Source organism: Podarcis vaucheri (genome assembly GCF_965113315.1).
Source record: "Podarcis vaucheri genome assembly, chromosome: Z".
Lineage (NCBI taxonomy): Eukaryota > Metazoa > Chordata > Lepidosauria > Squamata > Lacertidae > Podarcis > Podarcis vaucheri.
In genome coordinates, this window is record NC_138758.1 from 24,721,122 (window position 1) to 25,009,479 (window position 288,358).

Here is a 288,358-nt window from a genome sequence, read left to right on the forward strand (position 1 = left end):
TGTTCTACTACTGAGCTACAGCCCTTCCTCAACATACACCCAGTACCCTAAGATCCTATAGTCTACAACTTGTGATTCTGATAAGTGAAATGTCTTGTTCTTACTGAATTACGAGTTCATTAATGTTAGTATAGTATTGATCTAATTGGTGTTGGATTTTATTAAATGATCTATCAATAACCTATCCTGCGACGCTCTTTGAGAGCAATGGCTTTAGGGGAATTTTATACATGGAATTTTATACATGGAATTTTATCATTCCACCCCAAGGAAGCTGTGCTGACATTTGGCTACCCCTTGCACTAAACATACATTTATGTTTGAGTCACTTATGCATAATAATAATAATAATAATAATAATAATTTTTATTTATACCCCGCCCTCCCCAGCCAAGGCAGGGCTCAGGGCAGCTAACAAGCAATAATAAAAACAAGTTGAATGAATACAACTTAAAAACAAAATTAAAATACAACATTAAAATATTGAAACATTGAAATATTAAAGCCTTATAGCCTTTAAAAAAAAAAAGCCTGAATATTTGGGATCATAACCCTCTCCAAAAGTGTATTGTGCAAATAAAATATATAAGAGTCAAGTCCCATGCAGTACTACATTTCTGCAGCATAACTTTGAAAATAATACTCCATATGTATTTTAAAACATTGTTGTATGCACGTGCTCATTATTTTAGGAAAGCTGGAGTAACCCTTTTTACAATGATCTCTGTTGGTCTGCATTGCTAAGCCACCAGAAATAGTTTCGATAATGAAAGCATTGAGCAGAACAACTCTATTTACTAGGTTTAGGGGAGAACCCATCTAATTTGCACTTCCCAAACTAATAAAGAAATTGAAACACTTATATTCATTTGTACAGTGGTACCCTGGGTTACAAACGCTTTGGGTTACAGACTCCACTAACCCGGAAGTAGTACCTCGGGTTAAGAACTTTGCCCCAGGATGAGAACGGAAATCGCGTGCTGGCGGCACGGCAGCAGCGGGAGGCCCCATTAGCGAAAGCGCACCTCAGGTTAAAAACGGTTTCAGGTTAAAAACAGGCCTCTGGAATGAACTAACCCAAGGTACCACTGTATATGTGCATTCTGATCTGTTTCTGAGTGTCTATGTTTCTGGGTTCTCTCCAGTTTGACCTGTGTTTTGGATTCCAGTCCACTCTGCATAAAATAGTGTTCTGAGTTACCCCATTCACTATAATGGATAATATATAAATGGTTATAATGTTTTCCTCTTGGGCCAAATGGGTTGAATTTGCAGGCACAAGAGCCTCTCCAGGATGGACTGAGCCTGCCAAATTGCAAGACCAGCTGCTTTTGTAGGGGTACATTCTTCCGTAATCCACATTAAGGCAATAACCTTTAATAGGCCATGTAAAACTCCAAAACTGAAATTGAGAGCAAAAACAGCTATGCAGGCCACTTGACTACTATTTATAGCTACCTTATTGCCACAATGCCCCAAATCTAGTGTGCACGCTACCAAATAATAAAGGGGAGAATTATGCAATTTTGACTGTGCTTTCTAGAAGGGCTGAAGTCGAGTCATTTCTGATTTTGCCACGTAAACATATTTGGCTGGAGCCACTGCTGAGTCGTGGGTTGCATTCATTTTTTATGCATAAATGTCGTTGCAATTGCAGCTTTTTAATGCCACATCTCAATGCTAAAATAGTAAAAGCCAAGCACCAAATTTAATGTTTTGGTATTCTGCAATTATTTGCAAAGTTTTCTGCTGTTGACAGCTTACCAGTGCAGCAGTTGTCAATTGAGCTCACATATTAAGCAAAACTTCATGATATGCCACTGACACCAAAAGAAAACACCTATTTAGATCTATCTAGAGTTTATGCACAACAAATTCAGAAGATTTAGATAATAAAAGCAGCTTCTGATAATGAAGCTTTGACAATACAAATGCCACTGCAAGCATAGTCTGCTTAATGAAGGCAGGCCACCTGACTTGTCTTCGGGCTACTCATTTCCAACTTATTTGTGCTTCATTTGTGCCTTATTTCCTAGCAGCTCTAATATTCTTGTCTCCTGTGAACACTTTGATCAAATAGGACACATCATGCAGAGAGTTCAGCCACTTGGCAAGCTACTTTTGTGGCATGAGAAGAAATTGTGAATAATCCTTCAGCTGGGAATTCTATGTGACCAGTAATATGTAACTGATTACTTTTCAGATCCAGTAACCCGTCAATTACAATACCATACATATTCCCTCCAAACAAAATTGCAGAGCCTTATACCATTTGTTACAGTATTATTTGTAAGAGGGGCAATAGTTAATTTACAAGCTTGCAGTAAACTAAGGCCAGCTTTCTGAGATTTATTTGAACCTCAGCTGCATCTTACTTAAAACCTAATTTCTCGCCTTGGATGGAGATAACACTAGGAAAGCAAGCACATGAATAAAGGGTGGTTTCCACCCATTTAAATTAGTAACTGGGCTTCTGTTTACTTATTTACTTACATTTTACACTCATTGAACTGAATGTGCTTAACATTTCAGACATCCTGTGCATAGTATGAATGCACATGATAGCAAGTTAGGATCCCAGATCAGGCACTCTTGGAGGAAACTGATTTTCTATAACTATTTCAATCAGGGTTTAGGCACAGAAACTGTTTTGGTGCCCTATTTGATTATCTTTATCTGGAGAGAGGCAGGGGAAACATGTCCCTGTTATTAACTCTCCTCAACCTCATAGTAGCTTTTGATATGGTATCCTTCTGGAGCAGCTATCCGAGTTAGGGATGGGTCACACTGCTTTGTGGAAGTTCCATTTCCAGAGGGCGATGATTGAGGAGTGCTCTTTGGTCTTACGGAGTCTTCAAGGGGGGTCCTCAGGGTTCAAAATTATACCCTATGCTGTTTAGCATCTACATGAAACCACTGAGTGTGGTTTTCTGGAGTTTGGGGGTATGTTGTAAGCAATATGCTGATGACACAAAGCTCTACTCCTTTACATCTGCAGTTGTGGCAGTGGATGTGCTGGACCATAGTCTTGCCTCAGTGATGGACTGGATGAGAGCCAATAAACTGAAGGCCAATCAAGATAAGACTGAGGCACTCTTGGTGGGTGGTAACCTACACTGGATGGATGGGAGGTTGCCTGCTCTTGATGGGGTTAAACTCATTCTGAAGAAGTGAATACATAGCTTAAAGGTACTTCTGGATCCATTGTTGTCACTTAAGGATCAGATAGCCTCAGTGGCACCAATTACCTTCCATCAGCTTGGGCTGGTAGCCTAGCCTTGTCCCTATCTCGATGGCCTAAGTTCTGTCATTTATGCTCTGGTATCCTCTAGGCTGGGACGCGGGTGGCGCTGTGGGCTAAAGCCTCAGCGCCTAGGGCTTGCCGATCGAAAGGTCGGCGGTTCGAATCCCCGCGGCGGGGTGTGCTCCCGCTGCTCGGTCCCAGCGCCTGCCAACCTAGCAGTTCGAAAGCACCCCCGGGGGCAAGTAGATAAATAGGTACCGCTTACCAGCGGGAAGGTAAACGGCGTTCCGTGTGCGGCTCTGGCTCGCCAGAGCAGCGTTGTCACGCTGGCCACGTGACCCGGAAGTGTCCCCGGACAGCGCTGGCCCCCGGCCAATAAATGTGAGATGGGCGCACAAACCCCAGAGTCTGTCAAGATTGGCCCGTTCGGGCAGGGGTACCTTTACCTTTACCTTTACCCTCTAGGCTAGTTTACTGCATTTTGTCATACATAGGGTTGCCTCTGAAGACGATTCAGAAACTTCAGCTAGTGCAGTATTTGGCATCCAGGTTGCTCAGTGGGACAAGACAGTTTGAGCATATTACACTGATCTTGGTTTGACTGCACTGACTGCCAATTAGCTTCCAGGCCCAATTCAAAGTGCTGGTTTTGACCTATAAAGTATTAAATGGCTCAGGACCACAATACCTCAATGATTGCTTCTCCCCATATGAACCAGTCCAGACCCTGCAATCATTATCTGAGGCCCTTCTTCGTGTGCGTCCTCCACTAGAGGTCCAGAGGGTGGCAATATGAGAACAGGCCTTTTCTGCAGTAGCTCTTTGCTTGTGGAATGCTCTGCCCAGAGAGCGTCGCCTGGCACCTTCATTTTTCTTCTCCTTTGAAGATCTAAATCGTTTTTGGGGTTTTTTCAGACTCTGACTCAGGAGAGTCAGGGCCTGGTGTTTGTAGTCCCTGCTACCAATTTTAAGCCTATGAACATTCCCTGAACTACGACTTGCATATGAAGTAGGATGTGGCCAATGTGGATGAGGCCACACACATCCTGCTGGAATAGCAACTACTGCCCCAGCAGTGGCAGGGTACATGGAAGTAGACAGAACAAGGGTAGCTCTCCATTTGTTGCTTGTCTTCAATTCCCACCAGAACTATCCAGTATTCCCAGTGATTGGGGAGCTCAACAACATCTGGAGGGCAGTGCACTGGCTACCCCTGAAGCAGAAGGCAATAGCAATTGGTGGGTGGGGCAAGGCTGCTTACCTGCCCTTCAGAACACCAAGCATCACTGATTGTTCATGAGAGGTGAAGGAGCAAGATGTTGTGTGAGTGTAACAGCAGAGCGAACCCAACACTCCTGCCACTGCTGTCCTCTTGCTCGCTATGCCCTATTCCTCTACCTAACTGGCAGCTATGCTCAGTGTTTGGAAGGCAGGTGAGCAATGCCACCTCCACTCCATTTACTACCTACTAGTAGAATGATCAAACAGGTGCTGAGGTGTACCAGCTTAAACCCTCACCTCCAACATATGTACACACCCATGAGGGATGTTTAACTTTTCTTCTTTAATTACAATGGTCTTCCAGGGTTGGAAGCTCTGCCAATACCTGAGATCATGTAAAAGTCAATCAACTGAAATCAGAACTAATACTGACCCAGTAGATGATATGAACATCCAGGCCCATAAATGTTACAAACAGCTCCCCCGTAGGCATTCTAGTGTGATTTGAAAGGGTTTTTTTCTTTAGGTTGTTTTTTTAAAAAAATAAAATAAATGTTCTACCTCAATAAAGCCACAGTGGTTCTTTTAGAGGCATAATCTTCTGTTGCATTCATTCATATTAGAAAGTCAGATGGCAACATCATATTGTTTTACACTTGGATGCATTTTTTAAAAAGTACTTTTTTAAAAAAGCAACAACTATAAAAGCCAGTCTTTAACTGATAATGGTAATCAGCTTATAGCTGCCCATCTGTCTTAGTTTTAATCTATGCCGGTCTGTGAACCTCAAAGTGATTTTCCCAGCATAAACCCCATTTGTTTCAATGGGACCTATGTTGAAAAATTGTGCTTTGAGGATTGGAGCTGTCAAAGTGTTTTCAGCTGGTAGCAATGCCTGAGGCAAACTTATATCATCCTGACACAAAGCAACAGAAAACCTTACCTCTGAGATTCCACTTGCTTGAAAGCTACGGCACTTCTTTCGAAGCGCCAAGGTGTGATAATTAAAAATATATCAATTGGCTGAATTGTCACGAAAGACAAAACATTGCTCCTTTCCTCTCTCATTTGTCTCCTCCTCTGCTTCCCACCTGCCCCAAAGGCCTCATATTGCTCATGCACATTTATTCATTTTACCTCAGAATTAATATGCAGCTTTCATTCCAGGGTTAGCAATCATATCAATGGCTCAATGCTGGAGTGGGGCGGGAGAAGGGAGGAGTAGCTATCCAAAGAATATGAATATTTTGCTAACACCAACTTTCTATGCTCACATTCCATATACATTTCAAAAGAAGTCAATTAACATGCAGATTTTGGACCACAAACTGAATGAGATGAATGCAATCAGTCTTGGCTTCTCAGAAATGCTAATTTTACTTTTAATAACAGACCAGAAATTGAAATTTTAATTAAACAATGCTTCTTTTTCAACAGAGCCTAGGTTGTTGTTGGTTTTTGTGCGTGCACATTTGCAGGGGTGTATATCTACAAATGTGAAATATAATTAGGACCATTGTAATTAAAGAAATAATTAGACACCACAGGCACATTTTTTTGTAATTGTTTAGAGTAATTTAGGTCTTTTATTGCCACACCATATTAGCCAATTTTCTCCTGCATGCAAACTTCAGTAAACAAAATTGTCCTTTCCTTTGGTATTGTAAATGAATATGGCATTTTTTAAAAAAAACAGCAACAGGAAAACAAACATGTTTTTTATCATGTAGGGAAAGAAAAGAAAATATTCCTTTACATAAATTAAAGCCGGAGAATCAGTTCCATTTGGTGGAATTTACGCTTCCTTCCTCTGCAAATAATTGTGTTGTTAATCTCACTACATTACTTTCAATTGAAAGAAATGGGGGAGGACTGGTCAATTTTAGTCAATTGCCTTGAGGGAACAAGAGTTCTTTTTCACAGGCTTACCTAATGGATAAAGCATAAAGTGAGACAATTGCAAGCTGTGTCCCAGAGGCTGCCAAGTTTGCAACAGTTTATCTAGAAACTTCCTTTAAATCCTTATTGGTATTAACCTTTTATCCGTATCTTGTTCACTGCCCAGACTGGAAAATTGCCACAGTCCATATTCAATTAAGTCTAATAACATACCTGAACACCCAACTCTACCCCAAAAGCCATGAAGACTTTCAGAACAGGAAATCAATGCAGGTGGTTCCACAATAACCAATGGTTTGCTCTTGATTGTTCTCAGGCTAAAACTTGGATGAGGAGTGGCTGGGCAGATTTGGTTGGACCAGCAGCACAATCAGGCCAATGTTTTAAAAAGGCTCTAACATTGTGATTAGGTCACTAGAGAGAAACTCTTAGCTCATTGGAGCAGCAGCCTAAACCTAAAGGACCCCTTAAGTGGAACTTCCAAAGTGCATCCCCTCAGATGTCTAAATCACCCAAAGAATCACCCAATCAGCAGTGGGTTAGGTCAGGGGGCAGTGACATCCTCTTGGTGACAGCACCTCAGGATGGGAATGAATCAGGCACTGAGGCTGGAGGAGGGTGAGGTTGTTATTCGTACCATAGATATATGCACACCTCTGGTAGCAACCCAAGAGACTTCTCTAAACCTCACCATTGTCTCATCCCCATTCTGATTAGTGCAATCCAAGTGGGAGGATGCCACTGCCTCTCCCATGTCACTCATGAACCATTCTGCAACCAGTCTATGCCAGAAACCCACCTCTTTGCTGGTCCATCAATTCCAGAAATGAGCCTGGAGGTGATCTAAAGAGAGGTGGAGGAGTGCTAGTCTCTAGGCCAGAGGTCTGCCCCTTAAAGGCCTTCCAGTTTTCCATGAAGGGGCAGCATCTGAGAGGGATGATTTGGATCTCAGTCCATAAAAGGTTTCAGTTAATTTTCAGACATGGCTGGAGCAAGTTGCCCTCTGTGGTTCTGCATCGATTGCCTTGTCTTGCTCCAGGAGTATCCAGTCAAGACATAGTCAGAGCAGTTTTACGTCTCCATGCTGAACTCCAAGACTAAAAGCCTCCATCACCTGGAGCCAAAACTATAGTTCAAATTTGCACATAATGCAAAACTTTTACTGAAACTAAGCCAACCCTCATTCTAGTCACTCCTAAACCCTACATACACCAGCCTGAGTTCCACAGAAGTAAGGAAGGATATATGCGTAATTATACACTTTGGTACTTGGTTGACCAAGACCAGTACCAGAAATTTCATTGAGGGGAGGGGTTGTCTTTGGATTTTTTTTTTGGGGGGGGGGGCTCAGCTGTACTTTAGAACTCCAAAACTGTGAGGCATTTCAGAAGCCTTCCTTGCCGCACAGTTCCATGAAGGTTTGAGAATGAAGGCACTTAACTACAGAAAAGAGTAACAAAGAGTTGCTTTGTGAAGGTCAGGCCTACACAAGACCCCTTCTGGATATACACCAGCAGTAATCAAGCACCAAGAGAAGCGATTCCATCTGCTAATTTTCTGATTGGATTAAAGCCCTTTGGCAATATAGAGTCAAGGAACATGCCAACACCACCCCATCACATTTCTCCGACTCTCACTCATTTTTAGCTTTTATTTATTTAGTGTCTTCTTCTTCTTCTTCTTCTTCTTCTTCTTTTAAGAAAAATATAAATCTTTTCTGCCCCTGTGCATATTTTTCTTACTTCTCTGTGATGGTACACATCTGCTGCCATCAATATGCGAATTAGCACATCAATGTTTGAGATGAAAATAAAAAATGTCACAGCAATAAGAGTGTGTTTTGAAAGCAAGCCAGTTAGTCGGTAAATTACAAGCTTCATTAACATAAAACTCTAACAAATAGGACCCACAACTCATTAACGGAAGGCACAATATGACTGTAGAAAAATTCATCTCCCAAAAGAGCACTTATCTATGGGGGGAAATAGATAAAAGTTTTGCTGAGAGCTGCCACTAATGACAACATTAACTTTATTTATTAACCAATGCTGCAAATATTTGAAAATATACCTCCCCATCCTCACCATGCACTTTATATTAAGCACATTGCCATATTTTTATATGGTAGCTACGTCAGCTTTAAATTCCCTACATTGTAACAATATATTTAACAACTGCAAGAAGGCGACAGTTTTCTGGGGCTTGTAATTCTTCCAAACTTTCTTTTCACAGGGAGATGTCCAGTGATGTATTCTCCCACCTCTCTCTTCCTCCTTCCCTCTCTCCCTTGGTAAAGATACTGTACTATTTATCAGCATCCGTTAAACCAATCTTAAATTACGTTTATAATCTTAAAAATTGCAGGTGTGCTGGCTCCATGTGTTCCCCAAATCACAAATGATTTGGGATTGAGTTGTGCATCCCAATTCAGATTAGGAACTTTTTGTTGTTGTTGTTGTATACTTTCTGTTTTACTTTTGTTAATATTTGAACTAATTCTCCACCTCCTATCTCTGTTATATCTACTCTTTTTTATTTCTAAGGTGATTAATTTTAAGACGTTGTATATGCTTTATTAAGTTTAAGTGGTATTGTTCGGGTGAGAATTAGAAGGAAGGGGGGGTGGGTTGAAGCAAGGGGAATGTTAGTAAAGTCTCCCACAAGCAGTGGCCTTGACAAGCAAGGCCAAAATAGCCTGGTGGGAAACTCTACTTGTTTAGGGTTAGTCGAATGGTCAGCAAAAGGGGAAAGAGAAAGGGAAACAATTTTGCTTGGAAGATGTTTTAACTCCCCTTTTCTGGTAGTATGGTGTCTTTTATTTTTTTGCTCAAACCCAGAAGGACATGGCACGCAAAAAACCCCCCAACCCCAATCCAAGGCAGGAAACAATCACTGCAGGATGATGCCAGGTCGGAACTAAGTGAATTTCTGGTTGATTTTAGAAAAGAGATTGATAATGAAATGAAAGAAATTAAAGAGTGTATAAATAACATTGCTACACAGTTAGCTAAAAACACAGCAACAATTCTGGATGTGAAGGATGTTAAGGTCTTGGGCGATTGAACTACTAAAGTAGAGGGACAGAGGAAAAAGTAAAAAAACAACCAAGAAGTGAAATCTTTGAGAAAAGAACAGGATAAAACAGATTAGGGACTCCAGAAGCTTCCAAGTAGCTCTGTAGCTTTGACTATACAAATCACCCCCACCCAGGGGCTGTTCCCCCTGGGAAATAAAACTAAGCTTACTAGGGAATTTGCCAAAGTTCAAGAGTGAAGGTGGGGAGATCTTTACTTTTGGTGAAGGATTAAAAGCTGTGTTTGCCACATGTACCTATGCCTTCCCCTAAGCAAGTCAATGGCGAGATCTCCATTTGATCCCCCAAATTCATGTGGGGAACAATGCCCTCACCAGTGACACTTGCTATTACAGAGGATGCTTAGAGGAAGACACATCCCCTTTGAGCATCCTCTATTTTTTGAGCAAGTCTCTATTCCAAGTAGACGAGATTGTATCCCCCTAAAATTTCTGGGGAATCTGCCAATCAACTGTTGATGTAGCAGGATCCTTGCAGGGAAGGTGACCATTTCCCCATTTCAGTCTTTCCTGCAGATCCATATTCTTTTGGCCACCTTTATTTTTGGTTTTGCACAACTCTCAAAATGGTAAAGTCTACTATCATGAGAGAACTTCACCACCTCAAATGATGTGAAATCAGTTATAGATCCCTTTGTGTGTGTGTGTGTTTTTTAAAAAAAACATACTTTAAAGTTGGCCTACATGAAATCCCTGTATGTATATGAAATCCCTGGATTTTTTTGCCTATAGTTCAGTAGGCTTAATCCACTATGAAGGGATACTATGCCTGTAAATTCCACCTACTGTAAATATATATTTTAAGTTCTACTTGTTTTTAGACTACTCCTGCCCCATTATAGTGATTTGGGACAAGGGGAATAAAACTGTTTTGTCCCAAATAATGACCCAAAGTGGGAAAACACAGAATAGCTTGTGAAGGGATGATGAGCTGCTTGTGCGTAAAATCGTAGTCCCTCAGCGTTTGTTCAAGTCCACAAACCTCTGTCTGTGACGGAGCCCCTCAGACATGGCTGCTCTAGTCACTTGCAGATTCTGACAGTGGTTGCTTTCGGAATCGCTTCCAACATAAAAGCTCCTTAACGGAAACACGTCTTCTGGACTCGCGGCGTGACAGTTTCCGGCGAGGAGTGGGTCTCCCTCTGGGAGGTCCAGAAACCTCCCCACTGTTCTCGCTGGACGTGTCCCTGAGCCCTCCCTCTTGCTCGCTTTCCCTCAGAGACCCACTTCTCCCCCTGCTGGTTCCTGCTTCAGCTGCTGGGTCTCTCCCAACCTCCGTGAGCCCTTCCACCACCTGTCCCTCCGATGGCAGTTCCCTGACATAGCTCCAAAACAGATTGGAATGCTTCTGAAAGCTGCAAAGACACATAGCCTGCTCTACCTATTTGGTAATCCAGCACTGCCCAAGTTGTGCAAATCTAATATGGCAGAAGGACTGAGTAGTTCACTGCATCTCTTTTATTCATATCTAGGGTGCCTTGGGGGTGGCATAAGCGGGCAGAGCAATTAATGTAAATTTTACATTTCTGCAGTAGGATGGCTTCTGCACACCCAGCCCTCTCTTTAGCCTCTATCCAAGCAAGCAAAAGCCATTACCAGAGTTTAAGGACACATTCCAGTCAGCCAAAAGGACTCAAGGAAGGGTGCGAGTGTGGCTAGAGAGAGCTCCAAGGACCAGACAGAGAGGATTGGAGGGCTGCCCTGCTCTCAGGGCCCCCCAACCTCAACATACTCCCTCCTAAACCAACCAATTCCCCACCAAAGAAAAACTTCACTCTTTGTGCTGCTTTCTAATAATTCTTTTTTAAAAAATTTCATGTAGTGGGTAGTGATAGGTAGCAGGAAAAAAAATATTTTCCTGTATTCCTGTTCTGGTTCCCCCACCCCCACCCCCTTTGCCATCTTTGGATTCTGCAAACCACACTGCTGGCTGCTTTTATGTTTATTTTAACCTTTGGCTCTGAATTTCCCCTCACTGCTGGCAGAGCCCAGGATTTCATGCTAACGGTAATGGCTGCTAAAATATTTATTGATTTCCCTTTCTATTGCAATGACAGTAAAAATCATTTCCACACTTAACTAAGTTAGCCCCTGCCTCTCCCTGGAATTGCACAGCTTTTTAAACTTGCTCACCTGGCTGAGAGATGGGTTGGCTGGAGATCTTGTTCGCTATCTGCCCCGTTGTTAATCAACTGACTTCTCCTCTTCCTTCAGTTACCTAAGATGGGGCTGCCAGAGGGACTGCGCTGAGGCAAGTTTCTGATAGCACTGATGGAGACCCTAATTCCTTATTTTTTTTTCCATTTTGCTGCTGTTATGAGAATCTGTATTTACTATATAATTCTTAGTATTATAATTGTGTTTATGTCATTGATTTTTACATTGTATAGATAGTATGTTAAGCAGTGACATTTGTACTGCATGTTGCAAACCGCCTTATGGGAAAGGGCAGTATATAAATTTAATAAATAATAATAATAATAATAATAATAATAATAATAATAATAATAACAACAACAACAACAATAAATTCCTCTACACTGCTCTGAGTGGAACTAGCATTGGGCACAACCCTAGGTGGGCACCTGTCACTGCACCTTGATGTGTTCAGGACTGCAGGCGAATGTGTTTCTGCAAGCCAAGCTGGTCTGTTCTACATCATTCAAAGTTACCTCCAATGGTGTAAGGACAGGGTTGCCATACACCCAGAATTTCCTGGAGAAAGCCAGAATATGGCAGTCAGAAACAGCGTCCGGATGGAAATCGCTGAAATGTCCAGAAAAATCTGGACGTATGGCAACCCATGTCGGACGTCTAGAAAGCTCAACAACTTTGATATATGTAAGGAGCACAACTGCCAGAAACCCTATAAAAGATTTCACATGGGACTAGAACTCTGCTATGCTATGTTTCCTTTAGAAATGAATTTTAAATCACTTTAAAGAACTTCTACTGGGAACTTAAAGTGAATTCAAGGGAATTTGCAAAGCAGCACCAGGTAGCCCACAGGAATTAACCCTCTACCCACCAGTGGAGTGCTGTTTCTCAAGAACATTCCTTGTTGGGAATATGCTTCAGAGAAGATCCTTGCAGCCTCCCCACCCTGCCTGCTAACAAACTCGAGTTGTTCACAGGCCAGGACAACCCAAGACTATCTGAACCTGACTCAACTGAAGCCTGGACTCAGCCCAAGTTGATTTGAGATTCCAAATCAGCTGCACAGTCGGTATTTGTGAGTTGGTTTATTTTTTTAAAAATTCTTTTTGCTCTGACCGTAGTCTGAACATTTTTTTAAAAAAGAAGCTTGCTTGGCATTGGGGGTTTTCTTTTCTTTTTTCAAATCTTCAAGCATTTTATGGTGCTGTGCTTGTCATTAGAAATCTTGATAGCATTTTATGCACAGCCTCCAGGTTGAGCAAACAGACAGTGTTTTATAATGAATAACAAGCACTTATATTGGCACTTGCAAACTTCGCTGAGACTCAGCAAAGCACATAACTAGGCTGAGTAAATAATTGATTTTCATCCATAAAGTTATTGTTTGTTTAAATGCCGTAATCCACATGGTAAATTTGATGGCAAACGCTAAATATTTCAAAGCCATTTTATCAAAGCTACCTAACACTAGAGAGTTTCTCTCTTCCAACACTTATTCTTCATTAGCAGTTAATTAGAATTTGCTGCCCCTCCCCCTTGCTGCATCCTTCAGCTTGGCAAATTAAAAAGCTAATGTTTCAGGAGAAACAAAGTTGGACTGGGGAACCTTTTCTGATCCTGCAGAAGAAACATTAATTTTCTCATGCATACTCATTAGCTTAATATCCAGGTGTGGATACACTGATGCAGAAGGCTTGAAGAACATCAAGCCATATGTCAGAGCTGGACTTGGCAACTGGTGCAAACATTTCAGATTTAAGTTCATCCATGTTTTCTAACAGGGATGGATGGAACAGTCTATTAGCATCCCCTATCAATAATTATGCATGCATATATTTATTCATATGCTCTGTTACATCTAATTTCCATATTAATCTGCATTTTCCTTAAAATGTATTTAAATGCAGATTAAAATAATACTTAAATGTGTCCTAAATCACAAAAATATTTATGTATGATATGCAAGAATTTCTAAACATATTTTCCCCAATATACACATTTTTAATGTACTGTGGTGCTTCTTTTGAACCAAAATCTGAATCACAAAATTAAGACAAGTGTGAAATCCAAAGGATAATTATGTTCCAATCCATGTAGTATTCTGGGAGTTGTGAATTAGGTCAGTTCGATTAAAAATGCAAGCCAAACAAAATTGTCCTCCATCCCTATTTTTCTAATCTCACTATCCCATAGGTGGAAACCACTGAATATGCTTCTGTCTTGGTGTTAAATATCTGATGGTTATCTGAGATAGGCCTGGAGAGAAAGTTTGCTTTTATGTACTTGAATTAATCTTGGCCGTGTATAGTATGGATACATTTGACATAGTTTGTGTTCTAAGGATGACCAAGGACTACTGACACTGGAAAAAATGTGGCCAACGCAAATTAAAGACCCAATTTCCAACAACCCTGCCTGGGCCACCACCACTGGGCTGCTCAGCCTCAGACAACAGAGATAGCCAAGCAAGGGGAGGGCCCCCGGAAAACATGGGAACAGCACTGGCTCCTAAAGTGCCTGAGAGGACGGGCAACCCAGTACCCCACTAGCTGCACCACCCCAGGCCAGCAGGAGAGGAGCCATTCCATCTTGAAACAAGATGGGGTTGGGGAGCAGAGAAGAAAGGGGGGGTGCAGGGAGAGAGTGCAAGTAGCTGAGCTGATTGGGAAGGTCGAGGGCAACAAGAGTGGCTGGATCAAAACAGGAGGTGGGGAGAAGGAAATCAAAGAAAGTGAACTACAGGCAGCCACCCCCTTTACGTGGAGGTTACATTCCAAAGCACTGCATGTATTGGTGAAATCACATATAATTGAAACACATGGGAAAAGCCTGCAAAAACCATATTCTGCCCCCACTCAACCCCCATTCAGTCCTTTTAGTGACATTTCCACGATGTCTTTATGATATTTCTGGGTCACTTCTGGGTTCAGTGTGATGTGTGTATACATAGTCATGCACATATTGACCCCCAGTGAGGCCCAGAGAGTGGCCCTGAGTGAGGGAAGGCGCATTGAGCAGCAGCCACGAGGGAAGGCACGAGGACAGGCTGGGCAGTGGCCACAAGCAATTTCCAGGCAGCAGCCCCAGGTGAGGGAAGCCCTGGTGATGCACGTAAGTGTCTTTCTTTCTCTCTCCTCCCTGTGTGCCCTCCTATTAAAGTGGTGTGCTCCCTAATGTACACCACACCCTGGTATAAGGATGGGAGTAGAGAAAGGACCTGAATTTTTGCCCTGGTGCTGGTTTTTTTTTAATATTTAATGGGATGGTGCAGCCCTAGATAGGAGGCTTCATCTTCCACATATTTTAGAAGGAACATGAGACCAGGACCATCAAGAAGGCTGATCGCCAAAGAATTGATGGTTTTGAATTATGGTGCTGGAGGAGACTCTTGAGAGTCCCATGGACTGCAAGAAGATCAAACCTATCCATTCTGAAGGAAATCAGCCCTGAGTGCTCACTGGAAGGACAGATCGTGAAGCTGAGGCTCCAATACTTTGGCCACCTCATGAGAAGAGAAGACTCCCTGGGAAAGACCCTGATGTTGGGAAAGATGGAGGGCACAAGGAGAAGGGGACGACAGAGGACGAGATGGTTGGACAGTGTTCTCAAAGTTACCAGCATGAGTTTGACCAAACTGGAGGCAGTGGAAGACAGGAGTGCCTGGCATGCTCTGGTCCATGGGGTCACGAAGAGTCAGACACGACTAAATGATTAAACAACAACAACATGATGTATCTGGCATCTGGGTGGCCATTGTGAGAACTGAATGTTGGACTAGCTGGACCTTTGGTCCAGTGCACCAGGCATTCCTTGTGTTCTTTTGTAGGTGTGAGGAAGGTTGGTATGGCTTGAACAAAATCATCCCATGGGCCAATTAGTGAGGCCTCGTGGGCCTAGTTGGGCTATAGAGCAGATTTTCCACACCACTGTTTTATGCAGACAGATATGCCACCTGGAAGAAATGTGTGTCTCTGTTGTGTGTGTGTTTGTAAAACACTAATATCTAATCCTGACTTGTATTGCCTGGAATGACTATGGGAGCGGGGGGAGTTCACAAGAAAAACACAGCACACGGTTCAATATTAGATTGGGCTGCAGCACACTGAGGAAGCTGTACAAGCTGAAACCTATTTTGCCTTTCCTGATGAGTACCAGGCAGCCCCCCAGAGATGTGGGAGCCAACATTAAAATTTTCCACAAAGTTCCAGACAGGGTATTGCAAGAAGCTGAACCAGGGGTCAGCTCCCAGATTCAAACTCAGGGGTGTCTAGCACTAATTACAGTACTGCTACTCAGACTTGTGACTTCAGGTAAGCCTGGCAGGTGAACCCGCTGATTTCGGATCAAGACAACCAGCAGGTGCTTTGCCAAAGGACCCTCAAAGAGCAGGACTCAGCCCTGTACCGTGCTAACTGACCTAGCTTAACTTTTAATTTAGTTTCTTCATAGGAATCTCTGCTACTGGCAAATGAAACCGCATGATTTTTTTCTGTTCTCACCAAGCTCTCCTGTTCTCATCTCAGAACTACCAGCACAGTCTGCTCTAAAAGCTGGAATGTAGAAGAGGGCATACAGGCTGAATGTGGCACCCATTTTCTCTTTCCCTCCCTAACAGGAGATTTCTGTTGTCAAAGTGAGCAGTGATAATTATGAACAGGAATACTAAATGTACCCTCTCGGTGCTAGATGCAATTTGTGCTCTTGAGAGGGTAGACGTGTGTACTAAAGCCTATGGAATGCTAGACTTGCTGGGGCAGAGATGAAGATATCCTGCAAATATCCTGCAAATATAAATTAAAGGGCAACAATTTACATAAATAAATTTTTATGCTTCTCTCCATCTAGTGAGCCTAGGACCTCAACTAAGGACTTGCTCCTATTTCATGTCTTCCCATTCACCATCTTGATTTGCAAGCAGCCCCATTATTTAATCAGTAGTTAATATATCCAGATTTCCTTTTCTGCCATCTTCCATGGGCTCAGTATCTTGAATTCTATTTATTTTCCTAAGAAGCCTATGGAGTAGGACACACTGAAAATTGTTTTGCCAACTGAATTTCACACCTGGACAATGATTTGAACCAGGCTCTCTTCAGTGCAAATTTGATATTAAGCCACAGTGCCCCACCCCTGCTCCAGAAATGCTGACCCCTGAGATAATTATCTCATATGCCAGATAAGAAGACTACCCCTAAATCCAAGGGAATGCTTTTTTTCTTGGTTCCAAAGATGCAGACAATTATAACCAGCCAACCTGACAGCAGCGAGGCAGTAATGCTACATAATTTAACAAGGAATTAGAAATGTTCCTTCTGGGAGTATTTTATTATTATTTTAATTTTGAATCTCATCAGCACATTTCCCACCCCCCTCACACCCTGAATTATAGTCAGCCCATAAAACTGGTAACTTGCAAGATGTTTATTTGGACACGGTGAAGGAAGAAATTATTAGCAAAATTCTTTAATGCGACAAATCACCCAGCCAATCAATCAGAGAAGCATCGTCAGTAGGAAAAGAACAGCAATTTTTACGTCCCACAGATCTTCAATATTTTTTTTTTACAGTTGTATCTGCTGCAAAACTCAAAACGTACACCCAACTAAACTAGTGTATGAATGATGAAATACTGATTACACTTGATCAGAAAGGGGTGGAACGTTATTAATGGGTATTTCTAAGGTCGCAAAATGTCATCTAAAATAAAATGTACTTTAGTGTACAATTAGTCTAAAGGTAAAAGTGAGGAAGGGGCCAATGTCATGTAACATGAGCATAATTGTTGGCCCTGATGCATACATTCTCATCTATCTCATGCCACCATGCAAACTTGCTCACTCAGACAGGATTGAGATGAGTGTTAATAGGGATGGAACATAATGGATTTGCAAAATAATTTGCTTCCTGTAAAAAGCCCCTGCTTACATTTTGGTATGCTTCTGATGGCACCTGAGCACGTAGTTGAAAATGTGTCCATAATGCAGCATGATCATTTTCCTAGCAAACTAGAGAAGATTACTTTACACATTATGCTGAAGATTTGTCTCCTCTAAAGTAACTGCCTCATGTGGTGCCCTCTAGGATCTTTTAGACTACAAGTCCCACAAACCCCAACTATTGCATATGCTAATAGACTGATGGAAGTTGGAGTGCATACAAAGGAGCTGAGATGTTTTAAGCCACACACCCCATGCAGCAACAGCCAAATTCCCCAGCCCCCAAACTCACAACACTGTATACTGCAATTATACTGTATCTAGTTCTGTTCCATTTCAAACTGTCCTGCTAACAGCAACACAACATAGGCTGTGTTAACTTTTGTTCCTCATTAAGTCCTTCCAGGTCAGGGACCTCATCCTTTTAGCAAGTTACGATCCATGAGCATCTATGATACTCAGTAAATTATTAAAGGCGATGAATAAATCATGAGAAACTAATGAGCCTCATTAGCGATTCTAAGTGATGCAAGGAGCTATTTGTCCTCCTTGCAAGTTATCTACCACTGGATTTAATGACAACATTCCCATCAGTGACCCTTGTGATTTTGTATCACTGTGTGGATCCTTCTTTGATGTTAACCTTCAAATGTTGTTACAGGAATGAAATTATGAATAAAAGCAAAACAGAGATGCACTTTCAAAATAACAGTCTGTGTTTCAGTAAATAAATGTTGGGTATTATTTTGATCTTCAAAAAAGGAGAATAAACCTGATAGAAACAAAAGTCAGCCACTATTGTAGTCCTCTCAGTACATAATACTTCAATTGTGTAATAGGCATGCCTTTAACATACATTGTATTCAGTCGAAACCAAATATCAGCATACCACTACTGATGTAGAGAAACTCTCCATCTGCAATAAATGCCTACAAACCAACCCATGCTGAACTGAGGATGTGGCCTGCATAGAATGAGATAATAGTGTCAGGAGCTGCCCAGGCTAGAACTGAGAACCCAGGGCTTTCTGCCCCTAATTACCTAGTGTTGTGAGTCAAAAAGGCTATGTGTTGGAGCATCTCACTGGGTAGTGAACACTTCCCAGACAATGGAGTGGTTTCACTCACTCCAACTGCTCTCTTCAAAAGAGAGGCTCAGCCTTGGACAAAGACAGGCTTTCCTGTTCTCATATTGGTCCATGTTTCTGTCTCAGCTTCTTCATTGACTTGATGAATGGTCATGGCTCAGAGTCCTTGCTTTGACCCTCTTTGGCAAGTGTGGCTAAATTGCAGCCCTCAGATGTTGCCAGAGCATAACTCCATAATCCCTGGCCATTGGATATGTTGGTTCAGTCTAACGGGAGTTAGATTCCAGCAGTATCTGAAAAGGCCCAAGTTTATCACCCCTTGCCTGGCTCCTGGTTGCAGCAAGGCATTCCCAAGTTATTTCCCTGCAGCTGCATATAACTCCGGTTATTATCCTTTCATAGTCCCTACCAGCAACAAGGGTGGAACAGGGCCCTGATTTTGCATCCTAGGTTTGCTACCTAGTTGGATGCAGAATCAGGTCCCTGGAACTGTTCCCCCTTAAGCACTTGTGAAGGACTGCTAGGGAAAGTGGCCCTCAGACTGGAAAGGTTTATCTGTCTCTACCCACAAGCAAGGATAGAATTGGTGTTGCTCCTATCCCATTGATATCACTAATCAAGCAACAGTTCCAGATGTGGTATCTTCACTGCAAGTGTCTAACTCATTGAGGTTGACATCTTTTCAATAGCTGCTGCCAGAATCTGAACTGGCTGCAACCCTGTTCTCTTGGGCAATGTCTTAATCGAGCTCAGTCTGGGCAATTATCTGCTTTGAAGAGCACATATGGTCAAGCCTTAACTAGCATATCACCAGCTACATGTGAAAATTGTAGATGGAATGGGTGTCATGCAGGTTATCAAGACAGTGAGTTCTTTGTCTCTAGGTTTAAATGTGGCTAGCATTCATAGCCAATCAAGGCAGATGGGTTTACATTTCTGTACCTTTGGATAATCATTTGCTGCCAGCCAAGCACAATATCCCCCTCCCCGGATGAATAGGTTGTCATTTTTTCTGTACTTAACAACTGGTGTCTAGGATACCTCAGGGACCACCTGATCCCTTTTATCCCTGCCTGATCACAGAGGTCTTTGAGGAAGTCACTGTTAGTGCTTCGCCATAGCTTGAATGCAAAGTTTGTCTCCATCAGGCACAAGGTATCCACTGTCATGGGCCCAACTTTACAGAACTCCCTTCCAGCTGAAGTCAGACAGGTCCCCTTCCTGTTGTACTTCCGGCGCTTACCAAAGACTTTGTTTTTGTATTCCAGCAGGCTTTTAAACAGAATTCTGATTTTATTTTTTTCACTCTCTCTTTTTAGTTTCATTACACTAAGTCTCCTATACACCACTTAACAACAACTGTGATTAAGTGGTGTAAAAATTGTTGCAATAAATAAAATAAGTAGATATTTTAAGACCCACATACCAAATAAAAGACTAAGGCTGGAAACTGAGAATAGGAATATATTAAAGGACACATGTGAAACGTAACTGGAATAATTAATTGAATGCCTTGTTTTACTGGCTGTATGCTGGCTATTATGCAAGCCCAGCTAAAGAGATATATGGCCTTACTGAAATAGTTTGACATTATCTCCACAACCTGTGAATAGATGCTGGATTCAGAGAAGATCAGATATAGTTTAACTCTTTGGAAGAGGACAATATTAATTAAAATGGAGCATAGGGATGTATTATTTTTCTGAATTTTGTTTTGAGGGTGTGACCAAGACTTGGCCAATTAACAGTGGTTATTGTCTAAAAGCATGAGGGCAAAACAAGGTTACACTAAGGTAGGGTTTTACTTCAAGAACACACAAACTTGGGGATATCGCCCATAGCTGTTAAGCTTTTTTAAGGAAAGTCATTGAACTTTTGGGGGGCAAGACTGACATTTTGCCGATATCCCAAAATTCCCCCTGGATGCTAATTCCGTCATTTGAACTTGTCAAGTAAAACCCAGATGTATGTCAACTCTAACTAAGGCACTAGCATAAACTACATTATGAGTTGGATCACAATGCAGAATGACAATGTTTAAGTTGTCTCTGCATGAATGCTCTTCCTCAAGGCTGGGCTGAGGCATGTGAGAGATCAGCATCAACCTACTTCTCCAGAAATGTCAACCACTTTAGTTCTAATCACAGAATTTATGTAACTAATTTAGAACTAATCCCATGAGTTTAATTTATTTAAAGCCTTTTTCATGTTAGGATTCTATAAGACATAGAGGATCTGAGCTTATTCCAATATTTCAAATGAGGCCACCAAATGATGTTGCTGATAATTTGCTTCACCACTCCCACTCACTATTCTTATCTACCGCCCCTGCCCCCAAGAAAATAATGGCTAGATTCGGGGCCCCAAGCCATTACCACAGCAACTGGCTCATTGGATCTTACACCTGTGATCACCTCGCCCTTGGGGTGATTTAATACTTATAAGTGTAATGTTGTTGGCAAATCTATAATATGTAATCTCCTTCACTCATCAAGCTCCACAGCGTGCCTCTTGTGTTTGATTCTTTGAATAGCATGAACAAATCCCTCATCTTTTATAGTTCAGCAAGAATGGATTAAGGATTTATTCCCTTAGCTTAGTTACAGTCATCATCATGGGAACAAATTCATGTTGTGCTGTTTATTATTTATAGTTCTCATTATATTCTTTGTCAGAAGACCGTGGCATCAGAATCTTAATGTGTCATATATTCCATGAAGATAACAGTAAACTCTAATACTTTGACCTTTTCAGTGTCCCATACTTTGATTCATTAGCCACCCCCTTTCATCCCTGTTTAACAGCCTCAGTAACCTGGGAAGAAGGGGTGTAAGAAGCAACCAATCAAAATGCAGAATATTGAAAAGGTTAAAGTCCGCATTTATAAATCTGCTTTGAGTTTATAGTTTCCCCCCAGCTAGTTTAGTATTAAAACCATGTTTTACTCTTACTGGCAAAGACTGCAACATGAATATCAAAGTAACACAAACAAATACAACCATCATATACCCATCTCATTATAATTTTAAGGGTGGGCTGTCATTTTAAAGGCAGCTGGGCCAGACCTACAGTGCGCATTTTACATTAAAGTTTGTGTAAAACTAATGTTCATCATCAGCCTGCTTTTCAGATGCCCCTCTATGAAGGCTCACATGCAAAGAGTAATTTCATGAAAGAAACTCATTTTATTTCAAGAACAGCTTTAACCAGGTTTTACAAGTAATTGCCTGAAATAATGATAAGCAGTTTAGGAAGAGTAAGTTGAAGCTGCTTCCAGGAACTTATAGAAAATTCCAATTTGCATGCTGTTCTAAAATCTGATGAAGGGTGGTGTATCTATTTTTAAAAATGATGAACCCTTCCTTACAAATATAATAAATAATGTTGTAACAAAAAAGGCCTTTGTATTTGTCTATCTGATCCTACAAACACTTTTGAGAGATGAGGAAATCAATGTTCCTCATTTATTCTGTTACTGGAGTTAGTTCTGGAAGGTTTTACCAGATATGTTGATGCTTTTTCTTCTGCAATATGCTTCAATAAATCTAGCCAAATAGTTGAAGTTTTCCAGACAGTAAAATAATTGTTTTTTAAGGCTTTAATCCTAAGAAGCAAACCACACCTCTAACAGTGCCATGCAAAAAGTGTCTACCAATTGCTGTTTTACAATGCATAAATACTTCCTTATTACACATGGTACAAAAATACTGGGACATCTTTGTTCAGTATTCCCATAAGGATGTCTGATTATTTGCCAAAACTGGATTCTCTCCAATCAGAGAGATGCAACCGGGGTGGGGAGCATAAATATTTTGTAGCTGTTCTATATATAGAAGTCTGACTGAAAACCAACACAAAAACAACCCTGACTTTTAACTGTATAAGGCAGGATTTGGCATGTCTGTGGTTCCCGGGCATGTCCACTTTTCAATGGCCAACATGTCCATCTAGGTAGATTTTTACAATTTACATGAAATGTCTATTTTTTGTTTGTTTGTTTTGTTTGAGCACGCACATACTCAGGAGACTCCCAATCCCCAGCTGAGTCAGCCACACACAGAGAGACACACCCTCTTTTTTGCTCTTCCAAATATGTCAACCCTAGTATAAGAGCAAAATGGACAAGAAACCTAGTGCATTGTAGTTTTGAGAAGAAACTCCGTCCCCTTCAAATTCTAGTCAAAGCAGAAAATGGAAAGGGAAGACTGGACAAAAAAAGAAAGTGGGAGGGAAGAGAGGGTAAGGCTAGGACAGTATTGTGTAGAAGCAAAGTCTTCACAGAAGCAAGATGAAAAACTTCAGTAATCAATAGTTAGGCTAAGACCCAGGGCTACAGTTACAAAAAATGCTACAACTAAAGCAAGTTTTGAACACTCACACACCCAAATTAAACAGTTTTAAATTCATGCCAAAAAAAAGTAAAACTGAATGTTTTTTGCCCCCGTAACTGCATAAACCATAGATTCAGGTAGGTAGCCGTGTTGGTCTGATGCAGTCAAAATAAAAATAAAAAAATTATCCAGTAGCACCTTATATACCAACTAAGTTTGTTCTGGTATAAGCTTTTGTGTGCACGCACACTTCAGCCTAAACCATATTTAGGATAAGAAGAGCCTGGATATTGCACTGCACACACACAGCTAGAGCATATTTTTGTGCCAGCAACCCTGCTGGAAACCAAAAATAACAGGTCTCTGTGTTTGCATTATTATTAGATTGATAACTTGGCAAATCCAGGTTGTCCATATGCATAAGATAAACTTTATTTAATTATTTACAAAATAAGGAAGCCATCCCTTTTCTATTAATAATAATAATAATAATAATAATTTATTATTTATACCCCGCCCATCTGGTGGGTTTCCCCAGCCACTCTGGGCAGCTTCCAACTGAATATTAAAAACAATACAGCTTCAAACATTAAAAACTTCCCTAAAGAGGGCTGCCTTCAGATGACTTTTAAAAGTAAAATAGTTGTTTATTGCTTTGACATCTGCTGGGAGGGCGTTCCACAGGGCAGGCGCCACTACCGAGAAGGCCCTCTGCCTGGTTCCCTGTAACCTTACATCTCGCAATGAGGGAACCGCCAGAAGGCCCTCGGTGCTGGATCTCAGTGTCTGGGCTGAACGATGGGGATGGAAACGCTCCTTCAGGTATACTGGACCGAGGCCATTTAGGGCTTTAAAGGTCAGCACCAACACTTTGAATTGTGCTCGGAAACGTACTGGGAGCCAATGCAGATCTCTCAGAACCGGTGTTATGTGGTCCCGGTGGCCACTCCCAGTCACCAGTCTAGCTGCCGCATTCTGGATTAATTGCAGTTTCCGGGTCACCTTCAAAGGTAGCCCCACGTAGAGCGCGTTGCAGTAGTCCAAGCGGGAGATAACTAGAGCATGCACCACTCTGGCAAGACAGAGTGCTGAATTACTCTTCGTGTGTGTGTGTGTGTGTGTGTGTGTGTGTGTGTGTGCTTTATAAAAAAGGGTGCTGGTACTCACCAATAAGTTGTTACAGTAAGTGCACACGTTTAACAAATTGGAAAAAGGTGGCAGGACTGCATACCCTTGAGTGCCCCCAGAATAAAAGCACTGCATTCTCCTACACAGAGGCCCCTTCAAAAAGTGATGGATTCATCACAGGTTCTGTTACCAAAATAGGGTCTCTCCAATGAGGTGAGGACTCAACAAAGCAGGAGGAGAAGCGCAGCCATGGGAGTCTGCTGGGAATTAGTGGAGGGCAGGGCTGGCAGGCAGGCAGAGGGAACACTGACCATGCAGAGTCCACTGAGTTGGATTTTGGAAACTTATTAACTAACTGAGCTCTAATGGTTATATGCTATGTGAACAAAATATACCCTCGCATGTTTGGGAGGCCTATTTCCGAGAGGTGTTCAATAAACTCAAGATCTTGCAAAGGAAAGAAAGGAAAGAAACAGTACCAGTGCACAACGGGACCCCTTCCTGGCCCTTAGTCATCCCTCAGTCACTTTCTTCTCCTCAGCTCACACCTGACACCTGCCCCACATCCTGCTTAAGCTTTGCCTTAAGGCATACACTCATCCTCTCTGCTGCCTCTGAGCAAAGATTAAAGAATGAGGGAGGAGGAGGAGGTAGAAAAGAAAGGGAAAAGGCAAGGCAGCCACCTAGGACTAGCATGCCTTGGAAGAGGAAGAGGTTTGGACACTTTCGGTTACTTTACCTGCTCTTCTGGCCATTAAAGGGTTATGAAGGATCACTGATCAAGCTAACACCAAAGCTGGAAACTTTGGTACCTTCGACAGCTGGTCTGGTGCTTAAGCTGCAAAGTCTGCATTGAATGGGATCTGTTTTGACCTGGAGAAGATGTTGCGGTTGGAGTATGTTAAGGCCAACACCAAAATTGAAAAAGCAAGCTGATGGCCACACCAAATCCCACCAGCCTCCATCCTGCCCTAGGAGCACATTTCATTACATGTAACCTCTATGACCTGACTGGAGCAGCCCTGATCCTAGCATCTGCAGAGGCATAGGCTCACTACCGATTGCACACCACGGAAATAACCACTGCCATCCCACTTACTGCTCTCACATACCCAGCTGCCACCTGCCGTGATCAGGTGCACTGGTATCCTTCCTCTGAAGCTACCCAGCAAGGATGGAAGTCGCATCAGTTCTGTCAGTTTTAAGTTGCCTCTTGGTCCATGTTTCCCTCCTTTGTCTCTCTCCATGTAGCAATGTGCCAGGGATAAAGCAGTCTGGATTGCTGGAAACCCTCCCTATGGACACCAGCAAGGTCTCCAACTGCAGTGAATGAGGCTGTGGGCTTCCCCATCCATGACAGCCAGCATAAACTGCCACCCCACATCCCCACCCCCACCTCGGTGTTGTTTTTTGTGCCACTGCTTTCATTTCTCCCAGGCACACTTTCTGTAGTATCCTAAAGTAAAGCAAAAAAGCATCCAATAAGTTCCATGTTATGCAGTCTTCATCAAGCAAGCCAATAAATGTTGTTTATTGTCCTTTACACAGCATGCATTATCACCTTCCTACAAAACCAAAAGCCATATATTCTAAATCCTTATAGCCACTCAATAGCTAATCACTATTGTATCATCCCATAAATGTGCTGAAGACAATGCATAATGTCACAGTCTGAATGTTGATTATCCTTTAAATTAAAAAAAGAAGCAGAAGCAGTAGAGCATCATCTATTAGGAAAGGGTCACCCAATCAGTACAGCAAGCAATACTAGTCATAAAGTGTTTATAAGAACCAGGCATATATTTACACACTAGTCTTTCTGTAAAGCTTGTGCCTTTAATGTACAACATTTACACCGAAGCCCCAGAATGAAAACATCCTTACACATTACTGACTCTTTCCCTTGTGCCATCAAAATATTCAATCGTAAATTACTTTGGGATACCTCGTGGGAAGTGATTCATAAATGAAATCAACAACAGTCCTTTCGTGGCTGGAATTCGTGCTTTTGCTTAAATTTTGCATGCAATAAAATCTATTGATTTATAAGATGAAACAACTGCCTATCAGCTAAAACAAAACAAAAAATCCAGTAAAGCTATGTGCCATCAGTAAAGATAACCCTTTAAAAATATTTTTCTCTGCATTAATACAGAAGAATTTCAGTGAACATGTGGGCAGTGAAATAAGCAGGAAGGCCACTTAAGAATTATCAAAAAAGCAAGTATAACATACTATATGAGGCCAAGTGATTTCCAAACTGGGCACATTATCCATTGGAAACTAGGTACGATCCTGAAACACCAAGGAGTCATGCTGTAGTGGCCTGGCCAGACCCTTTAGGAAGCTGATTTTAAGGAGAAAAAACCTTGCGCTGCCACCATAGAGAATGCCATGCCCTTAATTTCACAAACTGTCATTTCACGTAGAGCATGAACTTAGAGCGACGCCTCATTGGAAAATAATGAAGAATGGGATTTGCACACCCCCACTGGAAGAAGACTCAAAAGACAATATATATTCAGTGACTCCGAGGGAAGAAGTTATGCAGTTCTCCTGATTTTGCAAAACATTCTTTGTGTGCAAAAAGCATGCCCCAAAATATGTTCTTTATGGAAGTGTGCACAAAAATATGTGTATTTCAGTGCTGAATACATGGACAAGTGCATATTTTTTACCACTGCACTTGAGGATTCAGGACACAATAGGTATGGTGAAAACAAGGAATATTTATTGAAACATAACAAATTAGATACTTGCAAATTCAATTAATCAGGTTAGACAAATCAAAGTAGTACCGGCAGGAGAATTCTCCAATACGTAGAGGAATCTGATCCCTCTCATCTCCTGGACATTCTAACAGCTGCATTCTGTGGCCATGCAGACAAGTTCTTTCTCCTTGCTACATGGATCTTGGATATGGGAATCTGACAAAGCAAACAGTGGTCCCACTGGCCGGCATTCGCCCCGGTGTGCCTGCCAAGCCTAAAGGGCTTCCCCAAGGACCCCCAAAGGCAATGGAGGGTGACAAAAGAGTGCTTTTAACCCAATAATGCCTTTATTTGGTTTAATGAACCATTTATGTTTATTTCACCTGCCCAGACTAAATGCTAATTGAACCAAATTTAAAATATGCCTATCCAGTCACACAAAAGTAACAGCCCACAGTGTGAAGTAAGCAAAAATGAAGAGTCTCAAAGGTCAATCAGGGATTCCCACCCAATTTCCTACCCAGACACCTAAAACGGCTGAAGAACAAATCCCACACTATAAAGCAATGGGCCATGAGCGCTGCAGTGAGGAGGAAGAAAGTGTGTGGGTCATAGCTAGCTTTAAAAGCCTGGTCACTGCTTCTTCCTGATTGCGCCAGACAACAGGTGTGCCTGTCGCTGGTTCCTCCCCTGGGACAAACCAACCACTCAAATCTTCCTTGAAGGGGTGGCAAATGTCGTAAATTCATCCCACTCAAGAGTGAAAGCAGTATCCAGCAGAATGGAACAGAATCAAATAACTTGCAACTTGCTAGAAAGAAACTTATGACTGAGTGTTACGAAGACTGAAAATGGGGCAAATAGAGGCTAAACCTATGTTTAAAAATGCAGGACACAGAAAACCAAAAGGGGCAGAATAGAGGAAATAATTTCATCCATTCACAGTACAGAAATTCTTTAAAGCTGTGGTGTCACTAACAATTCAGAAGCAGGCTGATGGGAAATCCATTTAAATAGCAATAATAAACCCTCGTTCCAACCCAATATGTCCAACGAGGCCTTACAAATAGTGGGGGAGAGAAGGCAAGCAAAATGCGAGGGAGATAGTGAAAGATACAGGAAATTGAATGCAGATTTCCAAAAAATAGCAAGGAGAGACAAGAAGGCCTTCTTAAACGAGCAATGCAAAGAAATAGAGGAAAACAAAAGAATGGGAAGAACCAGAGACCCATTCAAGAAAATTGGAGATATGAAAGGAACATTTCGTACAAAGATTACCATAATAAAAGACAAAAGTGGAAAGGACCTAACAGAAGCAGAAGACATCAAGAAGAGGTGGCAAGAATACACAGAGGAACTATACCAGAAAGATATGGATGTCTCGTACACCCCAGGTAGTGTGGTTGCTGACCTTGAGCCAGACATCCTGGAGAGTGAAGTCAAATGGGCCTTAGAAAGCATTGCTAATAACAAGGCCAGTGGAAGTGATGATATTCCAGCTGAACTATTTAAAATTTTAAAAGATGATGCTGTTAAGGTGCTACACTCAATATGCCAGCAAATTTGGAAAACTCAGCAGTGGCCAGAGGATTGGAGAAGATCAGTCTACATCCCAATCCCAAAGAAGCGAAGTGCCAAAGAATACTCCAACTACCGCACAATTGCACTCATTTCACACACTAGCAAGATTATGCTTAGAATTCTACAAGGCAGGCTTAAGCAGTATGTGGACCGAGAACTCCCAGAAGTGCAAGCTGGATTTAGAAGAGGCAGAGGAACCAGAGACAAATTGCAAACATGTGCTGGATTGTGGAGAAAGCTAGAGAGTTCCAGAAAGACATCTACTTCTGCTTCATTGACTATGCAAAAGCCTTTGACTGTGTCGACCACAGCAAACTATGGCAAGTTATTAAAGAAATGGGAGTGCCTGATCACCTCATCTGTCTCCTGAGAAATCTCTATGTGGGACAAGAAGCTACAGTTAGAACTGGATATGGAACAACTGATTGGTTCAAAATTGGGAAAGGAGTACGGCAAGGCTGTATACTGTTCCACTGCTCATTTAACTTATATGCAGAATTCATCATGAGAAAGGCTGGGCTGGATGAATCCCAAGCCGGAATTAAGATCACCGGAAGAAATATCAACAACTCAGATATGCAGATGACACAACCTTGATGGCAGAAAGTGAGGAGGAATTAAAGAACCTTTTAATGAGGGTGAAAGAGGAGAGCGCAAAATATGGTCTGAAGCTCAACATCAAAAAAACGAAGATCATGGCCACTGGTCCCATCACCTCCTGGCAAATAGAAGGGGAAGAAATGGAGGCAGTGAGAGATTTTACTTTCTTGGGCTCCATGATTACTGCAGATGGTGACAGCAGTCACGAAATTAAAAGACGCCTGCTCCTTGGGAGAAAGGCGATGGCAAACCTAGACAGGATCATTAAAAGCAGAGACATCACCTTACCAACAAAGGTCCATGTAGTTAAAGCCATGGTTTTCCCAGTAGTGATGTATGGAAGTGGGAGCTGGACCATCAAGAAGGCTGATCGCCGAAGAATTGATGTTTTTGAACTATGGTGCTGGAGGAGACTCTTGAGAGTCCCATGGACTGCAAGAAGATCAAACGTATCCATTCTGAAGGAAATCAGCCCTGAGTGCTCACTGGAAGGACAGATCGTGAAGCTGAGGCTCCAATACTTTGGCCACCTCATGAGAAGAGAAGACTCCCTGGAAAAGACCCTGATGCTGGGAAAGATGGAGGGCACAAGGAGAAGGGGACGACAGAGGACAAGATGGTTGGACAGTGTTCTTGAAGCCACAAACATGAGTCTGACCAAACTGCGGGAGGTAGTGGAAGATAGGAGTGCCTGGCATGCTCTGGTCCATGGGGTCACGAAGAGTCGGACACGACTAAACGACTAAACAACAACAATAAACCCTACCAAACTCAGTGGTTGCATTGTGCCATTACAAAGCCAAAAACATTCTTTCCACGTGGGGAGCAGATTGCCCATTCATAATATCTAGTCAACACTATGCAAAAGTGTTGGTTTCTGAATTACAGGACAATTATGTAGGGGTAAAAAAAATAAACATGAGTGCTTCTGAAATATTTTTCTAAAGGCACATAAAAATGGTTTTAAAGCAATACTTAAACACACATTTGTTTAAAAACAGTTTGTGTTAAAAGAATTTGAGCCCCCCCCCCCCATATTTGAATGTCATGGAGTTTAACAATGACCTCCATCAGGAATATATCCATGCATACAAATAAATGTTAATGGAACTCAACAGCAATAAAGGAATCATATGTGAATTTAATTGGTCTGAATGCACTTTGCTTTAAGGAAGGAGCCTATTTTTCAATAATGTGTGAAATTGCATTTGTACACTGTTTATTTTGAAGGACAAAAGCTACATGGACAAATCTACATTAGTTAAAAGCAATCCTCTCAGTGATGAAAACTAAGTACCCTTTAATAACCTTCCATCTTCCAAATGCCAACTGAACCCTCCTACTTCTTCAGATGGCGGTGTTGAAGTCCAAATTCCAGGACTGTATCCAAATGTTAGCACTATTCAGAATTGACCCATTGAACTGGGTATGGCTAACTTAGGTCCATTAGTTTCAATGGACTAACACTGAATACAACTTTTACAGCCCAGTATTCACAAGCTACAGCAAACCTGTGTCTGGATGATGACACTTCCAGCTGTATGCAGGATTTTCATATTAAATCTTCACCCATAAAAATATAATCCTTGAACCCAGAACGTTAGTAAATATAGACTAAATATAGTAAATATAGAGAGGTTAGACTACAGCCTTTGTTCTTTGCATGTTATAATTCGCTAACTTAGGCTGCTGAAAGTTGCTGGATCTCTCTTACAGGGAAGTAAAGCATAATACTCACTTATCAATACTGAACTCTTTTTGACAGCAGGTGAAGACAAGCCTCATTGTCCAGGCCTTTGGGGAAGGGTGAGGTGTACTGGGCTCTCAGTTCACCTGGTTGCTACCTTATTTCTTAATTTTATTCTGGTTTTATGGATGTTTACGTTGCCAAACTTAGTAAGGACACCTGATTGGCATGGCCCGCAGCAGGCCCAAACACCTGAGCTCAAGTGATCTGCTAGCCTCAGGCTCCAGAAGTAGCTGGATTACAGGCATTCACCATTGCACATGACCGCCTGTGGGAGATTTTCCCAAAACATTTATATTACTGTTTGTTTTGTTTTTATACTCCATAATCAGCAGCTTTTAATGCATATATAGTTTCCATTGTAAGAACTTTGGGTGAAGGACAGATTACACATTTCTACACACGTTTGCATGTGCATACGCGCGCGCACACACACACACAGAGACACACACACTACTGTAAAGCCAGCCATACCAGCAAACTCTTTCTTCCTTGATTTGCATTAGAAAGAAGTGTTAATACAGAAAGCAATACCACGGCCACATTCAGCTGATCATATCTTGGCTTAATAAGCTGAGATATGATTAATGCTGCTCTGACTTGGAGGGTGGGGTGTCACTATAAAAAAAAAATCTATTAGTGCTTATCAGGCGTCTCATTCCCTACCCCTCAGTACCCTGGGACGTTTACTAATCACTATTGATCTAATTACTGACGAGAATAAAATAAACTTAGCATGTGCTGTGTGTGCCCACCACCAGCCAAAGAAGGAGATATGATGGACAAGTCCTAGAATGTAAATCCACTGAGCAATTCTGATCTGTTCACATCTCCAGTGAACGAGCTTATTTAACAGTTTCTTAGAAAATGTCTCTTGGGTTTAGCTCCAGGCAGGAAGTTGTGCATAATTAGCACTTTTATGTAGCATTAACAAACAATCTTGTTAGTTCATTACTTTTTAATATTTGCATCATTCTCCAGAAAGCAGATTAAGACCAACTGCAATTTTCAAATGTGAGACTCATTGAATATAAATCTCAAAGAACGTTCGTTTTAATCAAAACCACTATAACATTTTCAATTATTTTTTCTTTTTCTTTTTTCTTTTTTTTGCCAATGTAGTGGTGGGCATATGAAGTACTAATATGAATCACATAGGAATTTGGTTCTGATCTCAGAAGTCAGTGAAACTCATATCTAGTTGTATTCAAGCATGAACTCTGATATATAAGTTGAACTGAATTGAAGCATGACTTGTGCTGTATATTGCCCACAGTGGGGAATGGGGAGTGGGGAATCTCTGCCCCACAGGGCTGATTAGGCCAGCAGTGGCCTAGTTTGGCCATGGAGCAAATTTCCCCAAACCATGCCCATTTGTCCCATTCCTGATGTTATATGTCATGTCAGGGGTGAGGCAAGTAAAGGAATGTTTATCCTCATTTTCTGTTTTAAAGCAATTTGTATTGAAACAATTCAAGTAGTCACTCAAGGTCACAATGATGCCAGTTGATTGACAGGTGGCCAACCCCAGCCACTTGTCAAAGTTGGCCCATGGGGTAATGGCCCAGCCCCAAGCCCGATCCAGTTCCCATCCCCCTGCCATAGACAATAAGTTCATGCAAACTCATTCTGAGCCAAATAATACAATTTGAAGATTGGAACTGGATTCTGAAAAAAACAGTTAAGTGTAACCAATTCTAAAAGCCAGGAACAGACAGGTGACATTCACATTAGATGATCTGTACAGACTAGAGTGCTCCATTTGTACAGTCTAGTTTTTGGACTAGCAGAGACCATTATGCCTAAAGACATACAGAAAACCAGCAACTGTAGAACATGCATTAATTCCATGTGTGAAGGACCATAAGAAGAAAAAGGTGTGGGTGAGGTGCCACCAGTGGATAAATTCAACAAACACTGCCCTCCCCCCACCCCTGCTGGTCCGCCAACAAATAAGGTGTATAATTTCCACAGGCGATTAGGGCACAGCTTAAAAATTATCTGACAACTCCAGAGAAAAAAGAGTTTCATTTTTCTGTTCAGGCATTTTCAGCATGGTGGTGAAGAAACCAGTGAAGTGGTTTATATATTTCCCTTCTCTTGAGCTGAGAGCTAATTCACATAATTTGAAAGATTGCATTTGCTGACGGGAATGCGTGTTATAGGCAGGTCTTCGAGCAAAGATCTGCAATAACAAGAAGTGTGATAATCATGCAAAAACATTTATTAACATATCATTTGCACTTACATGAATCCAAGATAGAATTGCCGCCCCCCCTCCACATCTTTGCCTCTGGGACCAAAATGAAAACCGTGTGGCTCGGCTGTTTAGAGCATCTCAATTTTCACACTGATTAAAAACATCTCACATCGCTTCTCTGTCATTCTAGCTTGGTTGACTACCTACGTAAGTTGAGATGCATGGTTTTCTGAAAGATGGAATAAGGAAGAAAGGGAACATAGGAAGAAAACCTTGTAAAGCAGCACACAAAATTATAGCACTACGGGAGTACAATCCTAGCCATGCCTACTCAGACGTTAGTCCCAATTAATTTAATAGGGCTTATTCTCAGGGATGTGGAGTTAGGATTGCAACCTAATAAATGCCTCAACTGGACTTCCATCTACAGTGGTACCTCTGGATGTGAACAGGATCCGTTCTGGAGCCCCGTTCGCATCCTGAAGCGAACGTAACCCACATCTGTGTCTGTGCGGGTCATGATTCGTCACTTCCACACATGTGCATGATGTCATTTTGAGTGTCTGTGCATGCGTGATCGGCTAAACCCAGAAGTAACACACTCTGTTACTTCCAGGTCGCCGCGGAGCGCAACCCGAAAATGCTTAACCTGAAGCTACTTCAACCCGACTGTACTGTATCTACTGCTGACCAGCCAGTCTCATCTTCCCTCAGGTACAGAAGAAGAAGAAGAAGAAGAAGAAGAAGAAGAAGAAGAAGAAGAGAAGGAGGAGTTTGGATTTGATATCCCGCTTTATCACTACCCTATGGAGTCTCAAAGCGGCTAACATTCTCCTTTCCCTTCCTCCTTCACAACAGGTGAGGTGAGGTGAGTGAGGCTAAGAGACTTCAAAGACTAGCCCAAGGTCACCCAGCAGCTGCATGTGGAAGAGCGGAGACGCGAACCCGGTTCACCAGATTACGTGTCCACCGCTCTTAACCACTACACCACATTGGCTACTACCACAAAAGGGCAGGGTAGCCAGAGGAAGGGCCCCTGGAGTGCAACACAGACTCTGCACTTTGCTGTTCATGGGAAACATGTGTTTGGTCAGTCTCTTAGAAATACGGAAGTGATAGGAGAACAAGTGATGACTGACTAGAGGATGCCTTGGTTTCCTGATGCTGTGTTATTTGGGTAATGTCTACTCTTTGATGTTGCAAGCTGCACTGAGGTGCTGATCTATAGGTACTTTAAATATACATATATCATTCTGTGTGTGTGTGTGTGTGTGTGTGTGTGTGTGTGTGTGTGTGCAGGCACATGATAACCAACAGAGAATTTGAAGACAGTTAACATTTCATGTCTTTTTACTGTTTGATTGGATTGCAGTGGAATTTTAATGTTTTACTCTTCTTTGCTTTTTAACCTGTCCTAGCCTATGGACATTTCAAAGGTTAACACACACACACACACACACACACACAGAGAGAGAGAGAGAGAGAGAGAGACTAGGCAACTTGATATCTTTCAACAGGGCTGTGTAATGGTTAGGAGATATCCATTAGTTTGCTAAATGTCTTGGTGTTACTTAAAACTTGCACCATTTGAAATTTAAACAGATCCATATATTACACACTTCCTAAATGGCACAACATTCTACTCCTGGAAGGTATAAAAGGAAGAGCTTCTTGGCTGCTTGTGCCAGGCTTATATTATCTGTTTGAAAACATTACACTCTCCAGTTGGCATGATGTGCTTAATTGACCTATCAAGTGACATGAATCTCCAATGAAGAATGGCAAATGAACCCTGCTCAGAATCTCAAGGAGAACTTGAATTTCTCAAGGACCTTGAGATGGAATTTCTGTTCAGAGGAAGTGGCTTCAAGCTAAACAATATGCAGCATTGGAGATCAGCAATCAGATCTTCCTTTTTTAAAAAAACAAAAAAACACTTCCCTTTAAAGGTGCATAGGGGCAGGGCTCAGAGCATCACAGACCACTGAGGGGGAGAGCTGTCTAACCCTCAATCCCCAACCTAATTTCTGCAATCTAAATCATCACCATAGAGCTGGGGAGGCAATTATTTATTACAAGCTGTACCCAATTATCTTTTGCATTAGTGGATGAGTGAGTTTTGAAGCTTTGCAACAGAGGAATTCAACACAACAGTTGTGCTAGGGGAAACTCATTGTGAAGCAGATTGTGAAATCTATTGTATAACAAAGTTACAAACAACTTGCTTATGGATTCTGTTTCACATTCAAATCCAGCAGCTCTTTTATCCAAATCACTTAGAAGCATGGTTCCAGTGTATGGTTTCTGTGTATCTGAAGAAGTGTGCATGCACACGAAAGCTCATACCAAGAACTAACTTAGTTGGTCTTTAAGGTGCTACTGAAAGGATTTTTTTTATTTTGACTTAGAAGCATGTTAAGCAATAATGGTCCGATCAGAACACTGCGGTATCCCAATTTTCACTATTCTCCAGGTTGACCAAGAGTCATTTTTTAGCACTCTTAGGGTATGGAAGTCCATCAACCACTGCAAAGGCACCTTACAGTAGCATTGTTTACCCCACATTTAAGGGGTGTGTCAATAAGAATATAATGAGGGACCTTGATATTTAGAGCCTTGGTTAATTCAATACAGTGGCACCTTGGTTTAAGAACAGCTTAGTTTATGAATAACTTGGATTAAGAATTCTGCAAACCCAGAAGTAGGTGTTTTAGTTTGTGAACTTTGCCTTGGAATAAGAACATGTTCTGCTTCTTGTTGTGTGTGTTCCATTTGTAAATTGAGTCCCCCACTGCTATGGGAAAGCATGCCTTGGTTTAAGAATGCTTTGGTTTAAGAATGGACTTCCGGAACTGATTAAGTTCATAAACCAAGGTACCATTGTATTTCAAATGGTCGCAACACTGGAACATAAGAAGAGCCCTGCTGGATCAGCCAGAAGACACATCTAGGCCAATATCCTGATTTCACAGTCGCTAGTGAGAAGCAACTGTGCTTTCCCCAGTTGTAATTCTCAGCAACTGGTATTCAGAAGCACCTTTGACAGTGGAGGTAGAACATGCATAGTGCCTAATAGTCACTGATAGTCTTATCCTCCATGAATGTGTCCAATCCCCTGTCAACGTCATCCCACATGGCAGCTACTTTGTAGGCATGAATTCTATGTTCTTAACCATGTGCTGTATAAATAAGTACTTGTGTTCCTCAGCAACATGGAGATTAGGTTGCTGCTCTGAACTGCAATTATTTCTTGCCTTGCACTTCAAATCTTTTTCTTGAAACTGAACTCCTAGTGGAAGCCCTTGAGGCTTGAATTATCATCTGCATTATTATCTGTAGCTGTAACCCACACGGAACAGAATGCCCACCTCTGTGCTTTCCAAAGATCAATGGAAGCCGCTTAGAATGAGTCAGCAACTCCTCTTATCACCCCACTCATTTACCTCAGTCCTCTTAGCTATACAGGAGAATGGGGGCCTAATAGGGGAGGGCAACAAAGAAAATGAGGGCTCGGCTTGTTGGTTACTATAGATATGAATATATACAGATAAAAGAGTATTGTTGAAATACCTGAAAGACTATACTCCTTTCCATGGGTGACTGATTAAAGTATTATTATTATTTTTAATGTGTTTTTTATTATTCTGTTACAAGCTTGTACATACATAAACCATTACTGACAAAAGAACAGTTTGGGGGGAATAAACTACTAAACATATTATTTTACAATACATAATAATGTGGTATTACAGTAAACTGAACTGACTAAAGTATTAATCGCCATGTCTGATTTCCAAGAGACTCCTTTTTTTCTGTAGAGAAAGGTACAATTTGTTTTATCAAAGCTTCTGAAATTGCTCCAAGAATGTTGACTTTATAAAATGATTCATGCACTAATTCCTTGGCCTTTTCAGCTTTTGTTCCTTTATGAAGTTCATTCTGACATCTAGTTAGGAATTCAAGGAAGGTACTACCTCACCATTTAAAGTGTATTTACAACCCAAAGAGGCCCACTCATAGGCTGAGTGATATATACCATTTACTTGGCCTATTCATTGGGCCTGTTAAATAGTGACTGTCTTCAGTTCCTCCGTGGAGCTCTGTGAAAAATGATCCCATTGCTATGTAGGCCAATTGTGAGGAGATAGGACATATATTTCACTAATGTGCAAGAGGGAAAGTATTCTGAAGCTTAAAAACAAAGTTAAAGCTGGTTTAGTGCTCTCGTTTTGCAGAGGAAATTTTCAACAACAAAAAAAAGCAGTCTGGTTTTAAGGGTTCTTTTTGCTTGTGGCCTAATGAAAGAAATGCAGGAAGGAAATGTTTTCAAGTGGGTCTCACAGTGGCAACCAAATGCCTGTGAGAAGCCCATGAGCAGGACCTGAGAGAGACTGCAGTCCCCCCTCCCCAGCAGTTTCCAGCAGCTGGAATTCAAAAGCATTTCAGCTCCGACCGCGAAGATCCAAGATGGTGGTCATCGCCGCTTCCATAGTTTAACTGTGCACTCACACACGCATATAATTCTCACTGCAGTCATCTAAAGACAACAAACCATGCCCTGCCCCCTTCACCTCTCTCACCGCCAAGAGAAAATAATAAATGCATAGAAAGAGAACCTATCCAAGTGCTGCTGACACAAAAATCCCACACATACACAAAGTAAAAGAATGTAAGTTTTACCACCCCATTCCCTCTCCCCAGTTCTCTCTCCTCTCTCGTCTCCCAACCTAATACACTATATAGACTAATGTCTCACACTGAATGCAACTGATCACTAGCCCCCTCCTTCAGCTCAAGACAATTCTTGAGGCCCCAATTTCACCTCCTCCTGCTCCCAGGTCATTTAACTCCAACCCCCCGCCCTCCTTATCCTGTAGCCCAGTGTTCTGTAGCCCATCTAGTCCAGCATTCTCATAGTGGTAATACTCATGCCCATGGGCAGTCTGCAACAAGCCCTGAACAAAAGCAGCACTCTCCCCTCCTATGGTTTCCAGAAACTGGTATTCATCCCTCCCCACGGTATACTCTGCCTCAAGACTGGAGGTTCCTACACTAGCTGCCTGGAATGCTGACTTAGTTCTCAGATACTCCCCATCTCCCCCATGGCTACAGGAGTAAAGAAGCCAGGAAGCCAGCACTAAAATGCCCAACTAGCTATATATGAGGAGGAGATGGAAATGCATGGAAACACTTGCTCAGATAAATGCCTGACTGAAAGCCAGGGAGAGGTGGCTCTCATATGCTGCCACAACAATATGAGCTTCTTCGCTCAGGTCAACTCCAGACTCCAGCCTTGCTGACCTGGAGAAATAGATATGAAACATGCTGCTTTTAGTAGCATGAACATGGAAAATTGGATATATGGATTCTGTGATAGTACTACTGCCTTCTAGGACTACAGCATGCATAAGCAAACTCCGGCCCTCCAGATGTTTTGAGACTACAATACCCATCATCCCTGACCACTGGTCCTGTTAGCTAGGGATGATGGGAATTGTAGTTCCAAAACATCTGGAGGGCTGGAGTTTGCCTATGCCTGGACTACAGAGTGCCCACGCAGACACAGTCCTAGCTCTCTCTCCAATACCAATCAGGTGGAACATGCACACATATTTTCAGAAGCAAGCTAATGAGACAATCTGCAGCAAAACATGTTGGGTCCCTTTTGGCTGATATTTCTCTGCTGGTGTCATTTACCCTACACTGTTAATTAAATGAAAACAAGTGACAATTATTTGCTGCATCATAATAGGAGCTGAAATAATTGATCTGCCATGATTTGTTTTGCCTGTTTTTAACCTAGCTGCTTGACTATCAGGTAGCTGATCATTTTGCAATGCTAGTTAGGAAACAAAAACAGGGCACGTTATGTTGTTCCATCTTCCGCTTGCTTTCTGGAGCTCTTTAAATCTGCTGAATGCAGCACCCCAGTTTACCACAGTGGTAAGCTGGATGCCCATTTCAAGGTGCTGGGTTGAACCTTTAAAGTTCTGGATGACTTATTAATACTGTAATTTTATTTATTTACATCATTTGTACAAAGACCAATTAACAATCTGGAAGGTGAACAGCAAAAACAATGATAGCATCTACAGATGTCCCCCCCCCCCATTTACATGCATCCCACTTGTGTGAGACTGCGTGTATGTGGGTCACCGTGGAATAAATAAATACCGTATTTTTCGCTCTATAAGGCACACTTTCCCCCTCCTAAAAAGTAAGGGGAAATGTGTGTGCGTCTTATGGAGCAAATACAGGTGGGAGGGCCCCAAGAGCTGTACACACGCTCCACGTGCTCTTTAAAGGGAGTGCGGCTCTTGGGGGAGCCTTAGCAGCGTGCAGCCTCTCCCGGGCAGGGGGAGAATTCATGCCGCTGCCCGAGAGAGGCTGCGCGCGGCTATCCCATAAGCCAGGACCGCAAGCGGGATCACTGGGCTGCGATCCTGCTTGCTGTCCTGGCTTCTGGGATTCAGAATATTTTTTTCTTGTTTTCCTCCTCCAAAAACTAGGTGCGTCTTATGGTCTGGTGAGTCTTATAGGGCAAAAAATACAGTAAACAGATGGACTTCTCTTGCTTGGGGCTGCTGTCCAGAAGTTGCTCAGTGATGGCATTGAAGAAAGGAGTTGGGGGCTGGAAGGGCAAGGCCTCAAAACTGCGCACTAAGAGGTCTGAAACGCAAGCAGTCCCCTCCTCCAGATTCTTTGTTGTAAGTGGAGGAGGGCCCAGGCATTAGATATTTGTTGACAAGGTTAAAGACAATAGGGAGGACAGAGAGTAAGAAACTTCTCAAATAAAAGAAAATGAATACTAAACAGGCTTTGATTGACAGTGCAGCAATGATGGATGCAATGGAGGCTTCATCTAGCATAGCATATCCTCTTCTACAAACAGTTTCCATGGCAGGAGGCACAAGAAGTTAGGTGGGACCTACAGTTCTCATAGAGACTACATCAGATGGAGATACAGTGGTACCTCAGGTTAAGTACTTAATTTGTTCCGGAGGTTCGTTCTTAACCTGAAACTGTTCTTAACCTGAAGCACCACTTTAGCTAATGGGGCCTCCTGCTGCCGCCATGTCATAGAATCATAGAATCATAGAATCATAGAATCATAGAGTTGGAAGAGACCACAAGGGCCATCGAGTCCAACCCCCTGCCAAGCAGGAAACACCATCAGAGCACTCCTGACATATGGTTGTCAAGCCTCTGCTTAAAGACCTCCAAAGTAGGAGACTCCACCACACTCCTTGGCAGCAAATTCCACTGTCGAACAGCTCTTACTGTCAGGAAGTTCTTCCTAATGTTTAGGTGGAATCTTCTTTCTTGTAGTTTGGATCCATTGCTCCGTGTCCGCTTCTCCGGAGCAGCAGAAAACAACCTTTCTCCCTCCTCTATGTGACATCCTTTTATATATTTGAACATGGCTATCATATCACCCCTTAACCTCCTCTTCTCCAGGCTAAACATGCCCAGCTCCCTTAGCCGTTCCTCATAAGGCATCGTTTCCAGGCCTTTGACCATTTTGGTTGCCCTCCTCTGGACACGTTCCAGTTTGTCAGCGTCCTTCTTGAATTGTGGTGCCCAGAACTGGACACAGTACTCCAGGTGTGGTCTGACCAGAGCAGAATACAGTGGCACTATTACTTCCCTTGATCTAGATGCTATACTCCTATTGATGCAGCCCAGAATTGCATTGGCTTTTTTAGCTGCCGCATCACACTGTTGGCTCATGTCAAGTTTGTGGTCAACCAAGACTCCTAGATCCTTTTCACATGTACTGCTCTCAAGCCAGGTGTCACCCATCTTGTATTTGTGCCTCTCATTTTTTTTGCCCAAGTGCAATACTTTACATTTCTCCCTGTTAAAATTCATCTTGTTTATTTTTGCCCAGTTCTCTAATCTGTCAAGGTCGTTTTGAAGTGTGATCCTGTCCTCTGGGGTGTTAGCCACCCCTCCCAGTTTGGTGTCATCTGCAAATTTGATCAGGATGCCCTTGAGTCCATCATCCAAGTCGTTGATAAAGATGTTGAATAAGACCGGGCCCAAGACAGAACCCTGTGACTAGTCACTCTTCTCCAGGATGAAGAGGAACCATTGATGAGCACCCTTTGGGTTCGGTCAGTCAGCCAGTTACAAATCCACTGAGTGGTAGCATAGTCAAGACCGCATTTTACCAGCTTCTTTACAAGAATATCATGGGGCACCTTGTCAAATGCCTTGCTGAAATCAAGGTAGGCTACATCCACTGCGTTCCCTTCATCTACCAGGCTTGTAATTCTGTCAAAAAACGAGATCAGGTTAGTCTGACATGACTTATTTTTCAGAAATCCATGCTGACTTTTGGTGAGCACAGCATTCCTTTCCAGGTGCTCACAGACTGTTTGCTTAATGATCTGCTCCAGAATCTTCCCTGGTATTGATGTCAGACTGACTGGGCGGTAATTATTTGGGTCCTCTCTTTTCCCCTTTTTGAAAATAGGGACAACATTTGCCCTCCTCCAGTCTGCCGGGACTTCGCCTGTTCTCCAGGAATTCTCAAAGATGACTGCCAGTGGTTCTGAGATCACATCTGCCAGTTCTTTTAATACTCTTGGATGCAGTTCATCTGGCCCTGGAGACTTGAATACATCTAAACTAGCCAAATATTCTTGTACTATCTCCTTAGTTATTCTGGGCTGTGTTTCCTTTGCTGAATCATTTGCTCCAAATTTTTCAGGTCGGGCATTGTTTTCTTTATCGGAGAAGACTGAGGCAAAGAAGGCATTGAGTAGTTCAGCCTTTTCTGTGTCCCCTGTTTGCATTTCACCATCTTCTCCTCTGAGTGACCCCATTGTTTCTTTGTTCTTCCTTTTGCTACGAACATACCCATAAAAGCCTTTTTTGTTGCTTTTAACCTCTCTAGCAAGCCTGAGTTCATTCTGTGCTTTAGCTTTTCTGACTTTGTGTCTACACGTGCTGGCTATTTGTTTGAATTCCTCTTTGGTGGTTTCCCCCCTTTTCCATTTTTTGTACACATCCTTTTTTAATCTTAATTCAGTTAAAAGTTCTTTAGATAGCCACCCTGGTTTCTTTAGGCACCTTCCATGTTTCCGTCTCATTGGTATTGCCTGACGTTGTGCTTTTAGTATCTCCCTCTTAACAAACTCCCAGCCATCATGAACTCCCTTTCCTTTTAGTATTGTTGTCCATGGGATCTCACCCAGCACTTCCCTAAGTTTTATGAAGTCGGCTTTCTTAAAGTCAAGAAATTGAGTCCTAGTATGCTTGGCTGCTCCTTTCCGCTGTATAGTAAACTTCAGAAGAGCAAGATCACTCGCGCCTAATGATCCTTCCACTTCTACCCCACTAACCAGGTCATCAACATTGGTTAGGACCAGATCTAAAATGGCTGTTCCTCTTGTTGCTTCTCCCACTTTCTGGACAATGAAGTTGTCTGCAAGGCCAGTGAGGAATCTGTTTGACCTTATGCTCTTGGCTGAGTTTGACGTCCAACAAATATCCGGGTAATTGAAGTCCCCCATTACTACTATCTCCCTTCCTTTTGCATGCTTGGCCATCTGTTCCAGGAAGGCATCATCTATGTCCTCCGTTTGGCTTGGGGATCTATAGTAAACTCCCACAATGAGGTCTCTGTTATTCTTCTCTCCCTTAATTTTGACCCAAATGCTCTCACTTTGGCTTTGAGGATCTAAATCTTGGATCTCTTCACAGGTATACACATCCCTGACATATAAAGCCACTCCTCCTCCTTTCTTGTCTGGTCTGTTTCTCTGAAATAGATTGTATCCCCCCATTATTACATTCCAATCGTGGGACTTATCCCACCAGGTTTCAGTGATGCCTATTATGTCATATTTAGTTTGCTGTACCAAGAGCTCAAACTCATCTTGTTTATTTCCCATGCTTTGCGCATTAGTGTACAGACATTGAAGACCATTAATCATTCCCCCGTGTCTCTTATTTAAGGATTTTTTCCTCCCACCACTAGGTCCGCGTGCTGTTTGCTCCATTTGGTCTATGACATTTGGATGATCATCTTCATTAATTGATAGACTCCTACCTTCAGGAGCACTGTCTCCCTCCCCCACATTAGTCAGTTTAAAGCCCTCCTGATGAGGTTTCTGAGATTTTTGGCAAAAACATTTCTCCCAACCGTTGTGAGGTGCAGCCCATCACTTGCCAGAAGTCCATCTTCAAGAAACTGCAGTCCGTGATCTAAGAATCCAAACCGTTCCTGTTTACACCATTTGCGAAGCCAGCTGTTCACTTCCACTATTTTCCCCTCTCTCCCTGGGCCACGTCGTTCAACTGGGAGGACAGATGAGATGACAATTTGTGCATTTAGTTGCTTCAATTTCCTGCCGAGAGCCTCGTAGTCTCTTTTGATCTTCTGGAGGCTATTGCTTGTAGTGTCATTGGTTCCCACATGAACCAAGAGGAAGGGGTATTTGTCAGTGGGTTTTATGATTCCTTGCAGTCGTTCAGTTACATCTTGGATCTTAGCCCCGGGGAGACAGCACACTTCCCGAGACATCTTGTCAGGCCCACAGATCACTGCTTCTGTTCCCCTCAGTAGGGAATCCCCTATCACCACTACACACCTCCTCTTGGGTTTGGTCGGGGTTCTTCCGTGAGCTGTCCGTTCCAAGGTCGCCTGCACATTCCCTGAGGACTGACTTTGCTGCTCGTCTTCATATACCTGATCGACTGTAATGAGGGAGAGATCCTCAAATGGAGTCTGCTCTTCGTCTTCCATGCTAGGGGAGAGGACCTCAAAGCGATTGTGTATTTCTAAGCAATCAGAGTGAACCCTGGGCCTCCTACTTCTTTGAGTCACGTTTCTCCATATATCTGGCTCCTGTGTTGGTGAACTAGACTCCTTCTCAGGGGAGTCCCCTGTCTCCTCCTTGGTGGAGACGGTGTGCTCTGTTGCTTCCAAGAAGAGCTCCAGCTCTCTAATTCTTTGGAGTGTAGCTACACGTTCCTCCAGTTGCTGGACTTTGTCTTTTAAGAGGGCAATCAACATGCAATTGCTGCAGGTAAAGCTGCCTGCAACCTTTGGCAAGATGGCAAACATTGCGCAGGAATCGCAGGCGACTGCAGCTGTTCCCTCCCCTTCCATCTTGAGATCGTGTCGTTGGGGTTGGCTACAGAGGTCCTCCATCATAAAAAGCTTGAAGACAGGACAAATAACACAAAAAAACACCTAGATCTCCCCCAACAAACGTTTGAGACTAGCTCCCCTAAATCTAAAAGATGGATCTAACCTTTTTTGCTCCTTCTTCAACTGATGCCCTTCAATTGATGCCCTTCAACTGATGCCCTGCAAACTCTGAGCCCGATTTCTGTTCTCATCCAGAAGCAAAGTTCTTAACCCGAGGTACTATTTCTGGGTTAGCAGAGTCTGTAACCTGAAGTGTATGTAACCTGAAGCGTATGTAACCCGAGGTACCACCGTATACTTTATTGTATTGTATTTTTATCTTGATTTTTATTGTTTTCTACTTCTAAACAGCTTTGAGGGGTTTTTTATTCAACTAAGTGGTGTGTAAATTTTATGAACTAAAAAGAATAGATGACTCATATGTTATGAAGAGTTATCCTTTTACTCTGATACAACACCATGGAGAAAACCATAGCGGTTCCCATTTCTTTTTCTTTTCCCCTTGATTTTGAGTTGGTCAGTAACACACTGGTTACAATGGTATTGTCCCACTCAACAGAAAATAAAACTTTTTACATGTTTTAACCTACATTGTGACTTATTAAGGCATCATGAATGGTTAGTAATTTTTGTATTATTTTAATTATGCTGCTATTTTTGTCATTAGATTCAATTAATTAAAATCCTGTTTAAGAACAGAGACTAAGTTCAGGGTCCAAGCTATCTCTTGAAGGGTCATGTGCAGGGTTTTTTAAAAAATGGGCAACATGAGTATTAATTAGAAATATGAGCAGGCAGAATATATGGTTCTTGCAGAACGATATGTGGGAACAGCGAACAAACTAGATATGTGGGGATTCACATCTTCACACCTTTGTTTGCTTCAGCAGACAAAACTGTTTTGGAAAATGTTTATTTTCAGCTAGGGTGTGGATGCACCCCCCCTTTTTTGCAACTGATGTTGTTCCTTCTGGCTCTGATCCATGAAATGCTGTTCATTTTATAGCTTCCCTTGAGGCTCAGAGAACAGACAAATCCATGTTCTATCTAGCTCAAAGATACAGACACAGGCCATTGAGAGCCACAGGCCATTTCCACAACTGTGGAAAGACGCAGCAGGAAAGCTGCAAGCGGCTGCTACTTGGCAGCAAGTTCCTTTTATCCCCAGAGAGATAGGAACAACAACCAAAAAAAGAGGAAAGAATCGGAAATAGTATATTTCCTCAAATGAGAAAATAGGTAAGGTTACATCCCATAAGGCAGTCTATCCGCTGGGAATCTACACTAGTTATAAACTTAACGGCCCAATGGATGCAATCTCTGCTTCATATACATGAAGCTGATAGAGCGCTTATCTGAAAAGTATTCTAAAAGGAGGAGTAGCAGAGGAGTGACATTTGCAGAGAGTTCACTACATCCTGTTACTGCTTTCAAAACTGAATATGCAGAATTGAATGCATTTTCATCTCCATGAACTGACAGGAACTTATCATGGGGAGTTGATTAATCATTATTTAATAAAATAGCAGAGCTGAAACTTAAAGGGATATTCTAAGAGCATATTCTCCTTCACAATTTAATTGTTTTAAAACGATGTGTGTGTACACACCCACACCCTTACCGCTATGCTAGAATTGAGAATTGTTACATTGTGTGGGGGGGGGAATCCTGAAGAAGGTTCTAGCATGTATACCCCATTAAAAACAATGGTCATTACAAGACTGAAATTGTTCATGGCATTGTGCTCTTTCTTTGCATACACAGGTTAGAAAGTGCCACAAACTTAGGAATGAAGGAGAAATATGTTCTGACTGCATTTTTTAGTGAACCTACTTAATTCACCTGCAAGCACGTTGCCTTGCCCTCACAATTGAGAGGGCTAGGGCCACACGATGTCAGCACGCTACACATACATGCCACAGGGTGTGGTGATGTCACTCATGCACACCACTCGCACATGCTTGGGGTATGCTGATGTCATGTTATGCAGTGTGCTGATGTCACCCAACCATGGCCCCCTCAATCATGGGGTTAATATAATTTAATTATCATATAATTTAATCCCCACTGTGGAACACTTATCAGTTTATCTACACTTACTCTTGTCCCTCTGTTTCCCTGCAGGGAAAATTGCTCTTTAGTGCTCATTTGGAGCAAACAGCAATTTGGGTTCCCCCCAGATTGTTAAAGAGCAGGTTTATCCTTGGGAAGGAGTGGGGCAAAGGGAATACCACTAGGACCCATGCCTGGAAAGCACATCACAAGAGAAAGTGTAGATGAGCCCTATATTACCAACACAGAGCTTTCTGGATGGATCACAATTCTTGAAAACATTATAGTTATTGCATTTTACTGAAGCAATGCATATGAATACTATTGCTTACCACAAAATAGCACAATTAAATTGTGTCACCACTGCAGATAACTGTTTGGAAAACTTCCAAAGAACTAAAAATATGTGGGCGTGTTATTTTACAGCATGGTAGTAAATAAAAGTAAGGCAGATCACCTGGCCTTTAAAATGTATGTTGGTTTCCCCCCCCCCCCTTATTTAATTGTCTGCATCACTTACTAATTCCTGGAAGCACTGAGGTAAGATTTCATCCACAGATACAATCCAGCATAATAACAGAACTTTTACAGAAGGAACAGTCATCCCCCAGCTTCCTCCACAGTTTTATCTCTCCACTGTCCGCCCGCCACCTCCCAGTACAACCAACGTTCATTCTCATTATACAACAGATGGAAATTATTCATTTACAAGAACAACATCAAAATGAATATGGCAAGTCTATCCCCCTAAGATTTTTGTTTTAAGGAGCAGCAGGAGGGATGGACAGAGCCATTGCTGACAAAATGTCTCCATGCTCCCATTTAACCTGACGAAATATGAACACAGTTTGTCCTTCTCCACTCCCAGTGGCCTTATTGAAGCACAGCAACAGATGTTTGGTCACCACTGCCTGTCACATGCCCTCCCCCCTTGTTTATTGGTGGGACGTGCACACATATTTTCAGAAATAAGCTAATGAGATGATCTGCTGAAAAACTACGGATGTGAAAAGAAAAAGGAGGAAGTAAAAGCCCGGCTGTTGAGACGAAGTATGGTTTTTGCCAACCACAAGCCTTTAGGGGACATGGCTGAGGCATGTCCAATGGCCCTATCAGGTGTTATAGACAACTCACAGTGCTTTAAATTGGAGGGGAAAGATTCATGGTATCGTTGCACCCATGTCAATAAATCAACACCTTTGTCTGGTACAGTTCCTACCCCACTGGTGGTGGAAATTGAGACACCTTGTAGAAGCACTGCATAAGGCAGCTTGCACAAGACTACTATGAAGCAGAAGACTGCACTATGATCCCCAAGAGGAAGATGGGAAATGGACTTAGTATGGTCTTTTATACTGGAGTTGTATTACTGTCTATTTTAATCATATTATGTTGTATAGAGGATAGGATATAGAAATATGTTATCTTTTACATTAATTGGTCTGTTACACTGGGCAGTGCCCCTCAGGCAGAATGGGAAAGGAATAATTTTCCCAGGCTTGGAATGAAACCAGCTGTTGGATATGTGTGTATATATATATGAGTTCCTTGAACCAGAGGCTGGAGGTGATGGAACAGTAAAAAAAATCAAGCCCAGTGTTCCCATTGCAAAGTAAATGCTGAAAAATATTTAATAGGCCAGTGGTTGTGGGAACTTCCATTTTTCAAAATCTGATTCATCAGGATCAAAATGGATTCCTATAAAATTAGTGAGTATCTTTTTCATTAAGGCAGTGAGTTCCAAACTATGCTGCACTGCGTTCCAAACTATGTTGCATACTTTAAGCATGCAAAGGAATGCTTCTTTAAAATGCTGTGTGCATATGTCTACTGCACACTAATAGGGTCTTGCAATGGGACCTAAAAAAGCTGCTATAAAATATCTCCTGGGTTATTGCCTTCAATTCTTCACTACTTATATTCTGATAGTTGTCAGGCTTTTGCTTCTACTTGTGCCAACAGAAGGGAGCATATGCCCTAATTAATGCAATTTGGTATACAAAAGAATGCAAATTGCCGCAGTGCAACCAAAAAATGGGGGATTGTGGGCCATAAACATTGGGATAGCTGAGAGCTATTTTACCCTTTTGCCAAATGCAGCTAAATTAATAAGGATTAATAAAAAGTATTTTGGAAAGAAGACAAAAAAGAAGAAGAATGAAAATGTGCATGCAAGTCTGTTCAAGAGCAAAAAACAAAACAAAAAACAACCCTGAGTTTGTAATGAATAATAAGACATGCAAAAAGCATGATGTGTAATTAACCCATCTTAATCTTAATATAAAAGTCAATTCAGGTTGCACAATTGCTGATCCCATCCTTTCAGAGACTTCCTCCTGAAGGAAATAGTGGGCACTCCTTTGGGCCAGGGGGCCAAGCAGCTCAGGGCTGGCCTTTGCCTTATAAAGCTGGTGCCGCCCTGATCACTCCTTCTTCACACTTTACAGTCTCTCATGTGTCAGCCATTAGGGAATGCAGACATTACTAGTACAAATGAGTAGGGTGTCCCACAACTAGTGTTTGTTGCACCTTTTTATGTACTACATGCTTTCCCTTATGTGACTGAATTACAGTAGTTTGGACTTGTTTATCTGGCTGTTTCATTTTGATTCCAGTCGGCATTCAACAAGGGCAAGTTGACTACAGTAGGATGACGATAAGTGGTAAGCACCCCGAGGCACTCTGGCATGAAGGGAACTTCTCCAATCACCTCCCAATGCCAACTGGCTTGGGAGGTTGCTGGATCCAGTGTCTTTTGGCCTGGTGTGTTTCCCCTGACGAGTGCTGGATAGCAGGTGCAGGGTGTGCCCCACACCTACTGCTTTCCTATACAGGGAGGTTTAAAGATTTGCCCCATTGTTGCATATGATGAAGATTCACAGGGGTGGTTTTGCCAAGGGTAGTAAGCATAAGGTCTTCCCTTCTCTGCCTACCCAGTTTCTACTGTCCATACTTAAAGAACTTGCTTTAGTTTGTTGTGGATTCTCTCCCCATCTTCCACAGGGTAGTCTTCATCATGTGGAAGGATAGGTTCCAAAACACAGTACACAAGGTTCACAACCACTTTCTTTTAAAAAGTTGAAAGGTAGTGCTGGAGTTCCTGAGGATGAGCAGGATGCCCACATTAGGAAGGAAGGGGCTGATTCTGTGGGAGGAAATTTCACTTAGGGCTGCTGAGAGGTCAAGGCATCTGCCCTTGAAATCACACTGCTGCCCAGGAAAGCTGGGGGTGGTGCTTAACTGGCTGGGAACCACTGGTCCCATTACTAGGAAAGCCTGGGTTCCCAGGCACCCACACTATGAGGCTCTGACTCCCATCCTTCCTTTCATACAGTGGCAGAATGTCCTCTATTTGCATGGCCAGGCCCCTCCAAGACTGAATGCAAACATGGGCGGCATTGCGAGTATTCCAGTTTTTATCTGCAAAAAGGGTGAGGGTTGTCTACATGTGCTCTGCTTGGGGGGGGGGGGAAGGTTCTGAACATTGCTTCGTCCAAATTGCCCATTCAGCAGGAGAGGGTTTCCTGGCAACAAATGTTTGCCAGAAGCCATGAGTCCCGTGAAGCAGATTCCCATGCCATTTCTCCTTGTTTTCTTTCCAGCAGCAGCCAAAGGATCTGGTCTGACTCTGCCAGTCTGAGAAAGATGGCAAATGGAAAAAGTGTGGTGAACTTTCAGTTTTGGCTTTGCAAGAAAGGATATGGTGCTTTGGATGGGGTCTTGTATTGGGGGGGGTGCATGGTGTTTCCAGGATTTCTCCTGGCTGAAAATTCCTGTGGGAGAGGGGTTGGGAGAAACAAACAGGGGGCAGGAGCAGAGGGCCATTCTCAGCAAATTCTCATGTAATTTCTCCCCCTGTCGTGCTGCAGCTAAACAATCTACCTCTCTGCAGCCAAGCCCTTTGAGAACGGGCCTCATATGTAGGCAGTGTGATGTGTAGCGCGTTTCTGATTGTAAAATAAAACTTTACAATGCTCTTTTTTGTACTGCTTATGTGTGTGGGGTGTCTGTCTGTGTGTGTGTGTGTGAGAGAGAGAGAGGGGGGGCTTTGTACTGAACAAGGCTTGCTCCAGGCTGCACCTTCTCAGGAGACAGTGCTTCAGGAGGAAAACAGGGGGCAGGAGACATGAGTCACATTCTGCAGCTTTTTATGTCATTTCTCTTTCTTTTTGTCTCGTGGCAGCTGAACGATCAACCTCTCCCCAGCGTGGACCCTCCAGGCAACAACGTAGACTGCATGGTGGGTATTCCCTTGCAGATGTGTCTGAAGTGTGCTCTGGATGCTTGCGAGGAAGGAGGTTGCAGCCAAGATTGCTCCTGTCTGCCCATTTTGTGAGGAGTGGGGAGGAAGCTCTGGGAGGAAGACCTTTCATTGCCTACAGATATCTACCAAATCTTAAACAACTCCTCACCCACAATAATACAACAACCAGACTTAACATGGACACAGGTACCAAAGCCTGCAATAAACCCAGATGCCAACTTTGCTGCCACATACACTCGGACAGCACCATTACTGGCCCCAACAACATCACACATACCATCTCAGGACTATTTAATTGCTCATCTTCTAACATTGTGCATGCTGATGCCAACAGTGCCCTTTAGCTCTCTATATTGGACAAACAGGCCAAAGGATAAATGGACATAAATCTGACATCAGGAATCACAAGACAGAGAAACCAGTAGGAGAACACTTCAGTTTCCCAGGACATCCTATACAAGATCTCAAAGTACGGTAGCTGTCTTATTACAAAAGAATTTCAGATATAGACTGGAAAGAGAAATTGCTGAATTGCAACTTATTACCAAACTTAAAACCATGGAGAGACCTGGTCTGAATAGAGACATTTGATTCTTATCTCATTATACATGATAAAGCTATTTTTAGCCATTTCACCCCTTGCTTTTTCCTGTAAGACGAATTGCAGTCGTTAACAGTCGTCAACAGGTTTACCACACCTATCAGCCAATCACCCATTCCCACCACCCTTCTGAGTAATACCCCTCTCCACCCTCTCACTATATATAAGGGTCTGGTGACTTCTGTTTCAGTGTATCTGAAGAAGTGTGCATGCACACGAAAGCTCATACAAATAACAAACTTAGTTGGTCTCTAAGGTGCTACTGGAAGTATGTGATGCTAGTGAGTGTTTTTCTGCAATTCCTCCCCCCCCCCAGCTCAACAAATGTAGTTAATCCCCCTCAAAAGCTCAACAACTCTTGATAATGACCCCCCCAAAAAAGCTTTACAACTTGATACCCCCCCAAAAAAGCTCTACAACTCTGGATAATCCCCGCCAAAGCTCTACAACTCTTGATAATTCCTCCCAAAAGTTCACCAACTCTGGACAATCCCCCGCCTCTTAAGCTCTTAGTGGCTCTTAGTACAGTCCTCCAGTGAAGCTTCTGGAAAAAGTGTATTTCCAAGGTTTGATGGCTCATAACACTACTTTCTTTGGAGTAATACCAATGCTTTTTTCTGTGGGCATGCAGGGGGACGCATACCCCAAAACATTTGGAGATTTAAATGGGCAAAGATATTCACTGTATTTATTTTAACCCAATTAGAACAGTATTTATTTTCCCCGATGGTGATTTTCTTGAGTCAAAATGAGAGTACCCCTAAACATTTTTTTTTTGGGGGGGAAGCACTGAGATATACCATAAAATTATATATCAATGGAAAGGTCCGTATAGTTAAAGCCATGGTTTTCCCAGTAGTGATGTATGGAAGTGGGAGCTGGACCATCAAGAAGGCTGATCACCGAAGAATTGATGCTTTTGAATTATGCTGCTGGAGGAGACTCTTGAGAGTCCCATGGACTGCAAGAAGATCAAACGTATCCATTCTTAAGGAAATCAGCCCTGAGTGCTCACTGGAAGGACAGATAGTGAAGCTGAGGCTCCAATACTTTGGCCACCTCATGAGAAGAGAAGACTCCCTGGAAAAGACCCTGATGCTGGGAAAGATGGAGGTCACAAGGAGAAGGGGATGACAGAGGACGAGATGGTTGGACGGTGTTCTTGAAGCTACAAACATGAGTCTGACCAAACTGCGGGAGGTAGTGGAAGACAGGAGGGCCTGGCATGCTCTGGTCCATGGGGTCACGAAGAGTTGGACACGACTAAACGACTAAACAACAACAACATGAGTTTTTTTCTAAACTAAAATCTCAGTATTGAGGTTAAATTGCTATGTTGGCACTTTGCGATAAATAAGTGGGTTTTGGGTTGCAGTTTGGGCACTCGGTCTCTAAAAGGTTCTCCACCACTTCCCTAGGCATTGATGAACCAAAGTTTGCTCAAACATTCGCAAGTTGCCCCCAAAGTCTAGTTAATAATTAACATATCACAGGCTTGACTCAGTCTAGATACATCTAGCCCCATATCCACAGCACTGAGTAAGACAAACAATAGTTCACTCACTAAGCTTAGGAAAACAAATCCCCAAAGTAGAATGAAAAACTTCTGTGCAGGAAGCACCAGCCCCCTTTATATATGGAGGCCTAGATTTCCCCCATTCTGTTAGGGAATGCTAGATGATCTTAGCCTCTGCAAATGCCACTATAGCCTGACCTGGTTGTCAGCTCCTGGAGTAAAGTGCAGATTGTAACTTGAAAATTCACCAGCATTTGCATTTCCCAAAAGCTCCATTTCAGGTCCCAAACCATATCAAAATACATTTTAAAATGCACATTTCAAGAGAAAATACACTAAGAGATGTGTATTTAAAAGCATATTAAAATACTTATTTAAATGCATTCTTGTGTGGATTTTTTGTAACTCACTAACTAATGTGGAAATGGGGTGGAATGGACTTATGAGTGAGCATGTGAAAGAAACAAAGAGCAGAAAGAGACACTTGTGCTTCCTTACACTTTGTTCCTTTCCCCAGCCAGAACAAAAATTTGGCAAGTGTTGATAGAAAGTTATATTTGTTAAAATATAATAAGGAAGAATTTATGCCAACTCACACAACAATCATGGGCAGGTAGAAAAATCTGCTTCCTTCTAAATTCCAAACCACCCCAAGGTAAATTTCATTACCCAAGCTGGTATTATGGGATGTAAATACCCTCTTCTTATAAAGGAAAGCTGTGGGTTTGTGACCTGATTGGTGCCACCCATTCAGCAGATGGCAAATGTCAAGCCGAAGAGCACAAAACCAAGCAGTCCCGCAACCTAGTAAACAATAGGGGTGGTTTGTGCCCTCCACTCAGGATTCCTCAGGATGCTGATCATGCTCTAAACCAGTGTTTCCCAACCTTGGGCCTCCAGCTGTTTTTGTACTACAACTCCCATCATCCCTAGCTAGCAAGACCAGTGGTCAGGGATGATGGGAATTGTAGTTAAAAAACAGCTGGAGGCCCAAGGTTGGGAAACACTGCTCTAAACCACTCACCTGTTCACATTAAATGCCCAAAACAAACCCAAATCAACCATAAATCAGTTGAATTAACCATAAATCAACTGAATTAAAGCAGTTGGGTTTAAAGGGTCACAACTCAATATTATAATTAAAGGGGTGTGGCAGAATGATCACTGGGAGAAGCATTAAGAATTTCCTCTCTTTGGTGAACTAGCCACACATCAGTAAGGTTGACTGATGCATCTCTTCCATTACCAGCCTTCTTTAACTGAGAGCTGACGTGGGTCCTGGTTCCTCCATCTTAACCACTGGCAGTGGTAAAGAAGCCTCTTGGGCCCAAGTGATTGTCCCTCCCTTATTCCTCTAATGTTGCAAATAATGAGAAGTAGACTTTTTAAAAAAATGAATCATGCCCCCACATTCCGGCCAATCATGCAGCATGGAGTAGGCAAGAAAGGAAGAGATCAGTCAAAAAGTTGATTACAAGAACAACAACAAAATATTGAGTGTTGGGTGTATGCACCATGGCAGCTCAATCAGGCTCACCACAGAAAACAGCCATTTAGCAGAGTTGACTTTACTACACCAACATATACCACTATACACTACTGGCAGACGTTAAGAGTAGTATTCTCTCTCTGAACCCAGAGAGGGTTCTTTGCTTCAATGTCCTGCTGTGTTAAAGTCCACAGCAAAAGTCCTGAATTTAGTTGCTTCAAAGTCTTGCAACTCTTCATGAAGACTTCAGCCTTACACAGTTTCAGTTCTTCTTCAAACTGTTCCACACTTCCACACAAATTCTCCTACTATCCCATTACACCAAATGCAATAACCTGAGGCTCTTATTTACCCAGTGCTATGGTTCAGTTCTTTCCAGCAACACTGATAAGACAGTCACAAGATGCTTGCAGCTGCATAGTGGAGAATTATCTCTCTCCCCCCCCCACACACCTTTTTTTAATATTACTTTCCTTAACACAAGATTCCTGCTTGGACCCAATAGACTAGCCAGCTAATCTCACACTAATAAAAGAATGGGTGTATGAATCACCACGCCAAGTGAAGAGGCCTATTGTTGGGGTGTTGTTGCCTTATAAAGACTGACCTCAACTCATTTGGCTGTATTTTTCCATGTGTAAGGGGCTCACTTATGGTGCTGGAGGAGACTCTTGAGAGTCCCATGGACTGCAAGAAGATCAAACGTATCCATTCTTAAGGAAGTCAGCCCTGAGTGCTCACTGGAAGGACAGATCCTGAAGCTGAGGCTCTAATACTTTGGCCACCTCATGAGAAGAGAAGACTCCCTGGAAAAGACACTGATGTTGGGAAAGATTGAGGGCACAAGAAGAAGGGAACGACAGAGGATGAGATGGTTGGACAGTGTTCTCGAAGCTACAAACATGAGTCTGACCAAACTGCGGGAGGCAGTGGAAGACAGGAGGGCCTGGCGTGCTGTGGTCCATGGGGTCACGAAGAGTCGGACACGACTAAACGACTAAACAACAACAAGGGACTTAGTTGGCAATTGTCATGATGTTTCATGCAAAACCAAATAGGATGAAATTACTCCTAGTACAAGTCACAGCGGCATCATTCCACATGCGCATCACTCTATAAACAAATTCAAAAGTACAAGTGCACTAGTGGAAAACTCCCAATAAGAATTTAAGAAAACCCTGTTGTATCAAGCCAAAGGTCCATGCTGTTCATATACGGTGCTACCTTGGTTCCCAAACTTAATCCATTCTGGAAGTCCATTCCAAAACCAAAACGTTCCAAAACCAAGGTGCACTTTCCCACAGAAAGTAATGCAAAACAGATTAATCTGTTCCAGACTTTTAAAAACAACCCCTAAAACAGCAATTTAACATGAATTTTGCTATCTAATGAGACCATTGATCCATAAAATGTAAGCAATAATCAATGTACTGTAGTATAAAATAAATAAAACAGTATTGTAGATCAAGCATGTCCAACTTCAAGTAGGCTGTGCAGGGTGGGTTGGTGCTGGTGCTCCTTCCTCCAAGGGGGCAGGAATGGGTGCAGGGTGTGTGGCAGGAATGGGTACAGGGTGGGCAGGCAGCTCTGTCTCTCCTCCACAAACCAGCACATGATCTCTCTCTCTCTCCTCAAATCAGCTGGGCTGTGGAGCTCCACCAGGGGACGCTTCTCCCCACCTCCCCAATCAGCACACAATCTCTAGAGATCTCTCTTTTTCCTCAAACCAGCTGGACTGCGGAATGCTGCCAGGACGCTTCTCCCCACCTCCACAATCAGCACGCAGTCACAAAAACAAATTAACCAAAAAAGCCTAAGGAACAAAAACGCAAAATAAATAGCAAAAACAAAAGCCCAAAATATAAGCTACAAATATCACCTCAGAACACTGCAATTACAATAAGGGTATAGGGACCCCTGACCATTAGGTCCAGTCATGACCGACTCTGGGGTTGCGGCGCTCATCTTGCTTTATTGGCAGAGGGAGCTGGTGTGCAGCTTCTGGGTCTTGTGGCCAGCATGACTAAGCCGCTTCTGGCGAACCAGAGCAGCGCACGGAAATGCCGTTTACCTTCCCACTGGAGCGGTACCTATTTATCTACTTGCACTTTGACGTGCTTTCGAACTCCTAGGTGGGCAGGAGCTGGGACCGAACAACAGGAGCTCACCCCGTTGCAGGGATTCGAACCGCCGACCTTCTGATTGGCAAGTCCTAGGCTCTGTGGTTTAACCCACAGCGCCACCCGTGTCCCTCAGCAATTACAATGGGAGGATGCAAATTAGCAGCGCAACAGTAAAGACAGAAGCTCAGGACTCAAAAAGGATCATGTTTGGCTTCTGAAGCAAAGTTTGCAAACCGGAACACCTACTTCTGGGTTTGTAGCATTTGAATTCCAAGTTGTTCGTGAACAAAGCTGTATGAAAACCGAGGAACCACTGTACTGGCTCTCCTTTTGAAACAAAGTCAGACAATTTGACTCTGGAGATAAATTTAAACGGAGAGAATTTTGGAAACATTTCAGCCTTGATTTTAGAAAATTAAGTGCCAAGACTGAGAGAACCATAAAACAATGACTTATCATTGGTCCATCTGGCTCACTCTGCAGGTTTCCCAGGTGGCTCTCCTAGATTTCAGATGGGGTCTCTCCTGGCCCTACCTGGAGATTCCAGGATTTGAAATGGGGGCCTTCAGCATGCAAGGCAGATTGTTCTACTGCTGAGGTATAGCCCTCTGCTAAGAGCACCTGATGAATTTCCAGCATTCTTTTGACCTAGGAGTCCAAAGATAATGGGGGAGACAGCAGAAAAATCCATAATCATTACACTGATTTGAAACTTGTCTGAATGTGTGTAAGTGCCATTAGAAAATAGTTGTGGAAACCTTGAAGTCCATTATATAACAAAGATGCCTGGCATTGTGGCCAATAGTTTGTTTTCCCAATAAAAAATCCGCTTGCTCATAAACATTGACTGTCAGGTTTGCAACTCTCAAAAGAATGGAGAACTGTCACTTCTTAAATTATGGCTACTTCCAGATAAAAGCAACAGTACTTAAGGTGCAAGTTACATATGCCCTCTGGCAGTCTTACTGCACTTCCAAGTCATACAGAATTTTCTAAATAATTACATACATAAACCATGTTCTCCAAAGATTTGTGTTACCCTGGTTAATGATATACAGTGTATGCAACAGTCAGAATGGTGATATATGCCATTTTGCAATGCCATTGTCAGATGTTTTCATGATGATGTTGCTTTGGAAAGTTATATGAAATGTTGCTATTTGATATATATATTTTTCCAAGTAATGTGATTCTTCAAGAAACACAAGGTTAAAATAAAAAATGTTTCTAAGTACATCATCCCCAAAGTCTTTTGGATTACAATATTTAACTTTAACTGGTGCAGCTGGCTAATGATCATAGCAATATAATTCACATTCTTGTAAAAGGTTTTCAACTGGAACTTTATTGTGCTGTCTGGCAGTGTCTGAAATAATGAAAACATAATGCATATTTCAAAGCAGGAGAATTAAATAAATATAAGTAGGTACAGATGAAATGGCCAAAGGAAACAACTGGAAGATTCTATTACTAAGCTAGTCCAAACTGAATCAACTGTGCAAAAAAATAAAATAAAATAAAATCCCCTGCATTTTCCCAACCCTTATCTATTAATTAATGAGCAGAAAAATTGTATGGAAAAATTATCAAAGGAGGGAGAGGAGAACATTTCAGTGAAATTCTGAAACAGAATAGTGTGCAGTGGTAGGAGGAGGCAGAAGTAGCATTCTCCTTAGCACTGCATTGAATTCCTCTCTATATTTGCAACCATAAGGACTATGAACTGGCTTGGTCTTTAGAGTTTCTTAAGAAGCCAAATTATGCACCCTGTACCATGTATGGTACTTTTGAAGTGACCTGGGGTGTTAATGAGTCTCCTTACTTTCATTCTAAGTGGTCTGCAGACTGCAGCCTCCCCAGGTGCCTGAACTTCTTGATATTCTTAAGTGGGCTGTCCTGTAAGAGTTGGGAGGTGGACATCTTGCCTACCGTGAACCTGAGAGATGATTGTTGTTGCTTTAAATGTTGTCTTTTCTAAGGTTATAATCAAAACATTGTGGCTGGTTTTTTGGACTGATTTGGAACTATTGCTATTTGGAACTATGTATTGCTTTGTGTTATATTAACTGTTTTATTGAATTTGCATTTAGCCATATTACTGCATTTTTAATTAACATTTTAAAAGGTTGTCTTTTTCATATATTTTTTAAAATAATATTTATTAAAAGTTTAAAGATTAAAGAAAGAAGTAAAAGAAAAAAGTAAACAATACAAATCAATACATTACAATACATAAAAAACAACAACAAAAGACACAATACATCAAAACAAAAACAAAAGCAAAAGCAATTAAAAACACATCCAATATTTCCATATCTTTGTCTTTCATTAACTTGTTTCATCGACCTCCTCACACCTCCCTTTTTTGTATTCTAGTTATTAATTATTTCAGCAAATCCTTTCCATCTTTCACTGTTTTCTGTCATTTCATTGTCTTAATTTATTTTAACCTTATCTTACCATTAAAACCCTAAAACTTATTTGTACTTAACTCCTTATAACGTTTCTACTAAAGCCATGTAATTTCATTCCAACATTTTTCTAACACTGATTAATTTTACAATATTTCTCTAAATAAATTTTAAACTTTTTTCCAATCTTCTTTCACCGTCTCTTCTCCCTGGTCTCGGATTCTGTCAGTCCTTTCTATCAATTCCATATGGTCCATCAACCTGGTGATCTTCTGCCCGAGGCTCTTAACTCTTTTCCATGTCCCTTCTGCAGATCTTCTTCATATTTATACATGCACTTAACTTTATCTTCTGCTGATCTTGTTCTTAATTTCCTTCCTTTGGCGCTGAGGAGTAGATCTCGGGGAAACTCCAACCTAACAATGTCTTTATTCCTTCTCGACAGGTCAGCCCATTCTCCATAGTCAAAACTAAAGTCCAAAAGATATTTCAGAGCGTGTTTCAAAATCCCTCCGAAGCTAAAGGCCCCCCACAACTCCAATCTCCCCCTGACCCAAATCCAGATCCCAAAAGCCAGAACATCCCTGCATATGGGGATCTATCCAACTTTCCTTATCCAATCCAAGCGGGACTCCATCCCTCCAAATCTGGCTTTCTCTAAATTCAATCGTAGAAGGCAACTGCTTATATTCATCAAATTGCCTCTGTACGGCTGGGGCTCTCTCCACTTGTATTACTTGAGGTTCAACAACAGCTTTCTCCCTCATCTTCTCCACAACTTGCCATGTCAAAGTGGATTCCTGATTCAATTCCTGAGTAGTTTCTGTATAAGTATTCACTTTTTGTCCCAAATCAGTCATTTTTTGTCCCAAATTATCAATTTTAGTAGTCATCACATCCGTCTTCTCATGAAGCTGTTCCAATAAAGCACTTATCTTGCAAAATGCAATCACTAAGGCTTCTTCTGTCGACATTCTTGTCCAAGGTCACTCTCTGATTCTCACGGTCTTTAATCTCTGCAGCTGGAAAATTCCCCAGCTCCACTCCTGCAACAGTTTCAAAAACTCCCTCTAGAGGAAATAATTTCTATTTGTATCCGTCCTTTTAAACACAGATCCAGCAACAAATTTAGTTTCAATTTTTCACTACTTTTGCTCCTTTTTAAGTGCAAAAGGAAACAATGGAAACAATATATTTCTCTTATTTAACTGTCTGTCAACATACGTTTTATTCACAGTCAATGAACTTTCCCAAAACGTTGATCTTACTGGCAGCCCGTTCCCAGGTTCAAAACGGTGGCAATTTATCTTTCTTCGCTCTCTCTCCTGCAGGCTTAGGCGATCTAAAATTTCCCCCCTCTTCTCCTGCTTCCAAGGGGGATTTAGTAGTTTTAACCGATGGAAATTTAATCCTTTAGAAGAGGCTTTCCAAGACTTTAGCTTGCAACGTCTTTGCTTCAATCTATTTACAAAAGAGGAAGGCGGACTTCCTGTTTGCAACCTTCCCGTTTCGGTGCCAAATTAAGATGTTTAAAGATCCAATTTTCCGTTCTACTCACGGGTAGTTGTTTAAAGTCCAATTGTCCACAGGAAAAAGTCAGCGCTCTCCAGCAACAGCAATGCGGCTTCACTCCGTGAAAGAAGCAGTCGATTCAAAGCACTGCGCCACTCACCCCACGTCGCTCTGGATCCCCGAAACCGGGTTTCCCTGTGAGTAGGGGAGGCGCAAAAGGTGCCAGCCGAATCCCACGTCCACAGGCTTCTCCCGCCTGTGGTTTTTAGTGGGTCTCCGCCTCACCGTGGCGGCCAGAGCCTGGTTTCCATGGAGCAGATTCCTCCCGATCAGAGGAAATCTGCCATTGCCGGAGGCACTAACCCGGAAGTCCGTCTTTTTTCATTTTTTAAAGACAGTGTGGGATTATTGTTTTAAAAGGCTAAAGAAAGGGGTTTAAAAAAAAACAACCAACCAAAGTCAGCAAGCACATCATTCTCAGGTGCTCAGTAGCGTCCCATGCTTCAGTTAAAACTCAAGGTAACTTGCTCCCATAGGGTGTTATCACATCAGAAAACACATGTAGCAGAATCAGACTGAATAGTAATGGTTTTTCAAGTGGTCTTTCCTAACCTGTAGCTGGAGGTGCTTGGGATTAAACTTTTTGCATCCAAGACAAATGCTCTATCCACCAAATTACAGGGAACGAACATTTTGTGCACAACCAAGACATGCACGACCACCAATGCATGTGCTGTTTTTGGCCCCTGATACAGGGGTGGAATGGGCACAACTGCTGACATGCACCTGCAATGCAACCCCCACACAAATGGAGAGTTGCCTTTACTGCCCTTCCCCAATGTGCTCCGTTTGCTGCAATCCCCATAAAGCCACAGAGCAAGACTCATTAGCAACTTTTCTTTTTGCAGAAAAAGACGGGCCATCTTTTTCTTACCGAGACTCCCATGTTAGACTGCTCATGTTGTTTGCTGAGCTTGCTCTTTAAACTGGCCACCTCACATACTCCTCACTGACTATTCAACAAACTAGCCCTGAAAGTGTAAATATTTTTAGCTGTGCAATTTAACTTCTCCTCCCTCTCCCCTAGTGCTCCCCCATGTGACCCCTAAATTTGTTGTGGGCATACCTCCAAACCCTACAGAACACAATTTGGGATGAAGCAGGGTGCAAGTGGCAGGGTGGTGGTGGTTTCCATTGCCCAGGTTGAAATCTTTGAGCTAATGGAACAAGTGCATTGGACATAGCTCCCCCTAAATGCTGTTCCCAGGGAGCCTCAATGCTCCCCCTCAATGCTGTTCCCAGGGAGTTAAGCACCATTGGGACACAGTGGAAATTATTGCTGAGTAAACATGTACAGAATTGTGCTGTTTGTTTTTCATCAAAGCTATTTTTAAAAAGACAGTGCTATATTTTTATAACTGCAAATTCAAAAATGACATAGAAGATCTGAGCTCTTAAGAACACTTAAGAAGCAAGATGGGGGAAATCCCTTGTTTTAATTACTAATCTTTCTTACCATAAATTTGATGCTAAAATAACCAGTTATTTTAATTTAAACCTGCTTGTACTTCCATGTGCATAATGAACAAGTAAAAAATGACCCTCTAAAGAGCAATGCTGGACCACAAATCATTACTTGATTTTATTATCAAGTGCAGGATGCCATTCTCCAAAAGATATTACTGAGCTATAACTCCTTAGTTATTTTCAAGTGATAGGCTCTTAGGGTGCGCTAGATACACACACACACACACACACACACACACACACACACACCCTTTCTATACCATAGGTAAAGTTATTAAAGCTCTCTGCTCCCATTTCTCCTCTTCTTAGAAAGATATAACAAAGAAGATGAGAGAAGTATCTTTAAATCTGTAAGGGGGGTGCAGGTAAGGAGATTGGAAAAGGCAGGAGAGAAGTGGTGTGTATACATGGGGGTGGGAGGTGAATGAGCCTTTAACGAGATTCATCTATCTGTGGCAATAGTAGAGGGTAGCAACATGAGAGTAGGCTTTTTCAGAGTGGCCTCCCACCTGTGGAATGCTCTTCTTAGAGAGGCATGCCTGGCTCCATCTTGATCTACTTTTAAGCTCCAGGCAAATACTTTTCTTTCTACTTTGGCCCTTAATTTTAAGGGTGGCACTGTGACCTCTTTTAGTGGGGCAGGATTAGTAAATCTTAACCTGTTTTATCTTTTTTAGCTGTGGTTTTTTTAGATTTTTATTGGATGCTCTTAAATCCTTCTAACGCCCAAACTCCTGATCTTCAGAAGATCACATCAGCATAGCATTGGAGACAGGTGTGGCAGGGATGAGTGAATACGTCAATTTCAGCTTGGCTGAGTTTCTCATCTTTCCAATCTCTAGTTCTGTTCTCCATGTTTTCACACGGGCTTGTGATTATTTTTATTTGAAAAAAAGAAAAAAGAAAATGCCCTCATCGGTATTTCAATATGAATTTCTCCTAATATACAAATGCTTGTATGGAATTTTGCCTCTTATAAACAGTTTTGCACAGCAATTTCCCCTAACATAATGCATTTTTAATGTTACTTGCATAAATATAGGCAGTTTTATGCACAGTTTACCATAGTATATGCATTTTGCATACACTGCTTGGCTGGAGAACTACATTGGAAAATTTGGACAAGTGCAAATTTCAAAGGATGGTTTTGCTTTGGTTCTTAGTTTCAAAGAGTGAATTAAATGCAAACTGAACTGATATTCTTTCCCATCTGTACACAGGAGCCAATGGGCACAATTCCAAACCCCTTTTCCCCACATTTCATGCATTAGCTGTCCACAGAGATATATTCTGAGAGACCAGAGCCTGCATTCGTTTATATTCTTATATAGTTGAGCTATCTGATCCTCTGGAAATTTCAGCACAAAATATCCAGAAGGCCAGTTAAACACATAGAGATCAGGGGAGGAATCAGTAGACATAATTCTCAACCTCCTTGTATTATTTGGCCACAGATACCTAATCTGCTTCCAATCAGGAAACCAGCATTTAGTTATATTATGACAGAGTTCAGATATCTGATCATCTAGATGTTTCAGCATGTCTTTTGGGAGTCCCTTGTTTTATAGATCTCATCCCTGCCACTCCCCATCAAAAGCACTGGTCCTCAGGCTAGATTTTGCTATTGCTATTTTGTCAATCACAAGCATTTTGAATGAAGAATAAAAGCATATGCAGCAATGCACTGCCTAGCCTACCTGCAGAGAATGAAACAAGAAGTCTCAAATTACCAGAGGCAATGGAACCAGGGCTTGGAGTAAACAGTCACACAAACAACATGTCAGCCATGATAAAGAGTGTAAATTTGAACAGCTGTCACTTCCACAGGAGCAGAAGGCAGCTTAAACAGAATTGGCTTTGGATAAGTTCCAAGGAAGAAGAAGAAAATATGAATCATTAGCCCTGGGCACCCACAGAAAATATTGTCTAGAACCTCTCCCATTCCCCTGTGTTAGCTATGTTGCCAAGGAAAGGGCATGGGGAAAGGACAAGAGTAGAAAATAAATATACTGTTCTGCACCACATTTCCATGATTTATTCTTGTTTCTTTGAATCATGATGCAAACTGGTTGCAGTGGTGGCTGGTGACCTTTTGGACTGGTAGGTCAAAAGGCAGGAATCTGCAGGTGTCGTGTCATGCACTGGGCCTATCAGCATGCTGCATCAACCACCTGAGTGACAAGGTTCATATTCTCTGGCTGGGCCTTATCCCCTAGGTGACATTGCAGATCACTGCTGCTGGACCTCCAGCAGCTCTAATCATCCAGTTTGGTGAGAACGACCTTGGCAATAGAAAGGGAATTAACCTCAGCCTCATAGCTACTATGAATTTGAATGCTCTGCATGCAGAACATCCTCAAATGACCATCATTTGGCCTGAACTTCTGAAATGGCAAGGCTGGAAGGGAGCAATGGACCCTGCCCAGGTTGAAAGGACCTGGAAGAAAATTAACAGGGTGTTGTAGCACAACATGCTTGCCACAATGACACCCTTAGGAGCTTAACCACGCTTCTGCTTGACCTGTGCTTTCTAGGCACGGGTCTGAACAGTTTCCCACTTGCCCCACTCTTTTCCCAGAGAAAACCCACTCTTTAGCTCTAAATCAGAACAAATGGCAATCTGTGGAAAACCTGGTTGCTGTTTGTTCTGGTGGGATGCTAAAGAGCAGTTTTCCCTGGGAGAAAGCAGCAGGACAACAGAAAACGTGGATTTGCCCTAAGATGGGACTCTGCACAGACCAGGTGGAATATACTTTTCTTCAACAGGCAACTACAAGTAGTTGTCAGATATTAATAATGGCTTTCAAGATTTCAGGTTTGGCGGCTAGACAGCATGGGTCATCAACTTGAGTTGCAGATGAGACACTGGGATGAATCCTTAGAGGACACAGGTGAGGATGGGGCTTTAATGTGTAATCAATGATGTTGTAGATTAATTTGAACCAAATACATGTCTCATTTGTTTATTTCTTGTCCTGGCACCCCTACAAGGTTTCACTGCACTATAAGTCAGCTTGACATTGATATCAGGAAAGGTCCTCAAAGAGATAATTAAATGGTTGGTTGGTGAGAACTTAGGAAAGTATGCTATGATTACTAGGACCAAGCATAAATTTCTCAAAAATAGCTTATGCCAGACCAATCTCATTTCTTTTTCTTTCTTTCTTTCTTTCTTTCTTTCTTTCTTTCTTTCTTTCTATCTTTCTTTCTTTCTTTCTTTCTATCTTTCTTTCTTTTGATAGAGTTACAACTTTGGTGAATCGGGGGAATGCTATGAATGTAGTGTATCTTGATTTCAGTAAGGCTTTTGCCAAATTCCTCATTACATTCTTGTGGAGAAGCAGGTAAAATGTGGGCTGGGCAAGGTACTGTAATTGTTAGGTGGATTTGTAAGTGGTTGACTAACCGAACACAAAGCATGCTCACTAATGGTTCCTCATCATCCTGGAAAAAAGGGACAAGTGGGGTGTCTGTCCTGGGTTCTGTCCTAGGCCCATTGTTGTTCAATGTATTTATAAATGACTTGGGTGAAGGAACTGAGAGGATGCTTGTCAAATTTGCAGATGATACCTAACTGGGCGGGCCAGCTAATGCCATAAAAGAGAGAATCAGGATTCAATATGACCTTAACAGATTGGAGAACTGGGCCAAAACTAACAAAATGAATTTCCATAAGGGCAAATGTATGGTTCTAGTTTTAGGCGGGAAGACCCAGCTGCACAGATATAAGGGGTAGAGGACACCAACTTGCCAGTAGTACATATGATAAGGACTTAGGGGTCTTAGTAGACTACAAACCGAACATGAGTCAACAGTATGATGCAACAGCAAAAAAGATATTGCTATTCTAGGCTGCATCAACAGAAGTATAGTGTCCCATCTAGGGGAGTAATAGTACCACTCTATTCTGCCTTGGTTAGATTACACCTGGAGTATTGTGTCCAGTTTACCCCACTAGTATGGTGGGGCACCCCCCTCCGAGTCTGAGGAGGAGCCACTGGCCTAGTAACCACCAAAACCTTCTTCCTGCCCAGGAGTGGATACAGATAGCTAAGACTGGGTTAAGTATAGCTGTGCAGCTGTACAGCTGCAGTTAAGAGGCAGGGAAAGAGGGCAGGAACCTTAAAGTACTCAACCCTAGGATGGAAAGGGGTAGTTCTATCTCTGCAGTGGTGCTAGTATGATTCTTCAACATCAACTTCATTGGACTGGTCATGTTGTATGGAAGCCTGATGATCGTCTTCCAAAGCAACTACTCTATTCCGAACTTAAGAATGGAAAGTGTAATGCTGGTGGTCAACAAAAGAGGTTTAAAGACTCTCAAGGCAAATCTAAAAAAATGTAGTATAAACACTAACAACTGGGAAACACTGGCCTGCGAGCGCTCCACTTGGAGAACAGACTTTACCAAAAGTGTCATGGGCTTTGAAGACACTCAAACTCGGGATGCAAGGGAGAAACGTGCTAAAAGGAAGGCACGTGTGGCAAATCCACACCGTGATCAACTCCTGCCTGAAAACCAATGTCCCCACTGTGGAAGAAGATGTGGATCCAGAATTGGCCTCCACAGTCACTTACAGACTCATTGTTAAAACCGTGTTTATGGAAGACAATCTTACTTGGCTACGAGTGATCACCAAAGAAGAAGAACTAGTTTCCAAGCAATATGACTCATTAGCTGTCTACCAGGAATTGCAGCACCAGGGCTGAAGGGTGAGAGGGTGGGGATCAGATCTCATACCCCAACTGCTCATCCTTGTAGTGATACCGCTATGTAATATTTAGAAGCACCTTTGGGGCATCCATGGCTCCGGGGCTGAAGGGCAAGAGGGTGGGGATTGAATCCTGCACCTCAAGCTACTCACCCCAGTTATGGTACTTAAAAGTGCCTTTGTAAGACTTTTCCATTACTCTTCAGTTGCTTTGGAGGCCCACGATCTCTGCTTCCAGAATGGCCATTGCCAAGCCCCACATCATCAATGGAGTCAATTACTGTGACTGATGAAGCTACTTTGTCAAAGTCCTCAGTGTCCCTTGTCACCTGTCTCTGTCAAGAATCCAACGATGGCACCACTGGCTTCCACAGCCAGGGAGCAGACCAGAGGGAAATTCTCCCTCATGTCTGCTCCCATGCCCTGCCCCCCTCACTCACCCACAATTTGTTGTTGAGCCTTGCGAGTATATCCAAGCAAACGGTGTGGTGAGAGGAGCAGGAAGTGACCCCTTCCATTGTGCTGAAGTTAAGGGGAGGAACCCTGCCCCAGCATGGCCATGCTGGGCTACAACCACTGCTCCCCTGATTCTGGGGAGGGAACAGGTAGTATCTGTTTATGTTCTGGTTACTTTAGAAAACCTGGCATGTACCTGTATCATATTATATATAAATTAAAGCACATAATATGGGAGAATTGTTCATATTTTAGATGAACTGGCAAATAATAAAAATCATAATAATAACTCGCTTCTCATCAAGCTCATGATAATTTTTTAAAAAAATCCATGCATTTAAGATTAACACTGAGTTTTGAAGAAAATTCCATTTCACATAAAAGTTCCATAGTTGCTTGCATGTGCACATCTAACAAAAGTGAATGCACCAATGTGCATAGGCTCTGTTCATGGGCTGAACGTGAGTTCTGGGTATATTTTCATGAGCCCCTTTGAAGAAATGCCAGTCAAAATGTGTTGGTCATGGGCAGTGGTAGCAAGCATGATCTCAGTAATCTCTTCCACATATACATTTCCACAGATTTTGCATGTGCAAGGCTATAAAACATGAATCAGGAACATCCGCAAACCTCCCTCACATTTCTGAGAGCCATAATTCTGTCTATGGAGCAGAATTTTTGACATAGCCGTTCAAAATGGAAGGCCTAAGCTGCCCAAATGGTCCTGCCCTCACTGTACTGTTCCTTATAAGTATACATACTGGTGCTGTTTGTTTACTGTCATGTAACAAGGACTAATTATTTTACCTAAGCTACATGACAGTAGACAGAAGGCTTTGTTGATGTTGCTAAATAGGGAGAACACAGAGGGAATGAGAATTTTCAGTGTCAATGGAGTTTTATCCAGGTGTATGACTGAAAGAGAATTTAAGTTGTCCACCCCACCCCACACACTCTGTTACACTCAACGTTCTACTTACATTTCCTCAGACCATTCCATCTGGTTTGTTTCAGCATGATTATTTTTATCCTTCCAAGACAGTAGTATCCATTTATCTTGTACAATCAATCAATCTCTGACTATTTGTGCATACCACCAACTTAGCATCCCCCTCGGCTAACCACACCGGTGCTTTCTGAACTTTTCTCTTAAACCAAGATGAACAGCTACTTGATTGGCCCTGGGCAGCAGCTCCAGAAGAAGTGGAGTGGATTCCCAAGGTCCAGTTACGGAGCAATTGTGTGTCTATCAAGAAGGATGAGGTTTTATTCTTCACCAAATCAGCCAGTGAACAGCTAACCTGCACAAAATGCATGTTTGGCTTTGCAGACAACACATCAGTGTTGGGACACGGTAATCCCTGAATAGCTGATCTGCAGAGAGGGCTGGCATTGGAGGGGTATTTGCTCTCTGTGAAATAGAAGGCACTGGCTTTTGTTAGGTACGTAGACACACAAAAGCCCAAGAGCCAGGCAAAACTAGAAGTGTGAAGTGCATGGCCAAAGCAAAGAACATTACAGTATGTGCTGTACTTCAATGGTGCTCTGATCAACAAAATAAGCATTTATTAATTTAGTAATAAATTAATTTAAAATAAAGGGGCATCTGCCCTATTATCTTTAAAAGCATAACCAAATTAGTTGGTGAAACAGCGTGCACTCAAGTGGGGGGAATTGAGTGGGTGAAAGGTGGGAATGATATTTTGTTTTGATGAATAGGTCTAGGTTTTAATCACAGCAAACTAAATTGGGACCATGTTGTGGGGAGAAGCTTTAGGCCCCCACACTTGCTATTCATGATGGGAGAAATCTCCCATTGGTGCCAGAGCAACTTTCCTTCCACTGCAAACCTCAAACAGGTGGTGTCTGTTTCTTCATCGGGACCTCTTAGGCTAAGCGTACCATGTTCCCGCAAACATTCTTCCTAAGGCTTGGTTTCCAGACCCTTCATCATCTTAGTCTTATCCTTCTTAAATTGTGGAACTGGACACAATACTCCAGGAGTAGTCTGAGCAAGGCAGAAAGGAGCAGGACTATTATTTCCCTTGACACTATGCCCTGCTCTTACAGTGGCCAATTAGATGCTTGCAGGAATCTCACAAGCAGGACTTCAAAGCAGCTGTGTTGTCCATCTTCTCATAGCTTAAATGACCATGTGGGATTAGAATTCAGTTAACACATTTCTTGCTTCTGAGAATTTTTTAAACAGATTCTCCTCACGTGTTATAATGGGTGTAGCCTAACTGACCAATCACATCACAGAGAGCTCAGTTATCTCTCCCCCCCCAGTCCTGTCCCCAACAAAAGTCCTGCCCCCCCAAAAAAATTTCTGGCTATACCCATGCTTGTTATCACATACATATGCAACCAAAACAAATCCTTTTAACAGAAGGAGCAGGGGGGGGGGACCTGTTTATTGCTTACAAAGGAAAGGTAATATGATTAACAGACTGCAAAATGAGCAACAAGTTATTGTTTCTCATCATTAATTAAAGCAAATGTTGTTGGTTAATGCTCTGTGCCATGTGGAAGCTAGGGAATTAGTTCGCTTTCCTTTAACACACATGGTAGATGCTAGCATTCCACACTCAAAACACCAAATCCCAATTTGTAAGGAAAGGAGTGAAACAATTCAGGATGAAGTGCTACTGTTTAAAGAAAAAGAAAGAAGAGGAGGCAGTAATACAAGGGTACAAAGCAAGAATGCAATATTTGTGTCAAACCCAACAGAATCATTGCTTTGTGTATTTTTAAGGTGCAGTGGTACCTCAGGTTAAGTACTTAATTCGTTCCGGAGGTCCGTACTTAACCTGAAACTGTTCTTAACCTTAAGCACCACTTTAGCTAATGGGGCCTCCTGCTGCCACTGTGCCGCTGGAATACGATTTCTGTTCTAATCCTGAAGCAAAGGTCTTAACCTGAAGCACTATTTCTGAGTTAGTGGAGTCTGCAACCTGAAGTGTATGTAACCTGAACTACCACTGTACCAGGAACAGAGATTAATGGTTGTGCCAGATAATGAACCAATCTGCAACTAGACAAGCTGCTGAATATAGAGTTGTTACACACTCAATGCCCTGCCTACAACCTCCAGTGCTGGTACATGCCAAAGAGAATCCATACACACACACACACACACACACACACACACACTTAAATGCCCACATTTATATACTGCTTAATAAATGCTGAAATAGGCTTCTAAACTCTTTGCAACATATAAAGCCCTGCTACACAAGTATTAAGAAGCATCCATCATTAAAATGCACAACAAAACAATCCCATTAAAACATTAATATATAAGCAATCCTCTTCCAAGTACACAATAAATATACTGCTTAATGCTAAAACAGGCCTCTAAGTGGTTTACAAAGTATAAGATCCCATCACTTTGGTATTGAGCTCAAGTGAATAATTCTATAAACAGCTACACCTTCAAAAAACTGACGGAATGCCAGTGCAGATGGGGCTTCTCGTATTTCAACATGGAGGGGCCTGGAAAAACATTACTATGGCATTTCAAAGTTAGGCAAGTTTCCTTTTCCAAAGCCTTCTACCCTTACAAAAGAAACTGGTATTGTTATAAATATAGTTCTCAGTACATTTTCAAACCCACCATGAAACCACAGCTGGCTGGAAGGCTTGTCTAAAGAGCTGGTTTGGGGTTCTGAATTTATTTCCCAATAAATACATTAGTCAACACTTTAAAATACTTGTTGCTAATTCTAGATTGCTTCTGTACAATGGGTTGCTTCCAGACCAGTGGTTCCCAATTAGCTAAGGACAGCAGACACACTGTTTTTCAAAAGTGAAGCCATGGGCCCCCTACATTTGAAAATTGATATCTCTATGGTCATTTTTGTTGTGTGAATAGTGCTATGGACCTCCTCGAGTCTGTCGACCACCAATAGGTAACCATTGATCCAGACAAAAAGTATGGTTGGTTTTTACTTGTAGAACAAACACATCACAATGTCTTCTATGACATTGTCTATGACAATGTCTTCTATGGCATCCAGGTCATTATATTTTTTTAAGCTGCCATATGGATAGGCTTTAGCAGACTGCTAAATCTAGGGTCGCGGGTGGCGCTGTGGGTTAAAGCCTCAGCGCCTAGGGCTTGCCGATCGAAAGGTCGGCGGTTCGAATCCCGCGGCGGGGTGCGCTCCCGCTGCTCGGTCCCAGCGCCTGCCAACCTAGCAGTTCGAAAGCACCCCCGGGTGCAAGTAGATAAATAGGTACCGCTTACCAGCGGGAAGGTAAACGGCGTTCCGTGTGCTGCGCTGGCTCGCCAGATGCAGCCTTGTCACGCTGGCCACGTGACCCGGAAGTGTCTCCGGACAGCACTGGCCCCCGGCCAATAGATGTGAGATGGGCGCACAAACCCCAGAGTCTGTCAAGACTGGCCCGTTCGGGCAGGGGTACCTTTACCTTTACCTTTATGGATAGGCTTTAGCAGACTGCTTGGGCTTGTGATATCTACAGAAACTGTTATGCTCTTTGTTGAGAGAAGAAAAATATTGGTTCTCAGTAACATAAAAGAAAGCACAGATGTGTGTTTATATACTTTAAAATATCTGTAAATGATCAGGCCCATTCCTTCAAAAGCTGCTCATCATTTGATGCATATTTTGCAAAACAGTTCAGAATTTACATAATTTTATTGCCAGTACAAAAGATGGCATTTTGGGAAATGGAAGTTTTACTCACTGAAGATATCTTCTGCCACTTTGATGTAAGTTTAAAGGGAAATTACACAATAAGCCAGAGAAGTGTTGCCTGTCTATTTCTGTCGCCTAGGAGGCCCCTTCTTTCGGCTATTGGCTCACTTGCTATGGTGTTATGGTATGTTCATGAACACTCTTATTTTTTATCACTGTGAATAAATAATTGCTCATTAAAAGCCCAACAAGCTTGGTTGTAAAAGAAGGGGTGTGACGGACAGTTCTACATCTTTTCCAGGTCCACTGGCCTAGTCTTCTTTTTTACAGATTTGCTGAAGACACTGAATTTTTCAGGGTTGTAAAACAGAAAAGGGATTATGAGGAGCTCCAAAAAGGATCTTCCCAAGCTGAGCGACTGGGCAGTAAAATGGGAAATGCAATTCAGTATAAGCAAGTGTACAGTCATGCATGTGGGAGCAAAAAATAATACGTTCACATATATTCTCATGGAGTCTGAACTGGCAGCTGCTGACCAAGAATGAGTTGTTGGAGTTAAAGTGGGTTGAAGACAGTGAATTCCATGTTAGGGTTCATTAGGTAAAGGAAGGGAAACTGCCAATATCATAATGTCGTTCTAAAAATCTGTGGGGAGCACACACAGAGAATACCTTGTACTGTTCTGGTCATCACATCTCAGAAAAGGACAATGTGTAACTGAATATGGTCCAGAAAAGAGCATCTAAAGTATTAATAGGGCAGAGCAACTCTCCAGTGAGAAAAAATTGCATTTGGGCCTTTTTGGTTTAGGAAAAAAGTCAGGAGGCACATGAGAGAGGTGCTTTATAGTTATGCATGGTGCAAAGAGAGTTGATAAGGGCAAGATTTTCTTTGTCTCATTATACTAGAACTCCGGACCATTCAATAAAACTGAATGTTTGAAGACTCAGGACTGATAAAAGCATACAATTCACACAATTAATAGGATTTTTAACCAGTAGATGTAGCAATAGCTACCAAACTGGACTGCTCTTTAAAATGATTAGACAAATTCATGGAGGCTAAGGCCAACAGTGGCTTCTCACCACAATGGCTATGTTCTGCTTCCACTGTCTGAGGCATAATGCCTCTGAATGCTAGTTGTGGCAATCATTAAGTAGGAATGGTGCTGCTAAGCTCGGTCCTGCTTGTGGGTGTTGTTATTGAAGAGTGCTGATTTTCTAGGCTCAAGGAAGCAGTCTTAATGTGAACCAGTGCTCCCCCCCCCCCGAGGTACTGAACTGTACGCAGCACCAGCACTTTTTTTCTTTTTTTAGAACGAAAGCACTGATAATAACAACAGAGCTGAGGGGAAGAACGAATTGCAACTAGCAACACTTCCTTAAATGAAAAAGGCCAGCTGGCAGCAGGCAAACAAACCAATGTGGTGCCCCTGCTGTCCTTCCTTGCCTGCTTCCTGGCTCTTGGCTCCACCTCTGCAAAGAACCACTGCCAGAGAGAGGCACAAGCGAGAGAGTTGCTGAGGCAGCTCTGCAAACTGCTTCCCAGCCTTCTCTCTTCAGCTGGATGGAGTGCCTCTTTTCTTTCTCTCCTTCTGTGTTGGGCCCACCACAGCAGTGGTGGCTGTGAAGGACAGCTGCCACTCCAGCCTACCCTCCACTAAGGGGCATGAAGGACAGCCCAGCTTCTTCAAGGAGAGGAGAGCCAAAGACTACAAGAGGGGTCTTTTTCTTTGTAATGGCTGCCAATCTTACTTTTTGGAGCAAAGCCCTTGAGCACAGTGGGGACTGTGTGCACTGTATGCTTAAAGCAACGCCACCCCACAGAAATAATCATGGGAACTGTAGTTTACCCCTCATGGGGCAATGATTCCCAGTGTCCCTTTGCAGTATTGGCACCTTTTTTCTAGGGGGAAAAAAGCAATGATGAGAACAACACTGGTCCCAACCCTTTTCAAGCATTTCCCTTCTCTCTCTCTCTCTCTCTCTCTCTCTCTCTCTCTGTGTGTGTGTGTGTGTGTGTGTTTAATATTAGCAATTTCTTTTTATTTCCTTCAGAAGGAGCTGTTAACACACAGTAACTTTGCTCTATAAATGCAGACATTTCTGGAAGCAGATCATAACCTTCCAGGAAGAAGATGGTCCTTAGTTGTGGTTCTGATTACTGGTGGGAATATTTCTGCTTGCTGGATCCCATATTGTACTCAGCACAGTGTGCTATTAAATAAAGAAAGCTAAATCACTGCTTGTTCCAAGTCTGCTGAACTGAATGCTAACAAAATCAGTACTTCATGAAATCACACTTTCTCTTGAAATTGGAAGGGCATTTCACCCCCCAAAGAAATGTATGTGTTTGTGTATTTGGGGAGGATTGGGTCATTTCAGGAGTAGGTCAGCGGCAACTTCTCCCCCCTATCACTTAGTATCAGTCCAGAAAGTTATTCTCCAGTGGAGTAGGTAGCAGCCAGAGCTCATTGTAGGCATTAAAAAACAAAAACCTGGAGGGAGGGAGGGAGAAAAGAGTTGCTGCTACATCAGCAGTTAAAGGAAAAATAAAATAAATGAAAAGGGAAGCCACAATCACTGGAGGGTTTCCTCTCTGAAAAGCCCCTCTTCAAAATAATCAAAATGGTCACTTTCAAACTCATCAAAAGTGTGGTGAATTTTGAGGTGGCCATTTTGATTCAGTGCCACCTCAAATGGCAATCATTCCACCAGCTCAAGCATTTCAGCTTGTCAGACAGAATGATTCCACCTTTCCTTGTCCCATGCACTATTTTGGAAGTTCTCCTAACCACCCCAAGCAAATTTGGGGGGTGCAGGGACTACTCAGGGGGAATTGCTTCCAGTGGGATCACTGGAAGAGCAATAGCAGTGTACGGCTCATATGGAATTGTTTGTCTCTCTGCTGGATGAATCATTCTGTATTAGTTCTTTCCAACACAGAAGAGGCCACAACCTCAGGAGGAGAGCCTAAAATGCTGTATTTCTCCTGGGCAAAAATAGTGACTTGCGATCAATAATGCATTGTCTTTGAGACCTGAGTCTGTAACAAAAAGCAAAATGCCCCATGAGTAGGTGCATGGAAGGAAGCAGATCTAGAGAACACCAACACCTGCAGAGAATTGAAGCCTAGGGCAGCAAAGCCATTTTGAGCTCAGTCGTGTATAGGATTGTGCAGTGTTAAATATAGCTTGTTTGTTCCATACTTTGGTCTCCTGAGGCATCATTTTATAAAGTTTGCAACAGCAAATATTACACAGCCTGTGCAGTGGAGCAGCAAAGTATCGCCCACCAGATCATGATCTGATGTGAATTCAATAGCCACATTTCTGGGGACTAGTAGTTGAATCTGAAATCCTTTTTTTCTGCTTCATTAACTACATTCGTATGATTTTTTAAAAAAGAAAACATCCAAGACATATAATACCTGAATACCTTAGCCTCACTCTCAAGAACCATCTCAGCTGATGCCATTAACCAAGTGGAAGGTCTGCATCCCTAGTGCTAAACATGTCCTATTTCTCCAAGTGGTGAGAGTTTCAAGGGGCACAACTTATCCAGAAGAAGGTCATATCATTTACATTACTTTACAAATATACAGGTTGAGCATTGAGTGAGGATCACAATTTATACACCCCAGCAGACAATCATCTGTTCCCATGTCAGATGTTTGAGAGAGGTGTGGTCTGGCCAAGGCATAAGAGAGTGGTACTATTACTTCCCTTGATCTGAATAATAGTACTGTATCCATTTCTGGGCATCAAAATTTAAGAAGGCTATTGAAAAGCTAGAATGTGTGCAGAGGAGAGTGACCAAGATGACCAATGGCCTGGAAACCAAGCCTTATGAAGGGTGTTGGGTATGTTTAGCCTGGATAAGAGGAGACTGACAGGAGATGCAATAGCAATCTTCACATATCTAAAGGGCTGTCACATGGAAGGTGAAGCAAGCTTGCTTTCTCCTGCTCCAGAGGGTAGGATCCAAAATGATGGATTCAGGTTACAAGAAATGAGTTTCGGGCTAAATATCAGGAATAACTTTTTGACAGTAAGTGCTGTTTGACATTGGAACAGACTCCCTTGGAAGGCGGTGGACTCTCCCTCCTTGGAGGTTTCTGAGCAGAGGTTGGATGACAGTTTTTCATGGATGCTTTAGCTGAGATTCTTTATTCTTTCACTGCAGGGTTATGAACTAGATGACCCTCGGGGTCCCTTCCAACTCTACAATTCTATGAACATGCACTTAAAGCAGGAGAAAGATAAATCTAAGTTGCAGAACTAAACAGCTGAAAGCTTAGATAACCTTTAGATATGGAATATACATTTTGGTTAGCAGAACCTTTACAAATAGATATATTTGTTTCCATGACAGTTTGGGCTGACAACTGAGATGTTGTATACTCAATGGTATAAAAGCTTGCTTCTAAATGCAATCAGGGTTTAGCTTCTGATCTATGCTGCGCCTTCTTACCTGGGTTTCAAATAAAACCTTCACGTTCATGTTGCTGTCAGGGAAGATTGGGCTTGGCAGGGCAACAAACCACTGGCTTTTTCCCACAACAGTGGTCCTTAGGAATAAGGCTAATACAATGGTTGTTGTGGGATTCCCAGATGCTAGGCATCTAGTGAAAATCTTGCTAGTCACCTGACAAATCAGGATCCAAGGCTTGTTTAGGCTAGAAGGTTGATGGCCTAGTCAGTACTTAGTGAGGCGGAATAACATGCACTTGGACCTACTTTAGGATTAACAGCCTCCCCATAAGGAGGCATATCTTCTTTGGGGGCTTTTGGGAGGACCAAACAGAGGGTCACCTGGACTTTAGGGATTGATATTGAGCAGGGATTGCTGCTCTACTTCCAAAACATTCGAAAATCAAAACATTCGAAACGACTTCCAAAATGTTCAAAAAGCAAATCACGGATTCTGATTGGCTGCAGGAAGTTGAAAGAGGTGCTATGAGAGACAGTAAAAAGCAAGGTCTAAAGAAATAGTAACTAAAGAAAGTCAGATCCAGACTAGATGGGTGTGTGGCATTTATAATTAGGCAAGTGTATTGTGTGCAGGCTTATGTTGCAGTGTATTATTTTAGCTGAAAGCTTTATGTTTGAGACATGGATAAAAGCTTTTTGCTCTGTCAAGGGGGGGGGTGAGGGAGCCTTGGCCACATGACAGCACCCACGTGGTGCAGCACACCAGGCAAGTGGCATAGTGTGGCATTTCCAAGCCCCTGCCCAACATTGACGTGGTCAATGGAGTTGGCCTAAGTTGCCTGCCAATGTTTCACCCATGTCATAGCATTCTTCCTCCCATGACACACATTTTTCACCTTGGCACTTCTGTTTTCTTCTCGCTATCTTCCGCTCCACAGAAAGTGCGCAAATCTCCCCTCTTGGCATCTCTGTTGCTGTACCTGAGGGGTTAGAGCATGTGCTAAGCGCAACAGAGCTGAGCAAAATGCGTAATGCTTTGGCTAGACTATGGAGCGCCTCCCCCTCCCTCAGGGGTTAATTAGAGATTGTTGGGGCTCAGAGTTTTGAAGTAATTAGGGTGCGGTTGGAGATTCTGAAATAAAATGGAGTTAGGCAGGTGTGGAGAGAAGAGAGTTTGTGAGAGAAAAGTGAGGGGGAAAGTGTGTGACTTTGTGGCGGGGCTGAGGTAAAAAGTGGAGTGGAAAGCATGAAATATGAATATAAAGGTCACCCAGTGAACTTTGTGGCTGAGTAGGAATCTGAACCCTGGTCTCCCAAGTCTGACCTAGCCCGACACTCTCACTGCTACAGAATACTGGTACATAAGGTCAGGTGCATTATTTTCATCATGAATGAGTGTTAGCAATGAAAAAAGTTCTTGGTATCTTGAATTATTGTATACTTCCTTTAAAATCTGTTCTTGATTATGTTGTGCTTTTTCTTCGGAGGAAATTTATATTGTACTTATTGTTTATTTAATTATATATATTTAATGTAATATATTAACTCTGTATATTAAATAATATCAACTATATTGCAAACACTTTAGTTTAGGATATGGAAATTTAATTCAGTGTGTGGCCCATGGGTTCTGTGTCGAACCACTCATGGTCTGAGAGGTTGAATCACCCTGCATAAAGCAACAAATCTGGGACATAGCTCTCCAGTCCAGGCTTAGACCACGCACTACCCGGTGTTCCTGCTCTTTATCTTTATGCTCTTGAAATTCAGAAATACTGTAGAACTTTTACTTTAGCCCACTTTAATGCCTTACCACTTGCTTTATTGGAAGGAAGATACATTACTTATAACCAACATGTCTGGCCTTGCCAATCAGGCACTGAAACAGCTGAGCATGTATTACTACACCTAGTTATAAGGACATTCATTCCTTACATATCACACCTATTTAAAATAAATTTCCAGGCAGTTCTGATAATTTCATAGCTCCCTTTTTTGTCCGACTCCACTAGTGAAATTACTATCAAAGTGGCAAAATCACGTGCATCAGCATGTACTAAGAACCAGATGGTTGTGATATGAAAATATAAAGGTTGAGGTTCAAGAGGCTAATTTTAACACCCAGGATGAGAAACAAAGAAACAAATAGCTTTGCATTAAGACTCTTAAGACAGACATTCCTTCCTGCTTGGTGAAAAGCATAAAGGACTTTTTTCTTGGTGCCACTTTCCACATTTCACATTCACACCTCACCCCAGGGGCGGGGGGGGGGATAGCTACTATTTTCCAAGGGGTCAAACTCACATACAAAGGCACAGGGGGCTCAGAACTTTGTTTAAATACCTTGGAGGATGGCAAGGGAAATCCATGTGGCACTTTGACACTTCAATCCTCCTCCAAAGTCTGTCTTCATATGTCGGGTAGAGACAAGTCCCTAACACAGCAAGGGTTTAAGACCTATTGGCTACCCTCACTTGCTTTAGCCAACCAGTCAAAGCAGTTTCCTGAGGTGGGGAAGCTGTCACATGCTGGCAGCTTTTCAAAGCCACAGATGAGAGTTGAGTGCAGGGTAGGGACCAATGGTGGACAAACCACCCAGAAGGAGCAAGATATGTCCCCACCAGAGGTACCGCCCCTCCCCTAACACCCCTTACACTCATCACAGCATTTCAAAACCGACTGCTAGCCTGAACTACATGGAGATTCTCTCTGCAAATCACTTCACCGTTCCAGGAGAAGAAACCTCCTCCCCTCTTGTTGCAGTAGTCTACCTGGGGTCTCCACAGAACTTTTATTTCCAGTGGCTTCCACAGCATGGAAACAGACACTTTGTCCAGGTGGAGCCTGCATCTCTGTTCCCTGGAACCCAGGATCCAGCCCAACTGATGGTTGAAGAAACCAGCCACAAGTTTTGTTCCCCTAATACCTCCGCAGATGGTCTTTGTGAATGATTTGGGGCTTCTGCCTGGGGCCCAACTGAATCTGTTACACTGCCTCATTTATCTTTCTAAGTACAGCATACGGTCCTTCCCAAGGCTTGTCCAGTTTATGACCCCTGCTCTCTTTTTTTTCCTTTTCAGGTTATAAAACCACACAAGGTCAACCTTCAGAAAGCTTTCTCCATAGGACCTCACAACATAAAGCTGCTTTAACTTGTCTGAGGCAATCTTTAGATTTTTCTCACAAACTGGTGCGCCCTCTCCAATTTACATTGTAACTCCTCCACATAATCTAAGAAAGTCTTTCTTGCAGTGGAGCGCTTATTGATTTCTACCCTGCCCAAGGTCCAGATCAGGGAATTCTGCTCACAGCAACTCTAACACCCTGTACATTGCATTTTATTCAGTTTATACTCTCTCGCTTCCCTCGCACACATCCCTTGAAAGTTTCCCTTTTGAAAATAAAAATATCACAGGTTGAGGCTTCATATTTGAATCTCAACAGGCACACCTGTGACATTTAGATAAACAGAAAGATTGAAAAAGAGGTAATACAAACAGGGGGAAACTGTTGTTTCTTCCCCCTTTTCTTCTCCTTGAACAAAAGATAAGACCCTTTTTGAAGTGAATGAGCCAAAGTATTTTAATTAAAACAACAACCTAGAGACATATTTACATTTGCAGAACAGAGTGACAACTGAAATAATTTTGCATTGTTTTAAAAATGCTTTTCTTCCTCAAAGCATTTTTTGTTTGCTTTCTGCAAAAAAAAAAAAAAAGAGGGAAAAATCTAGGCAGTTTTTGTGCACAGAGATTGATTTTCAAGCTTTTACAGCAAGATTGCAAGGATGAAACTTAAGGTAGCAATTCTTTTAAAACAAATACTAAAGAGTAGATCTCACTGAATGCAATACTAGTTACTTTTGAGGCAACATGTCTAAAATTGCACTGCAGAGTTTCTGTTCTGAAAGCTAACTATTGTTAAGGATAATAACTAAGCTTGTCTCTTAACATTTTAAAGCCATTTCCTCTAAATATAATGCTTATTTTCACAAATGTGATACATCTCTTTTTCCTAACATATGAGAAGACAGTGTTTTTATAAGCCCCTTTGGGCTGCTGGACAAAAGGCAGATGCAGGTGTCTGTACTCAGGTCAGGTCTGGATGGTCCCACTAGGAAGCCAGGGTCTCTTGCAGAGGCAAACAGGTGCAAGTAGTTGATGCAAAAGTGCACCTTCTCCACTTGAGTAGGAGAAATTCACACAAAAATGCTGATAAGGTAGATTTTTTTTAAAAGGAAAATGATGTGGAAATGTGCAGAACTGAAATTAAGACTTGGAAAATGGGAGAAACTAAAAGACATCAAAATTGACAGATTCACCCATCCCAACTCAGAGCTTTCTGGAGCTGAATTTACACAGCATTTGGCTGAATTTACACAGCATTTACACGGGGCACAAAGGTAGTGTCCTGAACCAATTTTTCTGGTTCAGATAAACTTCAGATCTCAAGAGTATCCTGAAATCCATAAATGATTAACCTTATAGATAAAATGCTGCTCAACCACTGATGCTCCGAATAACCTTTTAAGGGGGTTTGTAAAGGCAAATATGCTGACAGTTTAACAACAAGAAAAAAGCTTCCTTCTTGCCCAAACTCCCATCCTGGGACTTAGAACTGCACGCAATAATCTACCCTAGGTTTATCTGTTATTTTCCAACAGGACCTCTCTGCAGGTTGGGAGAATCTGTAAGAAATGCCCTGAGGCAAATCGGAAGTACAGCAATCAATAAGTGAGTCTTATGCTGAGATTGGAGGCAAATATAAGCAAAAAAGAAAGGCGTTTTGATCCACTTCAGAGAATCACAATAAGAGAGAAAGGGCTTACATTTCCCCCTCTCTTCTTATTGAGATTCTCATAAGTTAGCACACCCTTTCAGTGTGGCGGCGATGTAGGATGGCGGATGCCCCTCTGAGGCCCCGATGTGGAAATCTCAGGCTCGGCCTCCTCTCCAGGTAAGTGGCTGATCCTAGCTTGCATTTGGTAAATGGGGGTGCAGGCTTGGATGCAGGCTGGGCTGGGGGGTAGGGTTCAAGATGCTGGTCAATGACTTTGCTGTGACTACGGTGGTCGTCATATTTTGGGGCTGCGTAGGAATTTGTCCACCAGGCAAATGGGCTCCAGCCTGATGGTTTTGCCTACCTCATAGCAAGCAACACAACTGGGTTTGGGCAATGGGGCAGTCTTTGTCTTGAATGGAGGGGAGGTTGTAGTCTCTGCCTGCCCCTCTAAGCTGGAGTATCCCATTAAAGGGATCCTGGGGGAGTTGCCATGTCCTCATGCCCAGCTAGGAACCGGGGCCACTGACATTCCCCCAGACAGGGGTCACCCTATTTTATGTAAGTGTTAGGAACCCCTTTTCGAGAGCCAGTGTGGTGTAGTGGTTAAGAGCAGCAGTCCCGTAATCTGGGGAACCGGGTTCGTGTCTCCGCTCCTCCACATGCAGCTGCTGGGTGACCTTGGGCTAGTCACACTTCTCTGAAGTCTCTCAGCCCCACTCACCTCACAGAGTGTTTGTTGTGGGGGAGGAAGGGAAAGGAGAATGTTAGCCGCTTAGAGACACCTGAAGGGGAGTGAAAGGCGGGGTATCAAATCCAAACTCTTCTTCTTCTTCTTGATCTAAGTGTCACTTCCAGCAGGTGGATCAGAAGTATTTTGATTGCCCCATGCCCAAGCCAAGCCCCTTTTATCAGTATTCAATAAAGTTGTGGCTGTTTTGATCCAAACCAGTCTTGGTTGTCATGCAATAATCTGTTGAGGAGGGAAGGGGACTGAGGGTCACAATGCCTGGGCCTGCAATTATCACCCTCTCTCAACTGATAAAAACCCTTTAATGTTTTATGTGCCAGGAAATTAAAGAAAGCATGCAAATGCAAAGGCATTGCCTTCCACACTATTTTATTTGTTTACAAAATGCTAAGCAGACAATAGTGCACCAGGTCAAGTCTCTTTGGGTGGATTGGCACCTCTGGGAGAGGGGGAAGAAATATCTAGAAAGGAAGGACATAAGTAAAATTGCATAAATGATACTCATGGGATTTATTCAGGAGAGATAATAGCATTTTAAGGCATGTTGAAGACATTCATGAAAAAGGGAGCCAGAAAGAAGAAGAAGAAGAAGAAGAGTTTGGATTTGATATCCCGCCTTTCACTCCCCTTCAGGAGTCTCAAAGCGGCTAACAATCTCCTTTCCCTTCCTCCCCCACAACAAACACTCTGTGAGGTGAGTGGGGCTGAGAGACTTCAGAGAAGTGTGACTGGCCCAAGGTCACCCAGCAGCTGCATGTGGAGGAGCGGAGACGCGAACCCAGTTCCCCAGATTACGTGTCCACTGCTCTTAACCACTACACCACATTGGCTCTCAGAACGAACATTCTTATGAATTATAAAGCAAGCAATGTGTATTTAACAACTTGGTTCAAGACAGGGTCAATAACTGCACAACAGAAATAAGGTTATCCAGAAATGTAACTCAGACAGATAAAAATGGATGACTCAGATAAGAGAGTCAGTCAATTGGTGCTATATAGAAAGTGTCAGCAGAAAGTGGTGTTCCTGAGCATTTCATAATATACATCCAATTTTAATTACATTTATATCCAACCCTTCCTCCAAAGAGATCAGAGCTATGTACATAGCTCTTTCCTATTATTATTATTATTATTATTATTATTATTATTATTATTATTATTATTATATCACCATAATCATCCAGTCGTTTCAACCTGACATGGCCTCAAGGAGGCTAGTATGATTTCTTGTATAAGAATGCAAATACCTATTTCAGCAGATTAAAAAAATCACCATCCATGCACAGCTTATCTTTAGAAGCTTTGCAGTCAAGGTTCTTTAACCTAAAATAATTATCATATCTAAGGATACTTAGGTAGAGTAGGATCATCTCCCTTTTATGTTTCCCACTTAGCAAAGAAATCATTTCCTGGTTGTTCAAGTAAACAAGAAAATATAAGGTTTTCTCACATTAAAAGACATGCCAAGATTCAAATAGATACAATGAGGAAAATCAGGCAGGAAATAATCCTTGAAAGTTATAAAGTTCTATAGTCCAATTCAAAATGGTGTGTGCTTCTTTGAGGAGAGGCTGCAGGTAAGAAAAAGAGTGTGTAGTGACGACAAGAATAAGTTTTTTATTGTTCCCCTTCCTGTCACATATGTTTACAGGATGTGATATCATACAGTCTCCTGTTTGTGACGCTGCACTTCTGATTTTGGCTGCAGATTCTCCTGCGAGTTTGGGCCTAGTTCTCCAATCCAGAACCCTGATTCTGTCTTCTGTGGCATTAGCTACTCCTCCCAGTTTGATGTCATCTGCGAATTGGAGGAGCATCCCCTCAATTCCATTCCATTCAATCTCTATCACACTCAAAGGCCAGATAACAGAAATAACAATAGTAATATACAGTGGTGCCCCACAAGACGAATGCCTTGCAAGATGGAAAACTTGAATGCCTTGCAAGACGGTGCCCCGCAAGACGAATGCCTTGCAAGACGGTGGCAATCTTTATTGTGCAGGCTCTGAAACTCAGGGCTACTCTGACTGGGTAGTGTGTCCTAGACCTGGACCTGTTTTAAATTCTTTTATTACTTTTTAACCCAATGTGCCGAGCCTATTTTTGGGGCCATTTTATGCTTTATATACATCCACATTTTAGATTCTTGGCGCTGGAATAAGAGCCACTATTTGACTACTGATTCAAAACCCTAAAATGTATTTTATATAATTGACTTTTTATTTCTATTCTTTGTATATCATATTGTTGTTTTATTGCTATGGCCGATGGCTGAAGCAAATAAAGATTACTTACTTACTTTTGGAGGTGCTTCGCAAAACGAATTTCCTATGGGCTTGCTTCGCAAGACGACAATGTCTTGCGAGTTCCTGCTGGGTTTTTTCCTCCCCCCCCCTTTTTCTAAGCTGCTAAGCCGCTTATCAGCTGATCCGATCAGCAGATAAGCCGCTAAAAGCGCTAATAGCACTAATCCGCTAATCCATCAATGGGCTTGCTTCGCAAGACGAAAAAACCGCTAGACAAAGAGAATCACAGAACGGATTCTTTTCGTCTTGCGAGGCACCACTGTATATAACTACATCAGCACCAAAGGGCAAAAGCAGCCCACAACACCCAAAATTTCACATATAACTTATTTACATTAAAAGTAACACTCCTGCAGCTAAAGTGTGTGATCCGGAGTCTAAAATCAGTATTCGTCCACCATGGGTGGTAGACAAAATTTGAAGTCATTTTCACGTTTAGCACTCTGCTTTGTATAAGACACACTATATATTTTTGCATGTCACAAAATTTTGCTGTATTTTGATGCTTTTGATACTATAACAAGACTTGTTATACTTAAAATATGGAGTTGTCATTATTAGCAATAGTAAGTGGTAGTAGAAGCAGCAACATTGTCTGGTCTTGAATGTAGAATTTGTATTGTATTTCTTATGTTGATTCCTTTTTTTGTGGGGATCTGTTAACTGCTTAGAGAGTGCTATTGAAATATGAAGGATATAAATCAAATCACTAAATAACTTTTTAAAATACTCTTTCCATTGTGAGGAGAGCACTGCTGTTGCACCCAGGTTTTGCTTCTGGGCTTTCCAGTGGCATCTGGTTGGCTACTGTGAGAACAGGATGCTGGACTAGATGGGCCACTGGCCAGATGTAGTAGCATTCTTCTTCTTTTGTTCTTCTTCTTTCCTTTTTTCAGTTTTCCAGGCTGTGGTACTACTTCTGAATGCAATGTGTTGCCATAACATTTCCATCCAGCTCTCCAATATTAGAAAATTCAAAGCCAGCAAGTGCCAACATAACAGTCATACAATCAGCTAAACGAAGCCACTCCAGTTGGCTTAAAAGGAAACTTCCAAACAGACAAAACAAGGGCAACTAGGTTTTAATGGTCTAAAACCTCCAAAGTGGATCATAATGCAAAATGGATTTCCCATCAGCTGGCACTGGAAGCAGAGTGTGTCATATGCTTTCACTTACATTTGAGTTGCTTTTCTTTAATGCTAAGCCCTAATGCATTGCACGTCCCATAATTCTGTCATGTCAATCTTTTTATGAAGGGGGAGGGGAGGTGGAGAGAATTCAAGAAAACAAGTCAACATTGGTTTCGAAAGCCACAAGCCAAAGCAGATGCCTGCAAACCGAGGGCAGCTGAGGACTGTGGAGTTGTAAATTGCAATTGGTCATGCATGAATTAGATAGCTCTCTCAGCATGTAATTCACAAATCTAAGTATTGACAGACTTTTGCCAGTGTGTGCTCAAAATTTAGGCTCCCTTGAAAACAAAACAGAGATGTGAAACTTGACGCTTGATTAGCAACAGAATCAGAAGAATCTTTATTTGCACCAGCCATTAGTCATAGCAATAAAATAAAATACAATGTACTGAAGGGAGAGGTAAAAACTTAACTATACAAAACACATTCTGGAGGTTTACATCAAGAATCACATAATAGATCTTATTCTAATTGCCCCTGCTTTAAAAAAAAATCAGTTTTTACTGTCACCTGATTATCTTGATCTGCTAGAAGAACGGACACAGTAGCAATGGTTGAGCGAACCAGTTTGGATAGTAGTAGAGGGGTAATAACCTCACCCTCAAATCTTTATAAAGAGTGCAAGTTAGAAGCACATGAGCTACTGATTGAGTAATGCCAGATTAGCAACAGCTTTTAGCTTTTCTGTCACTCACCAAGTTTCAGATAGCTGCTAACATTTTTTAAAGTTATGAACTATGACATAAAGCATCCAAACAAACATCCATTAAGCAAAAAATGGAGTATGGTAGGCTAAGCCTTGACTACTTTGGCCACCTCATGAGAAGACTCCCTGGAAAAGACCCTGATGTTGGGAGAAATTGAGGGCACAACAGAGGTCGAGATGGTTGGACAGTGTTCTCAAAGCTACTAACATGAGTTTGACCAAACTGCGGGAGGCAGTGGAAGACAGGAGTGCCTGGCGTGCTCTGGTCCATGGGGTCACAAAGAGTCGGACACGACTAAATGACTAGACAACAACAACAAGAAGAAGTGGGGCTGGGGGGGGGCCAGGGGCGTTGTTACTGGTAAAATTTGCAGTTGCAAACTTTGTAAAAATGGTGCCACCAGAGACTGAACTGTGAAACAAACTTTATTTTACATGGTACATCTCACATTACAACTGATCTCAAAATGGTTTCAATTCTCCCTTATCATTACATTTTAAAGGCCCAGTTAACAAGCCTCATCTGCCCCTCATTTCCCTCTTCAGCACATGCAAAAAACTGCCTTCTTGACCATTGGACCTACAATTGGGTTTGCCCACTGAATCTTCCAGAGTCTATCTTCACACACAGAGGATAATTCACCAAGGGTTCAAGACTCTTCAGCTGCCTTCACAGGCAACTAGTTGAAGATGCTTCCTGAGGTGTGGTCACTGTTGTATGCTGACAGCTTCTAGGAGCCACAGGTGAGAGCTGATGGCAGCGTGGGGACCAAACATGAATCAAAAGGAGCATGATGTGTCCCTTAAACAGAGAGCACTGTCCCTCTCCTAATAACCCATACATTTGATTGCATTATTGCATTGTGTATTGTATTAATGTTGGAAACAGTGTCTTTTGTTATTCGCCTCCATGAGTGAGTTTTACTCACAAAGGTGGTCTAGAAATATTTTAAATAAATACGTTAAAATCATTCAAAGTTCAGAAGCAGACAAATCAATTCAAAGAGGCACAGTATCAGCAGAATTTACACCCATCTCACCCCAGGGTGTGCTGGTGAGATGAGGATTCAATCCTGTGGACTGTTGTTTTGGAAGCACTTTCCATAAGCAGAAGGCACATGTGGAGGAGCACCCTGTAGCCAGTAGGATTGAATCTTCTGCTCACCAGCTTTTATGAGGTTGACACCAATACTGGAAAGAGAAAAATTCTACACACAATTAGGAACCCAGCTTTTCAGGATTCCTGTTCCTGTGCAAGTCCCTACATGCATACACTTGAATACAGATGAGGTAGCCTCACACCATAAAATTAGCTTGCATTGGCTGGAAGGCTGATCCCATCTCCTATCACAATTCTGCTCCTTCAGTCCAAGCATTCATTTATCCAATTTGTCGTGTGAAAAAGGACTAGAGTTTATAGAATACAACATGTGCTATAATTTGTTATTGTTTTAATAAATCATGGTCGTTTTTTGCTGCAAAACCAGGGATAAGATGATAAAAATGAAAAAAGCATATCCAAAAAGCAAGAAACTCTGAAAGTTTAGAAATCACAATTGATATCAACTTCCTCACAGAAAAAACACAGAATTCTTGATACCATAATGTTTTCTTAATTCTGATTTCAGCTTTAAGCAAAGGAGTTTTACAGACACAAAGAGGACACATTTCTGAAAGAATACCAGCCTTAGGGTCTGTCTATTGATTATCTTCTAAAAAAAATTCCAGTAGTGCAAGTCTGGCATTGTTGCTTTTCAGTTAAAAGTTGGGTTAGCTTGATGACACCCTACTGAACAAATTCTAGAAAGGTAATCATGTTCATCTGTTGCAACAAAAACTACAAAGATTATTGCAGGACCTTCAAGACTAAGGACTGTATCCACTGTTCTTTCTCTGCTAGTTCTGTGGTTCAAGAGTGAGCTTTAATGTTGGATTATGGGCAGGTGCTGTCCCCATATTCAAAACGGGGGAAGAAAGAAGACCCAGGTAACTATCGACCCGTCAGCTTGATATCGATACCTGGAAAGGTCCTAGAGCAGATAAGTAAATGTGAGCACTTAGAAAAGGATGCTGTGATTACTAAGGCCCAACATAGGTTTCTGAAAAACAAGTCATGCCAAATGTTCTTTCTTTCTTTTTTATGGAGTTACAAGCTTGGTGGATCAGGGGAATGTTGTGGGCACAGTATATCTCAATTTGAGTAAGGCTTTTGACAAATTCCCACAAGAAGAAAAAGCTGGAACGGTTGAATGAGTTGGGTATGTTCAGTATGGATAAGAGGAAACTGAGAGAAGATATGATAGCCATCTTCAAATATTTAAAGAGTTGTCACATAGAAGATGGAGCAAGCATGTTTTCTCATGCTCTGGAGGGTAGAACCTTACAAGAACCTTCAACTTATAAGAAAGGAGATTCTGACTAAATATCAGGAAGAGCTCTGGTAAGAGTGTTTGACAGTGGAATGGACTCCCTGGGAAGGTGGTGGACACTCCTTCCTTGGAGGTTTTTAAGCAGAGGATGGGTGGCCATCTGTCATGGATGATTTGGTTGAGATTCCTGCATTGCAGGGGGTTGGACCACATGACCCTCAAGGTCCCTTCTATGATTCTGTGATTACAGAGGAATCCAGTTGTGCTGGCAGAAACTTGCTGCACAACAGATTGTGAAATCGTTTGTGCAATAAAGTTACCAGCAACCTTCTTATGCATCCTCCTGTGAAGCAATGTTGCTGGCACAACACATTTCGCCAGCACAAAATGTATACTGCTAAGTGATACAACCCCAACACATTTATTAAGACATGGGATTAAATTCAACAGAAGGATGAAAACTAATATTCTCTTGATAGTTATATGAAGTGGGCTCCTTTCCATGAACTCTTCAGCTGTAATAGTCTTTGAGGGCCAACAAGTCTACTTGTTCCTACAGATTGAAATTCCCCAGAGCTTGAACTAAGCTGGCAAGATAACACTGCGATTTAGGGTGCATTCTGCTAATAAATGAAACATGTACATGACTAAAAACAAAAAATAGAGTAATCTCCTCACATTATAAAACTTTTTGGTTAACTTAAACTGTTTATTTCTTTCTGTGCATGTAGCAGTTGGTGATAAGAAATAAAATAAAATAAATAACACTGTTTGGTTTTATTTGAAAATTAGTTGGTGAATTAAATTACTGGATGGGGAGAATGGATATATGTAGACTAGCAAACCAAATTTGTGGAGATAAGGATAAAGAATAGAATCCTAATATTGGGGAGCCTGATACCTATTAAGAATTTGGATAGTGCACAAAGTGCTTTTATTTTAGGGAAGGGGTTAAATTCCCTCCTGGACAACCTTTCAAGGGCTACATGCCAGTGGTAGGAAGGGCCACAGGCAAAAAAAATGTGCAAAACAACAAATGCAAATTTTACCTTCGGACAGTACACTGGTTTTACACATGCTCACACTCCTTTCTCGGTCCTCCAGCCTGACATGCAAAAGGCATTATCAGAGTTCAAAGTAACATTCCAGCCAGGCAAAAACACCAAGCAAGGTGAGTGGTGTGGCTGGGAAACTGGGGTGCATCTGAGGAGGTGGTGTTGTCCCAATGGCCAGGCAGAGAGCCCTGGAGGGCCACATCTGGCCTCTGAGCCTGAAGTTTCCCACACCTATTTCAGGGCAATGGCTGGTTGTTGTGCCCCGTTCCTCAAGCTTTGTTGCACAGGATAATGTGTTACTGGGCTCTGTAGGGTCTGCACTAAATTTCAGAACCAGTGAAAAAGTCAACATCCAAAGCCAGGAAAAAGCTATCAAGACTTTTTGTGGAAAGGTATAGAATAATATAGAGTGGAGGCCTGAAAATAGGCATCGTCTGCTGTTGTCCCTCTACTGTGGAATGTCCTTCCCTTTGCCACATGTGAACCAGCAACCAGCAGTTGCTCCAGACATCTTGTGAAGACTCATCTTTTTGCCCAGGCTTTCCCTGACCCTGTTTTATGTGTTTGAATATTCTGAATTTCTGTTTTATTCACTTATATTTGCTTGAATGTGTTTTTATATTGCTTTTTTACTGATGTTTGGTTGAGTATTTGTTCCAGTGTTTGAATGTTATGTTGTTTGCTAGACTATACACTGCTCGGAGCTTTGTGAAATATTATGTGGTATATAAATGCTTTTCAAAACAAACAAACAAATGTCCACAGAAATCACCTGCCTGAACAGGAAGACATGAAGCATGTGCCAGGGCTGCTTAAAGACACAAATGGTGCCCTTTCCCACATAAAAAAGCTGACCAGATTTCAATACCAGCAATGGGACAGCATCTTCCAGTCTATCTGAGGGCAACAGGTGAACTTAACGGGTGCAAGGTGGACTGCATGACATGTAGCTGTCTTCTAGTTAATTACCGTCTCTCCTCCTCCCCACATCTGCCTGAGGTGGTCACTTCATTCCGCTTAATGTAATATAGTTTATAGTTCTTACCAAGGACCTTCTACAAAACTTTGGCCCAGTTCTCTCTTCACCTCCAGACCTCTACCACAATCTGCCACTACCACACAGTATGTGCTGCCTCTGTCTATTCTTTCTCTCTCATTGGCTTCCTTTAGCAATCCTGACTCTTCCATGCCTGCTTAACATTTGCTTCTTTCTGCTTCCCCACCATCCTAAGTACAGTACGGCATATTTTCTTATTGCCTTAGGCTTTCTGGGATATTTTATCCCCAGAACCATGACTATTCTTTTGCCATGCCTACAAATAGCATGGGCAATTTTGAGAAGCCAGGTGCACACAGCTCTAATTCTAACAGTAATACTGAGTATTCTCCACAGATCTGTCAAAGCAACAGAGCCAAAGGACATCCTGACATACACAGCCTGAGGAAGGAAGGAAGGAAGGAAGGAAGGAAGGAAGGAAGGAAGGAAGTTGCACACATGTCCTGCTTGCAGGTTTCCTATAGGTATCTAGTTGGCCACTGTGAGAGCAGGGTGCTGGAGTAGAAGGACCCGTAGGGGTCTTAATATGATCTTATGAAGCATGCATGTACAAATGCAAAAATTAAAAGATCTAGACAAACAATAAATTAATGAAACAGCTATTTAATATTACAGGGAGCTGATGGGGGTAGAATCATAAAACTGTAGAGTTGGAAGGGATCACAAGGGCCATCTAGTCCAGCCCTCTGCAGTGCAGGAATATTTTGCCCAATGTGGGGTTTGAACCCAAGACCCTGAATCTCAGGCTTTACCGACTGAACTATCCCAGCAGATTAACACTGCATCCATATCCAGATATGTTCCTTTTAGATTACGCTGGGATTTAGCAAAAGATTGCTGTCTTAAAGCAGCAATGATAAAATTTAGAATGTTCTGATATTCTGTGGAGAGTCTGTGCCTATGCAGAAAATAAAGCAAGAGCAACACACATAATGGGGAGGCACCGGTGCATTCAGCAGACCCTGAGCATTGCAGAAGTACACAAAATACTTAGGAAAAATAACAAGGTTGTGGTGGGGATACTGAGCATGCTCAGTAGGCCCCAAATGATGACTGAAAGTTGGGGCAGGAGAGGGGGGATAGTATGGAGTGTGGAAAAGTGAGAGTGTGGATAGTACGGAGTGTGGAAAAGGCACATAGATATAAAAATGTTACTGACAAGCATTCCAGTATCTGGACAGGTCATTTCCTGGTTCACACTAACAAGCCACTTTTAAAAGTTCACTTGAAGGGAAGTAGGAACTATCCATAGGAAACCCATACTGTATTTGGGCACCAGTGCATCCATCCCACACCTAAACCCCACCCCAAAGCTTTTGTAGAAAGCATAAAGAAGAGCTCCCTCTTTCAAAATCAGGTTTTATTTAATGTGAAATACATACGAGTGCATGCACATTCCAAATCAAATTTATCTGTCTGCATTGAAGGTTGGAAAGTACTGTGACTAGAGGAGAGTTGCTTACAGTGGCTATGCAGTGCAGTTCATGCTGAATATAGCAGAACAGACTCTGAGTGGTTTATAAACAATGCTGATATCCAGGCAGGATTTGGTGGCAAGGGGTAAAACGAGCAAAAGGGCCTCTGAATTCAGCAGGACTGGCATACCACATTTCAAAGAGATGGATAATTATATACAGAGCCGTTAAATACAAAGTTATCTAGGGTATGTGGTTGAAGGCTCAGAGTCTGGATGGCAGTGGCACGCAGCTTCAGCTCCAGAAGCAGATGCGGAAACTTGCAAATTTACAAAGCACTGCAGAACCATGAGAATAGGGGGCAGCCCTTGGTTGCAGCCTAACCACTACTGTGATTTCCAACTGGATGTTCCGAATTATATTACTGCTTCAGATTTTGCATGATGTGGTATATTGAATGTTATGGAAATGTGTCATTTTCATATATATTGCACTTAATACCAGAACAAAGATGTTTTAGTTTAAGTGATCCTACACTGAGAATAATAACACAGTCACTCTGTTCTCTCAACTTAATTTTAATTCTCTCTCTCAAACTAATCTATGAACTAATTCATTGTAATTAAAGCTGGATTAGATTTCTTATTTTTTTGTACTCCAAATCTTCCCATAACTCCTACAAAACTACAAAGATTCATTTGCACAAAGCATAAAATTAGCAGAAACAGGTTTTGCCCTGACTTAAGGTAAATGCCAGACATTTGTAATAAAAACTCACAGGTAGGTCTACCTCTGCAACTTGTAAAATCTGACATTTAATGAAGGAAGTATCTTTAAGAAGGAGAAGGAGAAGAAACACCACTTCAATTTCCATGTAATTGTCCCCTATTTCCAATTAAGTTGACAATTTATTAGTTTTGGTAAGCATGTGGGAGTATCGTAGGATACAAACATGCAAAATATGATAGTTAAATAATCCATCATCTTGCCCTGAGAGTGGGGGAGGAAATGGCCTTAAACTGATTGAAACCCAATGTTTTCCGCACCAATTGGCAGCAGCTCTCTGTGGTTTCATTTGCCAGTTGCTGGGAACCACAGGTGAGGAGGATGCTGTTGCATCCAGGTTCTTTCTCTCTGGGATTCACATCTGGACAGCCACAGTGAGGACAGAATGCTAGACAATATGAGCCTCTGGCCTGATCCAACAGGGCTCTTATTATATTCAGATAGGAATCTTTATATTCAGATAGGAGCCTGTTGACGACTCTTAACGACTGCAATAGGTCTTACAGAAAAAGGCAAGGGGTGAAAAGGTGAAAAATGGCTTAGTCATGTATAATGAGAAAAGAATCCAATGTCTTTGTTCAGACCAGGTCTCTCCATGGTTTTAAGTTTGGTAATGAGTTGCAATTCAGCAGCTTCTCTTTCCAGTCTATTTCAGAAATTTCCAGAAATTGCAGTCGTTAAGAGTCGTCAACAGGCTCATCTCAGCTATCTGCCAATCTCCCATTCCCACCACCCTTCTGAGTATTACCCCTCCCCACCTTCTCACTATATAGAAGGATCTGGCAACTTCTGTTTCAGTGAATCTGAAGAAGTGTGCATGCACACGAAAGCTCATACCAAGAACTAACTTAGTTGGTCTTTAAGGTGCTACTGGAAGGAATTTTTTTATTTTGAAGATTTTGGGTTAATGTTAACAGGTCTCAGACACAGCTTGTTACTTATTTCTCTGGTTTTGGGGAAAAGCAACTAATGGCCTTGCATTTAAATGGTTCAGTAACCCATCTGATAAAAAGGAGGATTATTACTATATCCGCTAAGAATGCTTCCTTAGTTTCACATTCACTTAAAATGTGTTGTGATGGGGAGAACAGCAGTCATTAGCTAAATATAGCAGTGCCAGTCTACAGATCCAGGTGGTAAAAGTCAGTCCCGTCTGCTTTCACAGGGTCTGTGATGGCATCAGCAGGTAAAATAAACTCCTTTTCAGAAATGTGAATGCATGATACTGCCTTATATCGAGTAAAATTACTGATCCAGGTACTACAGTATCATCTACACCATACACGGGGTCCCAATAACCCTCCATATGTTGTTGAACTCCAGGTTTCAACAGCCCCATTGCCCCATTACCCCATTGGTGATGGTCAGGAATTATAAGACCAACAACACTTCCTTGGCCTACAGCCATGTATGAGATGGAGATCTTCCTCCACTCTCGGTGGGGCAGCGCAGGAACTAAAAGACCTGAAAGCTGTTGCAAACTGTCCATTCTCAATTCTAGAATTTATTGGAGGTTCCCCATCCAGGTTAATCAAGAGGAGTGGGTTAGGCAAGTGGGGCAGTAACACTTGCCCCCTCTGATATTAATATCAGCAGATGGAATCTGGAATGCATCTACACTCATTGTTTATAACATTAAAAAATGTGTTATTAAAATACAACACCAGAGGGTGCTGCAGAGCAGTTAGCCACCAGCAAAGGGAAACTGCCATTAAATGTTATACATTATATTTTATAATGTTAAGAAGATCAATGTAGATCCAGACCTGATGTTTATTGGTTTGTGGTAATACATAGATAGGCTTTTTCACCGGTAGCACCCGTGCTGTAGAATGCTCTCCCAATTAAAATATTTTGGGCTCTATTGGCACTTCACCAGCCCTTGGAAGAGACATCCATTTAAACAAGATTCCCTTATCTGCTGGCTTGAACCTCATATTTTCATTTTTGTTTTAATTGTTTTAAATTGCTATGCTGTTCTAATTGGCTTATTTATTGTACATTTTAATTATAGTATGGACTTTTAATGCTTTAATGAAATTGTTTTATTGTGCATTTTAATTGTGTGTATCTATATTTGTTACAATTAGTTTTATACTTGTTAAATGGGTTAGAAGCCTTTCAGGCAAGTTAAGTGGTAAATAAATTAAATAATCATAATCATAATATAAGCTGAATACAAGAAAATGGTCATGTATTAGAGGGGGAGCAATGAGATGATTTTACACCTTCTTGAGTCTAATAATGATGTCAACAAAGCACCCCAAATCAGAATGACTTCATGTCATTCTGCTGCTTTTTTGTTGTTTTGCTTTTGTCTTTTCTGTCACTATAGGTCTATTTTTTCTCTTTGTCTTTATGTTTCCCTTCTCAGTCCATGGACTTTACAATAATTTTATTTGTCTAAATGCTGTCTGTGATGTACTGAAGAGCTTTGGATTGTTGTTGTTGTTATTGTTGTTTACTGTTATTTTAATGCAGAAGTGCGGATAATTTTTTAAAACTTAAAGCTTCATCTATTTTTTAAAAAATATCATATGCTGCTCTGCTTGGTGCAGGGAGGGTGCTCTTAAACAGCTCTTCAGCAGTATTAAAGACAAAATAGTCACTTTACTTCACCTACAAATTCCTCAGGACTTGCAGTTTGGCAGGCTTAATCCACTCTGGAGGGACTATTATGCCTGAAAATTTCATCTGCTTCTGCCAAATGGGGTGTGTGTGTGTGTGTGTGTGTGTGTGTGTGTGTGTACACACACAGAGTCATTTAGAGATTCCCTATAAGAATGAAGGTGAACCCACAATTTTGTTTCCTAATGAGTGGCTCGGACCCAAAATGATAGATCAAAGTGGACAAAGTCACTCAGAAACAGAATGGATTTTTCTTTTAATAATTAAAAAAGGTAGATAACACATAAAAGGTGAATTCTGTGGCCCATGCATTCCCATAGCATATGCCACTAAACATATGTATGCAAAGCCCATGCTGGCTAGAGTGTATTCCCCCATTAAAATGGTTTTCTTTCCCACTTTATGCCTTGTGTTAAGAGCATTGCAGGTGCATTTGCTCCATCCTTCCTGCACATGGTGAACTTTTTATGCTGCACCTGTTGTTTTATCTGTTTTTAATCAGCTGCTTTAGTATGTTTCATTTCCCTGCTCTGTTCGTTGCTGAATTGAATGTTTTATCTGTTGTTCTACCATTTTATGCTGCATTTCTATATACATGAACAGTGAATATGCCTCACTGATCTCAAAAGGACTAATTTCTGAGTACTGTAAGCATGCTTAGGATTGCATTGTTATTTTTTATTTTTGGCTTTACTATCTTCAACTCTCATTTTGATTATTTTATTCTGTTAGGAGCCATTTTGACAGCTGTTTTGACTATATAGCAGGATATTCAAGGCCAGCACTCCACACATCGGCCCTGGTGACCACATGCTTGAGGAGATGGTAGACAATTTTGTCTACCTGGGTTCCACCATAACCAGCAATCTCTCCATCAGTGCTGAGCTAGACAAGCGTATTGGCAAGGCAGCTATGGCAAGGACTGGCTTCTCCAGAATGGCATGAGAGAATGTGATGCTAACATGCCAATACCAAGATGAAGGTCTACCAGGCTTGCGTGTTGAGCATGTTGCTTTATGTAAGTGAGTCATGGGCAACTGACAAGCGTCAGGAGCACCTTCCACATGTGCTGTGTCAGGATGGCTTTGGGTATCACATGGCAGGACAGAATTCCAAACACATATGTGATCTCCCATGTTCCCAGCATGTTTGCACTTCTGTCTCATAATATCTACTCTGGCTTGGCCATGTCCACAGAATGGAAGGTGGCAGGATCCCCAAGGACATGCTCTATGGGGAGCTGATTTCAGGCACCAGGCCATTTGGAAGACCGACTCTGCATTACAAAGAGGTCTGCAGACAGGACATGAAGGCTGACAACATTAACCCCTGCCATGTGGGAATCCCTTGCAGAATACCTCAGTGCCTGGAGACAGGCAGTCAAGTTGTGTATCCATAGTAGTAATCAGAGGAGAAATGATCACTTGGGAGGAGCTCAAACAGAAGAAACACCATGATACATCTACAGCAGCAGAACTGGATACCTTCATCTGTCCCCGCTGCAACAAAATGTGTCTCTCCCATATTGGTCTCTACAATCACAGCAGGCACTGTAACATTCCAATGGTTTGACATTACCCCCAAAGGAGTACTCTTCCATTGTGTCCTGAGACAGACAGATGTCAGCAACAACAACATGATTTATAAATTTATCATAAAAACAGCTTCAAATCATTTTAAAACCAGCCACACATGTGGCAAACTTTTTACCTAGCTTGGCATTATAGCTATCTTGACCTTGAATTATCAGGCTTCTTAAGGTTCAAGTATACTAGTTCAAATTGCCCACCTGTGCATCAGTATAATGTTACAATAGGGTTTACATCTGTAAAATTCAAATCAATAGCTGACCACAGAATTTTATAAACATGTGGGCTGCATTTGAGTGTTATGCCCATATATGGACTTTCAGTGGTGCAGGGCAGACAAGCTGAGCAGGTGAACAGGAAAGATGTACTTCCTTGTCCATAGGGAACTCTGGCAAAACCATAATCAGATGGTAGCCGCAGGATCAAAGTTAAATGACAAGTTTATATTTAACACTAACTCAAGTGGGCAACACTAACCATCCATTGAAAAGTTGTTAAACGCAGCCCTAAAATCTGCTACTAGTGGATTTTTTAAAAAAATGTTGCTTCAGCTCTAGATTCTTTAGGCAATGCTCATCACTTTACACATTTCATTCAAAGTTTATCTCAGAAAGCTTTAAGCTTTGCCTGTGTGCTGTTTCCACCCATTTACCCCCTTGCACATACTTCCCTTTTGGATCCTAGCCATAGTATTTAGCAACATCTTGAGTAACACAGAGGGAAAAAATGGCATCTGCAGTTTGATTGTTGCTTTGACCTTCAAGCTGTTTATTTGAAGAATGTGCAAAGATTTTGAAGATGTAGCTTCCCACTAAGAATATTTTGCTGCAGCTAGGAAATATATTTTCCACTTGTAAGAATAATCTCATCCCTTTTCAGGCATTTATTTGTTTCATTAATTTTCTATTATCATATTTTACATGCATCGAATATGAATATTTTTGTTCATTATTTTTTTAAAAAAATACTCAATTTCATTACAGTGGTACCTCGGGTTAAGAACTTAATTCGTTCTGGAGGTCCGTTCTTAACCTGAAACTGTTCTTAACCTGAAGCACCACTTTAGCTAATGGGGCCTCCTGCTGCCGCCGCACCACCACCATGTGATTTCTGTTCTCATCGTGAAGCAAAGTTCTTAACCTGAGGTAATATTTCTGGGTTAGCGAAGTCTGTAACCTAAAGTGTCTGTAGCCTGAAGCATCTGTAACCCGAGGTACCACTGTACATGGTTATAACTATACTCTGTCCTAATTCTTATGATGTAATTCATTCAAATGATCATATGACAAGGGATAGTTCGGGGTAGAGGCTGGTGTACCATTTACTTACATATATTCAAGGAATCAGATTCTTTGACATCAAAGTCGTTCCTACTTTTACCTGCTTTTTCTGACCATCATCCATTCATGAGTCTTATCATCTATTGGCTCTGATGAAAAAATCCAGTATCCCATATAATAGCAGTTCACTATCTCAGAGGTGGAAACAGGTGTGGGACTGGGAATGTTTGCCCCTCCAGATGTTACACTACAGCTCCCCTGACCATTTCCTGACTAAAACTCCCCTGACCATTGGCCATACTGGATGGAGTGATGAGGCCACACATTTAGGGTTGCCATGTGTCCTCTTTTTCCAGAACACACTCTCTTTCTAGGGTAAACTTTCTGACTGGGTGGGTTTTTTAAATTTGCCAAAATGTCTCTGGCTCTACTTTCTGGATGAGACATAGACATAAATGGTGGTTGAAGACTTGTTTTCCTCTTCTCTTCTCCTGCCCCCCTCAGCAACATATCACAGCTTCTATAGCCTACATATAGTAAAAAGGGTAAAGGTATTCCTGCCCGTACGGGCCAGTCGTGTTCAACTCTAGGGTTGTGCGCTCATCTCACTTAAGAGGCCGGGAGCCAGCGCTGTCCGCAGACACTTCCGGGTCACGTGGCCAGCGTGACATCGCTGCTCTGGCGAGCCAGCACCAGCGCAGCACACGGAAACGCCATTTACCTTCCCGCTATAAAGCGGTACCTATTTATCTACTTGCACTTAGGGGTGCTTTCGAACTGCTAGGTGGGCAGGAGCTGGGACTGAAAGAGCTCACCCCGCAGCGGGGATTCGAACCGCCGACCAGACGATCGGCAAGTCCTAGGCACTGTGGTTTTACCCACAGCGCCACCCGCGTCCCTCTACATATAGTAGTGGTATTTAAAATGAGAGTTGTCATAGCATCTTTTTTTTTCCTCTCTTCAAAATATGGCAACCCTACACAGGTTCCCTATCTCATTTATTTTCTGTGGTTCCTTGCTCGTGGAATGATGTCCCCAGGAAGACTCGCCTGTAGCAGTCTATAAACCCTAGCCAAGCAACAGTACAGCATAGTGATGGCTTTGAGTGTGGTAGTGGGATCCATCACTATGCTGCACTGTTCCTGGGCTAGGGTTTAGACTGCTACATGTCAAAGGTGCAAATCACTATGACACAGATACAGGGCTGTGTCTGCTAGTAGAAGATTATGCCAGGAAAGGATAAAAGACAGGTGAAAGTACAGAGATTTGTCATTTCCTAATCCTTTCCTAATTTTTCATTGACTACAAAGCATGCCTGGTGCGTTCACAGTTATTATGGTGTTCTGCCATCCAATACCCACCCACATCAAGTCCCTCTGCATTATTGCATCCCTGTCCCAATTCTAATTAAATACTTGGTGTTGTAGTTAACTAAATTATACTCTGAGCATACCCATTAAAATTAGCATACCTAAATTAGTCATGCCCCTTAATTTCAAAGGGTCTGCTTTTAGTAGGACCAATATTGGTACGCAAACATCCACATGTTCAGTGTTTGATTTCTGATTGTTTGGGATCATACAGCAAAGGGATATGGAAAGACCTCAAGCAGGTGCTGAAGGAGCAGACTATGCAGTCAGCAAAAAAAGGCATAAAAATGTGAAAAACAAATATTGTTAGGAGTTCAGGCTAATTTTCAACATTTGCTGTCTAAGAGCTGAAACTTTTACATGTAAGAGCAAAAATTCAGTACAACACTAGTTTTACATTGTGTGGACAGGCGGAGTCCCCAGATCCCGAGCGGTCCCCCCCCCCCGTCATGCAGAATAACGACTCAAGACAACATGCTATGGGATTAAATTGGCCACAACTTAATTAAATTTCAAATGTGGGTAGACCTTGGCTCAGGCATTGGGCGTTCTCCCTCCCCAGTCCCCAGCCGGGGACCTAGGGAGCTTCAGGGTTATCCAGTGGGGGGGGGGATGGGCCGGCTCTGGAGAACATATGTTCAAGCAGAGATAGCCGCCCCCATTACGCCGCCGCCGCAGGGGAGAGCAATGATGACCTTTCGGCGTACGGTCAAAGCCTCCCTTCAGAAACCCCTTTAACGGGGAACCCTGGTATCGCCGCCGCAAAGAGGAAGATGGACTAAAGGATTCCGCCCAAGGCCTGATACCGCCAAAGTTGTGACATTTTGCTACGGGAAAGGCGAAACCTGCCAATGCAGGGAAATACCTTTCCGGCCCTTTAACAGCGACCTTAACGTAGCAGCGCCCGCATACCTGTGAAGATAAGTTAACCTGCAAAACCTATGAAGAAAAGTTAACCTGCAAAACCTATGAAGAAAAGTTAACCTGCAAAAGAAGACATTAACTGAGGGTGGGTAGGGTGGGAGAAGCTCTGGAGCCAAGTGAGGATTCCCAGGTAAGATCCTCCCTCTATTGTGTGGGCAGGTAATCCCTCCCCTACCTGGCCTGGTCTCCTTGGCAACGCTTCCCCCAGGTGGGATTGGACAACTGACTGAGGTAGGTGGAGACCTCCAGGTATCCCACCTGAGGGAAGGCAAAGCCAAGCCTATGCCAATGGGGCCGCTCCAGATCTAGGGGCTGCACGCGTCCACACAAAGGCCGCCCCCGTTTTAAGCGGGGAGCGGTCATTACTGTTTAATGTTTTCATCTCGGGGGGCTTGAAGTGTGCTGGATTATCCATCCCATTTATTTACACTTTCTGTTGGATGCATATTTCTCCTGAGCTCTGCTGAGTAGAGAAGACAACAGACTCTCTTAATGTGAATGTGGGGTTCAGTATCCTGGCCTAAAAGGCAAAATCTAAAGTACATCTAAGCCCATTTGAAATAAATGAGGCTTGAGAATATTCACTTTAATCAGGACTTCACACAATATCTGCAGAAATAATATTTGATTCTAAATCTAATCAGTCCCAGCCAGCATGGCCAACTGTACAAAAGATGGGAGTTGGAGTACAACATCTGGAGGGCCGCACATTAACCACTCATGGTTTAGACTGGCTGGAAATGGCTCTCCAGAGTTTCAGACAGGAGACTTCTCCAACTCTATCTTGCAATGTTGAGAACTGAACCTGGGACCTTCCTTCATGAAAATCGTGTCCTCTACTATTGAGCTGCAGCTCCAACTTTAAGACCTTGCAGGTATTGAGTGCACTTATTGAGCATGAATAACTCTCTTAAGCATACCTTTCACCTGACTGATTTTAATCAAAGTCATTCATAGAATATATGGGGTTTATGGAAGGGAGGAATTATTTAAAATAGCCACAGTTCTTTCGTACTATGGATTTTGAACATGGATAGGTGACTGCCACCCATGCCTGACTTCAAAATGTAGCATTTCTTTTTATAGATCAATATATTTGTACTGGAAATGTCAGCCCAAAATGGCATGAATTCATTTTATCTGCTATGAAATTTGGTTAATGTCTCATGCAGTCTCCGCTGTTTCCCAAAATCTCTGTGCATTTGGATAGTCAACAACCTGTGAAATTCTGAATTTGCTTGTTAATTGTTTGTGATATTTTGCATTAGAGACGCTGTTGTTGTTTGTTTTTCAGTGGATGGGGGCTCTCTGCTTGATAGTATCATCCCGTTAGGACATAGTGAGCCAGTTTCAAAACTACATACATATATTCCCCAACCCAGCATATATTCAGACTGAATTGGCTAACAAAATTACCTTGCACAGTCCAGCTTATAAAACAGAAACCCTGGAAATATTTTCCTTGCTGATTACAGCAGCATTTCCCATAGAAAACCCTATTTAAAGGACCATCCTGTGAAAACTGAATCCCATAGTGCTTATTCTGAGTTATAGATGTTTGAGAATAATTTCTGAAAGAGGCCAGATAAAAATATACTTTTATCTCCCAAAGCATTCAAGGGAAGGAGCACAATATACAAAATGAGAATGGTTGTCAGGATTCACATTATTACCATCTGTTTATTGTTGTATAAAGGAATCCTGAGAGCCAATGGCCCAGCTAACCCAGCAACCTGCTCTCACAGTGGCCAGCAAGATGTTTGTGGACAATCAGGACCTCAGCACGAGAGCACTTTCTCCTCCTGCCATTTGCAGCAACTGGTATTCAGAAACATTACTTCCTCCAACCGTGGGGGCAGAGCATAGCCATCATGACTAGTAGCCTCTGACAACTGCAGATATAACATCTTCTCAATTTTTAGCTGAAGCCTCCTGCAGTTGTTCTCCAGTCCCATCACACAACTGTGACTGCATTTAGGCAACCCAGGGTGCCATCTCTTTTATTCTGTTGGGAGCCACACATCAGCACTGGTGACCACATGCTTGAGGAGATGGTAGAGAATTTTGTCTACCTGGGTTCCACCATAACCAGCAATAACATCTACTTCTCAATTTTTAGCTCTCAAAATGGCTCCCAACAGAATAAAAGAGATGGCACCCCGGGTTGCCTAAATGCAGTCACAACTGCAGGAGGCTTCAGCTAAAAATTGGGCCCCCTCAATATTCCACAGCCCACACAGTGGAAAGAGGCCTGATGGGGCCCATCGCACCCACTGAAAGGCCTGCTGGGGCCTGCTGCAGCTGCTACAGGCTCCATCGGGTGCTCCCATTGCAGTGGCGCACTCCACTAGGCAGCCTCAGCCCACCATGTGACATCACACACTTGCACCGGGCACCCACAATGTTGGGCAGAACCCAGAGTGCCTGAAGGGAACATAGGTCCATGCTTGCTGACCTCACCCTACTCAGTGCTTTCATTGTTCATGGATTCTGTTGAGATGGTATAAACTGTGGAATCTAATGTATTCACATAGGATTCCCTGGCAATTTAAATCTCTGACTATGTAGCATTCCAAATCCCACAGGGAGCCTATGTGCTAACAGCAGTTTTCCAGTTTCAGACCTTCTGCCACAACAAATTCATTAGTATTGGTGGGTCCTGCAAGGATCATGATGGTGAGGGTGGGTCCAGGAAACACAATCCCACTGTCTCATCACTTGACCATAATGAAATGATTGAAAGGGTTTCTATCACAACACACTCCTATGTATATCTTGCCATGTTCAATGGGGCTTTCTCCCAGGTCAGAATGTGCATGCTGGAAGTTATTTTGGCCCACCACAGCAAGGACTCAGGATAACTTTCCCCACTCTTGTGTCCTTCAGGTGTTTTGGACCACAACTCCATCAGCTCAGCCTGCACAGCCATCCTAGCTGGGGCTAATGGAAGTTATATTCCAAGTGGTACACAAAGGACTATAACAACAAAATCATGGCATAAAGCAGTAGAATAAATTATCAAGATGTTCTAAAACTTCAAAAAGGAGAGATAATTACTAGCCTGCCACTCTATTTACATAATTTCTTTGTTTATAATATAAATTTTATATTATTGATTTATTCTTGCAGTTTAGAAATCACTTTTCAGCAAAGCCCCAATTAATTGTTAGTTATAATTACTTATTTTTTTCCCTTTTTAAGCCCTGGGGGATAATAGATAACAAGCAACTCTTTTGGATTTGCTACTTAATTATTGTCTACAAATAACTTGTTTATGAATGAGATATTTTTAAAAGTGTAGTTTTAAAGTCAGAACTCAGGTTTATTAAAGTTACAAGGAAGATTGTATTAATAGGGCTGCTGTAGAGGTACTTCTATTTGTATTATTTTTGTTGGCTTTTATGCGATATATTTTTTCATGAAGTGATCTGAATTTATGACCGATATCCTCTGCATTTTTGAGAGCGCTGGAAATTTCCCCAGAACTTCTCAGAATAATTCTGCCTTCTGCTACACTCTTAAAGATGGCAGACAGCATTGTATCATTTTTCTGATACAGAGTCAAAATAAGCTTTTTGCACTTTTTTCTTTGAAATCAACACTGATAAAATAATACGTTCTGCAATACAAACTAGGATTTTATTCCCTATTTTACACATACTAAAGTGTGTGGGAAATGGTGCCAGGACCATGTTGCAGGACCATGCATAGTGCCATATACTTTTCTTGAGCTTGACCAGCCTGACTCCAAATTTTTAAACAGCTCTGTTGGATGGCTCCTTACTGATGCAATGGAGATAGGAAAAAAAGAGATATTTTTGCTGCCTGCACTGTCACAGAATAGTTCTTCAAATAGGTTCTAGCCTGCATTTGGTTGCACTCACTCCAAGTTTTCTGCCAATACTACACTAGCCACCATCTCACATGTTTCATTACCACCAGCTCCCTAGAAAACCAAGCAGCTGGTTTGACTCCACTGTGAAAGGAGATGCTCAGGAACAATTGTGTCCACCACATTTCTCCATTCAGGAGATCCACTTTGACAGAATCACCTGCTGAGGCAACAGGAAACTCCCCAAAAGCCATCAGGAAACCACCCGAATCCACCAACCTCCTGGGGCAGGCCATCTTATTGTTGGTATATATGGCTGTAAATGAAACCAATTATACCCATTTTTAAAGAAATACTTTACTTTCTTACACACTTTCTTATTATGCAAGGATCCTGCAGAATAATTCTGCAGACAATGGAAGCTCTCTCTGTTTTTGTCAGAAAATGCTAATAATATTCACATATGTTGCTAACCTTTGACTGTGCACTGAGATAAGCCAAATAGTTCTAGTACCGTGTGCAAGACCTGCTATTTCGCTTGGACTATTCTCAGGGTGGGTATAACAAGTAAAAGGTGTTAACGCTCTCATCCATTAGTCATGACTTGATCAAGGAGGATGAATATGTCATCACACCTAAAATAGAAAGGTTGTCAGCAGGAACTTGATTAGCCTGCATCAGGAACTTGTTCGATTTGTATGCTTATGAGACATCTTGTCAGAGTTTGCTAAGATTAAAGACAGATGCTCCATTGGAGTACACAGGCAAAGATAATGTACACACAAATGTACCATCAATCCAGCTGGAGTCATATTTTTTCAAAGAGCATAATCTAATTCAATGGTGCACAAATACCATGCTGCCTCCAGTGAAATAATCTGTGCTCTGAGTATTACCCACTTAGAGGATATGTCTGCTACATTTCCAAGTAACAGACTGCTTCAAAATACAAAATTTTACCTTTTCCCAGTTCAGATACAACAGGAAATGCAAGGCTGTTGGATGCGATGAATAGACTTTAAGACCTCCCAGTGTGGCAGAGGGCAAGGTAAGGTTTGTTTGCAAAGGTGGCAGCAGCATAAAGAGATAGCCATAAAGTAGGCTGTTGTGTGTTTGTATTCTCTTGCTCTCATTTCAAGCAGGGCACAGTAAGTAAACAAGATCTGTTATGGACTGGCCCTCAATCTTCTTTCTGACCTTCACCAAACCATGGAAAGTCACTGCTGTGGCCATTCATGCCTCAGACAAAGTACATCCCACTCCTTTGTTCTCAGTGAACAGGAGGCCAAATGCAAAGGTGACAGATGGAAATGCATATCCATTAAGTCTAAGGCAAAGTTATGATTTATATTCCAGGAAACGACAGGGAAGCATAGGTTAAAAGATAGCTGCAGCAATGTACTTGCTAAGAGCATAGATGGAGATTTCGATTCAAGCTTTACCTAGCAGCAAACTCAGCTATGTTTTCTTTTCCATCACTACACTATACTCGGCTATTTGCATGCAATTACAGAGTTGTGGAGAATAATTCTATTCCAATTTAATGGATCATTATCAAAGGTTTGGGGGCAGAGTATTCAAACCAGAGCTGAGTCAAAGTTTCTTAGGATACACTTTTCTGAGATCCTCCTTTTTCTTCCACATGCCTTAAAAAAGTTCGCTTTGAATTACTTTCTCTTAATGCTTTTGACTCTCTTCTTCCTCTTCCTCTTCCTCTTCCTCTTCCTCTTCCTCTTCCTCTTCCTCTTCAGAGCTTGCAATGCCCTGGGATGATCCTCATTTCAGTGAATTGTCTATGAAGAAGACAATTCCCTGAAATGAGGATCATCCCAGGGCACTGCAAACCCTGACTAGTAGTGACTCCCAACCCAGCTTGGAGATGCCAGGAATTAAATCATTGACCATTTGCATATAAAACATTTGCTCTACCACTGAACAACAGCCTTTCATTCAAGTATCTGAAGAAATGTGCATGCACACAAAAGCTCGTACCAATAACAAACTTAGTTGGTCTCTAAGGTGCTACTGGAAGAATTTTTTTTATTTCATTCAGGTGTCAGCTTTCCCTCAAAACCCTTAGCAGAAGTATTCTATGTACCAAGGTGGGGGCCTGGAGATAACAACTACCACTGTCCACCTTGGGCAAATAATGGCACCCTGGCTCCAAGAACTGGGAAAGTTGGGCAAATGTTCCTTACCTATGTACTTGAAACTATACCATAGCATCCTTAACTCCCTGCTTGCCAATAAACTATGGCATAGTCAGACCAATAGTCAGTGATGATGAGAGGGTATCAAGCTGAAGAAGGCCACATGACGGAAAGATAAAACCAACAATTTCTTGTCCTACTGTAGTTCATTATCAGAGCAATATAAGTTCCTATCAACACAATTTTGAAGGAAACTTCTGAACTTTTCATTGTGGTTCCTGAAGTGGAACAGATTGATTATTGTTGACATTTATATAAAACTTGGATTGGGTTTTCTTGGTGCCTTTTCTGCTGCTGACTATATAGAGAAAATTTTCCCCATCCATTTTGCCTGAGGCCCTGGATAGGAGAGGCTAGTAATATCCGTGAGATATGACTTTAATTCCATGCAGGAGAGTAACAGTTTGAAAACTATAGAACACTATGGGACATTTCAGTGTTCTCATAAAGTCACAAGAATGTTCAATGAGAAATCTGAAAACCTAAATTATGTTTTACTTTTCAGCATAGGGCAATGGTTCTTGGTTTCACTGTTAATTTAACTGTAAGACTAAGCAAAAAATCATTGTTTGATCATTTCCAGCTCAAATTTGGGGGGAGGGAGGAGTTCAAGTGTCCAATTGAGGGAGAGAGGTGATTTAAGAAAAACATTTTTAGACCCATTGAAATCACCAACTTCTTTACTATTATTATTTATTTATTGCATTTATATTATATAGGATATATTTATCGCTGTGGACTCTCCTTCCTTGGAGGTTTTTAGCAGAGGTTGGATGGCCATCTGTCATGGATGCTTTAGTTGAGATTCATGCACTGCAAAGAGCTGGACTAGATGACCCTTGGGCCCCCTTCCAACTCTACATTTCTATGATTATATGATATATTAGCTCATACACAGAAATGGAGCTGTCATGCTATCTCTCATATTATTTAAATGCCCACACCTTAACACCTGTGAATCATGCTTGACACTCTGTTTATAAAGAAGATGTACCTGGATTAAATTCATTTCTAACTCAGCTAGATTGCAGCTCATTTGTTATTACCACTGATATGGATATTGAAAGCTTCAGAAAGCTTCAGAAGAGAATGTTGTTGTTTTATTTAAAATATATATATATATATAAAATTCAAAATAAAATAAAAACACACATTTTAGAGCCTTATAAAATAATGACAAAACACATTTCAATGGAACAAATGACCCAGATGCAAATTTATTTATTGCATTGGTTGTGAGCTTCATGGCTGACACAGCTCGAGTCAATAGATCACTCCCCTTTCAATGGCCAAGAAGAAATGTCCATTAAAATCAATGGGAGGGAAATGGCTTGCCATATCTCTTGGGCTGGTGGAAAACTGTACCACCAGCAGGTGTAGCCATGGATTGAAAGGATATAAGCATCATCTGTTTCACCCACTTCCTGCCCATGACTGTTTCAGCTGTCCTGTTTCAGCTGTTCAAGCAGCATATTGTTGCTAATCTTGTGCTCCTCGGGCATATCTGACATGATGTCATGGACTGGCTGGATGTTGTGGAGTGATGGTGGGGCACCAGCTGAGGAACTCCCAAGCGAACCCACAGGGGAAGAAGGCTCAGAGCCTACTGGCTGGTAGTTTGAAAAGGACAAAGACAAGGGTTGAGAGTTTGCAGTAATGTGAGTGAGAAGAAAAGCAAAAAGCTGGAGGTGGGGCAGGGAGTGAGAGAGAGCAATGTTTGATTTCTGTTTGAATCTTAAGCTGCGGCTATGGGTAAAGCAAGAAACATTTGGGGTATTAATGCTGTGAACCCGTCCATTGCAGACTAGGGTTGTATATATGTGTAAATAAGCCCTATATCATAAAGGCACCACAGTCTCTGCTGTTCCTCATTCTGAAGGAAACATGAACCCTGGGTAAGCACCTGGAACCCCTGGAATCTCATACCACTCAGAAACGGGGGGGGGGGGCATGCAACATTATTAATCAGAGAAGGGAGACAGTACAGTCTCTTTCTTTTCTTTATCTAGGTATGGACAACAGAAATTATTTACATTCTTATGTCATCCCAAGATTTTAAAAAGCGAGTTGGGTTGTTGTGGTTGATTATGATAAATTTTTATTCAATAAGAAGACAATGGGCTTTTTAGATCAGCTGCCCACTTTGTCTTGTCTAGCATTTGTTGGTGGGGGGCGGGAGAGGAAGAGAGTGTTCCCTGATATTTCCCTTTAACAGCCAGATAATGTTAAATTTACATCAGCAGTGAGGAAAATAACCAGAATTCTAGACAATGATAAATGTCATCTGAAGGACTGATGTGAAGTGCTTTTCAGACCAGTGAAACTGAAACTCTCTGGAGACCATGCTACATTTTAAAATATTGCTATTCTAACAAAAATAAATATTTAGAGAAAATGAACCGGTCAAACTTCCAGAAAGAGCAGACGGGCAGAAAGAAATAAAAGAGGAGATAATCTAAATAGCATGAGGCCACTACTTAACATTGCCAGAATGGGGAGCATGGATCCGTGCCATGCTGTCTTGGCAGTGTTTGAAATACAGGGAGAATATTATGGGTGGATCAAAATACGAGTCCCAAATTCACTGCCCTGTTAGCAGTCAAACTGGGATTGAAATGGTTTCTAGGAGAGAAGGCTTACAGTGGCAGTGGGGGGAGGCTTCTTCCTGTTTAAGAGAGGGGGTTTACTATAGCTTGGGGAAGCTTCTCATCCTTTCTTGGTTATTTTTTTTTTGGGGGGGGATTATCATCTCGTCAGCTTCAGACACATAGCACTACCATATGCTAATAGTGTGTGGTTTGGGAGCTGCACGGTCAGGGAAAAAACAATGCTGTCAGGGTTGTAAAGACTGCGGAGAGAATAATTGGGTGCACTCTTCCCACCTTGGATCAAATCTATGCTTCCAGGTGCCATAAGAAAGCTGCAGAGATAGCGCAGGATAGTGTGCACCCCGGAAATGATTTATTTCAGCTTCTGCCTTCTGGAAGAAGGTACAGAGTTATAAAGACTAGGACTAGCCACCTGAGAAACAGCTTCTACCCAAATGCAATTTTGGTTTTAAACGCATTGTAAGGAGTCTGTATGGAAGTATATTGTATTTAAAAATGGGGTATCAGAGTTTTTAGGGGGCCAACCAGGTTCAGATAGCTGGGATAGCAGGCTTGTTAGGTTTTGAATGTCTTATGTAGATTTTTCAATTTCGTTGTTCTGTATGGGACAATGACAATAAAGATATCATATCGTATTGTATCCACTCTAGTAGAGCTACAGGCATTCTGAGAAGAAACAGATGATGACAGCCAGGGGAAAGCTGGAAGCTTTAAAAAGTTACCAAAAAATGTGAGGAAGTAATACTGCCACTGCCACCTTTGTAAGTATGGGTTTGCACTGACCATAACAGCCCATTCAGATATTAGTTTGCAGCTTCAGAAAACACCCTGCCTTTGTAGTCTGCTTTGTTTCTTCCATCTACTACTGGGACCTTAAAAACAACGACCTGTTATTTTGCCTTTTGACAGATGTTTTTAAAATTTGCAGAAAGAGTAGCTGCTCCAAAGTGGATAAAGCATGTCAAATTACAGACAAATAGGTCCAGGGACTTCTGTGCTGGAAATCTTTATATTTGTTTGTTTATTTAAAGGAAATACCTAGAACCATCTGAGGGATTTAATCTTGCAAAATTCCAGAGGATGCAAGGATTTTCCCACAAGAGCAACATAGGGTTGCCATACGTCTGGATTTTCTCAGACACATCCGGGATTTCAATGGCGGAATGAGCATCCGTCAACAAGTTTCCTTTAAAAAAGCTTAGTTTTGGGGGTGGGCATTACTTCAACTCCCCTCTAGAGTTTTATGGGCAATTGTTCTGAAAAGTTCATACATCAGAGAGGCATCTCTGGGTAAAAAGTATGCCCAACTGCAGAAAAAGAAGTCCAGGGGATTATTTTTGTGTTGCCATATATTTAAGGTTGATATTGGAATGGAAACAACAGAAAGGAATCTGCTTTCCAGGTGAAACCATTCCCTCTAGACATAGCATTCACCTGTGAGGCACAATGCAGTTCTTCCTCCACTCTCTCACCAGTCTGATGTTTGCTCTCCCTTCACTGATGACCCCAGCATAGTGTTTCTCAGCAGATGCCTGTTTACAGTATTTTCTAATGTCTAGATCACCTAGGCATCATGAGGCACTTTCAGGGTCGCTGCTTCAACCTGTGCCACCTTGTAGAGTTCTTGCTTCACCTTTGACAAGCCAACAATCCATCTGAGGCATCTGACCACCTCAGAATTTAAAATTTATTTAAATCCAATGTACACCTCTAATTTTATGTCACCTTGCTTCCATCCCCCCTAGTTTTTTGCTTACTTCTATTCACTATTTATGTATGACTTTTAAGGTGGGCCTCACAAAGAAGTGCACAACATTACAACCATAAGCATTGCTTAAAAAATGAACAAGTTACAATAGAATTAATATGGCAACTTGTTTGTTTAGAAACAGTTGCTACTATTTTTCCCTCCCGGCAAGGCAAAATGGACCTTCAAATACCCCTGTGATGGCAGCTGGGAAGAAGAGGCCACAATGAGATGGTAACAGTACCTTTTTTAAAAAAAAAAAAGTCTGCCGATGTAAAAATAAATTCAAAAACCTTCCAAAACGACACAAATCTATGTATGTCAGGCCCTTCTCTCCATGTTTGGATTGTCTCAGTCTCTCCCCTGCCCCCTCAATAAATAAACAAACAAATAAACAGAATCCCCAAACATGAGCACTATCAGTATCATGGGTGCTGGCAATAAATGGCTGCTATGGACAGCAAAAAGAGAAAGAAGAACAGACAGAGATAAAGAAAGAGGTGATGCTACTCTGTAACAATGAGTGCTATCACAAAAGCCTCAGCTTTTAGGGATGTTGCAAGCATTCTATTCCGGGGTATTAGAGGCAAGTGTCCTTGTTCAATTGCTCACAGGGAGACAGACTCTGATATCAGTTCATTAGGATGTTTCTCCCCACATTTAGCTGAAATCTGCTTCCTTGCAATTTATAGCCATCAGATCTATTCTTGGCCTCCAGAGCAACAGAGAACAGATCTGCTTCATCATCTGCATGACAGCCCTTCAGATATTTGAAGACAGCTATCATGTCTCCCTTTAATCTTCATGTCAAGGCACAAAACGGAAAAGGAAGAAGCCATGGCAGAGATGTTCACACCATGCTTTTACAGCTGAATGGAGGTGCCTTGCCCTCTCGCTTTGACACGCTCGCTTTCCAAAATGTAGTCATTGTTGCTAGCTTTTATTCATGTCCCTTCTTGCTGGGTTTTTCCACGAGGAAATTAGTATATCAGAATGTTTTTTTAACAACAGCAAATAGCAATGCCTTTAAACCATCCCTACAGCTTCATTAAATCCAAATCTTTAAAAAGGGGGGGGGGAGGAAAAGTTAATGCTTTTCTTTGCAGCACATTTTTTTTAAAGTAATGTTCTCAGCTATTATAGTACATGGACAGCAATTTGTAATATCCCCGCCAGGAATAATTATTCTTGCTATTTTTTTTGCTATTCATTCAGGTCTCTTATGACCACTCAGTTTTTAAAGTGCTACCGTGTAATATAGTATCTGAAGAAAAGCAATGCCTGATCTGGGTTTACAGCTTTTATTCAACACCCAGAACAATCTATGTTGATTCCCCTAAGCTGCTTTGAATGTGGAAGAGCGGAAAAAAATGGTTACATAAATCTTTGTAATCTTGAGGGAAGGATAGCATATAAGGAGTTTACCGGTGCTAGGATTAAGTCTAGTACATTACAGTGCAGTCTTTAATCTGTTGAAATCTATCTCAGTGTTCCAAGCTGTTTTATAGTGTCGGATCCAGATTTGTAATGAGGCCACAGCTGGCAGTAGCAATAGAGAGAAAAACTTGGGGGTGGGGTGAGAGAAATAATAAGGGAAACTGCTAATGAACTGATTTGACACAGTGCCTCACATTCTGGGTTTCCTATGCACATACTGATGATCAAATTTTGGGAGGGGTTGTTGACAATGAAACCAAATACTAAACAAGCTGGGCTGCCCACCCATGAGGCGAGGTGAGGAAACCACCTCTGTTCCAGGAATGTATCGCCCACTGCTGTTGCCACAGCCACATTGACAGCTACAGCACACTCCTTAGAGGCCAGATGTGTACCTCTTCAGCTGCAGCCCCCCCCCCCCGATCATGCCACCTCTACAGTGATTTCTTTGCAAATAGGAGGAACTGCTAAGTCTCCTCCCACCCTCTTTCCCAATGTAGTTCTTGTTCCTAATGTAGATCTTTATTCCTCCCTTGTTCCTGATGTATTGAAGGAAATGCAGTGGCACACATTCATTTAAAAGAGAGAAAAGAATGAAAAACAAAACCAACGGATTAATCCCAGTTTGGTTCATCTGTTTTTCCAGTAAAATGAATGGGAGTCTGAATTAATTTAGTTAGCCACTCTTCCTTGGTTGGTACTACATCTTCTTCCCATCTCTGGGCTAAAACCATTCTAGCTGCAGTTATAGCATACATAAAGATTTTTATTTTTATTTTTTTTGTCTTTTGGAATCTCAGTATCCCCTAGAAGAAACACTTCTGGTTTATTATCAATTCGTTATAAATCATTTCCCAGAAAGATTTTACTCTCTTACAAAACCACCACATATGTACCTTTGTTTTCTATACATTTCCAGCATGTGTTTGATTTTGATTTATATATTTTTGCCATAAATACAATCTATGCATCATTTTCATGTCGTTTTCTTTCAGCGTATAACATGTTGTAAACTTAAAATATACATTCTACAACTTTCCCCATGCAGCCATTTCAATGTTGTGGCCGAAGGGGGGGGGGGTGCGATTATTACGCTGTGACAACCATAACACAGTGAAATGCAGTATTCTATTATGGTTAGTTACATAATGTATACAATCCAATGACTGAGTCATTCTTTTAAGCCTATGAGAACTTTAAGGATTTGGGTAATCCTTTCAATACTTCCAAAAGGCTTAAAGGATTTCCACCTACAGTATTCCTTTGTGTAAATATGGTCCAAAATTGCATTTTGGCTATTGATAATGATAATGTGAATAAGTCTGCCTATTTGAAGGTACTTTGAGGCAGCCTTCGCTAATTATGCCAAATAAACTTTACCTTAATATAATACTTTGATGCTATAGCACTTTACATAAATATTTATTCCTATAAGATATTACATAAAAATGCCTGGTATTTAAAACTTCGTGAATACTGAGGTTAGAAATCGCTTTGAGCCATGACTCTTATAAACAGTTCCTTGCACAAATGGAACATATACCTAAGGGAAAGTGAACTTGGATAATACCTAAGTTCAGTAAGAGACTTCTCAGGAATGACAGCTAAGAAGTAAATGAAGTGCAAGCTAATGAATGGAAAAGATTTAAAGATATGCTGTCCTATGGAGAGCACACTCTGAATGCCAGGTCAGCAATGCTTAGAAGCCTGACTTTGGATGAAACCATAAAAACTTCTGCACAGTAAGAGAAAACTTTTAATTTGCCCCCATTTTTACATTTGAATTTCAAGAACAGATGCTAACTCCCAAGGTGTCTTCCATCTAAAGCAATAGCTGCAACGGTAACTTATTCCTTAGGTTAAGAATATTAAATTAATGCCAACAAACTAAAAAGAAGTTAAGTCATAGAACTTGCAGTTCCCAACACAACAGTGGTTTTTGTTTAGTAACATAGGAAACTGCCTTTTGCAGAGTGGGACCATTGGTTCATCTAGCTCAGTATTGTCTATGCCGGGGTAGTCAACATAGTGCTCTCCATATGTTGTTGGACTTCAAAGCCAGCAAAACCAGTTTTGAGAGATGACACAATTTTAGTTCATCTGGATAACACCTTTGCAATTGGTCTGAAAAGCTCAATGGGTCTTTCTGCAGATCCTTCCGTGGGAGAAATCACTCAAACCTTCTTAGTAAATAGGCATAGGAAATTTGTCCCCACTGGGAGAGGCATTTTCTGGGCTACTTCCAATTAGAACTGGAGGTGAGTTCCATTTTGGTCTGGATATTTAAGCCAACTGACCTAATTCACACCTACTGGCAAACTAACAGGGATCATATGTCTTTCCGATTTTGCATTTCTCCAAATTTTACATTACAGAAGTACCAAAATGTGTTTAGAACGTCTACTTCCGGATAAAATACATTTAGAAATATATCCATTTACTCAAAGCATATAATTAGCATTTTGTGATGTAATACGCATTTAGGTGCTTGTTTAAACAGACTTTTTTTTTTTTGTACTGACTTCACAAAGAAATCCAAAGTTAATGCAGAAACAGGACAGAATCATCTTATGAATCCACGTGAAATGGACAGGACCTGAAAACAGACTGATCCATCCATCCCTAGATGCAAAATAAAAATAAAACATAAATCAAAACTGTAAACCCCAAATACAAAATGTACCATAAAAACCATAATTTTTTTTAAAAAAATCAGAGGGGAATGCTAGGTCAAAGCAAACCCGCACTAGCAGGTGGAACTAGAGAAATCTGTTCCTGTCTTTTTAAAATCTCCCAAGCAACAGCTTTGTACAACTCATCTGCTGATCTTCTCATGCCTTCTTCCTCCTCTGGTTGCTGGTTTGTACCTTTTAAGTCCAGCCTGCCCCACAGAACTACAGATCTTTGTCCTTGCCACTGATTACTACTGCAGTGGCAGAAGTTCAGGGTGCTTCTCTTTTCTTGGCAGATAGCTTCTTATTCCACAGGCATTAATGCTATCTCTTGTTACTACAGTGCCCTTTGTAAATATTGTGGTAAAAAAGCAAAAATGCAACTGTGATTACACTGCATTTGAGGCTACACATCCATTTTTTTCAAGACTCTCCCACCCACGCAAAAAATCCCGGAACGAAATCTTGAAGCTGAAACTGCCTGGCATTTTCGTCCCTTTGTTTTGACACTTGTTTTTGCTGTTAATAGAGAAATTAACTTCTAACACAAAAGAATGCCATACTTCATACTTGATACACACACTCCAAATGCCAACCACATGCTAAGTGGTTGGCATTCCAGTATAGCTGGAAGAGGAGAGCTGGTTGGCCTCTCCTCTTCCAGTATAGCTATTGTGCAATATAAAGGTAAAGATAAAGGGACCGCTGACCATTAGGTCCAGTCGTGACCGACTCTGGGGTTGCGGCGTTCATCTCGCTTTATTGGCCGAGGGAGCCGGCGTACAGCTTCCGGGTCATGTGGCCAGCATGACTAAGCCGCTTCTAGCGAACCAGAGCAGCGCATGGAAACGCCATTTACCTTCCTGCTGGAGCGGTACCTATTTATCTACTTGCACTTTGACGTGCTTTCAAACTGCTAGATTGGCAGGAGCAGGGACCGAGCAACGGGAGCTCACCCCGTCGCAGGGATTTGAACCGCCGACCTTCTGATCGGCAAGTCCTAGGCTCTGTGGTTTAACCCACAGTGCCACCCGCATCCCTATTATGCAATATGGTGGCTAGTAAATGATGCTTTTCAGTTTATTTTTTGTATGCTCATGTTGCTTTTCCTTTTAAATAGGGATGGGGAAACTGTGACCCTTGATATTCTGTTGAACTTCAAGCCCCAGCATTCGTCACCATGCTGGCTAGGGCTGATGGGGACTAAGTCCAACAACACTTGTCTTAAAATTACTCTCTGCCTTAATATTTCTGCCTTAAATTTACTCACCTTTTGCTTAAACAAAGATTTATTTTGCTCTTGCGGTTCAGAATCTGCAGCCTAAAAAGGGTACTGTTACTGATCAACATTATGTTACCACGATGATAACTTTTTGGAGAAAGAATGGGACACGGGGAAGTCTTCATTTCTAGAGTGACTGGAATAAAGCTGACGTAAGTCCTTTATTTTCCTTTCCCATATGAAGTTACCAAGGGGGATACCAACCAGGTGTTAAAACGTTAGTGTTTGTGAGCTGGTCCATCTGGACTCTCCTCTCTCCCATCCTTAGAGATGATGTCAGCTGTCCCTGGTGCAGTGTGCCCGTCTGACAGTGACAAAAGCCCAGCTGTTAAGAATATTTGAACACAGTTACTGTCCAGGCAGAGTGCCAGCGCTATGCTGCTGAGGAAGAGAGCTGAGGCAAGGGAATGGCTGATTTGTAACAGTTAGGCTTCCTTTCAAGTATGAGTGGTTGTTCAAAGGACAAGGATCTTCCAGAGGATGTAGAATTCCAGAAGCACATTAGAATCTTAAAAAGAATGATGTTGCTAGATTGTAATTGGGAGCGCATAAGAGAAAACAATGACCTCCCCCTACACACACATACAATTACATAATTGACAAGAGAGGATAAACTTTCAGAGCTGTTCCAAAGCAATGTGGGGCCTAATGCAAAGCAAAGATGATGGCACACCCTCCCTGTTTCCTGGGTCTGGAATGGTAGTGGAATCTTCAACATCATCCATTGCTATTGACAGCAGTTTAGGAAATGAAGGATAGGGTGCCTGGCACATACAATACTATCCACCACTATCCACCACTCACTGTCCCACAGCACCTGCTGCTTGAGGCAATTGCCTCATTCTGCCTATTGGTAGAACCTGCTCTTGCAAGGCTTGCTGTGCTGGAAAATCTGCCCTTAGCAAGCCTTTGTGCCCATAGAGTGCAATAACATGGTTACATTTTTTTACCCCTGCAGCTCTGAATTCTGAATGTTTTGAGTTGGTTATGCAAAAACAGGAAAATTGCAATGCTGAATACTACCCTCAGTCTCTCAAAACAATACCGAAGTGTGCATTTTCTCTTGAAACATGCATTTATATGTGTGCTTTCTCTCTTTTTGAAGATTTTATTAGATTTTTCATCTTTAACAAAATAACATCTTAATCTTATTATATAATCACAAAATAACTTCCCCCAACTTCCCTTTCTGGTTTATAACATATTAACTTGTCCTGCTTATTATCTAACCCTAAGTATAATAATCTTTAAATTAACCATTATTATATTCTTATCATTTTAACCTCATCTTTATATTTTCTATAGTTGTTTTGTTGGTTGTAAATGTTTTTAGTCAAACCCTGCAAGTGAGTCCATTTCCTTAAAAGTTTCCCAGTCTTTTTAAAAGTCTCTATTGTCCTTGTCTTTAAGTCTTCCAGTTAGCTTCGCCATTTCAGCATATTCCATCAGTTTTTCTTGCCATTGCTTCTTCGTTGGTATTTCATCAGTTTTCCATCTTTCGGCTAGTAAAATCCTAGCTGCTGTTGTGGCATACATAAATATAAATATTTATATATGTGTGCTTTATCTCAACATATTTTTAGATTAATATTTTGACACATTGCATCACTTCATTGGGAGAAAGGTAAAATCTGTTGTATAACTAAGCCTACACCTATAACTTAGCCCAGGCAGTATGGACTAGTTCACACAGACAACTTGTAATTGTCATCCACAGTATTTTCTCCCTAAAGCAAGTATTAAAGTCAAAATTTCTCAGAAGGCTTTTCTGAGAAAATGCCTGAGGTTCCCCTCTTTGCCCCCTTTGCCACCCATCCTAGTAAAAGAAAGCCATTTGGCAAAAAAAAATATTCTGTAAATCATATACTGATTTTTATGTCAGTCACTATCACACACACACACACACACACACACACACACACACACTGCTCTGGAACAATGCTGTATCTGTGGAATTATGGAGGATGCAACATGGTAGCACAGCTGCCATTCAAAATCCCCACAACACCCCAAGAAAAAAAACCCTGTACTACTGCCACTGTCAGTGGTGAACCCTACCCCTGAGAATCTGTTGGATAATTTCTCCTCCCATTTGACAACTCTGGTGAACCTGATCTGTTAATTCCTAAGCCCTGTTTTGCCCACACTGACTACAATGGTGATATATATATATATATATATATATATATATATATATATATATTCACATAAGTGAATGAAATTTGTAGACAAAGAAACGCCTGCAAATTTCAGATGGCTCTATCTAAGGTCCATTGTCTAGGGCGGCTTTACATGTTTTCTTTATATCACTGGCTACATCATTGGAAGTTACTTTAGAAAACATACATGATCACATTTTGAGACCTTTTTAACATGGTCTCTCTAATTATAAAGCAATTCCGATACAAGAAATGAGGGGAGATATAGCTGGTTCCTTTTTGAAATTGCTTGAATAATGAACTTTTGCAATTCATATTTTTTCCCTGGGAAATTTTTGATAATGAAGATATCTTAGGCTATCAAAGGCAGGTTTCAACCTAGCCTATAAAACTCTAGTTTCCCATTTACTATGTCTTTGTCATTTTTAGAAGTTTTCTTCCTTATACTTTAAGACACTTTGTAAACTTAGATAGCCTTAAATAAATTCAATTTTAAAAATTTAATTATAAACTTGTGCCTTGAGCCATTTACATTCCACCTAACCATGTTCAATCTAGCTACCTCCTTACTAGGTAAGCTTCATTGATAATACTGAAGTTCTTTTCGTAGTAATAATGATGGTGAATTGAAGTGGGGCTTTCAAAAGTAGGTGTTAATTCTTTGGGAATCCTATAAATAGGCTGGGGCAGGACAGGAGATTAGAGAAAATAATGTATTGCTTCATATTATGGTCATTAATATATTTAATAACTTTATATCTTACTTTTTTCCAGAAGGCAGCTAAAACTGTATCATAATTATTATATTATATATAATTATAATTATTACATTATAATTGGGTTGAATTATATATTAGATTGTTAGCATAAAAACTGCAATAACAAATACAAAGTAGAATTAAACTATCAAAATTAGGTTGTTTTACGTTGTTTTAAACATTGTGTAGTACTGTGTTTTAATTGTTTTAATCCACCCTGGGGCCTTACAGTGGGTAATAAACTGTACTACTACTACTACTACTACTAATAATAATAATAATATACCAGTGTTTAAGGAGGAAGGTGTAGGTAGTAATTAACCACTTCTATGTGAGTGAAAATTATTTTAAATGGTGAAGTGTTCTATTTTCTTTAACAAAACGAGGACAATATCCATCAATTGCCCCAGCCATCTGAGCCCCTCTACCCACCATGCATGCCCTACACTATTCTCAACATGGAGAAAGTTTTTCAGAAGACACAGAAAGCCAGGTGGGACTGGATGGAACAAGAATATCCCATTCTCATTAACATGAATTCTGTTCCATCAATTAAAGAAAAGTTAACAAAAAATGAAAGCTTGAATGTTTGAGTATAGCCAAGAGTGGGGCTTGTTAACTTGAGTGTAATTTGTCTCTCCCCCCCCCCACTCACATCTCTTTGATACCTGCATCTGAAATAGTTCCACTGCTGTGCACTAGAACATGTTGCAGAACCCTGTGGCACCCAACTTGTCACTTTTATCCAGGATGACGAGAAACCATTAGTGAGCACTCTTTGGGTATGAGAGGTCAACCAGCTATAAATCCACCTAACACTTACCTCATCCAGTCCACATTTTACCAGCTTCTCCACAAGAATATCATGGAGGCCTTGGTCAAAAGCCATACTGAAATCAAGATACATTACATCCACAGCATTCCCCTGATCCACCAAGCTTGTAAATGAGATTTGTCTGGTATGACTTGTTTTTGAGAAACCTCTCTCCCCTTTTATCTTCCCAAAGACTTACGTCTGAGGCTGCAAATGACCCAAGGTAGCCCAATGCATTTCATGGTCTTGTAGTCTGAGACTTGAAAGGGGCTCTCTGTTGATGTTGTGCAAGGTCTTGTATATATAGCACATAGTACATATCTGCTAGAAATGGTATAGGGCAAAATAGTAACTAAGAATGGGTAAGGTGTCGGCAGCTGGGATAGTAAGGGAAGCTTTGTATTTGTCTGTCCTGTGGCAAACTTGATTATCGATTCTTGTCAGCATTCTGTTAGCTCTTTTCCAAATTAGTTCAGTGGCTTGACCTTGAAAAGATCTTAACAGGATGCCTGCAGATTCATTCTAATTGCTGCTTTTCCTTATGGACTCCACCACACTAACCTGCCAATCATCAAGTCCATTTGTCTGGGAACTGACTTAATTAAACATCTCAAATCCAATTGACTTGATCCTTCCCACTATATACATTTTTTAAAAAGAATAGAAAACAGTCCATCATGGAGCCATGTGGAGTTGCTGAAGAGAAAGGTTGCTTACAGCACATGTTGGCATTGCAGTCTTGATGCGACTCACCCCCCTTCCCCAAATGTAAATATAACACCATGAAATTATTTCGAAAGGAAGGAACAGTTATTCTTCTGTTTTTTCAGAATACAGGGAAATGTGTGTGTATAAATGGGGTTTTCTTGGGTTAATCAGGATCCAGAAATCTGATGCAGGCATTCCTTGAATTCAGAATGCCATTAGCTGTTATCTCCTTTTCCAATTAAACAGATAATTATATTAGATATTGATAGAAGAAGACTTGCGTTTTTGGTATGGCGCTTGGATTGTTGTTTTTGCAAGTGCACAGGTGATTGAAATAGCACTTTCTTATCAAAAGCTGGTCCAATTAAAACAGCATTTCCAGGGCAAAACATTTGTGAATACACTCACAACAGTATTTGCCTATGCTTGGGAAAATTAAAATATGAGTGGGATAGTTTTTTGTGTACCCAGCTGGGACAGAACAATGGGATACCTTGCACTTAGTGATGGGTAGATTTCCAGTCCATGTCAGGTTTCTATGTGGTCATTCGTGGGATCATTTTGTTCCATTTCTGAATTAATTTGTGATGAAAATTCATATTAAGTATGTATTTTATCATGAAACACATCAAGAACAGGGAACCTTTTTCAGCTCAAGGGTCTCATTTCCTTCTGGGCAACCTTCCAGGGGTCACATGTCAGTGCTGGGCAGGGCTAGAGAGAGAAATGGATGGAGCAATGCATGTAAAATGTATCTTGGTACAGTTGGCTAGTTCCTATACATGCTCTTACTTCTCTTACCTGAGAAGTAAGAAATCAAAAGGATAATTACATCTGGATTTGGATTTTCCCAGGAGATGTGAATTAGTCTGATTTTTACCATCTGTGTTTAAATAGGCATAAGGCTTTGGGTGAAAGTCCCCCCTCAAAAAAATTATTTTTTATTGAAGTGGGGCCTGTTTCTAGTGATGAGAACTCAGGTGAACTGCCCCAATCACTTATTGAGCAGTTATACTACTGTCACTGAGCAAATCACCTGTTCTCTGATTAGTTAGATCTTGGAAACATCCACTCCAATTATATGCTTGTTTACTTGGAAATAAGTCAGATGAAGTTCTAGAGTTCTTGTTGTGGTTTTTTCAAAGAGCCTGGTAGTGTGTAACAACAATATCATCTGCCTCAAAATGTGATTTTATCATTACCTATGACAATTGTATACAAATATTTTAAATAAACCTAAAATAAGGGTCAGAGTAGCAGAAATGTTCTAATTTTTATCAGAAAAAAATACAAACAAATGAGGGCCAAAAGCACTACTGGGATTGGGGAGATCTGGGAAGGATCATGTTAGAGTTTTTGTATATTCATGGATGCACATACAGCCAGTCTTCTTCCCACTGGTGTACACACATGCAGTTTTCTCACTCACCCATAAGTATAAGCAAATATATCTGCCAGATCAGTAAAAAGGTCCATCTATTTCTGCCTATATCCTGTTTCCTACAGTGGCTAATTAGATGCCTATGGGAAGCCCAGAAAGTGGGATGCAAGAGCTTTCTTCTGTGGGTTTTTTCCTGGTGATTGGCATTCAGAAGCATGATGCATCAAATTCTAGAGGTTTTATATAGCTAGCCTGTCTTGTATCCACCAATGGTTTTATCCTCTATTAATTTGTCCAATCCCATTTTAAGGAAATCTAAGTTGGGGATTGTCTCCAAGTCTTGTAGCCATGAATTTCAAGGTGCAATTCTGCTCTGTTGCTCATTTGTCAGATGATAGATAGCAGTTGCTCATGGTGTGTGTGCATGTTCTCAGAAGGACTTTAAGCATCTATTTTTTTATTTTTAAAAAATCTAAATGTTCTCAGGACAGCAGACCTCTTAAGACCATGTGAATCAAACAGAAGCAAAGGCATATATAGGACAGTTTAAATGAAATTTAATTTTAAACAAGTGTAGTTAGCTCACCAAAAACTTAAGGTTAACTTATGATTATCCCCTTTTTATATAACAGTCTGTCTGTACATAAACACTTGTCTACCAACGATGATGGAAATTGCATAGAATGTTAACATCCGCAGAACATTCATTTACAAAGATCTCAAAGAGCATCATTCTTCCTTTGTTAGGAAAGATGTTCAGTATCTCCAGACAATGAAGTATTTTATAAGAAAGCACGAATGTTTCTTAACAATACAGAAGAACCTTTTCTCACTGAGCATACAAAGCTCAAGGTCTGCCATGTAAAATAAAAATAAAAAATACAATTCGCAGGATTGTTGCATGCAAGGTTACAGCAGTTACTGATTAAATGCCAGAATTTCATTGCCCTATGAATATGTGGTGCCAACAACTCCTCCTTTGCTTAACAACTTTGCAGTAGTGGCACTCCAACCTTCGCCTCTTGGCTGCTGTTTCTCCTCTGACCCAGACCTGAAGAGAATTGCAGTTACGTTCTTTGAGGCATACATTGTGCTATGGAGAGAGGGCTCCAGAGGCAAATTTAGCAAGCCAGAAGACCCTACTAATCAGCCACCAGCATTCTGGAAACAGGAAGGAGGTTGCAATCACTGCATCTCAGTTACCAGAGTTTGCAACTCCTAAAACTACCATTGGCTCACCTCACTGCAGATCTCCATAGCAAAGGAATGAGGAGCACATGGCCCTCCAGATGTTTTTGGACAACGAATCCCAATGGCCCCGACTGTTAGATTAGTGCAATGCAATCTGCATGAGGCTGCTGTTGAAGATGACACAGAAACTGCAAGTGGTCAAAAATGGAGCAGCCAGATTTCTGTCTGGAGTTCTATTTAGGTATTATATAATTTGTTTGTTTTATTTAGTTATTTAGTTAGTAAATGCCCATGCTGCCCTTCAAACAAGGATTACAGGTTGGTTTAGAATATAAAATACACAAAAAACACAAAAAAATATTGCATAGTAACAGACAAAAACAATACTCTCCTGGTTTAAAAAACCATAGATTGCTTAATTAGCCAAAGGCCTGGGAGAAGAGGAGTGTTTTTGCCTGGTACCTAAATATATTCAATAAAGGTCCCAGGCAAGCTTTCCTGGGGAAAGCATTCCACAAATGGGGAGCCACTGCAGAAAAGGCCCATTCTCATGTTGCTGCCCTCCAGACCTTTCCTGGAGGAGGCATATGAAAAAGGGCCTCAGATGATGATCACAGGGTCCAGGTCCGTTCATGTGGTGAGAGGCTATATTTGAGGTGTTGAGGTCCTGAGCCATTTTAACCTTTATAAATAAAAACCAGCACTTTGAATTGGGTTCAGAAACTAATTTGCAGCCAATACAGTCAGGGCAGGATTGGTGTTACATTCTTAAACCATCTTCTTTTGGTGAGGAACCTGGCCACTGAATTCACCACCAGCTAAAGTTTCTGAACTGTCTTCACATGAGGTTGCATGGAGGATGAAATCGAACTCTGAGGAACCCCATGTTGAAGGCTCAAGAGAGCTGAAAGCATTCTTTCAAGCATCACTCACTGGAAATGACTATCCAAGTAGGACTGGAAACACCATAAAGCAGTGCCACCCAACCCCAATCTAGACCAATGGTCCAGATACCATGGTCAATATTTTTGAAAGCCACTGAGAAGTGGAAGTAAATTAGAAGAGACACATTTCCGCCGTTTCCTCCTTGTCATACACGGTGACCAATGCAGTTTCTGGGATTGGATAACTCCATACCCTCCAACAATTCTCCAATGAAAATAGGTACACCTTAAGTAAAAGTGGGACATTTCAGGATCAAATCAGAAACCGGGATGGCTTCTCTAAATCAGGGACACACCCAGAAAATAGGGACACTGGGAGGGTCTGTATTTTTAGAATCCACCTTATTTTTTGTGATTGTAAGCTTTTTCCAAACTTTTCTTAATCCTGCAATTTAATAGGGCAACCTACCCTGGGACCTTAGGGTGAAGGGTGGGCAATTAATTATTCAATTAATTAATAATATCAGTAATAATAATGCTGGCTGGGGGTAATGGAAGTTGGAATCCAATGGTTCCCCTGTGGGCTCAATGCCATTTTTAAAACTTTCTACTCTCTTCTTACATAATGCAAACTTTATTTTGTACAATGTTCCTTTTTGTAATAAGGAGTCAAAACTAATGTCTCAACAAATGAAACTGATCTGTAGAAAATGTAACTTGAAAAAAGAGACATTGCACATACTTTTGTAAACCAAGACTTCTTTAATAATGTTGTTGTTGTTTTAGAAAATACAGTGGCATTCATACCATGTCACGCAAATTGGTTTATCCGGTTTAGTACTGTCTGCAGTGGCCTGGCTAATGGTATTAGAAAGGAGACATTCCCAATCATACACAGAAATGTTGGGCATTGAATCATTTTTGCAGATGATCTACCACAGAGCTATAGCCCTTCCACCTGAGAACCCATTGAGAAACCACAATTAAAATAGCAAATAATTGATAAATTTGACGGTCACCTCTATGTGAGGATTTCAGTAACCCTAGGATGTAGCATTTTCATTCCACTCTGTTGTTCCCTGGCTGTTTTTAATGTTCCTTGTGCTGATATACCTTGGCAATATGTACTATCTCTCTCCTTGCTCCAATTTTTCAATGCTTCAATCCAATTTCTTTTTCCTTCCCCAGCATGCTCCAAATTATGTAAACTTCCAAATACACCACACAAAGCAAATTTATTAAACTAGCACTATTTATACTTACAAAGTAAATATTGATAGTTCAATGTGACATGTTGTTGTGGAAAGACAATTAGATTATGCCAAATATATTCTGGCACTTTTTGCTGACAATATTGTTTTATCAGAACTGGTTAATGCTGGAAGGTTACTGAGTATAGAATGGGATACCTTTTTATAAAATGTAACTGGACTTAAGCTAGATTTTCAAAAATTGGAAGTAATAAATAAACAAATTGATTGGCCTTCTTTTGCTTGGGGCTGCTGCCTGGCTTTACATATCAGGACATAATAGGAATAATTTGTTCCTTAGCAGGTCTTAAAATTAGGTAAATACAACCTCAGATGAACAACAACACATGACATATTACACCGTGTCCTAATTTATTTAACAGAAATAAAGCCAAAATGGAGAAATCATGTGTGAAAAACTAAGTACACCCTTACTGGAATTAAGAGGCTAAGTAGCAGACAGGGACTTCTAATCAAATGCTCTTGCTTACCGGTAATTGATCATCAGCAAGTGTGCCCACCTGTATAAAAGCTGAAGTTTTAGCAGTTTGCTGCTCTGGAGCATTCAGGTATGTTTTATCACAACATCAAGGAGGAAAGACCACACAATGCTCTTAGAGAAGCAAGTGCCCATGAAACTGGGAAGGATTATAAGGTCATCTCCAATCAATGTAAAGTCTATCATTCTACAATGAGAAAGATTATTTAAAAGTTGAAAACATTCAAGACAGCAGCCAATCTTCTCAGGAGTGGACGTCCCAGCAAATTCTGAGTGTTTATTGTTGTTTGTTGTTTCTAATTTTAATTTTATGTAATTGTGGCTCATATGCAATAGTGTAAACTAAGATGTACCGTATTTTTCGCCCCATAAGATGCACTTTTTCCCCTCCAAAAATGAAGGCGAAATGTGCCTGCGTCTTCTGGGGTGAATGCAGGCTTTCGCTGAAGCCTGGAGAGCGAGGGGGGGTCGGTGCGCACCGACCCCTCTCGCTCTCCAGGCTTCAGGCAGCTCTGCGCAACCCTCGGGAGACTGGCTCCGAGGGTTGCGCAGAGCTGCCTGCAGTCCCGGGACCAGCGCAGCTCTGCCCAGCCACGGGAGCCGGGGGAGAAGCTCCGCCCCGCTCCCGGTGGCCGTGCAGAGCTGCCTGCGGTCCTGGGACCAGCGCAGCTCTGCCCGGCCACCGGGAGCCAGGGGAAAAGCTCCGCCCCACTCCCGGTGGCCGTGCAGAGCTGCCTGCGGTCCTGGGACCAGCGCAGCTCTGCGCTGCCATCCCAAGCGGGGCGCTAAGTCCCGCCCCCTCTGGATGGCGGCACAGAGCTGCCTGCCGTCCCGGGACTGCAGGCAGGTCTACTCCGCCATCCCGAGCGCGGCGCTAAGTCCCGCCCCACTCGGGATGGCGGCACAGAGCTGCCTGCCGTCCCGGGACTGCAGGCAGGTCTACGCCGCCATCCCGAGCGCGGCGCTAAGTCCCGCCCCGCTCGCGATAGCGGCACAGAGCTGCCTGCCATCCCGGGACTGCAGGCAGGTCTACGCCACCATCCCGAGCGGGGCGCTAAGTCCCGCCCCGCTCGGGATGGCGGCACAGAGCTGCCTGCCGTCCCGGGACTGGTGCACTTCTCCCCATCGCCAGCTCCACAAGCTCGGGGGACAGCGGGGAGGCAGAGCATGCCTTCCCACTGTTCCCCGACCTGGTTCTTCCAGCCCCGCACCTGGGGGGGGGAATATTTTTTTTTTCTTTATTCCCCCCCAAAAAAACTAGGTGCGTCTTATGGGCCGGAGCGTCTTATGGGGCGCAAAATACGTTATCTCATTGCAACCAAGTTGAACAGTTTAAAGACAACAGCGAATAAGAACTGTGTTACTAAAAAGCAGCAACTCACAGAACTGCATAGAATTGCACAGTGATATTTTCAACTTGTGATGAAAAGAATATCATTTGGCACTAGGAGACATATTCATCCCCCCTCCACCCCTGAAACCAAGGACTTTGTTAGTACAATGAAAAATTAATTTACTATTAATGAGATACGGTGTTAATTTATCAAAGCAAAGCAAAAATACCAGCAGGATATCAGTATTACCACCAGCTGATTTTTAGAGACCCTCTGCCATTTGAATTAGTATTGATGATAAATTATTTCTCCAGGGGTATTAATCATATTCACCTGGAAATTAAAATGTCATAATATGATGAAGTGTTAAAGAAACAGGATCTCTTATCTCTACCTGCATATGCTGCATTAAATCAGAGAATCAGTTTTTCCCCCATTACTGCCTGTAGCATGAGAAAACAATGTTTTATGTAACTGGTATTGACTAATACACAAGTCCTCAGTATCTTCCTCTCATCATCCTAGCAGGATCCCAGTAACTTAAAGGGCTGCTTTGTTTGACGTGGTTTGAAGGCATAACATGCTGGAATAAAGAATGTCTGGAAATGCTCAGTCTTCTGGAAGGCAGAATGCCACCTTGAGTTCTACTGAAGAAAATGGGATGTAAAGTAGTATTCAATTAAGTTTTGCTTCAAGAAGATCCTTTTAATTTAATAGAGCTAAGATGGGGAGACTCATCAAATCATCATCATCATCGTTGCTTTGCTAACAAAAAAATGTTTGAAAAGCTTTCTTCTTTTCTAGGCACTTAGTTGTTTTGCTGCCTGTTGCCTCTTGTTCTGCTGAAGATTACAGCTAGTCAATAAAAGATAACTGAATGCAGGAATTATTTTGAATTATGACAGCCAGCCATACATGCACATATATAGAAATAAATAAAAAGACAGGGCTGGCAGGCAAATATTCTCCCTGCTCCACACACACACACGTGATCTTTACAGAATAAAAACACAAGCAAAACACACAGAAAATATATTAAAAACTCACCCAAGTAATAGTTGAAAAATATATTGGCTCAGGCAGGTGTGATGTTTGAGGCTGAATGTCATCTGCAAGCTTATGAAAATTAGGGGTGCACAATGAGATGATGATAAATTGGGTCCTCCCTTAAAGAGGGCATGTATTGTGGTGAGACCTGGAAACCGACACCCTGTGTTGTGTGTGGGTACAATTGGTCAGCCACAACACCTGATTGGTAGGTCCCTCGTAGCTGGGTGCAATCTGGCCAATGGGACGCAGACCAAATGGTTTGAGGGACGTATTTATGCCCATGCACGTGACCTAGAGCTTCCTCTTCCAGGCATTCGGAATACCCGCCCACCTCTCCCTACTTTTAGGGTGTTGCGCTTGACCTTGCTATGCCATCGTGTGTCATGTGTCATTGGGAAAGGGGCATGGCAGGAATTTTTCCCACTTGGCTGATTGGCTGTTGCCATTTGGGTTTTGCCTGCCGCGTAGCAAATCGTCACAACTTATAAGGTTCTGTTTCAGGTGATAGGGATGGGGGGGGGCGCTCTTGCCATCCCTATGTGAAGGGTATTCTGTTAAAGGAATCCAGGGACTTGATTGCTTGGTCAACCCCTGAGAGGGGGTTGTGCCCGTGCCTGAGTCCAGGGGGACATTTGGGTGTCGGAGATAGCCCGTTCCCAGATTTCCACTTATCCAAGTGGCTGACCTATGCTGGAACCCTGGGTCAGCGCTACCTTCACGGCAGAGAGCTAGTCGAACCAGAGCCTATGCAACCACTCACTTTCTGTAATCAATAAAGTTGTGGCCTAAATTCTGCCAAAAACCAAAACCAAAATTTGAGTCAAGTGTGAATTTATTTAGGGGGGAGGTTTCTGGGTCTGAACACGCAATAATGTTAATGCCTTTGCACGGCACTCTTCCCTTCCCAGAAAACGCCCCAGAACCTCCCTTTCGTTGACCAGGTGGTGGTGGGGGAGTACATAGTGAAGATGCCTTTGAAATGTGTCCCCCCTCAAAAAGAAAAACCTTTGGAACAATAAGGAAAAATATGATACTAAGAAGGTTGATAATGCCTCTGCGCTATCCTTTCCCTTTCCTTGAGCAATTTGGAACCAAGCAGGGGAAAAGTGGTAATAATAATGATATCTTTGCACTAGGTCCTCTCCCTCTCCCCACAAAACAAAACAAAACAAAAGTTTGGGAGCAACCAAGAAAAAACTGATCATTATTATCGCCATAATTATTATGATGCCTCTGCCCTGGGCCTCTGGAACAATTAATGCTGTAGGACATCCATCAGAAACAACTAAGAGGACCCCACACCATATTCAACTTGAGGCTTGTCTCAAGTAGTAGGCTGATCCACATGCCAGCAGGAACAAACACAGCAATAATTCCTGCGTTTCTTACCCCAGCCTGACCTTTTCGAAATGTTCTCAAGTATCTGTCCGCCAACTGTGACATGTGGCCTGCAGGCAGCAAAACATGTTCCTCCCACCACCTAAACTCACACACATCTTAATAAAACCTTCTGAAGTAGCTACCTGCCAGTTGTGCCATGGGTTTGGTTAACAGCAAAATACAATTAGAGCAACAAGCAAGTGGATCCAAGGACTGGGAAAGAAGAAAGAAGCAGGAAAATGAGAGGGAGAAAGCAGGTATTTAGAATCCCGGCTTCTCGGTATCAAAATGACTCACTTATCGATGACAGCTCTGACTTTACTCAATGGTTAAAACCAGCCTGGAACATTTCAGAGGTACTGACACATTTTGCTCCACAGCTCTCTTTCTAGGAGACTTTCTAAACAAAAGTTAAAGCTCAGTCTAGGGTCCCTGTAAGGGGTACCAATGAAGTACAGACAAAGACCATTTTCATTCCGTTCCTAACCCTGCCCCCATGCATTTTTGTTCCGTTCCTAATTCCGCCCCTAACTTTCGTTCCGTTCCTAACTCCGCCCCCCCATGCATGTTAGTGGAACGTGCAGGAGCTTGCAGACTCTCCAAGTGTCCCTTTTTTCCAGGGACGTCCCTGATTGAGAAAAGCCATCCCAGTTTCTGATTTGGTCTTGGAATGTCTCACTTTTCCTTAAAAAGGTAAAGGACCACTGACAGTTAAGTCCAGTTGCAGACGACTCGGGGTTGCGGCGCTCATCTCGCTTTACAGGCCGAGGGAGCTGGCGTTTGTCCACAGAAAGTTTTTCCAGGTCATGTGGCCAGCATGACTAAGCCACTTCGAGTGCAACAGAACACCAAAACCAGAGCAGCGCATGGAAACGCTGTTTACCTTCCTGCTGGAGCAGTACCTATGTATCTACTTACACTTTGATGTGCTTTCAACCTGGTAGGTTGACAGGAGCTGGGATCGAGCAATGGGAGCTCACCCCATCGCGGGGATTCAAACTGCCGACCTTCTGATCAGCAAGCCCAAGAGGTTCAGTGGTTTAGACCACAGTGCCACCTGCATCCCACCACTTTTCCTTAGGACATCCCTATTTTCATTGGAGAAATGTTGGAGAGTATGGAGTTATCCAACCCCCAAGTTGTCTAAATGCAATCCTGTAAAGGGAAGGGTTTTTGTTTTTTAAAAATTGTTTAATGTTTTATTATGTTTTTATATACTATGCTAGAAGCTGCCCAGAGTGGCTGGGGCAACCTAGTAAGATGTGTAGGATATAAATAGTAAAATTATCATTATGGAATGGGACGTCCCTATTTTCATCGAAGAAATGTTGGAGGGTATGATCTTGCTCCTCCCTTTTATTCCCCATTTCCCTCCATCCCTGTTCCACCCCCATTCTGCCTTCTTCCAGGTCCAAAAGGACCCACACGTCAGCGGTTGCATGTTCAAAATGGTTACCTCCTGTACTTCACAAATACCATAGAGGCCACTGTAGCTGGGTATGTGCAAGGATTTGTGGTTGTGGAATAGGATTTTGTCCTTTGCCCCCATGTACCTCTTGAATCTGTTCTAGAGGTTTCCCCAACCTTCTGGAAGAGATTTGGGAACTCTGTGGGGGTAGATGATGAAAAAGAAACTCTTGCACTGAACTAGATACTGCCTCAACTAAATATGTATTTGTCATTTTGTTCCTAGACCAAATACATTTGTTCTTCCCCTCAAAATAGACAATTAAATATTCTCCCATTATATGACTCACTGGAGAATATTCTCCAAACTTCTGTTCATCATGGCCAGCATTTGGCATTCAAAGATTTTATCAGAGCTGTAAATCTAATGGTATCTGACATGAGCGGTGACAGTATTTGGCAGCTGATACTCAGCAGTGACCAACATTTGACAATATCTGATAGCAAATATGTAGTATTTTGACAAGTGGCTTGAGCTAGGATTTTGTAAATGGTTCATTTATTTAGCCAAGGAGGTAAGCATGAATGTACAGATTTGGAGGTAAGTTTTTTTAAAACCATGGGTAGGCAGAAGGAGAGAGGGTGTCTCACTCCTAAGTCTTCTACCACCCCACTTGTTTGAAGAGATATTGAGGAAAGCCTCCTCCTCAATGACTGGCCTGAAAATGTAGCAGAAGGATGGAAGTGGGAGGGGAAATAGAGAAATTTCTCTCTACCAACTGACTTGTCAATAGTCAGCTGTTCTCAGGAGCTGGTGACAAGCAGTCCAGATTGCTGCAATATAAACACACAACCCAGTCCAGCTGGAAGTAAGCACAGTGGACCTGAAGCTGGAATCAGGTGGCAACAAGTGGGGTTGGTGGAAGCCTGTGCTTCTTATACTAGCATATAATGAGACAGGTAGACAGGAACAGCCGTGTTTGTTCCGGGCAGAATGATGACAGAATAAGCCATGCGGGAGACAGCAAGGAGGGGATCAGATAATAGGCAAAGCGTTGAGGAATGAAATTACAGTGCTGTACAGAAGGACTTAATTGGTTGGAGGAGGTGAAGAGTTTTACCTTGGGCATATTGTCTGTGTTTGCCAGGGGTTTTGAGGATGACAAGGGTTCCAGACTTCCTTCGTAAGGTAACTAACCAAATTAAATATGGATAGATGTGGGACTCTGAAAGAATCCTACAGTGCTACTTCTTCTCTTTCCTTTCCCATTTTTGGACTTATCTAAATAAGAAAATGGCCCGCTCACTGCCAGAATAAAAACACAAGCTACTACACTCTGAGCAGGCAGGTAAATATTTTCGGCATAGCAAATTTTTCTGAGCTTGTTTACAACGTTGATACAGAATAATTTGAGGTCACTCCTGCCATCCCATAGAAAATATCTAATCAAAATTAAAAATTGGAGTAAAATTAGAAAAGGAATCTTGACACTTCAGGTTCAGAGTGTCACTTCCAGGATATACATATATATTTCTAGCTCTGTCTGCCTGTGTGAAAGTAGGGAAACATATTTTTTATGGAGGTGTACAAAAATCAGAGATCAGCAGGGAGGAGAAATTAATTGGCTTACTCTCATAGGTTTCGTTGTCAGGGAAGCAGCAATTAAGAGCAAAATGTGACGCGATTTCGCCTTTGGTCAGTAGAGATTCCTCTGTCAGGCATTCCAAACACAACAGAGTAAAATTAAAGCAGTCCAAATACTGCTTTAATTCCAGCATTCTGTTCTCACAGTGGCCAACAATATGCCTATAGGAATTCCACATGCAGCATGCAATAGACCCTACAAGCAGAGAGGCATAGTGGAAACTTCTTACATAGTTGATCCACTTCAATGGCAAAATAGTGCAATTCAGAATGCACACTAACATGAAATTCACTCATAATGACTCCTTTGTCAAGCCTCCTTAATCAAAGGAAGGTTTGAAAAGACTGTAACCATTGGGTGATGGAAGATTGTGGGTCTTCTTCTTCTTTATTGCCGATCACTCCTAGCTGAGTAAAATTAATCGGTGATCTGTCCAACAGTCATCGGCGCTTGTCATAGCTCTGGTAAGGAGCACATCACGTTGATCATTAGCATGGACAATAACATAGTCTAAGAGGTGCCAGTGGTTTGACCAAGGATGCCTCCATAAAGTTTTAAATTTATTTTTCTGTCGAAAGAGTGTGTTGGTAATAACAAGGTTGGGTGCTGCACATATTGTCAAAAGTAAGATTCCGTTCTGGTTGCTGTTGCCAACTCCTTCTTTCCCAATAGTCCGAGGCCACGGTTCAAAATCTTGCCCAACTCTTGCATTAAAATAAACCAGGAGTAATAATAATAATAATAATAATAATAATAATAATAATAATAATAATAATTTATTACTTATACCCCACACATCTGGCTGAGTTTCCCCAGCCACCCTGGGTGGCTTCCAACAGGAGATTAAAACAACTTTAAAACATCAGTCATTAAAAGGACAAACCACCTTGACCCAACGGCAACCAGAGGCACTAGCGGCAGAGAGAAGAAGCACCTGTCTTGGCAGCGGCATGCAAAAAAAGGCAACCTGCTTTTTCTTTAATTGGGAAGCACAAAAAGATGTGGCACTTTCAAATGAATTGGGAAGGACCGGGGTTCGCAGTCAGGAGATGCCCACACCCATGCCAAATCTGCCCCCCAACCCTGAAGTTCTCTGGTTCCGTTTTGGGATCCAAGGCGCTGCTGGAAGAGGGAGTCGAGGCCTCAGCTGGGAGTAGAGAGGGCTGCGCACCCAGGCGACGTCGCCTGCTTCCCTGATCCAGCCACCAATATGATGGGGTGCAAAGCTGGCTCTGGCACCCAGGGAGTGCTGGATCCAGCCTTGGTGGAAGTGAGTGGCCCTTGTTCACCTGGTCATTTCAATCTCGACTGTCGGCTTCATCATTTTCCTCCACGCTGAGTGATGGGTGCTTAGGCCGGTGCTTCAGATACGACAGGTAGGTGTTCCAGTCGAGGGTGATGACGTTCATGTAGAGCACCCGGTACACAGCAGGCAGTAAGAGGAAGTTGATTAGCTGCACCGAGGGCTACACGTACCAGTCCATCTTATAGAACTCCCAGAAATTGTCCTCCAACTCTTGCCAGCTCTGGTCCAGCCTCTGCCCCGCCAGAGACCCCATCCCCAAGAAGTACCAAACTCCCAGCACTGGGGACGCCATGATCTGGTCAATGAAAACCTTCTTGAGGACGCTGTGGATCCCGCTGAAGCTGGCAGTGGGTAAGGTGCAGTTGAGCCACAGGTACAGTGGGCCCATGCTGCAAACATGTGGGCTCGGGCCTCTCCTCTGCCTCCATGGCCACCGCCTCCTTGCAGGAAGCACAGGCGAGCCGAGGAGGGTTAGAGTCTGAACCGCCGCCGCATCCCACTTCTGCCTCTGCGGGGTCATGTGAGCAACAGGGCTAATTTTATCTTCCTTAGGTGTCTCTGATAGGACAGTATCCAGCTGAGTAAAATTTTTCTTTAATGTCTTCATCGGCATCCAGTGTTGGTTCATAAGCGCTTATAATAGTAGCCTGTTGGGTTTTGGTGAGTTTTATTCGAAGGGTTGTGAGTCGCTCATTAATGCTGGTAGGGACTTCTGACAGGAGCTTCACAAGATCGTTTTTGATAGCAAAGCCTACCCCATGTATTTGATGTTCTTGTTCAGATAGACCTTTCCAGAAGAAAGTGTAGCCTCCTTTTTCTTCCTTCAGTTGTCCCTCGCCTGCTCTTTGAGCCCTTTGAAGCACTGCAATATCAATGTTAAAATGTCACAGCTCTCTTGCAATGATGGCAGTTCTGCGTTCAGGATGCTCACGGTCTGTGTTATCTGACAAAGTCCGTATATTCCATGTTCCAAAGTTCAATTGTCTTTTATGACCACTGAGTGATCTCACTGGGCACAGTAATCCAGTCAGGGGAAAAGGGAGGCAGACTATGTTTAGGGCACCTTTTCTAGACCCTCCCCCTTTTTGGGGTGAGCACAGTGGATCCAAAAAGGGCTGCTCAGTCATGGATACAGCTGTCGAGCTGCTCAACTGCCTCATTCCTTGACTCAGAATGACTGAATCTGTATCCACCGCCCATGTGCCGGTTCATGACTAGGGGCTTCCAGATTTCACGATCCTGCCCCCGTTACCATTTGCCATGGGACTTTGGGCTGGGTGTGAATTTGTTTTATGTCTGTAGATCAGTGCACGCTGACCAATGCACAGTCTTCGCAGTAGAGTTCTGTTCCAATGGTATGAAGTAGTCACAACAAACTGGTAGATTCCTATCTGCTGCAGCCTTCATTCGCCTTCACAGCTGTTGTAACGTATCACTTGTTATCATCCACCTGTTCTGCCATTGAGGACTTCTTGGATCATTCTTTGTCTAGCTCCTTCCCTTTGACTATACCACCTTGGGTGACCAGGCTGGGAGTACGAGATTCCTGACAGCTTCGCTCATAAGGGTCATAGGAACATGCAAGCCCACTCACCATGACAAGGGTGTGGGAAGATTGTGGGTACAGAGGCTCCAGTAACCAGTAGGTCACAAGCTAATGACATTGAGCCATACTGATTTCTGAAAGCAATGTGGTCAGGCTTACAAGTGCAAGTTCAAACAAATGGACAATAACTCAGCCCCTTATTCACTCCTCACTGTGGTGCATGATAGAGCCTCTTCGTCACAATTTACCAGTGAGATTTCTAGGCTGATTCCATGTCGATGAAGGGTGGATGATCTTTTTGTCACCACAGGCCAAATCCCTATCAGAATTGGCCTCCTCTGCCAAACTGCACAGATAAAGTCAGGACATCAAATCATCCTCCAAAAGCACTGCTAAAATCAACATTTTCCTTGCCACTTTAGCAGGGGATTCCATGCAAAAGCCCTTCCTCAAATCAGAAAGGGGTTTCCACAGAATCTTACTGAAGGGAGCAGGATTTAACCCCCACTCATCAGCTGATGAATGGCTGGCATTAAATTCTTCTCTGTTTGGCTGTGCCTTCCTGTTGCCTACTGGGAACAGGAGTGTGCAGTCAATCCAGGATTGACTTCCTGCCCAGCAGTAGATGTCAGAAGTGATGTCAGCTAATGGGCAGGTGGCATTGGTTTTGGGGAAAATGATCTTGCAGGTCAACTTGTGATCCCCCATGGGCTGGAAATTCCCTACCTCTTGGTGTCTTCTTGTTTTCCAAAGCTTCTTCTGCAGTAAACAATAGCCATTTAGGTGCAACAGGACAGTTCTTGCTGTTGTCAGGCGTTAGTACATCAAACTAACATGACCACTCTTCTGTAATTTGTCCAATGTGAAATTTCAAACCTTGATTTAATCAGGAAAGCATGCTCAATTGCATGGCATTAATTATGTATCCTCAAAGCCAACATTGCTGAAAGTTTTAGAAAACATATTTGATGATGAGATAATCTTGGATTCAGCTGGAAGATGCTAATTTCTCGTGCAATCTACTCATCCCTGCTGTCAAACTGCTTTGCAGCTCATGCTGTAGAATCATGTTTGGGCAACCATGTGTCCAAAAATAAATGCATGCTTCAGTTATTTGGATAACAACTTTGACTGCAAGTATGGTATCACTGAAATGCCCACAGCTTTCATAGAATCATAGAATAGAATAGAATAGAATAGAATAGAATAGAATAGAATAGAACATCATGGTTCTTGTAGTCCAACCCCCTGCAATGCAGGAATCAGAGACGGATGGCCATCCAACATCTGTTTTAAAAACCTGAATGAAATAGAGTCCACCACCTTCCAAAATAGTCCTATTCACTGTGAAATAGCTCTTACAGTCAGAAATCTCTTCCTGATGTTTAGTCAGAATCTTCTTTCCTGCTTTGCAACATGTTATATTGTTTTTGGAAGACTCAGATAATCTATAGCAGGAATAGCCAATATGGTATCGTCTAGGTGCAGTAGGAATAAAACATCCTAGACTATTTCCATTCTGACTAAGAATGATGCGAGCTGGAGTCCAAAAATATAGAGAGAGCAGCATGTTGACTATCCACGATCTATTTCATATCAGAATAGAACAGCCGTGTTGGTTTGGGGGAAATGATCTTGCAGGTAGCCAACCAAATGTCTCTAGAAAGCCCACAAGAAAGGCCTATATGCAATAACACTCTCTTATTCATGATCCCCAGCAGCTGGTATTCACAAGGCGTTCTTCCTACAATACTGGTACAACATGCTGTTCGATTTTTTATTCCCCACAAGAAGTTTCAGATACAGGCATTGTTAGTATGCAGGGCCTGGGATGTTTCAATCGCATTAATCTCACTTGTTGTTGTTGTTGTTGTTGTTGTTGTTGTTGTTGTTGTGTTATGATTTATTTATATACTGCTTTGGGGACCAAAAAGCATGAACAGCATATTAATGCAAAAGAAAGATACAGTAGAAGTAGAATAAATGAATCAAAACAATATAAATAGTAAAACCACCAAATATTCACAAGTCACACTGGGTATGTTTTCGTAAGCTGCATTCATGCTCTCATGAAAGATACAGCTTCTCAGCATTTCACTTCTGACTTGGAAGCCGGGCTAATTCATGTTCCCATTCCTAAACTGCTCCAGTCTCATCTCAGAGCAAAGCCATCCGCAACCAATTACCCACAGGGAGTGTCCTAGTCCACCCTGAAGGAGCAACCCAATGAGGTTTCCTGCTTTTGGTGACATCCCCCTTGAGGCCATCCCACTGAGGCTGGCTTATCGCCACTGACCCATTGATAATGTTGTCCTCCAAACAAATAGGCTTCCATCCTGTAAAACAGCTACAGATGTGGTCCTTCATTGGCACAGATAGCTTTCTGGTTTCTTCAACAGGCTATTGTTTTTCATGTGCTACAGAAAAGGGCTGGGGAAGATAAAGTTGGTACCTATCTCCCAGCCCACCATACCTTTCTTCTACTATTTGCTTTTTATTTTGCCCATAAAATACTGTTATATGGTTCTTTGCTTATGTAACGTGCCTTTGGGTACGGTGCTCATTTTGAAGCGGGGTGCATTTAGATAAACATACTTTGTTCAACACACAGTAACTAACTTTGCAGGAGATTTCATTAGGATCATGTTGATAGCCTGTTGTCATGGCATCCTTCTAAATACTGAAATTGCACGACTCCATAAATGAGGAAAGTAGCGGACAAAATTCAAGCAGATGGAGGTTTATATATACTGAAAACAGTGATGGAGAAGAAAGCATGGGGGGAGAGTAGAATTGTGTACCTAATCAATAATAAGGGAGGAAAGGGAGAATGGAAGAAGCACACCTGCAAATGGAATTGGTCAACATTTACAATCTCTCTCTAGACACTCAGTGCATTACACAGTAACGGAAAGAGAGAGGGGAAGAGGGAGGAAAAAGCACAACAAAGAAGGATGAGCTGTCAGAGAAAATGGATAAACTGGAGAGAGACAGTCTGCAATTTTATCAAAAGTTAAGAGATTTTGTTGAATGCAGCCTGGAGTCTATTATTCCGTCAGTCCTTCAAGAAGTTACAGAGGTGATGGCCATTAGTACTAATTGAAATTACTTGCAGTGGCTCCACTTTCCCATGTATCAATGATAAGATAGACTCTCCACTTCTTATTCTCTCTCTCTTTTTAAGCTGGAAAGTTGGATCTGACTGAAAATGAAAGGTTTGGGTTTGTTTTTTGTTGTTTTCTCCTTTGATGCCAGCAGAAGATGGGAAATTTAGTAATCTGAAATATTGCAAAGCATCATCAGGAGCAATGAGGCATGGTTCTGCAGATGCCGAGTTCATGTGGAACAGCAGGGTGCTAAGGCTCCCCACGTCTCCAGCCACACTATTGTTTCTTATTTATTGAAATTATTTGTATTCTGAGTATATACACACCCAAGGTGGTTAGCAAAATCGTAATCAAAAGAGCCAAAACAATGATTTGTTTTTAAAAGGCCACAATAAATTTTAAATGTCATTCAAGCACACTTCACAACACAACACAACACAACACAACACAAAACACACACACACACACACACACACAAATAAGTTTTAAAATGCATGAAGATCAGCTGAAAAATAAACAGCAACAGTAAGACAGAATGGGTGGGATGGGATGGATGTCATTTTGCTAACAGAAGACATTCATCAGCAGAACAGGAAAGCTATTAAATTTTAGAAGAGAGAGAAAATTAACATGAGGATATTGAAGTTTAAAAGTAGATATTTGTCAACTAAATTTAGGCAGCAGGAGAGTGAGGAATAACATGTATAATCTTGAGGTATAATTTGTGTTTGTATATTGATGTACAATCTTATTTTTAGAACCCTTTCCTCCAATAGTGGAAACCTTTTGGGCCATCAAGAGTAAACAAATTATGAAATGCCTAACATGGCATATTTATCATAAAGTCGATATTTTACACATCAACTAAAACCCTAGTATATAATGCATTAATAAATAATGCAGTTTGGGAAAAGTTACAAGCCTATCATAGTTTTAAAAAGTGTGTTCTCCCTCATGGAGAGCACAGGTTGCGGGCGGGGCTGACAAGACACCTCACTGTTACTAGGCAAATGGTTTGGCCATTCTGTAAGCAGGGGCGGGCTGTTACTGGGGAAATTTAGATGTTGCCAATTAGTGATTGACAGCCCTATTTGTTAAATACAAGGCACGCAGCAATGGACATCCTCTTTCGCTGCATGCTTTGGACCACCAGGAGCCCTTGGACCGTGGAGTTATCTTCTCATTGTCTGGTTACATTTCTTTATTTCCCCCTTCTCTTTAATCCTCTCTAGTCCCTTAATTAATTTAATTCCACCCCTTTTCTTTTCCTGTTTGATTTCCCACCCCACCCTTTACCCTGCCCTTTGAGAAGATTCTCCCTGTACCTGTGAGCGCTGCCTGTGCATAATCCTCCTTGGCTTGCCTTTCCCAATAGGGAGAGAGCCCCCATTAGGGGCTTTCTTTTGCAGAAAAGTTTCCCTCATTTTAACTGTTTGTTAATTGTGGGGCTAGTCAGAACTGTTCCCAGCTTAGCTGGAATCACTTTCGTTTATAGTATTCCCAAAGGTGGTGTGCAGCGCTGTTGGTCGAATTTTAATCTAGCCTTGGGCAGGAGCACCATTTTGAGCTTCCTTTAATATTGCAATGAGTCAAAGAATTTTAAGAACAGAAGCAGTGAGGCCTACATTCAGGCCTAAGCCTGCTACAGTTAGCAGTAAATTGTGAAGTCGCTGACACGTGACTCATTCTTGCTATAGGAATGTATCTGCTTGCAGGCCCAGTTGCTGCTAATGTATATCTGAGGCAGACAGAGGGCGCCAGAGGCTCTCTGTGCCTCCAATGACTATGAGCACTCTGTATATGCTCTTGAACTATGCTGTTTCTGAACAAGTTTATTTTCTTTAAGTTTGTTTTGCCTTGATATTGGTGACTGCCATTTTAGAGACGAGCCATTGTGGCTTAGTGGCTAAAGTGTAGGACTAGGACCTGGGAGACAGGGTTCATATCCCCCTCTTAGCCATTGTTATAACAAAACAAAACAAACTGCTCCTTTTGGGCTATTCTGTAGTTCGGCCCATTTGTGATAAAAGAACTTTGGGTTTCTTGAAGGGGTGCTTCCCTCTAAAAGGGCAAGCAGGGGTACCTGGACAGGCTGTGGGCTACCTCAACTCTGCTATTTCACTGGAAACATTTATGCCTGGCCTGGCAGGTGATCCTAGGGCTTTGCCCTAGAATTTGATGGCCTGGAAGCATTTCTCGCCTGAATAGTGTCCCCATGTGGTGCATGAAGCATTAGTTTCACCGGTTCCTGACATTGTTTAGTTTTTTGCAGACTATGACAGGGCTTTTGCAGATGCCTCAAGAGCTTGCCTCTCCTGCAGAGGATGACTTGCGGACGCCCCAGGTGTCTTCTTCCATAAGGAAGCATCTTTGGAGGCTGCAATCCAGGAGGAGCAGGGGGCAGGGATGATGATTCAGACATCACCTTGGACCTCTACATGGGTCAGGGTGAGGCTGTCCTGGGTCTTTATGGATCATCCTGGATAGCTCAGCTGGTCAGCGCACAGTGCCGGTAATGCCTAGGTTGCAGGATGGGTCCCTGTATGGGACAGCTACATGCCCCCCATTGCTCTACCTGGACACTTAGGACCAGTGTCGAGGGCCTTTTGGTGGTTCCCTCACTGCGACGGATGTAACGGGCGCCACGTTTGCAATATGCAAGCGGGAGAAAGCACCTTTGCGTGCCCACATTGCAGTTTGCTCTGTGCATTGCAGGGTACAGCGCTGCACGGGCTGCATTTGCATTGCATTGCGTGAGAGATTGCATTTGCATTGCACGGAGGGTGTGTGCATTGCACGGAGTGTGTAGTTGCATTGCACGAAGTGTGTTGTTGCATTGTACGGAAGGTGTGGTTGCACTGCACGGAGTGTGTGTGTGCATTGCACAGTGTGTAGTTGCATTGAACGGAGTGTGTAGTTGCATTGCACGGAGTGCGTAGTTGCATTGCACAGTGTGTGTTGTTGCATTGTACGGAAGGTGTGGTTGCACTGCACGGAGTGTGTGTGTGCATTGCACAGTGTGTAGTTGCATTGAACGGAGTGTGTAGTTGCATTGCACGGAGTGCGTAGTTGCATTGCACAGTGTGTAGTTGCATTGCACGGAGTGTGTGTGCATTGCATGGAGTGTGTTTTTGCGTTGCACAGAGTGTGTAGTTGCATTGAACGGAGTGTGTAGTTGCATTGCACGGAGTGTGTAGTTGCATTGCACGGAGTGTAGTTGCATTGCATGGAGTGTAGTTGCATTGCATGGAGTGTGTGTGCATTACACGGAGTGTGTAGTTGCATTGCACGGATTGTAGTTGCATTGCATGGAGTGTGTGTGCACTGCACGGAGTGTGTTTTTGCATTGCACAGAGTGTGTGTCTGAAAAGGAAGCTGGCTCGGCGGCAGCTTTGTCGGGACTTCTTTAGGGGTTCTGGCCAGCGTCGGCCCTGTAAATTTACATATCATGATGGCAGCACAAGATGCCCCCTGCCCAAGCGGGGGCTGGAAGCTGGCAAGCAATAGCTCAATACCTTTTGCCCATATTCCCATTTTATTTAGGGATCCAGATGGATATCGTTGCTAAAACATACCACTTGCCTATGGAGAAGCTGTCTGCCTTGAAGGAAGTTATTTTGTAATACTTCCTCTGTAGCAAGTGATGCTTCATCAGATCCGATCTTGCTGGGTCACTTAATTAATCTTGCATGCAGAGTGGTTGCCCCAGGCCACCCCTTCCATTCCTGCTAGGCCAGGCTGCCTGCGGCCTGAGGTCCCCTTACCTTCGTGTACGCTTACCAAGTGAGGTGATAGGCAGATCTCATGCGATGGTTGCAATTCCAAAATGAATGCAATAGTAGTTCGCCATGGCAGGATACCTTGAACCCGCACAGGGATTTTAAGGTTCATGCTGATGCTGCTGGATCTTTGCCCTTTGGTTTTTTATTTCAGGGGCTGCTGGTGTGCATAGCCATGGCCTCAAGCCCGGTGTGGTGAGGCAATCATGTGACATAACTTCCTGCCCATGTGAACATATACTTGGTGTCCAGATGGGGAATGCTTTAGGAGGAGTTCCTTCCTTTGGTGCGGTCGAGTGTGACCTGTGCAGGTCCTCCCGCAGTGCTAGTGGTGCAGCTGCTGCTGCTGAAGGGTTTTACCGTTAAAGGAACCCAGGGGCTCCCCCATGCTTTTGTCTGAACCCCCTGGCAAGGGGCTAGGGCCATGCAAGCCCCTGGGAGCATGCTGGGGAGAGGTGAGGCATGGTTCCCAGTCCCGTCTCTCTCCCCAGGTGACTTACCCTTTCTGACTTCGTGGGGGGTGCGAATGTCAGAGCTGTCCCCATGTGGGGTCAGTTAGTCACTACAAATGCCTAAGCAACCACTCACATTGCTGTATTTTTAATAAAGTTGTGGCCAAAATTATGCCAAAAACCTTAAACAAAAATTAAATGTCAATTGTGTTCTTATTTGGGGGGGTGTCTTGGGGACCTTGACGCGCAACAGAAAAAAATACAATAGATTTAATAGATATAAATACTGATATATACAGAGAAAGAGCGCTTTACATATAATCCCATAACTCAGTGACAATCATGGAATTGTACAGTTGGAAGGGACACCAAGGGTCAACTAGTCCAACCCCCTGCAATGCAGGAATCCTGCCCAGAGCCATCTCTGGGTGGGCTCGAACCACCAACCTTCTGGTTAACTGCTAGAGGAACTGACCCACTGTGCCACTTTAAGCACTGGTACATTGTTAGCATATGAAAATTATATCCACCTTTGTGGATTCTATGCATCCGTTCTCAAAATTAGAACTTGCTTCTAGGGATGGCTTTGAGCATTCCGTGAATTTCAATTTTCCTTTTTGTGTGCGGGAGTGTGCTCTATTTTCTATTATGACTGACTTTCCAAACTCTCATGCACAGGCCTTTCCCTGCACTGCTATGTGAAAGACCTTTGGCAGAGGTTTTACATGTCCAAAGAAAATGATCTAGGAATGGTCCCTTGCTGTATTATCTCTTGGGAAATCTCAGAAGACTATTAATGCAGTTTCAAAGGGTGCTGGGTGAAAATTGTTAGCAAGATACCTTAAAAACACACACATGGAGTCCAGACTGGGGACAGGGGACGGGGAATCCTGATAACACTTTACTGAGCAAAACTAAACAAACAATGTGCAATCTGAAGAGAAATACGCAAGGAAGTTTTGCCTTTTACATGGCAGGGGGTAAAACCAAACATACAGAGAACTCCCTCAGAACAACACAGCCAATCATGGCACGTGATACCTTAATGAACTTTATGGTTGCTAAGCAAAACCTCCACCTGCCCCCTCTTGGCTAGCTGACTTGAAAATTAACAGGATTAACCCTTAAATTGGACATGGAACAATCTCTGCACTTCCAACAAAAACTTCACAGTCCTTAATATCTTCTTGACCTTCCCCTGCAGCAAATAAAATGAGAAGTTTAGCCAATAAATGCATATTTCATAAGAGACTTTATGGTTCTCCTTTGCATTTGATTTGGACAAAATACACATGTAACCTTTGCTTAATATATTCCCCAAAATGGTTCTTATAGTTTAGAGAAGAACTTGTTGCCAATTCTGGTAAACTTACATAATTAAAAATTCTGCGAGCCTCTTGGTTCATTTTTTTCCATCCCAAGATTGTAGGTGTGCAGCTAGTTTGTAGGTGTCCTAGAAACCACCATCCCCAAAATGTGATGTGTTGTCGAAAGAAGAATTCTTTCAGATCTGCAAGGCAAACAGAAGCTTGACTTTAGAAAGCTCCCAGCAGCTTACAAATAAGAAGCATTCCAAAAACAGAAACTATAGCTAATACTGAGAATAAAAACAAAATTATATGAGTTTATATCCATCACCTCCAATGCACTAAATATGATTAATCATGTCCTCCATCAGGGAGGGCATATGTTGGGGTGAGATCACCTAAACTGCCTCCTTGTTGCTGGGGTGGGACTGTTTGGATAGCCTCAACACCCCATTGGTTACCCCTTGGTTGCTGGGATAGAATTTGGGGACTGATTGGCAACTGAGGGGCTATTTAAGCTGCTGCACCGGATCACCCACCCTCCTTCCCTATTTTTAGGGCTGTTCTTATGACCTTGCTATGCCTGTCTAGGGATTGTCTGTTTTTGGATCAGGGGCCTGGTAGGAATTTAGCCATTTGGCTGATTGGCTGGTGCCATTTGGTTTTTGCCTACCATGTAGCAAATCATCACAACTTTGTAAGGTCGGCGGTTCAATGTTTTGTGGAGGGGAAGTGGTTGGCTGTGCCTGTCCCTGCACTGCTGCTGCTAGAGGATTCCATTAAAGGAATCCAGGGGCTCGCCTTGCTTTTGTCTGAACCCTGTCACAGGCCTAGGGCCACACCAGCGTCCCTGGGAGCATCTGGGGTGAGCTGAGAGACTGAAGTCAGCTTCGTGCTCCCCCAGAATGCTTTGCCTTACTGACTTCTGGTGGTGCCCAGTTGTCAGTCCTGTTCCTGCCACTGTGCAGGTTCAGGTAGTCTGGAACCATGCCTAAGCAACCACTCACATGCTATAATCAATAAAGTTGTGGCCAAAATTATTGCCAAAAACCTTAAACTAAAATTATGTGTCTTTTGTTTTTTATTTTTGGGGGGTGGTTTGGGGGGTCTTCACAAACAAAAGTGCAGCTGTTGGGTCATCCACATTTTCCATACTTGTTTATTTCAAACTGTGTCTGAAGAGACTTAAATAGTGGCATTATGTAAGGAAAGCTCTCTTGGGTCTTGACAGTTCTCTGCATCCCCCCGCCCCGCCACAGTTTATCATTTTATTTTTAAAAAGTTTCTGTTGATAAATGCGCCAATCAAATATTGTCAATGTAGGCCGTGGCTAACCACAGGAGGGGGGGAAAACAAAACACCAGAAGCAGTGACCTTGTGTTGTCATAAGAGATTCTCAGGGTCATCTCTGCTCCACGGACAGTACAAACTGAGGACACAGTAATATGTAGGGCAGGGATGGGGAAACTTAGGCCTTGGGCTGGGCCTCTCTAGTTGGTGCTCAGGACCATGCCCTATTTTAGGGCTACACCCTTCACCAAACAGTCCAACAATTAGGTTATGCACATTTGCCTGCCTGGAATGTGTCACACGATCTCCCTTCACACACATGGACATTAACTCAGAAGCTTTTCTTTCCTCCGGGAAATAATGCAACAAGGCAGATTGTGTGTGTGTGTGTCCCACGCACTCACACTATTTTTCAACACCTAGGAGACTTAGGATTTCCCCCCAGCCCCTGTACAATACAGGGTTGGGGGGGGGGGCTTAACAGGGCATGAGTGATGTCAATAAGGTGAGATGAAGAAGCTATTCTTCAAGGAATATCACAAACCTACAGTCACTGTCAAGCATATGGAGCATAGTTTCTGCTTTCATCTATGATTACAGACATCTCGGTGGGATGAGAAAAGCAGAACAAAAAGCAAAAGATCCCAAGATGCTTCCTTTTATTTCTGTAATGATTTCTTTTTCTAGGATAGCTTGATGAGAAGATGACATCACTTGCTCAGTCAAGCCAGATTTCACACTGTAAAAGGTGGAGGGGAATGGAACAGATGAAGAAATCCAGTTCTATACAAGTCACTAATAATTTATTCCATTTTTTCAAGAGCACCTAACGATCCCTTTGTTAAAAATGCATTTTATTAGGGTTTATAAAGAGAAATACAAAGCTTAATATTAAATATCTTTTTTAGCCAACATTAATCTGTTACAGTTATCTATAATCTTCCGAAAGGGGAACTGTGTGTATTCCACGAGTGCTCCCTGTGTAATTTGACACCTTTAATTTCCAGGGTTCTAAAATATAAGGGGGGGCATCTCTGAGTATGAATAGTACCCATGAGCTGGAAGGCGATATAAATGGCAGCAGGGACAGAGGTATGGCACACTCACCTATTGTGCACCTCCCTTGTGCTTTAACCTAATATACTTTAAAAATGCCTGAAGAGGGCAAAAGTGAGTGTACTTGTGAAGCAGCTCATCCTTCCAGTTAGGTACTTCTCAGTGCACTCTAGTATATGCATATGCATAAGGCTTCAAGGGTGTAGTGTCCAAAGTGCCCAGCACCTGTGGAATAAACTTTGCTCTTTGCTCTCCAACTTTCTCAGGGGCACCACTTCATATGGGGGGAAATGCCTCATGGATCACTTTCACAATGTGACTGTAAAGAGAAATTACTAGCTTACAGTGCAATTAAACTATATTCCCAGTACGTAGTCTCTATATGTCAATTTGATGTGGGCAACAAATAGGAGACAGAACAGCAAGTGAAGCTAGTAATTTCTCCTTACAATTGACCTTTTCCTCCTCAATTTTTTTCCCCATTGTTCCCTTTAATCACACAGCCTTGGTTATTCTCATCACACTGCTCTCTAGGTATTTTACAGTTTTTCCTGAGACCTTTAAGTCAAATTATTTTGAAATGTAGGCTGATGTTCAGTTCTGTAAAAAATACGAAGCCTATCTGCAGGCGTAGTAATTGATTTGAAACAGCAATGTCGCTGTCGAGCAGCCATTCTGAGTGTGGCTTAGACTTTCTGATTCTTCAGCTACTGTTGCTTGGATTCCTACACAGAGCAAGGCAGTAACAATTTCATGCACTGAGGAGTTTTTCTCCATATACTGGAACTTGGGACCATTTGGTGAAGCTGAATGTTGGAAGATTCAGGACAGTACATGCAGAGAAATGTGGTGCTATGGAATTTGCTCCCACAAGAGATAGTGATAGCAAAAAACCTGATGGGTTTTTAAAGAGGATTAGGCAAATTCATGGGTGATAAGGCTGTCAATAGCCACAAACCACAGTGGCTATGTTCTGCTTCCTCTGTCAGAGGCAGTCTGCCTCTGAATGCTGGTTGGTAGAGTATCATTGGGCTCGGGACCTGCTTCTAAGCTTCCAACAGATATCTGGTTGGCCACTGTGATAAAAGGATGCTGCACTAGATGGGCCTTTGGGCTGGCCCTGCATGGCTGACTGTGTTTTGATAGCAGTTTATTTGGTCACAATGCTAGCATTGTGAGAACTATAGAATTGTTGAGTTGGAAGGGATGCAGGAATCTTTTGCCCAACATGGGGCTCAGACCTACAACCCTGAGATTAAGTGAGATATCCCAGACTTCCTCAATGCAAACTAGAACTAGTTTCCCATAGCAATCACTGGTAAGCACCTGGAGGCATCCAGGGAATCTTGCCTTGGGACTTGAAGGGTATGCCCCTTTGAAATGTTGGACCCTAAGGGCAGAACAGGGAAAACAGGTGCCCCCTCAGTTCATCTTCATAGTAACATATCAACAGGGCTGGCCCAAATACATTTTGACACCTGAGACAAATTCCAAAGTGGTGTCTCCCCACCACCACCATGCACACACACCAGAAGAAGAGGGAGTGAGTGAAGATCAACATCGGGGACAAAGATAGGAGGAGGCCAGCAGCACCTTCTAGTCATCAGGAGACTGTTGCAGAGGCAGCACTGGGGCAGGGCTGCCAAGGTGGCAGCAGATATGGCCTCCAAAGAGCACACCACAGCTGCCACTGTCATTGTGGCAGTGAGGCAGTCACCTCAATTTGCCTTGTGGGTGGGCTGGCCCTGTATGTCAGTGAAAAGTCCACAATAGTTTATGGGCTGGTCCTGAGCTTTGAACCAGGGGAAGAGACAAAGGGAATTGTATTGCACCCTTACCATACCTTCCAAGTGAAGGAGCACAGCAAATATTTACTTATTACTGCAAATACTGAGCTATTAAATATATAATAAAGTTGTGACCTTTTATGCCATATTTCTGTCTCCACCTGTCTTCACCCTGAGATGTGTGAGCAATCACTACTTACTAACATAGCAAAAACCCTGAATCCTCCAATCCTGCCATTTACCTCAGTAAACTCTTCCAAAACAAAGCAAAATAAAATGAGTTGTGGAAGGCCTTGGGTGTCTTTGTTTGCGTAGCCTATAAATGGAAACCATCTATCAATGAAATAATCTCATTTCACCGTTCCACCCAGACCTTAACTATGATGTGGTAGCGACTCTGATAATGTTAACTCCCATGCTGTAATTTGTAAGACATGAGATGTAAAACTAGTTTGAGATTTCCAGCTCCACTTGTGCTGCTGCAAGAGATGGGCAAATATGTCAATCTCAGCTTCTTTCAGTTTCTCATTTTTCTGATGCTAAGTTCAGTTCTTCACATTTCCACATCAGTTTTGCTATTATTATTATTATTATTATTATTATTATTATTATCCTAATGAAAATTAATCAGCATTTTTTTCTGTGAATTTCTCCTAATAAACTAGTTGTATGCTGCTCCTGTTGTTGTTGTTGTTGTTGTTGTTGTTGTTGTTGTTGTTGTTGTTGTAATAACCTAACCTGTTTATATGCAATTTTGTTTCTTTGTACATTTTTGCAAGGAAATTTCCCTGTAATAAAAATGCAGTTTTGTATGTTATTTTCATTTATATGCAAACTTTATACTAGTAAATATATTTTGGTACACATTATTTGGTTGAAGAACTGCACTGAAAAAATTGGATGTGTTAATTTCAGTTTGAATATTGTTTCAGAAAGTGAAATTTAGTTAAGTTCACCTTTAAATGTGAACTGAATCAAATTTCTTTCCCATCCCTAACAGTCAGTCTTAAAATTCTTTGCAGAGGAGATGGACATATAAACTAGAATCAGATGATAGAAGGGTTAATGCTGGTTCTACACTTAAAACCCAAGCAGCTAAAAATCCACAGGTGTTTAGCACTTCTCCTGCTGCATCAGTCTTTTGCAGAAGCCTACTTTTAACAACAGGGATGTGGGTGGCGCTGTGGTCTAAACCACTGAGCCTAAGGCTTGCCGATCAGAATGTTAGCGGTTTGAATCCCCACGACATGGTGAGCTCCCGTTGCTTGGTCCCAGCTCCAGCCAACCCAGCAGTTCGAAAGCATGTCAAAGTGCAAGTAGATAAATAGTTATTGCTCCGTGGGAAGGTAAACAGCATTTCCGTGCGCTGCTCTGGTTTTGCCAGAAGTGGCTTAGTCATGCTGGCCACATGACCCAGAAAAACTGTTTGCGGACAAACTTCAAGTCCCTTGGCCAGTAAAACAAGATGAACGCTGCAACCCCAGAGTCGTTTGCGACTGGACTTAACTGTCAGAATAAGAATAAGAAGAAGAGTTTGGATTTGATACCCCACTTTATCACTACCCGAAGGAGTCTCAAAGTGGCTAACGTTCTCCTTTCCCCTCCTCCCCCACAACAAACACTCTGTGAGGTGAGTGAGGCTAAGAGACTTCAGAGAAGTGTGACTAGCCCAAGGTCACCCAGCAGCTGCTTCTGGAGGAGCGGAGATGTGAACCCGGTTCCCCAGATTACGAGTCTATCACTCTTAACCACTACACCACACTGTCAGGGGTCTTTTACCTTTACCTTTTACTTTTAACAACAGCATATGATATGGAAATGAACAAACTGAGCTCTGCCTGCCAACCACCCACTCCTCCTGTTTTTGAAAACACTCATTATGACTATTAAATCAATTTATTATGCATGACTATCACATCTATTTTCTATGCCAAGAGCCTTTCTGGATTAGATAAAGGCTTCATCAAGTTTACTATCTTTTTACCCAGAGTGGTTTATGCATCCAGGTTGCCTACAAGCAGGCAGATCCATCCCTATCCTCAGGCAAAGTGAGGTGGGTGCTTCAAGAAACTCATTTTTGGTGTCATGAAGGGGTGGAATAGCAACTTGTCAGTTCTTTAATCGATGTTTTTATTGTATTTTATCTTTTAATGTCTAGGAAGAGGTGCTTGTGGGATGTCCTTCCCAGGAGCCAAAATTACTTGGCTAGCTTTGGATAGTATAAATTTTGATGAGTTGGGGCACACCATTTGGTCTCTTGCTTGGACAATGAACAATAGAAAAAAGCCTATCCAGCAACATATCAATAAGAACAAATCCTACCCACCCCACTAAAAGATGTGCATCATCATAAGAAGCAACCAAATTAACCAAAGGCTTCTGTGGACAAAAAAGTATTAGCTGGGCACTGAAAGACAGACAAGGAAGGTTCCAGGCACATCTCCCCAGGAAAGCATTGTACAGACAGCAGCCACCACTGAAAAGGCCCATTCTTGTGTAACCAACTCTCACACATCACTCAAGGGACGCACTCACAGAAGGACCTCAGATAAAGGGTCTAGGCCGCTTTACATGGGGGAGAATGGCTCTTGAGTTTTTGAGGGCTTTAAAGGTCAAAACCAGCACTTTGAATGGAGCCCATAAACTATTCAGTATCCAGTGCCATTGATTCACTGCAGATAGCAGATAGTACAGTTGTGGTTGGTGCCCATTTGGGCCTGGTTGGGCAGAAGGCAAAGAGGCCAACAGTAAGTGGAGCCAGAACCAATGTCAGGCTAAGCCAACTAATTCTAGATTTGTCCCAACATCACTGCCGAGTCCTACAACTGCAACACTGACACTGAAGAGGAGGAACCTGACAGCCAGCGCCACTCCCTAGACTGGATGTAAGTTAGAAGGAAGGCAGGTGAGGAATGATGGAAGCTGATGGCGCAGTGCCTCATTTGCCCTAATGTACCAGTCTCCACCAAGCCACTGATATGTTTTCCTTCCATGAATTTAATGTAATCTAAGCTAGTAGGCACTGCAATACATTGTGACATTTAATTTAATTCCTTAAATTAGGTTTGCTTGATGCCAAAAAATACTTCCTTTTGTCTGTCCACAGTTTATTATAATGCAAGAAGTTTGATATAATGCAGCATATGTCTGTCTCATATTCTTTTTCTATCTCATACAGGTGATTCCCCCCCCCTTTTCTCTTTTTAGTGGGATATAAAATTGTAAACATGCACACTTGGGAAGTTGAAGCATCACAGGGTACAGTGGGATGAAATCTTAGAAGCAGCAGGAACAAGTTGGCACCTGTTTGGGGTTGAAGCAAAATCTAAAATGGGAGATTTGAAAAACAGCAATACACACACAGAGCCAAAAGCTAATATGGGTTACCAGCAATCACTTATTATAATAAAACAGAATGAGTAGGTGAAGTTTTCAGGGAATTTGCAGCTGGATCACACACAAGCAACCATCACAGGGTACAGAGAAAGGAATGCAGCATGTCTTTCAAAAATATCACACTGTTGCTTCTTTCCTCCCTGAACCAAAATTAGCATAATACACAGGAACAAAAGGATGTGCCCTTTTTTGATAGCACACCTATAATGCCTATGACAATCCCACAGAATCAGCCCTATCACAAACCTGTGTAGAGCAGGAAAGATAGACATATAGGAGAACATGATCAAAGATGGCAAACTGCCCTGACAATAGGTAGGATTCCCTGGGAGCATTTCTCTATGTGTTCTCCCTGCCACATCTCTTTTCTTCCCGTTGTTCTTTTCTCATGTCTTCTGCACTCTGGGCTCTGACTGAGTTCCTGCTTCTAGTCTTTTCCTTCCCTGATTTAGGACGTTCCTCTTATCTGTTTAAGAACATAAGCTGTCTTGGATAAGCCCAGTGTCCCATCTAGTCCATCATCCTATTCTCACAGTGTCCAACCACATGCCAATGCCACAAGTCCACAAGCAGGACCTGGGTGCAACAGCCCTCTCCCCACTTGTGATTTCCAGCAACTGGTTTTCAGTGATAGTGGAAGCCACCCATTTTGATGGGTGCCCTGGAAAACCAGGCATAATGTATTATTAATGTATTGTTATTTATGAACAACATTTTACACATGTCTAGGCAGACAGTCAGGTCGTATATCCATAGCAGTGATCAGAGAAGGAATAACTGCTGGGAGGAGCACAGGGGAAAGAAATGCCATGGGGTGACTGTAGCAGCACAACCAGACACTTTTATCTTTCACCAGCTGCAACAAAACATGTCTCTCCTATAATCTCTACAAATCTCTGCAACACTCCAACTTTACCCCTGAAGATGCACTCTTCCATTGTCTCCCAAGACAGGCGAATGCCAACAACAACAAGGTGATTTATAAACAGCTTCAAATTGTTTTGAAACCAAAACAAAAAGTAACTAAAGATAGGTTTAGAAACAATACAGAATGAACATCTGAAGCACAGACCTTTTTGTCCACCTTGAAAGGCTTTTCAAAACAAAAAATGTCTGCAATTGTTTCTGGAAAGTACAGATAGTGAGGACCCTCATATCTCAAAAGCAGCGTTATTCCACAGAACATGGGCAGAAGACAGGGAATACTGCAGAATTTAAGTGATGGGTGAATTTCCATTCTCAGCCAGTGTGAAGATATAAGCCCATGGCTGTGGGTAGGGAGCACACCACAAGACACTTTGTTTTAGGCTCCTTATAACATTGATCTGACCTTACTCTATTTCAAAAAATGTGAGGGCCTTGCTACATTATAGCTGGAACTAGTTCTGTGCTAAAGCCCACATACTGCTTTCACATAAGTCTCCACTCTCTGCAAAAGAGTCTTTGTTTGTTTTTATTGCCTCTTGCAGAGAGAACAGATTTGGAGACCTTTCAGTGGGGTGCTTGAACTTCTCATATTGAGCATATGAGTCGCAGTTTAAATTCCGTATTTTAAAAATGTGCGTCACATGTTCAGATGGTAAGTTTTGAAAGAAGAATACCACACTGCAAGATGAGTTTTTTTAAAAAAAAAACCAAAAACAAAACCAGGTCACTTGACCACCTGGTATATTACATATGGTAAGTGGAAACACCCCCCCCAAAAAAAAAATAATCAAAATTTACCCCACCCCCTACCTCTTTACAAGCCACTTCAATTCACTCCCACCTCTTTGAATTGCCAAAAAAAGATAGGGGCAAAAGATTCAGCATAGCATTGATAGGAACATTTATCTTGCTAAGACTCAGACCAAAACTATCTAGTGACACCACAATGAATGTTCTAGTATCTCATGTCAATTATTTGTTACTGGCCCATTTCTGCTGGTTAAGCAAACTTGTACACCACAGTAGGATAGTTTTGTGTCCTACGTATGGAGAAGTGGTCGTCTATGAGAAGACATCCTCTGTCTGAAGAGCTGACTGTTCCAACTCCAGTCCAAAGATAAAGGTAAAGGTAAAGGTACCCCTGCCCGAACGGGCCAGTCTTGACAGACTCTGGGGTTTGTGCACCCATCTCACATCTATTGGCCGGGGGCCAGCGCTGTCCGGGGACACTTCCGGGTCACGTGGCCAGCGTGACAACGCTGCTCTGGCGAGCCAGAGCCGCACACGGAACGCCGTTTACCTTCCCGCTCGTAAGCGGTACCTATTTATCTACTTGCCCCCGGGGGTGCTTTCGAACTGCTAGGTGGGCAGGCGCTGGGACCGAGCAGCGGGAGCGCACCCCGCCGCGGGGATTCGAACCGCCGACCTTTCGATCGGCAAGCCCTAGGCGTTGAGGCTTTAGCCCACAGCGCCACCCGCGTCCCTCCCACAGCGCCACCCGCGTCCCTAGTCCAAAGATAAAGAGCCATAAAAAAGGAGGCAAGACCTTTGAAGCTGCCCATCAGCAGTGAGCACCTGACAGCAAACTGAGCAGGCACAAAGTTCACCTGGTCATAGTCATTCCTACTACAGTGAGATGTATAATCTTTTTGTATAAATTATAAGTAATTATTTCTAGATTTGCGTGTGTGTCTGTATTAGGGCTGTGAACAGGGTTAGGCTGAAACCTGAACTGAATCAGGCCAATTCAGGGGACAAGTCAGGTTAAGACAGCCTCAGATTACCCCAGGGCGATTTGGGCTGCCCAGAGCAATCTGGAGTTATTGTGGGACGTGGCATTGAGTAGAAAGGCTGCAGACTCCATGTGGATGCTCCTTTGCAAATGTCTTCCCTGCAGGGATAGTGTCTGAAAATCAGCACCCTGTGTGATTGATTCAGTAGGTGAATGGAGTATTCAGTTGTACTGGTTACAGCTTGCCCCTTCAGAAGCACCTTCCCTGTGTGACCTTGGATCGGGAGCAGGGGAGCCTTTGCACAGATTAATTGTGGAAAAAATGCTATCTTTTGCCCTCTTCATTCCCCCTTCTCCTCAACAGTGACCTGTAGTAATGCAACAAACCCAGAGACTGTGGGAAATAAAAGAAAGAACCAATTCTTCATTTGTATTAAATTGGCAGAACTGTCAAAGAGCACAATGCACAATTTAGGATGTTGGCCAAGGAAATCCCTAAAAGAAAGATACAAATCAATATGATGTCTCTGTTACCATTTAATATGAATATTGCAAATCCAGAGCGTGCAAGGCACTCCCACACTGAAGTTAAAGAGGTTGTGTTGCAGAACACTATAGTATCGCAGCTAAAGAAATGTGTGGATACTGAAAAATGCCCTGCCTACGTATACAGCAAGTATGGTAAATGACTCATCTGTGAGTAAAAGCAACCTTTCCTATTAATTCTGACAAACACTCCAGAATACATGCATGATAGATCATCTTTAAGCACTTGAAGAGTGCAAGCATTTAAAATGTCAATTCTGCAGACACATAGCATAACATAGCATTACTCAGATGAAACCAAATTTTAAATAGGCAGTAATTAAATAGGCAGTAGTTTTGAATGCTTGAAAAGTTCTGAAGTTTGGGCAGAATAAAGCTTAGCTCCTGCTTTGAAGTGGAAACCAAACTCGGGTTATATCTGTACAAATTCTTCATGTTCATCTTATTTTAATTCATCCTGGTTATTCCTAGAAATGGTCCTTCATATATTTTATTCATTATCCCTCCCAGCAGCTCATTCTCAGCAATGGGAACTGTTCTTTGGATTGAGTTTTCTTTCTGAAAACTTGTACTCAAATTCTGGGTGGCACTGCATTGGTCCAGTAGGATAAAAACTGAAAGTAACAGTCAGACGATACTGCTAATAGGATCAACTAAACAATCACCAAGCAGCGAGTAAGCTTTTGTGTTTCACAAGACTCTTCATCAGATTGGAGGAGGTGTTATAAAGACATGCATTCTGACTCTGCACATGTTTACTTCATTGCAGAAGTGGGGAGGCAGAGCTGCTATGCTAGCTTCCCGGCAGGTAGGGTGTTGTTGCTTACCAGGAGGGGAAGGTCAAGGCAATGGGGAAGTTAGCATACAGGAAATGCACTTTTAAAAAAAGGCCAGGGCTGGGTCAACCATGAGGCAAGGTTTGGCGACTGCCTCAGGTGGCAGGATCTACAGGGCCAGCAGATCCAGACTCCAAGGAATACAATACTCACTTCTTGGGCATCTTGGTGAACAAGAGATTTTGCTGGCTTCCTTCCACCCATAGAAAGGAAATGGTGGGGGCTGCCCTTTCAGGTATCCTGGGTCAGTTCCCACCCAGTGTGATTCAGAGTGGGGCTCTTCTCCCTCTGCAATGGCATTTGATTCCCAGTTCAACTGTTTGGTAAGGTTCATTTGATTCCTACTCCCCCTTTTGTGGTTTGCTTTAGGTGCCAAAATGTCTTGGGTCAGCCCTGAGCAGAGCTAATCCAACGCTACTGACTGTGCATTTGCACTGTGTTAACCCTGCATCACCTTGTCACTCCCTCTTCCTGATCATCAGCATTATCCCACCTGCTGAGATACTTGCTTAGCAGCTATGACCCACTCACTGAGCCCCTTCTGCTTCATCCTGTTAAATGGTGCTTATGTCCAACTCTCCCTATTTTTTTTAAAGGAACTTCTACTTTGAAAGATGCCTCATTAAAATTTGATTAGTGCTAATTGCTAGCATTTTGCAGCCTAACTGAGACAGTCAATGCTATTTCCTGCTTCCAACCACAGATTGTGTATTGTAGAGCATCTACTTGGCACTCTACCTGGTGGACTTTTCTTTCTTCCTTTCTCTCTTCCGAGCAGATGCCAGGGACTTCTAGCAGATTCTCTGGAAGTTGTTCTCAGAGTGACCAACCACACAATGTGTTAAAGATTTTAGAGAATAGTCACTTCTGCTTCTCTTGATTTGCCAAGAAATTCTACTGAGCATAGTGCTAATTCATCTCCAAACAAGGAATATAATTATTATTATTATTAAAGGGACAAGCTAAAAGCAACCAAAAATACCTAATGAGAAATAATTTTGGAGATATGACTAAGTAGAAAGCAGTGATTTTACATAGAAGACACAAAGCAAGTTCATAATGAATTCTGAGCACCCTATAATAACTTAATTTATTTATTGTGTGGTATGGATAATTTTGATATACAGAGAAAGAATGCTGAGTTTGAACTTTATTGAACAGGAATATAATTTCTCCTCCATTCCTAGCTACAGCTTATGGGTAGCAAGAAGAAAGGTTAACCAAAAACTTGGGTTCAGACTAGGGGCTTATCCATAGTTACCTTTTGCCCTGCTCTTTCCAGGCAAATGGCAATATGCAGAAAACCTGAATTGCTGTTTGCGCTGATTCAGCTTCTGTGTGTTTTTGCACATAAAGCTCCAGAACAACAACAACAAAAAGGTGCTCAGACACAGAGCTTAAAAATGTGGACTGTTCCTGGAAAGTGCAGATGCACTTAGGCATAACCTGTTGATACTCAGTTTTTGTTAAAGCACTGGAAGCATACACTATGGGTATTCAGTTATTGCCGTATTTCTGATGGAGTCAGACCACACTTAGAAGCGTCAGTTGATTCATAAAACTGGTGATGTTTTTAACTTTAAGATGTGGGATAACCAGCCTTGTGTAACCAACATGTTGTAGTCTAATTAATGCATGAAGGAGTTAACACCATAGAGTAAGCTGTCCTGCAAGGCTTAGCTATGCACTACCCCTTACCTTGGAAGGAAAAGGGTAATTGAGCCTATTTTTCTCCTCCAGTCTGCCTGAGCAGCTCAATGTGTGAGAAAGTCTGATCTCAGAAACCAGGGCTCTAACAAGCTTCTCTTGAGTTCCTATACCCATCATTTTAGGAACTTTCACCATTGTAACTAAGTCAAGTTTTACTGCCTATGCATCTTCTTCTGAATGCTATATGAAAAAGCACATGAATCTGATATTTGGTGGGTTTGTAGGTAAGCCTTTCTTACCAAACGTGTGGGTTTTTTCTATGCCAGATGAAGAGGGTAACTTTGGAAGGAGCTTGGAAGGGCATATTTTAAAAGTTTAACAGACTATATTTCCATGCTTTGATTTGTTACGTATTTTGTGATTTGAAATCTCTGCTGGGGTTCTTTCACGAATGAGTACTTGCCCCAAACCTCGATCCTGGCATCCAGGGAATTCTCCATTTATGTCTACTTTTTCCTTGCACTGATATAAAATTCTCAAATGCACTGCTAACACTCCAAGTCCATTGTGCACTTTTACATAACAAAAACCTGTGATCAGATAAATTGGGAATAAATATTCGACAAAGTTCACCATGCCCCCAATTTCTTTACAGTCCCTCTTTATCTGCTGGTGGCAGCATGTTAGTGCTTGCTTGGATCCTTCTGTGATAAACATACACACCTTGCTCAGCAAACTTTTACCCTAGGAGAAGGTTATTTCCTTTGGCAACATGAGATCAGGGCTTTTCTGTGGTGGCTCCCTGTTTGTGGAATGCTTTCCCCATGGGAGGGTTATTGGTTTTTGTTTTGTTACATTTTATTACACATTTTGTTTTCTCATTTTGTATTTTTTGTTGTGAACCACCCTGGGATCTTTGGATGAAGGGCAGTATACAAATTTAATAAATTAATAATGTGTGTTTTAAGTTCGTGAATTTGAGAAGTTTGGTTGGTTAGCCAGTACAGTACAGTGAGCAGCACATTTGTAAAGCCTCAAGCATTTATCTCATCATGGTGACACAGGAAACTGAGCACTTTTTTTATATAGCAACACTGAGAAGGCCTGGATGCTTAATTTTGGAAGCAGCATGCTGCACATATTCTCTTTCAAGGTACCCCCAGCAATTAGAGTGGACTTTAGCAGGAGGAACCCTATGCACTGATTGCAAATTCAATGCTCGCCACCTACTCTTTCAAGTCATTTTCCTTCCTGTGGGGCTATAATTGCACTAGAACTAAAAAGCCAAAGCAGGCAGATGATGGCCAATAAACGACTGTGGAGTTCTCCTGATGGACAAATTGACTTGCCAACAAAGAGACCCATAGAACAAATGACTGGGCATCAGGTTTCCCTTTGTAGAGCAGTGCTGAAATATGCCCTGAGGTTCAGCATCTGGATCCTTTATTTCTTATTGCTGCTTATTAGGTAGATTAATTTCAATGCATTCAAGTGTGTCTAGATTAGCCTCACTCTGTGTGCCCCCTGCGCTCATCTCTCACCATCTCCCAAATCTCACTTGAATTAAACACTGTTCTTCACAGAATGAAAAGCGAGCTTCCCGTGCAAGAAAAGATCACTCTGTTCCTGATGTAGCAGCTCACTTTTTGCTTCTCAGCTAGTTGAATGGAAGATGTGCTTGAATGGTGAAGGGCAGGCTGTTAATGTGGATGGAAGGAAGGGATAGGGATGAGGGATGGGTGGACAGTTGTGAATTTATTTCATAAAATGTATACATCACTTGACTGTAAAAACAAACAAAAAAACCACCTCAAGTGATTTACAAAAATAATGAATCAATAAAATTATTGGTAAAGTAAAGGTAAAGGTACCCCTGCCCGAACGGGCCACTCTTGACAGACTCTGGGGTTTGTGCGCCCATCTCACATCTATAGGCCGGGGGCCAGCGCTGTCCGGAGACACTTCCGGGTCACGTGGCCAGCGTGACAAAGCTGCATCTGGCGAGCCAGCGCAGCACACGGAACGCCGTTTACCTTCCCGCTGGTAAGCGGTACCTATTTATCTACTTGCACCCGGGGGTGCTTTCGAACTGCTAGGTTGGCAGGCGCTGGGACCGAGCAGCGGGAGCGCACCCCGCCGCGGGGATTCGAACCGCCGACCTTTCGATCGGCAAGCCCTAGGCGCTGAGGCTTTTACCCACAGCGCCACCCGCGTCCCCCCTAAAATTATTGGTAAGCACAGTTAAAAACAACTATTTAAAACATTTAAAAATGATAAACTTAAAACAGATTTAAAAAACACACAATCCAACATTCTACACATCTGTACTTGAGTATGTGCACAAAGAAAGAGAGAATGGTGATGAAGGAAGGGGATTCTGGGCTTCAGTCCCATATCCACTGCCAGTATGTGGCCCCAGATCACTTTCCCTTGAAGGCATATGTACTCATCCACAAAAACCTGATGAGAAACAGTTGTGGGAATTAAGTCTGTTTAGTCTGGATAAGAGGAGACTGAGAGGAGATATGATAGCCATCTTCAAAGATCTCAAGGGCTGTCACATGGAAGATGGTGCAAGCTTGTTTACTCCTGCTCCAGAAGGTAGGACCGGAAACAATGGATTCCAGTTACAAGAAGGGAGATTTCAAGTAAACATCCAGATGAACTTTCTGACAGTAAGAGCTCTGCAGGTGGATCCTCATTTATTGGAGGTTTTTAAGCAGAGGTTGGATGGCCATCTGTCATGGATGCTTTCGTGGAGATTCCTGCATTGCAGGGGTGTACCAAGGAGTTGGCTAGGTTGGCCCTGCCAAGGGTGCAGGCTCAGGTGTGGGGGACACAAAAATCATGCCTCTCTACCCTGAGAGATGGACCAATAAAGGAAGAAGAAGGGGGAGGTATAGCAGAGCAGACCCAACCCTGATGGCCCCAAAGGTAATTGCTGGTGGAGCTTGAAAGGCAATGCAAAGCAAAATTTGTGAGCTTCTGGTCCATGTTCTCCTGGCTTTGGACGTGTTAATATATCTCCTTGCCAATGGTGCAAGGGACAGAGGAGGGAGACTGATAAATCTCATTCCCAAGAGTGAAAGGGACCCTAGGTACACCTCTGGCTAGATAACCCTCAGGATCCCTCCATTCCAACTCTACAATTCTATGAATCTTTGAAAATGTTACATATCCCTGGTACCATCTCTTATTTAAAAAGTGGGTTGCATCATAAATGAAAGTTTCTCTCATTATTCCAGGGCACTGTCCTAGAGAAATTTATGTTTACCTCTCTGTTAGAAGGGTTGTTTTATGAATCTGGATGGTAATGAGAACCTTGAGGCATTTATTACAGGTTGAAGGGATTCCTTAGATCAGTTGCTCAGCACTATTGAGTTCAACAAAATCTAGGGATTTACAAATATGTCAATTCCAGTCCTATCAATGTGTCCCACCTTTTCATTTCAAGAACAATCACAGATATGAACAAAAAGAATACATAATGTTTGTCCGTGGAGGTGAATATTTCCAGAGGGTGGTCCGGTCTGTTTTCTTGGACAACAATAATTTCTCTGAAGCAGCACTCAGAGAGAGAAAATAATTGGCTCCCATGGATTATTGTCCCACTTTTGCTGGCTTATTTCTAGTTCTCAGACATATGCTTCAAACCACAGTTATATCTCTGATCTATGAATGCACACACAGGAGCACTTTTCAGCACTTTCTGGTTTTTGTTTTTGTTTTTTTTTAAAAAAACACCTGACAAACTATGATTAGTTTGGCACTTAAAAATATAGCACATGGGATAAAGCATTTTCCTCCCAATGCAAATAGCATCATTAGGAGGTGATTTCTATTAATGTCACAGCAGTTAAAGAGTCTCTTCATGGTTGCAATACTGACCGGGGCCCTACACTTGCTATTGCACCTGGAGCATGTATTTTTTTTTCAATTTTTCATCAAGGCAGGATCCTGGATAGCAAGGAGTGCTCTCTGACTTGGCTAGGTCTGAAATCTGTGGTGCAGTTTTTCTGGAACCTTATGTTCTGAATTACCTCCTTGTATTGTGAATAAGGCAGGTAAAAGATTGGCTACTTTGATGGTTCCTGATTTGGCTATCTTGAACCTGAACCAAAGATGCATAAAAAGTTCAAAGCAGAAAACAAAACTAAAAACACTGTATTAGAGAATCTGAGCAGCCCTATTTGTTTCAGCCTGACTTGCAGCTCTTCCTCCTTGAGATAAAAACATGTCAGTGGGTTGAAATATCAATTTCCAAGTTTTAATTCACTTTGCTTTTTATTATGCCTTAAAGAAGATAAAGTGGAACCATTTATCCTGTTAATTGTGGCACTATGTTAAAAAAAATTGATAGCAAAATTGTCACTTTAGTTGAATATTTATCCCTTTTAATTAATTGGATGAGTTTACAACTCAAAATATTTCTAGCTGCTGCAAGAAACTTTTCAGGACTACCTTGCATTAAAATAAAACCTGCATGCATTCAGCCTAGGGATAAGAAGGTTTCCTGGGTTCTGTCCCTCGGTTATTTCTCTGGTGTGCTGTTATGCCCCTCCCCCAAGTTCTTCCAAACTGTGGTTTAAGAAGCATTACTTCTAACATTAATCATGGAATTGGAGCATGCAGGAATGGCCGGTGGGGAGCAGTGGATTTCATACAACCTGGCATCACAGCAAGGTAGCACCAAATTTGAGGAGGTTCAGGTGAACTGGATTGGCGGCACAGGTGCACCTGAACCTCTCTGACCTCACTGCTTCCCTGACCTGATGTCACATTGACATAGCTGCCAGGACACTGCTGCCAGGAGGCTAGGTCTGCACACCACCCCTCCTTGCAAGTCATTCTTGAGCCATGCCTAGTTTGCTGTGATTTTCTTCACTTTTGCATCTCTTCTCCTCCTCCACTCCATATTCTCTATGCATTCCCATATATTGAAAAAAGCACTGCACATAAAATAAAATAAATCGTGCTCTAATAGTCATACATACAATTGCATCAATCAATATTTTATTAAGTTTTAACAATAAAAAAGTTGAGAAAAATACAAAGACAGAGAAAATACAAAGTTACAAAATACAAAAATACACACTTTAAACACGAAAAAAGAAAAAAAAGAAAAACACACATAGAAAAAAAACCCAACAAAATTCCCTCTTTCTTAATTACATCTTTAGTTAACTTATTTTCCTGACTTCCTCACGTCTCCCGTTCTTGTATCCCTTTTAATAATTAATTCAGCAAATTCATGTCCTATTAGTTTATCTATTAATAATCCAATCTTACATTTTACCCTGTTGCTAGAGCCCCTACAATTCATTTCAATGTCATCAGCATTCAAAAATTTTACAATATTTCTGCGAATAGGTTTTAAATTTCCTCCAATCTTCTTCCACTGACTCTTCTCCCTGGTCTCGGATTCTGCCAGTCATTTCCGCCATCTCCATGTAGTCTATTAGTTGCATCTGCCAGTCTTCCAAGGTGGGTAGGTCTTGTGTCTTCCAATGCTTTGCAATGAGGATTCTTGCTGCTGCTGTAGCATACATAAAAAAAGTTCTCATACATACAATTGCATCAAGATGCCTTTGTTTTCTTTGTTTTGTTTTAAATCGGATATTTCCGTACAATTTATTAAAGCACCACACAAAGGAAGGCATTGTAGTTCAGTGTCAAAATTCTGTCTTTCCCTTTCTCAAAAGTTTTCTTCTTCCTGTGCAAAAGAGGCTTCCATTTCATCAGACCCTTTCTCATGGCACAGGAGAAATTATTTAGAATTTTGGTTGTTGCAGAGTTCTGAGCTTCCTTCACAGCTTCAAGGACAGGTGGCCTAGGGTGGTGCTGGTGCTGATGTGTGCGTGTGTGTTTCATTCCAAACAAATATTTGTCCAGCACTCTGTGGCCTTGCTAGCAGCCCACACATCCTGATCTGTCAAATCCCTATGGGAGAAGTTGTCACATGCTTGGGCTTTAATTGAAGTGCATGTGCCTGGGAAAGCTGTAGGGTGCAAGCCACTGATGAGATGATTTGTAGAATGAAAGAAAGAACCCCATGGCCACTTCAAACATAAAGTAAGGGCAATATAAATTCCTCATCCAACCCATGAGGATTTTAGCTACATTTTCTCTCCTCTTTGATAATTTTTAATCCAATTTCTTCTCTTATTAATTGGATAATTATTTAAGGAGGATAATTTTTTGCCACAGCATTAATCTGATGCCATCGTCCATACATTATGGATGCTCATGGAACTTCGTTGATTCTTATTCTGAACTGAACTGACCTGTTCGTCTCCTCATGACCTACTGTACCAATAGGAACATAGCCATACAGTGGTGCCCCGCAAGACGAACGCCTCGCAAGACGAAAAACTCGCAAGACGAAAGAGTTTTTTGTTTTCGAGTTGCTTCGTAAGACGAATTTCCCTATGGGCTTGCTTCGCAAGATGAAAACGTCTTGCAAGTTTGTTTCCTTTTTCGTAAAACCGTTAATACCCAGGGTGCATTGCTTGAAGAGGTGCAGTTGCGACTTGACTTTGAGGAGCAACACATTGCACGCGGTGTGGTGGCCTTTTTGAGCTTTTTAAAGAGTTTGCTGAATTTTTGAAGCTTTTCCAAAACTTCTTTTGCAGCTGGTTAAACTTTTAAAACTCTTTTGGGGGGTTTTGGATTTTGGGTTGGGGTGTTTAGAATTCAAGGACTTGGTGTTGGGGAGAGTTTTGCAAGAATCTGGGAGCTTGTGTGGTTTTTTTCTGCATTTTTATGATTTTCTGTGACCATTGGGCCATGTTGGCTTTTTTTGAAAAAAAATTCTGGGTTTGAATTTCTGTGTGCTGGGTGGCTGGGGGAACAGTTGGGGAGGGGTTTGCAACAGTTGGGGAGGGGTTTGCGGCAGTTGGGGAGGGGCTGGGGGAACAGTTGGGGAGGGATTTGCAATTTCTGTGTGCTGGGTGGGTGGCTGGGGGAACAGTTGAGGTTTTTGAAGACTTTGGTGATTTTTAACGCTTTTCCAAAACTTCTTTTGCAGCCATTTGAGGATTTTGAAGACTTTGGTGATTTGCAGCCATTTCATAAGTTAAACTTTTAAACCTTTTTTTTTGGGGGGGGGGGTTTGGATTTTGGGTTGGGTGTTTGGAATTCAAGGACTTGGTTCTGGGTTTGAATTGCTGATTTTCTTTTTCTTTTTCTGAGTTTACGAAGGTAAGAGCTGTGCTGCCATGGGACCCAAGAAGACTGCTGCTGCTGCGGAGGCCGGCGAGATGAAGAAGGAGAAGGTGACGCTGGAAATGAAGAAGGAGATCATCTGGAAGCACGACGGTGGAATGCGTGTGACGGACCTCGCCAGGGAGTACGGCAGGAACCCATCGACCATCGGGACCATCCTGAAGATGAGGGAGAAGATCCTTGCGACTGATGCAGCCAAGGGAGTCACCAGGATCGTGAAGAACCGCCCAGCTGTTCTGGAGGAGGTCGAGAAATTGCTCCTCATCTGGATAGAAGAAAAGCAGCGTGCAGGGGACACAGTGACTGAGGCCGTCATTTGTGAGAAGGCCAAGGCCTTGCACGCAGACCTCATCCGGGAACAGCCAGGAACCTCAGACGAGCCAGAAGTCTTCAAGGCAATCAGAGGCTGGTTTGACCGGTTCAAGGCAAGATCTGGAATCCACAGCGTGGTCAGGCATGGAGAGGCTGCCAGTTCTGATGTTCCTGCGGCTGAAGACTTTGCAGCGGAGTTCCTGGAGGTTGTGAAGACGGAGGGCTACGTTCCACAGCAGGTCTTCAACTGCGACGAGACCGGGCTGTTTTGGAAGAGGATGCCCAAAAGGACTTTCATCACACAGGAGGAGGCCAAGTTGCCTGGCCACAAGCCCATGAAGGACCGTCTGACCCTGCTCTTCTGTGCCAACACAAGCAGCGACCTGAAGATCAAGCCCCTGCTGGTGTACCACTCGGAGACCCATGGGCCTTCAAGAAACACAAGGTCGACAAGGAGCGGCTGAGTGTCATGTGGCGATCCAACAGCAAGGCTTGGGTCACACGTGTGCTGTGGACTGGGTCAATCTTGCTTTTGGCCCTGCTGTCAAACAGTACCTGCTGGACAACGACCTGCCGCTGAAGGCTTTGCTTCTGATGGACAATGCTCCTGTTCATCCTAAAGGCCTTGAGGTGGACTTGTTGGAGGAGTTCAGCTTCATCAACATCATGTTCCTGCTGCCTAACACCACGCCACTGCTCCAGCCGATGGATCAGCAGTTCATCGCCAATTTCAAAAAACTCTACACCAAGGAGCTTTTCAGGCGATGCTTCGAGGTGACTGATTGCACCACCATCACCCTGCGGGAATTCTGGAAGGACCACTTCGACATCGTCACCTGCTTGAAGATGATCACCACGGCCTGGAACGGGATCAGCCAGAGAAATTTGAATTGCGCTTGGCGCAGCCTGTGGCTGGACTGTGTGGCACCAAGTGACTCTGATGCACCAGAGTCAACAGTGGTGCAGGACATTGTTGCCTTGGGGAGGACCATGGGCCTGGAGGTCACAGAGGAGGACATCAGCGAGCTGGTGGAGGAGCACGACCATGAGCTGACCACCCAGGAGCTGGTTGAACTGCAGGCAGAGGTTGCGCAGGAGCAGGCCTGGCTGGAAGAGGAGGAAGCAACTGAGGAACGTCTGTCCTCCAAAGAACTGAGGGACATTTGCCAGAAGTGAAAGAGCGGCACCACCCGAACAAGCACGTGGCACATGACCAAGCGAACACTTTTGATACGACAGTCATGTTGCCTCTCAAGGAGCTGCTGAAAAGGCGGATGAAGCAGCAGACCATGGACAGGTTCCTCAGCAAGAAGCAAAGAGTGGAAGAGGAACCTTCTTTGAGTGGTCCCCCAGAGTCTTAGAAAATGTATGTACAGTACACTTTGTTGATTTTTAAATGTTTTTCTGTCATGTTTACAAACTTACCGTATTTTTCGCTCTATAACACGCACCTGACCATAACACGCACATCGTTTTTAGAGGAGGAAAACAAGGGAAAAAATATTCTGAATGAAACAGTGGACGTATCATTTTTGTGCTTCATGCTGTGGCCACAGACATGTGATCTGATGGTGAATTTGGGGTGACCCAATGCAAAAATCCTGAGAATCCCTGTGGATCCATGCTTTGTAACCACGTTTTTGCACCATTGCAGCCCCAGGCAACAGTGGGTGCGTGATTTTTTTTTGGGGGGGGGGCAGGCTGTAGCCATGGACATGCTATGTGATCTGATGGTGAATTTTGGCTGACCCAATGCAAAGTTCCTGAGGATCCATGTGTACCCATACTTTTTAACCACGTTTTTGCACCATTGCAGCCCCAGGCAACAGTGGGTGCGTGATTTTTTTGGGGGGGGACAGGCTGTAGCCATGGACATGCTATGTGCTCTGATGGTGAATTTTGGCTGACCCAATGCAAAGATCCTGAAGATCCATGTGGATCCATGCTTTGTAACCACGTTTTTGCACCATTGCAGCCCCAGGCAACAATGGGTGTGTGATTTTGGGGGGGGCAGGCTGTAGCCATGGACATGCTGTGTGCTCTGATGGTGAATTTGGGGTGACCCAATGCAAAGATCCTGAGGATCCATGTGGATCCATGCTTTGTAACCACATTTTAAGTGGGGAGGGAAGGAAAAACACAGAAGGCTAAGAATGCAGGAGAGGGCTATAACGTGAGGAAAGGAAGGCAAAAGTTTCCCCCCACCCACCCACACAAGCCAGCCACTGTTTAAGGATTTCATCCTTTTAAATGGAAGAAAGCATATTTGAATGCTGTGTGTCTCCAAAAACAAAAAGCAAGAAGTCAAATCAGAATTTTAAGCCGAACCTGTAATCTCTCTTCCCTTCACAAACATTGTTCCCTCCGGAGCAGGGACAGGATAGAGCGACGCTCTGCTTTCCTCTCTACTTGCCTGGAGGGGAGGGGCTTTCCCTGCTCTTTGTTTGGATGCTCTGCTTTCCTCTCTACTTGCCTGGAGGGGAGGGGCTTTCCCTGCTCTTTGTTCCGTTTGAGCAAACACAGCAACGAAACAGAGAGGGCGGGCAGTAAGACCCTGAGGCAGAATGCAGGAAAGCAGCAACTTCCTGTCTCACGGAGCTCCCTTCTCCCTGAAGCGCGGTTTGATTTTTGCCTTATTTTTCGGCTCCAGAGACCACACATTCGCTGCATAACACGCACAGACATTTCCCCTTCCTTTTTAGGAGAAAAAATCTGCGTGTTATAGAGCGAAAAATACGGTAATTTATTGTTCCTTCAATTTTTGAAATGCTCTTTAAAGTATGTGTGACTTTAAAGAGCAGTTAATAAACTCTTGTTGTACCAAATTTGGCTTTGTTTGGACTTCTTTTGACCATAGGAACGCATTAATTGAATTTCAATGCATTCCTATGGGAAACCGTGCTTCGCAAGACGAAAAATTCGCTAGATGAAAAAACTCGCGGAACGAATTAATTTTGTCTTGCGAGGCGCCACTGTACTTTCCATTTCTCACTTTGCCAAGCTTAGTCATGCAGTCTTCCAAAACTAGGTCAACTTAGGTTTGTGTTTTTCCTGTCTTGTTTTACAGGTTATAGCTGCTCCAGTGACCAGAACACTTGACTGCCAATGGGACTGCCACAGAAACAATGAAGCAATGTGCCCTCCTTCCCAGAGATCTTGCATGGGGGCAGGGGGAAGATGGTTTTTCCATACATGGCACATGATCACACTCCATCATTCCCAAGGACGTTTGCAACCCATTTTGAGCATGGTCATTAAGAGCATCACTGAGTTTTCTAGCTGGCTGGAACGCTATTACATGAAAACAAGATGAGGGGTTTTTTTTGTTTTTGTTTTAAAAAGGCACTTTCCCAATCATCTCTTTACATTGTAAATATGCATTCTCTCTCAAATATTCATGCAGCATTGTTGTTGTTTTTAAATGGGCACATTAATAAGGACATGGAATGGAATAGCCTTAGTTATGAACACCGCAAAGGTGTTGTGTTTTAACGTGTGCTTTTTAAAAAATCTACTGCTGTTTATTTTAAGGCTTTTGCTGTTGTTTAACTGTTTCAATAATCCACAGTTATTGCAAATAATAATTTTGTATTGTACTGCAACTGATAAATTGTAACCAACCCTCAGTGAGTTGGGAATTCCCTTGCATGCGAAAACAGGCTCCAGCGGATTGAGTGGATGAGAACAATAGTAAGTCCAATGGTCAAAAGGGCTCTTTCTGTACCTGCTGTAGAGGGAAATGAGGAGCACATGGGGCTCGTCCACCAGGGAAAGTAGTCCATCTGGGAGAAGGAAAACTTTGATCCTAAACCTCTGCTGCCTTGCGGCTATTGTGAGAAATGCTTTGGGAGCAAACCCCGGGAAAAACAGCCATACCCACTGCCTAGCAGGACATCTTCAGGAGAAGAAAAGGCTAAGGAGAAGTGACCTCCCCAGGGTGCCAGCCAGGGCAGTGTGTATGGAGGACCTGGACAGCCCAGACAACAAGACGCCCTTCTCCCGGCCTTGCTGATGTGGTCCAAAGGAAAGCAGAGCAATACATTTGACACCAGCTTGGCTGCAGGAGTTGCCAGTAGGAGGCATATAAAGCAGCATCCAAACATCTTAGGACTCCACTCCAGATTTGTATAGGGTCTACGCCTTAGCCGTCTGTGATGAGAACAGAAATCTTTAGCTTTACAGATGGTTGACAAAAAGAAGCCTTGTGGCACACCTAAAAGTATGCTTTTTTTAAAAAAAAACAACCACTGACTACTACTGTCTGTTCTGTGTATCTGCCTTCTCTCCCCCTGCCCCCAACTTCTTTGTCAACAGATTTTACAAAATGCACCAGGTATCTTCAGTGCTTTCCCTCACAAAGAAACTAAGCCTGGGGAAGAAGAAGAAAACCTCATGAAACTTCCAAGTCATCAAGGAAATGGCAAGTACAAAACAGTATAAGACAGTAATGGTGTCCCAAATCATCAAAAAGCCATCACCTGAGAATGAATGCCACAGATGGGATGCTTCATTATTGTCCCATTCCACAGTAAATTTTCCCTGCAGTGTGTGATACTGGTTATTGAACTAGATGGGTCATTTCTTTTCCTGATTAACAAAGGCTATTATTAAGAGTAAGACACATATAATGTTGAAAGGATGGATGAGTTCCAAATCAGAGAGGAGAGAGATGGTTTAGCAAATCTCTCTCACACACACTCAGATCTGCTTCAAAAACATCAAGTCTTCCTGACACGAAATCCCCTTCTGGCACACACAGCATTACTTTTTCAAGCATTTATACACAACACACACTACATCATAGCAAATAGTTGAGGTTTACAAAATGAAACTGCCCCACCCAAGAAGGGTCTTCATGGGTCTTTTTAATTGGTTAAAATGTGTAGCTTCTTTGATCAGATAGGCCAGTTGAGTTTTCCTTCAGATTTATATTTAGATGAACACTCTCCAACTTCGCTTGGGAAGTTTAGTATTTCAGTTAGACCTTCCAATAAGCAGCCAGACAGTAATTTGATTAGAGCCTGTAGATAAGTGTGCAGGGTGCACTTAATAATGGGGCAGAAAAATGAAGGGAGAATAATCCTAAATATGAAATCAAAGAGTCCAAAGCTAAGAAGTTGCTGCTTTGGGATAAAGATTGGGAATCTCAGGAAAAGGCTGGAATCAAGGCATGAACAAGTGGCTGCATTCAGAGACAGAGCAGCTAGGCACGAATGAGAAACAGTGGTACCTCGGGTTACATACGCTTCAGGTTACATACGCTTCAGGTTACAGACTCCGCTAACCCAGAAATAGTGCTTCAGGTTAAGAACTTTGCTTCAGGATGAGAACAGAAATCAGGCTCCAGCAGCACGGTGGCAGCAGGAGGCCCCATTAGCTAAAGCGTTGCTTCAGGTTAAGAACAGTTTCAGGTTATGTACGGACCTCCGGAATTAATTAAGTACTTAAGCTGAGGTACCACTGTAGAATAAAGGAAATGAACCTGGACAGCAGCACAGAAGTGAAGCCAGGGGAGATTCATGTTATCTCACAGTAGATGTTTAAGCTAAGCTAAGGGTGTAATTTGAAACCTGCCTGTTGTTCTCAGTGTGCCATATGGCCAGGCTTCCGAATATTAGTCCATGTTCCAAATTTCAAAACTGCATACTAGAAAATCATTAGATCCTGGGCCAATAGAGCTGCCAGATCCAGATCCTGATAGACAGTTTGTAGCTGCAGAAGAGGGAAACTAGACACAAAATAGTGGCAGTGCCTTGCGGCTGGGTGCATTGATGAAAAACTCATGCTCTGATCATGGGTCGGCAAACTAAGTCCCGGGGGCCGGATGCAGCCCAATCACCTTCTAAATCTGACCCACAGATGGTCCAGGAATCAGTGTGTTTTTACAGTTTTTACATGAGTAGAATGTGTCCTTTTATTTAAAATGCATCTCTGGGTTATTTGTGGGACATAGGAATTCGTTCATTTCCCACCCCCCTCAAATATAGTCCTGCCCCCCACAAGGTCTGAGGGACAGTGGACCGGCCCCCTGCTGCAAAAGTTTGCTGACCCGTTTCATGATACAGCAAGTGGGATCACAAGGTTGCTGAGTTTGCTCACTGGGGTGAAAGTTACTTCTCCTGCCCAGATTCCCAGCCAAAACTCTTGACAATTACAGTGGTACCTCGGGTTACAGACACTTCAGGTTACAGACGCTTCGTTACAGACTCCGCTAACCCAGAAATAGTACCTCGGGTTAAAAACTTTGCTTCAGGATGAGAACAGAAATTGAGCGGCAGCGGCGCAGCGGCAGCAGCAGGCCCCATTAGCTAAAGTGGTGCTTCAGGTTAAGAACAGTTTCAGGTTAAGAACGGACCTCTGGAATGAATTAAGTCCTTAACCTGAGGTACCACTGTAAATTTCATCTTAGCTCTTACTTCAGAACTAAGCTGTCTTTAAATGAAAGAGAAGCAGCAGCAACCCTATACATCTGAGAGGGGTGTGTGTGTGTGTGTGTGTGTGTGTGTGTGTGTGTGTGACTACTGTCAGTGTTCAGGTTACATTGCCCTCTGGGCAACCTTTCAGGGCACATAAGCTGGTTGGTGGGGGAGGCCAGAGAAAAAACTGGAGAAAGCATGGAGAAATGATTGTGAATTTTACCTTCCTATAGTAGGCTGATTTCTTCACACACATACCACTTGAACAGCCATGTCTTCCCCAAAAGAATCTTGGGAACTGTAGTTTGCTAAGGGAGCTGAGGGTTGGTAGGAGTCTGCAGCACCCTTAACAAGCTACAGTTCCCCGGATTCTTTGGGAGAAGCCACAATCGTTAAAGTGGTATAAGAGTGGTTTAAATATATGGTGTGGATGTGACTATCCCAATACATCAGGCTGGTAAACAAAAACTTACCCAAATTCACCTCTCACCAGCCAATTGGCTAGTGAGGTTCTGGGGCAAAGTATGATGACCTCCATGGCTCTAGTGCTCACTAAGTAGTGGCTGAAGATCCTGTTATGGTCCTGTACACCTTTAAGGTGTGTGAGCAATGGAGAGCAAAACCCAATGTCATTAATGATCCAGGGTTTGGAGGGTTCAACCTCACAGTCTTTACAAGTGGGAAAATATCGTATGCAGCTATCAACTGGGAGAAGTTGGCGGAACTGCTTCCTATGTTGCAGATCAGACATGAAGTAGAATAAGTGGCCCATAGTTAAACCCAATTACTGTATCCCGTATCTTTATGCGAGGAGTGTAGGCACAATCAATAATTCATATGTTCTCTATGATTCCAGTAAGAAAAGCCAATTATATATCAGTCTCTTTTAACGAAAATACGCACACAATGCATATGGGCATTTGAGGCATGAATGTCTATTGAAATTAATGTTCTAAGCAAAGCTTCAGTTTCAAAGAATGACAGAAGATAAGCCCAGTAAAAAAAATTAAATGAAATAAAAATAAAATGGCTTGCCTGGGAAACTGGAATTGCACAAGTGCAATAAGTGTCCACATCGGCACTCTGATACCATTTCCAAAAGCATCTGATAAAAATCAGCCATCAGCTTGAAAAGGAAAAGTGTTTCTGCTTCATTACAGTCTTATCTTTCAAGGTCGTCAGTTTTGTTCGAGCACGTTTTGCTTACAATGAGAAAGAAGAGGCCTTTCCCTCATGTTGTTCCTTCAACAGCCCTTAATGCATTGTGGTGTGTGCATCATGTCCATGTTCCATCTACACACAGATTTATGCCCTTCCTGGAGTGCTGGTGCATATGTAGAGTAGGAACCAGAAAACAACAAAATATTATTTGAAAAATGTTGTATTTACCTTTAGCATGCTTAATACAAAACAGTAAATCCTACTCCTTCCCAAGCCATACCACTTTCTCATTCATCTAAGACAGGAATAGCTAACATAGTGCTCTTCAAATGTTGCTGGACTACAACTCCCACAGTCCCTGACTGCTGGCTATGCTGACTAGGTTTCATGGGAGTTGTAGTCCAAGGCCACCCCCATGGCTGCCCCAGTCTATGGACAATTTCACATAAACAGTATTCATGCAGAAAAAAATCACTAAGAAATTTCGACTCTCTCAATATTCAGTCTTAAAACAGCCGCATGAAAGTGCCCCACTGAAAGTTACTGTGACCTTTTTTTACTAGGCTCCTGAATTTGTACAAAGCATATAAAAAAAGACACAAAGGTTATCAGGTTTACAAAAGAAAAAAAAGAAAGTTAATATAAAATATCATAGTTTCTTTTATGTGGCATTATCAATGGGTAGATTTCCCTTGTTCTGTTTCTTTTTTGCTCTGCAGCTTCACTTTTCTTCCCTTACTTAGGGAAAAGCTAGAGCTCAATCAAAGAGCAATGGAATCTCCAGATAGGGTTGGAGATGCCTCCCTTTCTGAAATATTGTAGTGCCACTGCCAGTCAATGCAGATAACACTGAGCTAAATGGTCCAATGGTCTGACTCAGTCTAAGGAAGCTTCCCAAATTCCCTGCACCGTTCCTAAACACTGGGTTTACTAGTGTCAGGGACTGGGCTGAGGAAGAATGCTGGAGACTGCCTCCCCAACCTGACCCTTCCAGAGAAGAGGAAGACAGTTCAGAATTAGAACAGGGGTTTGAGGGAGGTCACAGCTCAGAAGCAGATGAGGGGAGAAGCTGGGAGGAGGAGAAGGAGGAAGAGGAAGCACCAGGGGGCAACAGCTGACAGACACAGTGTCTTTAGTCTTTAGAAAGCATTCCAGTTCTCTCCTCTCCCAGAACATGGCAAACCTTGAAAGTAGAAGGGTAAAGAGCTCAAAGGCAGAGGGCACTTATCAGTACCCATAGGGATGATGCATGAGGATGTAGGAGAGACTGAGGGGGTGGAGGGTCACTCAAGACAATGACATTATCCAAGAGGCTGGGTTCCAAAGCCTCTCTCTGTAAATACTGAATAAAAAGCAGATGGTAAGAAACATTCCTTGTCTTTGTGCTTTCCTGGGCAACTGGCCGTGGGAGTTGCTGGCATCCACCTGACAACTAGTCATTAAAAAAATAAATAAATCCATAATTAGAGCAGTGTTTCCCAACCGGTGTTCCGCGGCACACTAGTGTGCCGCGAGACGTTGGCTGGTGTGCCGTGGGAGGGAGGCGGGCGAGTCGGGCGGCGAGAGGCGGGGCGGCGGCGGCGAGGATCCGCGTCGAGCCGGGGGCGGCTCCGCGGTGGTGGTGCCGAGGTTTCTCTCTCCATTCTCCCCTCACACACACACACAGGAAATAACACAGGATCAGCTGACAGGACCCGGCCAATGGGGCGGCGGCGGGGCAGCGCGCGCAAAAGGGAGGAGCGCAAGACAGCGGACGAGGAGGAGGCCGGCATGTCCGGGCAGCAGCAGCAACAACAGCAGCAGCAACTCCCGGCGACGGCTCCTCAAGCCCCGGGCAACCCTACTCCCTCACCGGCCTCGGCTGCCCTCCTGCTCCACCCACCGCCACCTCCCCCGCTGCCGCCGGCCACCTCGGTCCCGCCGCCGCCCCCTCCTCCGCCCGCTATCGCCGCCACCACAACAGCCGCCGCCGCCTCAGCTGCCGCCGTCCCTCAGTCCCTCGCTTTGCTGCCTCCTCCCCCCCACCCCCAAAGCTTGGAGGTTCCCCGGCAAGGGGGAGGGGAAAAAATTGAAAACTTTCACTTTCGTGCGTCCCTCCCGGCGTGACGCTGCACGCTGACGTCACGGGGCTGTAATGGTGGTGTGCCTCGAGATTTTTTTCATCAAACAAGTGTGCCTTTGCCCAAAAAAGGTTGGGAAACACTGAATTAGAGTGTGCATCATTTTCAGAATGCTTCAGTTCCTGCATTCATTTGCATTGCTTTACTGTTGCCAAAGCGTGTATTGATAAAACACTGCAAAAGACATACACGCACAAACATTTATGTATATAGTTGCACACCACTTTCATCTCTGAGTGGTGCAAGATTTCAGGAGTTCTAGGTGCACTTACCCAGGGTCTGTGTTTCCTTTTGGGAAAGATGCACAGAGGAGACTGTGGTGTCTTTATGATATATATTGTATTTACACATCAATACAACCTGATGGAGGAGTTCACAGCAACAACACCCCAAGAGGGTCTGGCTTCTCCCATAGGCATAGCTCTGGATTCAAACAGACATCTGCCATGGCTCTCACACTCTCTCTACCTTGCCGCCTTTACCAGACTTTTCCCTCCTAGTCACATTCCAGTCAACTCTAAACTCTGGCTTTTGTTCTGTGAGCAAAAGGGGTCCCATCTGTTTTGGCTTTCCTAATGGCTCATGGCCTTCCTTTTGTCTTCCAAATAGCTATGACCTGAGGCGATTTCCTGCTCAGTAAACTGGCCTAGCTTATATTTTAACACTTGCTTTGATTAAATTCTACCACTTACTGGACCCAGGAATTTATGGTGTCTAGTACCCACATCCACAATGTTTTACAGATATGGATATGCCCTCCTGAAAGTCAGTGGAGGCTGCAAAAAAATAATCTTGATAGTACTGTGACATAAGAGGAAACTGAATTATCTATTTCTGCAGTCATTTAGCAGTGTCCTATAAATGTTCATGCACATATCAGCAATGCAGAAGGTGAAAAAGACACATATGACCTGAATGTTACTGAAGAACTGGGAATATTAACCAAAGGCACATGATACAGTAATCTTAGGCTATGCTCTGGACTCTGTTCATATACTTTTCAGCTTCTTGAAATTACTACTATACTCTGAATAAGGATGCTGCAAGCATTTCTGGGAATCATACATTCCATACTAATCAATACTACTAGAACTGTTCGTTGCTACAACTGCTAGGACCACTAACCATCATCAATCCACATCTTAAGTAATGCAAGCAATAGTAAATATCTCAGCACAATGTGTAAGTAAAATAAATAAGAATTAGAAATGCAAACCATGTATAAAACATCAAATCTAGCATCAAAATGTTGCATAGTGAAATTATTACCTATTAAACTTATCAGTCACTTTTCTTGCAAAAGCAACTCAAACCAACTCACAATAAACAACTAGTATAACTCTAGGAAATCTAAGTGTTACATGCATTTCTCCCACCACTGCCCCCACAAGCATGCAAACATATAATACCACAAGCACCAAAATCATTCAAAGACAAATTATAGGTCAGAGGGCTAGGCAGTAGGCATGAGATACGAAGTTACACCAGTTCAGAATTTTTCATCTTTTCTAGGAACAATTCAAGGTGTTGGTGAAAGTATGTGATGCACTTCACAGCCCTTCAAGCATTTTATCTCTGAAAGGGTCTTCCACACATGAACATTAATCCAGCCTTGATGTATAACTGGTAAAGATTTAAGTTAGGGATGTCTTTGCAGTGGCACCCATTCTGTTAAAACCATCTCCAGACAGGGCCACCTGACTTCCTTCTTGCAACTGGAAACATTTCTGATTAGTTTGGTGTTTTGCATGCACACTGACATGTTTAGTTTTTGGCTCTGATGCATTTTTATAACTGCTCTTTTTTAGGCTTGGCAAAAACACCCTTGCAGCTGAGCTAGCTTTCCAAAATGTCTATGTCTAGGTTGTGTTACATGACAATGCCTTTTATGTGGTACAAAAGGGAGAAAAGGAAGCACAGGCTGAGCTTGGCAGGGGAGGATGATGCTGGAACACTGCTGAACATTTCTGATACTGAAGCCTATTCATCTGCAGAAAAGCCCACAAACAATGAAAAGCAAACTCACTGCCAGCACAGAGTCAAAAATATAAACAAGACTTGAGGCTGTTTTACCCAAAGAAGTTCATCACTAATTGACTGTAAGTTGCAAGTGCAAAAACAGAAGGTCACCACCCAGAGATTTTTCACATCACTTCAAGTCATCTCAGAACACAATATGGAGAGAGTTCACATGCTCATTTCATAATCATTTAGTGATGAACAATGAAATGGGGATGTCTGAATGAAGCTTGAGAAGAGCATTTCAATCAAGGTACATATTGACCTATCACCATCTCTGCAACAAGCAGCAGCAAGAAGATTGGTTTGCGAGCTGATGACTAATTCAGATGATACCAAAGGGAATTAAAAGCACGTGAGAGTTTCATGTTAAAGTACCCCCCCTCCAAAGATGCCCAAATAAAAGAATGAAGTCACAAAGTCTTTTGCCTCACACTTCTCCTGGCAGTATGTTGGGGTTCAAACACCCTAATTAAACATTAGCTCCACACCTGAATTTGTTCAGTACGGGATTCAAGGAAGGAAGATAGTCATCAAATTGACCTAGGGTGGATCAACTTGATCTCCCCTAGATTTGAGCCATCATGGGTAGATTGCAGGCAAAGTGTACAATTCTAGTAAAAATATGTAAAGCTCTTTAATTTTATATAAAGTTATATTAAAAATGGTATGTTTTCTCAACATATAATATGTGAAAGTGAAGTCCCATTCTGTAGTATATTTCTTTAGCATATTTTTATATTATATGCATTGTGTGTGTGTGTGTGTGTGTGTGTGTGTGTATCTGTGCTGTGCCCTGATTGTTTGTGGTTTGTGTAGTTTTGAGAGATTTTTCCTCTGCATGTTTGCTTGGATCTCTCCAAACTACCGGTATGTGGAAGGCCTGAAGTAATAAAGACAAAACTTGTCTTGACTCTTTCTCTTCAAACCTTACACTGTTTTTGTTCACTTTCCTCAGTAGTTTATTTTTCTCTGCACTCTATGTTATTTGACTTTGCTAATGTAATATTCATGAATCGTTTGTATTTTTAGCAGTCCTGGAATGGGGTGGGGGTGTCACTTTTCACTGAGATTGAGGAGCAAGGCAAGAATTTCAAAAAAGAAAATTCCACCCTAGTGATTGAACCCTGGCTCTGAGCACTAGGGCAGTCTGCTCACTGTTTTGTGCTTGTCCTTGCCTGTTCATTTACAGCTCTGGACAGCTGTAGATATAACAATATGAACTGGCTTTCCACAATCCCTCTTGCTGGTTGGTTTTAAGGAACTCACCCCCACTTCCTGTCCTAATGCTAAGCTCCTGCATCCCACAATAGCACAGAACCTCCTCTCTCTCTCTGAAAGACAAAAAAGAAGAAGAAAAAGGTTTCCCACCCACCTCCCATCTTGCTTTCTCCAAAACTGACCAAAACAAAGTGGTGCTGTGGGTTAAACCATTGAGCCTAGGACTTGCTGATCAGAAAGTCGGCGGTTCGAATCCCCACGACGGGGTGAGCTCCCGTTGCTCGGTCCCTGCTCCTGCCAACCTAGCAGTTCGAAAGCACCTCAAGGTGCAAGTAGATAAATAGGTACCGCTCTGGCGGGAAGGTAAACGGCGTTTTCGTGCGCTGCTTTGGTTCGCAAGAAGCGGCTTAGTCATGCTGGCCACATGACCCGGAAGCTGTCTGCAGACAAACGCTGGCTCCCTCGACCCATACAGCGAGATGAGCGCCGCAACCCCAGAGTCAGTCACGACTGGACCTAATGGTCAGGGGTACCTTTACCTTTACCTTGGCCCAACACTAACATACTCCAGATGTGCCATTTATGGCAACTCACAAAAATGCTGCTTTACACTTCACACCAAAGCACTGTGTGAGAAAAGTGAAACCAAATCCAAAGATTTGCATGTACCTATTCTACATGCAAATGTAAAACTGTGATTGAGACTACCCATTATCATACTGTGTTGCTGCCTGCTTCACTTCTGTTCATAATTATATAGGATCCAGCTCGGCAGCTTGTATCTAAAGCACTTTATATCCAGAAGCACCATCAAAAGCTGGGAAAGACTCTCTTTAAAGCCAAACTAGGGCTTTGATTTTAGCTGCGGAAAGTGGGCTAAAGCAGTTTAGAAAAACAAGCTATTTCTGCAAGAACTACACTTGCTAGTCTGCCTCTCTTAATGGGATTAATTTAAGAGTCTTATTGTGAAATATTCTTGAAGCCATGAAGAAATTACATCTCTGCAGCAGAAACATAAATGCCTTAAATGAATTACAGCTCTTTAAAGAAAGCAGAAGTTGATACTGTCATGAGCACCACTGATGTTCAGCCTAAAAGAGCGCATTAGGTTATATTAAAATTCAAGATGGCCTGGAATTCCTCTCTGCCATTTGGGCTTTCACTGTAGGAACAACAATAATTGCAACACTGCAATGAAAGCTGAGAGATAGTCATCTGTGTGTGATTTTAACTGCTGCATCAGTAACATAAGAATCCTGATACTAGCAAACCTTTGTATTTGTGGATGTTCATGTACCCTAAAATTATATTCCCATGGATCGGGGACTAACAGATGGACAAGAGTGGTGGATTCTGAGCTCTCTTATGATGGGTAAGAGACTCAGACTACATACACATTACTGCTTTCTCCATCTCCAGCATGCTCCCACCTCTGGTATTTGAAACCAAGTACACATTACATTAGCTTTAAAGGTCAAAAACAGCTCTTTGTATTGGGCCTGGAAGCAAATTTGCAGCCACTGCAGTTAGTCCAGAGCTGGTGTTATATATTCATACTTTCTTGTTCCAGTTAACAATCTAGCTGCCTTGTATTGCATAGGCAGCCCTATGCACAACACATTGCAGTAGTCTAACCTAGAGATTAACAAGAGCATGGGCAACCAAATCAGGTTGTTTAGCACTTCAGAGCCACCTCCCCCTTGCATAGTTTGCCCCCTCATATCTGTTCATTTATTGCTTTTATCATTTATTGATAAACATATTTACTGTGGTATCATAAAAATATGCCAAAGCAGTTTACAACTACATAAAAATATAAAACCAAACAATAAAATCATAAAAGTTACAAACAGTTTTAATAAAAAATAATTTTTTAAAATATATATCAGTAGATCATTGTGGGGGATATACTCTTAATTGCACACATAGGCAAGGCAAAATAGAAGAGTTTTCAGTAGGTGTTTAAAAGTTAGCACAGAAGACACCTACTGAATCTCTGTTAGCAGTATGTTCCACAGGACTGAGCTGATGCCAAATGAGCATCACCAACTCAGGGAATAAACAAAAATACTTCTGCAGATGACCTCAGTGATCAAGCTGGAATATACTGTAAGGGTTCAGGTGATCTCTGAGGTATTCAAGACCTGAAGTGTTCACGGCTTTGCAAATCAAGAAGCTTGAACCTGGCTCAGTAGCAAATGGGAAACCAGTGCAGCTGTTTTAACAATGGTGCCACATGTGTTTTCGACAGCAATCTGGCTCCCAGTAGCAATCTGGCCACAACATTCTGCTGCAGCTGGAGCTTCCAAAGCAGACCCAAGGGCAGCCCCATGTAGAGCAAATTACAGTAATCTAGCCCTGAGGTTACCAATGCATGGATTGCAGTGGTCAAGCTATCCCTGTCCAGAAATGACTGTAGTTGACGAACTGGATGAAGCTGGTAAAAGGCACTCCTAGCCACAGAGGATACTAGTGACAAAGTTGTACCAAGGAGTACCCCCAAACTACACAGTTGCTTTTTCACATGACTCATTGGGCAATTCACGGGTCAGAAAAAAAGAAACATTTCCTTCTACTTCTGATGTGACAGGCTTCATTTTGTAATAGTAACAATCCACAAGGGGATAAAAGCTAATCATAACTTGAAACTTCAGTGTTAGTCTGACATTGGCTGCCTGCCTGACAAAGCTCCTAGAGTGAATTATCAACTGCAACAATTATTCCCGGTTGTGTCCTGTTGGTTAATGAGTGTTCTCAGGTTAATTACAAGCCTTAAGAGTGTTGATGTGCACAGTGCTTCTGCTATGCACCCCCTCCCGCAAAGAAAGGGGTGGGGGGGAAAGAATTAGAATCCCTTTGGATGATGCAGGGCTCAAAGCCTGCTTGTCCTCAAGACTTGTGTAATTCTCTGGAAAGAAAGAAAAATCCACATTTAGGGAAGAGAAAGGGAGATCAAAAAGCAAACGGATCAAGCTCAGGGGTAATGTCGTACTGAAAGAATGAGGGAAAGACAGTTCAGACAGAGCTGAAACTGCAAATTAATCTGCTAGGAAGTAAAATCAAAGTTAGGCTGCAGTCCTATGCCTAGTTATCTGTGAGTTAGCCCCATGGAATTTAACAGAGGTTTCATCTGAGTGGATATACAGTACGAGTACATGTGTTTCCCATTCCTTAAGGCACAAGATAGGAATAGGGAAACTATGGCCTTGCAGATGATGCTGGAACCCAACTCCCATCAGCCTCAGCCAGCCTGGCCAATGGAACTTGGGAAGCTACCCTACACTAAGTGAGGCTGTAGATCCATCTAGCTCAGTACTGCTTGCACTGACTGGTAGCAGCACTCCAGACAGGGGCATTTCCAGACCTACCTAGAGGTGCTGGTGATAATGCTTGGCCCTTCTGCATGCAGCAGAGATTCTCTACTGTGGCACTAATCAAGGATGGTGGACACCGGAGTCCAGTATCATCTGGGGGAAGTACAGATTTCCCATCCCTTGCATGCAATAATATAATAATAATAAAGGTATTGTTGCTACTGTTTTGTTATAAATTTATTGTAAGCATGTGATTTCATTCCACAATTGCTTTCGTTTTCTGTTTTAGTTAAGCTGCTCATGCTCCAATATGCAGGACAAGTATGGTAAAACAATATATGTTAAACAAATAAATAAAATTTATCTGAGAATTTTTTTGCCACAGAATAAGAAGCCTGCCATTGATCCTAAGGCTTAAAACTCTTCTTTTTTTTTTTAATCATCATCAACAGTGAGCTATGTCCACAGATGAAGATTTACTGGATTTTGATATTAGCAGATATTAGCAGAATAGTGATCCATCATTATCCTGATACCGTCTGCAGAAGCCATGGAAGTGGAAACCTATCTCTTGACAGCAGCACACATGATGACTTCCTTTATTTTATTTGTTTTTAAAGTTAAGAGCTTGGGACATGGCATAAATGATCAAGTAAATGAATTTAGTAAATTGGGGGAAGGCAGATGCCAAGTTAATAAAGACACAGCCTTTTTAGAGTGATAAAATACAAGACACAATGGATCCATGTGCATTTTTAGGAGTGTTTAAATATTAGTTGTAAAACAGCTGTAATATTTTTTGGTGAACATAATCAGGAAAGAAAAGTCAAGACACAGAAATGGGTTGAACTAGGCCCTCATTTTATTAATACAACTTTTACAAGGGGCTGTATGAGTACCCAGTCCAAGTTGACTGTTTGGCTGTGCAAGCCTTTCCAGGTTGAGGGTCATAAGAAATCATAACTCCTTTACCTGGACCACACTGTTAAAATGAGTATGGAAGCCTTCCAGACTCCACCTGCTCCCATGGCACAGCACTGAGGAGGTGGGACAGATTAGCCTCAGGGATGTTCCGAAGGCAGGCAAAAGAACCCCACAGCCCAAGGAGAAGGCCTCTGAAAATGCAGATCAAATATACTCAAGGCTGACCAACTAGAGGGGTTTGCTTGGTCCTCAGACCTGAAGGATCTGTCCTGATGAATGCTGGAAAGTGGGGACCGGGTGGGTGGAATCCTCCCCCTACTCAGCTTCAAGTTGAGTTGGCAATGAGAACCACACCTAGTTTAACAATAGAGGTGCTGGGCTTCAAGCCAAACAGGGTGAGACATTGTCTGATGACATTCTTTGTTCTGGAAATCCATGTCCACTGGTGTGCATGAAATTTAGTGAAACATGTTGGTATATTGGTTGAAAAGCCACAGTTCCATAACATAATAGGTGATATGGTCAGAAAGGAACATTGGAAAACAGGACTGAAACACTAGCATTATAATCAGTAAAACTAACACAATATTCCCCGTGTTCCGCCTTGGTCACTTTCTCTCAGCCTCTTTCAATCTCACTGATGCTTTCTCAGTCTTACATTATTCATTCATTCATTCATTCATACATACATACATACATACATACATAGCCCACCCACCTGGGTGGGTTTCCCCAGCCACTCTGGGTGACTTCCAGCAGAATATTAAAATGTAATGATTCATCGAATGTTAAAAGCTTCCCCAAACAGGGCTGCCTTCAGATGTCCTCTAAAAGTCAGATAGTTGATTATTTCCTTGACATCTGATGGGGGGGCGTCCCACAGGGTGGGCGCTACTACTGAGAAGACCCTCTGCCTAGTTCCCTATAACTTTGCTTCTCTCAGTGAGGGAACCGCCAGAAGGCCCTCGGTGCTGGACCTCAGTGTCTGGGCAGAATGATGGGGGTGGAGACGCTCCTTCAGGTATACTGGACCAAGGCCGTTTAGGGCTTTAAAGGGCAGCACCAACTTTGAATTGTGGCCAGAAATGTACTGGGAGCCAATGTAGATCTTTCAGGACCGGTGTTATGTGGTCTCGGCAGCCACTCCCAGTCACCAGTCTAGCTGCCACATTCTGGATTAGTTGTAGCTTCCGAGTCACCTTCAAAGGTAGCCCCACGTAGAGCACATTGCAGTAGTCCAAGTGGGAGATAACCAGAGCATGCACCACTCTGGCAAGACAATCCATGGGCAGGTAGGGTCTCAGCCTGCATACCAGGTGGAGCTGGTATACAGCTGCCCTGGACACAGAATTGACCTGTGCCTCCATGGACGGCTGTGAGTCCAAAATGACTCCCAGGCTGCATACCTGGTCCTTCAGAGGCACAGTTACCCTATTCAGGACCAGGGAGTCCTCCACACCAGCCCACCCCCTGCCCCCAAGAACAGTACTTCTGTCTTGTCAGGATTCAACCTCAATCTGTTAGCTGCCATCCATCCTCCAACTGCCTCCAGACACTCAGCCATCCTTCACTTTCATGCTCCATTTCTATCTGGTCTATCTGGAATTCTGTCTCACATCAACCATCAATGATATCTCACTAAGCTGCCCTTGGTCTGTCTCATCATAGGGTGTGTCTATAGAGGCGCATTCACTAAAGTCCTCTGTCCTTGCTGGTTCATCAGTCTCCACATCTGGAAGGAGGCCAGCATGGTGAGAACTGGTGTTTAGCACAACATATGTCTCCACTGAACAAGCCCATGGCTCCTGTTCCCAGGTATGCTACCTTTCTCTCAGGTTTGCCCTTGCTTTGTCCTTTACACTGCCCCCGTCACATCCACACTATACATTTACAGCACATGTCTTGCCTCAAAGAATCCTAGGAGCTGTAATTTCTTAAGGGTGCTAGGAACTGTAGCTCTGTGAGGGATGAACTACAGTCCTCGGGATTCTTTGTTGGAAGCCAAGTGCTTTAAATGTGTGTTAAATGTGCTTTAAATGCTGTGGATGTGACCCTTTACATTTTATGTGCATATATTTGACAATTGAGAGTGACACTCAATGCATCTGATTAAGTGGGTTCTACACCCCAAAAGTTTGTAACACATACCCTACAACATTTCTCCAATGAAAATAGGGATACCTCATTCCATAATGATAATTTTACTATTTATACCCCACACATCTTACTGGGTTGCCCCACACTGGGCAGCTTCCAACATATATAAAAACATAATAAAACATTAAACATTTAAAAACAAAAAAACAAAAAACCACTTCCCTTTACAGGATTGCCTTCAGACAGCTTGGGGATAATGCCATACCCTTCAACATTTCTCCAATGAAAATAGGGACATCCTAAGGAAAAGTGGGACATTCTGGGATCAAATCAGAAACCGGGATGGCTTCTCTAAATCAGGGATGTCCCTGGAGAATAGGGATACTTGGAAGGTTTGGTGACCTAATAAAACATATTAGTCTTTCAGATGCTAGATAACTCTTAGCTACATTTTGGAATGCTTTTTCAGTTTCTCTAAAGGACAAGTGTTTGTTTTTAGCAGATATTAGCATTAATTTTCCACCTTTAATAATTCTTTCCAAGTTATTATCACCAACTCTCTCTCTCTCTCTCTCTCTCTCTCTCTCTCTGTGTGTGTGTGTGTGAGAGAGAGAGAGAGAGAGAGAGAGGGTCCAAATTCCAGTCTGCTCAGAAATGATTCAGCCACAAAAAATCCGTTTTGAAAACAGATTGAGGGAGCAAGTATATTATTCTACTGGACTGTCCCTAAATGTTAATAACATCAGCCCACAGTGCAGCATTGGAAACTGGGCACTTCACACATCTGTCAGAATGATTCACACAAAGTTTACAGGAAAGTTTAACAGCCAGACTGTATATACAGCCTGCCCATTCTTGAGGGCAAAAACGGGGGTTCATAAAACCCATCTGGAAAATAAAGAGTTTTACAAGGCAATAATTTTAAGTCTATTGATGGATGCTCATCCAAGGCCCTCACATTGCTGTAGTCTGATGACCTTTCAGAGGGTCTAATTCAGCTTAGTGACATGAAAGAAGAATTTGTTCAATGGAGTGTGCTCAGAATGCAGCATACACAATTGTTGTTAATGGAAGTCACATTTGCAATTCCCTATCCGTTTCTGACAAAATAGTAGAAGGAATACATCTATGGCAATTTCTTTTAAGACATCACCTGTACTTAAAAATGATATTCGCTCCCCAAAAACCAAAATACTGTAATACTCTTTTATGGTGCATTTCAAAGCATTCAAAGTACTTCGTCGCTATTACCTCCAAAGTCTTGCCAAAATCCTGAGAGGTAGGCCAATATTCATAACCCCAGGTTGAAAACAGGAGGCTGAGAGACTGTCATTTGCTATGAGACAGCAACTATGTATTACATTGGAGTTGGCTAACCTCACGTTCATGGTGGTCTCCAATAATCCACCATTTGTAGCTGTGGCAAAGGGATTCTAAAAGCAAAACAACTCTCCAGCCAATTAATTAATTAAAAATAAAATCAGTTAAATCAGTGTGCGTTATTGGGGATGCAAATTGTCTCCTTCCCTTCCAGTTCATCAGCAGAATCATTTGATCAACATAGAAGGGACGAGGAGAAATTAAATTCAGTTTGTATTTAAGACATATTTACCTAATTTGCACTTTGCAAGAAAAATGCAAACCAAAATGCAATCATCCTTCCTAATTCACACCTCTCTGAATTGTGCAGTGCAGTTCTCTTGCCATGTAGTGTGTGCAAAAAATGCATATAAGGGGGCATATTGAAAATAGCATAGAAAAGTGCCTTATACTAGTGTAAATTTCTTATTGCCTTATACTAGTGTAAACTTATACTAGTGTAAACACTCCTAGGTGTAGTCTAAAATTTTGGGATTATATTTAGATCTTGTTTAAATCAAATACTGCTGCATTCACTAGCCTTCCACCAGGCCTGGATTATGTCCCCTCATTCACGTAATTAATAATAGTTTAGTGATCAAAGTTAATCACTGTGAGGGATGCAACATAAATATGGATGACTTAATGAATATTGATGAACTTAATCCGACATGCTCATCCAGATGTTTTGTATTAATGTCCATCCAGGCACTTGTTTGAGAAATATAATTTCTATTTTTTTCTTTTTTGGCAAAAGTACATGTGGTCAATAAACCTATTCCACAGATTATTCTTTTAATAAAAGTGCTAGCAGAAAACATTCTCACTGGACAAATAGTTCCCAGATGAGCTTCTCTGAAACATAATTAAATCATAGAAGCCAAGTCAGAAATGCACAGAGGCTTTATAACATGCCTGTTTTCTGTTTGAAAGTCATTGACTTGTTTGGCTATGCAATGTTTTATGAGTAGTTTCATACCCATATTTAGATCTCATACCTAGGTCTCCCCCCCCCCCATGGCAGTAGAAAAGCAGTAAGGACAATTTGCAAGAAAACCTCTTGAAGGGGGAAAGATAATGGGTTGTATCCAGTATTAGTTCTATTCAGAGTAAGCTCATTAATGTAGGTCCATTAATTTCTGTGTTAGTTCTACTCTGTGTAGAACTAACATTGAATACAAGCCTAAGAAGCTTCTCCTGACCAAGAAAATGCACTAGACTTCAGCTCCATATGCACTATAAAATATAAAACCACTTTAAACAGTCAAGGCTTTCCCCAAGTAATCCTGTGAATTCTAGTTAGTTAAGGGTGTTGAGAGTTGTTTGGAGACCTGTTGTAACAGAATTACAATTTAGAGAGTTCCTTTGGAAGAAGGATAAACTCTCAATCCACACAGAATTGTAGCTCTGTGAAGGGAATAGGAGTATCCTACGTACTACTCAGCACCCCACATAGTTTGACCTTGAATAGCTATATTCTTTGTGGAGGTGTTGTTGTTGTTTGTATGGAGAACTGTAGAGATGGATGGATTACTTTTGCAAACATCTTTCATCTTAAAACTTGCATTTTCAAGCACAATTTTGATCCAAGGACGGCACAGCAGAATTTGAAAAAGTGCAACATTCCAAGCATAGCTACATGCCAATCTATACTTTTGTCCTGAAGGTGCCCATCAAGTCAGTTTATATCAGAATTTGCGGAGATCAAATCCCCCAAGCATTCCTGGAACAGCATTTAATCAGTTGCACTCTGAAGCATACAGCCCAGACATCAATTTACCACCTCAATGAGAACTAGGCCCATATCATCACTTACCACTGGTGAAAGTAGGGAGCAATGGAGAAAGTGGTTATGAATTGACAGCTGCAGAGATGAGTATCAGCAGAGGTTTTTCTATTCACATTTGTTATTAAGCTTGGAGTAGCCGTACAACATTAATAGAACTCAAGAAAATCATGTAATCTACTCTCAGCCAGGATTGAGCTGCCTGTATTACATATACCTGCAATTTATTCGTGCTATAAGATCCTGAACATGTTTCCAACTATGCTCCTTGACAGTTGCCTGCAGCTCTGAAGATTTGTGCAGAGTCTTGCATAATTGGGATTTGTGCAAGATGCACTGCTTATTCTGTAACATGAACCACCTCCTTTGAAATTCACCCTACCCAACTCTCTTATTTCTTCAGAAATGCAACTAGAAAAGGCATATTTAACAGTGTTCTATAAGTATAAAAATAATGTACGTTCCCAATTGTTTCTGACTGTTGACACACCAACACAGCTAATTTTGCATTGAGTAATGCACAGCAGTGAGTTTGGCATTCATTGTGTGTCATATTATTAGCTGGATCAAACACATTCCCTTTTCCTTCCCTGGGATATCAGAGAGGTTAGCTAAGTTTCATGATTTCATGACATAATACCCCACTTATACACTAGAAGTAGTCCAATGAAGTAAATTAATACAGTGATGGTTGATAACCACTGGAGTTGGCAGGGTAGCTAATGGGAGGAAGAGACATGGTTCACTGGAGCAGAGTCAACCTATTCTGGTTTTCTCCCCATCCTCCTCCCTCACACTTTAAGCAGTTCTTTAAGCATCAGATATTTAAGATTGGACACCTAGAAATTTTACATTTCTAAGAATCAACAACAAATACCTAGATATATATACCCAGATATTCTGATTATTCAAAGAGAGGTGTACAGAAAAGACTCCAGTGGGTTCCATAATGACAGGAAAATTCTGAATATGGCTCTGGGGGAACACAATAGTGTTGGGCTGTAGCTTTGGATATTGGCTCTGCCCCTAGTGACCAGCTTCTCCTGCATTAAGATGGCCATTGCCTCACAATAACCTAAGAACTACCTACATGGATCAAAGCAAATGCCTATCCTAGGGTTGCTGTATTGAAAATCCAGACACAAAACCTGTTGAGCTTTTTTGGCCAAAGTTGCTGAGCCATTTCAGCAAATTCTGCCCAGGCACTGTTTCTGGCTATGTCTAGAGAATTCCAGATGTACGGCAACCCTAACCAATCCACAATTATGTTACCCACAGCAGTCAACAAGATGTCCATATGCAGGACATGAGCACATCTGGCCAAAGGGCATTCTTCTGCAACTGATATTCTGGTACTTTCACCCACAGCTGATATTCTGGGTCATATTGCTTCTTATCTGGAGGTAAAATACAGCCCTCTATAACCAGTAGTCATCAATAAACCTATCCTTCCCACAGAGTTATCTAAACCCCCTTTAAAGTCATCTAAGCTAGTGCCCACCAACACAGTTTTTGACCACTCCTTTTTAAATTCTTTTTCTTTTGGCTTGTTAGAGAAGATGTTTCCATGGTTATCAAGGACCTTCAAAGACACTACAAGCTGTTGGAATGTGATGACAGGTGCTAATCATTCTTTAGGGGACATTATGGAAGGTTCACTTCAAACAATAAACTCTAAAGTTCTAGAACAGGGGTGGGGAATTTGTCCCAAATGTTGTTGGACTCAAACTTCCATCAGCCGCAGCCAGCAGGGCCAATGGTCAGGGATAATGGGAGTTGTAGTTCAACAATATCTGGGGTGGCACAGCTTCCTCATCTCTGTTCTAGAACATCACTATCAATAATGCAACGTAGTGTGAAACTGCCTGTTTTAAGTGTACACACACCATAGATGGCTAGGCATGCAGCTGAAAATGTAAAGTGTGAATCTGACCAGCAGGCATTTGAAACTAAATGTAACACAGATGGGAATATCCACAGCTCCCTGTTGTGTATATCCTTTGTTGATGTATAATCTGTGAAATGCCCCTAAAGCTGGCACATTTGTTTAAAATGTGATAATTATCATATGAAGGGCTCAGTTTTAATATATGTAAAAACCACCCTATGTTTCTAAACATGAGAATGATGAAAAGCAGAATATGTAAAAGGAAGTGGCTGTAGCTGAGGGTTCGTTCAGAATTCTACTTGTTCTGTTCCTGGAAAACTCAGGTTTGAGTGTTCCCCAATTGTCTGATGCTTTCCAGGCATGGGTCTGAGTGGTTTTGTGTTTGCCTTGCAGCTTTCCTCTGAAAAACCTACTCTTTACCACTGAATTTCACATCAGATTCTTCTCCTTCTAATTCAGGCATTTCTTCCTCTGATTCAGCCACAGAGCAGATGTTTTGCATGCAGGTTCAATCCCCAGGCATCTCCAAATAATATACAAGGTTCGTCCACACTTCCATTTGTCCCACCACTTTCCCTTGGGAAAACCTGCTCTTTACCACTGATTTGGAGCAACATCAATTGGTTTTTCTGTAGATTCCGATTCAGCAGCAAAGGGTTTTCCCAGGGAAAGTGGTAGGGTAAAAGGAAAGTCTCCCAGACCCATCCCTAGATAGCATGGGCCCAGGGCCAGAATTAGGTTTGATGAGGCCCTAAACTACTGAAGGTAATGGGGCCCTTTATTTGTCCAGCTGTCCTTCGTCAACAACAAATTGTCGCTGTTTTTTGTGTTGAATATATGCTATATGGTAATTTATGGACCTAAAAGGGACGCGGGTGGTGCTGTGGGTTAAACCACAGAGCCTAGGACTTGCTGATCAGAAGGCTGGTGGTTCAAATCCCCGTGACGGGGTGAGCTCCCGTTGCTCGGTCCCTGCTCCTGCCAACCTAGCAGTTCGAAAGCACATCAAAGTGCAAGTAGATAAATAGGTACCGCTCCGGCAGGAAGGTAAACAGCATTTCCGTGTGCTGCTCTGGTTCACCAGAAGCAGCTTAATCATGCTGGCCACATGACCCGGAAGCTGTACGCCGGCTCCCTGGCCAATAAAGCGAGATGAGCGCCACAACCCCAGAGTCGGGCACGACTGGACCTAATGGTCAGGGGTCCCTTTACCTTTACCTAATTTATGGACCTAATAGGGATCTAAAGCCATTTGCACATAACAAAATATGTAATTTATCAAAGTAATTGTTGAACTAAAATACAATTAAGAAGAAGTATATTAATAATGATTTTTTTTTGGGGGGGGGAGTGGGGCCCTAAGCCATAGCTTGTTTAGCTTATATGTAAATCCAGCACTGCACGGGCCAAGTGAAAAACCTTTTGGACCTTTGCTTTCTAGGCATGGGACAAGCAGAAGTGTGGACAGGCATGAAGACTCCCATCTGAACCACAGGTAGTCTTATCCTGGTAGCTCCCATCATCCCCAATCATTGCCCACACCATCCCCTATCATTGCCCACATTGGCTGGGTGTGATGGGAGTTGGAAGGCTACAGGTTCCCCACCCTGCTGAGCTAAACAGAGTAATTGTCTGATTTGGTGTTTGACAGCTGCCTATGACCCTATTCCCCCCACCCCCATAAAACTGCATTCAGCACAGCACAGGTGACACTGGAGATTCGCCCCCCCCAACACTCCCACACTTGACAGAATTTAACAGACTGTCATAAATGGTTAAGACTAAAGCCTTTAAAAATGTGCCTTATTGTACTGGGAAGTCTCTAAAGGCTTCTTTGCCAAGGCTGGTTTACAGTCTGTACAGCTTGTGAAAAAGCTTTTAGAGATGCCATGGCTGATTGGATCAGGGCAGCTATTGTCGAAAGTGTGCAGAAAAGTCTACACCGAAGGCCTGATGAAACTTTAATGCAAAACAAGTAAAAAGACACATGCACAGCAGCCAGTTCATAAAGTAATCCTGGAAAAGCACCAGGTACATCCAGCTAACTAAAGGCCAGTGGAATAATACCAGTTTGCCAAATGCCAAACTGCCATGCTCCAGGTAGCAGCATATGATGATGCTGTGCCAGGATCTGTGGGGAAGACAGCTCTGTTCCTATCCTTATGCTGGAATAGGGATGAAGAAGCCAGTGCATTCATGGTCTGTGTCCATTCCCCCTGTGTTCTGTCCCATTTTTGCTGCCCATCAATTTTTTATTAACCCCGCCCCTTCACACTGAAAATCTGCCCATTTGGTATACATTTTTCTATGACTGTGTGGATAGGCCCTGACCCACACTGACCTGGGAAACAGCTAACCTGGATCCAGCCCTAGAGTTTTTAAACCCTAAACCTATGGTTGAGTGGAGGTTACACTGGGATTGCGAAGCAGCACCCTGTATGAAGCAGATGCAAACATGGATCTATTGAAACCTGGTTCCGCTGGAATCAGACCAAATCAGTTTAGGGTTTGGTCAAATATGGTGGACATACCTACTTCTTGCCCTATAATTAGGTATTATAGTAGGTATTATAATTAATCATGGTATTAATTGCAAAGTGTGTGTGTGTGTGTGTGTGTGTGTGTGTAAGGTCTAGGGCAACCCTTCTTTCTTTGAGGGGAAGCAGGGGCGGGACATGCAAACTCAGAGCTTGCATCAACAAGCTCTGAAAAGTGTCTGAACCTGCTCCACAGTAGAAGCAAAAGCTAGGGTAGTTATCCCCCTAACAAGTGCTTTTTTTGGGGGGTACGCAGGGGTACACATACCCCTAAACTTTTTGTGAATCTAAATTTGGCCTCATTGAGGAGCAGTATTTCAATATGAGTAGGAAAATGAGAGTACCCCTAAACATTTTTAAGGGGGAAAAAGCACTGCCCCTAACCAATATTTATTTGACCTCTAACATGCAGTAAAACGTTCTAAAACAAAATAAAAAAGACTTTCTACCTGATTCCTTATTCTCGCAAGCTTCTCAAGAGCTTGGCAATACAAACTCTGGGGCTGCAGCTCCTTCACTTTTTCCTCACCCCAAGAGTCGAAAGCACCTCGAGTGCCAATAGTCTTCTGTGAGCTAGCAGGTGACATTTAGCTCCATCTGATATCCAAGATTTGCACTAAAAATAAACTCATGATAAAAAAAAAATCTTACTTTACATGTGCAGAAGCTGAAGTAGAAGAACTTGGAAATAAAATTCTCAGATTTCCTTTTGCTTTAGGCCATTATGAACAAGGCAAATCTATATTCCTGACCCACAGAATTAAGAATGTCGACAGAATCCATAGGGAAAATCCATAATAGGGAAAATCTGGCTACAGGGGACACTTACCCCCTCTCCATTTGAGTAGTGATTAATCCAAAGGGGGGAATTTACAATTACCCCCTCCCCATACCTGCTCGAAAAGAAGCTTGGGAGAGGAAGGGAAAATTTGAGTCAGGAAAATGAAGAGCCTGCTGGATCAAGCCAATGGCCCTTCTAGTCCACTCTTCCCTTCTGTAGCTTCCAGCAACTGATACATGGAAGCAAATACTCTCCAACATTTCTCTGATGAAAATAGGGACGCCCATTCCATAATGTTAATTTTACTATTTATCCTCCACATATCTTACTGGGTTGCCCCAGCCATTCTGGACAGCTTCCAACATATATATAACACCAATAAAACATTAAACATAAAAAAACCTTCTCCATATAGGATTGCCTTCAGGGGTTGGATAACTCCATACCCTCCAACTTGTCTCCAATGAAAATAGGAGCGTCCTAAGAAAAAGTGGGACATTCCGGGATCAAATCAGAAACTGGGACAGCTTCTGTAAATCCGGGACTGTCCCTGGAAAAGAGGGACACTTGGGGAGGGGGGTCTACTAGTCAGCATGTGGACCCAAGCTCTTTCCTGCTTATCCCTCGCTTATTCCTGCTTTGTAGGCACAGCTGCAAGTGGTTTTGCCTTTGCCCAACCCCTTTCCCCCAGAAAACCTGCTCTTTAGTGCTAAATCATAACAAATGGCAAGCCAAGGAAAACCTAGTTGCCATTTGTTCTGGTTCAGAACTAAAGATCGGGTTTCTCTGGGAGAAAGCAGTGGAGCAAACAGCGATGTGGATAAGTCTTCCCTCTCCCTCTCCTCTTCCAGACTGGCAAAGGGTGGGACACATTACATGTGCCAGAAGGCCTGAAATATATTTTGATGAGAGCTTTTGAAGTTAACCTGAGGGTTACAGGTTGCTCACCTTTGCCTTCGGAGAACACACAGTGACCATCCTGGTCCACCAGGCTGTCCTCTCTGTTGTACTTTTAAAAAATTAAAACTTCAGACAGTTTTCCGAAACATTAGCCATGCAAATTAAATGTGTGCAAGATGCTGCAGGGAACACTTTCCCCCTAAGTGTTAGCTATCTTCAACTTACCATGATCTATTTTAGGGATGTTAATCTTGAAATGTTTGTCTTAAAAACAAAACATTAATTAAGAAATTAAGGAGATGTTTCACTTGAGTTAGTTTTTCCTGAAGAAACCCAGAGTGCATAAAACAATGTATGCATTGTTTTAATGAATGCCAACTAATACTTGGCATTAGTTTTGCTTCAGTAAATGGCAAGCTCTTATTGCCAATAAGATTTGGTGTTGCAGACAAGATCTGCCATACCTGTATGTACGTATGTATGTATTATAGAGCTGATCTCCATTTCAAACCACAAACCACTATAAACTTCTCCCTCTTCATCCATGTGTTCTCTTCCTCCGCTGGTTGGAAGGTTTGTGTGTTTTCCCAGTGGATGTTGGAAGATTAATATTGTTTTAATAGGGTCTATGGTGATCTTTGTATGTGCATATGGTGCTGTGATGCTTTCTTGGGAAAAGGTGGTATATGAAAAAAGGGTTAGTGAAATTTTAGGTACATAGGATTGTTTCAATAGCAGGTAACATATCTAAGCATGCATAGAATTTGCATCCCTTTTCTCTTTAAAATAAAATTTGTATAGCCACTCCACATTATTATAAAGTATAAAAAAGATGGTGGATTTTTATTTATTTTTAAGTAATGAAATACAAACCATGTTATGGCAAAGTGAATTATATTGCACCACTCCCCCCACCCCCTTCACAATTTAATATGTTCCTAAAACTGCCTTGGAGCAAAATTATCACTTCTAACTTTTGTTTTTTCTTCCAGTGTGACATTTCTTAACACCTATTTTCTCTGTGGCTGCCTATATTTTCATATAGTGTTAATTATAATTTTAGATTAACTTTGCAGCTTAGCTTAATTGCTTCTTCACTGCATTTGAAGCAATGAAGTTAGTGCCTTCTTTACATTTCCCCCTTCCTTTCTGAGATTTTAATAATAATAATAATAATAATAATAATAATAATAATAATAATAATAGCAGTCCAAATCTAAATCGAGCAAAGTACACACCACATTTGCATTTAAAATTTTATATCACACTTTGGGGGTAGGGATGATTGGATTTTTAGGCTGTCCTTGTTTGCCCTGACAGTTAAAAATTCACTGACTTGCTAAACAAGGCTAGGCAATCTGTGACGCAAAGGCTGCATGAGGCCCTTTACCCAGTATCATATATAGAGAATAAGGAGTAGGAAATGGAGAAAAAGGAAGTGAAAGCAAGCAAGCAAGAAAAGGATTACCCTCATCTATTGTTGGTTCTGGCCCCACCCACAGCCATATTTAGTCCCTGCCATCATAAAAACCCCTAGGGACAATGGGCCTTGATAGAAAATAGGTTCAACCACACTGTTTTACTAGACGCTCCATCACAGAGTAAGAGAGGCGAGTGCCATGCTCTCCTATGCAGTTGTATGGCTATGTTCTATAAAACGGAAAGCTGCAAAATATCCCCAGGCTAGGCTTTCAGTTAGCACAGGAAACTGTGACCTAGGGTTTCATAATCAAGAAGAAACTAGTGACTCCCCTTGGCTTGAACCAGAACTGGCTTGGTAATTATAAAGTTTCTTGGCCAGCATTTGAAAAGCTCCTATAATTCCTGAGAGTTCTCTCCAGGTGTGTAATGTTGAATTATTCTATGGATTGGATTAAATCAAAGCCAGCAAAAAACAAAAATTATGGGTCTGTAATGCATGCTTTGTATTTGAGGCAAGTAGCATTAACCCCTGAGATTTGTATTTCCAGCCACGAATATGAGTTTCAGCAACATCTCTGTCTGATTGCTACCTGCTTCTCTCCTGGGAGAAGGGGAGTGATCCTTTATCCATGCCATTTGCATTAGCATTAGCACATAGTTAAGCTATGGCACTTGCTCCCACAGGAGGCAAGAATGGCCACCAACTTTGATGGGTTTAAAAGAGGATTAGACAAAATCATGGAGGAAGAGGCCCAGTTGGTTATGCTCCACCTACACAGCTGGAGGTAGTAATACTTCCAGGCCCTCTAAGTGTCCCTATTTTCCAGGGACATCCCTGATTTAGAGAAGCCATCCCTATTTTCATTGGAGAAATGTTGGAGGATATGAAGTTATCCAACCCCTAAGCCATCTGAAGGCAATCCTATATATCCTGTTTTATTATGTTTTTATATATGTTGGAAGCTGCCCAAAGTGCTGGGGCAACCCGGTAAGATGTGTGGGGGATAAATAGTAAAATTATCACTATGGAATGGGACATCCCTGTTTTCATCGGAGAATGTTGGAGGGTATTTGCTTCCAAGTATCAGTTGCTGGAAGCTACAGAAGGCAGGAGTGGTCTTGAGCTTAGAGAGTTCCCCACAGGCATCTGATTGGCCACTATGAGAACAGGATGCTGGACTAGAGGGGTCATTGGCCTGGTCAGCAGGCTCTTCTTATGTTCTTATGTAGTTGGGGCAACCCTGTCAGATGGGATATAAATAGTAAAATTATTATTACGGAATAGAACACCCCTATTTTCATTGGAGAAATGTTGGAGGGTATGGACTAGGCACAGGAGTAGCAGAAGTGTGGATGAGCCCAGAGAGAGAAGGGAAGGCATATCACAAGTGTGTGAATGTTCCCTCAAAGTTCTGCACAGATGTGCAAATGTCTCATATTTACATAACAATTGACACAGGATTGCTGGCGGACTGTGGCACTGCGAGGCATTCTTCCGTCTTTACTGGGAATGTCCTTGGGCACAGAAGCCAACTCTTAGGGGCTGATATCCATTCACCCCCCTCCTAAAATATTTGAGGGGGCTGACCTCCCAAAAAAGTTGATGGGCATTGCCATTCAAACGGTGTTTGTGCGCCACATCTTGCAACCAATTATTTTATTCAAGTTGACACCCTTGCCCTTGGCTTTAATTATTCTGCTCCCAAGTATATCAAGAAATATCTACAATAATGACATCGCCTGCTCAGGTTTCCCCACAGCTGCCATTACTGAATATGTGGATGACCAGCCTAAAAGCTTGTTGCATTAAAGAGCATTTGACATGGATGTTAGCTGCACCCAGGATTCCAGTAATCCAGCAGTGAAAAACGTTGAACAATCTACATTTGTCATTGTGGTATAAGAATCTATGTACTTTGACTATTGTAGGGGAAAACTCATAGAATCATAGAATTGTGGAGTTGGAAGGGGCCTTGAGGGTCATCTAATACAACCCCCTGCAGTGCAGGAATCTTAGTTAAAGTGTCCATGGCAGATTTTAAGCAGAGGTTACTCTCCTTAAAAACCTCCAAGGAAGGAGAGTCCACCACCTTCTGTGACTTTGTTCCGTTTTGATTGTTCTTGCCTCATCATCGCTTCTCAGCACTTGCCAGACACAGGGATAGAGATTGGAGATAGTCTTCTCCCCATCATATGGGAAGCAGAGGTTTCATGCCTGTGAACAAGGAGGCTCTGTTTTTTTAACTGTTCTTATTAATATAATGCTTTATTTTGGAATGTTTTATATGACGTTTCAATGAACGTTGTAAACCACTTTGAGATTTCTTTTCTTTCTTTAAAAACACATAGTGGTACAGAAATGAAATGAATATTAAGTGCCCTTTCTGGGGTAAAGTTTAAAACTGGACACTGCTTGCTTTTCACTTGACCTCAAGTTAAACTCAAGCTAAAGTTATCATATGTTTTAAAGTTTTGTATAGCGGTCTTCTTGAAATAAAATAAAAAGACACCCAAAACGTAAATTCTTTTCAAAAGTTTTTGCATTTCAATTGGTTTTTTCAAAAAGGGATTATTTCCTGAAAAGATTTATCTTTCAGAACTATTCTTAGTGACATCTAAAAGGGTGTCATAAAAAATGGAGAGACCAGAACAGGATGGTATGACATTCATTTACATACAAATGAGCTCATTACTATTGAATTTTCTCAGCTATTGATTCAAAATTCAAAGAGTTTTATGAATCCACTTAAAACAATATTAGGAGTTAGCCATTCTATTGCCAATTTCCTTCCCTAATTAATCAACTGCAGCTCACATCACTACCTGTTACTTTCTGTGTGCAGAATTTGACCAAAGTCTCCAACCTCTATCTCTGATTGTAACGAAAGACTGTGATAAAGCAAAAAGATGTTGCATTTTAAGACTACTGAAAAGCAGTTTGATGAGCAGATATCAGAAGGTGATAACTAATTCTCTCTTTGCCAAGGAAGACTTTGCCTGCTGATTTTTGCAGAGAATGGGGCTGTTCACAAACTATACATTTAAAAGCATGGCTTCCCCCCCAAGACTCCTGGGAACTATAGTTTACCTCTCACTCCCAACCCTATCTGAGATTGAATCTAGGAACTTCTTGTACAATTCACCCCCAAACTTTTTTAAGTCTTTACTTTTAAACAGCCACTGAGGATGGGATCCAGGTTTGATGAAAGCCATGGTGCCAGGAGAAGAAAGCATACACTTCTAGGGAAAAACAAGTGGCAGGTGCGCCATATCCAGAGGGCCAAGGTGTCTTAACAGCCCCCTCAATATTTGTTGGGAAGGGGCCAATGTTGAGGAGGCCTGGTGCATGTTGCACATGTGTGACATCACACACATTGCAGCTTCAGAGGATGGCTCCTCTATCGTTGCGCATGTCATACAAGTGATGTCATGCATGCACAATGCCCACACAATGTGTGGAGCACATGTGATGTCACACACACAGTACATGCCAGGTCCCCTCAATCTTGGGGGCAACATGGTGCCTCTGGTACATGTAATCTTCCTAGTGGAAAGAGCATTTGGGGACAAGGGGGAATGATTTAGGGAAATGGATGGAGAAAAAGAGCTAAATGCTCCTTATCCCAGCACTGTTTCTTCAGTCAAATTTGGAGCATTCTGTAGCTCCTTTTTTGTCTTTTGGATTATTATTTTTGTTATATACTGAAGTTCTCACCCTGGGCCAGCAGGGGGATACGGTAGATAGTTCAGGTCCACATATGCAAATAAGGGATCGAAAGTGACGTTCAGTGATTGGATAGTTACAGAAAGTGGTTACTGTTGCGTTCTAGTGGAGCTCTATATAAGCAGGCCGGCTGAACCCTTAAGTTCAGTTGTGTTCTGGCCTGTGAATAAACAAGAGCTGTTTGAAGAATCGCTGTGTCGTCTGATATGTCCACCCACAACTTAACAATTTTGGGGGCAGGGGTGTTCTCTCATGAGAGCAGAGAGTTCCAAAGGGGAGGCATGTGCAATTTCTAGTTAGTGAGCTGAAGTTGGAGAGACAGCAGCGGAAGTGCAGGATAGGGCAACCTGTAGATGCCATTTCAATGGGAGATCTATTCCACACAATGTCAGAAATGGGCCTTTATTGTGGTGCTGCTACCACCAGACAGACACCATCAGACAGCTACCAGTCTTGTCACCCTTTTGCCACCTGTTGAAGACTTTCCTCTTTCAACTAGACTTCTAAGTGTACTCCTTTTGTTTTATGTATGTAGTTGTTTTTATATAATTGTTTGCATTGTTTTTATAAGTGAAAATTTCTTGGATATCGTTTTGTTGCATTGTGAAATCACTTCAAAGCTCTTCTTAGAAAGTGATTCATAGATCAAATAATGATTACAGCTGCTAATTGTTTATGCATGGTTGCATATTTGGTAAGTAGGGGAAAGGCTTGTTGTATTTCTGCTTTTTTGGTAATTATGATAACCAAAATTAGTTATTCCAGTATATATTTAAGTTGAGAGATGTGATTATAGCTTTCATCCCTCTTGTGTAAGTTCAGCCCAAGCTCACAGTGCTGTGTAGCAGAAAGACAAAGGAAAGGGGGGGGGGATATCTGAAACACCACCTCCTTCCTTACAGAACCTCTTGGGAGTTAAGATCAGCATGTTAATCCTCTTTTTTAGCTGAACCATCTTCAGACACTCAGTGTCTCTGTAAGTGTGACCTGGGAGAGGGCAGGCTCTTGTGTCCTAGGGTGCTAGGCTGTGTTAGGACCCATGCTATTCTAATGATTTTAACTTCTTTTAAACTATTTTCAATATTTGCATTTTTAAATTTCTGTAACCTTCCTGGGGACCTTATGGTGAAGGGCAGGTAAGATATCAAATAAATAAACTCTAAGAATGATAAGCTTCTCCTTTATTAGGCCATAAGATTTTATAGGCAATAACCTACTTTATCAACTGTATGATCTGTGCTAAAATCCAATATTTAACTTATCAGTTATGATAACTATCCATCTCCACCCTGCTCCAATGAATCAACTACACATGACTGGAACAAGATGAGGAGGTGTTGATCCAGTTACTTCAGCAAATTGAATTTTCTATCTTCCCCATAGCACCTGACCTTTTCTCTCCCAGTTACATTAATAGTTTTTACCTTTTCCCAAAGGTGTATGGAAAATAGTCAAAAGGAGCAGGTAATCTAAAGATTGGGGGTTGGGAGTGAAGAGATGAACTAATTTTGAAATGTATATCCCACCCTTCCTCCCTAAGGAGCACAGAGTGATAAACACATCAGTGATGAAACAATTAGAATATCTAAAAATAATTCCAATACAGATGCAGACCGGGAAAGAGCTCTACTTTAAAGGGTTGACGGACGAGGAAGGTACTTTGTAACTTCTGAAAACAATACAAATGGCAACTGTCTAATATTTAATGGGAGAAAATTCCAAACGGTACACAACATGACAGTAATAGCCCAGCTCCTATAATGTGTGGAATACCGTAGACCTCTTAAGTATGGTACCTGCACCAGAAAATGAAATAATTATTCATTAATAATAAATAAATGTTGTTTATTATTTAAATTACTAGCCTACCCTTCAGTGGTTTATGCTCCCAGGGTATATAAAAACAACAACAACTGTAAACCTTAGAAACATGGTTCAAACACAAAATTATGCATCAAGTAAAAATCCAGAACAAAAATTGAAAAGCAAATTAAGAGGACAACCAACTAATCTCCAGCTGGCCTCAACTGACGCCTAGAGCTGGGCGATATTATTAATAAATTGTCTGAAACTGGCATGGCATTCAGATTGCGATATCAGTTTCAGACAATCTGAGCCGGCAACACATTGCACCAGCTCAAATTGCTTGCAGATGGCAAAGGCACAGGCAGGCAGGCAGACGGAGTCTAAGAAGGATCTGGTCCAGCCACCCCTCCAGTTTGTGTGAGCCAGAGGGGTATCTGGGTTCACTCAGCTGAGCACAGGAAGCTGAACAGTTCAGCAAATCCCCAATGTCCCTCTGACTTGAGCAAGCCAGAGTGGTATGGGAACTTAGTAGGCCTGGGTGATTCGATATCCAGGGTGTCACCGCAGAGAAGGCACTATACAGCACCACCACACAATGGGCCCTGCTCAGTGATGACACAATGAGAAGGGCCTTACTTGTTATTGGAATAATTTGCCTTGTTGCAATACTCACTCTAACCTCCAGGATAAGGCCTGAACAGTGATGTGCTCCAAGGTGAGTGCTTTGCCATGAGCTCTGGATGCTCACCTTCCTTTCCTGTTACTAGTGTCTCAGCAGAAAGTCAAGTCCCTTTCCCAACACCAGAGAAGGTGAACCTGTGGCCATCCATATGTTGTTAAGCTCCTTCTGGTGACTTGAGCTGGTGGGAGTTGGAACACCTGGAGGGCCACAGATTCCTCATATATGTCACAGAGCAATAAAATGAGCATTTGTGGTTAGATAGGGGAAAGAAATTCAATTCAGCTTTCATTTAAAGGTGGACCTCTGAAATAATATGCAAACCAAAGCATAGCCATACTTCGGAGTTGACAGTTTTTGAAATTTTGCAATGGCATACTCCAGCCAAGTAATATGTATAAGATTGCTTATACTGGGGCAAAGTTTGCATGCAAAAATGCATCTTATTTGGAAAAATTACATAGAAAATGTGTATATGAGAAGAAATTATCATGATGATTTTTTAAAAAACATTAACTGATGTGGACATGTAGAGAACTGGCCTTAAGACTGGAAAATAAGAAACATAGAGAAACTGAAATAGACCAATTCACCCCTCCCTAGTCATGATGTGACTCACTGGAGGCAGGTGCAGTGGAAAGACAGGAGGAGAACTACAATATAATAGAGTAGGATATGATCTATTGCCCTGTGTCAATGAGATTTCAGCATCTCTTCAAATTGCTGCCTGCAATCCCCAAAGAGCTGGTATCCTTGTGTTGGTCAAACAATAATCCCTTCAACCATTCCTAATTGAACATCACATCATAATTTTGGTCATGTCTAAAGCTTCTTCCTTCTTTCTTTCTTTCTTTCTTTCTTTCTTTCTTTCTTTCTTTTTTAAAAAACAACTAATTAAGGTAGATGATAAATTTTATGATTTATTATATGTGATTAAGTGTTGTGTAGGTTCTTAAAGGGAAGTCCCACTGAACTCAGAGGAAACTACTTCTGAGTACAGTGGTACCTCTGGATGCGAACAGGATCCGTTCTGGAGCCCCATTCGCATCCTGAGTAGAACGTAACACGCGACTGTGTGCGCGCGGGTTGTGTTTCGTCGCTTCCACACATGCGCATGACGTCTTTTTGAGCATCTGTGCATGTGCGAGCGGTGGAACCCGGAAGTAACGCGCTCCATTATTTCTGGGTCGCCACAGAGCCTAACTTGAAAACGCTCAACCTGAAGCATATTTAACCTGAGGTATGACTATAAACAGAATTACATTAGCATGTGAAAAAAAGAGAGTTTAGAATGTCCTCTTTACAGTGTAATTTATGCCACTGGCGTTATGGAACATGGTATAACATCTCATGTATAAAGGGAGATTTCAGAAGGAAACACTTAAGGCATAAATTGATGGCCACAGCAGCTATTATAAGCTTTAATGGAATTGCTGCTTTCCTCCTTAAAAAAGAAACTAATTTTAAAACAAATGGCACTGTAAAAAATATACCCTCCTCTCTAAAGCTTTTACACTATATGGATATTATAGCTACAGCAGCATTGTTCCTGTCATATTCTTTATTTCACAACATTGTTATAAGTTTCTTTGCAACAGCAGTCTAAGTCTCTTCCGGAACACTTTCTGTATTATTAACCAATACAGCAATCTCTGGGCTTTTGAAAACTAGTGTACAGAGACCTTAAGGAATGATGCTCACACAGGTTTTATATCAGGCATTTCCATAGCAGGGATGACTCACTGAGAGGGGAACTGTGAGAGACAGCCTAGAGAGTTATTAAAATAAAATGAAAGATAGATTAATGGGGAATATATTGGATACATGGAATGCTCTCATGGCAACTATAGCTATGTTCCTACCCAAGTTGTAGCCTGACACCAGATAGACTTTGTGGTCTCATCTTATCAAGAGCCGCAAGGTTTTAAAGTTTATTTTAAAGTCACACAGTCATCACAAAATCATTATACACCCCCCTCTCCAATAATGCACAACAGTACTGGGACGATATATTCACAAAGACTCCTCTTTCTCAATGAGATTATTCAACAACATACACGGCATCCTTCCAATTTGCCAAGACTTCAAGGATGTCTTCATGCCACTGCTTCCCCCTTGGTATTTGAGATTCTTGCTTATCTGCAAGCAACACAGAATTCCATAAAGCAGAAGCACCCAAAAGACACAGGGAAGATATCTTCCAGTTCCACAGAGACCATGAAACATGCTAAGCTTCACAGAGTCAAACCCAGCAAGCACCACTCAAATGACAGCTCCATAATGAAGCCTCAATAGACTTGCTATTTCCTGCTAGGCTGAAAACACGGTGGCAGTTTCCGACTCAGAAACTTTCAATGGGGGGGGGGATGGCTGTGGCAATTCCCCAAGTCAAACCAACGATCTGCTGTAGAAATATGAATTGCTACACTAGTCTGCATGTGGCTTGATGCTTATTGTTCCTTGCCTCCCTCGCCCCCTGCTTATGCCTCAACAATGGCCAGTCATTCATTTATAGGAATGCTTCAAAATTCTCCCCATTAGAATCTATTCCAAATTTTGGGGGTTCTGCATTACTCGATATTGCTCCTGTATGTAAGTACTACTGCATAGTAAGGGTATGCATCAGAATAATAAAGAATAATAAAAGGGGGATTTGGCGGTCTTCCCCCCATTCTTAAATCCAAGCATGATGTCCATAAATTAGATCTCCAGAGGCAACATTCTGAAGAGCCACATGTTGTAAGGCCTAGTCTTTGAAAGGCTGGTCTGAAACTGCAAAGTCTTTAAAGATGTACAAGCAATAATACACACCACTCTGTCACCTTTTAATTATTCCAAGATTAGGCAGAGCAAGATACAAACACCCCCTTCTCCATCTTCAAACGTATGAAACTAATATCAATTATGGAGTAAAATTAATTCCTTTTGCTTTCCCCACAAAAATCCCCTGGGTTATCTAGCAGTTTCAATCCACTCTGAAAAGCCACCAGACCTGTAAATTTTGTCCACACAAAGAGGCTCAGGCTGTGTACACATGACGTTTTATTCAAGAACCAGTGGAGATTTGGGTTTGTTTGTTTGTTTGCTTGCTTGCTTTACTTAGTCCACACACTTAGTCCCCCACCCAAAAAGTGAGTCTTGAGAAGCTAGTTTTATTCCAAAATTAAAAGCTCATTGCAGACAAATTATGCATTATTCTGCAGCATGTCCACTGGAAAATATATGTGTATAGTAGGACTTTGTGCCTAATTTGGCCAAGTCCTGAGCCAAACTGAGCCTATTCAGAGGAATTTGGTTGTTGGATGAATCAAGTTCAGATAGCCACAGATTGCTGTGCAGGTTGGGTTGTACAGCCTAGCTTTCCATAGCTATCAGGGAGCAGGGTATGTATGGGGCAGGAAAGAGAGTCAGGGAAGTCAAGAAAATCCAGTGAAACCCATAAACGTACCTCTGAGAATTGGCTGTATCTTCCAAGAAAAGGAAGGTCCAGCTTCCTTCCTGCCTGATGTCTTCCCCTCCCCAGATCACACACTCTGCTCAACAGCTGTTGAAAGGAGGGAGTGATTTTGTTTTTCATAGATTATGCTCCCAAAATGGGTAGGTTCACTCCCAAGTATGGAGAGACTGGAATCGCCTGACATTTCCAATTTCCACATTAACCTGCATATATATATATTTAAAAACCCTCTCAAATATGTATCCAAACCTTCATTTTCTCTCAAAAGAGATATTCAAAAGGTGCATTTTGAGACATTTAACTGCTGAGAATTGCATTTGAAAAACGAGAGAAAACCAGCGGAGAGCTAAGTTCTGATAACACATATTAACCTGAGAGATGTGGATAAGGCCATTCCATATAGTAATTTGGAAATATCAGATTTCTCCTGCATCTCTACATAAAGTAAGCAGTACTTGTCCAGTATGCAAGGCCTCCCCAGGAGGAAAAAAGTGAGAAAGATAAGAGGTTAAATGATAACCTTGTACAACTCCAACTCCCCCCCACCAAGGCTTCACTTTTGGAGCAATGTGAGGGCTTATTCATCAGACATGCTTTGATTTATGTGACATTATTTCATAATATTTTAGCAATAGATCTTGCCACATGAAATAATAAATCAACAATTGCACTCCTCTATCAGCAGGCAGTTTTCATTTCTGCTCCAAACAGGAATGTTTTACAGGGTATGTGATTCATCCCTTAAAGAACAGGCGCAGGTGCAACAGGCTCACATGGGAAATTATGACGGAAACTGTTTTCTAAATACTAACATTTTCAACTAATTGCCTCAATTGGCAGAAAGCAACATGAGAGCAACAGACCCTTGCAGGCTTTCCACTGTTTTCCATGACCAACTTTGATCAATTGCAGCATCACTCTCTAGCCCTGAATTGCACCCTCTTTGAGTGGTTTTACCTAGCTGGAATGTGTCCTTGAATTCTGACGATGACTCTTGCCTACCTGGATGGAGGACACTGTATATAAAACTTGCATTTTTGCTCCATCTGCTTTTGTCTCTAGCCATGCCCACCATTGGCATGTCCCACTCTCACTCCCAGAAGACTGTCCAGATGGGAATGTAGCCCTTGGTCTGCAAAAAGGTTCCCCACCCTTGATCTTGTTATAATGATTCTTCCTAAATTTCATCCCTATACCTCAATAAAATTCAGATGGGACCTAACAGGATTTCTGTTCCTTAATCACAATCTGGATCCTAAACTGCTGAATAACTGGGCATTTCCACCAAATGTGTTTCATGTCTTCCTTATGATTTTTTTTTTTTACATCAACAATATCCCCCGCTCCCCAAATAAATTTGTTTCAACTTCCATTAGGTCATGTATCATCTGGCTATTATGTTCCATAAATTATCCAATAATTTTCTATCTAGAAGCAAACACATATTCTCATCCTATACAGTGGTACCTTGGGTTACGAACTTAATTCATTCTGGAGGTCAGTTCTTAACCTGAAACCGTTCTTAACCTGAGGTGCTCTTTTGCTAATGGGGCCTCCTGCTGTGGCCGTCCTGCTGGCACATGATTTCTGTTCCTTTCCTGAGGCGAAGTTCTTAACCCAAGGTACTACTTCCGGGTTAGCAGAGTTTGTAACCTGAAGTGTTTGTAACACGAGGTACCATATTATATAAATTTATTTAGATCTGTACAGGTGGGCCTCCAGATGTCACAAACTCCAGATTCCAACATCCCCAACCATTTCTCATGATGGCTGGTGCTGATGGGAGTTGGAGTCCAACAGCAGTTGAGGGCCACTGATACTACGCCCCCCCCAAACTGTATACAATGCCAATTGTAAGGGTTATGGATAACAAAAGATCAAAATAAACGGAGAACGGTGAATCTAACCAGAGAGGCTGGCAGATAAACTGATTTCAAATCTTAGTTGAGGAAGCCAATATGAATTACCACTTTTGCATGGGTTATTAGACAGGCCTAGATTCTCTAAGAGTTATTTAAAGCATTCAGAGGTTTGGAAACCATTTTCTATTGTATCTAATCTCTTGCACTTTGTGTTGCATCTAATCCATTATGTCAGCACTTTCTGGACTAAAAGACACAGAGAAGTATCCAACAATGATGGGTGTAAGTGAACATGAGGCAGTACAACTTTTCACGCCAATACAAGTAAATGTGATCAGACAGAACCTTCAGTCTGAACAAGGAAACAGATATAAAAAACTTTCTCTTTCCTAGTCCTCTTTTGGAATACCTGATACACTGTTGAAAGGAGAAAATCAAACACTTATTGCTGGCCCCGAAGGCTTCCTGCATTTTCTGTGCAGGAATTGCAAAAATAAAGAACAGAGAGTCCTTGTGACATACCATTCTTTTTTCTATCTGCCTGCTTCCATTGTGCCCCAAAATCTCTTTGCTTGTAATTCAATACTTCCCCAGATTTTATTTTGAGAAAATCACAAGGTTGAATGTCACACTTTCTTACTGTAGTCTACCCTCTATCCTGTGTGGGAGGAAAATCAGTGGTATTAGGATATACAGGAAAAGTTGTTCTTGGAGTGTCTCAAAACAGTCCCTTCTATATAAAAAAAAGACAATCCATTTTTCTCACTCATCCATTTTTCAATAAAGTGAAAGATGGGGTTTCTTTGGTGTTGCATAGGAAGGAAAGTATATCAAGTGCTTTGAGCAGATGTTTTTCAAAAGTTTGGCATTGCTCCCCCCCTCCTTCATTTCAACTGTGTAAGTTTGTAAGGCATCTGTTGCATGAAGACATTGATAGGGACAGAATTCTAAAGGAAGGGGGAAAACATGACACTTCAAAGTTTTCACAAAAGGATGCAGCACCGTGCATGGATCAACCAGCAAAAAACGGATGAGACAAAAGCTATTGTGTGCCTTATTTGAAATGAGCTGTAGTGCTTTTTTCAGTTTAGTGTCTGACTTTGCCACTTTCAGCTTCAATTTGGAAGCATATTTGACACACCCGAGACTCCCTCTGGAAAGAGGAATCCGGGTAGTATAGCCGAGGGGAGGAGTTCTCAATGACCATATGGTCCAGGAGGGCCAATTGAGGGAGGGGAAGCTGCCAGGCTTTAAATAGCTGGCTCCTCCCCAAACACTCCACTAATTCCTGGTCAGTGCCCTTCCCTACAATGCAGTGTGAGTTTTAGCTAGTAGTTCCTTTGTCGGGGCTGAGTAGGAGTTTTTTTGGGTCCTGATTGGCCTTGAGAGTATCCTTGTTTGCCTACTTCATACTGCTGGGAGTCACTTTGTTTGGAGTGGTGTTTTCTTGATTGGTTGAACTAGCTTTTTAAAAAATTGGCATGTAAAAGAATTTCAAGCTATGGTAGGGTATTATCTCTGGCATTATTGGGAGGGGTGCTCAAATATTGCTTTCTTCACAGATGAGAAAACTATCTCCTTGATTGCTTTTGGTTGCATTTTTCTGAACCTTTTCCAGCCCAGTAATACTCTTTTTAGGTGAAACAGCAGGAACTGTGCACAGTATTATAGAAATGCACAGTATTTCTGCATATGTATGTTATGTTATGATTCATTTACATACCATTTTTTTGGCCCGGTCACCTCTACCTCTGTGGTGAACATTCTGACTATATAAGGGTACAATAAAGCACAATAAATATGATCGACCAATCAATCAGCACAATATAAAATGGCAAAATACTCAACTATCACGCTGCGCATACATTTCTGAGCTCAACCCACAATCCCCTTCAGAAGCCCCCCCCCCCACTGAAAAGTAGGCTTACTCCCTGGAAACTAGTTAAAGTTGTGACAAAGTTCTTGCTCCTCATAGGCAGAGTTATCTGACTAAACTTTCTGCTTCCTACACTAGGGTGATGTTCTTCAGGTGCAGCAGAGAATAAATGGAGTGGCTAAGATTGGTAAGGTCTTCTGGCTAAGAATAGTCCTGCTATGACTATTTGCCTTCTCTCTGAGCCAATGGCAGCCTCCAGATAAATTGGCTTCTCCTGATCATCAATGGTTATAGAACACATAGGGACTCTACATGAATAGAGCAGGTTCATTGCCACACACATTTGCCTTCCAATTTGTGGTGTGCAATGAGGACAGCAACAGGGACAGATCTAGCGTACTTGTCACCACTGTCCCTCAGGCAATTCTAATCATTTGGAAGATTAAATCACCTGAATAGGGATTAAGCCAGGAAGATATGTCTGTGATATTAGCTACTGTGCCTGTATTTTTTTCTCTCTCTCTGCAGGGTTGACAGCAGCACTAAACCTCTTTCCCCAGTGATGCGTCCCTGATCAAATTTGGGGCCTCTTACTGCTGCATTAAAGTAATGCCGAAATCCAATCCAATCATGCATTTCCTGCATAATGTGCAGTTTGGCCCTGAAGTCACCTTAATGGTTTTCTTTGGGAAAGGCGCCCAAATAGTTAAAACCAAAGACTCGCACCCATAAGTGAATTATTTTTATATCGATTTTTTTTTTTATTGCTGCATCTCACATTTTACCTTATTATTTATTGGATAGTGTAATGAACTTCCACACTTTTATTGCATTATTTGGTAAACAGTGTTTCAGATCTGAAAACCAGAGCAATAAAATTAAGGTGATTTAGCAATAAGGCTGGATTTTAATTAAGTTATGGAAAGTTATATCCCAAACCCTCTACAGAAGTGGTAGGAAGTGGAGGCGGCAGCAGCGAAGTAATGGGTAGATTGAAAATACTTTTGTGAGGGGACGAGGAAGACTAGCAGATGCATCTATAAAATCTAGCCATTTCCATTCATTTACAACAAAAATAACAATGTAGGGGGAAAGGGAGCAAGCAAGAAACCAGAATTCAGCCTTCTAAACAGTGAATTGAGCTTATGTTGCTCCCAAAAGCAGAAGAAGAACAAGGATGGATCAAGACAAAAGGACTGTCCAGTGCAACCTTTTGTATGGCTCAGTTGGTTAGAGTGTGGTGCTGATAAAGCCAAGGTCACAGGTTTGATCCCTGTATGGGACAGATGCATATTGCCGGAGTTGGGACTAGATGATTCCAACTCTGGAATTATATGATTCTATGATTCCCAGTGGCCAGTCAGATGCCTATGAGAAGCTACCCAGCAGAACAAGAGTACTGTACAATAGCACTCTCTCACCCGTGCTCTTGATCAATGCTATTCATAGCAATGATGCATCTGATGCTGGAGGTTAGTTACAGGACAGAAATGATACTCAGTTCACATGCAAAGGCAAGCCGACCTATTTTGATTTTTCTGAAGCAATACCATCCTTCAAAATTCACCCTCATATGAATTTAGTGATGTGGTTCTCCAACCAACTTTTATTTTTTTAATGTATATATTAGAGGGAAATGTGCATTTAATTTTTTTTAATAAAATATTTATTAAAAGTTTTAAACAATATAACCAACTTCACAATCACAACCAAGAAAAGAAAAACACCATCACAGTCAATCAAAAAAACCAAAAAAGACAAGAAAAACATACGAAGCATACAAAAAAACCAAAAAAGCATAAAAAAGACATGAACAAAAAGATTCAATTTCTTAAATATTATTTCCATAACCCTCTTTCTTGACCCCCTCACATCTCCCTTTTCTGTGTTCCCATTTACGAGATCTTATTCAGCAAAACTTCACCTTCTTTCAAATCTTATTTTATATTATACATTTCAGCTATTATGTCTCCAATTTTGGGAAATGTGCATTTAAAATGCATACCTTAGTGAAGATAGCATATAAAATGCGTTGTATTAGCAGAAACTGTTTGCAAAAATGTATACATTAGTCCAAATATGTTTATTAGGAGAGAGTTCCATGATCCACCCTCCCAAAAAATAAAATAAAGAATCACAATTTACTGTAGAAAAGTGGATAAGTGAATTTAAGTTTGGAGAAACGAGAAACTGCAACATCACTCCCCATCATTCCAAAAGGAGTCTGGGCAGGTGCATGTTTGTGAGGGGGTTGGGGGTGGAGAGGAAGTGGGGCAAGAAGCCACTTCTGGCTGACCTTGCTGGCATTTGCCAGTAGAGAGGAGGAGTGGGCAGGTTCTACAAAGGGCTTTCCCACTGTCTCTTTGTAGACATGTTATTTCTATGTGCCTAGCATAGTAAAACATTGGTTCTTTTCCTCCTGCATTCTGGGAATTATTTCTATCTTCTCTTTGCTTCTAAAACAGACTATAAGACCTGTTTATAATCAATCACGCTTCTCTCCCTCTCTTTCACGCACAAGGCTAAAGGTCTGTGCCTGGCACAGATCCCTTTGTATATCATTCCTTACATACCACACTTGTCTCTTTAGTTCACCTTTAGTTCACAATGATGTGTAAATCACAATGATGTGTTAATCCTCAATGTATAATTAATTGTGTGAGTTTATATAACAATCTAAACATTAGTAAACACCTTAGTCATAACATTATCAATCTTAGTCATAGGTGGATTAAGAGCTTATATGCCTGTCTAAATACAGCTCTAACATTCTGTCTTTCATGTGCCAAAGATCTATGGAGCTATGTAAGCCCGCCTTACATACAAATGAGCCAATAGGATTTCAGTTTCTTTGTCTTGTATTGAGCCAATCAGCCACTGGCACATTCGTGGCCATGCTTGTTGTAACTTTGAATAAAAGGAGATGCTGTGAGGCTAGAGAAAGAATCTCTCTCTCTCTCTCTCACTTTTCATCTGGCACACACGCAAGCTCCCTGAAAGAAAACATCTCGTCTGTCTTTATTCATCTCTACAGACCCCCAAAATCCACATCTGGTGACCCCGACGTGATCCTGAAGAAGGGTAAGTAATCAGATCCCAATAGAGATCCCTTTAGAGCCAAAAGCATTCCTCATACTAATCCGACTGGGAAAAAGTCTAAAGCGCTTAATTCGTTAGTATGGGAGGGGATTTAAGTAAGGTGCAAAAGGCTCATGCGAAAGAGCTTCTTTCGTTAGTAAGACAGACAATAGACAAAGTCCAAATTTCTCTAAAAGAGATTGAACAGCTGCTGCAGGAGATAAATCATCAATGTCCCTTTTATAAAGCAGAAGGCACATTGCAAATTAGCACATGGGAGAAAATCGGCAAAATTTTATTCTCTGAGCCACGTGCCCAAATCAGCTGCCTACTCACGTGGCAAAAGTGTGCTACCGCCATTGCGAAATTAGAACAATCTTCTCTTTCAATTTCTTCACTGCTGGTAACTGAAGAAATCACTTCCCCCCCGCCATACCCCCTGATTTTGCCCCCTTTGTCTCCTTCATCACCTAGCAGAAATCCCCCTCCCTTTTCTCCTTCCCTTGCTCCTGCGTCGTCTCAGCTTTCTGAGACCCCTCCCCCTCTCCCTGCTGTAAAAGTTGTGGCTCAGCCTGCTGTTTTTTCTGCTGCTGCTCCTTCTCAGTTTACAAATTCCCCCCCAATCCCCCCTCACCCCCCTTCTCTGCCTGAACAAGCAAATCAGCATGCCTTTGTCCCTTCCTCTTTGTCTCTAGACCATGCTGCTTTGCCAAAACAATATGGAGCCGTCCGTGCTGGGCTTTTACAGGCTAAGCAGGATGGGCTTTTTTCATTGGAAGAAACAGCTGCATGGGCTGGTGAAATGCCATTAATTTTTCCTCTCACTTATCAAAATGCTCCTGGAGGTCAGCAATTACAAGTTTATCATGAAAAATTGCCTTATGCTGTCATGAAAGATCTCAGGAAAGCCATTAGTGATTCAGGTCTTAAATCTTCTTATGTAATGGGAATTATAGAGGGCATTTCTACCTCTTTTACAATGATTCCGATTGACTGGAAAGATTTGATGAGGATGATGTTATCTCCAGCGCAATTTTTAGTTTTTGAAAATGAATTTAAACATGCAGCCATCGCTCTGGCTGATCAAACGCATACAGCAAGCCAGCTTTTCGGCGCTCCTCCATTTGAGACCCTGGCTGCCCAAGCCGTGTTATCACCTTCACACCTTCAGCGCACTGCAACTTGCGTGCAGCGTGCATTTCGTAAAATTCCTGTCTCAGGACAGCCACTGAGTTCTTTTGTAAATGTTAAACAGCAGAATACAGAGCCATACCATCAATTTGTGGACAGATTGAAGGAATCGATCTGTAGACAGATTGATAATGAAACGGCTCAAAGTGAGTTGCTAAAAAAATTGGCTTATGAGAACTCTAACACGGACTGCAAAAAATTGCTGCAATCAATCATAAGCCGTTCAACATATTCCCTTGCAGATTTGATAAAAGCGTGTTCGGAAGTAGGGAGTCAATCTCATACAATGTCTTTGTTTGCCAATGCACTTCACGCTTCCGTGATACAAACAGGAAACTGTTATAATTGTCACCGTCCAGGTCATTTTGCAAAACAGTGCAAGGCCCAAGGTGGGACTGCACAGAAGAATAATAATGCAAATACCACGACCAGACCTTCCAAAAAATGTCCAAAGTGTGGGAAAGGCTATCATTGGGCGAATCAATGCAGGTCTCAGGGAAACTTCAGTGGGCCCAGTCTCTCGGGCCCCAAAGAATAGAGAGATGTCAGCCTTTGGTTTCTGCTGCTGCAAAAGTTACTAAAAATATGCCTTCTGAATTTGCCATTGATTTGATTAATCAAGAAACCAAAAACACTGCATTGCCTGGTGAAATCATAATCATGGCCAGCCAAATGGCAGGTCCACTTCCTCCTAATATCACAGGTTTAATTTTACCTAAATTTTCTGCTGCAAAACAAGGCATTCATGTCATCCCAGGTGCCTTGCCTCCTGACTATGTGGGCACAATCATGGTTCAATTTTGGAGCCATATGCCCATGCAGTTAACAAAGGGTGAATCCTTTGCTCATTTGGTGATGCTGCCTTCACCACCTGATGTTGTTTGTGCTATTGACACTAATCTGCACAAGCTCTCTTTATCTTTTTCCCCTCAGCTTCTAGCTGTGACCCAACGTATTGGAAGAGAGAAACTCCTTCGTAAGTATAAAATCAATGGAAAAATATTAGAGGGTCTGATAGACACTGGTGCGGATGTTTCGGTCATTTCCATTAATTTTTGGGAACAAAATTGGCCGCTTGAAATTTCTCCTGAAGTGTGGGGCGTGGGAGGTAATCAGGCTTCTTGCAAAAGCGCAAAATGGCTGCCTGTCTCTTTGCCTGATAGCTCTGAAGTTATTGCATATATTCAGCCCTGTGTGCTCAAAATCCATCTTAATTTGTGGGGAAGAGATTTGTTGCAACAATTACAAGCAACGATTCAAATAAATGAGTAAGTTTGTGCTTCCACTTACTTGGAAGTCCACTGATCCTATATGGATTCCGCAATGGCCTCTTACTACAGAGAAATTGATTGCTTTGAGACAATTGGTCGATCAGCAATTATTAGCTGACCATATAGAACCTTCTGTCAGCCCTTTCAATAGCCCAGTCTTCGTAATTAAGAAGAAAAATGGGAAATATAGATTTTTGCACGATCTGAGGTCCATAAATGGTATCATTGAACCCATGGGGCCTTTGCAATGTGGTATGCCTAATCCAAATATGATTCCACATTCATATCAATTGGCTATAATAGATCTGCAGGATTGCTTCTTCTCTATTCCCCTGCATGAAAAGGATCGCAAATTTTTTGCTTTTACAATTCCAGAATTAAATAATTGTAGACCATCTAAGAGATATCACTGGAAGGTTCTGCCACAAGGCATGATAAATTCCCCCACCATGTGCCAATATTTTGTGGATAAGGCACTTCAATCCTTTCGTCTTAAGTACCCACATCTTAAGATTCAGCATTATACGGACGATATCCTTTTTTATTCTCCAGTCCTTCCCCCTAATTGGAAACATGATTTAATAACCAGTTTGTCTGTGTATGGTTTAAAAATAGCTCCAGAGAAGGTTCAGGAATCTCCCCCCTTTCAGTATCTAGGACATAAAATGATAGCTAGTTATTCTATTCCAATAATCCCTGAACTTCATATTTCAAAAACAATGAAATATGTACAACTGCAACAATTGCTGGGAAATATTAACTGGATAAGGCCTTATTTTAAAATCCCACTTGAAGTGCTAAGGCCACTGTTTTCAGCCTTAAAAGGCCATCAATCTCCAGGTGAGCAAATCACCTTGAACTCTGATCAACTCAAAACTGTTGCAGAGTTGAAAGCACTCATGCGTATTCATTGGGTGGATCGAGCGATTCCTAATGTTATGCCTGATTTGGTCATAATGACGGATTCTGTACAACCTTTTGCTGCAATTATTCAGAAAGGTCCATCAAAAGTTCATATACTAGAATGGCTTTATTTACGTCATGCACCAAGAAACACAGTAAACCCTTTAGTGGATCTCCTTGCTCAGCTCATTAGCAAGGGACGACGACGTTGTAAGCATCTTTTTGGTGTTGATTGTAATCAAATTATTGTCCCTATGCCTTTAGAACAATGGGAAACAGCTCTTTCCACGAGCATGGATTTACAGTGTGCGTTCGCTGATTTTGTGGGTCAGGTGGATTGTCATATTCCACCCGATACGCGCCTGCAAATGAGCAAGCAATTCCCTATGTCTTTCTCTTCTATCATTTCCCCTGTTCCTTTGAATGCCCTGACTGTTTTCACTGACGGGGCTCCTTCTAGAGGAGTTGTTGCTTGGCAACAGAATGAGGAGTGGCATAGCCTGTACACTCTCCCACAAAAGTCTGCTCAGCGTTCTGAACTTGCAGCTGCGGTAAAAGCTCTGCATTATTTTTCCTCACAACCAATTAACTTGATTGTTGACAGCTTATATGTTTCAAACGTCATATGTAGAATGCAAGGCAGTTATGTAAGTCCTTTATTAGATGATAACTTGTTGAGTCTCTTCCTGTCTTTGCAACTGCTTCTTTCTAAGCGTTCTCACCCACTCTTTGTAGTGCACATTCACTCTCACCAACCTTTTCCAGGTTTCATTTCAGATGGAAATGCAAAAGCAGATTCTTTGCTAAAGATTTTGCCTGTCTCTCCTATAGAAAGTCATGCTTTTCATCATCAAAATGCAAAAGCCCTTAGCCGCCAATTTCAAATTTCATTGGAAGAGGCGCGTGCAATTATTCAGCAGTGTCCTCAATGCTCCAATCAGATTGGCCATCCCAGCCCTGGGGTTAATCCCCGTGGACTGGAAGCAAATCAGTTGTGGCAAATGGATGTAACTCATTTTGCCCCTTTTTCACCCTGGAAGTTTCTGCATGTCTCTGTCGACACATACTCTGGCTACCTTTGGGTTACGCCTCAAAGAGGAGAGCAAGTTAAACATGTTTGCAATCATCTTGTTCGTGCAATGTCAGTTATGGGCAAGCCTCATTCTATAAAAACTGACAATGCCCCAGCGTATTGTGCAAAAGGCTTTGCTAAGTTTTGTGAAACTTGGGATATTCATCATCTGTTTGGCATCCCTTATAATTCACAAGGTCAAGCTATAGTTGAACGCTCTCATCGTACCCTGAAAACTGCACTGAACAGGCAGGAAAAGAAAGCAGGCATTCCAAACTCACTTTCAGAAAAGGAAAGTTGGTTGTCAAGTGTGCTTTTCACTCTTAATCATTTGAATATCTCCATACAGGATCACCAATCTTACACACGTCTTCAAAAGCATTTCCAGCAAAAGGAAATTCTTCCAGCTCCACTGGTGCGCTATAAAATTCTACCCTCCAATGAGTGGAGTGAACCAGTGAAATTGATTACATGGGGTAAGGGTTACGCTGCAGTTTCTACTCCACAGGGTGCTCGGTGGGTTCCTGCACGTTGTATCCGGCTGCACCATGGCGTGGCGACAGGTTCTTCCGGATCCACTGCCTCAATTCAACCACCAACTCCAGATCACCCACGATGTGACGTCCAGCCCCCCCAGGATTCGTAAGCGGGGACATCGCAATCCCCCAGTGACGTGGGGCCAAATAAAATCGCTCTCTCTTCAAGCTGAACAGTATAGGAGAGAACAGCAACTGGAAGCAAGCCCTACTAACCAGCTTCTATCCCTCATTGCTTGTCTTAATATGAATTCCATGATAATTCTCATTTTCAGTATTTTAATTTTGCCTCTCTCTACTTCAGCTCTTCCTACTGGTGATTCCACATCGTTAAATGTATGGGAATCGTTTGCAAGGACGCTCAATGTCTCATCATTTTGCCTTACTCAGCAAGTAGCCATTGGTGATATCCTTGGCTCTTGTCTCATTCCAGTTTGCCATGATCCTCATGACATACAGAATGATACTTGGTTTTTCTCATTCCTACCTCAAAATGATTCACTTCGTACCCTTGGGTATAAAGGTTATCACAATTGGGGAACGCAAATGCGTGAACGCCCACCTTTAGCTATTGATTTGACAACACCATATGTAGCCTCTTATAACGCTGTTTGTGCGCGTATGGTCAACTGTACGAAACAGAACTGCGTGAAAATGGGCAAAAATAACTTTAATTGCTCTGATTATGTAAACATTTCTTATATATATAAGTACACAGAACTGCCAGCAGGCTGGTTTTGGTCCTGCCCAGGTTACACTTTCAATTACATTCCGGCAAACATTAGTCACGGCACACCTTGTTGTTTAAGCCGTCTGTCTATCATATTGCCTGAAAAACATCATTTCTCTTACTCTAGACATCAGCGTAGTGTTGAATTGTCTGATGACTGCGATGATCTTGTCTCTCTCCCTAGCAGGTCTGAATACATCTCTTTAGCTGTCTCTCTCTTAGGTGTTCCAGGCTTGGCTGTGCGTAATAGCGCAAATATTAATTCTTTAGCTTGCTCTGCAGCAAAATCCCTGAATATTACGTCTAAGGCGCTTCATCTTCTCAACACAGAGCAAGCTGAACTTCGCAACGGTTTATTAAGGTCGAAATCTACCTTGGACTACCTACTCATGGTACATCATTATGGTTGCGAACAATTCAAGGAAATGTGCTGTTTTAACATCACTGACAATTCTAAGGCCGTTCAAAGGCAAATTTCTCATTTGCAAAATCTCACTCACCACATCAAAGAGGATATCGGATTTTCCGGACTCTGGGATTCCTTTTCCTTGTGGTCGACGGCGTGGCTACCTAATCTCAAATGGCTACGCGATGCCTTTCATTATACCATTATTATTGTATGTATATTAATTTTGTTTTGTTGCTTTCTCCAATGCATTCCTAGCCTTACAAATCTCTTTTCTCGCCTTCTCTCTCCTCCACCACCACCTAGCGCGCTCCTTGCAGCCTATTATGCGAAATGGCAACGCCACCAGTAAGTAAAAAACAAAAACAAAAGGGGAGATGTGGGTAGGATTATTTTGAGATTTGTTGGCACACCACTAATCTTGAAGTACTTTTGCCCCATCAAGCCTAGCAGTATTATTTCCGGCATTTGATGGCAAACCACTGATCCGGAAGTATTGTTGCTTTATTCACCGAGTTGCCTTACCTCGCTAAGAAGAAAAAAAAGGAGGAGATGTAGACATGTTATTTCTATGTGCCTAGCATAGTAAAACATTGGTTCTTTTCCTCCTGCATTCTGGGAATTATTTCTATCTTCTCTTTGCTTCTAAAACAGACTATAAGACCTGTTTATAATCAATCACGCTTCTCTCCCTCTCTTTCACGCACAAGGCTAAAGGTCTGTGCCTGGCACAGATCCCTTTGTATATCATTCCTTACATACCACACTTGTCTCTTTAGTTCACCTTTAGTTCACAATGATGTGTAAATCACAATGATGTGTTAATCCTCAATGTATAATTAATTGTGTGAGTTTATATAACAATCTAAACATTAGTAAACACCTTAGTCATAACATTATCAATCTTAGTCATAGGTGGATTAAGAGCTTATATGCCTGTCTAAATACAGCTCTAACATTCTGTCTTTCATGTGCCAAAGATCTATGGAGCTATGTAAGCCCGCCTTACATACAAATGAGCCAATAGGATTTCAGTTTCTTTGTCTTGTATTGAGCCAATCAGCCACTGGCACATTCGTGGCCATGCTTGTTGTAACTTTGAATAAAAGGAGATGCTGTGAGGCTAGAGAAAGAATCTCTCTCTCTCTCTCTCACTTTTCATCTGGCACACACGCAAGCTCCCTGAAAGAAAACATCTCGTCTGTCTTTATTCATCTCTACAGACCCCCAAAATCCACATCTCTTCCTCTTCCTCCTCCAGGACAGCATGCAGCCTGCCCTCCCTGAATGCAGTGTGACATTAGCTCCTCATCATAGTTGAAGCCAATCAGAAATATTTTGTCTTCTTCTGTGATTAGCTGACATGCTGTTGTTGTTGCCCAATCCATATAGTATTACAGGCATGAAGCAATTAGCAGTGGGAGCTGAAGGACTGGGTTCATTTGTTTCATTGGCTTTTGGACTGTTAGCAAGTGTGTGCAGGAAAGGGAAGAGGGCGACAAAAATAGTGAATACCCTAGAATAGTGATTCCAGAGACTTGCACATAGGGTTTTGTGGCCCACGGGGCAGGGTACAGCTAACGTTTGAGGTGAGCTAAGTTATGTGACTTGAAGGGGTCATGAATCCTCACCTTAAGAGAAAGGCAGGGAGAAAAGAGCTGAGATTAAGGCCAGTTTGACTCCCTGCAGGGTAGGCTCACCCAGGAACAGCAGGCTGAGAGAGAACTGGGATGTTCTTTGAACACAGTAAAAAATCTTCCTTATGCAGTTGAGAACTTATAAGTTTTAAGGTTCTTAGGTTGTAGTTAATAACATGGTCCCAAGTTTACCCCATAGTTTGTGTCTTTGTTCTTTATTTCCAATCTCCTAATGCAAAAAAAAATAATTCTATCATTTAGTGCCTGTGTGAAGACGAGTTTCCTTTCCTTCCAGAGAATCCCAAGAAACTATATTTAAATATTCCTTGTATGAATTTTAATCTTCAACATTTGTTTTACGCACAACTGGCCTTCTTCAAAAAGGAAGCAACAGAGAACTCGTAAGTCCTTCTCCCTCCCTCCTTCCCTTCCCGGTATTCCATAGATGATAAAGGGACACAACTGCAGGACCCATGTTCTCATACTAAGGATGATTGCCTGAGGCTACCCATTGCACATTGCCAGACTTTATACTGCCCTGTTGATGCTCTGTATTCATTCACTATGCAATAGCTGGTCCTGCAGTTTTAAAATTCAAGCAGCATTTGTTTTTCACATTAAAAATGCGGTAAAGTGTGCTTGTGGTGGGGTATTATATATCATTTTCTGTTATACAACAATGTGCTTTGATTTCTGTGTGCATGTGTTAGCTGCATATTGAGGTGGGATCATTCTAATTTTTGGTCTGTACCCCATTTACTCAAGTACATTCTGCAGGTTTTTCCCCCAAATTCATCAGTGATGAATTTTATTTATTAATTATTTATGAAAGGCCTGCATGAAAATGCACATATAAATATATATTTTCATATATACTTCTGAATAATTTTCAAAGCCTATTTTGACGCTTAAAAACAAACAAAACAGAACTAGGAACTGAATCGAAAAGTGAGAAATCAAAATTCCATTCCACATATTAGTCTGGGATTCACAGATTAGGTCAGTTCGTTATAAAATTCATAGATAAATTGAATCAAGCTTCCGCAGTGTTTACATGATGCATGTGCTTTAAAGTGAGAGGGAGAATTGATTATTGACTTTACAGCTTAATATATTAAAAGTACAGTTTAAGCAGTGTTCAAAAAACTGATGCAACAACAGACGACTTAAACAAAATGTTACAAAAAATGCAGTCACATATAAAAATGTTACATTAATACAAAGTTACTAAGAATGCACCTGCCCACCCTATCCCCAAGAGATTTAGGCTGTAATCAGACACACATTTATTTAATTGTTTGTTTGTTTATTTATTAAAACACCCCTATAGATCCCCTTCACATTACTTCTCAAGGTGAATCACAACAGGGTTGTGCACTGGCCAAAGCTTGGATCCAGACTGATCAGGGCTTCAGCTGTTGAGTGGAAGACCCAGTATGTTCCCTGCAGTGATTGACTTCAGTGGCTCATTCCCCACAGATAATACAGCAGCACCCAGCTGGATTGTTCCCCACCTGTTCTCCGCATTGTGCACAGGAGTGGGGAAGGGACACGCTATCTCCTTATTCTCCCTCCCAACTATATGTTTATTAGGGTTTTAAAACCCTCACATGTAGCTCACAAGGGGTAAGGAGATGCAATGTGTCTTCCCCCAAACTCCTCTCCTGAACCTATTAGGGTTTCAAACTAAAATTGAGCATTAGGACTGGTACCCAAATAGATTTGGTAAGCCCTGGATAAGCCTGGCTTGGATCGGGGTCAACCTAGAGTGCTGGATTGGGTCCTGGATCACATGGGGGAGTGCCATTTCCTTCCAACTCTCTCTCTGTTAAAATGGATGTCTAAATTACATGCCTAGGTGGACCTGCTTATTTAAAAAATCAAAATCCCCACAATGCATGCCTTCCTAACAGCAATGGGCAGGTAATGCCAAAGGATAGATGCTGTCACATTGACAGATTGATTTCTTGCAAGTGCAGAGCTGTGTGGTATTTGTAAAAATGCCAGTTTTGCATTATGGTGGTATCTCAGGATAAGAACTTAATTCGTTCTGGAGGTCCGTTCTTAACCTGAAAGTGTTCTTAACCTGAAGCACCACTTTAGCTAATGGGGCCTCCTGCTGCCGCCATACCGCCGTGCTGCGATTTCTGTTCTCATCCTGAAGCAAAGTTCTTAACCCAAGGTACTATTTCTGGGTTAGCAGAGCCTGTAACCTGAAGCGTCTGTAACCCAAGGTACCACTGTACTGGGATGGTTTTGAACCTCTCAATCTCTAGTGAACGGTATGAAGTTGGGGCCATGGGGAAGGCCTATCCTTCCTGGGAAGGATGCTGGACCTAGTGACTCCTTTTCTTGCCCCATATTAGGCCCTGGGGGTTTGAAAAGTCACCCAAATGGGGTTGATAACCCAAATAAGAATGGAATCTCTGTATGCTGTGTACATGTCATGTAGCAGCCTATACAAAATCTGGAACTTTGAAGTGTAACAATTGCAGATTTCCAAGGCGTTGGTGTTGATCTGCAAACAACACCAGATAATTCTGAATCTGAACTCCCAAATCCAGGGGAAAATTGCGAGGGGTAGAACTGCATACACAGTATTTTGACACAGCTCCCATTGATTTCTTCTACATGCATTCAAAAGCTTTCTGGAAAATTATAGTAATGGAGCTTAAAGAGAAACCAAAGGAATCACTTCTTTTCATGATTTGTTAGGTTTCTCTGCTTGTACTCTACATACACACAGAGAGAGATTATTTACAAATGATATTGTTAAGCTAAAATAGGTGATATGCTGTTCCTGCATGCACAGTAAGCAGCCAATGTGACAGACATGCATACTGTGCAGAAAGGTAGAGATTGGATCATAGATTTTTGTCGTTGTTGTTAAGTACATTCCCAGTTTTGAGGAGGGCAACTTTCACTTTGCAGCACTCCTTCTCTACAATCTAGCATGTCCTGTATTTCTGATGAGTCCACATGAAAATAAAGAAATACAGAAATACAGCAACCTTGCAAAGAGAAGAAGCAGAGTGGCAGTGGTGGTTGATATGACAAATGACAGCATGCATATTATTAAAGTGCTAGTTGTCATTCAATCAATGTCCAACCTTCCTGACCACAAAGAAAGTCGAGGCACTCTTCCAATGCTGCACTTTGCAGAAGAGATGAACCGCTGCACTTTGCAGAAGAGATGAACCACTCAGCCAAATGTTTCCACTGCCCAAAGAACCCAGCTGATATCCTGACAAGGCTAGGCATGAAGGAAGGATGCATGCTTCTCAAAGCAAGACATTTGCAGAGCTTCTGATTGCATTTTAATGAGAAACTACCTAATTGGCACTTCTTGAACTGATGCATGAACTGAAACACAATTAATTATCCTTCAAAATTTGCACTTCTCCAAATTTTAAAATACATTTCTCCAAAAAAATAATGAGTGCAAAATGCAGATGTGGAAATATTTTTCAAAAAATCAATGTATCAGAGGAAATTGCTTGCAAAACTTGTATGTTACGGAAACTTGCAAGCAGATATGGGTATATTAGGATAAAGTCACACTAAAATGCTGATGGAATTTCATGAAGACTGGAAAAAAGGAAAACTGAACTTGACAATTTTGTCTGTTTCCTATGTTTAGCATATGACTGAAGTGATTCATGTGAAACATGCAATTTGCTATGGTGGGTCTGGAATCTTCAGATCCTTCAGAGCAGAAGTAGCCTATTTGGCAACCAACCCTCATATCTCCCTTGTCAGTGTGCAATTAGCAGGGCACTCATTTGGTGGCTGAGCAAAGCTTTTTTTAGCTGATTGCACAACTGCCATTTGGGATAATCCTGCTCCACACTGGAGGACTAGCCCACATATGGTGGCATCATTCGGTTTTGACTTTTAACTGGTTTGTGGTCACCAGGGCCATCTTAAGCATATGCGGCGCCGGGGTGCAAAGATCCCTCCGGAGGCCACCTCCCAGTTTCCCAGAGTTGTCAACCTTTTTTTAGGTGGGGGAACCCCAAAGTTGTCAGACCACGTGGTGGTGAGGCAGAAAAATGGTGGCCCACAGAAAAGCCTCACAGGTCTGTAGAATATAGATCATTTGCCCACTTCAAAAATGGCCGCTGAACCAAACCAGGTGCTATAGCTGGCAATATTGACCATGTGACAAGAAAACAAGATGGCAGTCCTCAGGTTGGCAATCTCACGTGTGTAATGGCAAACAAAACACAATCCAAAAACCCATATGAACGGCAAGGGGTGTTCACAGCAAACACTGCCACTAATGCCAATTGCCGATAAAGCGTTGCACACCCTGCTGTTAAACAATAAAAGCCGGCAAAAACTGCCTTCAAGCCATTTCTACAGTGCCTGAAAAGCCCAAGCCTCTTAAAATGGCAGGCAGCTCTTTAAACAGAGAGGGAAACATACAGCCCCAGAGAACACAAAGCCCAAACCAGCAGCAGAGGGGAAAAGGCTCTTAAAGTGGCAGGCAGCTCTTTAAACACAGAGGAAAACACACAGCCCCTGAGCACACACACCCTCATGCAAACCAGGAGTGACCGGGAGGCAAGCGGCAAACACACACACTCAAGCCATGCAACAGGGACCACGAGGCTGGTGGCATGTGAGAGATCCGAGATCCGAGGAAGCAGGCAAAGAGGAGGAGCAGCAAACCATGCATGACACAGGCCCTAGGCTCCGTGATGCAGGGGGCAATAACATGCCGCCTGCAAGCGTGGGAAGCGATGCCCGCTCATAACCCATCCCCTCGGGGCAGTGACGGTGGCAGAGCCAAGTCGCCTGGCACCCACAGCAGAAAAGCCTGCGGTGCAGCCTCCAACAGAATCTGCTCTGCTCGGCAGCGCAGCTTCCCCGGACTCCAGATCTTGGCCCTAGACTCTCGCTGGGCACCCCTGAGAGGCTGGTGCTGTGGCACGACACACCACTAAGCCCAATAGTTAAGACGGCCCTAGTGGTCACAAGGAGATGAGTACTGTGAGCTCTGGTCAACAGGGCCATCCCAACCACGAAACAAGGTGAGGCAACCACCTTGGTTGGTAGGATCAATAAGCCTAGCTTGTCAATATCCTTATTAAATTCTGGTGCCCAAAACTGGACACAGGGAGAATAGAGTGGTTCTATAATTTCCCTTGATCTAGACACTATATTTATGTTAATGCAGCCTAGGAGAGCATTAGCCTTTTTTGTTGCTGCATCACCCTTTTGACTTAGGTTAAGCTTGTCGTCCACTAAGACCCCTAAGTCCCTTTCACATGTATTACTGGTAAGTCAGGTGTCCCCCATCTTATATTTGTGTAGCTGGTTATTCCTTGGTGGAATATCTTATTCTTACATTTTGTCTTTGGGAAGTAATTGCATATAGAGTTGTGTTCTTTTATTTCTCTGTATTCCTTTGTTTTGTACAATTGCAGAATCTGACATTTGACCCCATTAAAATTCTTTTTTTTTAGTTTTGATCCAGTTCTCCAAACTGTTGTATTCACAAATACTTTGAGGACCACCTTTACAAGATTATCAGCATTCCATGTTCTAACTCCAAAGATGGGAGAGAGGAGTGAAGGAGTAAGAATATGACTGAACCACATCATAGTTACAGGTTCCTATAACAAAGGAAGCTACCTCACACTGTGAGGTCCATCAAGCTTAGCACTGTGTACTCTGGCTAGCAAGAGCCCTCAGGGGTTTCAGATAAAGGGTATTTCTGGCCTTACCTGGAAATACCAGGGAGTGAACCTATTCTCTTCTACATGCAAAGCAGATGCTCTGTCACTGACCTGTAGCCCTTCCTCAAAATCTTCTGCCCAAACCTCTCTTAGGAATTTAGGAGAGGTCTTGTGTCTGTGTCTCCCTCATAATCAATATCTCTTATCTCCTTGTTACATAATCTTACCTTATGCTTTCAGTATATTTGTTAGCTAATAATTGGCTCTGCACACAACTATTTTATCTATAGTTAAATACCTTAATTTCCCTTGGCACGAGCAATAAACAGTTTTAAAAGGAAGATAATTGAGGGAAGTGGGGAATAAAGAGCCTTATGAATGTATGCAGTGGTCTTGTTGTTGTTGGCATCCATCTGTCTTGAGAGACAATGGAAGAGTGTGTCATCGGCAGAAAAGTCAAACTGTTGGAGAGTTCACCGAATTCTGCCAGAATTCTTCCTGCTGGGATTTATAGATACACAGTTCAAGAATTATGGAACTTTGCTTCAATATATGATTACGGCAGTGTGACTTTCATATGCAGAAAGATGGAAAGACTCATCCCTACCAACAAATGGTAGAATGGTTCTTAAAATTAACGGACTTAACTGAGATGGCAAACTGACATGTTTCATCAGAGAAAAATCTTTGTTAACATTTATTGAAGATTGGAAACCTTACTTTTTGTGTGAAAAATAAAAATAAATAATGACATTTGGATTTGAGGATGGAAGATAATGTTTGTTTATAGAAAGTGGCTTTGTAGGGAGTGGTTGAAGTGAATATTGTTAATATACAGTGGTCAGATGACGAATCAGAAGTTATTTAATTTCTGAACTTTATTTTTCTCTCTTTTTAAATCTCCCGTCTATTCTTTATTCTTTCTCTCTCTCTTTCTATTTTTCCTGCTTTTCTTTTTCTCTCTTCTTCTTATGTTTTTATTGTATCTAGATCAATGTTTTAGTTTTATAGAAAAAAAGGTATTTGATATTAAGCTTTGTATTTCTCTTTATACGTGTGTGTGTGTGTGTGTGTGTGTGTGTGTGTGTGTGTGTGTTTGTTTGTTCACAGAATTCCCACTATTGGTCCCTCTAGCAGTGATACTCTGAGGTTGAAAGCAGAGAGAAACCTTTCTGAGCCCAGTTCCTTCTGCTCCAGTAATTGGAAATGCCAAGCACTGACTTGGAACCTTCTGCATGCTAAACATGTGCTCTGCTACTGAGCTATTGACCAGCACAAAATCAACACACAGCAGCAGTTGTCTTACTGATCCAAACAATTTAGATATTTGCTTACTTGCTTGCATGCTTGCTTGTTTTACTTGGAAAGCTTAGATAGCTTGGACAAATTATGATTCTGGAATTCCAGAGTGTACATCTTTAATGTATTAAGCCAAATATTTCTGATGCTCAGAGGATTAGGTTGTGGTTTTTTTTGGTCAATTTTCCATGCAGAATTCCTTGCAGTGCATCAATAGAAAACCTATTCACTCGAAAGCAATCAATTTGGATGGAGCTACAACAGCTTTGGACGCGGGTGGCGCTGTGGGTTAAAGCCTCAGCGCCTAGGGCTTGCCGATCGAAAGGTCGGCGGTTCGAATCCCCGCGGCGGGGTGCGCTCCCGCTGCTCGGTCCCAGCGCCTGCCAACCTAGCAGTTCGAAAGCACCCCCGGGTGCAAGTAGATAAATAGGGACTGCTTACTGGCGGGAAGGTAAACGGCGTTCCGTGTGCTGCGCTGGCTCGCCAGATGCAGCTTTGTCACGCTGGCCACGTGACCCGGAAGTGTCTCCGGACAGCGCTGGCCCCCGGCCTATAGATGTGAGATGGGCGCACAAACCCCAGAGTCTGTCAAGACTGGCCCGTTCGGGCAGGGGTACCTTTACCTTTACCTTACAACAGCTTTAATGGCCTGCTAATAATCATCAACCATTAAAGAGAATGGAGCATAGCCAGACAGATCCTCCCACTCTCTACTTCAGATATTTAAAGCTAGCAGAAGTGTTCGTGGAAAAAAATTTGAGGGAAAAGGAAGCTCCAGCAGAGTGTGAGGCAGAAGTGTACCCCTGGCTGGGCTCCCACAGGGTCATGGGGCTCTGTGACCCCCTCAAAGTCCTGGTAGTCCTCACCCATAAGCATGCTTTTTGCCTTTGAATCCATAAAGAGCAGTGGCCCTTGTCAAAACTGTCTTCTGCAACAGAGAAACTATGCTGGTCCCATTCTTGGCCCAGCTAGAATGGGACATTAGAACTCCATAGGGCTGGGGCTGTCAGCACCACCAGCCCCTTCCCATGGTCCTAGGGCAAGTTGTCCAGATCAAAGTATGGAGAGGGGCATGGTGGCAGCTTGAGCTTTTGTGGTCACTCAATGAGGGGACTCAAAACTGATTTTGGGGGGTTGAACGTTGAGATACCCTTGCATTATTACAGAAGTCAAATTCAGTGACTAACAGCTGCCATTATATTATATATTATTATGCCATTGTTTTGTTTATTCTGTTTTTTTTTGTTTTTTTTATTCTGATCTGCAGTATCTTCAAACAGTTCCCCCCCCCCTTTTGTTTATCTGCCATGCAGTTCATGTCTCTGCTCTGGTACAGAAATAGGCATGCCTCAAATCCTGAGAAAACTGGTGCTCACACAGCATGGAAAATAATTGCATCTTTTCAAAAGTTACAAATTTCCATCTGGGAGAAGCATACAAATGGTGGGTCGGTGTGCCCGCACGCACACATGGAAAGAAGAGCAGCATTTTTTTGCTTAGGCAGTGAGGTAGAGGCATGTGCATGTTATTGTTACGCAAACTGACTACATGCCACTTGCATGATTTTTCATCTAAATGGAAGACCAAGTGGGAAATATGTCACTTTTGAAGTGGCCTTTAGTCACAGAGTTGTCATATCATTAGTTGACACCCAGCATTTGATGATGTTCAAAATCCCACAGGGGGACATAGACATCTTCTCAAATCTGCTTACATACATTATTCATAACATTAATACCCAATTTCACAGATTCCTGACAAGTATAGCTTCAGGACATGGTGCTACTAAATCATCCTCCTAAAGAGAAATTGAATAGCTCGCCATAAAATGTAATTTAAAAAAAAATACTTTGAAGGATCATTGCACAACTCTGTAAGAATCTACAATTTCAAGGATATATGATACTAGACTGAATGTTAGGCACCTGGGAAATAATGCTGATTTAATTAATACATGAGGATTTGTGTAAACACATCTTACCATTTTCAGATTCTATTAAAGTGTGGTTTATTGGGGATTTTTTGCAAAAACAACAACAACCCCCAAAAGCACCCTGAAAACATTCTGTATCAAACAGGCTGTAATACTGATACCATAGCATAATCTGAAAAGCCCACCCTCCTTTTATTTACAGCTATGGGGTGGTAATTCCTTTGCTATAAGCATTTGAAGAAATACATGAATAAAAGTGTGTGGTGATTAAAGACATGTGCTGAAATATAGGATATGAAAATAAATAGTACCACCCTGGAATAAGATGGTTTGTATTCTATCTCAGATGGGGATCACAGCAGGGCTTGCGCCCAAGCAGGGATTCCTCAGACAGAATGAAGAGTTCAGAGCCTTGAGCAGCTCTGAGGGGAGCCCAGCTTAGAGCTTCACATATGGGTTGGACAGACTTGAATGCTGCTTCAGTGATGCCTGAGATAATCTGAAGTTCAGTCTGGCTATTAGAACTGCTCCTCTGGTGATGACATCCTCAGTTTAAAGGGGTACTACCCAATATATAGCTAGTGGTGGCTGTTCAGGCACTGTGGACCTGGTGTAGCTTCTGCAGCTTTTAGACTGTTGAGGCATGGCTATTGAAACCTCTTTAAAAGACAAGGTGGGCTCCTAGGGTTTATTATATGCTGAGGCTGCTTCTGGAGGAGTGGGGTCTGTGCCGAGGGGAATTCCCTCCCACATTTTGCCTCTCCCTTGAAATCCATGGCTTCACCCTCCGAAAGTGATTGTTCAACCCTGGGGTCATATTAGGCGACTAGTCATAAGGTTTCCAATATTAAAAGATACTAAAACTCTATACAGGTGTTTATTTCATGCAGAAATGAGCATGTGGATGGGGCTTTGGGGATCATGCCTACTGATCCTTGACATTGCTCTCCAAATGTTCAAGGTGTTCCTCACAACTTGTGTGGATGCTTTTATTAAGCGAGTGGCTTGCTTCTTAGGCACTCAGCCTGAACCTGGACCACTCAAGACCAGCGCAGCTGTTAAGTTGTGGGCGAACATATCAGACAACACAGCAATTCTTCCAAAGCAGCTCTTTATTGTAAGCTGGAACAGAACTGAACTGAGGAGCTCAGTCGGCCTGCTTATATAGAGGTCCAGAACAATGCAACTGTTGCCATTTTCTAAAACTATCCAATCACTGAACGTCACTTTCGATCCTTCATTTGCATACAAACTATCCAATCACTGAACGTCACTTTCGATCCTTCATTTGCATAACTATCTACAGTATCCCCCTGCTGGCCCAGGGTGAGAACTTCAGTACATAACACCCCTCCCCATCCAGATAAGGCGTTAGTTACAATCGTAATAGTTTCCTTATATACAGCACTACACATAATGGTTCAATTAGACTCCAAAGCATATCGGTTACATTTCACATACTTAGACCAACAGTGATACATGTCCAACAACATAGTCCTTTAAATAAGTTGGGTGCTTGGAAACTCTGCCAGACCACTGGGGACTGGTAGCCAAGTCCGGGGGGCCACCCAATTCTTGCTGAGGCTGTGGTGCGACCCTAGGTGGGGTTGAAACCAAGTCCCCTGGATCCGCTGCTGTGGGTGGAGCCTCCACAAGTGGTCTGAGCCTGTGGTTCGGCTCCACACTGGCAGTTTGCGAGAGAGGTTTAGGTGGAGCATCACCATCTGTAAGTGTCTCTTCTGGAGCCACAAGCGCAGTTGGGGGCACCACGGTAGTGTCCAAGTCCCCAACCCTGCGCCTAAGCTGGTCTATGTGCCGGTGCCACAAGCGTCCATCTTCGAGTGCCACCTGGTACGAGCGAGGTCCAGTGACTCCCACTACTGTGGCTGGCAGCCAAGGAATGTCCCCCACATAGTTCCGGGCAAAGTATTTGGTGACCTGCTCGTGCCAGTCTCCCTGGTCCAGGCGTGCCAGTGCCTCTTTTGCCGAGCGCACCATTTTCTCTGCTTGCCCGTTGCTGGATGGATGAAATGGTGCCGTTAGGGCATGGCGGATGCCCAGTCCCAAAAGATACCGCTCAAAAGTGCCTGACGTGAACTGCGGTCCGTTGTCGGAGACAAGGACATCAGGACACCCATGCATCACAAACAGGCCTCGCAGCACCCAGATGAGGGCCTCGGTAGTGGTGGAGGGCATCAGGGCCACCTCCAGCTATTTGGAATAGGCGTCCACCACTACCATAAAGGTCCGGCCGTGAAAGGGGCCGGCCAGATCGATGTGCACCCTTGACCAGGGTGTCTTGGGTGTCTCCCAGGTGTGTCCCCTAGCTGCCGGTGGTGCCGCCCTTGATTCTTGGCACGCTTGACAGGCAGACACCCAGGCAGTGATGGCATCGTCCATGTTAGGCCACCAGACGTAACACCGAGCCAACGCCTTCATTTTGACGATTCCCAGGTGGCCAACGTGCAGAGCCTCCAGGACACATTGACGGAGTCTTTGGGGAATCACGATGCAGTCTCCCCACAGCAGACAGCCGCGATGAGCTGAGAGTTCATGTTGTCTGGTTATGAAGGGCTGGAACTCCGATGCAAAAGGCCCTTGTGGCCACCCCCTCCACACCCAGTTGAGCACACGGCTGATGGTGCGATCCTGGGCAGATCCAGAGGCCACAGCGGCAGCCGATACAGGCGCTGCCGGAAGACCCTCAATCAGGAGGAGCGATGAAGCAGGAGCTGGGTCTTCCACAAACACTGGAAGAGGGCAATGGCTGAGGGCGTAGGCATGGCCGATTTCTCCAGGCGATGGACGAGCCGGTAGTGGTAGGCAGCTAGGAAAGCAGTCCATCACAGCATGCGCGGCGAGAGGACCGGTGGAGTTGGACCATCACTGGCGAGGAGGCCCAGGAGCAGCTTGTGGTCAGTGATAAGGTCAAAAGTCCTGCCGTAGAGGTATTCATGGAACCTCTTCACTCCAGCTACAAGTGCCAGTGCCTCCTTGTCGAGCTGGCTGTAATTCCGTTCAGTCAGAGATAGCGTCCTGGAAAAGTAGGCGAGCGGTGCTTCTCTTCCATCTGGAAAACGGTGACTAAGGACAGTGCCGATGCCAAAAGGTGAGGCGTCGCAGGCAAGGACCAGCGGCCTGGCTTCACTGTACTGTACCAGCACACTGTCCGATGAAAGGAGAGCCTTGACCACGTTGAAGGCCAACGTCTCCCGATGACCCCAGGACCAGGGCGTCTTAGTGCTAAGGAGTCGGTGAAGAGGCTCAGCCACTGTGGCTTTGTGGGGCAGGAACATGTTATGTTCAGCAGCCCCAGGAACACCTGCAACTCCGTCTTGTTCTTTGGGATGGGGGCCTGCTGGATAGCGCTGATCTTGGATGTGGTTGTGTGAAGGCCAGAGGCATCAATAAGATAGCCCAGGAACTCCACCTGTGGAACGGCGATCTGGCACTTCTCCCTCTTTACCTTGAGCCCAGCCTCCTGGAACCTGGTCAGCATGGCACAGAGGCACTCGAACAGCTGCTGGTTTGAGTCTGCGAACACTAAGACGTCATCAAAATATGGTACCACACCCGGAAGCCCTTGTAGGAGACGCTCCATAAGGCTTTGGAAGATGCCAGGAGCCACACTCACCCCGAACTGCAACCGGCGGCAACGGAATGCCCCTCGGTGGATGACGATCTGTATATTGCCCCAAAGTGCCGTCAAAAACCTCGGCAAAGTCTTTGACCAACCCCTCAGTCTCTGCGTTAGAGATGCAGTTGATGGCAGTAACTTCCAAGCTGAGGGCATCAAACCAGTCTAGCCCTTAGGAGGCTTGGCCGCTGACCTTCGGCCACCACCAGTCGTAGCAAGCCTGAAAAATCCTTGAAGGCGATCCGGAACCGGCCAACGCCTACCACGGGAATGTCATTTCCCCGGTCAGCTCTGAATTGGTTCTGTTCAGTGATTTCGCTCAGTGATTTCGCTCAGTGATTCAGCTCAGTGATTCAGCTCAGTTCAGAGGATGGCCGCATCTGGCTGTGCTCTGATGTCCATCGATCCCACCTTCGTAGCCAGTGTTAAGTTGTGGGCGAACATATCAGACGACACAGCAATTCTTCCAAAGCAGCTCTTTATTGGAAGCTGGAACAGAACTGAACTGAGGAGCTCAGTCAGCCTGCTTATATAGAGGTCCAGAACAATGTAACTGTTGCCATTTTCTAAAACTATCCAATCACTGAACGTCACTTTCGATCCTTCATTTGCATAACTATCTACAGTATCCCCCTGCTGGCCCAGGGTGAGAACTTCAGTACATAACACCAGCCATGAGGCTGGGTGAAGCTGCCACCTCAGGAAGTGGAAGTACACAAAAGCAGTGTGTGCACAAAATCACTGGTGCCGATTTTGGGCAAGACTGCACCAATTTCTGGTGAGGTCTAACCAAAATCATGTGCCCTGGGACCAATGTATCTTTCCCCATCTTCCCAGCCCTTAAAAGTCATGTCTGCACCCATATAGCTGGGCCCTCACGTCTTGCTCTTGCATAGGTGGGGAATATATGTAAACTGGGCCATATCCCTGCACAGGCCAACACAAGATTATGGGCTGAAATGGCTTTCTTTAACCACACTGGTCACAAGCCAGAGGCCATAAGTGATATCTGCTGTCATTTGGCCATGCTCCTCTGCCTCCTCTGCTGGCAGGCCAAATGTCCTGGGTCTTATTAGCCACAGCTTGCTCATTGCTCTTCTGCTTTAGTGCCCCCTTCAGTAATGAGAAAAGCCACAAAAGAGGCTGAATAGTTCATTTGTGTTCCTCTGTCTCTTCATCACTTTTTCCATTTTGGGGCCATGTCTTCTAGGTTGTAGTTCTGCAGTCTTGCTTAGTTTATCTTAAGTGAGCCACCTGGAACCCAGGAAACTGCCTTATACTTACTTAGTCCACCAGTTCATCTTGCTTAGTATTATCTACACTGATTGACAGTGGCTTTCCAGGATTTCAGAGAAAGGAAACTCTGAATTCTCCCTGGAGGTGCCAGGAATTGAGCTGAATCAGCCACTGAATTGCAGCCCTTTCTCTTATTTGGATGAAGAGTAGAGTAAAACAGTTTTAAATAAATCATAACATTTTAAAAAAACAAACAAACCCCAAGATAAAGAAATTCTAATTTTCATATCCCACTAAGCTTGAGGGTGGGGGGGTAGTTTTGGGAAGAAGATTTTTCTCTTTTTTTTCCTTACTCCAAAGTCATGTTTGGTTTCAAGCAATCATCAAATGAAATTGTGTTTTATTATCCTTCTTGGATTCTTGGAACAAAACAACAAGTGGATCACAGAGAAGCTTTGAAGAAATAAAGACATGGATCAGTGAGAGAGGCTGTAGCTCTCTCTCTCCCCCCCCCCCCATGAAACCAAACAAAACTATTGACACAATGTCATGGAACTGTTGAGAAGACTAGGTGGGGGTGGGGAGAGGGAGAATAAAGAAAAAGAATTTGTTCCCCTTGTTTGATCAGTCGGTGGACAGGAGGTATTCAAATTCTAGGCATCTTTCATATGACATTTCTAGTGGAACAAAGGCGGCAAACAGAGCACACTGTTTAGGAGAAAATAGATTGTTGGCTCCCAACAATAAAATGGGTAAAGAATGGATTAGATTATGAGAGCAAAATGGATACGGAGCATACTGATATAGCTACAGTAATGAAAAAAGACCCACATAACTCATATGTTTGGCACCCTAGGTATAGATTTTAACTGGAGAGAAGGAAACATAATAGTCACCCCTTTGGGTGAAATGTCCTTCAGTTAATCAATAGCCAGTTTGTGAAAAGGGAAGAGAATGGAATAACCTTTAAGTACCGATATTTCCTAGCGTCTACTGAGGTCTGCTTTGCTTTGGCTGATATGTTTTGTGTATTTACACTGTGAAACCCAGACAAGTGGTGAAATGCTCTCTGGATATCTGGAAGCTAGAGTGGGAGAATTGAGCCATCTAAATTCCATCCCATTTCAGCTTTGCCTGTACTCTATCATAGGTCCACCCCATTCTATTTTGTGCGGTTTTTTATTTTAATGGGCAGAAGAACATCTAGATTTAAATATCATGCATTTGGGGCACATTTCTGTACAAAAGATGCATTTCACTCCTCTCTTGCACACAGGTTTTACCATTTTGGCTACACATTTGCATGGGCACTAGGAATGGGGAAATCTATCAATTTCTCCCCCCCCCCATCAAAACTTGAGTTCAGTTCTCCACATTTCCATATCAGTTTGCCTTAAACACACACACACACACACATACACACACACACACACACACACACACACACACACACACACAACCAGAGAGAGAGAGTTCTGGGCTGCAATTATTTCCATTAACCTGAATGTAAAATTGAGGGTGAAAGAATAAGTACATTGCTTGAGGCAACCAAGTAAGTACACGAGGAACAAGGATTTAAAGCCAAGTTCTCCCAGATCTGAATGAAATGCAGTATCTGCTAGAACACATATGTCAGAAGAGTCTAAAAAAGCCAGTCCCTGGGGATGATGCAGAACTTGTCAAGCCTGATATCTAGAGGCAAATTTAGTATTACTCCAGGGCCTTTCATTCTTCTCAAACACTAAGGGATTTAAAAACTGGGGGTGGGGGTGGGGAAAGCCTATTTTTCACTTTCAACTGACTTGGCAGGAGGGGGGAATGGCACTCCAAGCCTTATAAACACCCAGAAACAGCCTAACACACCAGAAGCAAAAGAAATTCCTCTTTCTCCATCTTCTCACTCATTCCTTCTTTGTTGGGAAGGAGAAAACATGATAGTTACAAATAAAGACACATCAACTCCTACTTTCACAGGAACATCAAACCCACCTACCCACCCACCCCGGTACAGGAGGGGGGCAACTGTTTTCTTATATTTATATCCCACTTTTCTTCCATCATAGAACTGAAGGCAGCATACACTACCCTGGCAGTGGAGTTGGACAAATCTCTCCATTTCATGTTCTCGTTCTATCAACCTTAAGCTCACCCTTTCTCATGTCCACATCAAGCATGTTTTTCTTTTTTCTAAAGTCTTCATGGAAATTCATCAGCTGAGATATATATATATATATATATGCAGGTTTTGGTGTCTTCGGGTGTCTTCCCGTGTAAGAGTCGGGGTGTCTGGGCGACGTTTCGACGAGGTCTCACTCGTCATCTTCAGGCTGGAGCTTTCGGCTTCTTGTTACTGTTACTTCTTGTTTCCAGTAACAAGAAGCCGAAAGCTCCAGCCTGAAGATGACGAGTGAGACCTCGTCGAAACGTCGCCCAGACACCCCGACTCTTACACGGGAAGACACCCGAAGACACCAAAACCTGCATTCCTGTACCCGTGAAAATCTACGAAAGCATATATATATATATATATGCTTTCGTAGATTTTCACGGGTATAGGAATGCAGGTTTTGGTGTCTTCGGGTGTCTTCCCGTGTAAGAGTCGGGGTGTCTGTGCGACGTTTCGACGAGGTCTCACTCGTCATCTTCAGGCTGGTGCTTTCGGCTTCTTGTTACTGGAACAGAGCAGAGTCTGGTGTTTGAGTTCCTATAAATACTGTTGAGGGGTGTGGTGTATAGCCTCCAACGTTCTGGGCAGAGAGGAAGTTCCTAGATTAGTGTGCCTTTTCTTCTTTTGTTCCTTAATTACTTGAGGGATATCTTGGGTGATTTCATGAGTGATATTCTGAATATCACTGGGTGGGTCATTAATTACTTGAGGGATATCTTGGGTGATTTCATGAGTGATATTCTGAATATCATTGGGTGGGTCATTAAGTGTAGATTAGTTGCTAAAGCTCTCGTGTCTTGACCTCTTGAGCTTGTGAAGAGTTTTTCTGAGAAGATGGCTGTGCTGCATTTAGTTGTGCTCTGGCTTGGCTTCGTGTATAGGGGCGAGCTGTGGTTTTGTGCCTTGTGCCAGCCAGATCTGTGTAGGGATTGCAGGGGGGTGCAGCATCCGGAGGTGCCACTATAGTTTGGTTGCTGGATGGAGTCTGTAATATGTCTGTGGAGAGGGTCTGGGTTTGGGTCTGGTGTGGTTGATTGGTGACGGCGTTCTGTGTGCCTCTGGTTCTGGTGTCGGTTTTTGTGGGGAGGGCTAATTTCCAGATGTCTGGCAGGCGGGACGTGTCGTCACGCTTGTTCATGTTGTGAGGGTGTTTCTCTATCTCGATGGCTTCCATGATTATTCTCTTGTGGTGATGTTCCATGTTAAAGAGCAATTTGGAATCTGCAAAATTAATTTCGTGTCCTGTTTCTTTCATGTGTTGGAAAAGAGAGGAAGTTTTTTCTTCTTTTTTGACGGCATTCTTGTGTTCTGCGATACGTGCCGTCACCAATCAACCACACCAGACCCAAACCCAGACCCTCTCCACAGACATATTACAGACTCCATCCAGCAACCAAACTATAGTGGCACCTCCGGATGCTGCACCCCCCTGCAATCCCTACACAGATCTGGCTGGCACAAGGCACAAAACCACAGCTCGCCCCTATACACGAAGCCAAGCCAGAGCACAACTAAATGCAGCACAGCCATCTTCTCAGAAAAACTCTTCACAAGCTCAAGAGGTCAAGACACGAGAGCTTTAGCAACTAATCTACACTTAATGACCCACCCAATGATATTCAGAATATCACTCATGAAATCACCCAAGATATCCCTCAAGTAATTAATGACCCACCCAGTGATATTCAGAATATCACTCATGAAATCACCCAAGATATCCCTCAAGTAATTAAGGAACAAAAGAAGAAAAGGCACACTAATCTAGGAACTTCCTCTCTGCCCAGAACGTTGGAGGCTATACACCACACCCCTCAACAGTATTTATAGGAACTCAAACACCAGACTCTGCTCTGTTCCAGTAACAAGAAGCCGAAAGCACCAGCCTGAAGATGACGAGTGAGACCTCGTCGAAACGTCGCACAGACACCCCGACTCTTACACGGGAAGACACCCGAAGACACCAAAACCTGCATATATGAAATACCCTGCAAAGTCTGCCCAGCCACGTACATTGGACAAACAAACAGACGAATAAATGCACGTATCGCAGAACACAAGAATGCCGTCAAAAAAGAAGAAAAAACTTCCTCTCTTTTCCAACACATGAAAGAAACAGGACACGAAATTAATTTTGCAGATTCCAAATTGCTCTTTAACATGGAACATCACCACAAGAGAATAATCATGGAAGCCATCGAGATAGAGAAACACCCTCACAACATGAACAAGCGTGACGACACGTCCCGCCTGCCAGACATCTGGAAATTAGCCCTCCCCACAAAAACCGACACCAGAACCAGAGGCACACAGAACGCCGTCACCAATCAACCACACCAGACCCAAACCCAGACCCTCTCCACAGACATATTACAGACCCCATCCAGTAGCCAAACTATAGTGGCACCTCCGGATGCTGCACCCCCCTGCAATCCCTACACAGATCTGGCTGGCACAAGGCACAAAACCACAGCTCGCCCCTATACACGAAGCCAAGCCAGAGCACAACTAAATGCAGCACAGCCATCTTCTCAGAAAAACTCTTCACAAGCTCAAGAGGTCAAGACACAAAAGCTTTAGCAACTAATCTACACTTAATGACCCACCCAGTGGTATTCAGAATATCACTCATGAAATCACTCAAGATATCCCTCAAGTAATTAAGGAACAAAAGAAGAAGAGGCACACTAATCTAGGAACTTCCTCTCTGCCCAGAACGTTGGAGGCTATACACCACACCCCTCAACAGTATTTATAGGAACTCAAACACCAGATTCTGCTCTGTTCCAGTAACAAGAAGCCGAAAGCACCAGCCTGAAGATGACGAGTGAGACCTCGTCGAAACGTCGCACAGACACCCCGACTCTTACACGGGAAGACACCCGAAGACACCAAAACCTGCATTCCTGTACCCGTGAAAATCTACGAAAGCAAATATATATATATATATATATATATATATATATATATATATATATATATATTAAAAAGTTTGTGCAATTTTGCCTAACAGGTACATTTCTGCATTATATTAAGGGAATTTGCTTGCAAAAATGTTGCTTATGCATACACCCCCTGCAATATACAATGTTCTGCACACTTTTTTTGGTAGGAGGGTTTGAGAACTACACTGCAACATCTGGAGAACTGTGAAACCAGGAGGATTGATGCATTTCTGTTGGGGCATTATTCTGGGAAGTTTGAATGATGCATGTTCCATTCGGATGTGAACCGAACTGAATTTATCTCCGATCTCTACACGGCACTGGCCAGACTGAGGGCTCACGTCCACACTTCTGCTTTCCTATCCCTAGAAAGCATGGGTCTGAGCAGTTTCCCACTTGTCCCATACTTTCTAGGGTTTTGCCTTTGCCCCACTGCTTTCCCCTGGAAAACCCGCTCCTTAGAGCTAAATCAGAATAGACAGCAATATGTGGAAATCCTGGTTGCCATTAGTTTGGATTCAGTGCCTGGTGAGGCAAACAAAAGTGTCGTTGAATCCTCAGACCTGCTAGGTTTTAGTTGCATGTGCTGACAGACCACACCCAATTTCTAAACACCTTTCACTGGCTGGGGCTTAACGTAAAGGTAAAGGGCCCCTGACCATTAGGTCCAGTCGTGACTGACTCTGGGGTTGCGCACTCATCTCACTCTATAGGCCAAGGGAGCTGGCGTTTGTCCGCATACAGCTTCCGGGTCATGTGGCCAGCATGACTAAACCGCTTCTGGCGAACCAGAGCAGCACACGGAAACGCCGTTTACCTTCCCGCCGGAGTGGTACCTATTTATCTACTTGCACATGACATGCGTTAACTTACTCAAAAAATAAATATGAGGCACCAAACACATTTCCTTCCCCCTCTGTTTTTCTTTTCTTTCTTATCTGAAAAAAGGTCAAGGCACCACATTAAGCAGCAGTTATTCAATTCCTCAACAGAATGACCCACAATAAGCTATTTGCCAAAGCACTGTCATTCTCGTGGGTCAGGAGCTGGGAACATTTATTAATTCAAGGACCACATTCTTTCATGGGCAGTCTTCTGGGGGCCACATGCCAGTTGTGGATGGGGCCAGATGCAAACATGGGCCAAGCAATGGATGAGACTCTTACCTGTGTTCAGTAGGCCATGTTCAAGTCAATCAGAGGTTTCCAAGCACTCATTCTCTCCATCCAGGGTAGCAGAAAGCATTGCCCCCTTCAAGGGCACATTCCAGAAAGGCAAAAGCACTCAAGGAAGGAAGGAAGGAAGCAGAGGCAGTAAGGGAAGGGACATTGCTTGGGAAGAGCCTTTCCCAGAGAGAGGGCTGCATTTAGCTCATGGGCCTGAAGCTCCCTACCCAAAACATGGGGTATTCTGTTGAAGATATGAACACTCCTAAGCTGCTCTACAACTGCAACTAAACTTATTTTTCCTCTTCGAAAAAGAAGGAAAGGAAAATACTGGCTCTGAGCTGCTTCAGGTTGTTTAACAAAATGAGCGCTTGCAGTGGCCTGCTGGGAGATGAATCCTTCACAAGCTGTTGGTGGCATGAGAAAGACAGCCTATGATTCAACAGGGGCAACACTTTTCAGAGGTGACAAAATGCCATGCAAAGAGGCCGGGAGTCACCACACATTAAGATCAATAATGTCACTGGCAAAGTCAACCTGATTCCTAAGCATGGCACCTTGCCATTCATTTCTTGCAAACTTTTGTTCACACAAGCAGGTACACCTTGGCAGAAACGGGTCAAGTTTCCAATACACATAGTCACCTTCTGTGCACTGGCCAGTGCCGGATTTACGTATAAGCTAAACAAGCTATAGCTTAGGGTCCCACTCTCTTGGGGGCCCCCAAAAAAGTTAGAGCTCAATAATAATTACACTATTAATATACTTCTTCTTAAATGTATTTCAGTTCAACAATTACTTTTATAAAATACATATTTTGTTATGTGCAAATGGCTTTAGATACCTATTAGGTCCATAAATTACCATATAGCATATATTCAACACAAAAAAACAGTGAAAATTAGTAGTTGACAAAGGACAGCTGGACATATAAAGGGCCCCATTACCTTCAGTAGCTTAGGGCTTCATCAAACCTAAATCCGGCCCTGGCACTGGCTGCAAAAACAAATTGAGTTAGATAGAATCACTATAAATTGTTGTTGTGATTCAGAGGTTAAATTTGAAATCAAACTACATTTAAGCTTGTTGATGTCTCTGGTATCTGCTCTCTCTTACATCACGGATGTTGGCTTATATTATGGAAAACCACTGCATATTCCCTACTGAAATTTAGCCCTCAGGGGCTCTACCATGCCTGAGAATTTCAATAAATCCTGTCAAATATATACAGAAGGTTCTAGGTAAAATATCCACCTGGTAGGAAACTTACTGCTTGAAACCCAGGAGAGACACCGCAAGTCAGTGGAGATAATATTGAGCTCTATGGACCAATGGTCTAAAGCAGCTTCTTATATTGCTTGGCATCACACAACCCTGATAGCAGTTCCCAGCCCATGCTTTTGAAATAAAACAAACCAAAACTATCTGACCACCCCACCCATTCATACATTTTTAAAACAGTATGAATTACAAACTAATCCAGTTTGCAGGAAAAACAAAACCACCTATTTGAAAACAAAATTACTATGCATCTTACTGCTCCCAAGCCAACTTAAGGAAATGGAGAACATTATATATATAGAACTGTTCACATTTTTATTGTAGCTGAAGCAAGCATTTAATTCTTATTTTCATAAGTTGCTGCCCTGCCCTGAAATAAACAAAAATGGTAACTCAAAAATGCTTGTGTGTGCACTTTAGTCAGTTCTATATGTGCACTGCATTTTTCAGCATGCTGTTCCAGAAAATGGGACAAAATAGTAGGAGGATCTGCAACCAAAACAAAGAAAAACTTCACACACTGTTGTTGGGTTTTTTTTAGAAATGAGGGAACAAGAGAATTCTATTTCCTTTCCCCTTCAGTCATCTGATTGGTCACAGGACTACCAGGCTATTATACAATCCTAAAGCAATTGGCAATTATAATGCATCTGAACAATGACTAGTTTGTGTATGAAGTTGTGGATATATTTATCAATATTTTCTCTGTCTGCTATATCCTCCAGCTTTAGAGTTATGGTAGGACACTCTCCCTCTCCCTCCCCACTCTCTCATTTGCTTCTCAAACATTCCGCCCCATACAATGGCTAGAAGCCTGGGTGGATGATAGCTATCTCACACACTTTATGTTAATATGACCTTTTCAAATGGAAAAGGAAGTCTCTGCTAGTGGAGGAGGGTCTCAGTGGGAGATTGTGCCCAAGAATACACACACACACACACAGAGAGAGAGAGAGAGAGAGAGAGAGAGAGAGAGAGAGCGCACCCTGCACTATCTCTGATTGCTGTAATAGACTGGCTAGACTTCACCTACAGCAGGGATGGGAAGTGGGTGGCAATGTCGTCTAAACCATTGATCCCCTTGGGCTTGCCGATTAGGGGTGAGCTCCCGTTGCTCTGTCCCAGCTCCTGCCAACCACGCCCCTGTAAGTAAATAAGTACTGCTGTGGCAGAAATTTAAATGGCATTTCTGTGCTCTCTGTTTTCCATCACAGTGTGCTGTTGCACCAGAAGTGGCTTAGTCATGCTAGACACATGACCCAGAAAGCTATCTGTGGACGAACACTGGCTCCCTCGGCCTGAAGTGAGATGAGTGCCGCACCCCATAGTCTCCTTTGACTGGACCTAACTGTCCAGGGATCCTTTACCGTTTATCTTTACAGCAGGGATCTCATAAGAGAACAAAACCCTGAGGAACCCTAGAACACACTGAGAACACTCCATACTCACTGTGTCTTTCATGGGCCAATTGCTGCCCAGCCTTCAACTTTCATATGCCCCAGTGGTAGTGATTTAGAAAGCAAAACTGTGTGCACAGGACCTTTAAAAATAGGTTTCCCAGCTATGACCACTGCAGAAGACTAGTCATAGCAAGAAATTGGGAATAAGCTAAACCAGCTGACACCTTGCAATATTTTCTTAATATGTGGAATATTGCTTTAAAAAAATAAAAAATACAAAATATACATATTCTAAAATGGATATTGATGGGGGGCAGGAATAAGGAGCTGACCTGCTTGCTGGGCTCAGTTCCCTACTCCTGAGTAAGACTGAATGTGAGGGGTGAGCTCCATTGAACAATGCATGCAAGTTGGGTTGTATAGCTAGATAAGTATGTTGTAAGTCTGTGCAGCTGGAAAGCAGGAGAAAAATTTATACAGAAAATAATATGAGTATCCCTCCATTCCATGATCAAGCAACAAATGGCAGACTGAAGGAATAGCATTATCTAATTGAAGGGGAATCTGAGACCATCCTTAGATGAGATGCCCAGATGTGTGCACTCATGATTCTGGAATGAAGAATCATTCCAGACCTTTATTATATCTTCCAGCAGGGTGAGGGACCCTTTTCAGACTGATAGTGGAATTATGTCTGTTCAGGCAATCTGAACAGAACATGTAAACAATAGTGCTACTTCATTTTCTACATGGTCTTGGCTTCCAGTCTGTACCATCTATGGATGAAAACTGGTCCCCACAGGTCATTTTTACAGATTCAAAACCAATGTGCCAATGCCATAAGAAAAAAAGGCACCACATTACACTGGGCAACAATTTTTTACTTTTTGAATGTTGTCTAGATTTCTACAATTGATTTAGGGTATTTTTGCACTGCTGAATCAGGAAATGGCACCCGTTTCTCTCCATCAGGTCAGGTTTTTGTGCTATGTTGATTTGAAAAAAATCAGATCTTGTGACAAAATCGATTACATTTTTGTGGCATTATCAGCTGATTTTTGTCAACATATATCATCCTAAATATGTTTTTAAGATAAAAAAATGTTTTTCCAGCAACATATATTGATTACCTGATAGAAACATCAATTACTGTAAACTGAATGGTGGGCATTGATAAAGGTAAGTACACGTAAATTGCATGTTGCTTCACCATTTTTCAAACTTCAGGGCTTGAACTTCCGTTTCTTGGAATTCCTGGAATGCTCAGCGGCAGGGAGGTCTCTCTTCAGAGTCCAACAGTAGTCAGCCATCATGACTGCGTCCCAGCGACCCTGATACCCTGTCGGCTCCCTCCAAACCATGGGAATTCCAAAGTTCAGACTCCTCTTGCCATTGGTCCACCCACGTAGTCTCGGTGCATGCCTTGCATACCATGTGTGGCGCCCAAGCTTTATCCTGGTCACCAAGTTTAATACCAAAATAAGCATGGTAAGCAACTTTATGCTTTGCTGCACCAATTTATGCAAGATTTCGAGATTTTATAACTTCAAACTGATCCCTTTTCAACATAATCACCCAGAACTATCGGACCTGAATACTTCTTGTCATTAAAATAATCATTTCCAATCAAAACAATTATTCGACATGGCATTTTACCCCCACCAACTTCTTCTAAAATGCTTCACACAAGCGTACATGTGAATAAAAACGTAAAAAAAAGACATGTGGCCATAGCTCAAAAACTTGACCCGATTGAGCAAAACCAATGTGATTTTTGGATTCAGCGCATCAGATTTGTCCTAAATCAACTGAAAAAACGCAGACAACAAATTTGTTGTTGACCAGTGAACTGGTCAGCTTGAAACTGATACCAAGAAAGATCCCAGAACAAACAATTTAATTAATAATAATTATTAAAGGAGGGCAGATAGGTTGGCCACTGTAATAACAAGCTGCTGTGCTAGACGGCTTAGGTCAGATCTAGAACAGCTCTTCTTATGTCCTTGACTAAGTCACATTTATATGTACTCTATGGTAGTATATTGTTAGGGAGGTAAGCATGTTGATGGCATACTAGGCATCCTGGCGACTTTCTGCAATTTGTGGAAGGAGATTTGGGCTGGATCTACACTGACCTGTTTAACGTTATTAGAACAATATTAGATATGTCATTCTAAAACATCACAAGGCATATTTGTAAATTAAAATATTTCTTACATTTGTTTTGTTTTGTCTTTTGTTTTTTGTAAAAAAACTGTCTCCCTGCTTCAGGTTGCTGGTTGCTCTGCACTGCCCTCTGATGTCACATTTTAATAATGCATTATGAATGTTAAAAGTAGGACATCATGTGTCCATCTACATTATCAAAACCCTTCCTTAACATTAAAAACCATGAGTGTAGACTTGCCCTATGATTCTGGTTGCTATTTTGATCTTTCATGTTTTAATGTTGCATTGTTTTGTTGCTGTTTCAGATGGGAAGCTGCTTAGCAAGTTTTTGCAGACTGGAAGCAGAAGCAGGCCATCTGCGGGAGTGGGAAAACTGTGGCCATCCAGATGTTGTTGGATTCCCATCAGCTTCAACCAGCATGGCCAATAATCAAAGACAATGGGGTTTGCAGTCCAGCAACATCTGAAGTTTCCCCACTCCTGCTGTACGGCCTCAGACCAGTTTATCATTTTACTAAGAGCGGAAGTCAGTTTTTTTAAAAAGAAATGGTTTTGTAACTTTGAGTTTTGTCAAGCAAGGAGCTTCTGATGAGACAATATGTGCACAGATGCTGACTATGGCTGCATTTAATCCTGTGGTTTATTGCTTTGTCTCTGATCAAGTGAATTGCAATCAATGTGAAGTATTACAAAAGAGCCAGGGGATAATTGGGGGAGGGGGGAATCAAAATAAATGCAAAATTTGGGGTAGCCAGAAAAAAATAGAGGCAAGTGCATTGATTTTGTAAGGAACTGTAAATTATGTAGCAGTATAATCCAGTTTTGGGCACATATCTTGTGCTTTAATAAGTTACCATCCAGTTCTTAGAACAAAGCAGCCCCATACATAGAGAGTAAACTGTATCTATGCAGCCAACCCAGGCCTGTAGCAGAAAAATTATGGTACGGTAAGTGGTTTTTAAAAAATAATAATTAAAAAATGATTTAGATACCACCCTTACTTCTGAAGTAGACCTAAGGGGGTGACCTAACATATTAGCCTAATACAGTTTGAGTTATTTAATACTATCACTTCTTAGTGAGCAATGTTGTAGAATAATGCTTGCAGAAGTAGTCATGGCTGTAAAAAAGGATTAGATAAATTCATGGAGGGACCTGCCTCTTTGGCATTACTCTGTAAAGTGTCATGTTTGATAGTCATACTACATACAGATGCAGAAATACATAAAATGCTTAATAGTGTTATTAGGGGTGGTGAGTGCATCGCAGAATGGAACATCAGTTTCAGAGAAAGTGCTCATATCTACATTCCTTGTGCATCCACACACTGTCATCTCATCTGTTAAACGCACAGCCATCATTAGGTAGTGAAGAGGAATCCATTCGCAATGGTTATAAAGTTAGAGGGATCCGAAACACACCTTAATTGCAAAACTAAACTCATCTTCCAAAGAAAAACATTTTCCCCCATGCACTTAAACTATGCCTGTATCTATTAATAAAGTTTCATCCTTATGACTCTGGTCATTTGAAAGCTAAAAGTATGTAATTGAACAATTATTAGCGTCATGCTGCCAGAGGGCATTACTCAACAAGAGATTTATATGATGGGCAATTACAGCCACTCAACCTTGAAGGATAGATAATTTTATCTTTAGATGAGAACAAATTACCTTGCAGTTAATATCTTTTAAAAAAGAAAAGACAAATCAGAACTTTATTTGGAATATGCAGAAAATAAACTAAAAAAACCCCAAAACCTAAGAAATCTCAGATACCTTAGAAAACTGAATTTACTGTCCCCTGCCTTCCCGATATTAACTGTTTTTACTATTGTGCAGTTTTCAGAATATTGCATTGCTAGTTTTTGATCTTGGTTACCTAGCCAGGGGAAAGGAAGACACAATGCAATGGAATATTTCTGTAATGTATTTATTAAAGAATTATAGCATAGAAGACTCAAATGAGGAATGCTAATGAAAACACACACACACACACAATTAGAAGAAAATTCAAAACAAAAATAATTAAAGCTGAGATGTAATGAAAATTCCTGATTTTTTATTTTTTGGTACGGTGGGAGTGTGGGTAAGCACTTCACATTCAAGTAGTAAAAGATGAAGCTGTCAATTTCAGTTTCTCAACCACTGAGTTATGGGCCTACCCAAATTAGAGGAATTATGGCAGTTTCACAGACAGAAAAGCATGCACAAGATGCTGGTCTCAGGGCACCAAGAGGCATGTCTGGGAACTGCCTAAATACTGCCACTACTACCTTCCCACCTGTGCAGATTCTTCCACTTCCACTTCTACCCACTCCTCTTCCTTTCAGTCACTCATTGGGAGGTGGTTTCGGCTGGGGGAAAAACCCTAGTGGCCCCCAGAATTGGACACAGTACTCCGAGTAGGGTCTGATCAAGGCAGAATAAAATTGTACTGTTGCTTCTCTTGATCAGGGCATTATACTTCTGTTGATGTAGCTGAGAATAGCAGTAATTTTTTTGCTGTTGCATCACACTATTGACCCATGTTAAGCTTGTGGTCTACTAAGTCCTCTAGATCCTTTTCACATGAATTACTGGCAAGCCAGGTGTCTTCCATCTTATATTTTGTGGAGCTGGATTTTCCTGCCTTACATTTGTCCCTATTGAAATTCCTTTTGTTTGTTTTACCCCAGTTTTCCAATCTTTTCATGTCGCCTTGAATCCCAGTTCTGTCTCCTGCAGCATTGGCTACCCCCCAATTTGGTGTCATCTGCAAATTGGATGAGCTTCCCCAATTACTTTGTCCAAGCTGTTTATAAAGACAATGAGCAACGATGGGCCCAGGACAGAACCCCACTTGTTCTTACACACACACACACACACACACACACACACACACGGTTTAAAGCACACCAATAATGACAATAAAAACAGCACAGCTGACCAGCCCGTTAATTAAAAGCAGCCAATTCCCAAACACCTGTTGGAACAAGAAAGTCTTCACCTGCCAGTGAAGGACAGCTAACTTACTATGAACATCTGATTTTTATCTGTAATTTTAGTGTATAGTTATGTTTTATGTAAACTGCTTAGAGGTTTTTATTATTAAGTGGTATATAAATCCTGTTAACATAAATAAGAATATACTCAGGGATGGCTATTGCGAGGCTGCAGCTGATATCAGGACCTCTTAGCAATCCATTTAAAATGCATACCTCATAAAGAAATCTTCTACAGCACTATGACTGCACATTGCATAATCAGGTGTCAGCCATAGAGCTGTCAGATTATAGCTATCCTGCACTAAACATGATGCAATTCAGCCAGTTAAGTTGTGTTTACATTACAGAGCAGCAGGGGGCCTAGACACCACACATTTCATAGAACAGAATGTCAATAAATATGCAAAGAATAAGAGCATAGGTTGTTCCTAGCATGGTATTGTTAGAATTCCCAAATACAATCTAAACATGTGCTTCAGAATGACAGCTTTGTGACCCTGAGCCTCCACCTTTTTGCACTCTCCATTTCCCAGAGTGGAAAGAACTTCCAGTAGCATCCTTTTCCAGGGTTGCTACCCTTGTCAGGAGAATATTGGGGATTTATGGTGAGGCGTGTGTTTTTTTTTCATAATAGTAGATGGTGTATGGCATGAGGAAGCTGGGCAAGGATATGAATTTCTCCCTCTCTTATAATACTAGAACTTGCTGGCATCCGGTGAAGCTGAAAGAAGACAAAATAAAGCATTTATTCATGCAGCAAAACATGCTATTAGCTCATCTCCTGCCTTTGAAAACTGATCTCAGTTTCATCATGGCGAGTGGGTGTGACCTGCACTGTGGCTATCCAACTGGCCATTAAATAAGCACTTACAGCTTTCAAGCATAATGGCTCTCAATATCACTGGCTATGGGCCATGCTTGCTAGGGTTTGCAAATTCCAATAGCACCTAGGGATATTGCAAAATTGCAGTGAAAATAGAAAAGGAAGTGGAAATGGCTGCAGTTTGTATGTACATTCTTGGTCAGGAATGGAAATCAGTCAAGCTGATACACTCAATATTCATTTACGCTGTTGCTGTTTAAGACAAAATGCAATTAATGCCTTTTTTACATTGATATGATATTCCCTTTACTTTAAAAGGAGTGAAAATTACAAAATTTTGCAAACAGTTACCTAAGTTACACAACTTACATTAAATAGCAGATGATGAGATGAAGAACATATCATTTGGTGGAAATCAAACTGAACAGCAGAAGAATGGAAACTACAATGATTGTAACCCACACAGGTTGTCTACACTTCCTCTTGTCCCGTGGCTTTTCCCTGTGGAAAACCACTCTTCAGGACTCAATGAGAGCAAACAGCCATTTGGGTTTTCCTCAGAGTGCCATTTGTTCTGATCTATCACTAAAGAGTGGGCTATCCCTTTGAAAGAAGCAGGGCAAGGGGAAAACTGCCCAGACCCATGCCTAGAAATTGTGGGTCAAGCGGAAAACTGCTTGGACCCATGGTTTCTAGGCATGACACAAGCCAAAGTATGCACAAGCTAAGAATTAAAATTGCTGTTTCCTTACATCCCAAAGAACACCACAATACTTATGCTACTGCCCATGCCTGTTATGAACTATTGACTGCAAAAAAATTGGTGAAGGAAGACATAAACCAGTAGGGGAGCTTTGGGAGGATCCTTGGTGTATTCATTCCAAATATATCTTCTCCTCTGTGAGGTCAAATGCTGACGGAAAACACATACACTCACAAACACATAACTTTGAAGCAGAATCTGTCTGACAGCACTGATTGGCTTATTCCCTGTGATGTTACCAATAAATACCTTCTCCCATTATACACTTTAAACAATATTTTTAAATTAGTTTTTTTTAAAAAGAAAAACTCCTGTGTTCTGAACAAAGGGCTCTACAAGAAGGTAAGATCAGAGAAACACACATAATGTAAAATCATTTAAAATGTAAGAATAATAAAAATCAATTAAGCATCAGTGACCAAACACCCACACCCACATCAAGAAAGGAAGGAAGGGAGGGAGGAAGGAAGGAATGAAGGCAGGAAAGGCAGCAGCAACTAGGGAGGACGATCCATTCACATTCAGAGGCCCCTGAATTCCCTCAAAAACAACAAGTCTTCACCTGACTGTTCTGATGCCAGGTCTGGTTATTGCAAAGTGTGGCTCAAATGTCTGTTAATGGAGTTTCTTCTTCTCAAGCTTCAACAAATCATCTCCTGAGCTGTCTGCCTCCCACTAATTAAAACCCCTCTTACTAATGCCGTGCTTATACAGAAAAACTCTCTAGAGAAATAACCATCTCCAGTTTTTGTAGCAATCACAATTAACGCTGTCAATACAGACTAACAGCTGAAGTATAGGGAAATGAATGCCAGAGGCTCCTGAAGCAATTTTATTAGAGCTCAACTGATTTGTTTTGGCCTGGATATTTCTGACAATATGCAGGGTGGGGGTGGGGGATGGATGGGGTGCATTGCTATAGCCATGGCCTCTTCTGAAATGCTCTCTTTAATTTTGCATTCTGAATTACCTGGTTTCATCTCCAAAGTAGAGCCAATGGACCCAAGTGGAATGAAGGCACCAACAGCTGCCAGGTCTTTGAATTCATCCATTTATTTCCACATCCCCAATAATGGGGACCTGTTAACCCTCCAGATGTTGCTGGACTACAACACCCATCATCCCTTTGGCCGTGCTTGCTGGAGATGATGGGAGCTGGAATCCAACAATGTACGGAGGGCCAAAGGTCCCCCAGTCTTGCCCTATCCCAGTTACTCATGCACAGTTACCCATTGATGAAATAAAGCCACAAACAAAACATTGATGTGATCACATGAATAATTGAATCAATGTTAGTTTTATGTAGTTTTGCCAAACTTTTCATCTGCTTCTTTCCTTTTATTGGAAGGATTAGTCAACAGAAGACACAACCCTGATGTTGGGCATTAGTCAACAAGATGCCTTGAGTTCTATTCTGCTGTACTGCTGGCCCCTCACTCACCTTAGGATAGGGTAGGCCTTGAATGTATGACTTCATGGGGCTTGCGGACCTATGTGGACAGCCATTCTCTCACCTCCCATAAGTACTTGGGAGAATAGCACATCATCACATCACTCCCAAAGGATGGTTGCAACCCCATTTTGAATGCATGAACAGCATTCACAGTGGCATTTTGCTGGCTAATGTTACTGGGGATGTGAGATGGGGAATGACCTCTAAATTTTAAAACAAGGATGGAGAACCTGTGGCTCTCCAGTTGCTGTTGGATTCTAGCTCCCATAGGTCCCAGAAAACATTCCTAAGCCCATCAATGATGGGAGTTACAGTCCAGCCACATCTGAATGTCTGCACATTCCCCACCTCCTTCTTTAAAGGCAACCCTCTTGTTCCACTTCATAAAACTGTTTTTTGGCATTTCGTACAGGGTTGTGTGTTTTTTTTAAAGTACATTGAGAGGGAAATGGGAAAGAATGGATGAAGAAAGAAACAAAGGCAAAAGTGGCACAGACCAAAAATGTGATAGATTCCTAATGAATGTTTCCTCCAAACCAGACTTTTGTGGAATGAACTATTAGGAAGTTAGGAAAGCCATTTTGCCTAAGAAGCAGAAAGTGGCAACAGGTCTACCTCTTAGCAGTATCTCATCCTACTAACAGAGCTTAAGAGGAATTGTTACATATCAAAGGTTTGGATGAGGTAGTTGGAAGGGCCATAGCTCAATGGTAAAGCATCTGCCTTGGGGGACAAAGGTGCCAGGTTCAGTCCTCAGGATCTACAGGATAGGCTGGGAAACCCTGGAGAGAAATTGCCAGTCAGTGTAGACCAGGGGTGAAGAACCTTTTCCAACCCAAGGGTCACTTTCCCTTCTGAGCAGCCTTCCAGGGGCCAAACACCAGTGCTGAGCAGGATCAGATGCAAAAGGTGGGTAGAGCAAGGGATGTGATGCTCATCTTTGTAGAGTATGCTATATTACAGGACTGCAAAAGTCATAGGCTTCCACACACAAATATCTCTTATCAATGCAAGCAAGGAGCATCATCCTAGTTTGAGAATACACTAAAGCCACACAAAAGCATTTGAAGAAGGTGGGTGTGGCCTGGGGAAGAGGTGTGGCCCGGGGATAGTCTCAAGGACCAGAAAGAAAGGTCTGGAGGGTCACGTTCAGCTTCCACCCCCTCAACCTGTGGTTCCCCACTCCTGTTATAGACAATACTAAGCTAGGTGTTCCAGTAGGAGGCAGTTTCATAGCTCTCCAATACGACTTGATAAGCAGGGTTGGCAGGAGAGCAGATAAGGGTGGTCCATCCTGGATGGGCAGCAATAAGACACGTCAAGGCAGGAAGTTGGACTGGCAGCTACTTTTGCCAAGATAAAAACTAGAATTAAAAGATAATGAAACGCCCATGCTGTGGTGTGAATTAATCCTTGGAATCAGGAACTTAATAGAACTTGCCTTAGCTCAATGTTGCATAATGCATTTCCTTGTTAAGGAAGCAGCAGGCAGAAGATCAGAAATAGAGCAAGTTAGAATTATGCAAACAAACAAATTAAATGACTGCAGTGTTAATTACAGTGTCACAATAATGACTTTCCAACCCAGAACAAAGATGCTCTAGGAGATAGATTGCCAGTAGTGAGAAAACAATCAAGGATCGATTTGGCATGTTGATCAGCATTTTATTGGCCAAATGAAGGAGATACAATGAAGATGAAATGGAATTAATGAAGTTTTAAAAACAGAAGCAAGTTCAGCCCAGACAGCTCTGAACTGTAAGAGTTCCAAAGGCGCAGTGTATGTATCTGATTTCATGGCAAAAATGATTATGTAAAGCAGAGGGGCTTTAACCTTCTTAGGACTCTGGGCACATTTGGATTTTGGGGCGAGGACTGTGGTGGCCCCAATGCTTCTGGTCACTTCTGTTCCCCTCTCCTGGAACATGAACACACATACACTTCACTTTTCCAAGGGATATGGGTAATAGTTGAAGGCAGTAGAAGAAATCTGAGGCATGGAAAGTACATAAGATTTAATTAAGACATGGAAAAGAGAATTACTGTTCCATGGAGCTGGCCTTGAAAATGTTTTGGAAGCTGCAATTAGTACAAAGTGAGATGGCCTTGGGGGCTGAGCACACATCGCTCTCAATTTGCAGCAGCTGTATTGGTTCTGAACACAATTCAAAAAAGACACTTTCGCATGTCTAAAGTCCAGAATGGCCTTAGAGAAACCACTTACTCTCATCTGCTTTGAAATCTGCAGTTGGGAGCTTTCTGGTCGCCCTTTTGTAGTAACCCTGAGAAGGGCCTTTTTGGTGGTAGCTCTCCTTCTGAGGACTCCTCATTGCACTCTTTTAGAAAACTAGTCAAGGTACATCACTTTCAGCAGACTTTGGGAGGTGAGGTGAAGGCCTATTGGTTTTTATTGTTGCCTCTCTCTTTTTTTGAATTGTAGCTCTGTGAAAAGAGAAATCTTTTACAACTCTTAGCATCCTTTAAGAAACTACAGTTCCCAGGATTTTGGGAGGAAACCATGACTGCTAAAGTAGAATCAAAGTGCATGGTACAGATGTGGCCAAAGTAATCACACATTAAACATGACCATTAGGACACAGCTAAACCCTGATGCAGAACACAAGAACTAATGTGCACATTTCTTCCTACCTAGAGATCCCAGAGCAGGAAAACATCTGACAGAAAGCAGCCCTAAGAGAATCCTAGCTCTAAGGGCCAAATATGGTTTTGCTGACTGGGACTGGTGGGAGTGGTTATCCAAAACATCTACAGCAGCCTTTCTCAACCTGTGGGTCCCCAGATGTTGTTGAACTATAACTCCCATCACCCCTAGCTAGCAAGGCCAGAGCTCAGGGATGATGGGAGTTGCAGTCCAACAACATCTGGGGACCCACAGGTTGAGAACCACTGATCTACAGGTTGGTGAGGGCTACTTTAGTGTACCATCTGTACCAGGGTACCCAATGTGGCACCCTGCAGAGATTGTGGAGTACAACTCCCATTAGTCCCAGCCAGTATGACTAATGCTCAGGAATGGTAAAAGTTGTAGCCAAAGCATCTGGAGGATACTACATTGGCTACACCTGATCTACACAATAAACCTTCAGCCTAGTGCATCCTGAACCTCCAACTGAAGAGCAATAGACTTAACCATCTTTCACTGTTTCTTTCCAGATGTTTTGGACTACCACTCCCATCAGTTCAAGTACCATACCAGTCTTGATGGCTCAGAAGACATTAGGGGATCAGAAGACATCCATAGATCAGAAGCACCTCACCAGGTGTGTCAGATCTGCTTCATTAGATTCCTATCAGGTGGGTTGATCGCAGTGGTGTCCAAACCTTTTCCAAAGAGGGCCTGATTTGATGAAGTGAAGGGCCATGAGGGCCAGCCAAAGGATGACCTTTTTGTAGGATTGAAGTTGTTGAGCCTTTTTTAGCATTGAGATTAAACAGGGGCCGGATTAAACCAACCAGCAGGCCGGATTACGACATGCCTGGAATGAGAGGGGTGACGAGGTAGTGCAAGTACAGCAGCAGGAGCAGTGGATTGGCTCTGCTGGTGGATTTGCACCACACCAACCTCCTTGCCTCCTTGACCATCCCTCTCAACAGTAACGTGGTACAAAACAGCACAAAAGTTTGGCACCAGTTTGGTGTAAATATGCCAATGTTGGGGTTTGGGGGAGGGGTAATTGAGTATCAATTACTTAGTTTTTTTGGGGGGGAGGTACAAAAATGTCGTGTTTGCAGTATGAAATGCCACAAAATGAGCGCAAAACTTTGGCATCAGTTTGGAGGGTATTCAAAACGTTGGGGTTGCATGTTAATCAAGCTCTACAAGGTAATTGGTGCAGTAGCAACACCCTGCCTGATGAACCACATGGCATCTACTGAGCCAATGAGAGGAAACAGAAGCCAAGCAAAAGCAAAATGTTGGCAAACGATGACAAGATAACTAAGTCATCATTTAGTTTTTCATTTTAAACATTTTATTTTTAAACTGATGGTTAACATGCCAGTGTTGGCTAGAGAAGGAAAGGTCCCTGTTGTCAGTGGTATTTTGGGCAATTTGTGCTCAGGAACTGCTGAATAAATTATATCATTTATCATTCAAGAGAGGCAGACTAAATTCTAAATTAGTTTTCTATTTTACTGTCAGATGAGACTGACCTTTATATTAAATTTTCTGGTGCAGATCCACCATTAATATTAAATATGGAGGGAGGAAGAGAAAGGAAAGGTGTAACTTAAGTCATCTCTTCTCCATGGCCACCTTAAGACTTCCTTATGACCTTGATTATGTTTTATGTCCCAATTATTTATTTAACCCACATCAAGAAAGATATCCAGTCCAGGATCATTAACCGGCCTACCAATTTCAAAACTGCTTGAAACGTAAATTACTTTAAGCATGACACAACTCTGATACACAGGAAGGACAGCCTCATTAATTTCTTGTCATTATCTCACGTAATTTCATGCCTTTTTATCTGCTAATTATGTAATGAGTTTCTTTCTTGAGAAGATAGAACTTTTCTAGATATTGCAAAAGAAGGAAGAGAAGGGGAGTTGGGGCTTCTCTTCCCACCCCCCACCAAGGAACTATTATTATAAATAAATAAATATTTATAAGCTACTTTGGGGACCAAAGTCTCCAAAAAGCGGGTTCCATAAAAATAAAATACAAATCAGCTACAAACACCATGGAAACAACAATATTCAGCAATAAGAATCAACCAGCGTTTAACACCAGCTAAGCCATAAAACCAGCGAAACATCATTTAGATGCCCTTAAGACCATTTAAATACCAGCAAAAAAATCAATTGGATCACAGCACTTATTTAGAAAATGTGACCTCAAATATGTTAAATCTTTACTGCCTGCCTGAAGACCTATAAAGTAAGGGACAGACACCAGCCAGGACAGAATTTCTAGAGGTGTGTGAAACAGACATGCATACTGTTTTATCTATGATAAGCACAATGCTACAGCTTCATCACAGTAAGATGATCCATAATGCAATAGTAGTTAGTGGGGCAATGAATTTCATGTGGCCTGTGCATTTGACTTCCAAATGACAGGGACCACTGCCACTTATCAGGAGGACATAGAGAAGGAGAAATGAGGTGCAGGGTGCTCAAATTTGCACATGTAGTGCCAGAACCAATCTGTTGCACCTGCCACCATGCCAGAGTCATGCTCATGCTGCATTTAACTCCCAGCACCTCCTTCTTGGTAAGCAGCATTTGTGCTTGATGTTTGAAAGCTCAGCACACAGTGTTGCCCCACCTTTACTGCTCCACCGAATGAAAGCCATAATGTAGGCAGGATGGGAACAGCAGGTTTGTTTTGGACTGCCTTTATAGATATACAAATGCCGTCTCTGAAAAGGATAGTTAAAAAGAGAAACTAGATTGACAGATTTGTCCATCACTATGTGTAAATGAACATAGAATCATAGAATCATAGAGTTGGAAGAGACCACAAGGGCCATCGAGTCCAACCAACATCTTTGTGGAATAAGTGGCTTTTAATCAGCAAGAATCAATGAATGAAAGGAGAGAGAAAGGCTGCTTCAGGTATGGGGATCGGAATGAAAGAAACAGGTGTAGAAGAAGACGATAACTATGGGAACCAACAGTAAGAACTGTGTTCTGGTTTTATAAGGGTGGATGAATCATTCTACCTCCAGATTGTCAATTTCATATATGTTCATTTATAAGTCTGCTCCATCCCATTTCCACATTAACCATTATTTTCCATTTTTATTTATTTATTATTGATAAACCGGCCTTCGATTTTACAGCTATCTGCACACATGGTTCAAAATATACTTTGTCCAAAATATGTGTTTTAAACAAATATTAGTCCCCCCTTTTTTTGAGCTGAGAATTGTATTGCAAAATTTGGAGAAGAGAAGCGCAAAATCTAAAGAATGATTACATCCCAACCCATGCATTGGTCTTGGTGATGTAGGCCAGCTGAGTTGGAATCAGAATAGACAGGGATCAATTTCCTTAAGTAGCCCCAAGTTTTTCATTATTGCAAAGGTGTTTTATGGAAAGAAAGACATCCAAATATCTTCTCAGTTAGTTTCCTTCTGGGCGCATTCCACACAGGGTGACTTTGTGTTTGGGGTGTATGCCTGGCTGGAATCCTCACCCAGGTCACGGAGCAGGATTCAATCCTGAGGCTTGGTGCTCCCTAACCATCAATGGATTCCATTCCACCAACAAGGGTTGAGTCAAATGATGAACCCTTCCTTGTCTGCTGCGGTCAATAAAGATTTGGCCTGTTTTTCACCAAACAACCAATGTCCTGTTAACAACTGATGGCTCCTTATCTGAGCCCCGGGGAGGGAGCATTATTAGAATAAATTTCTAAATCCAAACAAAAACAAAAAACTCTGGTGACCCCACTCCCAGCTGGCTTAGCCCTCTGAGGCCTGGGGCAAGTATATCCAACTGCATCCCACCTGCCTACATGTCTTCTTCCTGACATTTTGCTGCTCTCTTGTGTTACAGAATGCACCTGCTGAAGCAATCATTGATCCTGATGCAAACACCAGGGTAAATATAAATTATGCTACTCCCACACTCAATTGAGGGCAAACACCTTTGCAGATATTCGCAGCTCCTTCCCTATACAATATGGGCTTTGTGCTAGCTGCTTGTTTGGGGACTTAGTTGGATTTCTGGGGCACAGCCCCTGATTAGCCTCCCCCCCCCTTTGCCTACTTACACTAGAGTATGCAGCCCTGTTGTTGAGGTGGCATTCTTTATTGGTTTAACTGGCTTTCAGCCTGATCAGGAAATACAAGTTTAGATTTGGTGTGTTTATGTGTGTAAATACTTGAGACACTCTTTGCTACACTTCACTATGGTTACCAGATTTTTTTTCAATGAATCCAGGGACTTTTGTTTTTGTTTTTTGAAGCAACAGGGAGTCAGTAGTGGGGATGGTGAGGCAAAAGACCCTGGGCCCAAGCACACATGCATGTTGTAAAGGGACCCCTGACTATTAAGTCCAGTCACGGACGACTTTGGGGTTGCGGTGCTCATCTTGCTTTACTGGCCGAGGGAGTCGCCATTTTGTCTGCAGACAGCTTTCCGGGTCATGTGGCCAGCATAACTAAGCTGCTTTTGGTGAACCAGAGCAGTGCACGGAAACCCTATTTACCTTCCCACCAGAGTTATCTGCTTGCACTTTGACATGCTTTTGAACTGCTAGGTTGGCAGGAGCTGGGACCAAGCAATGGGAGCTCACCCCATTGTGGGGATTTGAACCGCCGACTTTCTGATCGGCAAGTCCTAGGCTCTGTGGTTTAGACCACAGCACAACCCACATGTTGTATAAAGGTGCAAAGCCCTTCTTTTGCACCCTGTGAAACATAAATGCAAAGAGTTTTCAAAAAACTGGGCAACGGCCACCTTCCCACAACTCCTGAGCCTCCCCCAATCAGTCAAAACAAAGGGGGAAGGGGGCAGGAGATCTGTACCACCGGACATCCCTGGTTCCCCTTTGGCAGTGGCGGTGGCAGCGGCCGTCAGCAGCCCAGAGTCAGCCTAGTAGTGCAGTTGGCTCTGGCTGGCTTCAGGAGCTGCTTGCTGCTTGCTGCCATGGCGTCCATTTTCCTCTCCGGAAGTCCCCTTGTGATGTGTTGCACACAAGACACATCATATGGGGACTTCCAGTGAGGAAAAATGGCAGGCGTCACATGGAAGCGAGCAGCTCCTGATGCCAGCCAGAGCCAACTGCGCTACCAGGCTGGCTCCAGGCTGCTGAGGCTGCCACTGCCACTTTTCCCGGGAACAGATTTGCAAATCTGGGGACATTCCAGGTACAGAATTTGTCCAGGGGCAGATTTGCAAATCTGGGGACTGTCCCTGGGAACCGGGGACATCTGGTAACCCTACCCTACACTGCCTTGGCGTTGGGTCCTTTCGCAAGCCAATTAGGCTTGGCAGGCACACTGGGATGAACAGTGACCTAGTAGAGCGACTGTGTGTTTGTCAGGCTCAGATACCCAAGGCTCTCATAAAAAAGAGGAAGAACCCCTTTCAATCCTTTGCTGCGGGGCCACAGATGCAACGTGTTATGACCAGGATGGAGAGGGACCCTGCCTTAGGGAATGTCTGTGCCCAGACTATATGTTGATTTGGTTAATTACGTTTTTTGCTTGTTTGCAGATCCTCTAACGTTATTATATTTGAATAAATATAACCTTTTTCACCACTGTTTTGATTTTTTGAGTCGTCTTTAAGGATGTGCTGGCAAATGCCTATCCCAAGACCTTTGCACACACCTCCCAATGCACCTATATTTTGTTTTGAAGCCTTCGGATGTGTTGAGCCATAAGGGTAACGAGGCATTTTAGAAACATTATTATGCTGTGTTTTAGAAGAAGAATGTGGCCTTCCAGGAATGAAATGTAATTATCCCTTTGCATTCTCTGTTTTATTTTTAAGCAATCCAAGGCACAGAATTATTCACAACATTCCCTGGAAGCCAGATCATTGTTTGACATTATAACTCAGACTTTAGCTAAGCAAATGAATTTCATAACAAATCTTACACCAATTGATTTTCTCTCTCTCTCTTCTCCCTACCTAAGAAATTGTCAAAGCATGTATTTTTAATAGTGGTCCAATACCTTAGGCATTGAATCGGGATTAGAGAATCAACTGAGCATCAAAATGTTCACAGCACTGTGAGCCATTTGCCTCTTTCGGCTTTTGATTCGCAGGCAGTTATTACCTTTGACAAAGAATTACAGAGAAATATTCCTCCAGGTATTTGAGAGTAAGGGAGGCATTCATTATTAACAGGATTTTTTTATTTTATTTTTTAACCTCGGCAGGACTTCTTGTGTCAGAAAGTACCATTTGTAGGGGGGGGTGGATGAAAAAGGGTTGAAAGCAGGGATTTTATGCTGTGTTGTCTCAGCAATTTTAAAGATCAGCCAGCTTTATTTTTTTAATTCATTATTCATTTGATTTTTTTTTAATATTTTTTTTGCAGTGGCCGCTGTTGAACTCCACAAGCATCCATGGCACACTACAAAAAAAAAAATCATATAAAGCAAGCCAGAGGCTTAGCAAGAGCAGAAATAGCTGGTGCTTAGCTTCTGAAATACACACACTATAGTTTTATGGCCCCTTATGTCGAAATCTGTCTTCCCAGTTTTCTCATGTATCATTTATTTTATTGTAAGTTTCAGGGTTCAAAATAAGTTGCAATACTTTTCTCACTTTTCCTCACAACAAGCTTACAGGAACATACGAAGCTGACTTAAACGGAGTAAGAAAATTGGTCATCCTAACTCAGTGCTACCTATACAGACTCACACTAACTCTCCACAGTTTCAGGCAGGGGAAAATTCCCTGCTCTAACCAGTGATACTAGGAATTGAATCTAGGACCTTCTGCATTTTTATCTTATTTTATTTTTTTATTGATTGCAATTATATTTCATGTCTCATCCAAGGAGCTCAAGGTGGCATACTTGCATCTCTCCCTCCCCCATTTTATCCTCACAACAGCCCTGTGAAGTAGGATAGTGTCAGGGCTGCCTCAGGTCTCAGCTCACAAAAGACCAACGCCAAGCTCTTCTTATATACAAGGATGTTTATTGCAGTTCATTATTGGTTCCACAACCGAGGCGCGCAGCCCCGCGTCTCTTAGCCTAGACGTTTGTAGTCCCCTCTGACTCGGTCCCGCCCCTGCACCAGTTTAAGAGGCTTGTGCTAGACCACCTCTTCCTGTCCTTTCTTTTCCGCAGGGTCTTTCTGCCCCCCTGGGTTCCTTCCCTCCTGCTTTCCCCTGACGCGGATCCCTCAGATGCCTGCTCCCCCCTCCTTCGTGCTTTGGGGCCAGGCTCCTCCTCCGGGCTCTCTGCATTTCCGCGCGCCTCCACATTTGAACTTGGCGCGTGTTCGCTACCCCTGACCTTCCTTTTGACAGCTACACTACTCCCTGTACTACTCTCCGCCCCTTCCGGCAGGACGTCCTGCCCCGATCTCCTTCCCCTGTCTCCTTCCTGCTCTGCTCCGTGTGTCACACTGGGAACTCCACCCTTCTCACTCCGTTCCTCCTGGGAAGCCGACCCCGATCTCCCACTCCCACTCGGGGTTTCCCTGCTGCTTCCCTGCTCCTGGCAAGTCCCCCCTGTGACCCCCCTTGGCTTGACCAGGGGCGCCCCCTTCTGGGAATCCTCCGATTCACTTGAGAGACTCATGGAAGACCTCAAGTCATTGTCATCCTCTTCCTCACTGTCCTGGGTTTCTTCCCCATCGCTCTCCGTCTCCCCCCTCACCTGTGCCTCTGTCCCTGAACCCCTGACATCCAGGATGGGAGTGAGGGACTGGCTCAAGATCACCCAGTTACCTTCATGGCCAAGTGAGGATTTGTACCCTAGTTTCCCAGGTTACAGTTCAGTACTCTAACCACTACACTATGCTGGTATACAAAACACCTGTTTTTCTACTAAGTGGCAGTCGTTCCCCAAGTACTGTGGGGGCAGGGGTGGAATAACAACAACAACAACAATTTTTTTATTTTTATACCACTCTCCCTGGCCAAAGCCGGTCTCAGAGCGGCTAACAACAGGTAGAAATAGCACAGTGTACATAAAATTGCACAGTCAATTAATTAAAACACATTCTAGAATCAATTCAGAAATCATAATAAATACTGATTTATTTTGGTTCTTTGCCCACAGCTGACAAATATTTGAACCTGGGCTTCCAGGGGAACTGACCAGATCTGCAGCTGTCAGACTAATTTGCAGTTTGGAACATAATTATCCTTCTGAATTCATGATTATCTGAACTTTGTGATGCAATTCTCAGCTCAAAAACAGTACCAAAAACAGTATCAAATTTAGTATACTGTGGTACCTCTGGTTGCGAACGGGATCCATTTCAGAGGCCCGTTCGCAACATGAAAAGAACGCAACCCGCAGCGGCGTGTCTGCACACGCACGGGTTGTGATTCGCCACTTCTGTGCATGCGCATGACATGTTGCGCATCTGCACATGTGCGAGTGGCAAAACCTGGAGGTAACCCTTTCTGGTACTTCCAGGTCGCCGCGGAACGTAACCTGAAAGAACGTAACATGAAGCGGTCATAACATGAGGTATGACTGTATTTCAATATATATTTTGCATTTTAAACAAATATTTAAATGTATATTTGTGCAGATCACTTATTTGTTAAAAAGAAAAATGAAGATTGATGCAGGGATGGAACAGAACAGGTCTATGCATGAAAACATGCAAGACCAGCACAGACTAGAAAGAGACGGTTTCATCGACCCATGCCTGAACACAATGTACAGGGTTAACCTCAAAGCTTCTTGTTTTATTTTCATCCATCCTAATACTGCTCAGCTCACCTTCTGGCTATGCATCTGTTGAGTACATAAGCATATAGTCATCACAAGACCTATTTTGAATGCCAGAGTTCAGCACTGAGTACAGATGTTGACAAGGTTTTCCTGGACTGGACTTGGGGAAGAACTTTGAAATCTACGTTTAAATTATTCATGAATTGAGTTTAAAAATCACCTTCTGCCTATAGCTTTGCACAGGGTGGGAGCATCAGCAGCAGTGAATGAGGAGAAGGGAAGAGGAAGAATCTTCCTCTTTTTCTCTGTGTCCCAGGAGCGACTCACCTGGTGAGGCAGAGGAGCATCAGCTTTCCAGTGGAAGAGTGGTTGATGTTCAACAGGAAGAAAAGGGTGAAGGTGGTGGTGAGGTCAACGCCGTGCATGTGCACCAGTGTGAGTGCCAGATTGCACCCACAGGTGCATCCACACAGCCCTGGCATTGCCTTCACCTTGCCCCTCCACATTCCACTAAGTTGCAGAAGCTCTGCTGACGAAAGGCTATTACTGCAACTCTGCCACACTCGGTAAGCTCTTCCTGGTGTTGTCCTTCCCAGGTGCAATGTCTGAAGGGATCAGGAGAGATGTTGGTTGTCCAAGAACTAGTGCAGTTGCCGTCACTTATCCAGCACATAAATTAAACATGCTCAGAGAGACACCAGATTGCTTGAAATGAAGAGGCTGCAGGCAACAGAGCAGAAGATAGAAGGAAAAGAGTAAAAGGTGCTATGAATTCCCCGGGGGGGGGGGATGCATTCGTTCAGATGGTCCACTTGGAAGGCTATAAAAGCATCGTTGTTGGACAAGAGAGACTGTGAATGTAACACTGATTAGCATAGAATCAAAAGGGGTGGGAGCTTTATGGTCAGTGAGTAATACTCATGGAAGAATGCAGTAGTGCCAATCAACAGCTTGCTTTTCTTCTTCTCCTCCTTTGGGGTTTGAAAAATCACATCAAACCAACAGTCTACAGGCTCTCTCTTCTGAAGTATAAGCCAAAAGATGCAGAAAGGCCAAAGTGTGTGCATGGGATAGAAGCACGGTACTGTCATTGATGTCAGAAGGCTTACATGGATCATGAACTGTGAATATGGGGACCCACAAGCTTATGGGAGCAGCTGCTTTGTTTACAAAAGCTTTGTCTGGTTGTGGGGCAGGATGAAAGAAGAAGGAACAAAGCCCCATCTCAAATCATCTGCAAGAGTGACCCCACCTCCAGTCTTGTTCATCTTTACAGAGAAAGTCTCCTTATATTTAACCGATGGCATTCTTATTTTGCTGCTGAAAATTCAAACAGGTGTCAGATGCTTGATGTTCCAGATCAAAATATGAAATACAGAAATGCAAGCATAAAGTGTACACTTGCAAATATATTTCTGATGTGCTATTTACACACACACACACACACACACAGAGAGAGAGAGAGAGAGAGAGAGAGAGTGAGCTTTTCCCTATATGCCATAAGCATAAGGGATAAGGCATCCCCCATCCTATCAGTTGTTCTTCCCTAATTGAAATTGAGTTGGATACAACCCTACAGCATATTGTACACACTTTTGATGGAAAGGGGTACTTTTCAATGTATTTACAGAAACTATTTACCTGAAAGTATAGAAACATAAACAAAAATCTAATGCAGTGGATGTTAATTCCTTATTGTATTGTCCTAGCTATTACAGTGGTACCTCGGGTTAAGAACTTAATTAATTCTGGAGGTCCATTCTTAACCTGAAACTGTTCTTAACCTGAAGCACCACTTTAGCTAATGGGGCCTCCCACTGCAGCCGTACCGCCGCCACACAATTTCTGTTCTCATCCTGAAGCAAAGTTCTTAACCCGAGATAATATTTCTGGGTTAGCGGAGTCTGTAACCTGAAGCGTCTGTAACCTGAGGTACCACTGTATTTACTTAACTAATACCTAAAGACAAAGCATATGTAAAATTTCAAATACTAATATCTCTAATATGGTGGTGGGCTTTTCTCCCCCACATAACAGATGTTTGGGGATTCAGATTTCTCTCCATGGACTTACATATGGGAAGAGGTGTGATGGGGGGATGGAGGGGAAGACTGTGGACCCACCCACAACTACACACCATCAAGGATCCTGTTAACCCAAGAGTCATTAAAAACAAGCACAGTTTTATCCATTTACTTCAACATTCCTTATTCAAATCACTGCATGTAGAATACGCAGGGGAAATAAATTCACTGCAATTAAAACCTGGACCTGACAGTAGGGATGAGGGAGAAATTTGATTCAGATTACAATTATATGTGAACCTGCCAAATTCGCACTCTCCAAAACTATACAAGAACTGAAGCACAGCCACTCTTACGGAATTTACACTTCTCTGAATTTTGCACTGCAGTTCTCCAGCCAGATAATGTGTACAGAATTGCATATACTGGGATGAAGATATGCATACATTACTGAAATTAGCACGCAAAAAAATGCATTATATTATGAAAGACTGCTTTGTAAAAATGTGTACGTTAGGTGAAACTGGCATTAAACGCTGTTGAATTCTCATGAGAACATATATGCAGGGTAGCCCAAAAGTAGGTACAGTGGTACCTCAGGTTACATACGCTTCAATTTACACACGCTTCAGGTTACAGACTCCACTAACCCAGAAATAGTGCTTCAGGCTAAGAACTTTGCTTCAGGATGAGAACAGAAATCATGCTCCTGCGGCGCGGCAGCAGGAGGCCCCATTAGCTAAAGTGGTGCTTCAGGTTAAGAACAGTTTCAGGTTAAGTACGGACCTCCGGAACGAATTAAGTACTTAACCTGAGGTACCACTGTATACTTCTTTAGAATCCACTTTCTTTGTTCTCAACTCATGTTCGCTATCATCATTCACTATATCGGTAAAGAAAAACAAATCTTTTCATCTGTCTCCACTATTCTGTCCAATGGCCAGCCTGAAATTTAACTGTCACTTTCTTTGATTCACCCATATACCTCTTTTTGGGCCACCCTGAATGTATGTATGTATGTATGTATGTATATACGTGTGCGTGTGCGTGTGCGTGTGTGTGTGTGTGTGTGTGTCACACCAGTGTGGTTGACAGTCAAAATGAAGTTTCCTTTTTGCTGCATCCCTGCTAGAGATCAAGGCATTTTCCTAGCCAGCTTGGATTCACTTAAAAAAAAAAAAAAGCCCATTTAAAAATGCAGCATTTGGGGAGGATTGAGACGGTAGTGACTTGGAATTTTAGGAAGACCCTTACCTGATATGAAATGCCTTGCTAACAGCTGAAGCTAACTCTGACATGTGGATAACCCCACCTGAATCACTTCCATTTACCTCACAATTCAGGAAGTACAGGTAGTCAACCCACATCCCAAGTATAAGAAAGCCATAACAATGTTAAGGGGATTGGGGTTACTAATATCTGAGTAATGGAGAAAATACTTATTCACTGGTGATGATTGTAAATGTGTCTGCCATTGCAACTGTTTAAATGAAACCAGTCATTAAAGAGAGGCGTACAATAGGCTATATCTACTGATTCAAAATAATTAATAAATTGAAAGGATTTGCCATTCTATGTGCCCGTACATTGAAATTGCTGGGGTATACGCTAGCAAATACAAGTAGCTGGGATATGCCTACTAGCGGCAGTTTTATTGTTGGAGCTCTGCAGTTTTATTGTTGGAGCAACAGAGACAGGAAAGGCAAAACAAGGGAATGTAGAGCATTATTGCTAAACTCTTATGATTTTATTGGAACGTAAGAAGCTGTCGTATGCTAAATCTGACCCTTGGTCTACCTAGTTCAGCTTTGTTTACACTGAGTTACCTGAGTGCAGCAGCACCCTCCCTTCTTGTAGTTTCCAGCAGAGCCATCTTTCCCATAGGGCTTAGTGGTGCATCGCACCAGGACACCAGCCATATGGCTGGTGGGCATGCAGTTTCTTTCCCAAGCCTCCGTGGAAGGAGAGCAATCCCCACAGAGGCTTAGGATGGAAGCTGTGCCCTGCCAACCATATGGCTGGTGGGGGCACAGCTTCCCTCCCAAGCATCTGCGGGGCCCCAAGGAGGCTTGGGAGGGAAGCTGCGTACCTGCTTCTGTGCCTGGCTGGATCTCCCTGCACTCCCCGCTGATATATATTTACCCCTTGCCTGCCCACACAGGAGCATGCTCAGATGACAAGCAATGTCATTTAAAGGCGGTGAGGCCGCTTCCTTTCTGCCTGATGATGACATCTATGAGCACTCCCACCACCCCTCTCCCTCGCCGTGGGGTGATTGCTCTTCCAAGGAATGGTGGAAAGCCCCACCAGCACCGACCGCTGAAACAGCCAGGGGAGGGAGCAAGGGAACCCAGAAGGCGAGGCGGAGGTGGGGGGTGAGAAGGACAAGGAACGCGCCAAAACACGTCACCCCCACCTGCTGGGGGAGGGAGGTTCCTGGAGAAGAAGCGGCCCCTTTCTCATAGTGGGAGGTGGTGAAGGCAGCAGGGAAAGCAGACCGGAATAGGCACGATGGGATCTCCCGACTTTAATTCTTTCTTTTTAAACTTTGAAGCAGCTGCAGGGGAAGCATAGAATCATAGAAGTCCGACTTCGATCATAGAATTATAGAGTTGGAAGGGGTTCCAAGGGTTATCTAGTCCAACCCACTGCAATGCTAGGGGGTTCTATTAGCAGCGTTTACGGGGGTATTTCTTTTTTAAAAAAACGAGTGAGTGTGGATTTAAATCCCGCTCCCCACACGGTCCATTTCCCATCTCTTTGCAGCCCAAGGCACCTGTTTCCTGTTTTCTTTTCCTGAGCAGAGATAAACGTGGTGTCAGCTCCCTAAAAAAAGGTTGACAACTCTGGGCAACTGGGGGGTGGGGCTGCCGGGTGGATCTTTGCACCCCGGCACTGCATATGCTTCAGATGGGCCTGGTTTCCAGCAACTGGCTTTCAGAAGAATACTGCCTCCAACTGTGAAGGAAGAGCATGTCCATCATGCCTAGCAGTCATTGACAGCTTATCCTCCAAGGATTTGTCTAATTCTCATTTAAAGCCACCCACATTGAAGGCTATCACTGCCACTTGTGTGAAAGAATACCCTACTTTAACAATGCATAGTTGTGAAGTAGTACTTTCTTTTGTCTCTCCTGAATATTTAGGCATTCAGTTGGAAGGAGTCTTCTGAAGCTATAATCTGGAGATGCCAAGGATTGAATTTAGTGCTTTCTGCACATAAAACATGCAGACAAGCAGGACATGATTGCAGCCACCCTCTCCCCACTTCTGCTCACCAGTGCTACTCAAAGGCACAGCCTTATCCTCCAAGTGGGTGGCCATTACTACATCTTCTGCTAGTAAATTCCATAGTTTAAATTATCTCTTGTGAAGTAGTACCTCCTTTCGTCTGTTCTGAATCTTCCCTCACACCGACTCCCCTCCTTTTCTTTTGTATGTTTCTTCTTACTTAACAACCTCAGTATACCTAAAAGCTTAATTTATCTTTTGTGCAACAGTATTGGAATATATTTGTTATCTTCTGTGACCTGCTGTGCTTGCAAAGGCTCTAGGTAGCAGAAATGAGAAGAGCATAATACTGTGATAGTGCAATAATATACCAACTTGCAAATTTAAAGCTGATAATGATTATATTTTACACTGTCTTCCAAAGTATCTGCAACTCTTCGATTTCCAAGACAACCTGCGGTTCAGTGAAGTAGAAGAATATTGATTTATGCCAATTCACCTCAATTGGTTTCAGGAAGTTGTGTCATTTTATGCACAAACTGCTTAGGGCAGTTTGTAAGAGCAGAAGTGCACGAATTTTCTTAGAATGATCATATATTCATGTTCACTTGTCAAGTATCTGCATACACCAGTATGTGCACTTACAATCTGTTGAGTAAAAACCGAACTATTGCAATATCCCAGAAAGTTCCATTTATTAATTTCCTCTTTCAGAAGAGTTCAGGGTATACAGATAGTCAATATTAGAAAAACCCGACAAGGACTGTCAGGGCAGAGATATCAGCAGCTGTGAGATGAGCCAAACTGCATAAGAAACACATCAAAACACAGAAGATCTTGTGGTGCAGGAAACTCCCATGCTCAAAGAAGAAGCTTATTATTCAGGAGGGTCAAATGGCCAGTTTGGGTGGGTGGGGCTAGTCTAGAGCCTATTTTATGGCTGGGAAGTTGTCCCAAGCTGCAGATCTGATAGTTCACCACACAGTGCAGCTACACTGGGAATCAAAAGATCCCTCCTTCTATCCCAGCCTTCCCCAACCTAGTGCCCTCCAAAAGTTTTGAACTACATCAGCCTGAGTCAGCATAACCGTGCTACCTGGCACCAATGGGAGTTGCAATCCAAAACATACAGCAAGCACCAGGCTGGGGAAAGCAATTTATCCAGTGAGCTTCTTCATAGAGTGGGTACTTTGTTGTGATTTCAACCCATTCAGTTAGTTAACTCGCCAAGTGTTTACATTATATTCACACAGATGATATTTTGGTGAATTTTTGAGGAAATCTAAGGGCTCAAATATAAGGTAGTGCATGCTCTTCACTGGACGTGCAACCATGGTGTTACTGTCAGTGCTTCTTTAAGAATGATGTTGGCATTGGGTTGTCACACAGCTTGTTATTCATCAAACATGTACAGTCTTTCATGAGACATTCATTGCCAGAACAGCCTTCGCAGTCCTGCTTTTCCACAGCTGATATTTTTCTGCCAAGTTGCCTGTCAAAGCCCTGTCTGCTGGAGGGCTTCTGTACACACAAACCTCTTTTCTTTTGATCTATAGGAATTCATGCTACCAAGCATGCCAGGCTAGGTTATATCAGCATTTCATCAATATAGTACGTTTGATCAGTCTTCTACTTTGAGCAAAAGAGTCCAAGAATCTCTATCCTCTATGATGCAGCTATTGTTCCTTCTCTCTCACACACAACCACTAATTTGCCTCCCCCACTACCTAAGTCTAAGAGGATTTCTGAACTTCCTTTAAACAACCCCCCCAAGCATTTCAAAGGCCACTTTGATCTGTCCTGCCATCTTAATCAACTTATGTTAGGAAGACAACTGTATCACAGTCTGCATGTTAATTGCTCTTATCTAAAGCTGCCTGAGAAATGTGCTCATTCTCATTAACATGATCTTATTTTCCTCTTTTGTCTTGGTTATATTGGTACCAGAATGTCTATCCTTAAATAAGATGCTGAGATGACTTTCTTAAAACATTACATGAATACATGAAAGATAAGCCTATTAGCTGCAACTACCCATGAAAACCAAAAATATCCCTCTGAGTACATTAACGAGAGAAAGTTATTGCTGTGGATTAGCAAGAAAAAGTTCTTGCTGTCATGCTGTCCCAAGGAACATTATTTCTCACTTACTTCCTAGAGAGATCAGCATGAAGGCAAGAACTCAGGATCAGGATACCTGAAAGAGCACTTGCCCTTGAATGGTAAAATCACTCAGATTATCTACAGAAAATTTAACATAAGAAGAGCACTGCTGGATCAAGCCAAGGGCCCAAAGGCATCCTGTTCTTACAGTGGCCAATTAAATGCCTATGGGAAGCCCACAAGCAAGACCTGAGAGCAATGGCAACTCACCCCACTTGTAGAATCATAGAATCATAGAGTTGGAAGAGACCACAAGGGCCATCGAGTCCAACCCCCTGCCAAGCAGGAAACAGTCACTGATCATAGAATCATAGAGTTGGAAGAGACCACAAGGGCCATCGAGTCCAACCCCCGGCCAAGCAGGAAACAGTGATTCCCAGTCACTGATATTCAGAGACATGATGACTCTGACCGTGGAGGTAGACTATAGCTGGCATGGCTAGTAGCCAATGATTGCCTTATCTTCCATGATGCACCAGTTATTTCAAATGTCTTCTAAATAAATCTATTTTCCCCAAGGCTTTCCCTGATCCATGAGTTTGAATCCTGTGATTACCCCCTGTTTTATGGCACTGTTTTATCATTTTTATATTGTGCTTTTCCACACCACTTAGAGCACTGGTTGGGAACGTGGGGCCCAGGGACCAAATGCAGCACTCTGGGCTTCTCTTTCTGAGGCTCAGGAATCTCCTCAGGCCACACCACTCCCCAGTCACATCCTCTCTCCTCAGGTCACACCCCTCACTTGTCCTTGAGAGCTTTTGGCCAGCTGAACTCTGCCCTTGAACTTCTTGCTGCCTGGATGGGTGAATGTGTGCAAAAGCTACCCTACTGTAAAAAAGGGGGGGGGAATACATTAAGTTTTCTACTCACTTTTGCCCACCCTGACATGTGTACCCTGGAAGATTGCCCATAAACAACTATTATTATTATTATTATTATTATTATTATTATTATTATTATTCCCCATCCATCTGGGAATAAGGTCTTCTGGCTAAAAAGAGAGAAGAGTTCCCCATCATTGACTTAGATATTTTTAAAATATTAATCAATTTAGAAATACTTATAAAAAATATACATATGACTGAGCTAGTTGCCACTCTCGTGCTGCCAAAACATTCATGGGCATGTATGGTTCCATGTGTTTAAGGCATACATGCCTCCCTCAGCTACAGAGGATGACTTCTCTGACTTCTAACTAGATTTGGGTGAAGGAACTTTTCAGCTAGAGGACCTTGCTTCCTTCTGGACAACCTTCTGAGAGTCACATGTCAGTGGTGGGCAGGGCCAGAGGCAAAAGTGGATGAGGCATCCCATGTACTTTTTACCATTGTAGAGCTGGCTAGCTTCTCTGTTCTCCATCCAAACCAATCCCATTAGAGAGATGAGATGTGGCCAGGGAGTAGTTCCAGGAGTCAGAGAGGCCTGGAGTGCACCCTGGTTCTGTAGGGTGGCAAAAAGAGTACTGTATTTTTTGCTCTATAACACGTACCCAACCATAACAGGCATGTAGTTTTTAGAGGAGGAAAATCCGTAGGCATGCCACCCGTAGGCATTTCCTCCATAACACGCACAGACATTTCCCCTTACTTTCTAGGAGGAAAAAAGTGAGTGTTATGGTGCAAAAAAATACGGTATATTCCTAGTCTCCAGGGGACATCATCAGACACTATGGTTTTCTCTCTCTTTTTAGGTCTATCATCATTGACTAAAACTATAGCTGAGAGCATACAGTAAAAGAAAGCGTGGACCTCATTTGAATAGGCAACTGAAGCTTTCTATCAGAATTTCCAGTCTACGGCTTGCTGGTTGAATAATACATACTTTCCTTCTTCAGCCTGCTTACAATAATTTCTGAAGAGAGCAAGTTCCTGCTCAGGTTGCCACTAAAGTTAATAGACATGGCATAAAGGACAAAGGGAGACAGACACAGGCTAAAAGGTTACCACACTTTAACAAATTGGCTAGAATGGATAGAATAATAATGCTTGCTGCGTGTTCAGAGCACTTCATATTGATTATTTCCACAATGCTAACAACAACCCTGAGAGGTATGTCATCATTATTTCCTTACTCTTAAGTGGGAGCTAGGCTGAAGTTGAGATATGGCAGCTTGTCTAAAACCATCAAATGGGTTTATATGTCCCTGAAAAGACATGCCCATAAATGAGCTTGGTGGGGATATCTTTCTTGCTGCTAAGACACTCACTGCTGGTAGTTGATAAGCCAATATATGTTATCCTTCAAAATTTGCAGGTATCTGAATTTTGAGATGCAGTTCTCCAGCTGAATGATGTGCATATATTAGAAAAAAGTGTGAATAAAAGTGAAGGTAATGGTGAAAATGCATTATATTCGGGGAAACAGCTAGCAAAAATTGTGTTTATTAGGAGAAATTCACAATAAAATGCTGGTGGATTTTCATGAGGATTTTTTAAATGGTGTGAAATATGGAGAACTAAATTTATGAGTGGAAATATGAGAAACTGAGAGACTTGAAATCAACAGATCCTTTTTAAGAACTGAGCCTTTAGTGTAGCAGGCCCTACCTGGAAAGGGATGGCAGTACAGTGGTACCTCGGGTTAAGTACTTAATTCGTTCTGGAGGTCCGTACTTAACCTGAGACTGTTCTTAACCTGAAGCACCACTTTAGCTAATGGGGCCTCCTGCTGCTGCCGCTGCGCTGCCGGAGCACAATTTCTGTTCTCATCCTGAAGCAAAGTTCTTAACCTGAAGCACTATTTCTGGGTTAGCGGAGTCTGTAACCTGAAGCGTATGTAACCTGAAGCGTATGTAACCTGAGGTACCACTGTAGTATTCCTTGCCATCTTTTGGACATCTTCTGAAAATTGTAGTGTTGAGGCAGGACTTTTTTTCTTTTTAGCCAACCACCACTGCTTTTAAAATATATTTTATGTGATGCTTTTACTGATGTCATTGCATGTTGAATGCTGCCTTGTTATACTTTTATTTATTTTTCTCCCTATGCTTTTATGAGAACGCAGATTATAATGAAATGATAAATAAATAAATGGAATAATAAAGTATCATGCAAGTTTGAATCTGACCTTGTTATGTGGGTATAATGCCTGCTGCTTGGCGGTGAGGCAGTAGTATGTTTTAAGACCTGTACTGCTTGTTGAAGTTTAATCTCTTTAAGAAACTGATACTGACAAGACCCCCCCTCTCATTCTTTCTCCACTATTCATCAAGGGATTTGTTAGAATAAGGTAAAAGATTTCATTATGTTTCCTTCTGGAGTTAAACTTGTCCCATCAGTGCAACGCTACTGGGTTTGTCACTCCTCTCCCTTACATCTCACACTCCCTGCAAAGGGACCTTGTGGCTGAAGTGAGAACTGATAGCAGGTTGGTCTAGAAAGCTGGCTTGCACACAAAATCAATATCGCTTATAAAGATTAAGTTCAGGTTTTATTATCGGAGGAACATTTGCCTTTCACAGCTCTCTCTTTCATTGGCAAACCTGCCAAGAACTGGCAACTCTGCCAGATGAAAATCGAATACGGAATCCAGACATCTGCATTGGGATGTATTGAGACTTATTCACAACCAAATCCAGCTGGCGAAGGAAAGCAACTGAGAAGGCAGGTCATATTAAGCTAAGTCAGAAGTAGAGATTGACTCCACAATTCTTCTCATCTGATTCCCCCCCCCCACAGATGTCGGTGTTTTGCATTATGCTACTCCCACCCTTAAGTGAGGGTGAATTTGTCACACCCTTTACTTGAGAAGCATTGCATAGTTTCTTCTAGGGAGGAGTTGTTTTGGGACACCTGGGACTTTCTAGTGCAATTAGGATGGGATGGGTATCAACGCTTTTAAAGCCAGCTCTTACTCCCTTTTCTTTGCATTGCCCTCCTTTTATAGTGTAGGCTTTACTAGCTGCCTTTTGGGGGCTGAAAAGGAAGTTTTTTGGGAGTTGCTGATTGACCCTTGGAACACTGTTGGATTTCCAGAGTAGTGTACATAAGCATTTGTTTATTTGGCATCTAGTCCAGGCAGGCATGGGAATTCTTAAGAACTGGTCGGTTAGACACCTGAGGCATTACTGAGTTAAATACATTGAGTCATCTTCCATTGCCATTGGCTTGAGGGGTCCTTTAGGCTTGACATGTACCCTTTGGTACACAGTAGTGAGCATGGGTGCATATGTCAGGTCCACATACCCAAAGCTCACACTACAAGGAGGGAGAATTTACTTCCAATCCTTTGTTGTGTGGCCACGGTTTGTATGGGTTCTGGTTAATTAGTCTTGCAGATTATTGTATTTAAGAAATATAATGAGAAGCAGCTTTGGCTTCCAGTTGGCAAAGACAGATCAAGAAGCAATCCAAAGTTGAGATGGTCTATTGTAGGAATCTCTGAAGAGAAAGAGATTGAAGTTCTCACTTAAAGGTGCCATGAGTATTGATGGGGATTAGCAGGCTGTTGCCCCAGTGTATTTTTGCCATTCCCTGAGAAACTGCTTCTTCTTTTGGTTCCCTTGGAAGAAACATGCTCCTGTTTGGCTAGGATGACCCATCTGGCCAGTCTAGGAAGCATCCACTGTATTCTCACCATGGGCTACGATATGCCTGATTTTGAGCATAAGAGCATTCTGCCTACCTGTCATTTCCAGGAACTGGTATTGAGAAGCATTACTGCTTCCAATTCGGAAGGCAGAGCGTATCCATCATGACCATAGGATCATAGAATAGAATCATAGAATCATAGAGTTGGAATAGACCACAAGGGTCATCGAGTCCAACCCCCTGCCAAGCAGGAAACACCATCAGAGCACTCCTGACACATGGTTGTCAAGCCTCTGCTTAAAGACCTCCAAAGTAGGAGACTCCACCACACTCCTTGGCAGCAAATTCCACTGTCGAACAGCTCTTACTGTCAGGAAGTTCTTCCTAATGTTTAGGTGGAATCTTCTTTCTTGTAGTTTGGATCCATTGCTCCGTGTCCGCTTTTCTGGAGCAGCAGAAAACAACCTTTCTCCCTCCTTTATATGACATCCTTTTATATATTTGAACATGGCTATCATATCACCCCTTAACCTCCTCTTCTCCAGGCTAAACATGCCCAGCTCCCTTAGCCGTTCCTCATACGGCATCGTTTCCAGGCCTTTGACCATTTTGGTTGCCCTCCTCTGGACACGTTCCAGTTTGTCAGTGTCCTTCTCGAACTGTGGTGCCCAGAACTGGACACAGTACTCCAGGTGAGGTCTGACCAGAGCAGAATAGAGTACTGTGTCCAGTTCTGGGCACCACAGTTCGAGAAGGACACTGACCAGTGGCCTTTGATAGTCTTATCCTCCCTGAATTTGTCCAATCCTCTTTTAAAGCCATCTGCGTTAGTTTAACTATGTTCTGCATGAATAAATCCTTTCTTTTATCTGTCCTGAATCTTCCAACATTCAGTCACATCAGATGTCCGTGAGTTCTAGTCTTATGAGAGAGGGAGAAAAACTTTTCTCTGTCCACTTTCTCCAGGCCATGCATAATTTTATAAACTTCTATCATGTCACCTCTTAAGCACCTTTTTTCTAAACTAAAAAGCATCAACTGTTGCAACCTTTATTCATAGGGGAGTTACTCTATACCATTAGTCATTTTGGTGAACCTTTTCTGAACTTCTTCCAGCTCTACAACATCCTTATTGAAGTAAGGCAACCAAGGGAAGAAATGTCATGGAGACTGCGGCAGCGAGAGGACAAACATGGTTGCAAACATGACTATTTATCGGTGTGTTTTTATACTGCAAACTGCCCTGTGATCCTCAGATAAAGGGTGATATATAAATTTAATAAATAAATAAAACAAAACTGAAGATACAAACGAGGGCTATTTGATGACTCTCTTGACATCTGCAAAAGAACGCCTTTTGCCCCAGATATTTAAAGGCAAACATCTCTAAGCACCAAATATTACCCCCAGGGGTGGGCAAACATTTTATCATGTCTGCAAACAAGTTTTCCATTGTGCTGGTTATTGAGTAACATGTAGGTGGATCAAGAGCTGGGTCTTTTGAAGTGTATGAGAGTTTGACAAGGAGCTGGTGCTTTAGGCATCAAGGGCTGGATCAGATGATCTGTAATATGGCATCATTCTGTTACAATTTCAAAACTTCTGCTCAGTTCCCAAAGGATCCCAGCCCCATATAGCAACAACTACCCTTAAAAAGACCGTTCAGAAAAGATGTAAGACCTTTGATGCTCTAAAACAGTCACAACATTCCAAAGAGCTCCCTGAGGATAGCATTTGTCAGATGTGAGGCTGGGTTTGCCATCCTTACTGGCAAACGATTCTCCAATGAATGCTCACTTGCACAAACTAACCTAAAAATGATAGCAAAGATTGCTGACTTCTTCTAGATCCTCAGAGACAGAGAGACATCAAGAATGCTTTAGAGATCTTTCACCAGCCCAGCAGTGACTCTTTCTTGTCACTTTCAGCTCTGATACACAATATGCCTTCTGAAATAGCCCTATGCAATTTAAGAGCCCTATGTAGGCATTATTACCCATTATTACCGAGCTTTGGCCATGAGGACTGTGAGTGATATGAGCTGGATAAACAACAACCAAAGGGCCACAGCGTCCTCATCCCTAGCCTACACTCCTCTTCCAGCTATTGCTCTTTTTGCAGGCTGAGAAGAAAGGCAGTGGCAATCCCACAATTCCATGAACTAAACAAGGCAAGATTCTTCCTTTTGAAAAAATGATATGCCTGGGAACTAGTTACACATTACCCCAGTGCTGTTCTTACTGCTTCTTTTTGAGTATCCCTGGGTAAAAAATTAAAAAATTCTGCAAAAAATTACAGCACTAATTCAAGACTGCAGTTGCTGCTATTGAAATATTAACAGTACTGTGATAGGAGCCCATTCCAATAATCAACCAGCAATAAACTGCCATTGCAATCATACTTTGAAGCATGCAGCATGCTAAAGTGATAAATATAAAGCTAAAAGGGTTAGGTAAAGGACCCCTGGACAGGTAAGTCCAGTCAAAGGCAACTATGGGGAGCTCATCTTGCTTCAGGCCGAGGAAGCTGGTGTTTGTGCAGAGACAGCTTTCTGGGTCATGGCCAGCATGACTAAACCGCTTCTGGCACAACAGAACAGTGTGACGGAAACCAGAGTGCATGGAAATGCTGTTTACCTTCCTGCCGCAGCGGTACCTATTTATTTACTTGTGTTCTTTCAAATTGCTAAGTTGGCAGAAGATGGGACAGAGCAATAGGAGCTTACCCCATCCCACAGCTTCAAACTGCTTCTGATCAGCAAGCCCAATAATGATATATAAATAAACACATTATTGTTAAATTCAGCTCACATGTTAAGTAACAAAATAACACACAAAACAATGGCTTCACTGAATGCAATGTGTAAAATATTGTTTAATCATTTCTAGATTTGTATTCAGACACATAAATTAACATATGCAGATACTATGCAAATTTCTGCCCACTTTTATCTTATTGGTGATGCATTTCTTCTTTTGGGGCAATGTGTAACCTTTCATATTTCAACAGTATGGACCTACTGATATATTTGCGGCTTTTTGGAAAACCAGTTGAAGAAATCATAAATGGATGCTGGTGACATTGCTTTTTGATACAACCTTCTTCTTCTTCTTCTTTTATGGAGAAAATTATCCTGTTAATTTTCCCATGCTTTCCTACTACTGGACAAATGAGAGCAGCAACTTGGATACTTTTGAGAGGCTGAACCTCCTCCAGACTTCACAGATTATTCCTGATGGAAATAAAATGACCAAGAAAGACTCCAGCTGCAGAAACAGCCTAACTCCAGGAACTCTCAGAGGCATTAGGGAGGAAAAGCCTAGCTGTAATTACAACTCCACTCCCTAGACAGCTAAGATGATGAGTAAGCAGATGGCTAATGGGCATTTTGCCCTCTTATTCCTAGTTTGGCAACAGTGCAATAAAGGGCTCTTTTAACAAGCCCAGCAAGCTACTAAGCAATTTTTAAACCTCATGAAGCCATTGGATGGTTCCTTACATTCTGTGCAGCTCCTGGTGGCTTTGTCTCTGATATAATGGGCATTAATGAAGTAGAAGTAGCATTTGGCACTTAATTAGACAGAGTCTATGCAAACTCAGGTGGCATATATGCCATTTAGATGGAGATGCAACTCTGTCTCTCAAGATTTTGGGCCAAAAAGTTGTGAACTGATTTGAAACTTCTGCACTTGTCTGCATTTTGTCTAAGTCTTCATACTTGAGCATGCACGTACAGTGCTTTTTTGTGATGGAACTTAATGATGAGAAGAATCACTATCCCCTTTTTGGCTGCCCATGGCAGCTTTCACCCACAGCACTCTTAGCAAGACATGAGCACCAGCATCTAATCTTTTACCTGCAAAATGCACTGTGCACACATTATACTTTTGACTTCCTAGAGGAAGAAATCAATTGAGTTCAGAGCACCATAAGAAGAAACTTATCCTATAGTTTTGTATGTGTACATCTTTAGAAATGAAAGGGATGCCTGTTGTTACTGGTGTGTTAATGTAAAAAGAAAGCTCAACTTTACAGCTTGCATCTTTGCCCTGCATGGATAGTGCCCCACTTTCCAATAGAACACCTTTACAATGGATAGCATTCTTTCTTCTGTTTAAATTAAACATTTCATCTTACTCAAAGGCAGGTTCTATGCTAAGAGTGTGTACCAGCCACAACAATTGACTTGTTTCAGAGTTGCTCCGTGCCTTCCAATTATACAAACCAAATTAGATGTGTTAAAAATCAGTGTCTGTTCCTCACTCCCATGCACTCTAATGGGCAATCTAAAAAAATATATATGGCAATAACCTTTTTACAAAAGTGGATAAAATTTGCAGGCACAACAGCCACTTCAGAGTTCATGTTTTGGGGTAGGTGCAATATCGGTAGCTGCAGTCAGGTGCAGGTCAGCAATAAGAAACACTGGTGTCAGTGAAGCTAACTCTCTTTTTTTTCAAAGAAACCAAAACACTGCAGGCCTAGTGATCCCAGCAACTCTTCCTAATAGTTCTTGCCCCAATGAGGTAGTTGCGAGAGCTGAAGGTCTTTGCCTTCCCACAGCTGCCTAGGTCCCTTCCTCTCCAGGCTCCCCCCCCCTCAGCAATGAGAGATTGTGTCAGTGCACAACCAGTCTCTCCTCTGCTCTTTTCATTTCGCTGTGTGTTCTGGAAGACGGGGGAGGGGGGAATTGGGCCACAGCAAGAGGAGGAGACTTCCTGGATCCTTCAGCAGCCTGATTTATCTCCGTCTTCTGCCCCTGCCCCTGCCCCTGTCCCAGCCTGTGAATGAACACTGTTCTCTGCCCCAGCTTCTTCCTACTCTGTTGCCTCTTCAGCTGCTGACACCTCCTCCCAGTCTACTCCCTCTTCTCCCTCTGATGACTCATAATCATCCCACCAGCAGTCCCCTTAGGTGTTCCCCAGCTTGTGCCTCCCACCACTCCTCTGCATCCACCCAGTCCATGACATACAATAGATATAATATGAAGGCATGGGAGGATGGCAAAGGATCCATAAGAAAAGACTGGAATTGGCATGGATACATAAGAAAGGCTGGAATTGGGAAAATGTGGAAACAACAACAAACCTCAGCAAGGACCCTGTTATCCCAAAAGTCAATGGTGGTGGGTTGGTTTCTGCCCCTCCCCCCAATTTTTGGGGAGGCAATGGAAATAAAGGAGGGCAAAAATCCACATTAAAATCATGCACAGTTTTAATCTCTCCCCAAATTACTCTGATTGGAGTGCCCTGGGGAAAAAACCATTCACTGTGATTAAAAACTAGAGCTGTCCATCAGAATGAAAGTTTTGTCCTCTTCACTCTTTTCCCTCTTGAGCCCTAAGTGTTTCCCTAATCAGCTTCATTTAGTTTCTCAGAAAAGTGGGGTAATCTAATTTTTTTTCAAGGCAACAAAGAACATTGGGGGGCACCCTGCTCTAACTCAAGATGAATTGTTAATGCCTCAAAGTGACTCAGAAATGAGGACCTTTCCTGAATGACCTTGATTCAGCTTGTAATTCAGGTCCCCACAAAACAAGGCACATCTCCACCCCATACCCTTGTTTCCTCATGTGTGCATATCTGACATTGTAAGTGTAAGTGCTCTTGGAGAAAACACAAAGATGGTACATCTACTTGCAACTCTGAGCATAAGGCTTACAGATTTAATATCATTGCATCTGATGAAGGAAGAAATATCCATTTATGAGAAGGTTATGCATGGAGGAACAAGAAAGAGGCTTTCTGCTTTTTAAAAAGACTATCTCTCCTTCAACCTCTGGACTTTTTCTATTCCATTCCTCCTTTTTCTACGTTTTATGCCAAACTGCACTTTCCTTTCTTGTCTTGTATGTCAGTCTTCCTGAAAATGATCAGTAATGTCACACAGAAAAAGTTTGTGCTCTTTCTATCCTACACACACACACACACACACACCACATTTCTTTGTAACTTCATAGCAGGACCAGCTGGGTGCTATTTATATTAGATTTTCCCCATCTTGGTCAGTGATGAATAATACAGTACAAAAATGAAAGAGGTGCTGCAGGCTCAGGAAGAGCCAGCTATTGAGGTCCTTGTTAGCATTCAATTGACTGGGGATCTTCTGAGGAAAAGGCTGGGCAGGGACTAATTTGAAGTGAGGCAAATATGAGTTGACAAGGAAGCAGGGATTGGGGCTGAGGGAAGACTTGGGAGATAAATAAATATGGTAAAGAAAGTGCTTTGTCATGTTCTACTTCCTCAAAGGAAAAAGACAGAGAGGTAGAAGCAGTTCATCCAAGGGGAATACACTGGTGTAGTATCCAGCAGGACTGAACATCTGGATCGGGGCCCAGATTGGATCAGTAACACATGCATGGCCTTAAGAGGAAGCTACCTTATACTGAATACATCTAGCTTGGTATAGACTATACCACTGGTCCATATAGCTCAATATTGTTTACAGTGACTGACAGTGCTTCTCCAGGGTTCCAGGCAGGAATTTTTCCTAGCTCTACCTATAGATGGTGTGAACTGAACTTGAGACCATATGCACAGAAAGCAGATGCTCCACCAGAAAGCTAAAGCAACAGCCATGGTGAATTTGATAAAAAAACCAAAAACAATCTGGAGTTCATTTTGGAGCAAACTCGGCAGCAATACCAAGGTCAATGAAATCTGTCACCACTGTATCTACTCAGAGTTGGCTCAAAGAGGTGTCTGAAATACCGTATTTTTCGCACGTAGTTTTTAGAGGAGGAAAATCCGTAGGCATGCCACCCGTAGGCATTTCCTCCATAACACGCACAAACATTTCCCCTTACTTTCTAGGAGGAAAAAAGTGAGTGTTATGGTGCAAAAAATACGGTAATTTAATTTTTTTCTATATGTTCCCTAAGCACTGGTGCCACTTTAAAACCACCTCCAGTACTCTCCTGATGATATTATACAGTATTTGTTTGTTTTATTGTATTGATACATCTTAATTCACTGTTGTAATCCACTCTGGGATTTCTTTTAATAAAATGAAATGTGCTCTAAATAAATAATAAACTTGAGTTGTTAGCTGCCTTGGACTCGACAGGGAAAGGTATAAATGGATAACATAACTGCTTTGGAACAGGTTTATTTGCTCATCAAAATAAGCCCCCAACAAACAGCAATTGCCTAGATTTCCTCTCCTCCTGACTCCCAAGGAATCAACCTAAATTTAACTTGGGCTGAATCTGTCTACAGTTGCCTTACCTTTCAGTTCACAGTCTCACTGGTTATAATGTATATTATGCAAAATGAGATTCAGATAGGAGTAATGTCTTTCCTGTTCCATTATGGACATATTGACAGATAATTATAAACTTCACTGGGAAATGTCTAGTCCTCTCCTCAAAGTCATCTTGTGTTCTTCATTTACTGAAATTATGCTAATACACCACCGTGTGTCAATATCGCTCTCTTTGAAGATTTCAGAAATTGAGTCTTTGCCTCCATATAGGCTAATTCATATGAAGACCCAGGGGTCCTGCTGCCATGTGAGTTGACTTATTCAGGCTAGATTTTCAGAACTAGTGAGTGAGAATATCATACAGCTGCACCCAGTCCATGCTTGTATTTTATTTTAGCACTTGAAATGCTCCCCAGAGTTGACTAGTAACAAAAGCTTTACGGTTTCAAAAACAGGAACTTGGAGCAAAAGGCATGGCTATTTCTCTGCCATGGTTGCTGGTGCTCTAGTCAAGAATATCTCGCCCATTAGGATAGAGATGCAGCAATAGCTTCCCAGCAGCAGTGCTTCTGCCATTTACTGGAGAAGAACCATTGATGGGCTATTTTTAAAGCACTTCCTTGAATGATTGTGAAGATAAGTCTAAAAGGGGAGTAAGCCATAGCTTTTCCCACTGCACATTATCTACCACACTCCCAAATGGATTTATAAAAAGGGAGGAGAGAAAACTGAAGGTCTAACAACAAAAGGTATAAAAGAGACAAGCCCTCTGCACATTCCACATCAAACCAAAGCCTTGAATGAACTCAAATTACTGGTGCCTCCCTCCCACACCTCACACATACTTAGAAAAGAGATTGAACATGTAACCAATTTAGGTTCAGGTCTTTTAAAGTAGCCATCAGGAAGACCCTCCAAGTGTCCCTGTTTTTCAGGAACACCCCTGATTTAGAGAAGCCGGAACATCCCACTTTTCCTTAGAATATCCCTATTTTCATTGGATAAATGTTGGAGGGTATGGAGTTATCCAACCCCTGAGCCATCTGAAGGCATTGCTATATAGGGAGGTCTTTAATGTTTAATGTTTTATTATGTTTTTATATATGTTGGAAGTTGCCCAGAATGGCTGGGGCAACCCAGTCAGATGGGTGGGGTAGAAATAGTAAAAATTATCATTATGGAATGGGACGTCCCTATTTTCATCGGAGAAATGTTGGAGGGTGTGATCAGGCTGTGTTCTGATAGAGGGGTTCTTTCTGTTATCAGGTCATTTTTTGATGTAATATCTCATTTAACATATAGTCTCTTGAAAATGTGATTTATTTGGGGGGTGATAGCTGTGAACCCTGTATCTTTTGTACAGCCCCCCCTTCCTCTCTTTTTTTACTGGATTGTTATTTCAACTTCACAATAAAGTTTTATTATTATTATTATTATTTTGAAAAAAGAATGTAATCATTTCCCAGAAAGTTTGCAAAGCATCCAACACCTTCCCAATCCACTCCCACAATAGAGAACGAAGGCAACATAGGGAAGGAGAGATTAAATTATGCCAGGCCTGGAGCTGGTGTAGTTTATTTATTTCTCATTGTTTCTACTACAGATGTATGATATCTTCATAATTAAGCATTTAATTTACAAAGATATGAGCACAGCATGACTGCACTTGCACAGATACTACTGCGAAAGGTACATCTGCTTTAAAGAATACCAACATTGCCTTACTTTCTTGACCAAATTGGCAGGTACCAACAAATGTCAATATCAATTAATATATAGCTTATTTACATAAAATGGCGGACAATGTATAAAATGCTTTTGCACCTTAAAGCACCAATGCATAAATATAAAATAGCAAGGTCATCCAGTGTTTACCTGGGCTAACCAGACATATGTTACTTGGACCAAAAGCTTAAATATTTTGTATTATAGAGATGGAGAAGAAATGGGTTCTAGGAAATGAAGCAAAATTGTTGGGGAGGCAAATGACATGGGTTTGAACTAACGTAAAGGTTCCAGAGACAGTGGGATTAGGCGAATGGGAAAAGGAGACCTAGGAAGGAGGAGCAATTTTCTAATAAGTAAAGAGAAGTAGTTTCCTGAGATTTACCATAAGTCATGGTTGAGTACAGGGTTTCTGATGCAAACTGAGCACAGGTTTTATGGGGGAAAGGGATTGGTGTTATTGACAGCAAGGATGTGAACTATCAATGAACATCCAGATAAAACATTTGATTTCTTGGCTCAAAGATGTTGTGTTGGCTGAAGGTGTGTGTGTTCCTGTTCCTTCTAGGAGAAAGTGAATCCAGCCTCACCACCTGCTGCTGCCTGGGATTGTGCTGCTAACATTAGTGAGGAAGCCCACTGTTATAATGGTGACCCACTGCCAGAACACATTTGTTCAGGAAGTGGCATACAAGTCCAAATCGAATAATTATCCTTCAGATTTCACACTTCTTTGTATTTTGTGGTGCTATTCTCAACACAATAAAATATTAAAAATTATATTATATCAAACAGGGACCTTAGGGTAAAAGGCAGATAATAAATACATAAGGTTATGAGATGAAATATATTAGAAATGCATATTTTTAAATAAAAAATACATTAAAAATATGCATTTAAAATTGTTTAAATACTAGAACCCCAGAATGAAATTGAATTCTAGAAGATTCAAAAAAGCATTTCTTTACATAGGATACGTTGTTGAACTATGGAAGTCACTTCCATAAGAGGTAGTAACTTTAAAAAACCTAGTGACTTTAAAAGAGGATAATGCTATAAATGGCTATTAGCCATGAGGACCATGTTGTACCTCCACTACTGGAGACAGTAGGTCTCTAAATACCAGTTGCTGGGAACGCCGAGTGACAGGCTGCTGTTGCACTCAGAACCTGTTTGCAGGTTTCCTATTGGGGCATCAAGTTGAAAATGTGAGAACAGGATACTGGACTGGATGGACCTTTGGCCTAATCCAGGAGGGTCCTGCTTATGTTCTACCTCTACTGCCAGAAGCAGCATGCCAACGGATGAAGCTGGAAGTTGGAAGATTGAGGACAGACTATAAACAAAGCATTTCTTTGCATAGCACATTGTTAAATATGAAATTTGCTCCCACAGGAGGTAGTAAGAGCCACCAACCTGATCAGCTTTAAAAAGGCTGATGAGCCAAATTCGTGGAGGAAAAGGCCATCATTGGTTTCTTGTCATTTCAGCTTTGCTCTGCATCCACAGTTGGAGGCAGTAATTCATCTGAATACCACTTGTTGGAAACTGCAAGTCAAGCGAGTGTGATTACACTGTGGACTTCCTATATTGTACTGCTTGTGGACTTCCCATAGGCTTCTGGCTGGCCACTGTGAGAACAGGCCAAAGGTTTAGCTAGTACCACATGGCTCTTCTTTTGTTCTTTGCTGTGTTGATTTTTAAAAAAATATATAGAATTATTCCAGAATAATGCAGACAAAGGACAGAATGGGCATGTGATGCAGACGTGAGATAGAGCAGAACATGGCTGCTATGTCCTTCCCAAGTTACATGTGCAGAATTATATCTATATCTTCATCTATAAAATGGAAGAGTATTTAGATATTGGCCAGCGTTTAGCATGACTGCATGCATTTTTTCTCAGAAGAATTTTAATTGGACTTACTCTCAAGTATGAGATTCATAATGCCACATGCCAGGATTCTGTCAATGTGTCATGTATGAAGTGTTAATCACAAATGAATACCTGGGATAAATGTGTGTATACTGTTTGTTTTATTTGTGAACCCCACTATCTTTTGCACAAATCCCAGGAAGGGTTCCCCCTCCCAAGAGCAGTCTACATTTCATTGAATGAAAAATTGAAAACAATACATTCCATTGTATTTCCAACATGACTCATAGAAGTAAATACTTCACTGCTGAAATGGCTCTCTTAAATGGCTGCTCCCACTTTTCAGCACCTAATCCCAATATTATTTTCACAGAAATTAAATGTCCTGCTGTTTGTGCTGCATTGAAATATATTCTAAGTAATAATCACATTTACTGATAACACTACAGTTTATTGTGATCATGTTTCAGATAATAGCCCCTGCTATGCATACAAATATTATTGTTCCAGTTGAACTATATAAAACCCTGAAGCAGAAATTGAATCAAAGTCACAAAGGAGTGATTCTGCGACAGAACAATGTATTAAAATTAACTATTTCCTCTGTAGCTTAAAATCACATCTGCAGCATTCATTATCTCAGCAGTGACGTCCTTGTTCCTTGCTGGAATTAAAATGTATGACAACTTTTCCTTCTCTATGGACCCATGGAGATTTCTGTTCCCATCGATGTGAACAGCAAAGCCAACAAATTACAATAGAAACTGGATTAGACCAACTGAACAGCCACAACAGGGATAATGGAGGGAAAATATTGTGAAATTCTGTTATATGGTGCATTTGCATTATTAGGCTCTAGACAGTTAGCAATGAGGACTATCCAGAAAGAAATGGAAACATCATTCTAGAGACCATAGGCTGGCTGAAATATCACTGCAGGTATTTCTCTGCATATATATATTCAGTGAATGGCTTTGGACCCACAATAGTATTCAGTTAGTCTACAATGGAACTCCACAGAAGCTGGAGAAGGACTGGAGATCCACTGTCCATGCCTCAAACTCCAGGCAGCAGCATTCTAAAAGCATTAGCACCTCTTCTCCTTTATCTGTAATTGTTTAGGGTGATCCCTGGCTATGATTGCTTTGAGGTAATAAGGCAAATGGACAGATTTTGAAGAATATAACTTTCAGCTGTCCAGGGCAATTATGGGTGAGGTGGATTCTCCCCATCTTTTATAGTGCCTCAGATGTGTTATGCATTGCTTATCTCTCCTAAATATCTAAAGTTCATTCCAGAATTGGAGAATGGATAGTTTACCACAGATATTAGTTTCTTCACTTCTTGTGCATCTTTCCCTGCCCTCCAGAACAGCAATGTGCATTTTATGCATTGAAAAAGCACCTCATAAAAGGAATCTCTATGTGATGATTGTACATGCATTTGCACATGTGTAACTGCTTGTTCATAAAACACACAGTAATAATATTGATGCAATCATGTGTAGAAGAAGAAGAAGAGTTTGGATTTGATATCCCGCCTTTCACTCCCTTTAAGGAGTCTCAAAGCGGCTAACATTCTCCTTTCCCTTCCTCCCCCACAACAAACACTCTGTGAGGTGAGTGGGGCTGAGAGACTTCAAAGAAGTGTGACTGGCCCAAGGTCACCCAGCAGCTGCATGTGGAGGAGCAGAGACGCGAACCCGGTTCCCCAGATTACGAGTGTAGTCATATCAAGATAGCCTGAATGTTCAGGTGTGCATATATAATGTGGGAGTGGAGGAAATACAAATGTAATGGAGGAGCTGAAAGAAGAAGGCAACTGAGCATGCACTTTATGGAAATTAAAATTAATATGGAAATTAAAAACAAAAGTGGAGCAAATGAAACTTCCTAATGCATCAGGTCCACTTCAGAAACAAGCCCAGGAAATTCTAAATTGCTAAATATGGGGAATCAGTTCACATGAGGAGAATTCTTGGAAGCATCCCAAATAGCCTCAGTGATGAATGGCCTCAGTGATGGATGGGAAGGGATAGGTAGAGGAAGAACTCTCCATCACCTGTGCAACAGCATGCCATTCATCAGGAGTTAGTGCCACTGTAACAACCTCCAGAGAGCTGGCTGTGTTACTCTGCCACTAGTTAGCACACCTAGGTAATGGGAAAGCCTACTTATCAACAAAACATGTCTAGTTTTAGCTTTCAGAACAAGCTCGATGCAGGCTCAGTGTTAGGTTTAAAGGGTTGCCAAGTTGTAGGCAAGATGTCAATCTGAATTAAAAATCCAGCTCTGTGTTAAGTTTTCAAAGACTAGAATGTTCAAAGTCTAGAAATGTTCACATGCCTGCTCCCCCACCCCTGCACCGCCACCCTGTTTGTGGCAGAACAAAGTTGGGAGTGCCCGAGAAGATGAGCGAGGCCTCTTGATACAATGTGCAGATACATGCTATGGCAGCATGAAGCAGAGTCTGATCTGGGCTGTTCAATATCAGCCTGTCCTCCAGGCCAGCCTAGTTCTCCCTCCATTGGTAAGTAGTATAGATTTGTTGGTCACTTGGGGACCCAGTAGGAATTTTTTTTTTGGCTCTTTAGTAAAATTGGCTTATGCCTGTTTTGTGTGTGTGTGTGTGTGCATGTTTGGTACCTGTTCTACACTTGACCTCATGGGGGCAACTTCAACTCTATCATTTAAACTACCTTGATTTCATTATACTTTGTCATTTTGGGTGGGGGGGGGGAGAGGAAAAGAATCAGATGTAGGGATTTGGGAAGAACTCCAAAGCAACTTTAAGGTGAAGAAGGGTTCAATATATTTGTCCTCTAGGGTTATAGGACATAGGAGCCAGGTTATGGGGACAACTTGTGTCACTTACCCAGAGCTGTGGGGCCTAGAGGGTGGGAGGAGTGGCTCAGGAATGTTTATGTCAGCACCTGTTAAGGTGGGGACAGTCACCACTTCTACTTCCCCAGGGTCTGGGTTGTCCCACCCTACCCATGTGAATGAAGATGTACCCTATAGTAGTAAGTCCACCTCTCCTGGAAGCTGCATGCCCAATGTTAGTGTGAAATGAGTTTGTGTACACAGAGAAGTATAGGCATGGTGTTATTCTATGTAAGCAGGGACTCTGATGGGCCTGGGTTCCAGCTTACACAAAGCAGCCTATGCATGTACATCACCATGCAAATAGATGTCACACTCCAATGAGATCCCTCAGACACTAGGGTCCAAATCTCAGGCGGTAAAAGCCTCTTAGCCTCTAAGCAAAACACTTACCAACAGGGACAGTATTACAGGTGTAGGATAGTCCAAACAAACCAAGGGCAAGTGTAGAGAATCTCTGCTGACACACCAACCACTTTCCCACAGGCACCTGGTTGGCTACTGTGAGAAAAGGATGCTGAAGAAGATGGACCTTTGGCCTAATTCGGCAGTGCACTTCATATTGCCCTAAGTTCATCAGAGGCCACACCTGAATACAGCAGTACTGATCCCATACAAGTATTCAGTGAATCTGTGAAGAAGGCTTCAATTGAAACTTTGCAGCAGGCCCTTAAGTTTCAAAAGAAGCCAAAGGTATCCTGGATCTTCAGATTATATTACAGGACCATCTTCAGTTCCAACCCAATAACCAGAGGTTGAGTTTGCTATTTCTTGACAATGAAATAATATTCTGAGGCCATGGATACATTCAGTTTGTCAGCACAGAGTGTTATTGGCCTACAATAGATGCAATACAAAATTGATAAAGCAGCTCTTTGGATGCATTGTACTTCTGGGGACCTTTGCAAGAAGGACTACTGACCTTCCATAAAGTGCCTTATTCTGTGGACCTCTTGAGGACAAACACAAGGCACATAAAAAAATGGCTATAAACATTAATATCTAGGTTTTATGCCCTCTGCCCTTCTCTTTTTCTGAAACAGCTGGGAGAAAAGTCACTTTCATTGTTCTTTGGGGATACGCTGTTTTGTTACGTTACATCTGCTCACAAAAGCCACAAACCTGGGAAGCAACCAAAGGATATAAATCTTTGTCGGGAAGACACTCAAGGTTTCAGGGACAACAATGATCTTTGCCTGGCGGGTTAACAGCATTCATAATTGCCATCTTGATGAGTCCTCGTCTCACCCAGTCAGCTCCAAAAAGAGAGTCAACTCTTCCAAAACATTCTTAAAAAAAAAAAAGACTAGCCATGATAAATTTTCAATCGCTATGAAAATTGTCACTCTGCCAGATTGATAAATTGTAGCTCCAAATGGCAGAGTTGGTTGCCTTGCGGTAAGCACAAGATGACAGATCTTTGCTGAATACAAACTATCTGCCTGCACCTTTCACAGCTGGTTTAGCTTGTGAACGCAGCAAAAACAAAGACTTTAATAAAAACTGAAGGTTATGCCACCCCCTCCTCAATTGAAAAGCAATTGCAGAATTGAACACTTTTCTCAGTTGCAAAGCACACATTTCATGCATGGAAACTATCTTTGGGAGGGAAATCCTGAAAGGCTTGCATGGAAGTTTGTGCTACAGTTTGTACACTACAGAGGCCACGTCCACACTACTGAAGTATTGTG